Source organism: Lepidochelys kempii, chromosome 8 (genome assembly GCF_965140285.1).
Source record: "Lepidochelys kempii isolate rLepKem1 chromosome 8, rLepKem1.hap1, whole genome shotgun sequence".
Taxonomy (NCBI): Eukaryota; Metazoa; Chordata; order Testudines; family Cheloniidae; genus Lepidochelys; species Lepidochelys kempii.
In genome coordinates, this window is record NC_136387.1 from 193,669 (window position 1) to 482,026 (window position 288,358).

The window sequence follows — 288,358 nt, forward strand, 5'->3', positions numbered from 1 at the left end:
TTCTGTGGCCTGTGATATACATGATTTAATGTTCCCTTCTGGCCATGGAACTATACACTCTGAGCTAGAATGCATTGGGTGCACAGAGTGGAGCTAAGCTAGTCTTGACTTTTGTTTAATTTGGCCATTTAAATGGAATGTGTTCTCTAACATGTTTCTTCCACTATGCATGCCAGGCAGAGAGTCCATGGAAGCGAGATGTACAAAGTTTTCTCTGGCAAAAGCTAATGTGTAAATGATGTGATCATGGGTGTGTTGTCTATGAGATATATTTGCATCTGTACATTCCCCTTTAATTTACATGAGACACCATGACTTGGGATTTCTTGCAAGAAGTTGGTTATTTTGATTGCTTTTTGCAGTAAAAGATCCAGCTCCATATAGTTCTGCTTTAATAATAGTGTAATATTATATACATAAAATAGAATAGTTCAAGGGCAATAACTACATTCTCACCACTTTCCAGACTTTGATCTCCTGTATCATATCCCATTCATAATATTATTTCTCGTATTATATGGTCCATGTTTACAATAACAGAATTAAAATCATGCTTTCTACAAAATTTATCATCCTTATTCTGTCCTTTCTTCCCTTACTGCATACTACCCTATGTTCAACAAGTGTTTCTGCTCCCCTAAACTGATTTTCTATTACAACTATATAAACCAAAAAGTATCAAACTAATCCCAACCTATCTATAAACTTCCTTTAATTTGATAATTTTGCCACACCTAGGGACTTGTTGAATTTATGGTGGAGAATGGGAAAAAAAAAGTTAAGCCAACTCAGTCGAGGGCAGGCAGGTTAAAGGTGGCATTAAGAACCACCTCAGGATTTGCAACAGACAGTTCAGATGACAATAAGGTATAATCTCTTCAGCCGTATTATCCTCTTGAAAAACCAACTGGATCAGATGAAAAGGAGACAATGTAAGAAGATCCAGTAAAAACTAGTGCTTAAGGCAGTGTTTGTGAATATGAAACTTATTACTGACGATGAAGCCATGTTATTGGAAGCCGATATACAATGGAGAACAGATACTGAGAAAGTAGACAGCATCCAGGAAATACTGAATTGTCCACAAGGCTTGGATTGATGTATCAAAACAAACCTGAAGAACACATCACCGTAGTATCAGAAAATACTTCAGCTTCTAATTTGATTACTAGTACTCTCAAGGTAGCCAGATCTGTGAGAAAGCACACAAAGGATAGTACTTTATGGATAGTAATTCCATGCTCTAATAATAAGAATATAGCAGTAGGGATATATTACTGACCACCTGACCAGGATGGTGATAGTGACTGTGAAATGCTTAGGGAGATTAGAGAGTCTATTAAAATAAAAAAACTCAATAATGAGGGATTTCAACTATCCTCATATTGACTAGGTACATGTCACCTCAAGATGGGATGCAGAGAAAGTTTCTTGATACCTTAAATGATTGCTTCTTGACTTATCTTGAGTAGTTTTGTATCATCTGCAAATTTTACCATCTCACTGTTTACCCCCCTTTTCCAGATCATTTATGAGTATGTTGAATAGGACTGGTCCCAGTACAGACCCCTGGGGCACATCATTATTTACCTCTCTCCATTCTGAAAACTGACCATTTAGTCCTACATTTTCTTTCCTATCTTTTAACCAGTTACCAATCCATGAGAGAACCTTCCCTCTTATCCCATGACAGCTTACTCTGCTTAAGAGCCTTTGGTGAGGGACTTTGTAAAAGGCTTTCTGAAAATCTAAGTACACTATATCCACTGGATCACCCTTGTCCACATGCTTGTTGACCCCCTGAAAGAATTCTAGTAGATTGCAGAGGCATGATTTCCCTTTACAAAAACCACATTGACTTTCCCCCAACAGATTATGTTCATCTTTGTGTCTGACAATTCTGTTCTTTACTATAGTTTCAACCAGTTTGTCTGGTACAGAAGTCAGGCTTACCGGCCCCTAACTGCTGGAATCACCTCTGGAGCCCTTTTTAAAAATTGGGGTCACATTAGCTATTCTCCAGTCATTTGGTACAGAGGCTGATTTACATAATAGGTTACAAACTACAGTTAGGGTTTGTCTACACTGGTAAGTTTTGTCAGTGAAACTAATGTCAACACGAAAAAAATCGACAAAAGCAAAGTCACCAAAGTGAGTCTATATTTGCTCCCTCTGTCAACAGATCGTGTTCACATTTGGGGCACCATTGTCGACCGTGTGAGCAATGCACTGTGGGTATGTATCACACAGTGCCTGGTGACACCATCTGTCACTAGGTGTTGTGGGAAGGCGGAAACGGAGCACGGCGCATCCTGGGACATGCAAAATGTCCCATCATGCACTGCTTTTTGTCCCAGCCCTCCAATGGTTTCTGGTTTCCTTTTGTGCTGTTCTGGCTTTCCTTTTGTGCCATTTTTCCAACTGTCAGTCTTTGTACTGCGTGCCAACTTCTGCAGTGAGAGAGGCTGGATCCCACACTTCTCTCCTATGCACTGTTAACTGTCGTGAGGACATAGTGCATGGCAGCAGAGTTACTCGCAAAGTTACTGACAGAGGATGAATTGCAGGCACCCAAGTGTGATATGGACGGCAGCAACGTAGTGCTTTTGGTGTTCACAGAGCAGCTGCATACAGTAGACCTTTGCTTTTGGGCTAGGGAAACAAGCGCTGTTTGGTGGGATCGCATTGTCGTGCAGGTGTGGGATGACGACCAGTGGCTACAGAACTTTAGGATGCGTAAAGCAACCTTCCTGGAGCTATGTGCTGAGCTGGCACCTGACCTGCGGTGCGAGGACACAAAATGAGCTGCCCTTTTGGTAGAGAAGCGTGTTGCAATTGCTGTGTGGAAGCTGGTGAATCCAGACTGCTACCAGTCAGTTGCAAATCAATTTGGAGTGGGGAAGTCCACTGTTGGGGCTGTATTACTCCAAGTGTGCAGGGCAATAAATCCCATCCTGCTGCAGAGGACCGTGACTCTGGGAAATGTGCATGAAATCGTGGATGGCTTTGCAGAGATGGGTTTCCCGAACTGTGGTGGGGCAATTGATGGCACACACATTCCAATTTTAGCACCAGACCACCTTGCCTCAGAATACATCAATAGGAATCGATACTTCTCTATGATGTTGGAGACACTTGTGGATCACCAGGGACATATCACGGACATCAGTGCAGGCACGCATCTTCAGGAACAGTGGCCTGTACAGAAAGCTGCAGGCAGGGACTTTCTTTCCAGACCACAAGATCACAGTGGGGGATGTGGAAATTCCCATAGTAATCTTGGGAGACCTGGCTTACCCCTTCATAGAATCATAGACTTTAAGGTCAGAAGGGACCATTATGATCATATAGTCTGACCTCCTGCACAACGCAGGCCACAGAATCTCACCCACCCACTCCTGTAACAAACACCTAACCTATGTCTGAGCTATTGAAGTCCTCAAATCATGATTTAAAGACTTCAAGGTGCAGAGAATCCTCCAGCAAGTGACCCATGCCCCATGCTGCAGAAGAAGGCGAAAACCCCCAGGGCCTCTGCCAATCTGCCCTGGAGGAAAATTCCTTCCCGACCCCAAATATGGCGATCAGCTAAACCCTGAGCATGTGGGCAAGACTCACCAACCAGACACCCAGGAAAGAATTCTCTGAAGTAACTCAGATCCCACCCCATCTAACATCCCATCACTGCCATTGGGCATATCTACTGCTAATAATTGAAGATCAATTAATTGCCAAAATTAGGCTATCCCATCATATCATCCCTTCCATAAACTTATCAAACTTAGTCTTGAAGCCAGATATGTCTTTTTCCCCCACTGCTTCCCTTGGAAGGCTGTTCCAGAACTTCACTCCTCTGATGGTTAGAAACCTTCATCTAATTTCAACTTATTGATGACCAGTTTATATGCATTTGTTCTTGTGTCCACATTGGTACTGAGCTTAAATAATAATTCTTCTCCCTCCGTGGTATTTATCCCTCTGATATATTTATAGAGAGCAATCATATCTCCTCTCAGCCTTCTTTTGGTTAGGCTAAACAAGCCATGCTCCTTGAGTCTCCTTTCATAAGACAGGTTTTCCATTCCTCGGATCATCCTAGTAGCCCTTCTCTGTACCTGTTCCAATTTGAATTCATCTTTCTTAAACATGGGACACCAGAACTGCACACAATATTCCAGATGAGTTCTCACCAGTGCCTTGTATAACAGTACTAACACCGCCTTATCTCTGCCGGAAACACCTTGCCTGATGCATCCCAAGACTACATTAGCTTTTTTCACGGCCATATCACATTGGCAGCTCATAGTCATCCTGTGATCAACCAATACTCGGAGGTCCTTCTCGTCCTCTGTTACTTCCAAGTGATACATCCCCAGTTTATAACAAAAATTCTTGTTATTAATCCCTAAATGCATGACCTTGCACTTTTCACTATTAAATATCATCCTATTACTCCAGTTTACAAGGTCATCCAGATCTTCCTGTAGGATATCCTGGTCCTTCTCTGTATTGGCAATACCTCCCAGCTTTGTGTCATCTGCAAACTTTATAGCACATTCCTGGTTTTTGTGCCAAGGTCAGTAATAAAAAGATTAAATAAGATTGGTCCCAAAACAGATCCCTGAGGAACTCCACTAGTAACCTCCTTCCAGCCTGACAGTTCACCTTTCAGTGTGACTCACTGTAGTCTCCCCTTTAACCAGTTCCTTATCTACCTTTCAATTTTCATATTGATCCCCATCTTTTCCAATTTAGCTAATTCCCCATGTGGCACCGTATCAAATGTCGTACTGAAATTGAGGTAAATTAGATCCACTGTGTTTCCTTTGTCTAAAAAAATCTGTTACCTTCTCAAAGAAGATCAGATTGGTTTGACATGATCTACCTTTTGTAAAACCATGTTGTATTTTGTTCCAATTACCATTGACCTCAATGTCCTTAACTACTTTCTCCTTCAAAATTTTTTCCAAGACCTTGCATGCTACAGATGTCAAACTAACAGGCCTGTAGTTACTCGGATCACTTTTTTTCCCTTTCTTAAAAATAGGAACTATGTTAGCAATTCTCCAGTCATATGGTACAACCCCTGAGTTTACAGATTCATTAAAATTTTTTGCTAATGGGCTTGCAATTTCATGTGCCAGTTCCTCTAATATTCTTGGATGAAGATTATCTGGGACCCCCGATTTAGTCCCATTAAGCTGTTCAAGTTTGGCTTCTACCTTGGATGTGATAATATCTACCTCCATATCCTCATTCCCATTTGTTGTCCTACCACTGTCCCTAAGCCCCTCATTAGCCTTATTAAAGACTGAGGCAAAGTATTTGTTTAGATATTGGGCCATGCCTAGATTATCCTTAATCTCCACTCCATCCTCAGTGTTTAGCGGTCCCAGTTTTTCTTTCTTTGTTTTCTTCTTATTTATATGGCTATAGAACCTTTTACTATTGGTTTTAATTCCCTTTGCAAGGTCCAACTCTACATGACTTTTAGGCCATCTCACTTTATCCCTACATGTTCTGACCTCAGTAAGGTAGCTTTCCTTGCTAATCCCTCCCATAGTCCACTCCGTGTAGGCTTTCTGCTTTTTCTTAATCACCTCTCTGAGATGCTTGCTCATCCAGTTTGGTCTACAACTTCTGCCTATGAATTTTTTCCCCTTTCTTGGGATGCAGGCTTCTGATAGTTTCTGAGTTGCTTTCCTGGTGCATCTATGTACAACTTTGACTTGAAGTAATTCCAGGCCTCCTTCGCCTTTAGATCCACAAGTTCTTCAGTCCAATCCACTTCCCTAACTAATTTCCTTAATTTTTAAAAAAAGTTAGCCCTTTTGAAATCAAAAACCCTAGTCCCAGATCTATTTTTGTTTATCCTTCCATTTAGTTTGAACTGAATTAGCTCATGATCACTTGAACCAAGGTTGTCCCCTACAACCACTTCTTCTATGAGGTTCTCACTACTCACCAAAACCAACTCTGAAGTGGCATCCCCTCTTGTTGGTTCAGCAACTACTTGGTGAAGGAATCCATCAGCTATCGCAGCCAGGAAAATCTGAGCCCTATTATTATTACTAGCACTTGTCCTCCAGTCTATATCTGGGAAGTTAAAGTGTCCCATGATCACACAATTTCTGTTAGTATTTACTTCATTAGAAACATTAAAGAGGCCTCTATCCATATCCACATCGGTTCCCGGCGGTCTATAGCACACCTGAAGCACTATCCCAGGGCAGGCTCTAGTAGTTTTCTTCCCCAATGTGATTTTTGCCCAGACAGACTCTGTCTTATCCATTCCATCACTTCTTATTTCTTTACAGTCGACCTCATCATTGATATACAGTGCTACTCCACCACCTTTGCCTTTATTTCTGTCTTTCCTAAACAGCACGTCCCCCTCAATACCCGTAGTCCAGTCCTGACGACTATTCCACCCTGTTTCTGTTCTCCCTAGAATATCTGCTTTCACTTCCTGCACCAGTAGCTCTGGTTCCTCCATTTTGTTACCTCGGCTCCTCGCATTAGTGTACAAACATCTTAATTGTTGCTGTTTGGCCTCGCTCACATTCTTACAGCCCTGGCTCATCAAACCTTACACAGGGCACCTGGACAGCAGCAAGGAGTGTTTTAACAACAGGCTAAGCAGGTGCTGCATGGTAGTCGAATGTGCCTTTGGCCGTTTGAAAGCTCGCTGGAGGTGTCTCAATGGCAGGCTAGACCTTACCAAGGATAATATTCCCGTGGTCATAGTCACGTGCTACACTTTGCATAATCTGTGTGAATCTAAGGGTGAAATGTTTGCTCAGGTGTGGAGCACTGAGGCAGAGCACTTGGCTGCACAGTTTGAACAACGAAATGCTAGGGCTGTCAGAGGAGCCCAGAAGGCTGCTATTAACATCAGAGTTGCTTTGAGGAATCACTTTGACAATGCGGGGCAGTAACACATGTCCACTTTGGAGTTGCTTTCCTGGTGCATCTATGTACAATTTTGGGGCTCAAGATCCTTGCAACAAAATGCTTTAGAATCCTGTTCCCAAGAGTGAATTGATTGCTATATGCTTTTGTAGAACACAGAATAAAAATGCTGTACCATTAAACACCTTAGCCTTTATTTATTGTTAAAAAGGGTAAAACCTCACAACTGTGAGACAGCTCCAGCTATCATTGTTCAAGCTGTGAGAGGGGTGGAGTGATGGGGAAACTCAGGAGGCCTGTGAAGTGAAAAGGAATGTGTGGGCATAGAGGGGGATGGGGCTGGCAAAGAATTGTACATGTGCTGCAGTGGAAGTTGACCACGGATCTGTTCAGTCTGCAGCTGTATCAAGAACTTGAGCATCCCGGCCTGATCCTCCATAACTTATCATCCGCTCGCCTAGCAAATGCTGCATTGGCTTCCCAGCACTCTGTGTTCTCTGGTCTGTCTCTCATTGCGCTGCAACATCTCCCTGAACATGTCTTCTTTGGTGCATCTCGGCTTCTTCCGAAGCCGGTCAGCAGGGGTGTGTGGTGTGTTCCTCAAGGTCTTGGCTGCTGTGGGCAATGCACAGAAGAGGGATTGTTACATTCCAGCAAAAGATCGAAACTTCAGTAACAAAGGCCTTTTGCAACTAGTAGCAATCACTTTCTCATTGACTCTTGGCAGGCACACAGCTCCATAAGCACCCCAATCATGGTGAGTGTCGGGAGTGGGGGGAAGGCGGTTGTGCATATAGGCAAAATGGTCACAGCTTGCAGGGCAGCTTTGCAAGGAACTCATTCTAAAATTATAACACACTGTTTCACAGGCGGCCAACCTGCTTGCTGACATCTCACTGCTGCGGGTGAGCAGGGAAACCAGAGCTCAACTACTGCATGCTTGACGGCTTTCACCCCAGTCTATATGCAGCTCAGCTGTGTGCCGCTTTGGTCCCTGCTCCAATGATTGGTAAATATCATGGTACAGTTTCCTACAATGGGGGAAACTAACAAGGTGGCAATCCCTTGGAATCTGCAGCAGAGGATTAACAAGTACCTCTTGGAAACTTTCCAGAGCCTCTCTCTGGAGGCTTCCCTCCAGGTCTCAATGTCCATGGACACCCTGCTTGGCCATGTAGATTAGCTACACAGGGCAATGTCCAGCTCACATAAAACACATCAAATTACCTGTCTCCCACTTTTTGATTCCCTACACAAACCACAGCAACTTACCCAGCGTCTCATTTGCTTCCTCCTCCCTGTAGAGCACTTTTGGAGTGGAGAAAAGTTCCTGGCTGCTTGCCCCAATGGGCGACCCCGCTGGGAGCTCTACATCCTCTTCTAGCTTCACTTCTTCATCCAGAATATCAGCCTCTGCATTACCCTCTTTCTGATGCCTCCGAAGTATCCACGGGGCTATTGGCAATGGAGGTGGGGTCACCACCGAGGATAGCATTCAGCTCCTTATAGAAGTGGCAGGTCTTAGGTGCACCACCGGAGTGATGGTTTGGCCTTATGGTATGCTTGCCTCAGCTCCTTTATCTTCGCTCTGCACTGCTGCATGTCCCGATCATAGCCCTTTTCACACAAGTCTTGAGAAATTTGCCCATGTGTCCTGATTCAATTGCAGCTGCGACTGAACTGACTCCTCGCCCCATATACTGATCAGCTCCAACACCTCAGCGATGGCCCTCGCGGGAGCACGTTTGATGCAATAGCCAGCCATGTTTACCTGGGAAGCCACCTGGAAGCTCACATGGGAAGCCAGCAAGCAGGAAATGAGATTTAAAATTCCTGGGGCTTGCAAGGGGGAGGGATGAGTTGGCTGCAGGGCAGCGGAGTTCAAACCGCTGACCAGAGCAGTAGCATGGAAATTCTGGGATGCTTTCTGGAGGCCAATAAAATTGGGGAAAAAAAGGCGTGGTGTCTACACTGGCTGTTTGTTGACAATAAAGGGAGAAGAAAAGACAAAAGTCTCTTGCAGGGGTGGAAGTTTTGTGTCACCAAAACTGGGTGTTTTTTCCCCAACGAAAGTCTCATTGCAGTGTGTACGCTATCGCTATTTGTCACCAAAAGGCAGTTTTTGGCGATGAAACTTGCCCATGTAGACAAGCCCTTAGTAGTTCTGCAATTTCACATTTGAGTTCCTTCAGAACTCTTGGGTGAATACCATCTGGTCCTGGTGACTTATTACTGTTTAGTTTATCAATTTGTTCCAAAACCTCCTCTAATGACATCTCAGTCTGGAACAGTTCCTCAGATTTGTCACCTAAAAAGAATGGCTCAGGCTTGGGAATCTCCCTCGCATCCTCAGCCATGAAGACCAATGCAGAGAATTCATTTATTTAGTTTCTCCACAATGGCCTTATTGTCTTGGAGTTCTCCTTTAGCATCTCGATTGTCCAGTGGCCCCATTGGGTGTTTAGCAGGCTTCCTGCTTCTCATGCACTTAAAATATTTTTTGCTATTACTTTGAGCGTTTAGCTAGCTATTCTTCGAATTGTTTTTTGGCCTGCCTAATTATATGTTTACACCTTATTTGCCAGAGTTTATGCTCATTTCAATTTTCCTCACTAGGATTTAACTTCCACTTTTTAAAGGATGACTTTTTGCCCCTCTCTGCTTCTTTTACTTTATTGTTTAGCCGTGGTGGCTCTTTTTTGGTTCTCTTACTATGTTTTTTTAATTTGGGGTTTACATTTAAGTTGAGCTTCTATTATGGTATCTTTAATAAGTTTCCATGCAGCTTGCAGGGATTTCACTTTTGGCACTGTCCCTTTTAATTTCTGTTTAACTAACCTCCTCATTTTTGTGTAGGTCCCCTTTCTGAAATTAAAAGCTACGGTGTTGGGCCGCTGTGGTGTTTTCCCAGACACAGGGATGTTAAATTTAATTATATTATGGTCACTATTACCAAGTGGTCCAGCTATATTCACACATCTTGGACCTGATCCTGTGCTCCACTTAGGACTAAATCAAGAATTACCTCTCCTCTTGTGGGTTCCAGGACTAGTTGCTCCAAGAAGCAGTCATTTAAGGTGTCAAGAAACTTTATCTCTGCATCCCGGCTTGAGGTGATATGTACCCAGTCAATATGGGGATAGGTGAAATTCCCCATTATCGAGTTTATTTTAATTGCCTCTCTAATCTCCCTGAGTATTTCACAGTCACTATCACCCTCCTGGTCAGGTGGTCAGTAATGTATCCCTACTGGTTTCAGAGTAGCAGCTGTGTTAGTCTGTATTCGCAAAAAGAAAAGGATTACTTGTGGCACCTTAGAGACTAACCAATTTATTTGAGCATAAGCTTTTGTGAGGTACAGCTCACTTCATCGGATGCATTCAGTGGAAAATACAGTAGGGAAATTTATATACACAGAAAACATGAAACAATGGGTGTTACACCGTATGGCAAGTGATCGCTTAAGATGAACTAATACCAGCAGGAGAGCAGGAGGGTGGGAGGGGCGAAAACCTTTTGTAGTGATCATCAAAGTGGGCTATTTCCAGCGGTTGACAAGAACGTCTGAGGAACAGTGGGGTGGGGTGGGGGGAAATAAACATGGGGAAATAGTTGTACTTTGTGTAATGACCCATCCACTCCCAGTCTCTATTCAAGCCTAAGTTAATTGTATCCAGTTTGCAAATTAATTGGAATTCAGCAGTCTCTCGTTGGAGTCTGTTTTTGAAGTTTTTTTGTTGAAGAATTGTCACTTTTAGGTCTCTAATCGAATGACCAGAGAGATTGAAGTGTTCTCTGACTGGTTTTTGAACGTTATAATTCTTGACATCTGAAGAAAATGAAGTAAGAGTGGATACAGCTGTAGGTAGGAGGAAGGGCAGTGTAGATACAAGTCTAATAGGTTATACTGGTAGTAAAATAACCGTGCCTAATAGGGTACAGAATGTGAGTGAGGCCAAACAGCAAAAATTAAGATGTTTGTACACTAATGCAAGGAGCCTAGGTAACAAAATGGAGGAACTAGAGTTACTGGTGCAGGAAGTGAAACCAGATATTATAGGTATAACAGAGACCTGGTGGAATAGTCGTCATGACTGGGCTACAGGTATTGAAGGGTCTGTGCTGTTTAGGAAAGACCGAAATAAAGGTAAAGGTGGTGGAGTAGCACTGTATATCAATGATGAGATAGAATGTAAAGAAATAAGAAGCGATGAAATGGATATGACTGAGTCTGTCTGGGCAACAATTAAATTGGGGAAGAAAACTATTAGAGCCTCCCCTGGGATAGTGCTTGGGGTGTGCTATAGACCGCCGGGATCTAATTTGGATATGGATAGAGCCCTTTTTAATGTTTTTAATAAAGTAAATACTAATGGAAACTGTGTGATCATGGGAGACTTTAACTTCCCAGATATAGACTGGAGGACGAGTGCTAGTAATAATAATAGGGCTCAGATTTTCCTAGATGCGATAGCTGATGGATTCCTTCAGCAAGTAGTTGCTGAACCGACTAGAGGGGATGCCATTTTAGATTTGGTCTTGGTGAGTAATGAGGACCTCATAGAGGAAATGGTTGTAGGGGATAATCTTGGCTCAAGTGATCATGAGCTAATTCAGTTCAAATTGAATGGAAGGATTAACAAAAATAAATCTGCTACTAGGGTTTTTGATTTCAAAAGGGCTGACTTTCAAAAATTAAGGAAATTAGTTAGGGAAGTGGATTGGACTGAAGAATTTATGGGTTTAAAGGTAGAGGAGGCCTGGGATTATTTTAAATTAAAGCTGCAAAAGCTATCGGAAGCCTGCATCCCAAGAAAGGGGAAAAAATTCATAGGCAGGAGTTGTAGACCAAGCTGGATGAGCAAGCATCTTAGAGAGGTAATTAAGAAAAAGCAGAAAGCATATAGGGAGTGGAAGAAGGGAGGGATCAGTAAGGAAAGCTACCTTATTGAGGTCAGAATATGTAGGGATAAAGTGAGACAGGCTAAAAGTCAAGTAGAGTTGGATCTTGCAAAGGGAATTCAAACCAATAGTAAAAGGTTCTATAGTCATATAAATAGGAAGAAAACAAAGAAAGAAGAAGTGGGACCGCTAAAAACTGAGGATGGAGTGGAGGTCAAGGATAATCTAGGCATGGCCCAATATCTAAACAAATACTTTGCCTCAGTCTTTAATAAGACTAAAGAGGATCTTAGGGATAATGGTAGCATGATAAATGGGAATGAGGATATGGAGGTAGACATCACCATATCTGAGGTAGAAGCAAAACTCAAACAGCTTAATGGGACTAAATCGGGGGGCCCAGATAATCTTCATCCAAGAATATTAAAAGAATTGGCACAAGAAATTGCAAGCCCATTAGCAAGAATTTTTAATGAATCTGTAAACTCAGGGGTTGTACCGTATGATTGGAGAATTGCTAACATAGTTCCTATTTTTAAGAAAGGGAAAAAAAGTGATCCAAGTAATTATAGGCCTGTTAGTTTGACATCTGTAGTATGCAAGGTCTTGGAAAAATTTTTGAAGGAGAAGGTAGTTAAGGACATTGAAGTCAATGGTAAATGGGACAAAATACAACATGGTTTTACAAAAGGTAGATCGTGCCAAACCAACCTGATCTCCTTCTTTGAGAGAGTAACAGATTTTTTAGATAAAGGAAACGCAGTGGATCTAATTTACTTAGATTTTAGTAAGGCGTTTGATACTGTGCCACATGGGGAATTATTAGTTAAATTGGATAAGATGGGCATCAATAGGAAAATTGAAAGGTGGATAGGGAATTGGTTAAAGGGGAGACTACAACGGGTCCTACTGAAAGGTGAACTGTCAAGTTGGAGGGAGGTTACCAGTGGAGTTCCTCAAGGATCAGTTTTGGGACCAATCTTATTTAATCTTTTTATTACTGACCTGGGCACAAAAAGTGGGAGTGTGCTAATAAAGTTTGCAGATGATACAAAGCTGGGAGGTATTGCTAATTTAGAGAAGGACAGGGATACCCTACAGGAGGATCTGGATGACTTTGTAAACTGGAGTAATAGGAATAGGATGAAATTTAATAGTGAGAAGTGTAAGGTCATGCATTTAGGGATTAATAACAAGAATTTTAGTTATAAGCTAGGGACGCATCAACTAGAAGTAACGGAGGAGGAAAAGGACCTTGGAGTATTGGTTGATCATAGGATGACTATGAGCTGCCAATGTGAAATGGCTGTGAAAAAAGCTAATGTCGTCTTGGGATGCATCAGGAGAGGTATTTCCAGTAGGGATAAGGAGGTTTTAGTACCGTTATATAAGGCACTGGTGAGACCTCACCTGGAATACTGTGTGCAGTTCTGGTCTCCCATGTTTAAGAAGGATGAATTCAAACTGGAACAGGTACAGAGAAGGGCTACTAGGATGATCCGAGGAATGGAAAACTTGTCTTATGAAAGGAGACTCAGGGAGCTTGGCTTGTTTAGCCTAACTAAAAGAAGGTTGAGGGGAGATATGATTGCTCTCTATAAATATATCAGAGGGATAAATACCAGAGAGGGAGAGGAATTATTTAAACTCAGTACCAATGTGGACACAAGAACAAATGGATATAAACTGGCCACTAGGAAATTTAGATTAGAAATTAGACGAAGGTTTCTAACCATCAGAGGAGTGAAGTTTTGGAATAGCCTTCCGAGGGAAGTAGTGGGGGCAAAAGATCTATCTTGCTTTAAGATTAAACTCGATAAGTTTATGGAGGAGATGGTATGATGGGATAACATGGTTTTGGTAATTAAATATTCATGGTAAATAGGCCCAATGGCCTGTGATGGGTTTTTAGATGAGGTAAGATCCAAGCTACCCGGGAAAGAATTTTCTGTAGTATCTGGCTGATGAATCTTGCCCATGTGCTCAGGGTTTAGCTGATCGCCATATTTGGGGTCGGGAAGGAATTTTCCTCCAGGGCAGATTGGAAGGCCCTGGAGGTTTTTCGCCTTCCTCTGTAGCATGGGGCACTTGCTGGAGGATTCTCTGCTCCTTGAGGTCTTCAAACTACAATTTGAGGACTTCAATAGCACAGAGATAGGTGTGAGGTCTTTTTTAGGAGTGGTGGGTGAAATTCTGTGGCCTGCATTGTGCAGGAGGTCAGACTAGATGATCATAATGGTCCCTTCTGACCTAAATATCTATGAATCTATCTATGATTTGTGTCCATTTATTCTTTTATGTAGAGACTGTCCAGTTTGACCAATGTACATGGCAGAGGGGCATTGCTGACACAGGATGGCATATATCACATTGATGGATGTGCAGGTGAACGAGCTCTGATAGTGTGGCTGATGTGATTAGGTCCTATGATGGTGTCCCCTGAATAGATATGTGGACACAGTTGGCAACGGGCTTTGTTGCAAGGATAGGTTCCTGGGTTAGTGGTTCTGTTGTGTGGTTGCTGGTGAGTATTTGCTTCAGGTTGGGGGGCTGTCTGTAAGCAAGGACTGGCCTGTCTCCCAAGATCTGTGAGAGCGATGGGTCGTCCTTCAGGATAGGCTGTAGATCCCTATTGCTATATTCTTATTATTTGAGCATGGAATTATTATTAATAGAGATTCTATGGTACAGTTTGCTTCATTTAAGATTTTTACTTCATTTCACATATAGTACCACTCCCTCACCAGCACGACCTGTTCTGTCCTTCCGATATATTTTGTACCTTGTTACTACTGAGTCCCATTGATTATACTCTTTCCACCAAGTTACTCTGATGCCTATTATATCAATATCTTCATTTAATATGAGGCACTCTAGTTCACCCATTTTATTATTTAGACTTCTAGCATTGGTATATAAGCACTCTAAAAACTTGTCACTTTTTAGCTGTACCATTACATGATGTAATTGAATGAGACTCTCTCATTTGACAGTTTCTCATCAGATCCTACCTGTATTTTAAATCTTCCATACTCTCCTCCTTATTAGGAAAGAGAATCTCCATTAATAGAGCCTCCCCTAAGGGATGTGTCTGTCCAAACCATGTCCTCCTCTGCACCTGTCGGCTTTCCCCCAGCCCTTAGTTTAAAAACTGCTCTATGACCTTTTTAAGTGGAGCAAGCTGGTTCCATTTTGGTTTAGGTGGAGACCATCCTTCCTGTATAGGCTCCCCCTTTCCCAAAAGTTTCCCCGGTTCCTAATAAATCTAAGCCCCTCCTCCCTACCCCATTGTCTCATCCACACATTGAGATACTGCAGTTCTGCCTGTCTAACCGGCCCTGCATGTGGAACTGGAAGGATCTCAGAGAATGCTACCATGGAGGTCCTGGACTTCAAATCTCTTATCTAACAACCTAAAGTTGGCTTCCAGGACCTCCATGGACCGCCTAGCCTTCCCTATGTCATTGGTACCTACATGTACGATGACCACCAACTCCTCCCCCAGCACTACATATAAGTCTATCTAGATGTCTCAAGAGATTGCAACCTTCGCACCAGGCAGGCAAGTCACCATGAAGTTCTCCCAATCATTGCAAACCCAGCTATCTATGTTTCTAATGATCGAATCGCACATTACGAATACCTGTCTCTTCCTAATAACTGGAGTTCCCTCTCCTGGAGAGGTATCCTCAGTGTGAGAGGATACTACATCATCATCTGGAAGGAGGGTCCCAACTATGGGATCGTTTACCTCGGCCCCAGTTGGGATGTTCTCCTTCCCTGAGGCTTTCATTCTCAACAGCACAGAGGCTGAAGAGAGCAGGGGACGGACTGTTCTACTGTATCCCGGAAAGTCTCGTCTATGTACCTTTCTGATTCCCTTAGCTTCTCCAGCTCAGCCACACGGTCTCTGAGGGCCAGGAGCTCCTTGCACTGAATTCACCCATATGCCACCCGTCCCTAGGGCCAGTAATCATACATGCTGCATTGGGTGCAATAAACTGGATAGCCCCCACTCTGTTGCTGGACTTCTGCCAGCATTCACTTTGTACTCCAGCAGCTCGTTCCTTTGTTGTTAGTGTTTTGTTTTTATCAGAGGGTGTTTTGTGGTTTAAGATTAAAGAAGTTTAAGGAAGGTTACATGTATCTAGCCCCCCACTCTCCCACCTCCCCATAAAGTCCCTCACAAAACTCCCATTAGCCGCTCCTGTTTGCTAGCTCCTCTGGTCGCTTAGGAGCAGAGGTTTTTTTTTGTTTTTATTAGAACTGTCACCAAAATAAATGATTGAATTTTAGAATAATTTATGTTAGTAACTGATTAAATAAAAATAATTCAAATAAAGACCTGAGCTTTGACTGGCTATAAGTGACCAACCACTTCTCAGGTCACCACAAGTGGCACATCCAAATGACCGTTTGCCATGTCCCTGCTATTTCAGAACAGGCTGTCTCTGACCACAAGCTTTTTTCTTTACAAAAAGCAGCGACCCACCTCACCAATCCGTCCTCATTTTAAAGAGCGCAACCGAGTGCACACCCTTGAGCAGGGAAATAGGAGCAACAACTAGGATACTTTTAGAGTGCAAAGATGTGGATCCTGTGCTTGGAGGCAGAGGGACTTGGTGAGTATAACGTCCTTGGGCTGTCTGGTTATCCTCTGTGAATGGCAATGCCATGGGCCCCTGATCAGGAGAGATGAAACAGGAGCAAGCCTCCCAGCCGAGGCAAACACTCACGCTACTGGGGTTTGAGCTAGCATGATAAAAAAATGCTGCATCAACATTGCTGTAACAGCAGAGGCTCAGGCTATCCACTTGAGCCCAGACCTACTTGAGCCCCTGCCTTTTTATACAGCTAAATGTAAATGTATAACATTTAGGAACAAAGAGTGAAGGCCGTACTTATTACAGGATGGAAGACTATCCTGGGAAGCAGTGATTCTGAAAAAGATTTGGGGACATGGGGTCATAGTGGGTAATCAGTTGAACATGAGCTCCCAGTGTGACACTGTGGCCAAATAGGTTAATGTGATCCTTGGATACATAAATTGGAAACTCTAGTAGGAGTAGAGAAGTTATTTTCCCTCTGTATTTGGCATTGCTGCAACTGCTGCTGGAATATTGTGCCCAGTTCTGGTGACCACAATTCAAGAAGGATATTGATAAACTGGAGAGTGTTCACAGAAGAGCCACAAGAATGATTAAAGGATTGGAAAACATGCCTTTAGAGTCAATCTATTTAGTTTAACAAAGAAGGTAAAAGGGTGACTTGATTACACATTAGAAGTACCTACATCGGGAACAAACATTTGACAAAGGGAGCTTCATTCTAGGACAGAAAGGTTTAATGCTATTAAATGACTGAAAGCTTAAGCTATACAAACTCAGACTGGAAATAAGATAATTTTTTAATACTGATGGTAATTAACCATTGAACAATTTACCAGGGGCATGATGGATTCTACATCCTTGGCAGTTTTTAAATCAAGATTGGATGTTTTTCTAAATTGCTCTAGAAATTATTTCAGGGAAGTTCTTTGGCTTGTACTATGCAGGAGGCCAGACTAGATGATCACAGTGGTCCCTTCTGGTCTTGCAATCTATTAATCGAGCCTGACATTAATCCTGGGCAAAACAGAAAAGCGAATATGAAAGTCAATCAATAAAAGAATGGGATTATAATTCATGTCAGTCAACATGCTTATGGAAAAGAGATTGTCATACAAACTCCATTTAATTTTTGATGAGATTATGTATTTAGTTGATAAAACTAACTACATACATGTATATACTTGTATGAAGTAAAATGATAAATTTGCCCACTTTTCCTGTTCTTAATTTGTCTAAAGACAAACCAGGGGTACTATATACTTCTTAATTTGTAATTATCCATAAATTTCTGAGAACATTACAGCTGGATTTATAAAAAACTGGTTGAATGATGAATATTACATTCATAGTGTACATTTACTAAAATACAAAAATAGACTCAGGAGTATGATATTTGGAAAAGTTTAGCCCAGAAATGAAACTTTGGCTCTGGTAGTGGCATATTCTAATCACTTCGTAACAGCTGCAGGTACCTGTTCCTTGAGGAGACCACAAAGTATTCTGTCATGTGTAGCTAAGTCAAAACCTAATTCCTTATTCAAGAGCTATTTACAAAATGGAAATGGGGTTGCGGTTATCCTCTTATTGCTCAGGAATAATGCTTTAGTTTGGAAAATGACATTTACTCAAGAACAGTAATAGCTAACAGAACATATCACTTACGGGGGACCTGATAAGTATTTTGTTACTTACAGCAAAAGTATTTATTTCAAAGTATTTATTATTCAAATTTATTTGAAAAATTAAATAATGCATTAATTGCTATACAATTCACTCATTTATGGTGAAGTTTCCTAAACATTTAATTTTAGATTTATTAATTTTAAAATGTGGTCTTTGACTGAAACTGGGACCCACAAATAAGAAATTGGAACTAAGGAATTAACTTCATCCTCCTCAGATACCAGCTGTTTTTCACGGGGAGTTATATTTTAAGTGTGTTTTTGAATTTGGAATGGTTTGTGTGCACAGTCTCCGACAACAGGTGCACCATAGACACTGGAGAAGAGGAATAGATGTTGAAATCACCAAGAGACCAGACCATCATGCCTAGCCAGTTTCATAGTCCCTTTCAAAGTGATGCACCAAGCAAGGCATGGTAAGGGATGTGACTATTTCTGGCCATGGTCCTAAATGTTTTAATCATTGCCCTCAGTCAAAGAAGCTGTTAGACAGCAGGTGTGAAGGGAAGGGTATGTAGAGGAGGCAGACACAGCTCAGAGATGAAGTACTCACTACCATCCACCTACCTGGAATACAGCAAGCAGTGTAGAGAGAAGCGATGCTGTTCCATGGGACTCTTCATGGAAACACACAGGATGACTCACATCCTTCTGCAAAGGTGAGACAGGGGGCTGCACAGGTTTAACATGTGGGCTGGAGGGGTAGGTAACAGGAGAAAAGAAAATGGGGCAGTCACCCAGCCTGAGAGGGATGGGGGAGCAGCAGCAGCTACCTGGCCTGAGGGAAGGAATGGGGGGCGGGGAGGGTGGAAGCAGCCACCTGGCCTGAGTGGGGAGGACAGGACATGGTGGAGGCAGTGACAAGGTCGAGCCAAAAGCAGGAGGATGAACTTCGTGGTCACAAGCACTGCCTCTGGCCCACCTAGTCATGGTGCCTCTCTGGAGCCATTCACCCAGTAACAGCTCCACCCTGTGAACTGACAGTACCCCCCTCTGCCAAGTGCAGTGGTGGCTTTGCACCCACTCAGGCCCATTGCAGGGGTGGACCTCGCCCTCTGCCCATGGGGAGGCAGCTTGTCCTGCCCTACCACACCTCTAGCTGTAGGGTAGAGAGCTGGAGCCCAGGCTGTATCTGGGCTGTGACTGGCCCCCCTGCTCCCTCTCAGCTGGGATCTGGGCCAGCTGGAGCACCCAGCCCATGAGCCTGGCATAAGCAGTGCAGGAGTGCTGTGCTAGTAAGCCCAGCTGGCACCATGGAGGACTGCCCCCGTGTGTACGCCCCTTCTCCCCGCATAAAATGGTGCTTGGAACCGTGCTGTGTGTGGTTTGATCATTGTGGAGGCTGAGGCAGCCGAGACTGGCAGGAAGGGATAGGGTCCAGTGGTACAGTAAATGACTTTTATTTTAAAAAGTGAACATATTAACAGGCCTGCAGGTGGCACTACAGTACAGCTGGGCATAAGGTAGATACATTTCCCCATGGACCCGGACAATGAAATCATCGCTTCAATGCTGACATTTAGTTAATTCTGGATACAGTTCTACCAAACTGAATTTACTGAAAATATTTCTGGACAAAGCCAATATTGATAATTAATTTTCCTTCAGTTTTGGGAAATGACAGACATCCCGAGCTACCACTGGTACTTGGGGAAATATTGCCTGGAGCTACCAGTGCAAGGGGAGACGGACAACATCTCCATGTCAGGACAAAATACATGTCCTGTTTTACTTCTCACTTTGTGGAATCTGTAGGGAGTGAGGAGTTAGTTTCTATTTGCTCTCCTTTGGCTGATTTTGTGCTATTTTAGACTGATTTCTATAAATCATTTCTTGATTTTATTGAAAGGAAGACTAAACGTAATGTGCCTTTCCTTGTAAATCCAGTAACAGTTGAGATATTTCAAAAATACTAAAAATATCTACTTTCATGAAATATTAACTGTTTCACTACAAACCTAGTTTTTCACTAAATACACAATTCTCCTACTCCTGGAACCTCCTGGGAAAAGCAGTGGGTTCTCCCTGTAGATCTGTAATTCTACAGTGTATAGAGAAATGGCTACAAGAAGGGGTGTGTGAAGAACAGCTTTATCCCTTTTCCTTGTCCTGTATCGCACTAGGGAGGATTGTGTGTATGTCTGCGGTTGGACTCTTGTTGATCACACTCATTCAGAAGCTATCTACCTAGGTCTGCAGTAGGATACCCCACCTCTAGCACATTCCTTATAACTTCTTGGAGACTAACTAGGCATGAGGAAAAATGTCCACACTCTTATACCATTTCTAATCATAATATGGAGGAATACCACATGGTTTCCAGGCAATTCCAATTTGCAAAAGGCCACAGGAAAGGGACATGGCACCTTTCATTAGAATAAGGAATTCTGCATGTAACAGTGCGATCTTCCATCAGACCTTCAATATTGAGGCAATGTAGAAACAGTGGCTGAAGGGTGTATGTAATACTGACCACACCAGCTCTTAGTGAAAGGCCTCTGCTCCTGCAGAGGCAGTCATGTGCAGTCCCTGTATGTACTGTGAGAAAAGGCTTACTTCACCGGAGGGGGGGGTTGGGGGGGGCGCAGAGAGAGAGAGTGTGAGTTAGAATTAGCAACTCCTAAGATCTAGCCAATTTGGATTCATGAGCCTTCAGTGTGCCAACAGCATCTTTTACTGCATGGTAGATAATGTTCTTCACCTGTAAGTAACAGAAAAAAAAATTAATACAAACTTTTAAACCTGAGCAGCATGTCCACCTTAACAGGAAGTCAGAGTTTAAGGCCAGAAGGGTCCACTAGATCATTCAGTCTGAACTCCTGTATATTACAGGCCACCAATTCAATCTAGCATCCACACACAAACGCAAGTGACCCCAACCGCTTCATAAACAGGTATTTACTAGACTTTGGGGGTTGAATATATAATAGATGTAAAATGCTCACATGGAGGAGTCAGAGACCGAGAAAGAGAGATTCACACCAAAAATGCTGAACTTATTAAATACTATTGCTGCTTCCCAAAGTTGCAAACAGCACTGTTATATAAATGTCAAAATTAGACTCCAGGAAAAGTTTAATATTAAACAACTGCACTTCTATGTTATTTATCCACTTTATGGTAAACCAGGATTAATTTATTGGCTATTATCTTTTTAGATTTTAAGCTTCTCCTTGCAAGGACACTAGATCAGGCAAAATATTAAGTCTTTCATATTAAACTCTTGCCCAAATTGGTTGTATGTTATTAGGAGGAAATTATTCATAGACTAAGGCCAGAATGGACTAATAAATCATCTAGTCTGACTTGTAAATCACAGACCCATAAATTTCACCCAGTTATCCCTATGCTGAGTGCAAGGTTTTGACTAACACATGTCTTGATTCAAAGACATCAACAGATGGAGAATCCAATGCTACCCTTGGTAGTGTGTTCCAATGGTTAAATCACCCTCACTTTTAAATTCAAAATTACAAAATTAGGCACAAATTTTTGTCTGGGTTCAGCTTCCAGCCATTGTTCCTTGTTATGCATTTCTCCACTAGATTAAAGAGTCTTTTAGTACTCAATATTTCTCTCCTGTATATTCTGTCATCAAGTCATCTCTCAATCTTTTTTTTGATAAACAAATGGAGCTCATTAAGTCTCTCACAGTAAGGCATTTTCTCTAGTCCTCAAATCATTTTTGTGGTTCTATTCTGCACCCTCTCGAATTTCAACATCCTTTTTAAAATGTGGACATAAGAATAGGATACAGTATTCCAGTGTGGGTCTGAGCAATGCTATATCCAGAGGAAAAAAAGTCACCTCCCTAGTCCTACTCAACTACTCCTTATAGATCCCAAGCAGGGGTTTGGAGCTGTGCTCTGGCTCCGCTCCAGCACCAGGCAAAAACCTGCAGCTCCACAGCTGCTCCGCGCTCCAGCTCCAGGCTCCGCTCCAAAGCCCTAGGTCCAAGGATTTCATTTGCCCTCTTTGCCACAGCATCACTCTAGGAGCTCATATGATAATTTATTTGTATTTCTGTAGTGCATAGATGTCCTAGGTAAGTCGCTTGTCCACTATGACTCCTCCTTTTCAGAGTCACTGCTTTCTAGGATACAGTCTGCCCCCCACCAATTCAGTAGGTACTGTCTGCACTTGTTCTTAGATGTATAACTTGGTATTTGGGTGTGTATTAAAATGCATTCTAATTGAATGGGCCCTCTTTACCAAGTGACCCAGATCTTTCTGCATGACTACCATGGTCATCATTATTTGCTATCTGTCTAATCTTTGAGTCCTCCACAAATGTTTTTCATCAACAGGGATTTTGTATTTAATTTTCAGATCATTGATGAGAAAGTGTTGAATAGCTTGGGGCCTAGTACTGATCTCATGGCACCCCAATAGAACATCCCCGTTTAATGATAACTTTCCACTGACAACTACTTTTTGAGATCTGTCAGACAGTTCCAAGTTCTTTATACATTTAACATGTGCTTTATTGATATTGTGTATGCTAATTTTTTAAATGAGGACATCATGCAGTATTAAGTCAAACGTATTACAAAGATAAGTATTTTACATCTACAGTTACTTGCTTTATCCACCAAACCTTAATAATCAAAAAATGAAACTGGGTTTATTGACAAAACCTATTTTCCATAAAATCATGTTGACTAGCATGATATTCTCATCCTTTAATTATTTACTGATTGACTCCCAAATCAGCTTCTCCATCATTTGTCAGGGATTAATGTCACTCATTATCACTCTTCAAATCTCCTGAAATTTCCCTAGTATGCCAAGATTTATTAAAATTAACACTGGTGAGCCACAGATCGGTCTCAGCCAACACTTGGATGACTTGTGTGTGGAAGTATCAGAGGGGTAGCCGTTAGTCTGGATCTGTAAAAGCGGCAAAGAGTCCTTATAGACTAACAGATGTATTGGAGCATAAGCTTCCATGGGTGAATGCATGCACCCGACGAAGTGGGTATTCACCCACGAAAGCTTATGCTCTAATAAGTCTGTTAGTCTATAAGGTGCCACAGGACTCTTTGCTGCTTTGTGTGTGCAAGTTACTCAGGCCTGCCAATTTTAAAAAAGTATTTATCCCCTACTAGATGTTTAACGTTATCCTGATTTATTAACGGTCTGGAAAGTATATCATCCTTATATGACAAGAGTACATCATCCTAGTTCTTTCAAAAAATGGAACAAATTTTTACTGAACACGTCTGCCTTGTCTGTGTCATTAACAATTTTACCTAGTTTTAAAATTTTACTTCATCTAGTACTCAGTCTATATCATTTCTACGGTTTCTTGTGTTCCTAATATATTTAAACTCCTTATTGTTCTTAGCCCTGCCAGCAATGGATTTTTCCCTGAGATCTTCCTTTAACAATTTTCTACCTTTCCTAACTTCTAATGTATATTGACTGCTATCTATTTCCTCTTTTTTCCATTTGTAACACATTGATTTTTATTCCTAACTGTGGAGTTAACTTCACCACTGAAACAGGTAGGTTATGCAACTCAGTTTAAACCAGTTTTTAACAAACATTTTAAAAATGCAAAGTAAGTACCAGTATAAGAATAGAAGAGCAACAAGGAATAGATACACTATCAATTCTAAAGCCTCAGGATAGTTAATTTCCTAGTGCCCTTGCCCTAGCTAATCACCTATTAAGTTTCCATAACTGCATTACGAAGCATGTGCACATGTGCTCAATATCTTTGGTATCAGCTCTGACTGACAGGTTTAGTTTTGATTATATGCTTAATTAATTTTTCAAGCCCTATATATAAATTCATGAAGATCAGCCATTACTGCCACAAAGAAAAATCATAAACCAACAGCTGTTCACTCTCCAATTCCTTTTTGGCTTTTAAGAGATAGACATCAGGCCCATTCAGACCAGTAAAGACACCTGTTTTAAAGAATGCAACTACTAGCTTTTCTATTTCCACTAACTCTGTGTCAGCTTACTCATCTAAGGATGCACTTGTGCATCTGCATCATTGTATCAGAAGAATAATGTAGTCTAGTGCAGTGGTTCTCAACTAGGCATACATGTACCCCTCAGAGTATGCAGAGTTCTTCCAGGAGGTTCGTCAACTCATCCAGATAGTTGTCTAGTTTTACAACAGGCTATATGAAAAGCACTAGCGAAGTCAGTACAAACTAAAATTTCACATAGGCAATGACTTGTGAATACAGCTCTATATACTATATCAGTATTTCTCAACCTGGAGGGTCGTGATTTGTTTTATAATTATAAACAGAACAGTTTTTGCTTGTGATGAAACAAAGGTAAAATCCTTCGTGCAACAATACTCAAGAGATTTAATAGGTGGCTTTGTCTTCTGTCATTTCCCCTCACCAGAGCTTAATAATTTATGAGCCAAGCAATATGATCCATTATGTAAGGATGAAAGTGTTACTTTCCAGGGACAGCTCAATTGAGGTTAGTGCTAGTCTTTTGCTTAGGTAGCCAAATCCCAGGATGTAGATTTTTGCCAAAAATATGGAATGCTTCTATCAAATTAAAAGCTCCGAAGTTGTAAAGTATTTATTTTTCCTGATTCACTAGCCATATGCATGTTCATAAATGACTTCAAAACTTCCAACATACAGGATCTACCCAGAGATTGTTCCCGCAGGATGGACTGATAGTTACCTGCAGTTTATCCTCATGGTTTGTGTGAGTGTTAGAGAGGTGCCTGAATTCCTGGGTCAGGCGGAAGCAGTGCTTTACGTGTTCTGGAGATACAAAATCTTCTGCCACTTTAATGCAACTGTACAAATTATGAACCTGAAAAAAATAATAGTATTAGATGTTAGATACACCACAAGACTGAATGACCCAAAACAGAATTAATGTCAATGAATTCCATGGACAATAGGTTCCTGCACACACATCTACCAAAAAGATTGAAACACTCCAGTTTCCTGCAAGACAATTCACAGAATTGTATCTTAAGTTAGAGAAGCAAAAACCCTATTGGATCCCAGCTGGCCCATCTCTCCACAGTACATTCTTTAGTGAACTTTGTCGTTTCACAGGCTATCTTCTTAAAAAAAAGTGCTGTGAAGTGAACTGACAGACCATCAACCTCATATACCACAGTTTGGGAAACCCTGCTCTAGTATTTTAGCTACCATAGATTTAGATGTCCAAAGTGATGGGGCTTCCACTACTTCCTTGGGATTCTCTTCAGTGGCCTAAGAAGATCTCCTTTTTTTCCCTCACATGCATCCTAATTGTTCCCTTTCTTAATTTCATCCCATTACTTTATACACCCACCCACAATATGCCACATAATTTTATTTGTTATATATATATATTGTGCTCAATGTGATGCTTGAGCACTATTAAATAACTCCTGTAGAACTGTACTGTTAGAACTGCAGAGCCCAAGACAGCAGCCTTACTTCAGAGTTCTTTCAGGAGCCAAATTATAAATCCAAACTACTACAGTTTTACAGTGTCCCAAATTCACTTGCCATCATCTTTATGGCCTCTACAGCATGACATTTACCTGGTGGGGGGCACCTGCAGGAATAAACACAGCATCTCCTAGGAACTGCACTATTGCCCAGCCTTGTACTCCATACTCCTCATAAAGACGCTTACGTAGGGTCTGGTCCAGGTACCAACTTTGGTCATGAATTGGATCATGATCCGGGGGATTTTCTTGGCCTTGTTCTTCTCCAACCTAATACAAAAGATATAAAAACATTTATACAAAGATATTGCAGTTCAGTGGTACTACTTTTCATAAAGTACTTTGCACCAACGTACTGGGGACAAACACGATCTTAAGCTACTTCAATATGAGATACTACCAGCTCAGATCATAAATACTTTTAAGGTCAAGGCATCTATACCAGTAAGTATCCCTTCCACATTCACCCCTGTGGTCTTAGCCCACAGTGAAAGTTTACACTTCCTCCATGCTTGGGCATAAACTCATTCCCAGTTTTCTCAAACTGTGACATTGTGCCCATACAGATTTACAAGTATAAACCATATCCAGGCAGCAGAATAGTGGTTTGTCACTGAATATATGACCAGCTGTACATGTCATTTTCTTAAACCACATTCACAGAAGAGGAAAACATTTGGGATTTTTGTAGGTGCATCTGTATATGTGCTCATGAGCGTCAGCTGGAGCAGACTCAACTTGAATCTTAACACCCCCATTGATAAACCTTTCTAGGACCCAGTCAGGCCATAAGCTCCTTCAGTCACCATCATACCTTTCGGAGAAGTTCCCGGATCTTCTCAGCATCCTTGGCAGCATAGATGTGCCACAGCGCTCCAGGCTTCTCTTTCCCTTCATGGATTCGCTGCTTTGTCACATCATCAGCATCTCCCTCATCAATTGTTTTCAGTACTTCTGAAAGGAGGATCCACACAAAAGCTGAACAAGGTCACATGAATTTACAGCTCCTGTATTTAACATGCAAAAGTCGGCATAACAAACTTCGCCATTGTGCTAGTCAATAGCAAACTGGAAGGAAGCATGATAACTTAGTCATAAGAAATTTCTAGTTTGAGACTAGAGTAACCTTTGTTTTTCCTCCCAAGGAAGGGTTAGAACTATCCAGTTACAACACCACCATTACTTTCATAGTAATGTCCTAGAAAAAGCATTAATGACTAGTGACCACTGTCTATGCCTCTGAACGTCTACTGAGACATAGCCCAAATAGCCAAGGCAGTTTATAGCTGGCAAAGATTTCAAGGCCTTCTGAACAACCATGGAAGACCTCCTTCTACACCCCAAAATGTCCAAAGAGAGTTATCTAAAATATTACCATCATCATGGGCTCCTTCCCCAATGGGGATGCCAACATACACCATGACATTAACAGCATCAGACACATCCAAATGGAGATTGGTTGTACCAACTCGCCTGTCTTCTGCAGTTATTAACCCTATGAAAAAAGAGGGGAGTAAAAAGATTAATATTGTAAAACAAGCAAGATCTAATTCCTACAAAAACATCCTCTTTTTGGAGGGTGGGAATGCTTCCCACTATGTGTGCTACTTTTGCTTTCTGCTATCATCCCAGCAACAATGCTTAGTTTGTAACAGAACTGAAAAGGTTGATTTTTCATACTTATTTTTCCTAGACATGAAAAAATTGCAAATTTATTGGAAGCTAGTTAAAAGTTTAGTACAAAAACAGCATGTTAGAAGTCTGTCCCTGTTTATAAGGGGGATAATTAACTCTTTGAAGACAAAAGTCTGAATTTGTGCTCTGCAGCTTTGTGTATCTACAGGTCATTTGTTCCCAGCTGTAGCGAGGAGACGTGCTTTGGCAGTGCTCTTAGCAAAAATTCTCTCCCCTGCTTTACTGGTACTTGCATTTTCATTCCCCTTTTCCTCCCTTTTCCCCTCCTCTGTCCCCTCGTCCTCCTCTCTGTAGTGTCCCCTCTTTCCTTTATCTTGGTTTAGGAAATCTCCTCCCAAAAAACCCTATCCAAAAATTAAAAAAAAAGGATATAAATTAATGGATTTGAAGTTTGCAGACCATCATGCTGTTACTCTGCTTGTTTATCTTCTCCGCACTACTCTGTGTCCTGACTATTTAAGCTGTAAACTCTGAGAAAGAATTTTCTTAGGGCTTGTCTTCATGTACTGCGCAGCTGTGCCGCTGCAGATGCTGCTACACCAGGAGGAGAGCTACTCCCGTCAGTGTAATTAATCCCCCTTCCTGAGAGGCAGCAGCTAGGTCAGCAGAAGCTCTCTCATTGACACAGCGCTGTCTACACGCAGGTGGGTGGGGGTGTTTGGTATAACTACGTTGCTCAGGGGCGTGGATTTTTCCCCTACGAGCGACGTAGTTATACTGATATGTGTCTGTCGCGTAGACCAGGCGTTACTCTGTAGAGCACCTAGTAAAGTGGGGCATTAATGCTAGCTCAGGATTCTAGACAGGAGTCTAACAGACATCTTTTCTCAGTGGGTTTCAAAACTGGAAGGGGCACATGAGCTTCTCCAAGAAACACTTCTAAATTATAATTAGACAAGAACATCTACCTACAAAGGCTCAGTGAGCTGCAGCAATTTAAGGTAAATATAATGCTGCCTATGAAACAAGATTTTTTGCAAAATATTACAAGAAAGATTTTACATAGTACGAAAATAGAACAGGGATGGGCAAACTACCGCCCACGGGCCGCATCCAGCCCATCAGGGCTTTGGATCCGGCCCGCAGAATTGCCACCCCCATGACACCCCGGGCCTCGCGCCGCTCCCAGAAGCAGCCGGCGCCATGTCCCTGCAGCCTCTGGGGCAGAGGGCTCTGTGCACTGCCCTCGCCTGCAGGCACCGCCCCCCACAGCTCCCATTGGCCGGGAACAGGAAACCGTGGCCATGATTTATGAGAAGAGGCTGCGGGGACTGGGATTATTTAGTCTGCAGAAGAGAAGAATGAGGGGGGATTTGATAGCTGCTTTCAATTATCTGAAAGGGGGTTCCAAAGAGGATGGATCTAGACTGTTCTCAGTGGTAGCTGATGACAGAACAAGGAGTAATGGTCTCAAGTTGCAGTGGGGGAGGTTTAGGCTGGATATTAGGAAAATCTTTCACTAGGAGGGTGGTGAAACACTGGAATGCATTACCTAGGGAGGTGGTGGAATCTCCTTCCTTAGAGATTTTTAAGGTCAGGCTTGACAAAGCCCTGGCTGGGATGATTTAGTTGGGGATTGGTCCTGCTTTGAGCAGGGGGTTGGACTAGATGACCTCCTGAGGTCCCTTCCAACCCTGATATTCTATGATGTGGCTCTTGGGCCAAAAAGTTTGCCCACTCCTGGAATAGAAGGTACAATGGAACTGTAATTCATGGTATTCAGAACCTGCTAAAACCAAATTTTAGGTCTCCTGCAAAGAAGAAAGTTTACAGGCTTCCAGCCTCACCTGTTGTGCTCCAGGCATTAGAACATTTGCCTGGATGGATTGCTACAGTCATCTAATATTGTGATTATAAAAGCGTCAGAAGACAAGAACCATATTTTACATCACGTGACTAATGAAAAAACAGGTTTTAAGATAAATCTGTAATAGGGAACATGGATTTAACGATTCAGTTTAGGAGGAGGAGGAGGAGTCTTTTTCATTTTGAAGGCTGAACTTTTATATTGGAGCAGAAAGAATCTGGAAGATCTAAATTAATTATTTTCCACTTATAAAGACCAAGGCCAAAATTTTCAAACCTGGATGCCTGAAATTAGGCACTAAACATTGATTTAGGAAGCTAAATAAAAGTGACCTGATTTTCAAGGGTGCTGTGCATGCATAAATCCCACTGAAGTGAACAGGAACTGCAGTTGCTCAGCACCTTTTAAATTCAGGCCATTTTTATTCAGATGTCTATTTTAGCGCTGAACTGGTGTCAGAATTTTCAAACCTGGGTGTCTAAAATTTTTAGATATGAAAGCCTTGCCAACGCAGGATAAGGAAAAAGGATTTTCTTTCCAGAAGTAGGTATACTTTTAGTTTATGGACTAACGTGCAAAGGTCATAGCCATTTATTTATAGAATTGAAATACATCTCAAAAGCTTTTTTCCCTTTTTTTTTTTTTAAGCTGTGAAGAAAGCATATGTATGCAGTGGTGTTGTAACCATTTTGGTCCCTGGATATTAGAGAGTCAAGGTGGGTGAGATAGTATCTTTTACTGAATCCAACTTCTGTTGGCAAGAGACACGAGCCTTGGAGCGTATACAGAGCTCTTCTTCAGGTCTGTGTATGAACACAGAGAAATAATTTTAATAAGTATTTTCTGTATTCATGCTACCTTCATAGTATATTGAGGGTGAATATTTATTCCTTTTTTATTTTCCTGGGGCCCATAACTAGGCTGAGTAAAACAGCGAGTACTCATTTATTGGGAAACTACTCTTGGTTATGTTTTCGCTTTTTCATTTTTAAAAAACGAACACCTTTGTATCCAAATAGCATAGAACACTGAAGTATGTATGAGCTTTTATTGCAAAAGTTGAAGTGCAGTTTAAAGAGTCCTACAAACTCATATTCTAAGAGAGGAAAAAGATATTGATAACTGTTTTAAAATTTAAAACAGTATTTTAAATAAATCTGTCCATCTCCTTTCATTCCCTATCCACCCAAGAAGTTAATAAAAGATAATAAAAATAATGAAAATCAGACAAAATAAGTTAGCCTTCACTGCTGATCAGTTTGCTTTTTGTTGCAGTCTATCCTCCATCTCTATGTTGCCGGATTAGACTAAACTCTGTACAGTTTCTGGAACACTTTGGGTGCTGTATAAGCAAACATCTAAGACAATTCTCTCAAAATACTGGAAAACGTGACCTTCAGATCATGTTGATTCCATGGCTTGAGTAGCACCAAGCACCATAAACAAAGATTGGAAAGAACCGCATTATTGTAAACCTCTGTTTTAATTCCTTTATATGTGGTACTTTTTAAGCCCGTACCTTGTGATTGTGCTAAACCATATGTTTTAGAAAACAACTAATCCTGATTTAAAGGCTTCAAGTGATGGAGAATCCACTGTATCCTTAGGCCTGTTGTTCCTTCCAATGGTTAGTTACCCTGACTATAAAAAACTCTACACCTCATTTATCTTGCAAAGTTAAACTTTTAGCAAAACCTTTGCAATTTACTTTTAAAGTTAAGCCAGTATTTTCCTTCCATGTGCCTACTTTGTGGGGGCAGAGGTATGTGCTATGCTTGAAGAATCATCTTTAGTTTTGGGCGTGGATAAAATCATGCAGGTTTTTGATTTTTTTTTTTTTTTAGAAAAATGTTTTTTTAAAGTCAAAATCAGATTGTATTTACATGTTGCTAGTTCTTTACTCTTTCCACTTTATAGTTCTAAATCTCTAAAGTGGAGATTTCAGATATTAGATTTTTTTTCTAGTCAGAAATTTCGTATTTAAAATGTGCTTCTATGCTAAAAAAACAAGCCCAGAGCCTCATTAACATGCTTACTGAGATAAGAGTCAGTTTTGTGTTTGACAAGAGAACAGCCATTGATATATTTGCAACCAAACCCCACTTCTGATATACTGAACTTCCACAAGTAAAGAAATGAAGTTCTTCAACTAGGCTATATTTCTCCATCAGTGTTTGTAGATTGAAGTGGGACTTACGCTCATAAATCACATAGGTGGCTTTGAAAATCCCTCCCTTCTCTGTCTAAATATGGGATCAGGACCCTAACTTTATGCTATTTTTGAAATTTTTGGACACTGTACAAAAAAGTTTACAATAACTTCTTTAATGTATTTAAGGCCTAAATAACTTTTCATTGTTAACACTGAAGAGATTTTGGGGAGACAATGATTTTATGTCATTAAGAAAAAAGTTTGATAAATACACAGTTCTAGCCCGTGATACTGGAAACACTTATATACACATGCTAATTTTTAAGCACATAAGTAGTTCCATTTAAATCAATGGGGCTATTCCCTGTGAGTAAAGGTATCCTTAGGGGGTTGCAAGACAAGTATCTTAAATTCTCAATACTCAGGTCATCAGATCCTCCTAGTGCATTAACAGTCATGGAATATAAAGCTACATATCAACGTGGAGTCTGGTGGCACCTTAAAGACTAACAGATTTATTTGAGCATAAGCTTTTGTGAGTAAAAAACCCACTTCTTGCATCTGAAAAAGTGGGTTTTTTACCCACGAAAGCTTATGCTCAAATAAATCTGTTAAACTTTAAGGTGCCACTGGATTCCTCATTGTTTTTGTGGATACAGACTAACACAGTTTCCCCTCTGATTCTTAAAGCTACATATCATTATTCTTGTGTATATTAATACTAGTTTACACACATTTCTAAAGAGCTATCACCATGCACAGTAGGAGCCAAAAATATACATGGCATCTTATGGAGAAAAAAATAAGCAAATTTAAAGGCACAAGTGTCTTATTAGACCAACACTATGATATAAGCTAATGCACTGTAGGACAGTTCATTGCACTAGCTTCTGTATGTTCCAATTATTCACTGGACACAGCTCAAAGGATAGAGACAATGTGGTAAAGAATAGTAAAAAAAGGCCTTCTCCAGACCTTTTTACACATACCATATGCGTTGTACATTTTGGGACCCAGATCAGGCCGTACAAAGTAACTCGGCAGTCTAGAGGCCAGATTCAGTCTGCCATCCCTCTTGGTATACTCTGGGAGAGGGAGGTTCTCCATCAAATCCTCAAACCTAAAGAGGTACAGCAGAGAGTACAGGAGTAGGACGACAGCACCAACAGAACTATATTGCTGAATAAGCACAAGTGTAACACAGAATCCTGTAAGTTCTGCTGTTCAGCTCACTTACCTTGTAGGCATCATGTCTCTAAAATCCTCCCCTGGAGGCCAGTCTTTTAGTTTCAGTACCATTGGCTGCCCATCATCCGACCTCAGACGCTCTGCAAGAGACAGACAAATTTTACTCAGCATGTTACATCCTTTCCCACCGCCCTTTGTATTATTTATTAAGATTGTAAACTCCTTCAGGCAGAGACTTCGTATACTGCCCAGCATACAATGGACCCTGACCTCAGTTTGGGCTCTTAGGCACTACTAGAATATACAAACAAACAAAAACAAAAAACAAGTTTTGACTCATCAAAAAGAGGAGGGGGAGAGACACTACACCCCCAAAACAGAGGCTGAGGGATCCCTCAAACCTGCTAAATCTCACCCTGCAGAACTTTTCTGGGCCTGAAAGGTGGAGTTTTCTTAATCATTCACCCTTATTCTACTTCCACTGAGGTCAAAGTTTTACCATTGACTTCAACAGCAGCAGATTTAGGTCAATGTTGAGTGATTTTGAAAATCCCACCCTATATCACTTTTGCCAACTTGGACTGCTTCCAACCCACCCCAAAATCCTTTCTGCCCAATGCAAGGAACGAGTAATGTGCTTCTTAGACAATCATACATCTGGGTGACGCTCTTACTCAAAGGTAGCAACCAATATGTTGAACACCAGCTGGAATGCATACCTCCCCGTTTCACAGAATACAGCATATTCATAGAGTAAGACATTTTACAATTGCTGTGATATGAATGCATGCCCATTTTGTCAGGTGAAAGATGTCTGGGAGCACCTTGCACCCCTTCTGACAATACTATTCCCTCTCTACAGTTTGCTGTCAACATACCATAGTTTGCCCAAGAAATCATCTCTGGATCTAGATTACACTGAAAATTCCTTCCTGTTGCCAAACCTCCCACATCTGAAGGAGGTATTCAAGAAACTAGCAGAGAGCCACTTCAAACACTTGTCCTCCACCAATATGCCTTGACTACTACATACATTCTTCCAGAGCTCTGAAGTAGCCAACCTCAAGGATGAAGTGTGGGAGACAGCGGCAGAGCCAAAATTTTGGAAACTTATTACCGGGGAAGGCAAAAATGGAGGCAGTAAGATTTTTTATCATTTGTGAAATGTAAAACTAACTTCAACTTAGCTTTTCCACAGAAGCAATTATAACAGCACAGAAGAAAGAGGTAAAGACAAAAAGCAGTAGGAGAGAAATTCAAAGACATCCCACATGGTCTCTAAACAGAAACATTAGAGTACTGACCTCCTAGGATACTGATCCTCTTTGACAGGTGCATCAATACACACTACTGTAAACCTGAGTTATCTGCTGTTTGAAATCGTTTGATAGGCCAAGCTGCACTTAGCCTAACCTTATTCTCCACTGTTCCATCATCCACTCTGTAGTAAGCCCCAGTTATTTAAGGAGCAGCATGGACTTTACAGCAAGAGGGGCATCAGTTAGAACACAAAAACAATCTACCGAGGGGGGGAAGAAGGGGGAGAGAGAAGTAAAATAATGAAATGTGCTATTCTGCCATCAGCCTGCACTTACTGGAAATGATTTCAAAGCCATCCCAGAAGTCACGCACTTTCACATCTGAAATTATGGCGCAGTTCCTGCAGTTCACCAGATCAACATCCTGGTCTCCAAATTCTAGGCTGAAGGCCTCTGGTTTCCAGAGCTCTGACTTCAGCTTCTTATGGACTCCCGAGACCAGCACAGGCTGAGGAAAGAAAGGCAGGTGCTCATTCCATGATTTGCTAAATTTATTGCATATCCAGCCAACTCACTCTCATTCTCAAGAACTGGGAAATTCTTGGCCAACACCACACAGAAGAAAGTCACCAGAAATCAGTTTCCTTTTACATATAAATCCAATCCTTGCACATCAAGCAAAAGAGCGATTAAGAGGCAAGTCACCAAATAAAATTTCAGTTTCAATGTGCAGCTGTCCTTGGAGGTTAGTCTGATTCTACATCCTCCCCATCCCAAAGGGATCCAGGGAAGCAACGTCTATGTAAATAAATAAATCTACACTTCTAACCTAATAGCATCTGTTGCTATATGTTAAGAAACATTCCTCTCAAATAGTCATATGGAATGCCACAAAATTCAATTTTATTTTATACCCTTCCTCATACTTCACACAAAATTGCACAGTCACTGACCTTCAAGAGTAGGATTAGAAGAGCTTAAAGCAGCCCGCAGGCTATCAGTGCAATACTGCTTTCAAAATACCGGCACCAGGGTCTCCAATGAGAAAACCTGCCTATTTATTTTCTCTTACCTGGCCCTGTTTCCAACACTCCCTGAAGATCTTCCAGTTGTTTTTATTGCTGGGGTCATGAAGACACAAGAGCCTTCCATCACACAGCCAGGAATGGGAGGTGTGGGGATCCAGCACGTTTAATCCCATTACCATTTCCTTCACCTCTCTCTGTGTATCAGCCAAGTTACTTGCTCGTTTTGCAGCATCAGATGTCTTCTTATTCTCCACCACAGAAGCAATTATATGATCCAGGAAATTGGGCAGACTGGCTTTGCTCTTGGCCCCCTAGAAGATACAAACCCACAGGACAAGTTTAGTCTTCCATAACTGGCATAAGGATAACTCCTCTTGGGTGTAACAGCCTCTTGTCTTTCTGTTACATAAGGATAACATCTCTTCAATGTAAACAGAAAGAGAAGAGGCTGTTACATAAGGATAACGGCTCTTGGGTGTAAGTTATGCAAGTTCCTTTCCGTCAAGGAAATTCCGATAGCAGAAGAACTGGTGAACAAATCAGTACAAGGTTAGGAGTGCTATGGACTGTCCTATACAGTTAAGGCTCGGAAAATTTGCTGAACCATCTGCTACCCAAAGTAGTAAAACTACTAAACTAAGGTGACCACCACCTACGATTCAAACCAAACCTAACACCCCATTTTATTCTTTAAAGTTATGAAAAACACGGTTACCTACCTTTCGTAACTGTTCTTCTTTGAGATGTATTACACGTGTCCATTCTGATATAGGCCTACGAGCGCCCCGAGCACAGACGCTGGAGATTTCTCCCCTAGTGGTACCTGTAGGCTTGGCACTGGCATCCCCTGGTGTCACATGCTTATAGCACCGGTATAAGGGGCTCCCGCCGAGCCTGTGCTCCTCAGTTCCTTCTTACCGACGACCTCTCTGAGAGAGAGGCTGGCGGGCGGGTCTTGGAACGGACACATGCAACACATCTCAAAGAACAGTTACGAAAGTAGGTAACTTTTTTCTTCGAGTGATTGCACATGTCCATTCCAATTTAGGCGACCAGCGAGCAGTAGATCTGGAGGTGGGCTTGGAGATCAAGTACAAGCTGACTGTAGGACCACCATCCAAAGAGGGCATTGTCTCTCGCCTGCTGTATGATAGCATAGTGTATTATAAAGGTATGCACGGAGGACTATGTTGCCGGTCTGCATATGTCCAGGATTGGAACCTGCGCTAAGAAGGCTGCCGAAGAGGCTTGGGAACTTGTGGAGTGGGCCGTTAAGTTCAACGGACGGGGAGTGCCTGCGAGGTCATAGCATGTTCCTATACAGGATGTGATCCAAGATGAGATCCTCTGGGACACCAGAAGCCCTTTCATTCTATCACCCATAGCCACAAAGAGCTGGGATGACCTGTGAAATCATTTGATTCTTTCAATATAAAACGCCAGAGCACACCAGGGAGCACAGTCGTTGCCTTTCCCTATTCGCATGAGGCTTAGGGTAGAAGACCGGTAGAAATATAGGCTGGTTGTAGTGGAATTGGGACACGACCTTTGGTAGGAATTTCAGTTGCGGCCCCAGCTGTACCTTATCTTTAAAGAAAATTGTATATGGTGGTTCTGCTGTGAGGGCTCAGATCTCCTAAACCCTCCTTGCCAAAGTAATCACCATCAAGGCGGCCGTCTTGCATGAAAGGTGCAGCAGAGAACACGCTGCCAGCAGATCAAATGGTGGTCCCGTCAACTTTGAGAGGAGCAGATTCAAGTCCCCACACAGGGGGAGGTTCCCTTATCTGTGGAAATATCTTCTCCAGACCTTTGAGTAAGCGAATTACCATTTCGTGAGAAAAAAAATGACTGTCAATCTTTAGGTGGAATGCTGAAATGGCTGCCAGGTGGACCTTCAGCGAGGCAAGGGCTAGGCCTTGCTCCTTTAATGACAAGAGGTAGTCCAAGATAAGATGGATCAAAGCTTGCATGGGCACAACTCCCTTAGCTACAGACCAGAGGGAGAATCGCTTCCACTTTGCACAGTATGCCGACCTCGTGGAGGGCTTCCTGCTGTGTAAGAGAATTCTACGGACCTGCTCTGAACAAGTCTGCTCATCAAGGTTCAGCCATGCAGATTCCAGGCCGTTAAATGCAGGGTGCTGAGGATTCTGATGCAGAAGCCAACAGCGGTCTTGTGAGATCAGGTCCAGGCACAGAGGAAGCTCGATCGGAGCCCCAAGGGAGAGACAAACAAGGGTGGCGTACCATGCTGGCGTACCATGGGACCATGCTGTAGCTATCAGGATGACCCGAGCCCGGTCGTGTTTGATTTTTGTCACCACCTTGTGGATTAACAGAATAGGGGGAAAGGCATAGAACAGGTGATGTGACAACCTGTAGGAAAGCATCTGTCACGGAGCCTGGGCTGTGACCCCTCAGGGAGCAGAACTGATGGCACTTCCTGTTGGACTGTGTGGCAAACAGGTCTATGTGGGGAAAGCCCCACTGGAGGAAAACGCTCATTGCGATATTTGGGTGCAGACTCCACTTGTGATGTGTTGAAAAGGATCTGCTGGGCCTGTCCACAAGCTGGTTCTGCACCCCTTGCAGGTAAGAGGCCTCGATCTCAATCGAGTGAATAATGCAGAATTCCCATAGACAGATTGCTTCTTGACACAGGAGAGAAGAGCGAGCCCCTCCTTGCCTGTTTATGTAATACATGGCTGATGCATTGTCCTCGAGGATCGAGACTGTTTTGTTTGTGATGTGGGGTAAGAATGCCTGGCATGCCAGACGGACTATCCTGAGCTCCCTGACGTTGATATGGAGCAGTAGGTCCTCTGCTGACCACTGACTTTGTGTTTTGAGCAACCCTAGGTGACTCCTCAGCCCAGATCCGAGGCACTGGAGATTGGGAATACCGATGGCTGAGGCTTTGTGAAGGGAATCCCTTCGCAGACTACTCGGTGATCCAACCACCACAATAGAGAACCAAGGATTGAGGGGGCACAGTGACCGCCCTGTCCAGGTGGTGTCTTGCAGGGGAGTACACCGTAGACAACCAGGCTTGGAGAGGTCTGAGTCTGAGCCTCGCATGCTGAACGACATACGTGCACGAAGCCACGTGGCCGAGTAGACTCAAGCAGAGCCTGACCGTGGTGATTGGTTGGGACTGCATGTGACACATCAGGTCCACGATCGCCTGGAAGTGATCTTCTGGCAGAAAGGCCTTCGCCCATTGAGAGTCTAGGACTGCTCCTATGAATTCTATCCTCTGCAAGGGTACCAGGGTTGACTTCTGGACATTGATGAGAAGTCCCAGTGCCTGGAAGGTTGACTGGATAAGGGAAATGTCAGCCTACACTTGTGCTTGAGACCTGCCCTTGATGAGCCAGTCGTCGAGGTACGAGAATACATGAGCTCTTCTTCTGGGAAAAGCCGCCACCACTGCCATGCATTGGTAAAGACTCTTGGGGCCGCTGAGAGGCCCAATGGCAGGGCTGCAGATCGCTGGTTTGCCAAGAACTTCAGGAATTTTCTGTGGCCTTAGAAAATCGATATGTGGAAGTATGCATCTTAAGTCGAGGACAACATACCAATCCCCTAGATCCAGTGATGGGATGATCGATCCCAAGGAGACTATACGGAACTTCAACCTCTTGAGATATCGGTTGAGATGATGCAGGTCTAAGATAGGTCTGAGACCTCCCTTGGCCATGGGAATCAAAAAAACAACAGGAGTAAAACCTCTTTCCCTTTAGATGACCTGGGACCTCCTCCACCTCTCCCATTTCAAGGAGAGACTGAATTTCTTGCTCTAGCAGAAGCTTGTGAGAAGGGCCCCTGAAGGAGGGATGCGGAAGGTGGGAGTGAAATAAACTGGAGGGTATAACCAAACTTAACAGTGTTTAGAACCCAGCGGTTGCTGGTGATCCATTTCCAGGCCTGGAGGAAGTGGGAAAGACTGTGGAAAAAAAAGGGATAAACTGGATCATGATGAATTGGTATGCTCTCCTCAAAATGGGTGTTTCGAGGCGCCCAAGTGATGCTGGGCTGATTGAGAAGGCCCTGCAGAGGAGGAGAAGGCAGGCGTGGCCTACACCCAGAACCCTTGTTCCTACGCCTCCTATGATCGTAACGATTCTGGTGCGGGTAAAAACGGCCATATTGCTGCGGCCTATATTGCCTCCTAGGCTGCAACTGGGACTTCAAGCCCAGGGACTTCAATGTTGCCTTGGTGTCTTTAACCCTGTGGAACCTGACGTCTGTCCGCTCCGAAAAAAGCAAAAGGTCCCTCAAATGGCAGATCTTGCATTGCCTGCTGAACTTCTTGGGGGAACCCTGCCACCTGTAACCACGAGCTCCTACACACAATCCCAGCTGTGGCCATAGATCTAGCCATCGAGTCTGCAGTGTCAAGGTCTCTGCAAGGAGGCTCTGGCTACTGTTTTGCCCTCATCCACAAGTGTAGCATACTCCTGCTCACTAGCCTGGGGAAGTCTGTCTCCGTATTTGTTCATTGCCTCCCACATATTATTATCATGGCAATCCAGCAGCACTTGCTGGTTAGTTATCCTCAACTGGAGCCCCCCCATGGAATACGAATTTTTCCCCAGACGATCCTTTTTCTTAGGTTCCTTTGGCTCGGGAGTAGACCCCATCTGACCTTGGCAGCTGCCATCACGAGGGACCAGGGAGGAGGATGAGAGAACAGAAACTCACAGCCCTTGGCAGGCACAAAGTACTTCCTTTCTGTCCTCTTTGCTGGGGGTGGAATAGAGGCAGGAGTCTGCCAAATGGCCTTAATTGGTCCCAAAAGGGCATTGTGTAGAGGCAGGGCCACCTTAGCAGAGTGTGCAATCACTCCTGCAGCTGACAGAAGATCCAGAAACCTGTCTGAAGTTTCCTTGACAACCTCTGCCTACAATCCAAGATTAGAGGCCACCCTCCTTAACAAGTCTTGGTGGGCCCTTAAATCATCCTGCGGTAGGAAAGATTCTGCGCAGGAGCTTGTCCTCTGGAGAGGCTGAGGAAGAGGTGTGCGCTGCCATAGCATGCCCTGCTGTGTCTTCCCTGGGTTCACAGACTTGGGTAGTGGTATTGGTGCCGGCAATGGTGCTGGGATCTGCTCCTGCACTGGTCCGGGGGGTTGGCTCTGGAGGGCCTCTGTGCACCAAGGCTGCCGCTACAGTCTGAGCACGCTGAGTAGGAGCAGTGTAAGCCAATCCCTTGGCCTAGGGGAAAACCCCAGGGGTTCTAAAAAGGCCATTGCAGGGGCACTGGACCCCACAGGCCCATAGGCCAGGTCCCTTGGGTCATTCCTGCTCCTGGCGCTCCCAACGGCAGCGTTGCCTGTGGGGACTGGCGTGGAGCTTCCCTTCTGTGCCAATGTCTTGAATAATCTAATCCCGAGTCAGAGCTCGATGAAGACGCCGCCGCAGACAACCACCTAGGTGACCACAGTGGGGCCGATCCTCCTGGTGCCAGCGATCGGTGCCATGGAGACATTTCTGGTGAGGCAATGAAGGGGGGTGGGTTTCTCCTAGAGGCTGGTCTTGAAATCGGCTTAAAGGCAGTCAATACCTCGATGCCACTGAGTGGCACCGCTGGTGCCGCTTCCTGTGTCCCGGCAGGACTCGGCACTGAGAGTCATTAGCTCCTTCGCAGTGGAGTAGGCTTCTGGGGTCAATGGCATTACAAACTGGTTCGCCAGGTGCTGACCCATCGGTTAGTCAAGCGCTACTGGGGTCTGTGGTGCCTGCGTTGGTGTCTCTGCCAGCGGTTGTCGCAGTACCAAGGAGGGAGAACAGCCCTGCATGGGTCTTGCTCTATCCCACTGTGCACGCTTGTCTGCCTTCAGTGCTGGCGAGCGAGTCTTCTCCTGGTTGCCCTGGCGCTGCTGCTTCTTTGGCACTGTTGAGGAGGACCAGTGCTGAGAGCCCCTACCTGCTGGCAGTGCACTTTGCACTCATGCCCAAGTACTCAGTGCTGAGGCAGGTCTCAGTGCCATCTCCGTAAGTAGGACTTTCAGCCTTGTTGCTGTGTCCTTCTGCGTATGGGGCTTAAATTCCCAGCAGATGTTGCAGCGCTCTTTTCTATGACCCTCTCCCAAACACTTGAGACAACTCAAGTGAGGGTCACTAGTAGGCATAGGCTTGCCGCACAAAGAGCACGGTTTAAACCCCGGCACCCGGGGAGGGACAGACCACCTCTCCGAGTATGAAGAGGAATCACAGTCCTAAACTAAACTACTACACTATGGAACTAACTATTTACTATGAAGGAACAGTGGAAACCACTAAAAGCACTTTATTTTAAAGGCAAGAGGGGGGAAGTTCCGACAGCTGCATAGGTGATAAGAAGGAACTGAGGAGCATGGTCTCGGCGGGAGCCCCTTAAACCGGCGCTATGAGCGTGTGACACCAGGGGGTGCCAGTGCCAAGCCTACAGATACCACTAGGGGAAGAATCTCAAACAGCTGTGCTTGGGGCACTCACACATCTAAATCGGAATAGACTTGTGCAATCACTCAAAGGTTAGTATTCTCCTGTATTTCATTGTAACATTTAAAAAAAATTAAACACACAAAGTGTAACTTAGATTTCTTGCTTTTGTTGTTCATGCTTCCCCTCACTTCCCAGCTAAGAGGCCAAATGTGATCCTCTGATGTATAAGCAGGGAAATAACAAGTAGGAGTAGGGAGGCAGTATTATACACCTGGGGGAATTCTGTGCTACTGCGCGCATGTATAATTAATAAGCCCCGCATACTTTTATTTTTTTGCGCAGAAAAATGCTTCTGCCTAAATGTTGCTGCAGTTCCCCTTTTTGCCCATGAGGGGGTGCTGTGGCAACAGAACAAAGCAGTAGCTCCCAGCCAGCGAGGGAAGAGAAAGAGGCCTGCCTTCTTTGCAGCGGGTCAGGTCAGGAGCCAGGGGATCATAAGGGCTAGTGAGGGAGAACAGACTGGAGCAGGGGCCGAATAGGAGTGAAGGCACAGGGCCACATGGTGATGGGGGACAGGGTGCAGAGCTGCACAGGGACAGGGGAATGGCTGGGTGGGGGCACAGACACACATGGGGACAGGGGGAGGGGTTATACAGCCACATAGGGGTGGGGAGGGGATGCAGCACCACATGGGGATGGGGGAAATGGGCGTCTGATGTGGGATGGAAGGACATGTGGACTGTGGGTGCAAGGACACATGGGGATGCAGGAACACATGGGGACAGGGGCAGATGTGCCTGACTGAATTGGAGAGGCTAGAGGTCTGCCAGGGTCTGCATGGGGGAAGCTCCCTAACAATCCATCCCCAGCCCCCCCCTCACATCCCCCCAAAACCTGTTCCATACTTTTCTCACCCATACCCAACAACCCCCAAGTTCATACCCAGGCTCCTTCCCAGCAATTTACTTCCCTCTCCCTTAGCTCCTCCATTATCCCGACACTTTTGTACGGCTTCTGAGGGGTTCGGGAAATATGGTTCTGTAGTTTATTGTAGTTTAAATCAATTATTACTCAGAGTTCTCTATTAATATGCCTAGTAAGGAATCTATTTATCAAAAAATATTTCCTGAATCTTTTTTTGTCGTCTATGTTATTACAGACTTACTTGCTGACAGGTATTTTGAAATAAATGACCAAAAATAATTGAAAGTGGTGTGATTATATTGTGTTATTCTGACAAATTAAATATGCAGAGTTTTAAAATACTTAAATTAAAAAGTAAGTATTTAAAGAATTTAATTTTTTGGCCCAGAATTCCCACAGGAGTATTATTTCCAAATACAGCATCAGTGAGACCATTGTGTCCAGTTCTGATGTTCACACTTAAAAAAGGACTTTGAAAATTTGGATGAAGGTTCAAAATAGAGCTAAAAGAATGATCTGAGGTCTGGAAAACATGTCTTATAGTGGGAGACTTAGGCTCAATCTATTTAGTCTATCAAAGGGAAGTTTAAGAGGTCAGTTGATCATGTTATACAAGCACCTTCATAGAGAAGACATTTCTGATAGCAAATGGTTCTTTAATCTAGCAGACAACACGTAAATTGGAAGCTGAAGCTAGACAAATTTAGACTTTAGAAATAAAGGCACACATTTTAAAGAATCATAGAACATCTGTGTTGGAAGGGACCTCAGGAGGTCATCTAGTCCAAACCCCTGCTCAAAGTAGGACCAATCCCCAACTAAATCATCCCAGCCAGGGCTTTGTCAAGCCTGACCTTAAAAACTGAAAAAGTAGCCACTGGAACAATTTAAGGTGATGGACACTGTGGATTCTCCATCAGCTGAAGTCTTTAAATCAAGCCTGGAGATCACACTAAAAGATATGTTATTGCTCAAAAAGAAGTTTAGAGTTGATGAAGAAACAACCGAGTAAGATTTTAATGGCTTGTGTTATGCAGGTCCGACTAGATCATTCTTCCCTTTCTGGCTTTAAAATGAATCTTTCCAGAAGAGGGGCTATTCAACCTTAATTTGTCCCCCAAATTGTCTCTGTATGCATTACAATAACATGTATCAATGGCTGAACATACCATATTTTAACTTGATTAAGTTTTGCACTTAAAGCAGAGATTCAACATTAGAATTCAAAATAATCTTGAATGGAGAAGTGGTCTGAAATAAATAGGATGACAAATGTCCTTCAGTTAGGACAAAAGCAAAGTACTACACTTAGGAAGGAACAATCAATTGCACAAATACAAAATGGAAAATGACTGCCTTGGAAGGACTACTACAGAAAAGGATTGAGGGTTATAGTAGATCACAAAGTGAATGAGTCAACAGTGTAATGGGAAATGATCCCATCGTTGAGAACCCTCCTACTAGCAGATGTCATGGTATCCCTCTCGCACTGAGGATACCCCTCCTGGGGAGAGGACCACAGTCACTAGGAAAGACAGGAAATAGTAATGGGGGATTTGACTATTAAAAACATAGATAGTTGGGTTTGAGATGACTGGGAGAACTGCATGGTTAATTGCTTGACGGGTGCAAAAGTTGTGTACCTCTTGAGACATCTGAATAGACACACGTGCAGTGCTGGGGAAAAACTGGTAGTTGTGCTGCAGGTAGGTACCAATGACATAGGGAAAGGTAGTAGAGAGGTCCTGGAGACCAAATTTAGGCTGCTAGGTAAGAGATTCAAGTCCAGGACCTTCATGGCGGCATTCTCTGAAATGCTTCCAGTTCCATGAGGAGGGCCAGTTAGACAGGCAGAACTTCAGGTTCTCAATGTGTGGATGAGACTATGGTGTTGGGAGGAGAGATTTAGGCTTATTTGGAACTAGGGAACATTTTGGGAAAGGACAAGTCTATACAGGAAGAATGGGCTTCATCTAAACCAAAACAGACCCAGACTGCTGTCATGTAAAATTTAAAAGGTAATACAGGAGTTTCAAAACTGAGGGGTTGGCGAAAGCCAACAGGTGTGGAGGAGCACACGGTTCAGACAGAGACATCCCTCAGGGGTGGATTTATAATAGGATATAGTGTCCCTTTAAAAGATGATAGGATAGAAGTTGATAAAGTGTAGACGGGAACTGAAGAGAAACAGTCAAACAAAAAGGAGTCTCATTCAATTACATCACGTAAGGCAGACAACGAAATATTGACAAATTTCATAACTGTTTGTATACATACTATAAGATACTAAGATGGATGAACTCAAGTGCCTGGTATCAAAATGAGTATATTGGTATGATAGGTATCACAAAAACTTGATGGAATCAGGATAATCAGAGGGACACGGTAATACCAGTGTATAAAATATATTGCAATGACAGGATAGGTCGTGCCGGTGGGGGAATGGCACTATCCGTGAAAAAGCATAGAGTCAAAGTAAAAATCTTGCATAAATCAAACTGCTCCATGGAATCTCTATGGATAAATATTCCATGATTGAATAATAAGTCTGTAGTAGTAGGTATATACTACTGACCACCTAACCAGTATGGTGGTGGTGATTGTGAAATGCTCAGTGAGGTTAAATAGGCTACAAAAAACAGAAAACCTAATAATGGGGGAGTTCAACTATCCTCATATTGACTAGGTGCATGTCACCAGAGAATGGGATGCAGAGATAAAATTTCTAGACATGATGAATGACTGCTTCTTGGAGAGCTAGTCCTGGAACCCACAAGAGGAGAGGCAATTCTTGATTTAGTCTTAAGTGGAGCACAGAATCTGGTCCAAGAGGTAAATATAGCTGAACCTCTCAGTTATAGTGACCCTACTGTAGTTAAATTTAACATTCTTGCAGAGGGAAAAATGCCAAAGAAACCCACTGGCATTTTTCTTTAAAACAACAAGGAAACTAGTTAAATGGAAATTAAAAGGAACAGTCACAAAAGTGAGATACCTGCAGGCTGCAAAGAAACTATTAAAGAACACTACAAAAGGCTCCAACCAAATGTATACCCCTAATAAGAATAGTAAATAATAAATAATAATAAAGTAATAATAAAAAAGTAAGAGGACCAAAAAAATGCTGCCATCACTACACAGAAGAGTACAAGGGATGGTTAGAGGCAAAAAGGCATCCTTTAAAAATTGCAAATCATACCCTACTGAAGAAAACAGAAGGAATATAAACTCTGGCAAGTCAAATATAAATATAATGAAGCAGGCCAAAAAAGAATTTGAAGAGCAACTCACAAAAGAGACACAAACTAACCAAAAATAAATTTAAAGTACACCAGAAGCAGGAAGCCTACCAAAAATTAATGGGGCCACTGGACAATCAAAGTTATAAAGGAATACTCTGGGAAGACAAATGCTGCTACAGAGAAGCTAAATGAATTATTTGCATCTGTCTTCACTACAGAAGATGTGACAGATTCCCCACACCTGAGCCATTGTTTTAAGGTGACAAATCTGAGTGACTGTCCAAGATTGAGGCATCAGTAGAGGTAGATTTGAAACAAACTGATAAATTAAACAGTAATAAGTCACGAGGACCAGATGGTATTCACCCAATAGTTCTGAAGGAACTCAGATATGAAATCGCACAACTACTAACTATGGTATGTAACCTATAGCTTAAATCAGCTTCAGATGACTGGAAGAAGCTAACTTAATGCTGATTTTTAAAAAAGGCTCCAGAGGTGATCCTGGCAATTAAAGGCTGGTAAGTGTAGTCAGTTGTTGGCTGCGTGTGTGCTCTCTGCATGCTGCACTGGCTCTGATCAGATAGCCTGTACAGCAGACTCCAACTGAACTGTCCAAAAAGACCACAGACTTGGTTCCGTAACAAAGGCACTTGGCCAGGTTTATTGTTGACGAGCACGGTCCAAGCTCCCCAGATCAATGTCTACAGTTACACTAGCACCAGCACATGTATGCCATAGACACAGCTCAGCGAACGGCAGGACTTTCCATTCCCCCCTCGGCTGGACAAAGACACCCCGTCTGAAACCCTTCTTTATACACTGATACAAACAAGTTATGTATCCTCCCTCTGACGTAGCTAGTTCCACCTTTTATCTTATACATGTTGGTTCTATCAAAACATCTCTATCCATTACGCTGTCATCCTGACCTTATCTTTAGGAGGGGTCAGTATGTCCCTGTGGTCTTCGGGGAGTGTGTTCACACCATACTTGGTATTAAAATGTCCTGGTACCACTCTTCTGGAATGTGTTTACATGAGTATCCTGTGCCTAGCACTTCTTAGGAATGTTTATGGTTTTGCAATACCACCCCTGTTCTTGCCAGGTTCTGTAAACTTGCAAGCTGGCATGTTATGTAACTGGGCCTGACTTCAGCTAACTTTACTTTATATCATCAGGGCCCAACTACTACTTTAGTTCAGGCCTCATGGTGCGGGCTCTCTCTTTCTTCTACAACAAACATAACTTCAGTACCAGGCAAACTGGTTAAAAATATAGTAAACAACAGAATGATCAGATACACAAATGCTACAGTATGTTGGGGAAGAGTTCACCCAGCTCTTGTAAAGAGAAATCATGTCTCACCAATCTATTAAAATTCTTTGGAGGAGTCAACAAGCATGTGGACAAAGGTGATCCAGTCATATAGTGTATGTGGACTTTCAGAAAGACTTTGACAAGGTTCCTCACCAAAGGCTCTTAAGCAAAGTGAGCAGTCATAGGATGAGAGGGATGGTCCTCTCATGGATCAGTAACTGTTTAAAAGATAGGAAACAAAGGGTAGGAATAAATGGTGAGTTTTCACAATGGAAAGAGGTAAATAGCAGGGTCTCACAAAGATCTGTACTCGGACCTATGCTGTTCAACATATTCATAAACGATGTGGAAAAGGTGATGAACAATGGAGGTGGCAAAGTTAGCAGATGATACTAAACTACCCCACATAGTAAAGTCCAAAGCTAATTGCAAACAGTTACAAAGGGATCTCATTAAACTGGGTGACAGGGCAACAAAATGGCAGATGACATTCAGTGTTGGTAAGTCCAAAGTAATGCACATTGGAAAATCCCAATTCACAGTCAATCTGTGGAACTCATTGCCAGAGGATGTTGTGAAGGCCAAAAGTATAATTGGGTTAAAGAAAGAATTAGATAAATTCATGTAGGATAGATCCATCAATGGCTATGAGGCAAGATGGTCAGGGACACAAACCCATGCTCCAGGTGTCCCTAGCCTGTGACTGCCAGAAGCTGGGAGTGGATGACAGGGGATGGATCACTTGACAATTCCTGTGTTCTGTTCATTCCCTTTGAAGCTTCTGGAAACTGACTGCTGTCAGAAGACAGGATACTGAGCTAGATGGCCCATTGGTCTGACCCATTATGGCCATTCTTATGCTCTTAGTTACTGTTGCAAAAAAAGCGAACATCATTCTGGGATGTAGTAGCAGGAGTGTTGTAAGCAAGACAAGAAATAATTCTTCCACTCTACTCAGCACTAATAAGACCTCATCTAGAGTACTGTGTCCAATTCTGGGCGACCACACTTCAGGAAGATGTGGACAAACTGGAGAAAGTTCAGAGGAGAGCAACAAAAATGATCAAAGGTCTAGAAAACATGACTTATGAGGAAAGACTGAAAAAATTGGGTTTGTTTAGTCTGGGGAAGCAAAGACTAAGGGGAGACATTATAACAATCTTCAAGTATGTAAAAGGTTGTTAGAAAGAGAAGGGTGGTAAACTGATCTCCTTATCCACTGAGAACTGGACAAGTAGTAATGGGTTTAAATTGCAGCAAGGGAGATTTAGTTTAGACATTAGGAAACACTTCCAAACTGTAAGGGTAGTTAAGCACTGGAACAAATTACCTAAGGAGGTCATGGAGTCTCTGTCACTGGAGTTTTTAAGAATAGATAATACTTAGTTCTGCCTCAATTCAGGAGGCTGGACTAGATGACGTATCGAGGTCCCTTTCAGTCCTACATTTCTATGACTATGATCTAATCTTATGTATGAGAAATATAGCATAGAGTCCCCAAAATTACCTTGAGTAACAATGAATTTTCTGAGAATGTATAAGTAAATTTGTTAATTAGATTAGGAATTAAAATTAAAAGTAGGCCTTTTAATAAATTTTGCATAGTGACAGATTTTTTCAGCTCCTAATCTCAATAAGATCACCACAAACTCTTCAAACTTCCCAAAAAGTTACTCATTTCACTATAGTGCAGCCTGAGTTCATTTTTTCCCCCCACAGAATTAATGGTGATTCTTTCTGTTGTTCTTCATAATGGAAACTTTCTCTTTAAGCAGAAGCAGAAGAATGCAATGTTCTACTTCAGAGAATTCCAAGAACTCCTCCCTTCTTTCAAAATGGTGAACATCTCCTATTGTTAATGGGACTAAAGCCACAAGTGCCCTCACAGTTGGTGGCCATTTTGAGAAGGGTACATTTTGTCTCTCTCATTGTTCTCAATGGGATGGAGTGTCTCCAGCTTTTCACAGCATAGGGGGCTGACCATCTTCCCTGATGGTACCCACTGGCTTCAGTCCCATTGACAACAGTGAGAGGGGGCAGACATTTCGAACAGGAGTAACTGAAAATTTCAATTATTAAAATAAAAGAAAGACCATTACTCCCAAAATAGCTTTTAAAAAACTTCCCATTGCAGAAGCATGTAGCCACAAAATCAGAGAGGCTAAGACACAAAATGAGTTACACCTAGCCAGGGACAGAAAACAACAAAAAGAGGTTCTGTAAATACATTAGGAACAAGAGAAAGATGAAGGCGGTGAGCTAATAGTTGATGACTTCAAGAAGTGTTTAAAGCTGGTTTGCTTCAGTCCTCACTAAAACAGTTAATTGCGAACAGATACTCAACACAATATTAACAAGAAGGAAGATAAGCCAAAATAGGGAAAGAATGGGTTAAAGACTATTTAGATAAGTTAGATAGTTAAATAATATTTAGATAAATAAAAATCAGCAGGGCGTGATAAATTTCATCTAGGGTACTTAAGGAACTAGCTGAAAGAATCTCAGAACCACTAGCAATTATCTTTGAAAACTCATGGAGGATTGGTATGGCCCCAGAGGACTGGAGAAGGGCAAACAGAGTATGTATCTTTGAAAAGGGGAACAAAGAAAACCCAGGGAATTCTAGGCCAGTCAGCTCAATTTCTATACCTGGAAAGAAACTGGAATAAATTAAACACTTCTTAAACACCTAGAAGATATGGTAGTAAGCAATAGCCAGCATGAATTTGTCAAGAGGAACCCCCCCCCCCCCCCCCCCCGAAAACCATGTTTGACATAACTGTCTTCTTTGACAGGGTTACTGGCCTAGTGGATGGGAGCGGGGGGAGGGGTAGATGTGATAAGTCTTGATTTTAGTATTGCTTCTGACATACTCCATCATGACATTCTTGTGAGCAAACTAGGGATGTGTGTGGTCTAGATTAAACTACTACAAGGTGGGTGCACAACTGGTTGAAAGACAGCACTCAAAGAGGATTTATCAATTGTTCATTGTCAAATTGGGAGGGCACACCATGTGGAGTCCCATATTGGGGTCAGTCCTGGGTCTAGTAGCATTCAGTATTTTCATTAATGGAGAGTATGCTTATAAAATCTGCAGATTACACCAAGCTGGGAGAGATGCAAGCACGTTGCAGGACAGGAAGCCCTTCAAACATCATACGTTGCGTCACTGAGTACTGAAAGCAGCCAACCCTCATAACTGGGAAAACAATGATTACACCCTATGTCTTGAATATCAGAATTATATTGGGATCTGCTATTGCCAGTCAATCCAAAGGTATTTCCCCCTCCAATTATGCAGTCAATTGGCAAAATCATGGCATGGCTGCAGATGTTCAGGAACAGCTGTTTATACTTTTCAGGGCCAATATTTCTCAATACAACTGTATGAAACTACATGAGTGTTTTCCCCTAGTTATCATATATACAGTCTTAGCAGGAACAAGCCATAGATGAGAACTGCCTGCTTTACAGTGGACTGAGAGCACATGCTTTGGGAGAAAAAAGGTCTTTGAAGCTTTGCAACAATCAGTCCTTCCAGAAGGGTTGGACTGGCAAGGATGTGTGTATTTGGATTAATGGTGCTCAAACTACAACAAAAAACTGTAACCTTGTTACTAGAATCTTGCTGACTGCACTCCAAGCCATTTGGACTCGCTGTTGAATTCACTGGGAAGTTTTTGAGGCAAGGCAGATGGCAAGTGAAACTGTAAAAGTTGTGAATTTTAATAAAGGAAAGCCTAGTACAGGCCTCTTTGATATCTTACATAAAGAAATGATTACTTGACATTGGCCATTCCTACTCCATGCTGAACTTCATTGGCTTTCATCTCAAAGTTTTTAATTGAGTGTTTGAGCTCAGAGAAGCAACAACAGATTTTTCTTGATGCATTTAGCTCTGCTCTTGTGAATATTTCACTGACCAGCACTGGCTTGCTCTGAATGCTTCTCTTCAGGAGCAGAATTTTGTGCCCCTTATTGATAAGTGTCAGTGGGGCTTGGCTCAATACCTGTATGGAAAAGGTTGAGAACCACTGTCTTAATCATATGGATACTGCATGGCATCACTACCAGGCACTTAAACAACCTTAACTGTACCCTATGTGTGCATTTGAAGAACAGCAGTGAAAACTGCCAATTCTCTGAGGAATATGAAGAAACCATAATGCACCTCGTCACAGTGTTGTTAGGGACAGTATGTGGTTAAGGAAAACAGGGTGAATATAGGACATTCCTTCCTGACCCTTGAAGCAATCCCTTTGCTTTGACGCATGTGATGATCACCTGCATTGTCTTAGTCGGCAGAACTACATATATTCTTAGTGTCATAATATTTTCAGAGCCTTTTAAAAATCTATTCACAACTATTGGCCTTGGTTTTCTGTGACAATGAACGCCTCTCCCTTTTAACACATTCCATTCTTCTCTCCACCAAAGGTAAACAACTTAAGTTGTCAAGACCCCATCTTCCCTAACTGCAAAAGTTCAAGTATCCTAATATTTATAGCAGACAGGCAGTATCTCCTTGTTCCTCAGTTGCATTATCTGTCTGCCACCAGCCATCAGCATAATTTGAGTACATTCCACATAAAAATCAACAGTCCCTAGATTTCATGGAACCTCTGGCTTTTCTTTTTGGGGTAAAAAGTCCAGTTGGGGTAGCATTTTTGGTTTTGATTGTTTAAGTTTTCTTCATTAATTTTTTGGGGTAGAGGTTGGTTGGGGTTGTTTTTTTTTTGGTAGAAGGGTGTGTGTCAATGTATAATGACAGGTTTCAGAGTAACAGCCGTGTTAGTCTGTATTCGCAAAAAGAAAAGGAGTACTTGTGGCACCTTAGAGACTAACCAATTTATTTGAGCATGAGCTTTCGTGAGCTACAGCTCACTTCATCGGATGCATACCGTGGAAACCGCAGCAGACATTATAGACACACAGAGATCATGAAACAATACCTCCTCCCACCCCACTGTCCTGCTGGTAATAGCTTATCTAAAGTGATCATCAAGTTGGGCCATTTCCAGCACAAATCCAGGTTCTCTCACACACCCCCCCCCCCCCCACACACACACAAACTCACTCTCCTGCTGGTAATAGCCCATCCAAAGTGAGAGAGTTGTCACTTTGGATGGGCTATTACCACCAGGAGAGTGAGTTTGTGTGTGTGTGGGGGGGGGGGGGGGGGGCGGTGGAGGGTGAGAAAACCTGGATTTGTGCTGGAAATGGCCCAACTTGATGATCACTTTAGATAAGCTATTACCAGCAGGACAGTGGGGTGGGAGGAGGTATTGGTTCATGATCTCTGTGTGTCTATAATGTCTGCTGCGGTTTCCACGGTATGCATCCGATGAAGTGAGCTGTAGCTCACGAAAGCTCATGCTCAAATAAATTGGTTAGTCTCTAAGGTGCCACAAGTACTCCTTTTCTTTTTGTGTCAATGTAGTGTGTCATTCTTAGGACAGAAAGGCATTTTTAAAGGAGGAAAGTTTTGCACTGTTTCTCATGATACCCAGACTCTAGATTTTCCTAATCACCTCTAGAAGTTTGTCCCATAGCTTGATCCCCTCAACCAACACCAGAGATAAAATGGACTTAAATAAAGCAGGACCTCTGAGAAAAGACTGCTTCTAAATCAGGCTTTTATGGGGAAGCAGTACCTAACTGACTAACTCCTCCCTCAGAGCATTTCTCCATGACTGCACCAGATGAAGCCCCATAAAACTAACAACTGTGTTAAATCTTACAGCTCTTTTGAAAAATAATGCTTTTGTTTCTACCCATGTGTCCCAAAAGAATTCTGTTGAAATGTAGATAAAACTGACAGACCCTAAGGAATTCCCCTTAGAACAGTTCCCTTTGCAGGAAGAAAGGCAGGAAAGACAACATTACTCACCGTGGAAGCTGCAGAAAAGACTGGAGGAAAAGGGATTCCCGTATCTAGTGGGACCTGGGGCAGCTTTCCTGGCCCAGAGTGTAGCAGATCTCTGAGACTGGAGCCTTCAGCTTTGTTACTAGATGCAACTGGGCCCAACAAGAGACTATTAAACAGTTTTGGGGTTAATGGAGAAACTTTTGTACTGGAGTTGAAAGAATCCAATCCAAAGGGCGAATGAGATTCTTTATTAAGCACCGATCTCAGGGATCCAGCTTCTGTAAGGAAGAAAAATCACAACTGGGTGAGACAAACATCATTGAAGATCCACAAAAGGGAAAGTTCTGTGAAGATAACTGTCCAAGTATTATCCTTCAATATAACATGGCTATAATCCCGTGACAAACCACAGTACAGTTTACCTGGATGTTAAGGCTCAAGAATGATATTGTACAATACTGGATGAGGCAAAAGTAAGCATCCTGTTTCAGTATGCCTCACCAACAGCTTTAATACATCATGGTGGGTTAAGAATTTGGAGGGTCCAGTAGATGATTTGGACCTGAAGTATTTAATTTACAAGGAACTGCACTCGTGTTTGAATCAGACGCTCATGAACTGACCCTTTTGCCTTCCAAATTAGTTTTGGATTCTTCAGAATGAATACAGAATCCTTCTGCAGGATTTTAAATGCAGTAGAGAGAACACTACTGTTGATTTGACCTAGAAAACTAGGGAAACATTTGTGAACATAAAATTGAAAAGTGAAAACAGAAGAGATTTTCTGGGATTGTTAAAAAATGCCTATCACCGATAACCATGAACAAAATACAAAATTGTGTGCTATAATTCCCATACTTCTAGCTAGGTACAATATACAAGAGCTAGCCCGACCTGTCTTGAATGTAATGCTGCCTTTGTGAATAAGTCACAGTCTTGACAGTTCCTTAAGCATACCTTCAGCCTCTAGGTGCTTAGGAAATGCACTTTTTATATTAAGAAAAGGAGGACTTGTGGCACCTTAGAGACTAACACATTTATTTGAGCATAAATAAGCTTTCCGGAGCTACAGCTCACTTCATCGGATGCAAGCCAAACACCAAAATTAATTTTAGCACCAGTTTCCACAAAGTAACTAATTCTTATCTGAAGGGAATGTTAGTCAGACTTTACATCAGGAGATCATTTCTACATAGTCTCACAGAAAAGACAGCATACATAACAAAATGGGTACCTGATAAATATGCCCACCCCTCCAGCCTCCCTCCCCCGCTCCCATATCCCTCCAGCTCCTGCATGTATGTTATTTCTCCATCTCTTTCAGGAGGTTTCTACATGGTTAACCCCTACTTAAAGAAAAAAGATCCAAAGAGGCAAGTGCAGACGAATGATGCTGGTCTTCCCTAAGCACTAAGGACTCCCTCCAAGGATGGTAACCAAGCAGCACTCCTTTGCTTCCAAACATTAAGGGGGAGATCTTTGCCTCACCTTTTGTTTCTTCTTTTGCTTTTTGTGTTGCTAAATCTGCAAGCCAGTGCAAGGCTGATGAGGGGGATGTTTCTGGACATAGTGGCCTGCTAGATTTTGTTTCAGTGGGGTTGCTGATTGGCGAGGTCTCTATTTTCGCAGAATCCTCAGTTCTTCCATCTGTGGCCTCAGGTTTAGGATCAGTGTCCATTTCTAGTTGCCCCAATCCTGCTGCTCCTGCCCCACTAGAGAAGGTGCCCTCACTTCCAGAGGCTGATGCACCAGGATTTATACTGGGAAGCTAAAAACAAAAGATTACATGCGCTGCAGTCAAACGCTGACTCTGGGGAGGAAACTACATTTTTGATGGACTGGGGGGGGAGGGGGGGAGTTAACCAGACGACAACAATATGACATAGTGATAGTCTATCACTAGGGTGGGCTGTGAGGCTGGTTTTGTCTTAAAAGAACGTTGAGATTGATTTTCTAACTCCAAAGCCATGAAGATCCTGGAAATGGCTTAAAGACCTTCATGATTTGAATGTTCAGTGACCAATCAGATCTGTACTTTTATGAATGCATTTTAAAATAGTGAATTTTTGGAAATGAATGTAATGTAATGCAATGTACAAATTTTTATTGTGTCCACTGCTCCAGCTCTCAGTATGCTATTTTATACTGTTAATCTGGGGCAGGACTGTATGTATCCATCTCTATCACCTAGCACAGTGGAGCCCCAATTCCAATAAATATTGAGATTGTTTCAATGTTACTTTGCCCTTCTCACCTCCCCACAATGGGGTTCTGATACCTAACTGGGGTCTTTAAGTGCTACACTAACACATGAGAATATATTTATGAGCAGTCTTTTGGAATTACTTTGTGTTTTTATTTTATGGGATAGGCACCTCAGGATAGGTGCCCATAGTCACATTTTAGAAATCTGAATAAATATTTCATACTGGCAATAAAACATAGGCACATATGAAATGCCAGACTTATCAGACCACACTTCACCTAATCCAGCATCCACTGATTTAAACAAAGGTATCATATGACTTTCTATACTATTCTCAATCCCATTCCGTTCCTGCAGCTGCACACTGAGTGGGGGTTTTCATTAAGCAAATTGTAAATATTAATAAATGCCTATCTCTTATACTATTTTTCACCAGTAGATCTCAAGTCACTTTTCAAAGGGAAGCATCTTTATCCCCTGAGTGGCCAAGTCAGGAATAGAACCCAGGACTCCCAAGTCCCAGTCCAGCGCTTTATCCATTAGACCACACTGCCTCCTCACTAAGCTCTACAATGATACCCAGGTTCCTCTCCAGAGTTATTTCATTTTAAAACCTTGTATGGTCCATTACAGTTGATTTTTTTCCCTGCAACTTGCAGTCATTGAGCTTCATTTGTCACCATGCTGCCCATTCACCTAGCGTGGTTAGGTCTCTCTCAACTTCCTAACAATCTTCTCTCACTTATCTAAATAACTGTTACAAGAAAATTTCTCTCTGACTACTCACTCCCCTTTCCAGATCATTAATAAGAATGTATTAAACACTGGACTTATTACAGAACCTTGTGACATCCTGATGTTAATCTTTTGCCATGACGAAAATTGACTATTTAATTCCACTCTGACTTATGACAGTACTGTAGCTTATTTCTCATTAATGATTATTTTCCTTGCCTGTCTTGAGTGAGACTTTATCAAAGGTCTTTTGAAAGTCTAGTTACATCAACTGTTTCTCCTTTATCCACAACTGTATTGAAACAGTCAGAGAACTCTAACAGATTAGAGAGAGAGTTTTTCTTTACAGAAACTGTGCTAGTTAGACTACTATATCATGACTAAGGCTGCGAGTTTGTCACAGAGGTCACGGATTCCGTGACTTTCTGTGATCTCCGTGACTTCTGCGGTGCCTGGTGCGCCTGGCCTGAGGGCCACCCGAGTAGCTCAGGCAGCCCCTGGGCCAGTCACATCGGCCGCTGCTGGGGCAGTCTTGAGCCACCACACTCCCCTCCCCCAGCTGCAGCTTGAGTTTGGGTGTGGGAGGGGGCAGAAGCACAGGATGCGGTGAGGGCGCTTACCTTGGGGGGCTCCCTGGAAGCCACAACATCCCTCAGCTCCTAGATGGAGGCATAACCAGGCAGCTCTGTGTGTTGCTTCCACCTGCAGGTGCCGCCCCCACAGCTCTCAATGGCTGTGGTTCCTGGCCATTGGGAGCTGCGGAGCCGGTGCTTGGGGTGAAGGCAGCACACAGAGGTGCCTGGTCATGCCTCCGCCTAGGAGCTGAGGGAGGGGAATGTCGCCGCTTCCAGGGAGATGCGAAGCCAGGTAGGGAGCCTGCCAGCCCTGCCAACCATCCCCACCCCACCCAGCACCAGCGGAGGTCCTGGGCCGCGTGCTGCTGCCCCCCCAAAGCACCTGCGGCACTCCCGGGCCACCCCACACATCAAGAACTAAAGAAATCATTTAGCTTCTCAGCAATATCCTCATACTGTCTGGCACTTCTAATACTCCTCTCACATTTGTAATTTATGCTCATATTTAGTGATTTCACTTGGATCAGATTTTCAAATTTTGAAGGATTTTTTTTTGGCTCAAGTATCCTCTCTAACGTACCATTGAGCCATAATGGTTTATCCCTTGGCTTCTTCATTTCCTTTTTGTTCATCAGTACACATGCCTTTTGAGACATATTTTTGTAAGTAGCATCTATGCCACCTCTAAAGTAAAGGAAGTAAAACAGTCTTTTTGATTAACTTTCTCATTTTATTGAAATCTCCCTTCTTAAAATGTAGTGTCACTTTTTGATACCCTTTCTTCTTGTAGGATGCTGAACCTACCTAATTATAATGTGGTCACTTATCAATTAGTGGCTCAAGCTACTACTCCTTCTTGAATTAACTCATTTGTGTTACTTATAATTAAGTAGAGAATAGCGTCTTCTTGTGTGTTCTAGATCTATTCCAAGAAGCAGTCAACCATTTCAAGTGTCAAGGATTGTTTCTCAAAACTTTGCCCAGCTGTGCTATTTTATTGCTTATATGTGGATGTTTGATGCCCCCCAACATCATAATCATCCTGCTAATTTTATCAAAGAACAAAATCTATACATATGTCAAATCAGCATAATATTTCAGAAAGCCATAAGAAATAAAGTAAATGCATTGCTGGCATATTCCCCAATGTACCTTTCCTTCAAGGTTTTGGCAGAGATACCATAAGTCTTTTACAAAAATTTCTACAAAATAAAAAACAAGCCTAGCACAGACATCCAGCTAGCGAAGATTGTGTATAACATGCTCCCCACCTCAACAAGTTTCTGGGTGCCAGAAGTAGCAATGCTCAGTGATAATCCTGACTGAGTCAAGGCATCCAGCCGAAACTGCTGAGATTCTAAGTGCCATGTTATACAGAGGTCAGACTAAATGTTCTAATGGCCCCTCCCTTTTGGCCTTAAAATCTATGAATGCAATATCCAGTGTCCACAAAGGTCAAGCACAGGAATTCTATCCATGGATTCCCAGCTCACGTACCTGTGACATCCCATTTGTGACAGCAGGTCTCAACACAGATTTGTTCTGCCGGTTAATACATGGACAGTTGGCTTTAATTCCCCATTTGCCTCTGGCTGCATGTACCATGTCTCCTATATTGTAAAGAGCTAGAAAAAAAGTTACAAGTTTTCGTACATATGCTCATAAAAACTATGAAGTGAGGCCTTGACTGAACTTCAGGACCAATTTTTCCACCTAGTCACAAGAATCCTTAATTTTAAGGCTTCATGATCAAGATACATATGTTAACCAGAGAGTGCTGCATAACTATGCTCACATAGGACTGGCTTTCAAAATCCAGTCAGAAATGCCATTATAACACTGAATACTTATATTTTCCTTCAGAGGACAAGAGCACTAGTACCTTCCCCATAAATTAAACTACATTTGGTTCATATCTTTTGAAAAGACTTCTGAAAATTAAAACAAGAGTCATGTGCTTTGTATCTGCAAATCTTAGGAGTAGCACACTGGATATGTTTTATCACTTTGTACTAGCAACTCATTCTCATCTGCACTATTTTCGTCTTTCTCCACACCTTCCTCCAAGAGAATGTCTTCCCCCTCCCCCATATTACCTCCTCCCTGATCCTTCCCAAATAAGGAGACAACTAGAAAACAAAACTATCACACTGCCTCCTCTCCTGCTTCCCAAAATAGGGAAGAAGATATCTAGAAACCAGAAGGAAGGAGTTCAAGTATTACCTGTTCCAGGGATGATCTGTGTTGGCATAAGATTCTCCGGTTCATGGGACTGCCCCTTTGCACACTTCAACCATGAGAAAACCTCCTCATCACCAATCTCCTCTGTCTCTGAAATGGACAGAACCAGATCATTTACTACCTTGCAAAAGTCACTCAGGCTTTACAGTGCAGCAGGCTGTTTCTGTACGTATTTCTTCACTGCAACAGTTAGCTCAAGTTAGGCCTGATTTACACTTAAAATTTAGATAGACATAACTACACTGCTCAGGGGGTGCATTTGTCATAGCTATGCTAACCTAACCCGTGGTGTAGGCGCACCTAGGTTGACAAAAGAATGCTTCCATCAACCTAGCTACCACAGTGATAGAAAACCCGCTTCCGTAACTATAGAAAGCATCTGCACTACAGCACTACAAGAGCATTGCCACAGCTCCGTAGCTGTGCTGCTGTAACACAAGACCTGAATAGTAAATGTATTTAATTAAATTAAATGTAAAAATGTAATAAAAAAAGCCAAAAAGGAGTTTGAAGGACAGCTAGCCAAAAACTCAAAAGGTAATAAAAACCAAAAACAACAAAATATTTTTTAATTACATCAGAAGCAGGAAGCCTGCTAAACAACCAGTGGGGCCCCTGGACGATCGAATTACAAAACGAGCACTTAAAGACGATAAAGTCATTGCAGAGAAACTAAATGAATTCTTTGCTTCAGTCTTCATGGCTGAGGATGTTTGGGAGATTCCCAAACCTGAGCCGTCATTTGTAGGTGACAAATCTGAGGAATTGTCACAGATTGAAGTGCAACTAGAGGAGGTTTTGGAATTAATTGAGAAACTTAACAGTAACAAGTCACCGGGACCAGATGGCATTCACCCAAGAGTTCTGAAAGAACTCAAATGTGAAAATTGCAGAATTATTAACTATGGTTTGTAACCTGTCCTTTAAATCAGCTACTGTACCCAGTGACTGGAAAATAGCTAATGTAACGCCAATATTTAAGAAGGGTTCTAGAGGTGAACCTGGCAATTACAGACTGGTAAGTCTAACGTCAGTACTGGGCAAATTAGTTGAAACAATAGTAAAGAACAAAATTATCAGACACAGAGAAGCATAAATTGTTGCACAAAAGTCAACATGGTTTCTGCAAAGGGAGATCATGTCTTACTAATCTATTAGAGTTCTTTGAGGGGGTCAAACATACATGTGGGGATCCAGTGGACACAGGGTACTTAGATTTCCAGAAAGCCTTTGACAAGGTCCCTCACCAAAGGCTCTTATGTAAATTAAGTTGTCATGGGATAAGAAGGAAGATCCTTTCATGGATTGAGAACCAGTTAAAAGACAGGGAACAAAGGGAAGGAATAAATGGTAAATTTTCAGAATGGAGAGGGGTAACTAGTGGCGTTCCCCAAGGGTCAGTCCTAGGACCAATCCTATTCAACTTATTCATAAATGATCTGGAGAAAGGGGTAAACAGTGCGGTGGCAAAGTTTGAGGCTCCTCTGCACTTGTTCTTGAGACCTGCCCTTGATGATCCAATCATCGAGATACAGGAAGACCTGGACTCCTCAACACCTCAGGTAAGCAGCCACTGGTGCTATATATTTTATGAACACCATTGGGGGTGATGAAAGGGTAAAGGGCAGCGCCATGAATTGGAAATGGTGTCCACTCACTATGAAACAAAGGAAAAGTCTGACTTTGAAATATGGAAATAATCATCCTTCAAGTCAAGGGCGGCATACCAGTCTCCTGGATCCAGGGAGGGGATGATGGAGGCCAGGGAGACCATGCAAAACTTCAGCTTCTTGAGAGACTTGTTGAGGCGTCGCAGGTCCAGAAAGTGTCTGAGGACATCTTTTGCTTTTGGGATTAAGAAGTAGGAGTAGAACCCTTTTCCTTTCACGTCCCGAGGGACTCCCTCCATCGCCCCCAGATGCAGGAAGCTCCTGACCTCTTGAATGAGAAGCTGCTTGTGAGAAGGGTCACTGAAGAGGGACAAGGAAGGGGGTGGGATGGGAGGGAATGGCAGCCGATAATTGCAAGGTGTAACCCTGGGATACTGTCTCTAGCACCTAGTGATCTGAGGTGACCTACAACCAGACCGAATGGTAGGGACAAAGACACTGATGAAAGAACAAGGTGGATCTGGGGAGTTGAATGGGACGCACCTCAAGAACACCTTCAAAATGAGTGCTTCTGGCCCCCAGGATGCTTTGCCAGGCTGGGGTGCATGGGTGAGTGGGAGGAGGAAGGATGATGATGACTAAAGCTCATGTCTCTATCCCTTTCTCCTTGCAGACCCCTGTCCAGGCAACCAAAAAGCCTTGGCAGCAGCCGGAACAGCTTCCTCGCTGATTGTGGCATATGCAGACCCACAGAGCAAAGGGTGGCCAGAGTTCCTTTAGGCCATGCAGCCTTGCATCAGTCTGCTGTGCAAAGAGACCATTCTCATCAAATGGAAGATCTTGACTTGAGACCGGCATTTCCCGCAACAGGCCAGCAGTTGGAAGCCAGGAGCGGCACCTCATGACCGCCACCGATGCAACCACCCTAGCCAGCAAGTCAGCACCTCACTGCTGCAGTACCCTCCTTCACCAGGGTACCAAACTCCTGGGCCAAGGACTCCTTGAACTTATGGAGGGAGTCCCAAGTTGTATCTGCCCAAAAAAGCCTTGTAGTTTGCCACCCGGAACTCAAGGCTGGCTGTGGAATAAATTTTCCTCCCAAAAAGGTCCAGTCTGTTGGCCTCTATTTTTGGGGGTTGAACTAGTGTGCCCGTTTGTCCTTCTCTTTGGCCGCAGAGAGGACCAGTGAGGTGGGTTTACAAATATTCGAACCCCCTGGCTGGGAGGCATGGATGATGGGGTTTGCCAGAGGGCCTTGGCTATTTTTAAGACTCCCATCATGCACCTGCAACACGGGCAGGAGTAGATGCCAAGAGCACGCTGAACAGGGTGTCTGCCTGTTCGGCCATCTCCTGTACCTCCAGGCTCATCACTTCTCAGCCATCCATCGAAGCAGGGCCTGGTGCTCTCTGAAGTCCTCTGGCAGGCTGGCACTCAAGGGCCCCGCCACCACCTTGTCCGGGGATGAGGCTGAGGACTGGACCACCGGGGTAGGCCCCGAGGGAAGGGGGTTTTGGGGTGCACACTCGCTCCTCTACCCCGATCTCCAAGTACACTTCGCGCACCAAGGCCGGTGTTGTCGGTGCCATCAGCTGTTGCTCCAATGCGGCGGTCAAGAATGGTGCGAACGGGGCATCAGAATCACTTCCTCTCCACCCCCTCAGCTGTGAGAGGAATGAGGCAAGAGTCTGCCACAAAGTAATCGTAGTGGCTTGGATCGTTTTAATGCATGGCAGTGCCACTCTTGATGGCTCCTCAGGGGTTAGTGTGTCCACCATGGGGACCTCAGACTCGACCACCTCCTCGGCCTGTAGCCCCATGTTATGGGTGACCCTGCACAACAGTTCCTGCTGCGCTCTATCATCACTGGGGGACAGCCCAGAGGACAAAGACCCGCCACCATCTCATCTGGCGAGGATGATGACTAAGTCCTAGATGGTACCAGGCCCTCTTGTCCCTCTGGATGCATCCTGCTCAGTGCCATGCTGTTCAGCACCGACAGTGGCCTTGGTGCCCATGGTGGAGCCAGGACCTGGACGGGGCTCTGCACCATGAAAAGAGAGGACTCGTTGCCTTGAGGTGAGGGACAGTGCAGAGGTGGTATAGGGGCGCGTCCTTCTGCCATTACAGACTGAGTCCCTGGAGTAAAGTGCCCTGGGTCTGGTGGTATGACCACGGGGTCCCGAAAAGCCATTGCACCTGCACACCACCATCCCCACCTGCTGCCTGTGGTGCCGCCGCGCCGATCGGTGCCGACTGCGCCTAGCATAGTAGGAACCCACCTCCGAGTCCAACGATGAGGAACCTGAGTGCGGAGACCATGGCGGTGCCAAGCAGAGAAGGCAAGCGGTGCCTCATCATCGCTGCACCTTGCAGTGCTGGAGGACTGTGGAGCCGTCATGGCAATCAAGCCCCTTGCCGCCTCAAATGTGTTCGGCGTGAAAGGGAGCTCCAGCTCCTCCACATGGCACACTCTAGCAGGAGAAACCCAAAGCATCGGACTCGCCGGACCCCTTTGCAGGCCCAAAGTCAATAGTGCTGGCTCCTGAGAGACCGGCACCAGATGCCCCTGCACGGTGGTGCTGTTAGACCCAGCTGCTGTCACCGTGGGCGAGCGCCCTCTATCAGTCTTCTTGTGCCGCTTATGTGGCACCAGTGAGCCCAAGTGGTGCTGTGTTGCCTCCGCGGGCTTCAGCATCGGGCAGTGACAGTGCTGAGGGGCTCTATGCCTAGAGTCCTTCCTCGGTGCTGTTTCTTTAACGGAGGCCGGAGCGCTCCACATGGAGGTGCTCAGTGCAGCCTCCTGCTGGCCCAGAGCCGGCTGGGGACAGAGAGCTGCCTCTGTAAGGAGTTCTTAGAGCCTGAAGTACCTTTCCTTCTTGTTCTTGGGTGGAACCCTTTGCACATCTTGCAGTGATCTGATCTGATGTGCCTCCCCAAGACACTTAGGGCAGGAGTCGTGGGGTCCCCTGTTGGCATTGGCTTGTGGCAGGTGTCGCATGGCTTAAACCCTTGGGATTGAAGCATGCTCCTGGAGCCCAAGGGGGGGGAAGCCCCCCACTTCTACTTAACTAACTACTACTTAACTACAGGATAATCAAAAGTCAGATCACTAGGGAAAATGCTCGCCAAGGCAAGAGAGACACGCAGCTCCAACTGTCACTGGCAGTAAGGAACTGAAGAGGCGGTAGGTTGGCAAGGACCTATATACACCGCCATGAAGACTCGATTCCAGGAGTCTCCACACCCGACCCAACAGGTGCCACTAGGGGAAAAACCTTCCAACGACTGTGAACGCAGTGCATGCACACCTACTTGGAATCAACATGAGCAAGCACTGGAAGAACAGTGAAGACAGGGTGACAACAGGGGAGTACAGGGCAGAACAGAACAGAAAAAACCTCCCCCACTGTCAAACCCCTCCAACCTCTCACGTCAGTACTCCCTAACTCACCCTTAAAAACTCCAGCTAGCTCTCAGGAGTTTTTTACCTGGAAACTAGCCAGTTAAAGGGGTGTGGACAAATCTGGTACTCACCGCTACGTGGACGGTTCTTCCTCAGTCGATAACAGTCCAGACAGACTCCAAAACCACATTTGCGACAAACCCAATGAATATTGAAGAGGGTTGTCTCACATACATCGCACATCTCCCTCACACCACGGACAGCTCGCTTCCAGGCTACTTTCTCTACAAAGAAAAGGAGGAACATTTCAGGAATGAACGCTTGGATAACGGATTGTACAGCCCAGTGCGTAACCCCACTTGCTATCTTCAAGCACAGGACAGTCTTCACCGGAGTATGTCTATACGCAAAAGCTATTTGGGAGTACTGAAAGAGACCTGCGGGCAGGAAAAGCTTCAAATACAGTGCTTTAATTCCATTTCTCCCAAGTGAATTTGGAAATATCTTAGAAGCACCGCAGATAGAACCATTCATTGAGACGAGACTTCCTGAGGGGAGTTTGGGACAGAACAGTTTGACATCTGCAGTACTGATCTTGTGACACTTATTTCTACCATTGGAAAAGGGGAAAAAAACAAGCCTCCAAGAGTTGTAAGAAGCACAGGGGTATTTTGTGTGATCCACACAGAGTTTCAGCAAAAGGTATAAGAGAACTTACAGAAACTTCTGTGAAACTAGAAAACCTTATATTAATTACTATCTGTAAATAAAGTTTTAAAGACCTCTATAGATGACAAGCATATGATTTTAGTAATTTATCATAGACCTACCAGCTTCCTGGGTTTTCAGACTGACAGATCTGTAGGGAATATTCCCTCCAATTGGCTACTTTTCCCCTTTCCGCTATGGCCATCCTCTGCATATACGCATGTAATGGGTTAAACACCTATATCACCAAGGAACGGATCTTCTCCTTGCACTGGCAGAGCTGGATCTAGCATAGCTCAGTCTGTCAGCCAAGCCAGGCCCTGTTGGGTGTGGGAAGAGGCATGTCCCTTCCCCTGAAGATCCTGGAGTTCTTCTTGGATGGGGGCTGCACAACGGGGCACCCCCTAAAGATAGCAGGATGGGAGGATACAGGCCTTCACACTAGAGCAGAGAAATGTGAGGGGACTGGGCAGCATATCAAAGGCAATGCATGAGGGCAGAGACTTGGGGGGTGGAGGAGAGGAGGGGAGCCACCAGACAGCAACACATTTGTTTCAGGCTTGGATTGTTGTTGTTGGATTTTCAAGGGGGGCGGGGGTAGAGGAGCACTCCAGGAACCTTACCCACTGACTGGGACCTCACTGGTTAGGCAACAATTTCTCTAATGAGACAAGAGGCAGCAGTATTTTCACTCTCTTCATTGTTGCTAGTGAAAGCAGAGGCAGGAAGATCCAGAGAAAGGTGGGGAGTTGATCTGAGAGTCTATTAGGTATTAACAGAACGAGTACTTCACCAGGAGGGGCGACAGGTTTGTAGAAATTCTGGTGGTGCCCAGAACCCGCCCCAACTCTGCCCCCCACCTGCCCAAGGCTCTGGGAGGGAGTTTGGGGATGGGAGGGGGTGCAGGGGTGAGGGCTGTGGGGTGAGGCTGCAGATGAGGGGTTTGGGGTATGGAAGGGGCTCAGGGCAAGAGTAGGGGTGTAGGGGGTGAGGGCTTTGTCTGGGGCTGGGAATGAGGGGTTTGGGGTGTCGGAGGGGCTCAGGGTGAGAGGAGGAGTGTGGGGGGTGAGGGCACTGTGGTGGGGCTGAGGGGTTAGAGACACTCAGGGCTGGGGCAGAGGGTTGCGGTGCAAGGGGATGAGGGCCCTGGCTGGGACTGGAGATGAGGGGTTTGTGGTGTTGGAGGGGGCTCGGGCAGAGGATTGAGGGTGTGGTGGGGTGGTGAAAGATCTGGCTGGGAGTGTGGGCTCTGGGGTGAGGCAGGGCTGGGGATGAGTTTGGGGTACAGGCAGACTGCTCCGGGACAGGGGCCGGAGAGGACTCCCCCCCAGCCCTTTCCCTGCCAGCAGCAGTGAGCTCTGAGGGAGGAGCCCCCCTTTCCTGCTCCCCCAGCAGCACACTCACCCCCACCATCACTGAATGTACTCCTAGGAACCCTCTCAGGTCCAGGAATCTCCCTCGCCTCCCCCGTTGTGGGTGCTGCGTGCACCTCCTCCCCTGCTGTTACCCCTGACTGTAGCCTCACTGGGGGTGAGGGATGGGGCTGCCTCCTTGCCCAGCATGGGGCAGAAGTGGTGACTGAGGGCAGGGGGCCCCCTGTGCTGGTGGAGGGTCCTGCCGGAAAAGGGAAGGGTCTGAGGGGGAAGGGCAGGCTCAGTCAGTCTGCCCTGGCAGTGGAGCTGGGGGGCACTAGGACCCTGTGGTAGGGGAAAGGCAGCCAATTGGCAGAGATTTCCCCACAAACTAGAGGTGTGTGTGGAAAAGCCATAAAATTAGCAGGTCTGGGGGTGTGCGTGCACACGGAACCAGTGGATGGGTGACTAAAGAATTAACAGTATCTGGGGAGCACATACAATAGGCATATAAGGCGGGCATGGGTGTGAAACTGCTAATATGTATCAAAATTAATGAGTATTTATCTGAATTCATGTAAATATCAACTAAAATCTGTAGGATTACAGTTTGTAAATGTTGGTAGGTTTGTCAAAGAATTTAGTTTGCCTTTTTCAAAATTGGAACAATTTAAATCTAGATAACATTCACAACATCCATGCTGAAAAATTATGTAAAAGAGTTGCAAAGTCAGAGAAAACCCACTGGTTCTTACTAACTCTTAAACAGAAAATATATTTAATTACAAAAATATTGTTTCCCGTTTTTCACATATGCAATTTCTTAAAGAAATTTTTTTCAACAGGAAGGCTTTCTGTTCATGGTTTCTGCCAAAATGTAAAGTTGATTTTGTAAGTGTGAAGAAAATTTTGAACCATCTGAGTTAAGGAAAGTTACACTTTCTTTCTTAATGCAGAGGAAAAAGTGTTTAAGTACATTCTGGCAGGGTTGAATCAAAGCATCTTAACATTTGGATGCTGAACCCCTGAACAGAGCTTATTAGGAACTTTGCGATTTTGCTATGCTTGAAATTAATTGGTTTTGATGAAGGTTTGACAAATGTATTCTGAGCACATGCAGTTGAAAGTTTACAACTAGAGATGTGCAATTTGGCAAACAAACACACAGACATCCCAGGGGTTTTTTTTGTTTGGTTGGTTTTTTTACATAACTGCACTCAAAAAAGAAACAATGTAAAACTTCAGAGCCTAAAAGACCACTCAGTCCTACTTCGTTTTCAGCCAATCGCTAAGACAAACAAGTTTGTTTACATTTCCAGGAGATAATGCTGCCTTTTTCTTATTTACAGTGTCACCAGAAAGTGAGAACAGGCATTTGCATGCAGTTTTGTAGCCGGCATTACAAAGTATTTATGTGCCAGATATGCTAAACATTCTTACGGTCCTTCATGCTTTGGTCACCATTCCAGAGGACAAGCTTCCATGCTGATGATGCTTGTTAAAAAAATAATGCATTAATTAAATTTGTGACTGAACTCCTTGGGGGGGAAATTGTATGCCTCCTGCTGCTTTACCTGAAGTCTGCCATATATTTCATGTTACAGCAGTCTTGGATGATGACCCAGCACATTTGTTTTAAGAACACTTTCACAGCAGATTTCACAAAATGTAAAGAAGATACCAATGTGAGATTTCTAAAGATAGCTCAGCACTCGACCCAAGGTTTAAGAATCTGAAGTGCCTTCCAAAATCTGGGAAGGACAAGGTGTGGCGCATACTTTCAGAAGTCTTGAAAGAGCAACACTCCAATGCAGAAGTTACAGAACCCGAACCACCAAAAAAGAAAATGAACTTTCTGCTGGTGGCATCTGACTCAGATAATGAAAATGAACATGCGTCAGTCTGCACTGCTTTGGACTGTTATCGAGCAGAACCCGTCACAGCAGAACACGTCCCCTGGAATGGTGGTTGACACATGAAGGGACACAGGAATCTTTAGCACTTCTGGCACATAAATATTTTGCAACGCCGGTTACAACAGTGCCATGAGAATGCCTGTTCTCACTTTCAGGTGACAATGTAAACAAGAAGCATGCAGCATTATCTCCTTCAAATGTAAACAAACCTGTTTGTCTGAGCAATTGGCCAAACAAGAAGTAGGACTGAGGGGACTTACAGGCTCTAAAGTTTTGCATTATTTTATTTTTGAATGCAGCTTTTTGTACATAATTCTACATTTGTAAGTTCAACTTTCATGATAAAGAGATTGCCCTACAGGACTTATATTAGATTAATTGAAAAATACTATTTTTTTGTTTTTTTACAGTCCAAATACATATCAAAAATAAATATGAAGTGAGCTCTGTACACTTTGTATTGTGTGTTGTAATTGAAATCAATAGATTTGAAAATGTAGAAAACATCCCAAAATATTTAAATAAATGGTATTCTATTATGTTTAATCGCTTGACAGCCCTGCTTCAGTCCCATTCCACTGTACTGTACAGACATTACTAAAAGGAGTAAAACCAACAACAGCTTACGGTGTGGCTCCACCATCATCATTGCCTCCTTCTCAGACATAACAAGTTGGCAGAACTGGTCCCCAACATTGGCCAGGATATATTTAGAGGTCTCCAGGTCAATACCCTCTGCAGGGGAAGATGACGGAATCCACAGGCTCATGGCATCAGGGTCACTCTGCTGGGGATTTAAGAATCCCTCCACTCGTAGGATACCTTTCCGAGTAAATATCAGTCTGAAACAAAACAGTATAAGCTAGTCAACAAGAAGCACAATGGTTGCTATCTACCTTCTGCAGCCATCCAAGTCACAACATGCACCCAGAAAGGAGAAGAAAGGTTTCTTCTACACCTATACTCTTCAACCAGTGCAATTCATATCTATACCCAGAAAGGCACAGCAGGTTATGTGAAGGCAATGGCAGTAGACAGCTATTAGGAAATGGATCCATCCCTTACAAGCAAGTGGTGATGGGGAGCTCTACGTAAGGAAAATGATTCAGGTTTGGGAAATAACAGTACTGAAAAGTGTCAAGGGATCACAGTGATAAAAGTCATCTGGATTTATCTGGTCTGGTAGGTGACAGTATCTAAAGTCCTGTGCATAGAATCATAGAATCATAGAATATCAGGGTTGGAAGGGACCCCAGAAGGTCATCTAGTCCAACCCCCTGCTCAAAGCAGGACCAATTCCCAGTTAAATCATCATTCCCAGTTAAATCATCAAATGGTGCACTGTTCTCCATTGTGACTCTTAACACAAGTTATTTCCTAGATTCTGAAAAAATACTGTAGGGGAACAGGGGGAAAAAAAAACAATCAGGAATTGGGAATAGGATACAGAGCCTTTCCCTACTAACTCAAAGTTAGCCTACACTGTTAGGCCCAGATTTTTAAAGGTATTTAGGTGTTGCTGCACTCAGCGTTACAATGCCTAACTGACTTAGAAGCCTAAGTCTCATTTTCTAACGGGAATTAGGCATTATCAATAGGATTTCAGCTCCTAAATGCCTAAATCCCTTTTTAGAAAAACGAGACTTCAGCATTGCAAAGCTGAGTGCAGCTATACCAAATACCTTTAAAAATGTGGTCCCCAGGGACAAAGTTCATGTAACTTGACAACTGTTTCAATGGCTGACATGTTAGAACTGATCTCAGTCTGGCTTATACTGGACATGCAAAATATCCACCATACATGCCACCAGTCTCAGCAAAAACCAGTGCCAGTTGTCAGAGGAAGAACTACTCTTCAGTCACAGAGGAAGCCCCCCAGATCAAAGTTGACGTACATCTGGCAGGGGGACCATGTTATATCAAGGAAGCTTGAACTTCTGCTGAACTCTCTAAGAGGAGAGCTTATTTCTCCAGAGTGTCAATCTAACTTCTCACCCTTGTACCAATTTAGTTTTAAAACCAATGAAGGGAGAGACATAAAGCACCACCTCTCCCCCAACCATCCCCCCAACAAAACCAAACCAAACCAAACTGGTTACTAACTAAAGAGAACTGGATAAATTCATGGAGGTTAAGTCCATTAATGGCTATTAGCCAGAGTGGGTAAGGAATGGTGTCCCTCGCCTCTGTTCGTCAGAGGGTGGAAACGAATGGCAGGAGAGAGATCACTCGATCACCACCTGTTAAGTTCACTCCCTCTGGGGCACCTGGAATTGGCCCCTGGTCGGTAGACAGGATACTGGGCTGAATGGACCTTTGGTCTGACCCAGTATGGCCATTCTTATGTTCTAACCTTCCTTAACTGTTGTTCAAGATAGAATCATAGGACTGGAAGGAACCTTGAGAGGTATAGTCCAGTCCCCTGCACTCATGGCAGGAATAAGTATTATCTAGACCATCCCTGACAGATGTTTGTCTAACCTGCTCTTAAAAATCTCCAATGATGGAGATTCCACAACCTCTCTGGACACTTTTATTCCAGAGCTTAACCACCCTGATAGGAAGTTTTTCCTAATGTCCAACCTAAACCACCCTTACTGCAATATAAGCCCATTGCTTCTTGTCCTATCCTCAGACGTTAAAGAGAAGAATTTTTCCTCTCTCCTCCTTGTAACAACCTTTTATGTACTTGAAAACTATTATGTCCCCCTCTCAGTCTTCTCTTCTTCAGACTAAACAAACCCATTTTTTTCAATCTTCCTTCATAGGTCATGTTTTCTCAACCTTTAATCATTTTTGTTGCTCTTCTCTGGACTCTCTCTAATTTGTCCACATCTTTCCTGAAATGTTGCACCCAGAACTGGACACAATACTCCTGTTGAGGCCTTATCAGTATGGAGTGTGCTTGATTGGTGGTTTGAAAAGTGTGAATTGGGAGTGCTTTGTTCCAGGTGAGCCTTGAGTGGGCCTGACTGTATAAAAGCCAGTCAGCTGCGAGCCAGCTGAGCAGCTAACAGAAGAGCGGCTAACAGAGGGAGTTTGCCTGGGAGTTCGCCTGGGGAGAGCCTGCCGAGGCTTACATCTTGCCGGCTTCTCTGAGTAGTTACTACAACTCCTGAGTGAGCTTGTAGAAGGAAGGTAATATGGATGGGGGGTGTTCAGCTGTTGTGACCTGCACTGGATGTGCCATGCTCGTCTTTCTTCCAGAGGACAGAAGCGACTTTGTCTGTACAAAGCGCAAGCTGGTCTCCATATTGGAAGAGAAGGTTCAAGGTCTGAAGCAACAGGTATCGACCCTGCATTGCATAAGAGAAACTGAAGATTTCCTGGACAGACGTCAGGATATGCTTCTATGGGCATAATGTCCTGAAGATTCAGAGCAGGCTGCGCAGTGGGGACAGGAGGACGGTGAAGAAATTTGGCAGCATGTGACCCCCAGAAGAAGAAAGGGGAGTGTCCATGTACCAGCAACGCAGATAGAGGTAAGTAACCGTTTCATGTTCTCTCCACAGGTACTAATGCAGAGAGTGGACTAGATGATACGTCTGAGGGAAGGGAACAGAAGGAGACTCCGCCGATTGGAAGGCATGAGATGCACTGTCCTGGGGTTTGGGGTTCCACGATCACCGCTCCCAAGAGAAGGAGGTGGGTGGTGGTGGTGGTCAGGGACTCTCTCCTCAGGGGGACTGAGTCATCTATCTGCCGCCCCAACTAGGAAAACCAAGAAGTCTGCTGCTTGACAGGAGCTAGGATTCACGATGTGATGGAGAGACTGCAGAGACTCATCAAGCCATCGGATCGCTACCCCTTCCTGCTTCTCCACGTGGGCACCAATGATACTGCCAGGAATGACCTTGAGCGGATCACTGTGGACTACATGGCTCTGGGAAGAAGGATAAAGGAGTCTGAGGTGCAAGTGGTCTTCTCGTCCATCCTCCCCATGGAAGGAAAAGGCCTGGGTAGAGACCGTCAAATCGTGGAAGTCAACGAATGGCTACGCAGATGGTGTCGGAGAGACGGCTTTGGATTCTTTGACCATGGAATGGTGTTCCAAGAAGGAGGAGTGCTAGCCAGAGACAGGCTCCACCTAACGAAGAGAGGGAAGAGCATCTTTGCAAGCAGGCTGGCTAACCTAGTGAGGAGGGCTTTAAACTAGGTTCACCAGGGGAAGGAGACCAAAGCCCTGAGGTACGTGGGCAAGCAGGATACCGGGAGGAAGCACAGGTAGGAACGTCTGTGAGGAGAGGGCTCCTACCTCATACTGAGAATGAGGGACGATCAGCGAGTTCTCTCAAGTGCCTATACACAAAGGAAAGAAGCCTGGGAAACAAGCAGGGAGAACTGGAGGTCCTGGCACAGTCAAGGAATTATGATGTGATTGGAATAACAGAGACTTGGTGGGATAACTCACATGACTGGAGTACTGTCATGGATGGATATAAACTGTTCAGGAAGGACAGGCAGGGCAGAAAAGGTGGGGGGAGTTGCCCTGTATGTAAGGGAGCAGTATGACTGCTCAGAGCTCAAGTATGAAACTGCAGAAAAACCTAAGTGTCTCTGGATTAAGTTTAGAAATGTGAGCAACAAGGGTGATGTCGTGGTGGGAGTCTGCTATAGACCACCGGACCAGGGGGATGAGGTGGACGAGGCTTTTTTCCAGCAACTCACAGAAGTGACTAGATCGCATGCCCTGGTTCTCATAGGAGATGTCAATAACCCTGATATCTGCTGGGAGAGCAATATAGCGGTGCACAGACAATCCAAGAAGTTTTTGGAAAGGATAGGGGACAATTTCCTGGTGCAAGTGCTGGAGGAACAAACTAGGGGCAGAGCTCTTCTTGACCTGCTGCTCACAAACCGGGAAGAATTAGTAGGGGAAACTAAAGTGGATGAGAACCTGGGAGGCAGTGACCATGAGATGGTAGAGTTCAGGATCCTCACACAGGGAAGAAAGGAGAGCAGCAGAATACGGACCCTGGACTTTGACTCCCTCAGGGAACTGATGGGCAGGATCCCCTGGGAGAATAACATGAGGGGGGGAAAAATAAAAGGAGTACTTGTGGCACCTTAGAGACTAACTAATTTATTTGGGCATAAGCTTTCATAAGCTACAGCTCACTTCATCGGATGCATAAAGGAAAGGAGTCCAGGACAGCTGGCTATATTTTAAAGAATCCTTATTGAGGTTACAGTGACAAACCATCCCAATGTGTAGAAAGAATAGTAAATATGGCAGGCAACCAGCTTGGCTTAACAGTGAAATCCTTGCTGATCTTGAACACAAAAAAGAAGCTTACAAGAAGTGGCAGATTGGACAAATGACCAGGGAAGAGTATAAAAATATTGCTCGGGGATGCAGGAGTGAAATCAGGAAGGCCAAATCACACCTGGAGTTGCAGCTAGCAAGAGATGTTAAGAGTAACAAGAAGGGTTTCTTCAGGTATGTTGGCAACAAGAAGAAAGTCAAGGAAAGCGTGGGCCCCTTACTGAATGAGGGAGGCAACCTAGTGACAGAGGATGTGGAAAAAGCTAATGTACTCAATACTTTTTTTGCCTCTGTCTTCATGAACAAGGTCAGCTCCCAGACTACTGCACTGGGCAGCACAGCATGGGGAGGAGGTGACCAGCCCTCTGTGGAGTAAGAAGTGGCTAGGGACTATTTAGAAAAGCTGGACGAGCACAACTCCATGGGGCCGGATGCGCTGCATCAGAGAGTGCAAAAGGAGTTGGCGGATGTGATTGCAGAGCCATTGGCCATTATTTTTGAAAACTCATGGCGATCAGGGGAAGTCCCAGAAGACTGGAAAAAGGCTAATGTAGTGCCCATCTTTAAAAAGGGGAAGAAGGAGGATCCTGAGAATTACAGGCCAGTCAGCCTCACCTCAGTCCCTGGAAAAATCATGGAGCAAGTCCTCAAGGAATCAATTCTGAAGCCCTTAGAGGAGAGGAAAGTGATCAGGAACAGTCACCATGTTTTCACCAACGGGTAGTGATCAATGGCTCCATGTCTAGTTGACAGCCGGTATCAAGTGGAGTGCCCCAAGGGTCGGTCCTGGGGCCGGTTTTGTTCAATATCTGCATAAGTGATCTGGAGGATGATGTGGATTGCACCCTCAGCAAGTTTGCAGATGACACTAAACTGGGAGGAGAGGTAGATACGCTGGAGGGCAGGGATAGGATACAGAGGGCCATAGACAAATTGGAGGATTGGGCCAAAAGAAATCTGATGAGGTTCAACAAGGACAAGGGCAGAGTCCTGCACTTAGTACGGAAGAATCCAATGCACTGCTACAGACTAGGGACCGAATGGCTCGGCAGCAGTTCTGCAGAAAGGGACCTAGGGGTTACAGTGGACGAGAAGCAGGATATGAGTCACCAGTGTGTCCTTGTTGCCAAGAAGGCCAATGGCATTTTGGGATGTATATATAGGGGCATTGCCAGCAGATCGAGGGACCCCTCTACTCGACACTGGTGAAGCTTCATCTGGAGTAGTGTGTCCAGTTTTGGGCCCCATACTACAAGAAGGATGTGGAAAAATTGGAAAGAGTCCAGCGGAGGGCAGCAAAAATGATTAGGGGACTGGAACACATGACTTATGAGGAGAGGCTGAGGGAACTGGGATTGTTTAGCCTGCAGAAGAGAAGAATGAGGGGGGATTTGATAGCTGCTTTCAACTATCTGAAAGGGGATTCCAAAGAGGATGGCTCTAGACTGTTCCCAGTAGTAGCTGATGACAGAACAAGAAGTAATGGTCTCAAGTTGCAGTGGGGGAGGTTTAGGTTGGATATTAGGAAAAACTTTTTCACTAGGAGGGTGGTGAAACACTGGAATGTGTTACCTAGGGAGGTGGTGGAATCTCCTTCCTTAGGAATTTTTAAGGTCAGGCTTGACAAAGCCCTGGCTAGGATGATTTAGTTGGGGATTGGTCCTGCTTTGAGCAGGGGGGTTGGACTAGATGATCTCCTGAGGTCCCTTCCAACCCTGATATTCTATGATTCGAGAAGAAGAATTACTTCTCATGTCTTGCTTACAAAACTCCTGCTAATACATCCCAGAATTATGTTTACCTTTTTTTTGCAACAGTGTTACACTGTTGACTCATATTTAGCTTGTGATCCAGGATGACTAAAACATAGCCTTAGTCAGGGGTATTTTTAGAAAAGTCATGGACAGGTCAGGGGCAGTAAACAAAAATTCACGGCCTGTAACCTGTCCATGACTTGTATTACATACCTCTGACTAATTCTGGGGATGGGGGTGGCCCAGGAGGGCTTGGGTGGGTAGGGGGGTGTTAGCCCGGGTGCGCCACGGGTGCCAGCAGCTCTGGACCTTCGTTGGTGCTGGGGGTATGGAGTGAGTTGTTGGGGCGGTAGGGCTGGCAGGCTCCCTACCTGGCTCCGTACCTCCCTGGAAGCGGCAACATCCCCCTCCCTCAGCTCCTAGGAAGAGGTGTGGCCAAGCAGATCTGCATGCTGCCTCTGCCCCAAACACCGGTTCCGCAGCTCCCATCGGCTGGGAACCAGAGCTGCCTAGCCACGCCTCTGCTTAGGAGGTGAGGGATGTCGCCACCGAGACAATGACTTTGGATATAAGATCCGACAGTCTGGAATTGGGTCTGCAGAAGGAAGGCTCTGGCTTAGGTTGAGTCGAGCACTGCCCCAGTAAACTCTCTTCTCTGAACTGGAACAAAAAAAGAGTTGACTTTTGCTCATTTATCAAAAGGCCCAGTGCTAAGAAGATGAATGAATGGGAGAGCAGTGAATTGGTAGTGGCATTGGTTTACAATAAACCTGAGAAATCTTCTGTGGCCACAGAAGATACAAATGTGAAAGTAGGCATCCTTTATATCAAGAGACGCATACCAGTACCCTGGATCCAGGGAAAGAATGATGGAGGCCCGGGAGACCATGCGGAACCTCAGTTTCTTGAGATACCTATTGAGGTGACAGGTCCAAAATGGGCCAAAGCTCCCCTTGACCTTTGCGATCAGGAAATATCAGGAGTAAAACCCCTTCCTCGTGAGTCTTGAGGAACCTTCTCCATGGCCCCCATCTACAGGAGGGGCTGTACCTCCTGGGCAAAGAGTTGCTTGTGAGAAGGGTCCCTGAAGAGGGACAGGAATGGAGGGTAGGAGGGAGGGGTGGATGTAAACTGAAAGGTATAGCTGATGGTCACTGTACTTAGCACCCAGCAGTCCGATGTTATGCAAGACCACGCTAGGCTGAAGTTGGATAGACAGTCCGAAAACAAAGGGCAGACAGGATCTGAAACAGGAACTGGTATAGCACCCTCAGGCACACCTTCAAAAGGCCTGCTTGGGCCCACTGGGAAGTACTTATGTGACCCCTTCGGGGAGGTTGAGGGAAGCTGTTGATGCTGCTTCTAACCTCTCCCGTTCCTTTTATAGGATTCCTGTCTCGGAGATAGAGCCAAGAAACGTGGTGGCTGTTGGGGCCTGAAGTGCTTCCTGGAAGCCGATGGAGTGTAGAGGCCCAGGGACCTGAGAGTGGCCCCTGAGTCCTTCACGCCATGAAGTCTTGTGTCTGTCTGCTCTGAGAATAAAGAGGAATCTTCAAAGGGGAGATCCTGGGTGGACTGTTGGACCTCATGAGGAAGTTTGAGGACTGGAGCCAAGAGCATTGCCTCATGGTGACAGCAGAGGTCACTGTCCATTGCTGAGTCAGCTGCATCCAGAGCTGCCTGGAGAGATGTCCCAGTCACATTCTTACCTTCCTCCAAGAGGACAGAGAATTTCTGCCTTGAGTCCTGCAGCAGAGTGTCTTTAAACTTGGCTAAGGAATCCCACAGATTATAGTCATATCTCCAGATACGCAGCTGTAGGCTACACATTGAATACATTTTTCTCCCGACCAGCTCTAGTTTTATTGCATCCTTTTGTTTGGGGGTAGCACTGGCCCTGATGCCCCTGTCATTGGCTGCTGACACAACCAGGGACCCTGGTGGGGGGTGGGAGTATAGGTACTTGTACCCACTTGCTGGCACATAATATTTATTTTCTGCCCTCTTTGAGGTGGGGAACAGAGAAGGAGTTTGCCACAGGGCCTCGACCGAACCCATTACAATCTCATTAATGAGCAAGGCCATTTTGGAGGGAGCAGCTGCAGCCAGAACATCAATAAGGCCGTGTCTACACTACCCGCCAGATTGGTGGGTAGTGATCTATCAGGGATCGATTTGTTGTATCTAGCATAGACGCGATAAATCGATCACCGATCGCTCTGCCATCGACTCTGGAACTCCACCAGGGCGAGAGGCGGAAGCTGAGTTGACGGGGGAGCGGTGGCTGTCGATCCCGCGCCGCGAGGACGCGAAGTAAGTGATTCTAAGTCGATCTAAGATACGTTGACTTCAGCTACGCTATTCTAGTAGCTAAAGTTGCGTATCTTAGATCGATCCCTCCCCCACCCCCACCCTCCGCAGTGTAGACCTGGCCTAAGGCTGTGGGATGATTCCTTAAACTCCTCAAGCTCCAGCCCCAGGTTAGCTGCTTTCCACTTCAGAAGGTCCCGATGGGCCCTGAGGTTGTCCTGAGGAGTGAGCTACTCGGCCCCAAGTCAGCCTCATCTGGGGAGGAAATGGCAGCCACTTGCACCGGAGAAGGGACTTCTTCCTCAGCCGCAATGACATCCATGGGAACTATATCCTGAACATCGATACCAGGGTCGGCGTCAGGTGCCGAGTGGAAAGGAGCGGTAGCCTCTCTCGGAATCATCAAGTATGATCAATGGTAGGGAGGACCCAGTACCGGGGGAAAACACCCAAGGGTTACCATATGGCCACTGCATAGGCCGCTGACCTGTTGGCCAGGTGCTGGCAGGGGGACTCGCGCCAAGGTCAGGTGGCACATAGGCTGAACGTAGGGCTCCCCTTCGGACTCAGAAGTCCTCCCTCGTGACCACAGTGGAGTAGCACCCCTCTCTGCCTCCATTCAATCCCGGGGGTCCGAGGACTGGAGATGGTCGTGATGACAGTATCAGGGTCAGCTTGCCCCTAGAAGGTCCCAGGGCACTCAGTCCCAGGAAGGAGCTCTAAGATCCATGCTCCTTCCTGCTCATGGACATTGGGACCGGCAGCTGTCCCATCAGAGTTGGGGGAATCAGGAGCAAAAGTAAGTCCCTGGCTGCTGCAAAGGCCTCATGGATCGATGGAACCATCAGACTGCTGATACCACAGTGGCTTCCAGGTGTCGGCAGAGGGTCCCACACTGGACTCTATGTTGTGGGCATAGTTAACAATGCCACCATGGGACCAGGGGTGGAGGAGTTGGTTGACGCAGGTCACACACTGCTGCCTTGGCCATGCTTGTCCTCCTTCTGCACTGTCGGTGTGCTGCTTTGTGTGCTTCTTCCTTGGCACTGGAGATTAACAGCGCTGGGAAGAGCACAGTGCCAGAGAAGCACTTCACAGTGAGGCTGAAGTGCTCGGTGTTGAATCAAAGCGGCTTGGCTCTGAGGCCGGTCCGAGAGCGGTTTCTATTAGGATAGCCTTCAATCTTATTTCTCGATTTCTTTTTTTGTGCGCAGTCCAAAAGTCCTGACAAAACTGGCACTTGGCCCTCACATGAGTTTCTCTCAAGCATTTCAAGCAGCTAGAGTGTGGGTCGCTCATGGGCATAGGTTTGATGCAGGAGGCACATGGTTTGAAGCCCTGGGACCAGGTCATGCCTGGCCCCTGGAGCGAAAAGAGTCCCTCAACGATAGGGATTATTGATTTACGCTAACTACAATATCTATATGCACTAAAACTGTACTTGAACTAACAAACTATGAATCAGAGTTCAAAAACCACTGAAAATAAGTCTTGCCGAAGCAAGAGGGGTCATTCCAACAACCGTCACGGGCAGTAAGAAGGAATTGAGAGGGTGCCTGATGGCGGCACCTCTTATACTGGCACATGAGCATGTGGCACCAGAGGGTGCTAGAGCCGGCCTGAAGGATACCACAGAAAGAAAAAGCTCGGACAATGGTGTACGTGGAATGTATGCGAGATGATGATTTTGTAGTAATATACTGTGCATTGGAGTCACTGCTTTTTATTTCTCTAAAAATTAGCTGCTTATCTTTCTCCAAACCATGCAAGCACACAGTCAGGAGGGCCTGGTTAAGGAGATCAAGAGATACAACCCATTAAGGAACAGGGCAAGTGGTTGGTGTACCATGGAGAGACACACAGCTACTCTTAAGGCCAGTTACATATTTTCTCCAACATTAGCTTTGAACTGGCAAAATTCAATTAGTTGTTAGCTAGTCTAAAAATCCTAACTCTGTCCCAAACTCATTAAAGAAAGCTGGAAAAGAATAGTTATTTCAGTACAGGATCTTACTATCCAGCCGTAAAAGTTTACTGAGCTTTGGAAACAAATTCAGTCTCCTCAGACCTGGCATGAAGCCATCCAGTTAGTGTCATATAGCTGTAGCTTTTGAAGTTAGCTGAAGCGGGATAACAGCAATGGCAGCTGTTCTCCTTGCAGGACAATGATAGAACTCCAGCCAGGTGACAGTTTTGGAATAGTCAAAACCTTCATTAGACTACCCAGGCAAGTTAAAATGTCCAAGAACAAAATATTTAGCACTTCACAAGCCTGAAGTGCTCCATAAACGTTACATATGAAGCAGAGAGAGATTCAGCACCTCCGAAAATGGAAAAAGCGACAGGCCACAGTTGAGTCATCCTGCTCCTGCTCCTTAAACTTGCGGTACCGCTCCAGACGACACTCTCGACACTTGTGCAGATGAGGGGCTACATTGATGCAAGATCCATCCTGGAGGAACGGCTCTCCTGACTGCTTCAGTTTCCTCACCTTACTCATGTCTTTCAGCACAGACTGGCCAACTGTATTGAAAAGGAAAAATGAGAACCCATCAGTCAAACTACAACAGCAAATGGTCAACTCCAAGAAGCATATTTTCCAAGATCCTCTCTGAAAAGTGCATTCCTTCCAGAGTAATTAACCCAGGGTTACCCCTTGAACAGCAGACTGCTCCCCCTAGTTTTGATAGAAACTTTTGCCTACAACAGGCTTCCCAAACATGCCACACCACTTCAGTGATGGGTATTTTAGAAAGAAATAATGCAGAATGTGAAAAACAATTTGGCTGAATAATGTATCCACTTAAAATGCTGAAAAATTAGCTAAATGCATCTACAAGCAATTCCAAACACTTCTTACTCTTCTCAGAGCACTGGATAGTACCATATGCTTCAAAAAAAAAAGTGTAAAACTGCCTTAATTGACAGTTGTGGAATAACATGCCAATGGGAAAGTCTGTTAATGGTTATCTTTAATTCTGAAGCATACCCCTGTTAACTGTGTCCTGAACTTTCAAAGCTTGTCCGTTTTTCCCTAGTGAACGTACCCGCAGATATTCTTACATCAATCACCACATCCTTTAAAAACTCCAAGCTTTTTTTCACTACTAATATTTTGTGCCCATGCTAGTGATGCAGAATTTATACCAGGGTGAAAAAATCACAAGGTTTGCCATACAGAATATGTGCAGTGCAAAAAAACAGTGTCCCATCCCTTCATGTTCTCATGTATTCCTGCCCTGCCCTGAACGCTTCACCTTTCAGGGGAGCTGTGCGAGGCCGGCCCTTTGGGGCCTGCTTCCCTTTCCCTTTTCCCAGCAGCAGTTCAGCATTCCGCTCTCCACTGGGGCCAAGCTTGCCAATCAGATGCTCCGGAATTCCCTTTAGACAAGCCTTGGCCTGCAGCTGCTCCTCAGAATCACTCAAGTCTGACAGGTCACTGTTGGTACTAGAATCTGAGTCCTGTCTGGATGTCATGCTCCGCTCGTCTAAAGAAAACCTTTTCACAGCTTCAAAGGGGGCTTTGTTCTCCTGTGCAAACTCTGCCTGCGAAGAGAAAAAGCCAGGCGGGTGCCTGCCAAACACATTAGAAAAAGTTTTCAGGAGAGGATTGTCTTGCTGCCCAGGCCCAACAGATGGCTTTTCTTCTGTTGGGCTGGAGGAGAGTGTGGGCATCTCAATAGGCTGTGTCAGGCTACCAGTGGGTGAGCTGGAACGGCCATTCCCCACAGTGGATGGGCTCTGAACACCAGCAACAGCTGAACTAGAAGCATTAGAAACCATCTTGGAGGAATCTGTTGTTATAAACAAGGTTTTCTTCTTAGCTAGAGAAGAAGAGTCTGTTGAGGTGTGTGATTCTGGCCAGCTAGAAGCAGCCTTTAGACCCATAGCTGAAGGGGGTATAGATATGGTCTGAGATGAAGAGGCAAAGCTGCTGAAAGGACTGAGTTCTGCTTTCTCAGCAAATGCCAGGAAAGGATTGGAGGGCTCCTCTCGGGACAGTTTTGGGGGCTGTAAAAATAGGTTTTCATGATTATCTGCAGGTCGAGTATTCAAGAGGCTTCGTGAAAAGGCTGGAGTGAGGGTGGGCATAGACTCCAACGGCAGCTTCCGGTCCACAGAACTGCCAGATGGGGCTGCAGGTTTAGTGTCTGCTGCAAGAGGAGATTTACTTTTACAGATCCCAGAGCCCAGACTGTCCACACTCTGCTTGAACGAGTCCCGACTAGAGGGCTCTTCAGCCAAACTCTCTGAGATGACTGTGAAATAGTTACTGGAAGGCAGATTCTGGGACATGCACTGAAAAAACAAGTTCTTTGACAGATCAGAGTCTTTCTGAGTCTCTTGCCCAGTGCTACAGCCAAATGGAAACCCAACAGGCTTGTTTGCTGGAGACAATACTCCATTTGATTGGCTTCTTCCATCCCCAAATCCCAAAGGCTGGGATGCAGTTGGGAGAGACGCTCCAAATCCAGAAGAGGTCAGAAGTGAATTTCGGGAATTCTGAAACAAAATTGAAGAGAGTTAACTAACAAAATGATTTTCTCTAAAAAGATGATTGAGTAGCTAAACCAGCAGAACTTTGCCCATTGCTACTAATTACACAATCAAATCCTTCACATGCTTCTCACATACCTGCCATGGGGAGTCACAGCAGAAATCATTACTTGCACCAACACAGCTTTCTCTAAACTTAAAATTTAGGAATGTCTACCAAAGTAATACAGAATAGGAATTTCCCTCCACCGCCGCTCCCGACCCCTGCAGCTGTAACTAGCCAGCTCATGGCAATTACAAATTAAGGGTGGGAAGACCAATCTAGTTTTATTAATGCCTTGTCACACTATGGAACACAGAACTGATATATGAATGGTCTAACTAATCTGGAATCTTATCTCCAAGAACAGCCAATGCTAGATATTTCAGAGGAAAACCTGAAATCACCATAATGAACCTAGTTGAGAAATATCTCCTCATGGTACAATATTGCACCGAGCCCTCAGATAGTCATCCATTTATGCGTTTCAATATAAGAATGTATAGCCTCTGTAATTCTATCCTAGCTAATGTAACCAGAGTGTAAGTCTTAAGAATCACTTTTTGGGGTCTACAAATTTTAGGATCTACAACCTATCCTGAAGGACGACCCATCACAGATCTTACAGACAGTCCTTGCTTACAGACAGCCCCCCAACCTGAAGCAAATACTCACCAGCAACCACACACCACACAACAGAACCACTAACCCAGGAACCTATCCTTGCAACAAAGCCCGTTGCCAATTGTGTCCACATATCTATTCAGGGGACCTCATCACAGGACCTAATCACATCAGCCACGCTATCAGAGGCTCGTTCACCTGCACATCTACCAATGTGATATACGCCATTATGTGCCAGCAATGCCCCTCTGCCATGTACATTGGCCACACCAGACAGTCTCTACATAAAAGAATAAATGGACACAAATCAGACGTCAAGAATTATAACATTCAAAAACCAGTCGGAGAACACTTCAATCTCTTTGGTCACTCAATTACAGACCTAAAAGTTGCAATTCTTCAACAAAAAAACTTCAAAAACAGACTCCAACGAGAGACTGCTGAATTGGAATTAATTTGCAAACTAGATACAATTAACTTAGGCTTGAATAAAGACTGGGAGTGGATGGGTCATTACACAAGTAAAACTATTTCCCCATGTTTATTCCCCCCCCCCCCCCCCCCCACTGTTCCTCAGATGTTCTTGTCAACTGCTGGAAATGGCCCACCTTGATTTTCACTACAAAACGTCCCCCCGTGTCCCCCCCCGGCTCTCATGCTGGTAATAGCTCACATTGCCTGATCACTCTCCTTACAGTGTATATGGTAACACCCACTGTTTCATGTTCTCTATGTATATAAATCTCCCCACTGTATTTTCCACTGAATGCATCTGATGAAGTGAGCTGTAGCTCACGAAAGCTTATGCTCAAATAAATTAGTCAGTCTATAAGGTGCCACAAGTACTCTTTTTTTTGCGGATACAGACTAACATGACTGCTACTCTGAAACCTGTCATAAGGAAGTATGTCACACAATGCACAGTCAACCTGTGGAACTCATTGCCAGGAGATGTTGTAAAGGCCAAAAGTATAATTGGGTTAAAAAAATTCATAAATTCATGGAGGATAGGTCCATAAATGACCACTGGCCAAGATGGTCAGGGATGCAACCCCTTGTTCTGGGTGTCCTTAAGCCTCTGACTGCCAGAAGCTGGGACTGGAGGACAGGGGAGGGATCACTCAAACTACCTGTTCTGTTCATTGCTTCTGAAGCATTTGGCACTGGCCACTGTTGGAAGACAGGATGCTGGACTAGATGGGCCATTAGACTGACCCAGGAGGGCCATTTTTATATACCCCATTTGTTTTTTATACCCTTCATATATTTATAGGCTTCTATAACTATCAGGTTCTTCTACTGCATGCATCATTGTGGTATCCAAGTTCCTTTGTTCCATCACTCAATCAAGCTATAGATTTTTTGGATCAAGATTTTCTTATGAGTCACAGTCCTGCATCCTGATGATTATTTGTTTTCTTCTCTAAACTCCCCATTTGACAATCTTGCCATAAACACTGTACCTAGAACTGCATGCAGTGTTCTAGGTGCAGGTACCCCAGAGCCAAATAAAGTGGAAATAAAGTTGCCTCTCTGCTTCATAAAACCTCTGCATATGCAGCCTAATAGCCCATAAGCTTTTTTTGTAGCCACATCACACTACAAACCTATGTTTAATTTGCTGGTCATGATCAACCTTCACATGCTTTCTACATTACTGCCTCCCAGAAGACACACTCCAAGTGTAGGATACTTGAGATTATCTTTTCCTAGGTGTATTAGCTTCATTTCCCCAAACTGAATCTCTCTTATGTCATATTTCAAATCTCTTCATGTCTGAGTGTAATTTCTCTGTCTTTGTGACCATTTATCATTCCTCCTCGTTTACTATTACAATATGAACTCAACACAAGGTAATCATATTTCTTTAATGGGCTCTTCTATTAGCCTGTTCTGAGAATTTAAAAGAAAAAAAACCTATCAATTCCTTTGCACCCTTATTTTATTAGTCTTTTCTAAAGAATGTTAATAGGCTACAGAGGAATGACTTGCCCTTACAGAATATGAGCTTGCTCGTGCCTTGCATTTTCTGCTTATATTTGGGCTTGGTAGAATTCAATTTTTATTTCATAATTTTAATGGCTAATAACTTAGATAAAAATAAAAAAGTTCAAAATATATTTAAATTTTTACGGTTGGGCAAAATTATGGGGATGTTGGACAATATAGGGGACAATTATTACAGTAGATGTTGAGATTTAAAAAGGTTTAGAGCCATTAAAACACAAATTGTCAACATCATGTTAAAATACACAAAGTAAATATCCTTAACTCAAACTCTGATAAATTCTCGAGTAATGTTTTTCTCTCTTTGCCTATCTGTAATTTTCAATTATCAATGGGAATGTGTGTGTGTGTGTAAATTAACATTTACTGACATTTACCAATAAAAATCTAAACCTTCCAAGCCCACTTATATAGATGCTTGGATCAGTTAGCACCTCAGATATTGATAATTATAGACCAATGAGAGACAGAGTGACATCTCACTGGTCTATAATTATCAAAACCTCCCTTTGTGCCTTTAGAGACCAGTACAATGGTGGCCACTCTCCCATAATAAACATGATCTGTTAGTAGCTCCATTACATTGGACTTTAGTTCCCTCAATTCTTTGATAAATATTCCACAGCCCTGATGATTTATTGCAGTTTTATTTTTCAAAAGAGTCAGAAGGATAACCACTGAGGGAGATATTTCTCTCCCTCCTACCTTCATTATCTTATGTGATGGAGACTGCTGCAAATTAAACATTTACCCTTTATGCAGTCTAATCACATTACATGATCTCTTTTTACACTGTGGTGGTTGTATAGCCCTAGTGACTCAGTGAGCTTCCTATTTCTAATGCACTTGCCTGTCTTCATTTCTCTAAGTATTTACATAGTAGTCTTTAAATTTATTCAGTCACCATTCTCAGCTTGGAAAAGAGACAGCTAAGGGGAGATATGATAGAGGTCTATAAAATCATGACTGGTGTGGAGAAAGTAAATAAGGTTTATTCCTTCTCATAACACAAGAACTAGTGGCCACTACATGAAATTAACAGGCAGCAGGATTAAAATAAACAAAAGGAAGTATTTTTTCACAACGCACGATCAACCTGTGGAATTCCTTGCCAGAGGATGCTGTGAAGGCCAAGACTATAACATGGTTCAAAAAAGAACTAGATAAATTCATGAAGGATAGGTTCATCAATGGTTATTAGCCAGTATGGGCAGGGATGTTGTCCCTAGCCTCTGTTTGCCAGAAGCTGGGAATGGGCGACGAGGAATGGATCACTTGATGATTACCTGTTCTGTTCATTCCCTCTGGGGCACCTGGCATTGGCCACTGTCAGAAGACAGGATACAGGGCTGGATGGACCTTTGGTCTGACCCAGTATGGCTGTTCTTATGTTCTTATTTTACCTGCCTATGTCTACTTTATTAGTTTCTCTTGGGTTGGATTTTCATTTTTAAAAGGATACATAAAAATCTTCTGCCTTGTTATTTAACCAGTTTCCCTCCCGCTTTTTACTTTTTTCTTCCTTGAATATGCAGACCTTCTGTAACTAAAAGCATCTTCAAGCAGTCTCCAGGGCATTTCTAGGTCTTTTTTTAGTTTCTTAACTTTTGACCTTCAGGCAGATCCTAACAATAGTTTGTCAGAGTACAGTACTTACTATTTAAGAATCAGAGGGGTAGCCATGTTAGTCCGGATCTGTAAAAGCAGCAGAGTCCTGTGGCATCTTTTGACTAACAGACGTATTGGAGCATAAGCTTTCGTGGGTGAAGACCCACTTCGTTGGATGACATGCATCCGACGGAGTGCGTATTCATCCAACGAAGTGGGTCTTCACCCACGAAAGCTTATGCTCCATACGTCTGTTGTCTATAAGGTGCCACAGGACTCTTTGCCGCTTTTACTATTTAAGAGCATATCTTGCTATTTATTATCTTCCATGTGAGAATATCAAACTTAATTACATTAAATATAGTAGTTTGTATTAAGGTAACTTGAAGGTTGCACAATTTAAAAAAGGTTCCAATAGCAGCAGTTAAGATTACAAAAGTTAAAGGTTCAATCAGCACAATTCACTCAGACACACTGCACATTTTATATTGTCATTGACTGTATTTACAAAGGACAAAGAAAGAAGACCGAAATGAGCCAAGTTCATGTTTCTACCTGACATGCTTCACTGTCAGAAAATGCAAAAAGTTTGCTCTATCAGCTTTAAGCTGACTTTGTGGTGGGGCAGAAAAACTGTCCATGGGAGCATCTCTACCAGTAAGTGGCAAAAAGTGAAAATGAGAGGGACTGAAACTTTACCTCCACAGGGACTGAACGTACCACATGTCAGAGGGGGAGGAGCTGGAGGGAGAGGAGAGTGAGATGCCCCAAAACTGTAAAGATTTTAGAGTTACCTGTAAACACAGATCCATGGGTGGGAACTTATTCTAATAAGTGACTTTAGAAAATATATTTCTAAAGTTTTCTAGTTGTACTTTGAATCTTCTAGGCTGTAGGCAACTCACCTCTCCCTGAGCTTGTGACCAGCCTGTTTTCTGTTTCTCTTGTCCAATAACTGCTGACATGCCAGTGTCCGAGATCCTCACAGTTGTTGGTGTCAAAGCAGCTGTAGTAACAGCTGCTGGAGAAGCCCCCATGCCTTGGCCAGCCTGTTCCAGTGATTTTCCTGCCTCTTTACATCCAGCTCCAACCAGCAGTGCTTGACTAGCAGCTGAAGAAAAAGGAGTGAAGGGTACAGGCGTGTCGCCACCCACTGGCTCATCCTGGACCACCAGAGTTCGGCCATTCTCTTTGGTGTAAGTGGCAAAGCGAATATTGCGATTAATCTGAGGAACAAAAGGAGGCAGCTGCTTGGCCCTTGCATCCAGCCCTGTTTCACTCCCGGTGCCTCCTTTCCAAGGAGGCCTGCTTGCCTCACCTCCATCACTCCCATTACTATCCACTTCACCCCTCTCTTTTAGCTTTTTTGTTGCAGGATCACACCCAGAGTCTGAAGCATTTTTCCTCCTTCGTCCATCCTTTCCTTCCATACTCTCTCTCTTCTTTTTCCCTTTCGAAGATTTAGCTGCCTTTAGGCCCCCTCCCTAGAATAAATAAAATTATGTAATCACTATAGGCAAAGGGTCATCCAGCCTGTCAGGCCGGAACCAGAAGGTCCACTCTCTTCCCATCTCTTAAAGGGAAACATTTCATTTGTTAGAATAATGGATTTGTTACACTACATTAAACTCAGAAATAGTTATTTTAGACAGATACTGCAATGCAAGTTTTTAATATATAAAATTGCATGTACGCACACTTGCCTCTGTTTTTTTGCATTAGAACAGGGTCCTCCATAGCAAACCAGCCTCATTCACTTATTAACAGCGCTACGTTGCCATATGGTGGTACATCGGCACAATGGGAAATTCTGATTATGGGTAATTATTTTGAAGTAAAACTGAAATTTGAAACGTTTTATATCATTGAAATTTATCACCATCATTTTCTTTTAAGGCAAAACTTCCAGTCCAGCACAGCTGGCAACTCTGCCAGCATCCTTCAGAAGGCAGCCTGTCCTTCAATCCACAGAAATAGCCCCAAATTTGGGGAGATAGTCTAAGTCTTACAGTCTGGATTTTATCTCCAAAAGTGGAGATAGATTGCTGTAGCACAAAGCTATAGACAGTCTGCCATACAAGGACAAGCCAGGACCCCTTTCTAAGCATGGAAAGAGAAGAGGCATTTCCTGAAACCAGAGGCAGTGATCACCAGGACAGCCTCCTTCACAGTGCAATCCCTTAGAATGAAGCAAGACAACCCTTAGATACCAATAGTCCACTTTTCTCTCCAGTAAGAGTAATTCCAAACTCAAACTCACAGCAAGCCTGTGTTGAAAGAAAATGGACTTTTAAAGGAAGCCAAGTCGATAATCTGACTATTTTATTATCCACAACAAACATATAGGAAACCCTCCTCTCAGCTCCAGTGGATGTCTCAAATGCTCTCAGTAAGCAGAACTCCTCTTCAAGTTGTTTCCTCCCAAGCAATCACAAGATACTTTCTAAAGCTCCTGATTACACAAGGAAAGACATGACACAATACAGTACCTCATTTGGTGGAGTAGAGTTGTCCATCACTACGTGAACCAGTCGGGGATCCACTGACTTTATCTCACCAGTCTGATTTTTATGAGGTGGGCAGCAAAAATGCAAGGAAGAAAGAACAAACATTCAGTCAAAATTACCAGGTAAGAGATAACAATGAACATAAGACAGCATGCAGCCCCTCTCTTCCCTCACTCACCTCCTTCTCTCCCTGTCCTCACTTGCCAACATCTCTGCTTTCACTATACCCTTTGAACTGTTTCACTACCTTTCCTTTCTCAACTTCTCTAACCCTCAAACTTGGTTCCTACTCTGTTCTACTTTTTCTGTCTCCATTCATTTATCAGTCCTGTTGAACACATCTGGAGACAGTTCTGCCACTAAGTCCCCTTCTTCCACTTTGAATTCATTCCTTTCAATTTTGTCTTTTCTGTCTTTCCTTCTAAACTGGCAAGGAAACGTGTCAGTTGATGCCACCCATTCTCTATTAGCTTTCCCCACAAAAAGAAAGATTAGAGACCAGTCAATAATTAGCAATATCATAGAATATCAGGATTGGAAGGGACCACTGGAGGTCATCTAGTCCAACCCCCTGCTCAAAGCAGGACCAATCCCCAAATCAATGTCAGGTGATTGTTTCTTGAGCCAAAATGATCACTTCCTTATTTAAAAATGCCACCTTGCTCTCCCACATGGAAACAATTAAGAATCTTTTCTCAAAACAGACTCCCTGTCTCTCCAGTAGAGTTCATCAGTCAGGAGATACATGAATTGGATTCAGAAGGAGTGGCCTGAAACGCCTCCTGCAAGTCATACTGGCTAAAAATCAAGCAAAGAAAATTCTGCTCCTGTCCAGAACTAGCTCTGCCTCCAAACAATCCAAAAAGTTCAATCTGAATACAAATGATCTCATCATGGAGATTTAAAAAAACAAACAAAAACACACCACTCCTCACAACAAAGAATACACAACAGTCAGTGCTGTAGACAGTTATGATTCACCATGCTACCCACCACTTGGGTCTCCTGTCTGGAAGTTTGTGGAAGCAAAGAACTGCTGCCTGGATTCCTATTCAGCCAAGACTACATATCAAAAAGATGGGTTCAGACGGAGATTTTGGCCCCTAGAACCTAGCCATCTTCCTTCATCTGTTTCAGGCAATGTGTATACCAAGGTGCCGTATGATGAAGAAGCCAAGAAAGATGGCATTTGGTGGCCATAATATGACAATCATGGAAAAGTAACCTTCTGCTTGTCTACCAATATCCTCTCCTCCTTTACAACCATTTCCTACAATACAAATTTTCCTGCAATATTTTTGTCCTCGCCAAGCATCTCTCTACATTCTCCCATAACTGAATTGTGCATTGTAGATTTTGTAATAAGCCCTGTGGGGTAAGAAAAGTGACCTGTCCATGAAGTACCATGTGATTACACATCTTTAGGAGACACTAGCCAACAGACAGCAAAATTCAAATTTTGTGGAGAACGGTATGTTCACCAAGCGATGCAGGGAACTCATGTTTTAGAAGCCCAAATGAGGTGCTTCAGGCCTTCACCTCAGCCACGGACACTTCCATAAGACGAGTGATGGGGTCTTGACAGGTCACAACACCACAGAGCCAGCTACTTTCATCCTCTGGTTGGTACACCTTAACCCTTTGGCCTTGGACACTGTAGGGACCTGAAAAAGAGAGCCAGATCAACTGAGTATACCTGCAGACAAATTATTTGCACTATACCATTAAGGGTGCGTAATACAGACAGTAATGTGTGCCGAGTTAGGGTTGAAAGCACTTATCTCCTGGTGCAAGGAAACAGATTACCAAGTTTTATTGCAGTTTTTGCTCACAGCAAATACATCATCTAAGCACAGTTCTGTTGAAAAAATGTGATTAAAAAAAGAGCATTGTGAAGCTCATGTTTGTATCAATATTAGGTCAAATTTGATCAATTTACAAGTAAAATTATGTTTTGAGAAGATCTGAAAAACCCAGTCTTATAGACTCAACCTAGAACCTGAAACAATGCAAGTCTGACTCCCTCCTAAATACTCATTTTTTCCTCTGTCACCTACAAGTGAATAATTGGAAAAAAATCCAGACACACACATATCATGAGTAACCATGTGACTTTACTGTGAACTCCTTATGAAATCCCACCTTGAGTTTATAAGGCGAGGTTCCTCACCTGTTCAGCAACTGGAGTTCTTCGAAGTTTGTCCCCCTGTGGGTGATCCATTTCAGGTGCCGCGCACCCTATGTACCTTGGATCGGAGACTTTGGGTAGCAGAGCTCATTCGGCCCGTACTCGTGCCTTACACATCCTTGTGCCTCGCACCAAGCCTATACAGTGCTGTGCAGGTGAACTGCCCTCAGTTCCTTCTCCACAGAGCTGAAGTAGAGGGGAAGGTGGGCACATAGTGGAGCACCTACATGGACATGGACACGGACACACACACACACACACACACACGCGCGCGCGCCTCAAAGAACTCCAGTTTACAGGATGAGTAATCTCTCCTTCAAGTAGCGTTCCTGTGGGTGCTCCACTTCAGGTGACTAACAAGCAGCAGCCTCAGTGGGAGTCGCGGGCTTTGGAGTAGTTCAATGCTGTAGATCGTACTGCAGACTCAAAAGCAGCATCTGAAGTTGAATCGTGGACTTTGAAAAAGCGTGTACAGAAATCTACGTGGCAGCCCTGCAGAACTCATTGATGGAAGCTTTCTGGGAAAATGTCACTAAGGTAGAGAGATCTCTTTGTTGAACATCCAAACAGACGGTTGAATATATCATTAGATTGATAACAAGGAATGATGCATCCAGATATCCACCTAAAGAGTCTTTGATTGAAATTGTAGATTCCTTAGAGTTGTCAGCAATTGACAGAGTCTGGGAGATTTTTCAAAAGGATTTAGTCCTGTCCAGGTAAAAGACTAGTGCCCTTTTTGACATCAAGCGTAGTATAGCGTCCTCCTTAGTCAGATGTGATTTAGGGAAGAAAACTGAGAAATGAATGACCTGGTTAATATGGAATTCAGATTAAACCTTCTGTAAGAATTAGGTGTGTAGGCATAGCAAAACCTTATCTTTGAAAAATACTGTGAAGAGAGAGTGTGCCATTTGGGTTCCCATTTCTCCCACTCTTGGAGCAGATGTAATGGCTACCAAGAAGGCAATCTCCATAGATAACTTAAGTAGAGAACAAACTGCCATTGGTTTAAAGGAAGGTTTCATAAGGCATCTGAACAAAATTAAGATCACGATGATATTTTGTACCTTCTTGGGAAATCCTGAAAGCTAGAGCCAAGAAGCCCTCTGCATGACACCTGCTGTAGAGATGGAGTGTGCAGCAGTATCAGCAGCATCCAGAGAGGCTTGCAAGGATGCTCTGGCCAGAAGCTGATCCTCCACTATGACTGCCTGAAATTGCTCCCTCTATTATGGTGAAAGGTGCTCAATAAAAGGAAGTAAACTTGCAGTAACCAATGTGGTTCTACTTCACCATAAGATCCTGATAGTTGGCAATTCTGAACCGCAGAGTCGCAAACAAGTAGGATTTATGACTTAGAAGGTCGAGGCATTTCTGTTCCGTCGTATGGCATTGCTTTAGCATGGTACTGATTTCCACGTTCGTTTACTGCCTTGACGACCAGGGAATTGAGAGAAGGATGTGAAACAAAAACTCACGAGTCCTTGGACGACCTACAAGAGTATTGTGCTGAGGCAAGAGGAGCATGCGGCTTGCCTGAGACTGGGGGATGGTGCAGGGGAGGGCATAAGGTCCCTTGGCCTGGGTCTTAAGCAGGCAGAGGGAATTCATCATGGGAGTCTCAATTTGATTTCCTGGTTCTTCCTGGCCCTAGATTTAAATATTATGCAGAAGTTGCACTGCTGTGGGGATGTGTGTTTCCCAAAGGCAACAGACACACTAGGACTGCCTGTTGCTCACAGCATGACCACCTAGCAAAAGACGCAGACTTTATATCCCACAGAACTGGACAAACTGACCCTGGAGGGGACTGGGGTAGGGGAGAAAAGAGAGAAAATGATCCTCTGATTAACCAACTAATAAAAATAAGAGTGAGGAAAAAACACAAATGAGGTAAGCTCAAAGCAGACTTTTGATGAAGCACCATCTCAGGCCAAGGTGACTGAGAAGGGACAGAGGGCGATTTGCCTGCACATGATTGAAGATAGAAGGTCTGGAGCAACAGATATCGACCCTGCGTTGCATACGAGAATCTGAGGATTTCCTGGACAAAAGTCAGGATATGCTTCTTCGGGCACAAAGCTCTAAAGATTTAGAGCAGGTTGCACAGCGGAGCCAAGAGGCCAGTGAAGAAGCTTGGCAACATGTGACCTCCAGAAGAAGAAGGGAGAATGTCCGAGTACCAGCAACACAGACACAGGTAAGTAACCGTTTTCATGTTCTCTCCACAGGTACCACTGCGGAGAGTGGACCAGATGATACGTCTGGGGGGAGAAAGCAGAAGGAGACTCCGCTGGTTGGAAGGCATGAGATGCGCTGTCCTGAGGTTGGGGGTTCCACGACCACCACTCCCAAGAGAAGGAGGTGGGTGGTGGTGGTCAGGGACTCTCTCCTCAGGGGACTGAGTCATCTATCTGCCGCCCTGACCGGGAAAACAGAGAAGTCTGCTGCTTGCCAGGGGCTAAGATTCGCGATGTGACGAGGAGACTGCCGAGACTCATCAAGCCCTCAGATCGCTACCCCTCCGTGCTTCTCCACGTGGGCACCAATGATACTGCCAAGAATGACCTTGAGCGGATCACTGCGGACTACGTGGCTCTGGGAAGAAGGATAAAGGAGTCTGAGGTGCAAGTGGTCTTCTCATCCATCCTCCCCATGAAAGGAAAAGGCCGGGGTAAGGACCGTCAAATCGTGGAAGTCAACGAATGGCTACGCAAGTGGTGTCGGAGAGAAGTCTTTGGATTCTTTGACCGTGGGATGGTGTTCCATGAAGGAGGAGTGCTGGGCAGATACGGGCTCCACCTAACAAAGAGAGGGAAGAGCACCTTTGCGAGCAGGCTGGCTAAGCTAGTGAGGAGGGCTTTAAACTAGGTTCACCAGGGGAAGGAGACCAAAGCCCTGAGGTACGTGGGCAAGCAGGATACCGGGAGGAAGCACAGGAAGGAACGTCTGTGAGGAGAGGGCTCCTACCTCATACTGAGAATGAGGGGCGATCAGCAGGTTATCTCAAGTGCCTATATACAAATGCACAAAGCCTTGGAAACAAGCAGGGAGAACTGGAGGTCCTCGTGAAATCAAGGAATTATGACGTGATTGGAATAACAGAGACTTGGTGGGATAACTCACATGACTGGAGTACTGTCATGGATGGATATAAACTGTTCAGGAAGGACAGGCAGGGCAGAAAAGGTGGGGGAGTAGCACTGTATGTAAGGGAGCAGTATGACTGCTCAGAGCTCAAGTATGAAACTGCAGAAAAACCTGAGTGTTTCTGGATTAAGTTTAGAAGTGTGAGCAACAAGGGTGATGTAGTGGTGGGAGTCTGCTATAGACTACCGGACCAGGGGGATGAGGCTTTCTTCTGGCAACTCGCAGAAGCTACTAGATCGCACGCCCTGGTTCTCATGGGCGACTTCGATCATCCTGATATCTGCTGGGAGAGCATTACAGCGGTTCACAGACAATCCAGGAAGTTTTTGGAAAATGTAGGGGACAATTTCCTGGTGCAAGTGCTAGAGTAGCCAACTAGGGGGGGAGCTTTTCTTGACCTGCTGCTCACAAACCGGAAAAATTAGTAGGGGAAGCAAAAGGGGATGGGAATCTGGGAGGCAGTGACCATGAGTTGGTCGAGTTCAGGATCCTGACACAGGGAAGAAAGGTAAGCAGCAGAATACGGACCCTGGACTTCAGAAAAGCAGACTTCGACTCCCTCAGGGAACTGATGGGTAGGATCCCCTGGGGGAACAACATGAGGGGGAAAGGAGTCCAGGAGAGCTGGCTGTATTTCAAAGAATCCCTATTGAGGTTACAGGGACAAACCATCCCGATGTGTAGAAAGAATAGTAAATACAGCAGGCGACCAGCTTGGCTTAACAGTGACATCCTTGCGGATCTTAAACATAAAAAAGAAGCTTACAAGAAGTGGAAGATTGGACAAATGACCAGGGAAGAGTATAAAAATATTGCTCGGGCATGTAGGAATGAAATCAGGAGGGCCAAATCGCACCTGGAGTTGCAGCTAGCAAGAGATGTCAAGAGTAACAAGAAGGGTTTCTTCAGGTATGTTGGCAACAAGAAGAAAGTCAAGGAAAGTGTGGGCCCCTTACTGAATGAGGGAGGCAACCTAGTGACAGAGGATGTGGAAAAAGCTAATGTACTCAATGCTTTTTTTGCCTCTGTCTTCACGAACAAGGTCAGCTCCCAGACTGCTGCGCTGGGCAACACAGCATGGGGAGTAGGTGGCCAGCCCTCTGTGGAGAAAGAAGTGGTTAGGGACTATTTAGAAAAGCTGGATGTGGACAAGTCCATGGGGCCGGATGCGTTGCATCCGAGAGTGCTAAAGGAGTTGGCGGCTGTGATTGCAGAGCCATTGGCCATTATCTTTGAAAACTCGTGGCAAACAGGGGAAATCCCAGATGACTGGAAAAAGGCTAATGTAGTTCCCATCTTTAAAAAAGGGAAGAAGGAGGATCCTGGGAACTACAGGCCAGTCAGCCTCACCTCAGTCCCCGGAAAAATCACGGAGCAGGTCCTCAAGGAATCAATCCTGAAGCACTTACGTGAGAGGAAAGTGATCAGGAACAGTCAGCATGGATTCACCAAGGGAAGGTCATGCCTGACTAATCTAATCGCCTTCTATGATGAGATTACTGGTTCTGTGGATGAAGGGAAAGCAGTGGATGTATTGTTTCTTGACTTTAGCAAAGCTTTTGACATGGTCTCCCACAGTATTCTTGTCAGCAAGTTAAAGAAGTATGGGCTGGATGAATGCACTATAAGGTGGGCAGAAAGTTGGCTAGATTGTCGGGCTCAACGGGTAGTGATCAATGGCTCCATGTCTAGTTGGCAGCCGGTGTCAAGTGGAGTGCCCCAGGGGTCGGTCCTGGGGCCGGTTTTGTTCAATATCTTCATAAGTGATCTGGAGGATGGTGTGGATTGCACTCTCAGCAAATTTGCGGATACTAAACTAGGAAGAATGGTAGATACGGTGGCAGGTAGGGACAGGATACAGAGGGACCTAGACAAATTGGGCCAAGAGAAATCTGATGAGGTTCAACAAGGATAAGTGCAGGGTCCTGCACTTCGGATGGAAGAATCCAATGCACCGCTACAGACTAGGGACCGAATGGCTAGGCAGCAGTTCTGCAGAAAAGGACCTAGGGGTGACAGTGGACGAGAAGCTGGATATGAGTCAACAGTGTGCCCTTGTTGCCAAGAAGGCCAATGGCATTTTGGGATGTATAAGTAGCGGCATAGCGAGCAGATCGAGGGATGTGATCGTTCCTCTCTATTCGACATTGGTGAGGCCTCATCTGGAGTACTGTGTCCAGTTTTGGGCCCCACACTACAAGAAGGATGTGGAAAAATTGGAGAGAGTCCAGCGAAGGGCAACAAAAATGATGAGGGGTCTGGAACACATGATTTATGAGGAGAGGCTGAGGGAGCTGGGATTGTTTAGTCTGCAGAAGAGAAGAATGAGGGGGGATTTGATAGCTGCTTTCAACTACCTGGGAGGTGGTTCCAAAGAGGATGGTTCTAGACTATTCTCAGTGGTAGAAGAGGACAGGACAAGGAGTAATGGTCTCAAGTTGCAGTGGGGGAGGTTTAGGTTGGATATTAGGAAAAACTTTTTCACTAGGAGGGTGGTGAAACACTGGAATGAGTTACCTAGGGAGGTGGTGGAATCTCCTTCCCTAGAAGTTTTTAAGCTCAGGCTTGACAAAGCCCTGGCTGGGATGATTTAGTTGGGGATTGGTCCTGCTTTGAGCAGGGGGTTGGACTAGATGACCTCCTGAGGTCCCTTCCAACCCTGATATTCTATGATTCTATGACTACATAGCCATGGTGAGGTGATCAAGGATGCGTAGGGCACATACACAGGTTGAATAGGCACAGCTACCGAAAGTCTTTGATCAAAGGGCACCTGGCATTGGCCACTGTCAGAAGACCGGATACTGGGCTAGATGGACCTTTGATCTGACCCAGTATGGCTGTTCTTATGTAAAGGTTTCTGGGGCACAATCACACCTGAAGTGGAACACCCATAAGGCTACTACTGGAAGAAGAATCCTCACTTGTATCCTGTCCAAGTGTAAACTGCAAGCAAAAAGCTAAGTTCACGGAACCAACTAATATGCCTAATTACCTGGACACGTATACACAATTCTTCTAGAGATAAGGAAATTTTCTACTGCCAAAGCACAGTGTGCAGTTTCCCCAAATCTTGGAACACAGGAATTGCCAGAAGAAATCAAACCACTGAGGTCCATCTAGTCCAGTATGCTGACACTGATAGTGACCATAACCAAATGCCTCAGAAGAAAGGGCAAGAAATTCCATACTAGACAGTTAATAGAGTAACCTGCCTGGATGAGAAGTTTCTTCCTAAGATCCATATGTTTGTTAAACCAAAGGCACTAGTACCCACCAAGAACTATGTCCATACCAATGTAATGTGATGCTCCATGAAAATCATTGGTAGCAGGGTTCAAACTCTGCTGCCTCTGTATTGAAAACTATGAGCCTCTACTGCCAGAGCTAAGATACCCAGGATATGTTAGCCAATAGCTGTAGCACACACAAACCTTTACGTGGTCTAGCCATTGGAGCAAGTCAGAATGCCATACTGAGTAAGGATGCGTGATGCCAAGTTTAAAATTTCAGTCATTTACTGCAGTCATGCTTAAAAGGACATCATTAGAATCTGAGACGGCAAAGTGTGGGGTTTTCGGCCTTAGAGATATCAAAGATGGCTTAAAGGACTATGTTTTATTTTTCAGAAGAACTCACTTTCAAGCAGACTAAGCATTTCAAATTTCAGCCCAAAGGGTTGATATTTTGGGAAGTTGTGAATGCATGAGGTTGGATTATAATGGAAGCTGTTTTGCAACCTTAACTATAGTGATTGTGATTGAACAATCGTTACAGACGATTCCAGTTAAACAGCAATCTACCTTTCCAATTAACTGCAAGAAAGCAATAATTAAACTCTCCTCACAAAGAATTTTGGACATATTAACTTGCAGAATGGAACTTCAAACAATGGGTATTACTGTTTATTTTGGGACTCCTCTCCGGAGCACAAACTCATGCACAATCCAAGCCCTCAAGCTACAAGCCAGTTGGTCTTACCTCTGCTAAATATTTCCTGAAGTTTCTGGTCACTAATTAATGCATTGACCGAGTCTCTCAGTGCAGATTGCTCCTGCAGAACTTGGTTCTGGCTCTCTGTTCCCATCTGCCAATGACACAAAAAAGTTTTGAATGCAAGAAAGCCAGTAGACAATACAGGTTTCAGAGTAGCAGCCATGTTCATCTGTATCCACAAAAAGAAAAGGAGTACTTGTGGCACCTTAGAAACTAACCAATTTGAGCATAAGCTTTCGTGAGCTACAGCTCAATGCATCCGATGAAGTGAGCTGTAGCTCACAAAAGCTTATGCTCAAATAAATTTGTTAGTCTTTAAGTTGCCACAAGTCCTCCTTTTCTTTTTGAATAGACAATACAGTAGTTATACTGCTGGGGGCCACAGCTCTCTGGCCTCTCTCTATTCTAGAGGCTCTGATGGAGAAGAATATCTGACCTCCATCAAAACAAAAGTAAACAAGCTTTCTCAATGTGTCAGGAAATTGATCAAGACCACTATGCACAAGCAGTTCTGGAACTCCTATAGCAATGATTCCCTCTGGATAGGGAGGGTCTATGCAGACCCTTTGGCTGAGCCTCAGCAACTAGAGGCTCCTAAAATGAAGGATGGGGGAAGAGCTGGGACCTTAAGACTTTCTGAATGGAGCTGGAGATCAGGGCCAATTCTTGTACTTTTTCATACCCTCTCTATCTACCCAATATCCATGAGGATCCCCACCACATCTTGAAAAAGAATCAACCTGGAAAGCATGGTATGAAGTGGAATCTGTACTCTGTCTGAGAATGCCTCTTCAAGTACCTGAAACAGACATAATCCACTGGCATCGGACAGGAATCTCAGGTCTCGGTCCAGAAGAAACTCCACAGGAACCACAGAGCCTAAACCCAGCTTATCTACTAAAGGAGTGAAGGTCTGTGAAGAAGAAAACTTGAATGAAGGGTATGGAAACAGATTAGGGGGACACACTGACACAAGTAATACCCTTCTGCAGGTTTCATATCCTCACAGGGGATGCCCCAACCATTCATAAAATACTTTATTACCAAGACGTTAACGTTGTAAATAAGACATTTTTAAACAAGTGCAGCATAAATACTGAAGACAAACAACAAAAATAGCCCAGGTCAGGTAGCTTGCAATTCCTAGAGCCTGAATTTTAAAACAAGAGGAGCCACTGCCAGCAATTTAATGAAAGTGAAAGGCATTTTTCATTTTCTCCAAATCATCTGATAGTCAACTCTCCTCACAAGAAAGTGGAATTACACTAGGACTCATCAGTGCTGAGTCCCAATATATCTAGGAGCCTCAGCAACCCAGCCAAAGTATCACAGGAGATTACAGACATCGCTATTTGAAAGGGACACTTTTATATTTTCACATCATGTAGCAGTAAATACTATTATGGACAGACTAATGAAGGGAAGAATTTTCCGTTACTGTCATTTTCTGACAAACTAAAGTGCATGTCAGGAGTACTATTAAGATACCTGACAGCAGCGCAAGAGAACAAGTTCCCAGATCAAAAGCTCTCTGTACTACTCATTTCTAGTTTTAATATTTCATAAATCTATGAGCTGAAGACCAGGTAGCTGCTCTACATATTTCCGATATTTGAACCCAATTTAAGCATGCTATCAACACAGCTTGTGCTCTGGTGGAGTGAGGTCACATGTTTGACGGAGGACTCTTAAATATCATAAGCAGTTCTAATGCAATAGTCATTTTGAAAGTCTGTGATGAAACAGTCATTCCTTTTGATTTATTACTATATGCAATGAAAAGTACTGAAGTTTTACAAAAAGATTAGTTCAGCAGTTCTCAAAACTTAATTGTACCGCGACCCCCTTCTGACAACAAAAATTACTACAAGACCCCAGAAGGGGGGGACTGAAGCCTGAGCCCACCCCAGCCCCGCTGCCCCAGGTTGGGGGGCCAAAGCACAAGGGCTTCAGCCCCAGGTGGTGGGGGCCTGTAAACTGAATCCCACCACTCAGGGCGGAAGCCGAAGCCTGAGCCTCACCACTCAGGGCTGAAGCCCTTGGTCTTTGGCCCTGCGCCCCAGCAAGTCTAACACCAGCCCTGGCGACCCCATTAAAACAGGATCCCTGACCCACTTTGGGGTCCCGACCCACAGTTTGAGACCCCCTGATCTAGTTCGTAACAGCCACCGTCTCACATCTGAGATATGTGATTTAAATTCAGCAGGTGAAGAACATGTTGTTGGGGGGGGGGGAAAAAACTAGTAAATGAATAAACTGATATGAAAATCTGATAGTACTTTAGGAATAAAAGGTGGGTGCAATCTCATAGTTACTCTATCCATGTGAAAAACTGTATGGAGGATTTATCATTAGGGCTTGTAATTCGCTTTTTCTACAAGCTGATGTAATTACCACCAGGAATGCTACCTTCACGGATGATAGATGAATTGGACAATTTGCCAGAGGTTCAAAAGTGGTGTGGGAAGAGGGAAAGCATCAGCAAAGAAATCACTAAATTTAAAGTCCCATGTTCAAGTGAGCTTTCCCACAGGAGGAAAAATGTGGCTAAGCCCTTTAACAAATCTACTCACTGACTGATGAGAGAAAATTGTACATCCCTCCACAGGAGAATGGAATGCAGATATCATTGCCAAATGGACTTTGGTTGAAGAGTGCTTTAAAGATAAGAAGTAATCTAATATTGTTGGAATAGAACACTGACATGGAGCATAACCTTTAGTCTTTGCCAAATGGAAACTTCTCTCTTTATGGGTGGTGTACGTACTCCTAGTGAATAAATTTTCTACTCTGAAGAGCATTGCTCTGCACCTTTGAAGAACAGTTATCTATTGAGAGCATTCAAATATCACCCAGGCCATGAAGACTGGTGAGAATCAGAGTGACTCTGTGATAACATCTCCCTAAACTGGGAGTGTGATAAACTGATTATCTGAGAACCAAAACTGGTGAAGCTGAGCAGGAGCCACCAACATAACTTGAGCTTTTTCATGCCTTATTTTCTGTAGCACTCTTGGAATCAGAGTAAATAGAAAGAAAACATACATAAAATGGTGTGACCAAAAAACTCATGAATGCATCTATTAGACATTGCCAACTCTCTTCTACTCAAAGGCAAAATATCAGACATTTTCTGTTTAGAACTGACCCAAATAAATCTGGGGAAGCCAACACACTTGGAAAATTCAGTTTAGGGTTGACTTTTTAAATTCTCATTTCACGGGAAGAGTACATTTTGCTGCTTAGTGAGGCTGTTAGACCATTTCTCTCTCCAGAAAGAGAAGAGCTGTCAGACTGATGTAACACTGAATGTACCATTCCCAAAATTTTATGGTTCCTTGGCAAAAAAAAAAAAAAAAAAAAAAGGAGGGGGGCATGGTGGGGGGCGCCTGATCTTGCACCTCCCTAAGTCCTAGGAGGCCATGCAATTGTCCATGAGAACTTGGACTGAAGAACTGTGTGTGACAGGGAAAAATGCTTTGCAAGTGAATCTCACTGCCCTTAATTTTAAGTACATTTATGTGAATCGTGGCTTTTAGATGATGGTCAGACACATGGCCTCTGGGTCCCCTCTATATATGCTCCCCAACCCATCTTGGAATCAGCTGTTATCAAAGTTTTGGAACAATCAGAGGAGCAAAGGGAATTCCCGTATATATACTTTCTTCTGTCCTCCACCATTTCATCGAGGATAGAATTTGAACTGGAATCAGCACTTTCACTTATGTATACTGGATTGTTGGTCTGTAAACAGACTAGATCCAAGTTTGAAACAGTCTGAGATGTGACTGGGCGAATGTGGTTACAAATGTACAGGAAGCTAAATGTCCTAACAGTTTAAGACACTATCCTTACTGTTGCTTGAGGGTAAATATTGAAGTGTAGAATCAGGTATTTTATTATTATCTGAAATCTGTCTAATAGGAAGGATAAACTCCCTGTTAGGAAGTCCAGGAGCACTGATGAACTCTTTTCAGAGTAGCAGCAGTGTTAGTCTGTATCCGCAAAAAGAACAGGAGTACTTGTGGCACCTTAGAGACTAACCAATTTATTTGAACATAAGCTTTCGTGAGCTACAGCTCACTTCATCGGATGCATGCAGTGGAAAAAAACTCTGGATTATGACAGAATCGGATTCAACATTTTAAAGTTAAAGTTAATCCTCAAACCCAGGGATAAAAAAGTAAATGCATCAGTTTCTTGGCAGACACTATGATCTGTGTTTGACTTCCCCTGCACAAGCCAGCAGTCTAGCAAAGGGTACGTACGAAATCCTTGCCTATGTAGATGGGCTGCAATTACTGATAGGCACTTTGCAAACACCCTTGGTGCTGATGAAATTCCAGAATATAGGACTGAGAATTGATAATGACTCCCTACAGCCATAAAATGTGGATGCTTTCCAAGGGAGAGCGGTGGTGGGGTACTGACACATGAAAATAAGCATTCCCTAAATAAAGGGTAATGAACCAGTCCATGATATCCAACTGAAGCAGGAGTTACCATGTGGAACTTGGCATGTCAAATTAATTTGTTGAGGTTCCCGAGGTCTAGAATCAGACACAAGCCACCTCTCTTTTTCAGTATGAGGAAATAGGGAAAACAGAAACCTTTTCCTATATACTCCTGACATGCTAACTCTATTGCTCTGAGCTTGATCAGTCTACTTCCTGATGAATGGCACTCATAAAAATGGTCCCTGAAAAGGGACCAGGAAGAGGGGTGGAAAGGAGACATGTATTGAAAGTGAATGGTATAACCATCCTTGATTACTTGAAGGACCCATCAATATGTGGTGACTGCCAACCAAGCCTCCAGGAAACAGGAACCAAAGCATGAAGAAAAAGATAACTTGTGGATTAGTCCAAGATCCTTGACTGTTGCATCAAATTTGATGTTTGTGTGTCTGAGGGTAGTGGAACTGACTACTATTTCTGCTATACAGATCTCATTCTAGATGGTTCAGGAGGCCTCTGGTGTTGGGAATATGAAAAAATATTGAGTGTTCGTATAACTGAAGAATAAAGATTGAGGAAAATCTTTAAAGTGCGTCTTTTTGAAAGAAAGGAGTGTATAAACCTAATGACCTGAGTGTGGATCTCCAGTCTTTTAATGAATGCAGAGATTATCTGTCCTGGCACTGAATCGATTCTGACCATTGAATGGAAAATCAAATAGTCGCTTGCACTTCCTTTGGTAAACCTGACACAGATAACCATGAAGATCACATCATGGTATCTGTAGCCATTGAACACACTCAAATTGGCAGCATCTATTGCAGCTTGAAGAGAGGTTATAACAAAAAGCTGTTTTTCCACAAGTAGCTTTAAACTCATCTCTACCATTCTGAGAGGTAAAACTTGTCATTAAACTTTGACCATCTATTCCATGGCAGACAATCATGTTTAGATAACATGGCTTGATAATTTGGTATCCCGGCCTGAAGAGTAAAAGTACTTTCCAGAAAGATCCAGTCTCTTGGGTTCTCTCTGCTTAGAGGTTGATTTCCTAGACTGTCTTGACAGCTCATTGGATGCAGCAACAACCAGTGAAAGTGGAGCTACATGAGTATAAAAATACTCAAATCCGTTAGACAGCACCTGATGGCCATGATCAGAGTGTTTTGTAGTAGCTGCAGTGGAAGCAGGAATAGCCCAGCGATATTTTTCTGGATCCAATATTGCTTCATTAATAGGGCACGCAACCCTGCTTTGGGATGCTGGCTATGGAATATCAAGAAAAAGTTTATTTGCTTTTTTCCTAAACGCTCTCCAAAGGAACTTCTAGTATTTTTGCCATTTGCTTCAATCCAAGCAAATTCCTGAAAAGTTTTTAAAATCAGCTGAAGATGGTGTAGCCTGTGAAATGGTTTCATCACTTGAAATTTGTTTTCCTCTGCATCTTGAAGTTGATGAGGAGAGTGATCAGAATTAAAAAAAAAAGAGTTTGCAGCAGGTGACTCATGAATAGATCCTGTATACTGTGGGAGAACTGGTCCATGAAATTGCAGTCATTGAGGCCAGGAGGGCCAATACGGCTATGGCAGTGGACCATATGGGAAAGATCATTTGGTCAGTCTGGAAGGAACCAAGGAGCACAGTGAGAATAAGGATCCTCAGGTCTGCTACGAGGCTCTTTTCCATATGCCTCCCTAGACTTATTTTCTTTCCATCCATGCAGTTTCCTTTTTGGTGAAGGACTCCTGTCAGAGTCTGCAGAGGAGTCAAGAGTCTTGACCTCTAATGTAGAAGCCCAGGGCAGAAGAGTGAAGGATTTTAGTGGGACTCAAATCCCTAAATGTATTGATGTGCTGGCTCAAACAAATTTTCACTAGCGTCATCCTTGCTTCTTTTTGAGGAGGGGATCTGTCCAGTATTGAGATCAGGGAAACTTCTAGGAGTGGTGACTCAGGCTCTGAAGCAATATCAAGGTCTGGTGAAGATAGAAAAGAAACTTTTGGTGATAAAAATCTAGTTGTAAAAGGTCCCTGCAATAAGGATGCTGTAGGTACCTCTCTCTGCTTTGAAGCTTCCTCTGCAACTGAAACTGCTGGTTCAGAGCAGGCATTGATCAAAGCTGCTGGTGCTAACAAGGGAAGCACTGTAGAAGCCTGTCTTGAGAACTCTGATGCTAAGGAGGACAGTGCTGCTGAAGCCAGTGCTGAAAAGAAGGAAGGCAGAATGCTGTGCTCTTCCCCCCCGCACATGAGATCTTTTAGCTGAAGGAGGAGGCGGCAGGTTTTTATACCAGCACTGTACTGCAATGCAGCATTGCAGGTCCTGGTCCCAATTTTTCCCCTCTCCAGAGATAACAGCTCCTTGAAGAACTCCTTTTCACTCTCAGCACCAGCAGTAATCGCTCTTTTGAAGAGTTCCTCTTCACTTCCCTCAGTGAGCTCGGTGCCAAGAAACTCACTCTGAATCAGTCACTCAGACGTCAGGGGTCCTTGACTGCTCTGAGTCTTTAATTGTTGCTGAATTAGGTACAACATTTCTAGTGACAGGGCACTGTTGTGAAAACTGAAGCCTCTGGAAGGACACAGCTAGAAAGCTGGAGATATGGGCTCTGCCATTTTTTTAAAATCTTGGGCTAACTAGTACCCTAGGTATAAATAATTTAACTACCAGATTAATTATGAAGTAACAAGATTTACTACAGAAGTACATTATGTTGTTCTGAGTCACAGCCTAAGGCAGTTAGAAGGAAATGAATAGCAGCTGGGATTACTGAGCCTTTTATGCCCTCAGCTGGGGGAAAGTGGGGGCAAGGGCATGTAGGGCGCATGCGTAACCTCCACTGGATGCTGCTAATGAAATTGTTCCAAAGTCCTGTGCTGGGGCACATGGACATCATAAGTGGGATCCACATGTGCAATAAGTCAAAAAAAAAAAAAGTGACTTTTCTATGCCCAACAGCTATCCAAATATCACACTGCTAGATAAGTTCATGGAGCATAGGTCCATCAATGGCTATTAGCCAGGATGGGCAGGGATGGTGTCCCTAGCTTCTGTTTGCCAGAAGCTGGGAATGGGCGACGGGATGGATCACTTGATGATTATCTGTTCTGCTCATTCCCTCTGAAGCATGCAGCATTGGCCAGTGTGGGAAGACAAGATACTGGGCTAGATGGACCTTTGTTCTGAAGTATGGCTGTTCTTATGAAAGGATGCTGGGTTGGGATGTTGGATGTGTGTCCTTGTCTTTAGCCAGTAGGTCTGGGAAGAGCTGAATATGGCTGCACAGACAAGAACATCCAAAGAATGCTCAGGAACCAGAGCTAGGCCACTGAAGCAATCAGAATCACCAATGCTCCATCTTGTTTGATCTTCTTCAGGATTCAAAGTAAAAGAGAGATGGTAGGAAATTTGTACATCAGCAGTTCTGACCACTGAATGATAAATACGTTCCCTCTGGAGTAGTAGATGGGGAATTTCTTGTTCTCCTGAGACACCAAGAGATCTCAGCAGTGGGGTTCCTGTCATGCAAGATGTTTCATATCACCCAGTTATGTAGTTCCCACTCTTGGTCTTTGAAGAAAAGCCTTTTGAGGCTGTCTACCAATGTTTTGTGCACCACTGGGAGGTGCACTGCTGAGATGGTGATCTGGCAGCTAATGAACCAGTTCCACAAATTGACAGTTTCTATGACAAGAGGTGTGGTCCTCCTTGTTTGTTGATACAAATCACTGTCAAGTTATCCAATATGACTTGAACATGCAGGATTCAAATAAACCATCGGTATTGTCTGCAGGCTTTGTGAACGGCACACAACTCCAGAATGTATATGTGCAATGGAGATTCTTGGTGGGTCCAGATACCCTGTGTCTTACATGTTACTTGAGGCAGGTTTCCCATCCTTGCTGAGAGGGGTCTGTAATTAATCTCCTTTGTGGGTGAGGGAGGGGCAAAGGGAGCCCCCATGCACACCAGGATAGCAGGGTCAGAACTCTGTGGGGGCACAAGATCAGTTTGTCCAGGCTGTGCTTGTTTGGCATGTAGACTGTCTGTAATCATGCCTGTAGACATGGAAGATTGACACCCTTCGGAAGACTCGTGTACCTAGGAAGGTAAAACAAGCTTGAACCATTGTCTGCATGTTCTGCCAAAGCTGAGTGAAGAGGTCTTTCATTGCTTGGAATCCTGTGATAGGTATGCTATGACTCTGGTTAAATATAGGGCAGTTCTAATAAAATCTATAGTCCTTGTGAAAGCTCAAATGTAGTTTTCTACATTTACTTGGAGGCCTAAGGAGTTAAGAGGTCTAAGTAGGGATAGGGATGTTATCTGTACTTCTTTACAGAACTTCCCCATCAGCAGCCAGTCATCGAGGTGTGGAACACTGACAAACCCTAGTGATGTACATGAGCTGCCACTACTAACGTCATCTTTGTGAATTCCCTCAGTGCCACTGAGAGGCCAAAGAGAAGCACTCTGTATTGGTAGTGGTCTAGGGCCTATGGCAAATTTCGGGAAGCTGTGTGCAGCGTGGATGTCTTTGTGGAAATAAGCATCCTTTAAACTGAGAACTGTGAACCAGTCACCCTTGTTTAGTGAGGGAATTATAAAGACCAGCATGATCATTCTGAACATCAGTGGCAGACAAAGACATTCAGCTGTTTGAGATCTTGGATGGGCTTCCAGCCTCATTTCTTCTTGGGAATAAGGAAATATCTTAAGTAAAATTATTTTTCCCTGTGCTGAAGATGTACTGGTTTTATGGCTCCCAAGCGTGACAGGGACTCTACAAGACTGAGCATCCTCTCATAAGATGGGTCCCTGAAGAGGGATAGAGAAATGAATGAATGGGTAAACACAACAGGTGGACCAACTTGCAGCTCCTGAAAGTCCCATCAAAAAGATTCCTTAGTGGGAGGCTGGAAAGAGAATAAAGGGAGGACATTGTGTTTAAGAGGCTGAGTTCTCTGGTGTTTCCTAAGCAGCTTAATGGCCCTTTGATGGTAGAATGGTTGAGGAGCTGGTTGTTGTCTGTAATACAGAGTCTTGGGGTATTTCCTCTGCAGTGCTGGAGTATGTAGAGATATCTGCAAGTGAATGGTTGCTCGTAAGTCTTTGAGAGACTAGAAAGATTCACCTGTTTTCTAACTGAATAGGTTATTTCCTTCAGAAGGCAGATCCTCCACTGTGGATGGACTTATTTGGAAAATCCAGAGGACTGGAGCCACAAGGCCCATCTCATGACTATGGAAGTTGCCAGCAAGCGGGAGCTGAATTTGATGTGTCCATTGAGGCCTGGAGGTTGATCTAGCTAGCAATTTACCTTCATTGATAATTGGTTGGAAATGATGTCTCTCTTGAGGGAGTTGTTTGTGAATTCCAAGAACTTACTGTAATTAATAAAATCATACTTCAGCATTCAAGCTTAATAGCTTGCTACATGGAACTGTAAGTTCCCCACAGTGAAGTTCTCTTTCCTAAAGCAGTCTAAATGTTTCGTCTCCTTATCAGTGGGTGCCGATTTGGGTGTTTTGTTTCCTTTGGAGACAGCTTACAAAACTAAAGAGAGTTCAGAATGGGGTGTTAAGGTGGCAGATTACTAGTTCCTCAGGTGGCACAAAGTATTTCTTCTCTGTCTTTTCAGAGTGGGAGCATAAGTGGCTGCAGTATGCCAGGCCATCATGGCTCATTCAAAGATGGCCTCATTAAGTGGCAGTGCCACCTTACTGGGACTGGCACTCTGGAAAATATCCAGTCGCTTATATAGGGTGCCCTGTACTTCCTCCAGGGAGCTGTGGAGTGTATCCGTATTTCTACTCAGGGAGTCCTGAAACTGTCTGTAGTTAGGCAGCGACAATGAGGCAGGTGTGATTGCTTCATTTGGGGACAAGTATGATAACCTCACAGTGGGAAATGGTGCCAACTAGTCAGTTTGCTCCTCTATTTTAGATTGTTTCTTAGGGGTCTGAGGTTCTCCCCTGTATGGGGAAAAAACTGTCTTGACTCCTGATGTGACCTTATAGATTCAAGCTGTCACATAGTGGGGTCCCTGGGACCCATATAAGGCCAGTATGAAGGGATGTAGCGGAGAAGAGGTGATCCCTGTGGAGAAGAGTACTGCTGGTCTTGAATTGGGCAGTCCCCCCTATGAGAGAAGGAAGGTGCTCATGAGATCATGGAGCCTCTGTGAGGGCTGACCCCTATCTTGGGGGAGTTGGGGAAGCTCTCCCACTGACTCTGAACTCAGAGGAAAAGGAAGCTTCTGTATCAGTTGGCAGTGCCATTGGTATGGGACATCTTACTGTGCCTCAACTGTACCAGAGAGTTTAGGGACATCCCTGGTTAGGACTGGATCTGACAGGGGCTTTGTCTACACTACCGAGGTAAGTCAACCTAAGTTACGCTACTCCAGCTACACGAATAATGTAGCTGGAATCGACGCAACATAGGTCGACTTACCAGGGGTGTCTTCACTGTGCTGCGTCGACGGGAGATGCCCCCCAGTCGACTTACCTTACTCTTCCTGGGGAGCTGGAGTACCGAGTCGACCGGAAAGCACTCTGCTGTTGATTTAGCGTCAATCTCCTGGTAGTGAAGACAAGCCCAGTATAGGCGATTCTGGGCTCGTATAGATAGATACACTACTGTGGAGGACATTACTAACTAGATACTGGAGAGTGGATTGGGCTTCTGTCTCTTGGTGGCACCAGTGTTCTTGTCTTCAGATATGCCACTGTCCTCAGTACCAATTCCTTCCCTCTCAGCACTGGTACTCTTTGCCAGTACTGAGGATGGTCCTGCCCCTTCAACTAGAGACAGTTTGGGAGGCAGGTTTGCCCCTGGGTGGCAGGACACCAGTACCATACTCCTCGTGAACTCCTGACACTCCCATACTAGCACAGAGACTCACCAGGCTCTGAGGTGTCAGGGGGGACGTCCTCTCTTTTTGCATAAGAACTTGGGAAGGGGATTTCTCATATTTCCTGTGGGAGTGCTTGCTCTTACCACCCTCACACCTGTGGGAGACAGTCTTTAACCGTGCTCTGATTATCCACCGAGCCAGAGGCTACCATGCTCAGACACCATGCTGGTGACTCTGGCCAATGCACAGAGGGGTCTGACAGGTCAGGAATGGACTGTAGCCTCATTGCATGGTCCCTGAGGAATATTCTAAGCTGAATTCATGGGCTTGACAGGTTCATCTAGGAAAGGTCTGGCAGATATTGCACTTGGAGGGTATATGAGCTTCACCAAGGCAATAGAGGCACATATTGTGGTCCTCGCTGACCAAGCAAGCCTGGGAGCAGGCCAGCAGATCTTGAATCTAAGGATCCTGGGCTTACTGGGGACCTTGTACAGGTTGGTATCCAGATACGGGGGACCCCCATAGCCTTAAGAATTACTAATAATCTTTTCATCAATAGCCAAATGCCAGTTTTATTTCTCAGAAGTTTAATTTGGTAAATTTGCCTATATAGTATTTAAAAAAATAATTTTAAAATGTTAAAAAAAGTTACCCTGTATCCGAGATAACTAAACCAATAAGTTAATTGCAAATTAAGAGTCAGATTCAGTTAGTGAGCTATAGAGGCTTTGCACTGCTCTGTTTCTTGTTCATGTATGAAATCTAATTATTAAAAAAGCAAAATTCACACACAAAAATTAACCTAGGGAGAGATTGGCTAACTGTTCTAAAAGTCTATAAACTGTGAAACTGTCTATACTAGGTGCTAAGTGATATCTCAAATTATGCTAGGTAACAAGTATTAATAAGGTTAAAACAACACGCCCCTTTTCTCTCCCCCCCCCCCCCCGAGTCTAGACACAGCATTAGATCCTGTAGCGCTTAAACATTTAACTGTCTCAGAAAGCACTACAGTCCACAAGTTATGAATACGCTGTTAGTTGTTCTGCCAGAAATTACTGTCTCTTGTCTCAAAAGCTCTCTTGAGGAATGTAAGCCACACAGGCTAAGTATCCCAGGGGGCATTTACAGACTCTGCAAGAATCTCAGTCACAGACTACAGCCACAGCTACAGCATTGCTGCTATGCCACTGTAGAGAAGACATTTCCCACATCAACAGAAGGGGTTTTTCAACTGTTGTAAGTAATCCACCCCTGAGTGGGAGCAGCTAGGTAGACTGAAGAATTTTCCCATCAATTTAGCTGCATCTACACCTGGCATTAGGTCAGCATAGCTTTAGAACTGAGGACTGAATTTTTCACTGACAGCACTAGCTACATTGACCTCACTTAAGTATTGACCAGGCCCACGAGAAAATCTTTTATGATGTTTTCCAGGAACTCTGTAGATTCTATAAAGCCAAGAGGGTTCAGAGGTTTGAAAAAAATTCTTATCAGGCACCTCATAATAAATGAGCTAAGCTAAGGCCTTGTCTACACAAAAACATTATGTCGACATAACTACGTCACTCAGGTGTGAAAAATCCACATCCCTGAGTGGCATAGTTAAGCCAACATAAGTCCCTGTGTAGAGAGCGCTAGGTCAACAGAAGAATTCTTCCATCAACCTAGCTACTTGGGGAGAAAGATTACTTATGCCAATGGGAGAACCCCTCCAGACAGTGTAGATAATGTCTACTTTGAAGTGCTACAGTGGTGCAGCTGCAGTTGTAGCATTTTAAGTGTAGACAAGCCCTAAGATGTTTAAAAAAATTAGATCTTTTCAAGGGGAGAGAGGGGGAGTGAAAAACCCAGATGTTCTCAACTTCAAAGTTTACAAAGATCTTGTCCAAATCCCCTCTGCACCTTTCCCAGCTCCCACATTTTTTTCTGGATTATAGCTTCTAGAAATTTCAGGCAGCTTAGTTTTGGCAATGTTAAGAGGCAGCTTTGCAACAAAAGGTTTATAGCAAAGCTAGCCACAATCTCAGTTATGAAATGACTTCCCTACATAGTGTCACTGTTCTGGCCAAATACTTACCAGTGCAGGCCACTGTGCAAGTGAGACCTGAGTTCCCTGAAGCAGAACTGGATCACTTCGAGGAGCCCATACCAGTGACCCTTCCAGCAGCAACACTATGACCTCTTCAGCATGAACTTTCACCCAGGCATGTTGATTCCAGTTGCAGCCATCAAACTCCACAAAGATCTACGAAAACATATTTAACATGTTTCAGACACCATAGGTGGGTGGAAATCCCACAAACCCACATGGGTAAAGACTTCAACTTTAGTCAGGAAAATTAGTATAACTTGAGGACACATGCTTCATATCAATACTAGATTGTTGTGTCTGCATAGCTACCACACACATTACCGAACAGAAATCAGAGAAGTGCATGGTAACTACAGAAAACTGGAAAGAGTTCATTTCCTTGTTCTCCCCCACACCAAAACCCACCAATTTCAGGTATTGTATCTTTCCATGAGAGATGGAAGACATGTTCCAGTTGCCCCTTTACTCCAAATATCCAGGTGGAAGTAACACACTCCAAACAGGCCTTTCAAAGATCATAAAACTGGAAGGGACCTTGAGAGGACATCTAGTTCAGTCCCCTGAACTCACGGCAGGACTAAGTATTATCTAGAGCATCCCTGACAGGTGTATGTCTAACCTGCTCTTAAAAATCCCCAATGACACAGATTCCACAACCTCCCTAGGCAATTTATTCCAGTGCTTAACCACTCTGACAGTTAGGAAGTTTTTCCTAATGTCTAACCTAAACTGCCCTTCCTGCAATTTAAGCCCATTGCTTCTTGTCCTACCCTCAGAGGTTAAGAAAAACAATTTTTCTCTCTCCTCCTTGTTACAACCTTTATGTACCCGAAAACTGTTTAGTCTGGGGAAGAGAAGACTGAGAGGGGACATAACAAACCCAGTGTTTTCAATCTTCCCTCATAAGTCATGTTTTCTAGACTTTTAATCAAAGATAAGGATTTTAAACTGCTTTCAATCCTACCCTCCCATTCTAAATTTCCAACAGATTGGCCCGACAGTTATGATAAATTGTTACAACTGCTATTCATCATATCCATAGAGCACACTCTAAACAAGAAGTTCTCCTCTTACATTGGGTGGGCACTGCTATTCCATTCTCTAAAATATAGGCACACACTTCTGTCAGTGTTTGGGATTACCCAGATTTATTTACTCACTAGAAACTTTGTAATATATTAAATCTCCTCTACAATACAATTGCAGTGCACTTTAACATATTAACCCTCAACCTCTCAGGAAGCATCCCTGTTTTTCAGCCTGGTAATTGGAAGTACAGAGACACTGAAGTGAATAGTCTGAAGTTACCCAATGAGTGGTGAAGACAGGAACAGAATCCAGGAGTCTCAGTCCCTAATCTAACCACTAAAAGGATACTGCCTTCTGTAACGAAGCGGCCTCTAGCGGGACACAACTGAGAGTATCAATTCAGGACAAGTTGCTTAGAGCAGGGCAGTTAATGGCCCAAGGCTGGGTTTCCTTTATTACTAAGGCACACCAAACCAGCCAAACAAAGAAGGACTTTGCAAAAAGAAAAGGAGTACTTGTGGCACCTTAGACACTAACCAATTTATTTGAGCATGAGCTTTCGTGAGCTACAGCTCACTTCATCGGATGCATGCCGTGGAAACTGCAGCAGACTTTATTTATACACAGAGAATATGAAAAAATACCTCCTCCCACCCCACTGTCCTGCTGGTAATAGCTTATCTAAAGTGATCATCAGGTGGGCCATTTCCAGCACAAATCCAGGTTTTCTCACCCTCCACCCCCCCACACAAACTCACTCTCCTGCTGGTAATAGCTCATCCAAACTGACCACTCTCCAAGTTTAAATCCAAGTTAAACCAGAACATTGGGGGGGGGGGGGAGGGGGGTAGGAAAAAACAAGAGGACACAGGCTACCTTGCATAATGACTTAGCCACTCCCAGTCTCTATTTAAGCCTAAATTAATAGTATCCAATTTGCAAATGAATTCCAATTCAGCAGTTTCTCGCTGGAGTCTGGATTTGAAGTTTTTTTGTTTTAAGATAGCGACCTTCATGTCTGTAATCGCGTAACCAGAGAGATTGAAGTGTTCTCTGACTGGTTTATGAATGTTATAATTCTTGACATCTGATTTGTGTCCATTTATTCTTTTACGTAGAGACTGTCCAGTTTGACCAATGTACATGGCAGAGGGGCATTGCTGGCACATGATGGCATATATCACATTGGTGGATGTGCAGGTGAACGAGCCTCTGATAGTGTGGCTGATAATATTAGGCCCTGTGATGGTGTCCCCTGAATAGATATGTGGGCACAGTTGGCAACAGGCTTTGTTGCAAGGATAAGTTCCTGGGTTAGTGGTTCTGTTGTGTGGTATGTGGTTGTTGGCGAGTATTTGCTTCAGGTTGGGGGGCTGTCTGTAGGCAAGGACTGGCCTGTCTCCCAAGATTTGAGAGAGTGCTGGGTCATCCTTTAGGATAGGTTGTAGATCCTTAATAATGCGTTGGAGGGGTTTTAGTTGGGGGCTGAAGGTGACGGCTAGTGGCGTTCTGTTATTTTCTTTGTTAGGCCTGTCCTGTAGTAGGTAACTTCTGGGAACTCTTCTGGCTCTATCAATCTGTTTCTTTACTTCTGCAGGTGGGTATTGTAGTTGTAAGAAAGCTTGACAGAGATCTTGTAGGTGTTTGTCTCTGTCTGAGCGGTTGGAGCAAATGCGGTTGTATCGCAGAGCTTGGCTGTAGACGATGGATCGTGTGGTGTGGTCAGGGTGAAAGCTGGAGGCATGCAGGTAGGAATAGCGGTCAGTAGGTTTCCGGTATAGGGTGGTGTTTATGTGACCATTGTTTATTAGCACTGTAGTGTCCAGGAAGTGGATCTCTTGTGTGGACTGGACCAGGCTGAGGTTGGTGGTGGGATGGAAATTGTTGAAATCATGGTGGAATTCCTCAAGGGCTTCTTTTCCATGGGTCCAGATGATGAAGATGTCATCAATATAGCGCAAGTAGAGTAGGGGCTTTAGGGAACGAGAGCTGAGGAAGCGTTGTTCTAAATCAGCCATAAAAATGTTGGCATACTGTGGGGCCATGCGGGTACCCATAGCAGTGCAGGACACCATCACAGGGCCTAATAACATCAGCCACACTATCAGAGGCTCGTTCACCTGCACATCCACCAATGTGATATATGCCATCATGTGCCAGCAATGCCCCTCTGCCATGTACATTGGTCAAACTGGACAGTCTCTACGTAAAAGAATAAATGGACACAAATCAGATGTCAAGAATTATAACATTCATAAACCAGTCGGAGAACACTTCAATCTCTCTGGTCACGCAATCACAGACATGAAGGTCGCTATCTTAAAACAAAAAAACTTCAAATCCAGACTCCAGCGAGAAACTGCTGAATTGGAATTCATTTGCAAATTGGATACTATTAATTTAGGCTTAAATAGAGACTGGGAGTGGCTAAGTCATTATGCAAGGTAGCCTGTGTCCTCCTGTTTTTTTCCTACCCCCCCCCCCCCAGATGTTCTGGTTTAACTTGGATTTAAACTTGGAGAGTGGTCAGTTTGGATGAGCTATTACCAGCAGGAGAGTGAGTTTGTGTGTGTATGGGGGTGGGGGGGGGGTGTGTGTGAGAAAACCTGGATTTGTGCAGGAAATAGCCCAACTTGATTGTCATGCACATTGTGTAAAGAGTTGTCACTTTGGATGGGCTATCACCAGCAGGAGAGTGAATTTGTGTGGGGGGGTGGAGGGTGAGAAAACCTGGATTTGTGCTGGAAATGGCCCACCTGATGATCACTTTAGATAAGCTATTACCAGCAGGACAGTGGCGTGGGAGAAGGTATTTTTTCATATTCTCTGTGTATATATAAAGTCTGCTGCAGTTTCCACGGTATGCATCCGATGAAGTGAGCTGTAGCTCACGAAAGCTTATGCTCAAATAAATTGGTTAGTCTCTAAGGTGCCACAAGTACTCCTTTTCTTTTTGCAAATACAGACTAACACGGCTGTTACTCTGAAAGAGAGGACTTTGGTTTTACCCGACTGGGTAACCAGAAGTCATACAAGCAATTCCCTCAGATACGCCAGTTCCCTTGTATCACCATGAGCACCACTCCTTATGGGGATGACTGGTTATGAAAACCAATACGCCAGTACAAGAAAAAAGGATCTCCCGATCCCAAGGACCAAGCCCCAGACCCAGGTCAATATACAAATCAGATTTTACCAACAAATCACGCTGTTGTCAATCCTTTAGAATCTAAAGGTTTATTCATAAAAAGAAAAACATAGATGAGAGCTAAAATTGGTTAAATGGAATCAATTACATACAGTAATGGCAAAGTTCTTAGTTCAGGCTTGTAGCAGTGATGGAATAAACTGCAGGTTCAAATCAAGTCTCCGGAGTACATCCACAGCCTGGATGGGTCATTCAGTCCTTTGTTCAGAGCTTCTGTTTCTAGCAAAGTTCCTCCAAAGGTAAGAAGCAGGATTAAAGACAAAATGGAGGGATTTCCAGGGCTTTTTATATCCTCTCCAATGTGGAAGGACACCCCTTTGTTCTTACTGTGGAAAATCACAGCAGCAAGATGGAGTTTGGAGTCACATGTCCATGCATGACTCAGTTCTTTTCAGGCAGACGTCATTGTTTACATGTTAGTTTGAATGTTCCCAGGAAAGCTCAGATGTGGATTGGCGTCTCCCAAAGTCCAATGTCAGTTAAGTATTTCTTGATTGGGCACTTGTTCAGAATAGTCCTTTCTCGAAAAGCTGACCAAATGCTTCACTGAGGCTACTTAGAATCAAACACTGAGATACAAGTACATAGCCAATATTCATAACTTGAAATATAAAAATGATACACACATACAGACAGCATAATCATAACCAGCAAACTATAACCTTTCCCATAGACACCCCACTTGACCTCCTCTGTACAAGACCTGGTACAACCAAAGGACCCTGGTTGCAACAATGATCTATACAGTCACAGTTCATGTCAATAACGTCACACCTTCTCAAAATCAAACACTAATGCTGCTGCATTCCAAGCCTTTGGGTATGTCTACACTACAGGGACTATACGAGCATAGCTAAGGCGACATACCCCTAGTGCAGACACAGCTTATGTCAATGGAGGGGATTTTTCCATCTGCACAGTAACACCACAACCCTTCCAAGCGAGGATGACGGAAGAATGCTTCTGTAAGTGTAAAACATCAATGGTATGTTGTATATTACAATCAAAGACTTTTACTAATTAACAAAATATAACTGAGGGCCACCAGCAAAGGACAGAAGTTGGAGATCACCCACACTTCCCACACCTCATACCAAAAAAGCTCCTGAGTTCCACAGGAGAAATATTTGTAGGTGCTCTTCTGAAGAATTCCTAGACCCTCTTAGAACCTAAGAATTCTACATCACTACAGTTAACTATGCATATATAGGCAGCCCTTTTATTTAGGACACAGATATTAGTCAGAGTGATGTGTGCGTGCAAGCTACCTTCCTCAATTCAACCTATTAAAGCCAGTTTTCACTGGAATACTGAATGGCACTTCTACTCTACAAGAATTTTCACCCTGCCAAATTTCTACTTTAGAAGAAGGGCTGTTAAAGGTTGCCAAAATAATTTTTCCCATTGTACATTCTCTCCCCCACCCACCATCATTTTCAGATAACTGAACTTTTTGTAAATATTTTTTAGAAAAATCATTTCTCTGGTGGAGATCAAGGCTGGAAAATTCTAGCTCAGAAGGTGAAAAAAGTTTCAAGAAGTTATGAGCTACTGAAAGAGCGGTGGGAATAGTTGCTATTTCTGACACTTTCTCAGTGTTTTCCCTCTTCCCTTTTTTCTTCATCTTTGGATATTTAATTTATACATGTGCACAGCCTGTACAGTTTTTGTATGTAACTATAGAGAACCACACAACTTTTGGTTCTGAACCAGTATCATATTATTTTTCTCATGAAGATCTGCTAGCAATCTTCTCCAAGGCCAATCATGCAAGGAAGAGATGGCAGAGGCTACCATTCCAAACAGTGGAGCACAACGAAGAGGAAGCTAACCAGCCTGAGGCCAACAGGTTGTGCTCTCAAGTGTCCACATTCAAAGCATAGAAAATAAATTCTTTATTTTGTCCCAAATGGCGGACATTGAGTATGCATAAGATGGAGAATGACTTGTAAAGACTGCCTGAAATACTTTTGTGGATTGATTGCTATGTGTGGATATAACAAAGATACACACACACACCCACCAATAATCATATTTTCAGACTATTTGCAAAGTGATGTATAATGCAGATTCACATGGAGGCTGTTCAAGACAGCAAGAGCTGCAAAGAAGGAAGCTGATGCCAATGACATGGAGATTGTGCAAAGAGAAGAAGAGGAGGCTTTTGCAAGGCAAAGAGAGGAGAGAAATAAAGACAAGGGCAAGACGATCTGAGAACAAACATAATATGCTCTTTGTATGTGAGAGGTGAAAGGCAGCAACATACCACACATGCTGGAATATCAAGAAGCCATTGTGAGGGTGCTGTAATAATTGAGAAGTTTTGGGAGGTGTTCCCCACCCCGCACACACACCTTAATTTGAATATTTATTACATCTGGACTCTTGATTTATTCAAATATATATTTCAAAAATGTTTTCAGAGGTTTTTAAGACACTTAGATCTCCTGTCTTCAGTTCTGAGTTGGAAGGAGAAAAATATTAAATATGCTAAGGCCTTGACTACATTAGCCTTTATTCTCCCAAAGTTTCTCACCATTTCTACCACTGATGGGGTTACTAGTCTAGACAAGGACTCCTGCTGCCAGTAGCATTTTTACACTGTAACTCTGAGCAGAGCAGGTATACCACCGCCAGTGGTGTCTTGTTTATACTACCCGATTGCTGGTACTGGGAAATTTTGTGGAAAGTGCCTAGTGTACACAAATCCTTAGCAAAACTACAGAAATCCACTGCTGCTGCTTGGAGGGAGTCAAGCAAAGACTTGCTCAAGTTCCTGAATTCCCCACCCTATGGAATAAGTCTCCCTTAGGCTCTATCCACACTAAACAGTTTCTAATAAAGCTTATTCTACCAAGGATTATGGGGTACACAATTTTTGCAGTGTAGAGACAGCCTGATGGACAAACCTGTATAACCCTTTGTTTAGTTTATTGCAACTAACGGGGAACACTAAAGAGCCATTAAAGAACTAAAATTGAGCTTGTGCCCCTTTTTTGCATCTTTGTGATTGTTCTGGGCCAAAGTGTTTGAAGCACCGCAGGCCGGCAGAGGTACTCTGAAAAACGAGACCCACACGCAGCTAAGCAACGAGTTATTGGCTTTATTGAAGGTTAGTGACACACCCGCAAAGGGGACTCCAAGCGTTGCTGTCACAGAAGCGGAAAACCCAGCACACCGGAGCTTTGCCTGGGACGGAGTCCGACGAACGGGTAAACAGCGAGCCCTAATAAGCAGTACACAAAAGCAGCTCATGAATATATAATAAGGTACTTTCCAACAGGGGCTTTCCGCTGCCTGCACAGGGCAGATAGAACTGGCCGAAACCGGTTAGAGTTGGTTCTCCATGTCCTACAGTGACCGGGCGGCCTCGAGAAAGCGGAAGTTCCCTAGCTAGGCCATAACAAAGTCTTCCGCAGTCCCTTACAGTGATATATGAAAGCAGCCTGGAAGGCCTGGGTAAAAGACGAGTTCTTTTTCAGCTGGTTACTTACATTAGCATTTTGTTCTCATATACCATGGAAGACTACGGCCTTGTCTACAGTAGGTTTACCCCCCCACACACACACACCACAGTTTCCCACCAGTTATTCATCTCCACATACAGCAGCAATAGGAGCACACATGTAAACAAGACGCCAAACAGATAAACTGGTTTTATACCAAAAGGAGTACTTGTGGCACCTTAGAGACTAACCAATTTATTTGAGCATGAGCTTTCGTGAGCTACAGCGTGGAAACGGTATGAATCCGATGAAGTGAGCTGTAGCTCACGAAAGCTCATGCTCAAATAAATTGGTTAGTCTCTAAGGTGCCACAAGTACTCCTTTTCTTTTTGCGAATACAGACTAACACGGCTGTTACTCTGAAACCTGGTTTTATACCATATCATCTAGACAAGTACTTGGAGACGACAGAGCAATGGGTTACCCCAGGGCTCTGTTCTTTTGCCAACTCTGTTCAATCTTTACATCAGTGACCTGCCAACAGCGGAGTCATGAAAGTTCATTTACGCAAACATCATCTGTTGCAGTACCCAGGCCCAGATGGTCCACAAGCTAGATGCCACCTTAAACTGGGACATGACAAAGTTAGCCGACTACTGTAAGGCTTGGCGCCTCCAGCCAAGCATCATAAAAACAGACTCCAGTTTGTTTCATCTTCATCATGCCAGCGCAACCCGAGAACTGAATGTTTATCTGAGTGGTCAGATGGTGAAGCATGAAGTAGAACCGGTCTATCTAGGAGTGACCTTAGACTGCACACTGAGTTACCATGCCCACCTGAAAAAGGCAGCAGCTAAAGATAAGACACGCAACAATCTTCTTAGCAAACTGGCAGGTTCGTCATGGGGTGTTCGTGCTCCAACTCTGCGGACGTCAGCGCTTGCCACCTCGTATTTGGTGGCGGAGTACTGCACATCAGTATGGAGCCGATCACACACCAAACTGGTGGATACGCAGTTACATGCCACCATGGGTATCATCTCCAGCACCTGCGTCCGACACCACTCCCATGGCTCCCAGTTCTGAGCAATATTGCTCTTCCTCATAACAGAAGAGAGGTTGCCACTGGCAAGTTACTGGAGAAAGTACTCGCCAACTCAAGCCTGCCACTGCACAATGACCTTTTTAAACCACCAGCTGCACGTTTGCATTACGTCGCCCATTATGGTCTCATCCACCACACCAGGATGAGAGGGCAGAAACTCTCTGGCGAGATGAATGGATATCAGTTATAATCCCCAACTAGTCCCTTGTCGCCAACTCCACAATTTGCCTGCCTGGTTTTGATCTGCCCTGGCGCCAATGAGCCCTGTTGAACAGGTTCTGGACCGGGCAAGGTCTCTGTACAGCCAACCAGTATTGCTGGGGCCTTTGAGACAGCCTTTTGTGCAGCTGTGGTGCAACACAGACAATGACGCACATTGTCGAATGCCTGCTGACTAGGTTCAGCAGTGGCCTAGCATCACGCCACTGAAGAGGCCATCACTTGGCTAGAAGACTATGCACACGCTAAATAAATAAATCTAGACATGGTACAACCATGATCATATGGTAGTAAAATCACTGGTGGCCTGTCGGTGCTCTTCAAAAGGTCTAATGTAAATGCAACCGAAGGTAAAACAAGCAGAAAAAACTTTACATTTCAAGTCTTTATATAAAATGCAAAAGGGAAAAACGCTCAATTTTAGAAATGTCATTTGTATCACCTTAATTATGTAACTGTCTGAAATGTTACCTGTTGAAATGAAGGATGGCCCAATGGTTAGAGGCTAGCCAGAGACACCAGTTCCATTTCCTGCCTTCACAGGCTTCCTGCACAACCCTGATCAAGTCAATTAAGGTATGTCTACACTAGCGCCTATAAATATGTCAATGCATGGATTTGTGCCATAAACCCCGTTATCCAACCGGAAACCCTAGAAGCATACTTCTGAAAACAAGTAGAGGATGAGTAGCCCTAAGTACCTGAGGCATGTGGATAAGTGGACACTTAAGGGTATAGCACACCCCTGTAACTGTGCATTTGCAGTGTGGAATAGGTTATGAGGCCTGTACCAGGACTCAATTTTCAGCAGTTCTGCACTTCCAATTCCACAGTGCACTGAAATCTTTTCTTCCTGACCCTTACTCAATCTATAAAAAGGCACCTGTCCCCTGTATGCTCCCAGAGTAGCGTGCTGTTCTGTAGGATAAGTTAGTTAAAAGAAAAAGAGGTGTAAGTCACCATGAAGAGCAAGTTTTGTTAGTAGTGTTGGGAAGGCCTTGAAAGAATATGGCTTAATTGGAAAAACTGAACCTGAAAGGTAAATAATAAGACAGGAGGAAAAGTCCTCGAAAAAAGCCTTTAAATTATAGAAGATGGTTACAAACTGGTTAAAAGTTGTTCTGTAATGAACCTTTAACATACCAATGCTATCTTATGAAAGAGGCCCCGTGATAAATTTTGTCTACTTCAGGCCTAAGAAAAAGGGTCAACTCCAAGCCACCCAAAACTGGTTCTTAGTTAAAGTCAGCAACTGGCAATTACATAACTTGTTTGTTAAGTGTAAAAAGGTAACCTTTTAAAGAGTTCATTACTAGTGTGTCTGTCTGTCCATGTTGGAGACGGCCAACATGGATTTCAGCATCCTGAGCCTACTCCTGTTGTAAGTACCTGATCTTTGCTTATAACTGTACGTTGTATGAGTGTGATGTTTGCTTAGACCAGTGGTTCCCAAACTTGTTCCGCCGCTTGTGCGGGGAAAGCCCCTGGCGGGCCGGGCTGGTTTGTTTACCATCCGCAGGTTCGGCCAGTCGCAGCTCCCAGTGGCTGCGGTTCGCTGCTCCAAGCCAATGGGAGATGCTGGAAGCGGCGCGGGCCAAGGGACGTACTGGCTGCCACTTCCAGCAGCTCCCATTGGCCTGGAGCAGTGAACCGCAGCCACTGGGAGCCGCGATTACCTGTGGCGGCCAGTATGTCCCTTGGCCTGCAGCAGCGAACCGCAGCCACTGGGAGCTGTGATTGGCCGAACCTGCGGATGGTAAACAAGCCAGCCCGGCCCGCCAGGGGCTTTCTACGCACAAGCAGCGGAACAAGTTTGGGAACCACTGACTTAGACCTTTAATGCACATTTAAAACACCTGTACAAATAGCATTTGGCCTTCAAAATTAATAAAGGAATTTATGGTTAAACTAATATCTGGTGGTAACAAATTTCCAACATGTACTGACCACCTCAGAAGAACAACTTCCTATTATACTATTTTCACAGCAATACCAATGTACCATGAAGGAAGCGCCAAAAGCAGTTGCTTGGCCCACCAACAATACCTGAGAACTTAATATCAGGGCGGACTACCCTCTACGCCACAATTTTGGATGGAGCAGTTTAAATAGTCACCTTTACAGTGACATTTCAGAGAGGCTGGCACAGGCAGACATCCAATCGGACAACAAAGCAGTGCAGTGAAAGAATGGAACATCTGAAGTTCCTATACTGGAGGGCCAGATAATCCAGTCAAGTCAGTCAGGCTGGGGACATCATCGTTTATGAGGAACTGGACCAGGTGCTGTCCAGCGCCCCCCTGTATTGACCCTGAAGTGCCTCACAATGTCCTTGTAAACCCAACTGGCCTCATAGAATCATAGAATATCAGGGTTGGAAGTGACCCCAGAAGGTCATCTAGTCCAACCCCCTTCTCGAAGCAGGACCAATTCCCAGTTAAATCATCCCAGCCAGGGCTTTGTCAAGCCTGACCTTAAAAACCTCTAAGGAAGGAGATTCTACCACCTCCCTAGGTAACGCATTCCAGTGTTTCACCACCCTCTTAGTGAAAAAGTTTTTCCTAATATCCAATCTAAACCTCCCCATTGTCCAGCAGAGCACAGGAGGGAGAGAGTGAGGAGGCAGAAGGGATCATGGAGCTGCCCTCTCTAACCCTGCCCTCTCCCAAGATAAGAGGGGCAATGAGATGATTCTCCACCCTTATCTGGAGAACCCTGTTACTAAAGTCAGAAAGACTATAGGGTGGAATGGCACTGCAGCAGCAACCAGAACCCCAAGCTGGTACGTCAAAGTACTCTAGTCCTCCCCACCAATACATCCTCTTGCTGTGCTGCTAAATTCCCAGTTGTAACATTGAGGGTATTTGAACTAATGCGTAACTACTTTTTCCGTCCTCTTCTATATGGCAAGCATTGCTCTGTATCTATGTCTCATGGAGTTCCTTAACGAAACTGTGGCATTGTCTGCCCCTCCCTCTTCCCAAACTCCAAGTCCCCCCATGGAACCCAGCCCACACTGTGATCCATGCTGAAATCTTGCTCAAGCGAAATAGTTATAAATCAATCATTGTATTAAATTTCAGATGAACCACAACTACGCAGTATGTGTGTGTGTTACAAAAGCAAATTTTTGAAAACAATTTGCAAATTAGAAATCACTGTGCCCCAGTCTCTCTCAATCTGCTACTCGGGCAATGATGGTCCCCACGCCTTGCAACCCAGGTGGAGTCCTGCTTGACGAAAAAGAAAAGTTAGCGAAGGATCTGTTATTTCAGCACAGATTATCTGTTTTTCAGTTAAAAAAAATCTACGTTGCCTATCCTATGATCTGCTCTTCCCCATACAACAGGATCAAGAGGGAGTTTTCACTTGCCAAAGGGAACAACATTCCAGAAAAAGGGAAGTTACTTGCCCTTCAGAACTGGAATTCTTCAAGATGTGTGGTCCCTATGCATATTCCATAGTGTGTGACAGACCTGCAGTACTCAGAGGACAAGGGTGGCAAGGATATAAGGTAGTATGGCCACTTGCAGAACTATCACCCCAAATAATGCATCGGCAGAGGAGGCAGCTTGGACCAAGGCATAATGTCTTCTGAAAGCATGGATGGAATGCCATACTGCTGCCTCACAAATCATAAGCAGAGGTACTTCTTGGAGCGACACTACTGAGGCTGGCTGTGATCTCAGAGTGAGCCTATACCCAAGGCAGAGAGGAAGGACTGCCAGTTGATAAAGTCGGATGCACCCAGAGATCCACTAGGAATCCTCTGGGAAGACATAGCTTGCACTTAGACTCGTTCTGCTATGGCCAGAAATAGCCTAGGTGATGGATTTGTTTTGTTCTCTGTAGATAAGAGGCCAAAGCTTGCCTCACATCGAGGTAATGAAGTCTCTTTTCTACACTAGAGACTTCTGAAAGGATACAGGTAAGGGGATAGTCTGGTTTATGTGAACTTCTGAAACTACTTTAAGGAGTGAATTTCGGGTGTAGTCATACCAAGACCTGGTCTTTATTAAATCTAGTATAAAGAGTGTCTTGCCATTAGGGCCTCGCCTTCTAGCTCACATACCCATTTGGCGAGGTGATGGCAACAAGGAAGGCCACCTTCATAGATAAGTGAAGCATCGAACAGGTAGCCAGGGGTTCAAAGGGGGCTTGGTGAATGTTTAAAGCATTAAATGAAAGGTTCCATTGAGGGGTTGGTTTTACTACTGCTGGGAAAGTACTGATTAAACCCTTTAAGAACCTGGAGATGACTGAATGAGCAAAAACAGAGTTGCCATCCAATGGAGGGTACATGCACTGATTGCCACCAGGTGAACCCATAGTGAGTTAAGGGAAAGATCCAACTTCTTAGGGGTAGTGAGATAATCTAAGAGATCATGGATACCCATTGACTCAGGAAACAGAGAGCCACTTGCCCCAGAGAAAACACTTCCACTTTGCAAGATAGAAAACATTTTCTTATGGAATCCTATTAGTAAGGAAAACTTGAACATTCTGGAAATAGGAACATTCTAGATCCATTGCCCATCCAAATATCAATCCGTGAGGTGAAGAGTGTCCAGGTGGAATGTCTGATCTTGGCATTCTCTTGAATCAAGAGAGCCCAGAAGGAAGGAATGCTGATTGGCAGTCAGGCTGACACATTCAGAAGAACTGGAAACCAGAACTGCCTGGTCCATCTGGGCATGATTAAAATGACTTGTGCTCTGTCACATGGAATCTTTTGAAACCCTCAAAGTGGTGGGATAGAAAGAAAGGCATAGTTCAGTCTAAGGAAGTAGGAGGGCATCGCTGCTAATGGCGTCTGAGCGCCTCCTGGAACAATATATGCTGCACATCCTGTTTATCTGAGAGGTGAACACAGGTCCCAGGTAGAGATTCTCTCATGAGCAAAGACATTGTTCAGTGCTGAACTGTGCAATTCCCATTCATGGTCAGTGGCAAAATGACTGCTGAGGGTGTCTGCTAACGAGTTTTGGGTTCCTGGGAGGTACACTACTGACAGGATGACGTGCTTCTTCATAGAATCATAGAATATCAGGGTTGGAAGGGACCTCAGGAGGTAATCTAGTCCAACCACCTGCTCAAAGCAGGACCAATCCCCAACTAAATCATCCCAGCCAGGGCTTTGTCAAGCCTGACCTTAAAAATCTCTAAGGAAGGAGATTCCACCATCTCCCTAGGTAATGCATTCCAATGCTTCACCACCCTCCTAGTGAAAAAGTTTTTCCTAATATCCAACCTAAACCTCCCCCACTGCAACTTGAGACTATTACTCCTCGTTCTGTCATCACTACCACCGAGAACAGTCTAGATCCATTCTCTTTGGAACCACCTCTCAGGTAGTTGAAAGCAGCTATCAAATCCCCCCTCATTCTTCTCTTCTGCAGACTAAACAATCCCAGTTCCCTCAGGCTCTCCTCATAAATCATGTGTTCCAGACCCCTAATCATTTTTGTTGCCCTTCGCTGGGCTCTCTCCAATTTTTCCACATCCTTCTTGTAGTATGGGGCCCAAAACTGGCCACAGTACTCCAGATGAGGCCTCACCAATGTCGAATAGAGGGGAACGATCACGTCCCTCAATCTGCTGTCAATGCCCCTACCTATACATCCCAAAATGACATTGGCCTTCTTGGCAACAAAAGCACACTGTTGACTCATATCCAGCTTCTCGTCCATTGTAACCCCTAGGTCGTTTTCTGCAGAACTGCTGCCGGAGCCATTCGGTCCCTAGTCTGTAGCCGTGCATGGGATTCTTCCATCTTAAGTGCAGGACTCTGCACTTGGCCTTGTTCACCTTCATCAGATTTCTTTTGTCCCGATCCTCTAATTTGTTTAGGGCCCTCTGTATCCTATCCTCCTGCGTATCTACCTCTCCTCCCAGTTTAGTGTCATCTGCAAACTTGCTGAGGGTGCAATCCACACCATTCTCCAGATCATTTATAAAGATATTGAACAAAACCAGCCCCAGGACCGACCCCTGGGGCACTCCACTTGATACCGGGTGCCAACTAGACATGGAGCCATTGATCACTACCCGTTGAGCCCGACAATCTAGCCAACTTTCTACCCACCTTATAGTCCATTCATTCAGCCCATACTTCTTTAACTTGCTGGCAAGAATACTGTGGGAGACCGTGTCAAAAACTTTGCTAAAGTCAAGGAACAATATGTCCACCGCTTTCCCCTCATCCATAGAGCCAGTTATCTTGTCATAGAAGGCGATTAGATTAGTCAGGCATGACTTGCCCTTGGTGAAACCATGCTGACTGTTCCTGATCACTTTCCTCTCCTCTAAAGGCTTCAGAATTGATTCCTTGAGGACCTGCTCCATGATTTTTCCAGGGACTGAGGTGAGGCTGACTGGCCTGTAGTTCCCAGGGTCCTCCTCCTTCCCTTTTTTAAAGATGGGAACTACATTAGCCTTTTTCCAGTCGTCCGGGACTTCCCCCGGTCGCCAAGAGTTTTCAAAGGTAACGGCCAATGTCTCTGCAATCACATCCGCCAACTGCTTTAGCACTCTCGGATGCAACTTGTCCGGCCCCATGGACTTGTGCTCATCCAGCTTTTCTAAATAGTCCCTAACCACTTCTTTCTCCACAGAGGGCTGGTCACCACCTCCCCATGCTGTGATGCCCAGTGCAGTAGTCTGGGAGCTGACCTTGTTCGTGAAGACAGAGGCAAAGAAAGCATTGAGTACATTAGCTTTTTCTACATCCTCTGTCACTAGGTTGCCTCCCTCGTTCAGTAAGGGGCCCACGCTTTCCTTGGCTTTCTTCTTGTTGCTAACATACCTGAAGAAACCCTTCTTATTACTCTTAACATCTCTTGCTAGCTGCAACTCCATGTGTGATTTGGCCTTCCTGATTTCACTCCTGCATGCCCAAGCAATATATTTATATTCATCCCTGGTCATTTGTCCAATCTTCCACTTCTTGTAAGCTTCTTTTTTGTGTTTAAGATCAGCAAGGATTTCACTGTTAAGCCAAGCTGGTTGCCTGCCATATTTACTATTCTTTCTACACATCGGGATGGTTTGTCCCTGTAACCTCAATAAGGATTCTTTAAAATACAGCCAGCTCTCCTGGACTCCTTTACCCCTCATGTTATTCTCCCAGGAGATCCTGCCCATCAGTTCCTGGAGGGAGTCAAAGTCTACTTTTCTGAAGTCCAGTGTCCATATTCTGCTGCTCTCCTTTCTTCCCTGTGTCAGGATCCTGAACTCTACCATCTCATGGTCACTGCCTCCCAGCTTCCCATCCACTTTTGCTTCCCCTACTAATTTTTCCCGGTTTGTGAGCAGCAGGTCAAGAAGAGCTCTGCCCCTAGTTGGTTCCTCCAGCACTTGCACCACGAAATTGTCCCCTGCCCTTTGCAAAAACTTCCTGGATTGTCTGTGCACCGCTGTATTGCTCTCCCAGCAGATATCAGGGTGATTGACATCTCCCATGAGAACCAGGGCATGCGATCTAGTCACTTCTGTGAGTTGCCGGAAGAAAGCCTCATCCACCTCATCCCCCTGGTCCGGTGGTCTATAGCAGACTCCCACCACGACATCACCCTTGTTGCTCACACTTCTAAACTTAATCCAGAGACTCTCAGGTTTTTCTGCAGCTTCATACTTGAGCTCTGAGCAGTCATAATTCTCCCTTACATACAGGGCAACTCCCCCCACCTTTTCTGCCCTGCCTGTCCTTCCTGAACAGTTTATATCCATCCATGACAGTACTCCAGTCATGCGAGTTATCCCACCAAGTCTCTGTTTTTCCATTCCTTGACTGTGCCAGGACTTCCAGTTCTCCCTGCTTGTTTCCCAGGCTTCTTGCCTTTGTGTATAGGCACTTGAAATAACTCGCTGATCGTCCCTCTTTCTCAGTATGAGGCAGGAGCCCTCCCCTCTCGCGCTCTCCTGCTCGTGCTTCCTCCCAGTATCCCACTTCCCCACTTACCTCAGGGCTTTGGTCTCCTTCCCCCGGTGAATCTAGTTTAAAGCACTCCTCACTAGGTTAGCCAGCCTGCATGCAAAGATGCTCTTCCCTCTCTTCGTTAGGTGGAGCCCGTCTCTGGCTAGCACTCCTTCTTGGAACACCATCCCATGGTCAAAGAATCCAAAGCCTTCTCTCCGACACCACCTGCGTAGCCATTCGTTGACTTCCACAATTTAACAGTCTCTACCCAGGCCTTTTCCTTCCACGGGGAGGATAGACGAGAAGACCACTTGCGCCTCACACCTCCCTCTTTATTCATGTAGAATGTGTGTCACATTGTCTGCTTTATGAGAACATGGTGAGATTGGATTAGTGGAAAGAATGCCCTGCATGCTTCTCAGACTGCTTTGAGTTCCCAGAAGTTTGTGAGGCCAATGGTTTCCTGGGGCTTCCAAGTGCCATGGGGGCCCCTACCAATTTCACAGCCATGAAAAAAGTGTCATGGACCGTGATATAAGCCCTTTCCCGTGAAATCTGATCTCCCCTTGCTCCTGGGAGCACCCCAGCCAGGGGGCTCCTAGGTGCAAGTCTCTGCCGGGCTAGGGAGGGACAGGGCTGGTCCTTCCCTTGCATGGCAGCTCTGGGCGGGGGAAAATCAGACCCATTTTCAGGTACCTATTGTGTTGGGAACCCCACAGTTACAACACCTGAAAACGTGAAATTGACCAATTTTAAAACCCTCTGGCTGTGAAATTTATCAAAATGGACTGTGAATTTTGTGGGGTCCTACCTGTAACTGTCCATGTGAGCCACCTTTTTGTTACGGTGAGGGATCTGTGATTATTGTTCTGTTGGTGTGGAGGATAGAAAAGGAACAAGCAGGCACACGTGCTGGATCCTTCCACAAGGTTAGAGTGGGTCCTTATCTTGACAGGGACGTCGCTTTAGTGTTCATGCTGTTTGAACAGTATGTATACTGTTCAAAGCCAAGCCTTCAGGCTGAAGAGATGAAGTCTGGCAAACACCATTAGGTAAGCATGACACCATGTGACCCACGAGTACAAGGGACATCCAGACCGATGTTGAGGGTTATACAAAATCTGATCCATCAATCTGCCTAAGGCTTGGAATCTTGTCCATAGGTAGATAAATCTTTGCCCTTACTATGTCGGTCACTCCTGTGAAGTTTATAATCTGGCTCAATTAGAGTGGACTTCTCTATATTCAGAGAGACTCAGGGATGCTAGGAGATGAAGCAGCACTGAGACTGATGCTAGGACTTCTGGACATGTCTTGCCTATGAGAAGCCAATCATCCTGATACAGGAAGACAATGAAACCATCCCATCAGAGGTGTGCAGTTGCTACAGAAATGAACACTTTCACAAAAACTGGGTGCAAGGCCAAATAGGAGTACCCTGTATTGACAGTTGTTGTGGCCCACTACAAATCTGAAGTATTTTCTCTAGCAGGGGTGAGTATCAATGTGAAAGTAAGCTCTCAATACAAAAGATGCTATAAACCATGCATCTTTCTAGGGATGGCAAAATAGATGCCAATGTGACTATGCAGAACTTATTTTGTGAATAAAGATAGTATTGTCACAAAATGAGGATGGTCTCAACCCTCCTGTCTCTGAGAACTAGAAAAAATTTGGAGTAAAATCTTCTTCCTTGTTTTTGAAGGGATACTCACTCTATTGCTCCCTTTTGTAGGAGGAATTCTTTGTAAGAGAGGTCCCTGAAGAGGGATAGGAAATGGAAATCTGATAGTATATCCGGAATGGATGATATCCAACACCCATTTGTCCATTATTACCCTCCACTTGTGGGAAATTGTGCTAGGAGTCCACCAAAGAGGATCTGGGAAGCTGGGTGATGATGGCAACAAACTGCTTCACAGCTTTCAAGTGCCAATCAAAAGCATCTTTTGGTCAGGAGGTAAAGTTCGGTGACTGCAGTAGAGGTGGATGGGGCAGTGTAACAGGACTTTTGTAACCTCCGCCATTTGCAGGGTGGCTCGTAAGAGTGCTGGTAGGTAGAAGAAGGGCTGCTGTAAAGGCCTTGGCTTATAGTTTTGTTTATGGTATTTCCTCTTCGGGGCTGGTGTATACAGGTCCAGGGAATGGAGGGTTACCATGGAGTCCTTTAGCAAACGTAAAGACTCACCCGTCTTCTGATGGAAAAGAAGGCAACTTCTGAACAGCGTTCGGTACCTCCCTGGAGAGTGTCAAAGAGAATAGGCAAGATCCCCAGTGTATCACTATACCTGGCACCACGAATTTGAAGGCAGCTTCAACAGTCAACCGCAGCTTGTAGCGAGGTTCTTGCCACCAATCTGCCTTCACTGATGAAGGCTCGAAATTGGGCCCTATCCTCTTCTCTTTGCGAACAAGGGCCGTTAACAGGGAGTTTCGAGAGGGAGCTCTCTAGGTGAAGGAGGAGCAAATATAGGACCCTTGGAGAAAGTCGCTGTCTGTATTGTGTCTTTGGGGGTTACTTGCTGTGTGCTGAGCTTGTGTCTGTAGGACCGTGTGCTGTGGCCGGCAGTTGGAAGCTGTGAGCTTCTAAACATAGATAGCTGGGTTTGTGATGACGGGAAGAACCGTACGGTGACTTGCCTGCCTGGTGCAAAGGTTGCAGATCTCTCGAGGCATCTAGACAGACTTATGTGTAGTGCTGGAGAGGAGCTGGTGGTCTTGGTACATGTAGGTACTAATGACATAGGGAAGGGTAGGAGAGATGTCCTGGAGGCCAAATTTAGGCTGCTAGGAAAGAGACCGAAATCCAGGACCCTTAAGGTGGCACTCTCAGAAATGCTACCAGTTTCATGTGCAGGGCCAGGAAGGCAGGCAGAGCTTCAGAGTCTCAATGTATGGATGAGATGGTGTAGAGAGGAGGGGTTTAGATTTATTAGGAACTGGAGAAACTTTTGGGATGGGGGAGCCTATACAGGAAGGATTGGATCCACCTGAACCAAAATGGATCAAGACTGCTGGCACTTCACATTACAAAGGTTGCAAAGCAGTTTTTAAACTAAGAGATGGGGGAAAGCCAATTGCTGCAGAGCCACACGTGGATCGGACTGAGACTTCTCTTAGAGGAGAGTCTATTGATAGAGATTCTCTAGGGTTTAGTCAGGAGGAGGGGATGAAAGAGGATAAAGTATGGGCCAGGTCAGACGAGAAACATTCACATAAAGAATCTGACACATCAGAAAAGGGCAGACAAACAGTGACAAGATTTTGAAGTGCTTGTACACAAATACTAGAAGTCTAAATAATAAGATGGGTGAACTAGAGTGCCTCGTGTTAAAGGAGGATATTGATATAATAGGCATCACAGAAACCTGGTGGAGTGAGGACAATCAGTGGGAAACAATATATCAGGAGGACAGAACAGGTCGTGCGGCAGGGGTGGAAGTGGCACTATATGTGAAAGAAAAATGTAGAATCAAATGAAATAAAAATCTTAAATGAATCCACATGTTCCACAGAATCTCTATGGATAGTAATTCCATACTCTAATAAGAATATAACAGTAGGGATCTATTATCGACCACCTGACCAGGACAGTGATAGTGACGATTAAATCGTAAGGGAGATTAGAGAGGCTATCAAAGTAAAAAACTCAATAATAGTGGGGGATTTAAAGTATCAAGAAATTTTGTCTCTGCATTTCGTCCTGAGGTGACATGTACCCAGTCAATATGGGGATAATTGAAATGACTGCTTCTTGGAGCGGCTGGTACAGGAACCCACAAGGGGGGAGGCAACTCTCGATCTAGTCCTGAGTGGAGCACAGGATCTGATCCAAGAGATAACTATAACTGGACCGCTTGGAAATAGTGACCATAATGACAACATTTAACATTCCTGTGGTGGAAAGAACACCTCAACAGCCCAACACTGTGGCATTTAATTGCAGAAAGGGGAACTACGCAAAAAATGAGGTTAGTTAAACAGAAATTAAAAGGTACAGTGACTAGAGTGAAATCCCTGCAAGCTGCATGGACACTTTTCAAATACACCATAATAGAGGCTCAACTTAAATGTATACCCCAGATTAAAAAACACAGTAACACCACCACCGTGGCTTAACAACAATGTAAAAGAAGCAGTGACAGATAAAAAGGCATCTTTTAAAAAGTGGAAGTCAAATCCTAGTGAGGTAAATAGAAAGGAGCATAAACACTGCCAAACTAACTGTAGAAATGTAATAAGAAAAGCCAAAAAGGAGTTTGAAGAACAGCTAGCCAAAAACTCAAGAGGTAATAAAGTGTTTTTTAAGTACATCAGAAGCAGGAAGCCTGCGAAACAACCATTGGGGCCCCTGGACGATCGACATACAAAAGAAGCACTTAAAGACGATAAAGTAATCGCGGAGAAACTAAATGAATTCTTTGCTTCAGTCTTCATGGCTGAGGACGTTAAGGAGATTCCCAAACCTGAGCCGTCTTTTGTAGGTGACAAATCTGAGGAATTGTCACAGATTGAAGTGACACTAGAGGTGGTTTTGGAATTAATTGAGAAACTTAACAGTAACAAGTCACTGGGACCAGACGGCATTCACCCAAGAGTTCTGAAAGAACTCAAATGTGAAATTGAGTAACCATTAACTATGGTTTGCAACCTGTCCTTTAAATCAGGTACTGCACTCAATGACTGGAAGATAGTTAATGTAACGCCAATATTTAAGAAGGGCTCTAGAAGTGATCCTGACAATTAAAGACCGGTAAGTCTAACGTCAGTACCGGGCAAATTAGTTGAAACAACAGTAAAGAATAAAATTGTCACACACATAGAAGAACATAAATTGTTGCGCAAAAGTCAACATGGTTTCTGTAAAGGGAAATCTGTCTTACCAATCTATTAGAGTTCTTTGAAGGGGTCAAACATGTGGACAAGGGGGAATCCAGTGGACATAGTGTACTTAGATTTCCAGAAAGCCTTTGACAAGGTCCCTCACCAAAGGCTCTTATGTAAATTAAGTTGTCATGGGATAAGAGGGGAGATCCTTTCATGGATTGAGAACTGGTTAAAAGACAGGAAACAAAGGGAAGGAATAAATGGTAAATTTTCAGAATGGAGAGGAGTAACTAGTGTTCCCCAAGGGCCAGTCCTAGGACCAATCCTATTCAACTTCTTCATAAATGATCTGGAGAAAGGGGTAAACAGTGAGGTGGCAAAGTTTGAAGATAACTACCTTGAGCAGTTTAGTATCAAGACCAAAGCAGACTGTGAAGAACTTCAAAAAGATCTCACAAAACTAAGTGATTGGGCAACAAAATGGCAAATGAAATTTAATGTGGATAAATGTAAAGTAATGCACATTGGAAAAAATAACCCCAATTATATATACAATATGATGGGGGCTAATTTAGCTACAACTAATCAGGAGAAAGATCTTGGAGTCATCATGGATAGTTCTCTGAAGACGTCCACACAGTGTGCAGCAGCAGTCAAAAAAGCAAACGGGATGTTGGGAATCATTAAAAAAGGGATAAGATATTTTCCGTCTTATTCTCTATTGCCCTTATATAAATCTATGGTGTGCCCACATCTTGAATACTGCGTACAGATGTGGTCCCCTCATCTCAAAAAAGATGCACTGGCATTAGAAAAGATTCAGAAAAGGGCCACTAAAATGATTAGGGGTTTGGAACGGGTCGCATATGAGGAGAGATTAAAGATGCTAGGACTTTTCAGCTTGGAAAAAGAGGAGACTAAGGGAGGATATGATAGAGGTATATAAAATCATGAGTGGTGTGGAGAAAGTGAAAAAGGAAAAGTTATTTACTTGTTCCCATAATACAAGAACTAGGGGCCACCAAATGAAATTAATGGGTAACAGGTTTAAAACAAATAAAAGCAAGTTCTTCTTCACTCAGCACACAGTCAACCTGTGGAACTCCTTGCCTGAGGAGGTTGTGAAGGCTAGGACTATAACATGGTTTAAAAGAGAACTATATAAATTCATGGAGGTTAAGTCCATTAATGCCTATTAGCCAGGATGGGTAAGGAATGGTGTCCCTCACCTCTGTTTCTCAGAGGGTGGAGATGGATGGCAGGAGAGAGAGATCACTAGATCATTACCTATTTGGTTCACTCCCTCTGAAGCACCTGGTATTGGCCACTGTTGGTAGACAGGATAGTGGGCTGGATGGACCTTTGGTCTGACCCAGTATGGCCATTCTTATGTTCTTTAAAGTCCACGAACTTAGAATAGTTTTTAAAAAAATCATTTTGCCAGGAGGGCCTGGGAATTGGAGATTCTCAGTTGAAGGCTGGAAGTAAATACCTTTCACCCTCATGAGATCTAAATGTTTGGCCTCCTAGACAATGGGGGGTGGCCCTTGCATGTTGCTATTTGGATATTTTTGTGGCTGCTTGGATGACTAGGGAGTTCAGGGTAAGGTGGGACAACAACTCTGCTCCTTTAACCAGGACAAAGTACCACTTTTCCAACCTCTTATGGATAGAGGCACAAGTGGCTGGTGTGTACTCTGCAGTTCTTGCCAGTTCCAATATGACCTCATGATCCGGATTGCTATTCCGCGCCGCTAAACCCTGTAGTCTGTAGGATGTCTGAAAGCTTGTGTTGCGAGTCCTGGACCTCTTCTAAGGTGACTTGGAAGCTTTTTTGCTACTCTTCCAAGGAGCTCTTGGAACCGTTTATGGTCATCTGGAGCAGACAGTGAGACTGGTGCAATCACCTCACCGGAAAAGAAAGAAGAAATATCTGTTGATACCAGTGGTTTCAGTTCATCTTCCTCTCCTCCATAGGCTTAGAAACTCCAAGTTGATCCCTAGGAGGAGGTTTGATGAGATTCCTTTTCCATATGGGATCACAGACTGTGTGTGGTGCATACAGGTCCCAAGGTCCCCAGTAAGGCCATCGTGAGGGGTTAAAAGTAGGTTGTGGTGGTTCCTCAGGCACTGGGTACAATCTTTCCCACGACCAGGGGAGGTCACCACTTTGATGGACAAGGCTGGAAGCAAGTGGTTCACAATGTTCTACCCAGAATAAATTCTCTCAGTGGAAGGGGAAGAAGATTCCACTGAAATATCTGACTGTCCGAAAGATAAAAAGAATGGGTCCAGTTCTATCAGCAGTGCAGTCAGTACTGGTATTGGGAAGCTGTAGCTAGCGAATGGAATGGGCGATGAGTTTCCTCTAAGGTGTCAATCTCCCTGGTGAGGGTCAGTCCCAACAACAAGGTAGATTGTGGGTCTGGAAGGATGAATCATAGAAGATTAGGGTTGGAAGAGACCTCAGGAGGTCATCTAGTCCAACCCCCTGCTCTGGTGTGATGTAGGATGCTGGAGCCTTAGATGGCTTATTTTCATTGCCCCCCAACTACCAGAGTCAGTGTAAAGGTAGTTGGTGGGTCCCTCTGGGCTGTGGGAGTAGAACCTCTGACCACGTGTGTATTGTCAGTACAGACAGTTCACAGTCTTCTGGCTATCAGTGCTTTGTTTTAGTCAGTACAGAGATTGGTGGTGATGACCCAGGAGAAGTGCTGAAGGAGCCTTGCTCTTTTGGGCCTTTTGATCACAGTCAGAAGACTTAGGAGGACCCAAGTCCTTGTGTCCTGGGCACAAAGACTCACCTAATGTAGGCAGGATTGGGGAGGGATCCCTTCTCTTAGAAGATCTAGGAGGAGACTTACTCTGATGTTTATGAATGCCTAGCGATACCTATCCCTGATTCAGGCAGAGTTAGGAGGCACCCTCCTCAATGTCTCAGGCCAATTTACCAGGGTGAGAGAAGGGAGTCTCCCCAGCCTGAAACTGACTGAGGCCTCATGGCACATTCCATTAGGTGCCTTCAAAGCCAGAGTTCTTCAACCTGATGCGTTCAGATGGGAAAGAAGCAGAACATATTTCACTTAGTGGAGATGAGCTTCTCTGAGGAAAAATGGTCATCACCGACCGAAAAGGAGCGGGGGCAGGAGACAATTCTTAAAGCCCAGGAGCCGAGGCATAAATCCAAGTCCCGCTCCAAGAGGCTGGAGGATTCTCCAAGGTGAGGATTCTAACTAAGAATATAAAGCAGGGGGTCACGAGGTTATTACATGGGGGGTCATAAGCAGTCAGCCTCCACCCCAAACCCCACTTTGCATCCAGCATTTATAATGGTGTTAAATATATAAAAAAGTGTTTTTAAATTGGGACGGGGGGGTGTCGCACTCAGAGGCTTGCTATGTGAAAGGAGTCACCAGTACAAAAGTTTTTAGAACTACTGGTATAAAGTTTTTAAATATTTACAGGAAAGAATGTTGAAGAGGATCAGTTCTAGACACCAGAGGATTCTGACTCAGGTCATGCAGTGGTAAGAAAGTACTAGAGAGGCATCAGTGTGCACTGCCCTTTACACCCTTGATATGGAACACAAGGGGATCAACTACACAAGTATGGACCAACTGACACTACTTCCTAGTAATCTCCCGTCTCAGGTGCTTACCCATGGTGGAATACATAAGGACCAGCACTCAAATAACCTTCACTAAAGGTACTGTAGTAAGAGCACATTCTTCTCAGTGGAAAGTTTAAAAAAAGTTCAATATTTAGCCCCTTCTTCATGCACTGTCCCCACAGAGACTCATACAGAAAACACCAGCTGGAGTGGGGGGGGGGAAAAAACAGCTGCCGCCAGGTAGCAACCTGGATGTCAGCTGCCTGGTAGCGCTACAGGCCTGGGTTCTAGAGCCATGGGGCCTTACAGATACTTTGAAAACTAGTGTTCAAGATGCTGGCCAACCTTTAAAGGAACAAAATAGAAAGTATTAACATGGCCCCTAGAAGAAATTTCTCTACTTCACCAGAAGCCCTTCAGAAGTTATTAAAAATTTGTAAAACCCTTTAATACTACAAGATGATTCGCAGTGATTAAAAACAGTAAAAAGTTGCTCACCATTATTTGTCTCTGCTGCTTGCTTATGGGCTGCAAAAGTTGATTGAGAACCAGGTAGAGACAAGTTACATTCATAGAATCCTCAAAACTATCAAAATTGTGGCCTTCTACAGCAAACTCATGCTATTTAGGAGATTTTTCAGCTATTTCCCAAGGCTGAAAACATAATTCTCTGAATTGGCAGGACCTTTGGCTCCTGACAGCAAAACCATACTAGCATGAGGACAGGACCAGAAACCCAGAGAGGGAACAGCCAGGAACATAAGAAGGGCTATAATGATTAGGGGTATGGAACGGCTTCCGTAGGAGGAGAGATTAACAACACTGGACCTTTTCAGCTTGGAAAAGAGACAACTAAGAGGGGATATGATAGAGGTCTATAAAATCATGACTGGTGTGGAGAAAGTAAATAAGGAAGTGTTATTTACTTCTCATAACACAAGAACTAGGGGGCACCAAATTAAATTAATAGGTAGCAGGTTTAAAACAACAAAAAAACAAAAAAACAAAAGGAAGTATTTCTTCACACAACACACAGTCAACCTGTGTAACGCTTTGCCAGGGGATGTTGTGAAGGCCAAAACTATAACAGAGTTCAAAAAAATAACTAGATAAATTCATGGAGGATAGATCCATCAATGGCTATTAGCCAGGATGAGCAGGGATAATGTCCCTAGCCTCTGTTTGCCAGAAGCTGGGAATGGGCAACAAGGAATGGATCACGATGATTACCTGTTCATTCTCTTTGGGGTACCTGGCATTGGCCACTGTCGGAAGACAGGATACTGGTCTAGATGGACCTTTGGTCTGACCTAGTATAGCCGTTCTTATGTTCTATAAAGGACCTGACCTGCTGGGATAGAGGAGGAAGAGCCAGGAACATCGGGATTTTCTTAGGGAAAGTGCCCTCGGCCAGGAGCAGAGACTGTTTGACCATTTTTTGGAGGAGGAAAGACATAATAGAGAACAGGAGCATTCCTTAATGAATCCATTAGAAAGGATGGTGGCTGACAGAATGCAGTGCCCGCCTGCCTCCTCATACTCCTCTGCCTCCAGCTGCTGCTGTGGAGTGTGTGCATCCTCCCCTAGAAACCCCTCCAGCTGGACAATACTGGGGCTTCTGGAATCCACAAACAGCAGTCTTTATCAGACCCTGAAATCCCTCAGAGGACATGTACCTGCATTTCCTCAAGAGACATTTACAACCAGTATCCATCCCCATCTGAGGAGGGGAGGAAGGGGACAAGGCCAAAGGAAATAACCTGTGGGTAGTGTTCATTATGCACAAGTTATTTTTACAAAATAGCTATGTTTAGCACAATATATTACATCAATATTTTTCTAATAATTTTACTTCTGCAGTTTTGTTAGTGGTTTATACAGTGGTGTCCCTATTTACTGTTATTTAAATGTTTTCCTGTGACAAAAGAGAACCACCTTTTATCTCTTAGTGTTAATAAAGTTTATAAGTTTAAGTATTTCCCCACTCTGCTGTGTATGGCCACCTTCCTTTTTATTTGAGTCCCACACATAAAACAGTAAAGGATAGAACTGATGTCTTTCTCTGTTTACATGTTTGACCATGCAGGCAAAAAACCCATTATATATATTATATATATATATATACACACACACACACGCACACACACCATACGCATACAGGCAATGTCTGCCAGTTCTCCATAACGAAACTACTCTGTTTGAATCCTTGCGTGTCAGCTACCTAATTTTGGATCCAACCCTTAAACTGTTTGCAGTAGCAGATTTAGTAGATGCACATCTATGATAAATTTCACAATATGAAAACACTGAGCTTTGAAACCCTGTATGCCTTTTGTGGCATTGTTACAAACATGGTCATTTTTGGGAGAAGACAAACCTCTTTCTGGTGACAGTGTATACCTTTAAAAATGCAGTTTTTCCTCCAGGTTTTCAGTTGTTCTGAAGGTAGAAATGCGAAGACAAATTGTTATGGTCTGGGGGTAACCATAATTAGGTATTTCCATTATTTTCTATTACTATGGTTGCTTTAACAGCCATTTCCAAGCTGAAGTTGGGGAGTGGGGGGGACGACTTTTCTAAAATCTCTCTTTTCCCTCTTAAAAAAAAAAAAAAGGAATAGGTAAATTTATATTTACAACATTAAGGGGTCACTGCCAACTTTAAATTTAGTCAGTTTAAATTCATGTTAAGTTTCCTTCCTCCACAGAGTTCTCCTTCTGAAATGTCTATGGTTATACAAATTTTTTTTTTTTGTAATTTATATATTTTTCCATTAAGAAAAATATTCATCCGCTGCTGTCGAAAGACCTGCACAACCAGAATGACTATACAACAGTGAAACTGTCTATACACAAAGTACTATTCAAAAGCAAAAAGTTAATAATTTGAAAAAGAGGAAAGTAGCTCTCCATACCCACCTTCCAGGACACCCTACATTAATGAAATTTTTTCCTTGAGAATTCCCTTAAGTTAACAGTTCCCAAATACTGGTCCATGTGCCACTCACTGATGGGCCACTGAGCAATGCTTGGTAGTGGTATACAGCAAAATAATTGGTCACAAGTACCGACTCTCCTTTTTTCTGCCTGCTCAAGTACATTAAAAAAAAAAAACACTTGTAATCCCACTGTACCCGAGCTGTTAGCCAAAAATTCAGGGTCTTGCAGTTTATTCCAGTCAAGGGCAGAAACTGGGGGATAGAGTCAGGTGTTTCTCTGATGCAATTCTGATTATTTATCAGGTCCTGTTTCCTTGAACACAGCAAAAATCAAACAAGAGTGTCTTTGCTCACAGTTCCAAGACCTTTTTTCAGTCACCATTTAAACCAAAACGTGTCTCAGCATCATATTCCCAGTGTTTGTTCTGAGTGCATCCTTGGCTTTTACTGCTCCCAGCTCTATGCCTGTTTGTCATATTTTCTGTCTCTCATACGCACCTCTACTCAAACAATAGCCAGTGAAACCCCTCTACTCACATATGCCTGTGTTTTGGGTGGAGGCTTGTATTGTTTCAGCTTTCTAATTCCATGTAAGAGGCTATTAAGCTTCTCTATCTTGGGCCTGATCTACACCTAAAGCTTAAGTCAGCCTAGCTCAATGGTTTACAACCTGTGGTCCGCAAACCCCTGGGGGTCCACAGTCTATGTCTAAGGGGTCTGCGATATGTTGTCATTACCATAGAACAGTTGTTTTCAATCTGTGATCCACGGAACCCTGAGGATCCGCAAACTGTCTAAGATTTCCAAAGGGATCTGCACCTCCATTTGAAATTTTTTAGGGGTCTGCAAATAAAAAAATGGTTGAAAACCACTGACCTACCTACATCACTCAGGGCTGTGAGAAATTTTGCACCCTGAGCACCATCAACCTAAACCCCCCACCCTCGTGTAGATTTAGCTAGGTTGATGGAAGGAGTGTTCTGTCAACTTAGCTACTGCCTTCTCAAGAGAGATGGATTACCTATATCAATAGAAAAACCTGTCGACATAGGAAGCATCTACACTATGGCATTACAAAAGCACAGCTATAGCACTGTAGCTATGCCACTGTAGCAGCTGCAGCTCAGACATCCACTTCCCTTAATTTAAGGGTAGTGGTTATGTCCAATCCATAACACCCTGGTTCTCAACTTTGCCCATCATCACAACAGAGCCTAAAATGGTGACAACTCTAAACAATCCATCCCAGACAGAAAAATTAATATAACAAATTACAAATGATGCAATCTTAACTATTCACATGTTTACAGAGTAAATGTCAGGATATTTTCCCCATCACCAATCCAAAAAGGTTTTCCTCCTGTCCAAATCTCTTTGGAATTTTCTGCTTCCTGATTTCCTTCCAGCCACCCCAAGTCCTTTGAGTTCTTGTGTCAATACTGTCACCAATCCATAAGCACTAGCATCTATATCCAATATGAAGAGACATTTTGAAACAAGGGTAGGCTAAAACAAGAGCAATCACAGGAGCCTTTTTGAATTCTGAAAATGCTAAATTACACACTGCTGACCACTGAAATGGTTTCCCCTTTTTCACACAACCTATTCAACAATCGTGCAATATTGGCAAATCCACGTTCTTCCACAGGAACGAAGCCCTACAAAATTTTATGTATCTGAGAGTGTCTGGAGAGTTGGCCAGTTCTATGCAGCCCCAATTTTTTTTGGTTGTCATTGGAAATTCCCCTGCTCACTGAAGTTACTTTGGGCACAGAATCAATCTTTGAAACAACTCCTTTCTTTAGGTTCAATTTCAGAAAGACTATTTGTTGTTAAGGAAAAGTTAGCACATGTGACTTCATTTTGGTTTGGGGCCCACCATTGTCTAAAAGCAAGCACAGCATGCACCAGGAGGAGATACTTAGATACTGCATTCCTGTGAAAATCCTCCTCCTTGTCTCCAGCCTGCCTTGACTCCCGGTATCTGTTCTTTGTCAGTCCCTAAACTCCCTGTCTCCTGGCATTTGATGTGAGGCCTCCCATCCTGATAATAAAAGTTACTGATGCATTGCTTTAGGACCATGCTGTGTAATTAACATACTAGTTTAGCACAAGGAATGCACCAAGCAGGGATAGGTGGTAGATAAGAAAAAGGGTTTGTTTATTGGCTAAGGTTTCCGATGCACAAGGGCAACATGCTTTGCTAAGAGGTATATAACCTTTGTATAATCTGTATTCGGGGTCCCCTCCTGGCTAGCAGGGGGGGCACCACACTCGAGCATAATAAACTTGGTGGTTTTTGGGAACTCTGCAGTTGTGGACTTTGTTTATGTGCCTCAGCCTAGATTCAAACTGTGTGTGTCCTACCAGGTGTAATTCATAGCATTTGTGTGCGTGTCCTATCAGGTGTAATTCGTAGCATTGTAAAGGTATCACTTCTCATTCAAAAGTTTTAGCATGCACCAGGATCTCATCTACATAAAATAAACAGGGCATGAAGAGGCATGCCATGTAATACCCTTTCTACTGTTCTCTCAAATGTGACAGTGGCATTGTACAAGCCAGAAGCCACCACTTTAAATTGCTAGATGCCTTGTCCTTCTGTGAAATCAGCCTTTTCCCTAGCAAGTTGAGTTACTTGCCAATATCCTTTTCTAAAACCCAGTATGGAAAACCAGAAACCTGCTACAGCATCTAGGGCATCATCCATTCATGGTAATGGATACGAGTCCTTTAAAGTCACTTCATTTAGTTTTCAGTAGTTCACACAAAATCTGGTGCTACATTTTTCTTAATCACAACTGTGGATGAAATCCAAGGACTGGTTGAAGGTATCAGGAAGGCATATAACTGAACATTTCATCAATGGCCTATAAGGCCTCTTCCTTCTTTGCTACTGATAAACTATGAGGTGGCTGTTAAATAAACCGATACTGGAGGAAATCAATCTTCTGTTGGATAGTGCAGTACAACCTACATCTTTGTTGGATCAGAAGAAGAACTCCCAATTCCAAACCAGAAAGTCTCTTAGGCTGTTCTGTTGCTGCTCATTTAAGCATATAGCATCCTGGATCTCAAAAACAGATTTCGACCACTCCCTATCTTTCCTTTGCTGGAAAGCTACTACAGCATGTAGCTGCCATTCTGGTTTCTGCTCCTGAAGGCAGGATCACTTGTTCCTTGCAAAGCAATTTTTTTGCAAACCAGTTTTTTTCATCTAGACTACAACTTTTAAGGAATTTCCACAGACTGAAATTGTAATACACCTTTCCAGGTATTTATTATAATTAGCCATGATGAAATCCAAACACACTCATCCACTATTAGATCTGCTATCAAGACTTGCCTGAATTCCAGTGGTCCATTTTCCCCACAGGTGCACATTCCTCAGTCACTGTTTCCATTTGAGACCAATTAGGGATTCAGTTTTGGATCCCCAATTTGCTAGCCTTGTTAGCATGTCTGGTCTAATAACTTATGTTTGAACCAGTATCCTCTACTCTCACAGATCCTATTACACACTCAATAGCCAAAACCCCATTATAGTTTAACCAGTCAGACCTAACCAAAAATTGTGGGGCGGATCCCTGTATTTCCAAGCTTTGCTCCTTCAACTTAGTGTTCCTCCTGTCCCAAACTGGGAGGTTTCACTAGGAAGTTGTGATACTCTCTCCTGGCTAGCCTTATGTTTCTAACAATACTTTTTGTGGCCATTTTCCCCCCACATTACCAGCCTCCCTTAATTTTTGCATTATTGCAAATTTTTCTTGTTTTACAAACCAGATTTATCGCTTTTGTTTATTGTTCAAAAATGTTACAAACTAGATTAAAATCCCTTTTCCCATCATACATTTGACAGAGCTATACTTGGGAGCTCACGGTGATCAGCGTCCTTCTTCACTACAGGCGGTGACCTCTTTTGGTGCACAAACCTCCATAGGTCCTCTGCCAATTCAGGTGGAGTGTCTAAGTTAAGTAAAGCAGATTGTTAAGAGTTACAAAGGGATCTCACAAAACTAGAGTGACTGGGCAATAAAATGGCAGATGAAATTCAAGGCTGATAAATGTAAAGTAATCCCAATTATAGCTCCTATGATTGTCTGTAAATTAGCAGTTACCACTCAAGAGGAAGCTGCGTTGAAGATGATGAAAGGAACATGTCTGAACATGCAGGATCTTCACGTTGGTAAACTTTTATTTCATACTTCTTTCTTAAGGACTTAAGGTCTTCCTTCTGAACTATTCTTGAATTCTCATGTTTGAGCAAAAATATAGTTGTTACTCTATGGTACTATCATTTTAGATGTAGTTGTGATAAAAAATAAATAGCTGAAATAGGCAGATCTTCCTTTTACAATTTCACCTTTAAAGTAGTACTGAGTGTCAGTGAATGCAATGAGCAATACTAAGTGAGCAGTATGCTGGTAATAATTAAATAACTGCATTCACTTATTTTGCTTAAGAGAATCCATCCTCAACATACAGGATTCTGAAGACTATCCACCTTCAAGATCACCATCATTTTCTATAGTTCCAGAGTTATCTGCCAATGATAGTTTTCATTCACATCATGTATTTCACATAGCCACGGTATATCACCTGTAGCAAAAAGGGGGAAAAAAAACCTCCATCATCCAGAAACAACCAAAGGTAAGTTTGTGATAAGAACCAGCAGATTACAAAGAGGTAATTGATGAAAAAATTGCCCAGTTTGTTCATGCAACAAATTCTCCTTTCCATAAGATTGCGAACCCACACTTCCTTAAAATGGTTCAGTCATTAAGACCAGGATACAGTCCACCCAACAGAGCAGATGTCGCAGGCAAATTGCTGGATAAAGCATATGAAAGAAATTGAGCAGTGTGCAAAAGGTCAAGAGGGTGAAATTGTTAACCTGAGTCTTGATGGGTGGAACAATGTCCACAATGATCCTGTTGTGTGCGCTTGTGTGACAACAGAAGGAAATGTCTTCCTTACAGAAACAATTGAAATGTTAGAAAATGTACACACAGCAGAATACTTACAAGAAGTAGCAGTAAAAGCTATAACAAACTGAAAAAAATTCAAAATGTCTAGTACGCAGCTTAGTCACAGACAATGCTGTAAATATATCCAAGATGAGAAGAAATTTAGAGGAGTCCCAAGCTAATAACATACAGTTGCAGTGCTCATTTGCTGTACCTCCTAGCCAAAGACTTCAGTGTTCCAGAAATAAAGGCTAATGTTGAAATTGCAAAATACTTCCGTATCAACCACTTTGCAGCAGCTGCTCTGAAAAAAGTGGGAGGAACCAAGATAACTCCCCCACAAGATGTGCGATGGAACTCAGCAGTAGACTGTTTTGAGCACTATATCAAGAACTGATCAATTTGATGGCAGTTTGTGAACAAAATCGTGAAAAAATAGATGACACAGTCCAGACAAAGTTCTCAACAATGGGCTTAAGAGAAATGTTGAACACACGCTGAGTACCCTGAAGCCTATTTCTGTAGCCTTGAACAAAATACAGGGAAATCATTTCTTTAATGCTTGTAATTTAACTGTCATTGCATATTTCTCTTTTTAAGATCTTGCTCCGTTCCTTCCAAATTTCAGGAGCATCAGCAATAAAACACCTAATGGGACAAGCACTATCTCCAGCTCATTTTCTTGCAAACATTCTCAATACTCAGTATCAGGGTCAAACCTTAACTGCTGAAGAGGAGGAGTTGGCTACGACATGGACATCCAGCAATCATCCCTCCATAATGCCAACTATAATAAACTTCAGAGCTAAGGATGAACCATTCAAAAAAATATATATGTTTGCTGAAGAGGTTTTAAAGAAAGTCACACCAGTGAACTGGTGGAAGTCACTTAAACACTTGGATTCAGAGACTGTTGAAGTAATCATCTCACTTTTAAACAGCAATAGCTTCTTCTGCCGGTGTAGAAAGAATATTTTCTTCCTTTGGACTAATTCATTCCAAATTGAGAAATCATTTGGGACCTGAAAAGCAAGAAAGCTTGTTTTTCTTTTCCAGATTATGAACAAACAGGAAAATGAAGGTGAAGACAACTGAGTTAACTGCAGAAGCCAATATTAAGTTTCTCATGTTGACCTAGCTGACAAAGTGGATTTAATTTTTTTTTTAATATTTCATTTAACTATTTTAGTTAAAACAATTTTAACAAAAATTTTTTAGAAAACTTGAATGTAACTAAATTCAAAAATTCATGCTTGTTTTGTTAAAATATTATACGTTTGATGTTGAAGAAGAATTCCTTAATACGGAACGTTGTTGTTTTAGTTAAATAAAACAATTTAAATGTCTGTCTGGTGATGTTTTCCTCCTAATACAGCATGGCAAGAAAATCCTCCAAATATTCATGATTAACCCATTGAATTGGAGATATTTATGAAGCCATTGGGATGTGAACTATCTGCTTCAATTACCTTTGGTAAATGAAATAACCAAACAATTATACATTTTCTGATACAGATGTAAAACTAATCTGAAAAGTTTCCAAAATAAATCACTTAAAAATGTATAGTGTGTGCCTTCTAAAAATGACACCTACATCTATCTCTGAGTTGTGAAGAATATGTATTAAGGTTATAACAACCAAGAACGCACTTTTATGCAGAAATCCCTGACTAAATTGAATCTTCCTGACTAGTGATTTAAATCAAATCCACTCTTGCCTTGCATGTGTTTTTGTTTTGGGAAGAGGCTTGCTATTATTTCAGCTTTTTGGTTCCATAAAGGAACTTAATGGCTTCTTACCATTATCTTAAATGAAGGGTGAGGATTATGCTCACTCCACAGCAATACATTAAATACTTTTCTGATGTTAATTTTTCATGTTAATTTCCGTAGTTGCCACCATGATGATTTCATGATCACTATAAATATTTGGTGTATGCAATCCAGTTAAGCGACAAAGACCTCCAGGAGGCTGAGTCATTTTGCACTCTGCAACAATGTGTCACAGTTTGTGGCTGCCCACATTGACATAGTGGACTAACTTTAAAATGCCACTGAAATTCTGCTTCAGCACAAATTCCATGTTCGGTAAGAAATCGGTTAAAAAGGCTCCATTATATTTGCAGGTTTCAGAGTAACAGCCGTGTTAGTCTGTATTCGCAAAAAGAAAAGGAGTACTTGTGGCACCTCAGAGACTAACCAATTTATTTGAGCATGAGCTTTTGTGAGCTACAGCTCACTTCATCGGATCCGATTGCAACCGATTCACTGCATCCGATGAAGTGAGCTGTAGCTCACAAAAGCTCATGCTCAAATAAATTGGTTAGTCTCCAAGGTGCCACAAGTACTCCTTTTCATTATATTTGCAGTAAATCAAACCCAGGTTGACACCAAGTGGGGTCTGAGACAAGGTAGTTATTCGTCACTTTCTCTGCAGATTCTGAAGCTCGCCACGTGCCCTCTACTGTAAATCCCTCACCCAGTAAACTTATCCACAATAGGCAACGTGAGGACAGATGACCACGTGGTGGATTAAACAAGTCTTTAACGGTAGATAGGGCACATCACACAATTTTGTTACAAGCTTAGCTACACTTTCCTCTCTGCAAGCACTGGGCACAGCAATATTGCAGAGAACCAGTAACCATGGTAGAGGAGTATATTTAAGTGTGCCTGAAATAATACGCATGGTGGAATTAAGCTGTATGTCGATCATTTTTGTGCAAGACGAGTGAGACCATTCTGGAGGGCAATATTCCACCACAGAATAACAGAGTGCTGAAGTAGAAGAGCGTAACGTTTGGGCATTGGCGTCCCATGTTGTTCCAGCCACTGAGAAGAAAGATGTCCATAAGACAATCTTGTTATTAAGATGTGGCCCACACGCTGAAAAAGCATGCCTTGGATTTTTTATTTTTAAGAATACCTGTAATGCTGATGGTCATTATGAATTTTAATGTGGGAGAGCTGGTGTGGACATTTTCAGTGTTGATGGACTGTTAAATTTGAGTTAAACAATCTCAGCAGAGGCATAGATTGACTTGGAGAAACTTTTATTATGTATTGCTGTTGCTTACAGCCAGATATCATTAAGCACCCTTAGCACTAGCCCTTTCGATGCCCTGGACTATTTAATCTCTGAAACACCTAGTCCAATTTCCCTCAAACGTCACAGAAAAATTCTATCCTTGAGAGAGACCCTGCAAACAAGTTTTCAGGAAAAATGGTTAAACTTTAGCAAGGTCAGAGTACAGGGGGAAAAGCTAGCTTTATAACGGAAAGGAAGTTTAAACTGTAAGTGTGTATAATAAATTAGTGTGTCTACAAAATATTCTGTGGTTGTGCGACCAGGCTTCATTCTTGTGTCACCAAAGCCCCAGGCAAGAGAACCCAAACTCCAAAACAGAGCTTGATGGAACCTTTTCTCAAGAACAATGTGCAACCAAGGATCACAGTAGACAACCCAACCATTACAGTGTCCCTAGTAGTGGCAGTTCCTATTGTGCTGCTATCCTCGGCTCTGGAATATGTAAGCGGTAGTGAGAAAGCAATGATATAAGATTCAGCGATGGAGGGAAACAGGATGAGAGCTGCAACACTTACAGCGCTCTTGAGCAGGCGGATACCATGGGCAACAATTTCACAAAAGTTCCTACTCCCCAGACTGCTAGCAGGCAGGGAAGCAGGTTGCCCAAAAAAACAAAAATCAAACAAGTGCTACACACTGACACCACCAGGTGCTGCACTATGATAGCAGTAACTAACCAGGCTACTTGGTGAAAATCTTCCCCCATGTAGTGATTCTGAGATTCGCAAAGCTCAATGGGAAAACCTTGCACCAAGATGATGTTAAAATAGGGGTGCAATATTGTATAAAACCTGTATAAAATTACAGATGGGATGAGCTGAGAGCAGCATCACTTAAAGAGGTCACATCCTCCCCACCAGAAGAAAAAAAAAAAAGCTGTTAGAATCTCAGTCCTCCAAAAACTCTGAAGAACGACAGATACAGTAACAAAACTATCCTTCCAGAAATTGGTCAGAGGAAACAGCCCTGAAACTCTTTCCCTCTTAAAAAGTATTTCCAGCAAACGCTGGGTTTCTGCTTTTGGAAGATGTGCCTGTACAGCAGATAATGCGCTATAGCAATCTTTCCTTAAGAGCGAGTTTACAATTAAAGCAACTTGAAACAGTCAAAGAACTTGTATATTAACATATTGGACACAGTGCTCACGCAGCCCAGAACCTCACTTAAAATCATGTCTTCAGCATTTGCGTTATAGATTCATAGATATTTAGGTCAGAAGGGACCATTATGATCATCTAGTCCGACCCCCTGCACAACGCAGGCCACAGAATTTCACCCACCACTCCTGTGAAAAACCTCTCACCTATGTCTGAGCTACTGAAGTCCTCAAATCGTGGTTTAAAGACTTCAAGGAGCAGAGAATTGGTTAGTCTCTAAGGAGCCACAAATACTCCTTTTCTTTTTGCGAATACAGACTAACACGGCTGCTACTCTGAAACCTGTCATTATTAAATAGGTGTTCTCTAGTTAAGTACTTATAGACTGTAATCAAGTCACCCCTCAACCTTTGTTAATCTAAATAGATTGAGTTCCTTGAGTTTATCACTGTAAGATATCTTTTCTAATTCTCTAATCATTCTTGTGGCTCTCCACTGAACCCTCACCAATTTATCAACATCCTTCTTGAATTGTGGGCACCAGATCTGCACACAGTATTACAATAGTGGTTACACCAGTAGCAAATGCAGAGTTAAAATAACCTCTGTACTCCTATTTGAGATTCCACTATTTATGCACCCTAGGGCCAACATCAGATGAAAATGAAGTCCCAGTATAATGGTGTGGGCAAATGGATTGATTATCCACGATGACCCTCAAATCTTTTCCAGAATCTCAGCTTCCTAGAACAGAGCCCCCGGAATGCAAGTATGGGCTACATTCTTTGTTCCTAGATGTATATTATCATCCCTCACGCTTTTTATAGGTGATATGACAGAAGAAATTCCCTGCCACCAAAGACTATGGCAAGGGAGGTAGCTTTAACAGGTTCAAGAAGGATGTTCCACAGACAGCTTGGAAGAAGATAAATACTTATGAGAGGAGAGTAAAGGGTTATCAAGCCTGACATCACTGGCAATGGGGAGGGAGCAAGAAGAAAAATAAAGGGAAAACAAGTTGGATGTACATAAGTGCTATGATATAGAGCACTGAAGGCAAAGATACTTGTCCCCATATTTTGGTTTGATTTTTCACCTTATGGGCTGAGTTACCAAAGGCTCAATGTACCAATGTGCTCTCAGTACCCGTGGACAAAAATTGGTCAAATCCAAATGCAAACATTAGAGATGCCTTTTGGGAGAAGTGTGTCTACAAATTCACTCAACTCTGTTAGACTGAACTTCAGAAGAAAATAACAAAAAAGAAAGTACATAAAGGTATGGCATGGTTTATGAATTCCTCAAGCTGAAAGCAGAATAAGTCTCCGGTATTGCAGAATTAGAAACAATTCTGTTTCCCCAGATTAGGTCTAAAGCTTCTAAATGACAGGAATCTACTACATGCTGTCTATGCTAATAAACAAACCCGAATACCTTTCTAGCAAAAACAGCTATCATGTGTTTAACAAGGTTTTATGCACCCAGACACTAGGGGTGCAACCCACAAAGGTATTTAGGCACTTAAGTCCCAGTTTTGGCTCCACTGCAATCCACAAAACTCGAATCTCGTAGGCACTTACCCTGAAATCTTAGTCATTGAGTCAGTTTAAAAGTTCTCTCAATGGCTAAGTTTCTGCCTCCGAGCATGCACGATGCTGCCTCGCTCTAGGCATCAGGATACCTACCTCCCACCTAAGTCCCAGAGCAAATCATGAATCAAAGGAAGACAGGTGTTTGGCTGCCTAACTTGCACACAGGGCCCGATCTGATAGGCAAACTCTAAGCACGCCTAACAAATTGGGTCCCATTCAAAAGCCACCCAGAGGAAGTGATAATGGTAGTAGAAGTTGCTCACCTTAATACTTTCAGCTCAGTCATTAGAGCACTTGCCTAGGGCACCCAGGTTTAATTCCCTCCTTCTATGCCAGAGGGGAAGAAGAGAAACCCCTGTTCAAATCACTTCTTCCCCTCTGGCAGAGGGGGGAAGAATTGAACTTGGGTCTCCCACATCCCAGACATGTTCTCTAACCACTGGGGTAAAAGTTATATAGTGGGCACCACCAGCTCCCTCCCTGTGTGTGGAGAAAGGCAGGTGCTTAACTCATTCCTGCAAGAAAAGCATTAAGCGCCTAACACACTTGACTCCATGTGGCAGGTTCCTGCCCATTCATAGATCAGAAAGAATAGCTAGGTGCCTCCCTGCAACCTGGACTTAGGTACCTATCTCTGAGGGGTGAGAAAGGCTTAGCACATACCCTGCTCCTTGGCACCTTCAATTGGCTAGCTTAGGTGGCTCCCTGCCTGGCCTGCTAGTTTTCATGGATTGGGTTCTTGGACATCTAGCTCTACCCATAAATTGTACAGAATGCTTAAGAGCTTAATTCAAATGAGGAGTACTTGTGGCACCTTAGAGACTAACAAATTTATTTGGGCATAAGCTTTCGTGGGCTAAAACAACTTATGCCCAAATAAATTTGTTAGTCTTTAAGGTGCCACAAGTACTCCTCATTATTTTTGCTGATACAGACTAACATGGCTACCACTCTGAAACCTGTAACTCAATTTTGTGGATCATAGTGTTGTTCCTGTGATTTTCTAGGTACCTCGATGTTCAGTATTGCAATGCCTAAATCCATAGACCCCCACCCTAGCAGATAATCAGAAATCTCTCATTTCTATTTCAGAATTTACTTCTCACAAATATTGCAGTTGTAGATTTTACAGGTACCTTATTAGCCAAACTCCTCCCCCCAACAGATGCGTTTACCCAAATGAGATGGCACAACCATTGGAATCACTCCTATATTCAGCCACCCCCATCCCACTGTGGTCAGGCTCCTCAAGCCTACAGATGTATCTGTACGGAGTGAGTGGGGCACTTCAGTGCAGGTATCTTAAGTCAATGCAGTGTGGGTGCACAATACACTATTTTCAAGTGGCCAGATTGTATTTCAAAGTCAAGATGCTAAGTAACATTTAACGCTACATATGATCTTTGGAAAACAGTAGCAGCAATGAAATTCCTCTCAGCTCTGCAGAGCCTCATTGTATAAAACCACAAAGAAAGGCTGACCTAAAAAAAAAAAAACTTGCTGATCTAATCCACACAGAAAGAGTTTGGGTTAAACCTTCCCAGCTATTTCTGCCAGACCCAAATCCTGCAGAACTGAGCTAGCGCCTAACTACAGTGAAAGTGAAACACAGGCTGCAAACAAACTAAGAGAGGATGATACACGAAACACGCCCAACACTCCCAGCAACACTGGACGGGGTAGGCGCAAAATGCCCCTAACAAGGCGCTGCGCTAAACACCCCGGGCCGTTATCGAGGCAGGAGTACGAAGCAACATGGGGGAGGCGGGGTAGTTTGAACAACCTGAGGCATCACCCAGCGCCGCGGGAAGAACGGCCCCAGCCCACAAGGGGAAGGGGACAAAACGCCGCGACTGATCCGCCCCCCCGCGCACCGCATGGGCCCGGGGGGAGGAGACGAGGCCAGGCCTCGCCGGGACCCCCCTGCCGTCGCCGCCCCGCTCGCTTAAGCCCCCCGTGTAGGCCCCGGGCTTCCCCAAAGCTTCCCCCGCCGGGTCTCACCGCCAGGTCCTGGGGCACCGCTCCGCTCATGGCCCGCACGGTGCCGCTCCGCCAAGCCCGAGAGGGCAGAGCAGGCCCCGGCTCCAGCCCCACCGCTTCACCCTCACCCGGACTGGACGCCAGGAGCAGCAGGAGCCGCTTCCCCACCGGGGAAGCCGCCGCATCCGCCATCCCCGCCGGGTAGGAGCCTCCGGAGCCGCCCCAACGGTCGCCGCCGCCGTCCCAAGACACCAAGCGAGCGGCCGCCCCGCGCTGGGCCTCTGAGTCCGAACACCGCCCGCCCCGATCCCGGCATACACCGCGCTGGCACTAAACCCCCTTCCTCCTCTGATCCCAGCATGCACCGCATCAGCCAGATCCGCTCCCGGCATGCACCTCACCAGCCTCACTTCCCTCCCAATCCCGGCGTGCATGGCGGCAGCGTCTCCTCCTGACTGGCACACTGAGCCTTTGGCCGCTCGGTCCGCGCAGCCTGCCGGTGAGCCCAGCTTGCCCCGCGACCCACAGGACGGGCCTGGGCAGCGCAGGGGACGGGAACAGAACTAGAGAAGTTCAGGGAGGGTGGGTCCATTCACGGCTAGTAGCCAGGCCGGGCCGGGATGGGGTCTCTAGCCTCTGTTTGCCAGAAGCTGGGAATGGGCGATGGGGCTGGATCCCTGGGTGGTTCCCTGTTCTGTTCGTTCCCTCTGGGGCACCTGGCACTGGCCACTGTCGGCAGACGGGACACAGGGCTGGATGGAGCTTTGGTCTGAGCCCGTCTGGCCGCTCTTATGGAAGCTCCTGCTGAGGCTAGGGACACGGCTTCGGGTGGCTGCTGCTGTTTGGAGTTTTCTGTCAGGCGAAGCAGTGAGGGCCGGGAAGTGCAGCCGTCATGCCAGAGTTCTGACTGGCAACCTGGGGCCTGGTCTGCGCTTGGCTGGCACAGCTGTGTCGGGGGGTGAAAAAAGTCACACATCCTTACACACCTTAAGTGTGCTGGCAAAAGTCCAAGTGTAGACATAGTTATACCATCAAAAGAGTTGCTCTGGTGGCATCGCATACTTTGTTTTAGGAACTATGGTAAGCAAAATCAGTCTTGCTAGTCTAAGGTGAATCGCCACTAGGAGCATTTGCTGTATGGTATAGTTTTACTGCCAAACACTTTCTAGTGTACACAAGGCCTAGGCTATGGCACCGAGAAAACTGTGGTGGCATTGATGGGTGATGTCTCTGGGGACATGAACAGATGGCAAACGTTTGCTGCTGACAGAACTAGCATAAAGAAACACCAGGAGTTGCCAACTGTTGCAATTTTAATCACAAGTCTTGCAGTTTTAGATGGGTTTGTTATGATCTCCAATTTCTACCACTCATACTCACAATTTTTGGCCTTAATCAAAATGCCCATTTTTCCCATCACTTCAACAGGATTGAAATTACAGGCTGACCTCAGTAAAGATGGCCACCATTTTTCTCTAATCTTTTAATGTTATATGGGAAAGTGAAGCCAGCACTACCTATTGCTTCCAGTGAAACTGGAGACTGGCTGCCAACTTCCCTGAGAGTTCCATGGTCAAGAAATTGTGAAGATGGGAATGTGGGGTGTATGCAAGGGAACGTACAAGGCAGGAAGGAGATCAAGGGAGCATAGGGGAATGTGGGGATAGGGGATGTTAAAGAGCTGATAGTGAGATGGAGGGGCACAGGGGAATGTTAGAGCAGGTAGTGGGAGAGGAGAATGTGATGAAACATTGGAGAGAAAATATGAGTGGGGCAGGAGACCTTGTAAAGCAAGGAGAGAGTCAGCATAGTGCAATAAGGGTGTATATGTATAGAGATAGTTTGGGATTAGAAGAGGGTGAATCCCCTTTCCCCAGAAGTCATCTGGAGGTCACATTTTTGAGTATACATTAATGTTGGATTTTAAACCTGAAACGATCACACAGAAATTGGGAGTGGGCAGCTTTTCCCTAAAAATCTCAGAAATCAGAAGGCAAATTAAAAACAATATTAAAACAATCACATGATTTATTGGAGTCTGAATCATGATTTCTGAACACTTGGAGTTGGAAGTACTAGACACTATTGACTACAAGGTGTTGACCGTGTAGCACTAAACTGGGATCTCACATACAGTAATTTATCTATGTATTCATAAAGGCATTTACTTTGGTATTAAGGCATTGATGTCATCTCATGATAAGCTTTTGTTTCCCTACAGCCCTCTTGTAGAATACTGCAAGGCACAATCCCATCTCCTCTAGTTTTCAACATACATGGAAGACTTCTACAGGAGAATGCGAGATGCCTTGGACTCCTATGCCAATAGGCAGATGGCACGCATCTCTTTTTCCTGCAGATGTCGTTAGCGTCATCACATTGGATAATGTAGTGCCTAGAAGAGATAAACAAAGTGATGAATATCAGCCACTTCACCCCACATCAGAACAAGGAGCTGATGATAGCAAGAGGAAAACACTTAAGTGGAGCTGGACAGGACAGTAATCTCATCTTCTGTTGAGGGCAGTACACTGTCTCAGGGTCATATTGCTCCCACTTACACACTTAGGGTATGTCTACACTACAGCAGCATAGCTATGGCTCTTTCAAACTAGTCACATCTATGCTGGGGTAAGGTCAACCGCGAGAACAACCATAGTGGGTCAGATCAATGGTCCATCTAGTCCAGTAGCCTGTCTCTACTGTCTCTACAGTGGTCAATGCCAGATACTTTGGAGGGAAGGAACAGTCCAGGGCAATTTCAAGAGAGCCATCATGTCTTCCAGTCCCACCATCTGGTATTTAGGGACACCCAGAACATGTGATTATATCCCTGACCATCTTGGCTAATAGCCATTGATAGACTTATCCTTCATGAATTTATCTACGTCTTTTTTGACCTCAGTTTTACTTTTGGCCTTCACAGCACCCCGACAAGAAGGTCCACAGTTTGACTATATTATGTGAAGAAATACATCCTTTTGTTTGTTTTAAGCCTAGACAATTGCACTCCTCCCTCTTAGCTGAATCATTGTGATCTACACTTTTGTCTTCTCCAAGTTAGTTTGTTGCAATTTAGCATACCTCAGTGGGATTGTGAAGACTATACAGAAACTCCACCTTGTACAACATGCTTCAGCCATTATTTAGGGGAAAACCCATCTACAAGAGAGCGCATCATACCATTCTCTGCTCACTCCACTGGCTGCCTATTTGATTCCATAAGCATTTCAAGGTCTCTGGGCAAAGGGAAAATACTAGGCATGTGCCATTTTATTGCTTCTTTGTGATGTACAAAGAGGTCGAAAGGATTCTTGCGCATTTTTTTTAAACAGAAAAAAATAGTTTTTCTTCTAGATGTTTTGTTTACCCTGGAAAACTCCAGACAACTGCAGAACTGATAGGTTTATTATATTAGAGCTACCAAGGACATTATATATCATTAATTGCAAGAACAATTATTCCACCTGTTTCAAACACTTCTGTTGTAACATATTTAACTTAAAAATTTGGGGGAAAGAACTGTTTGTAAAAAATTCAACACTGACCATGCCAACCGCTACGGCTGAGAAAGCTCCTAATGAATGATTGAGTCATTCAAGGAATTCTCCAACAAAACAAGGGAAAGAGGGAAGAATTTTTTTTTCCCATTTGAAAACACTTTTCAGGACATCTTTATATATCATAAAGCAGCAAGAAATCACAAAACCCTTTATATATTTCTGCTTTGCAGATCATCTTTAAGGGCCTAAATGGTCCAAGGATTAGCTATATTGGTAAACACCCCTCTGTTCTCAACACCAAGACAGCTGTGTGCAAAGCAAAGCTGGTGGAACCCAAGGTGAAGCTTTTGGGAGCAAGCTCACCAAATGGGTTCACAACTAGCTGACCCTTGAGTGTCTTCAGATCTTCTATCCTCAGTAAGGCAGGTTGAAAAGCAAGTGGGCATAATTTATCAGAGAGAAAGTAAAACTGGAAAACAAACAAACAAAAAAGGAGCTGATGGAAAAGGCAGGCATAGAAAACTAGGGTCCTTTATGTAAAACTGGGAAGCACACAAAAAACGTGACAAAGATTATTTGAGGTCTGGAAAACATGCTTTACTATGAGAGACTTAAGGAGCTCAATCTATCTCAAATAGAAGGATAAGAGGCAACTTGGTCACAGTTTAAGTATCTAACCAAGGAGAAGATATTCAATACTACAGGGCCCTTTAATGAAAAAAGGCATAATTAAATCCAGTCATTGAAACTTGAAGCTAGAAGACTTCAGCTGGAAAGAATTATAGTTTTTTTTCCTACTACAACATTAAATAAGGAAGAAAAGCCTCCAAACAACAGGATCAAACAGTTCATATACACAGTCCTTGGGAATAGCACTGTGGGTCTTAACAAAATTAAGAAACTGGGTATTATTTTCATTTGGATACTTCAGCCATTACAACTGGCTAGGGACTCTCAAAGATGGTGTGGCCATTTGGAGTTTCCATAGATACAAAATCAGGCCCCATAGTTTATCAGATATTTAGTGGAAGAAAAGTTAGGAACTCTTTTGAAAGAGCCCTTCCAGAATCCGTGACAAAGTGTGGCCATAGATGCCTACATTAATATTTTGTTCAGGCAATTTATCAGAGATCTGTATTTCATGTCTGTTCAAATGCTTATCTTCTTTGAAGACCTGGTCCATGGGAAGTTTGAAGTTAAACTAACCCATCTGAGCTGACCATAATAAAGCATTTATTTTTTTAAAAAATAAGGTAGATGTATTCTCTATACCATTTTACAAATAGTTAAGCAATTAAATATTTTTCCATCATTGGGGATTTTATTCAGTTTTAATTTCCACAGATCTTTTGTAGGTCATCTCTAAGTTTCTCTGAAGCATTAAACTCTGCAAGACAACAAAACAGAGAACGTAGGTCAGTCTAGTGTTGTCTGCTTACTTGATTATGCCAAAGGCCCCAGATAGATGAATCTTTGCCCTTAACACTACAAATTTCTATTGGAGCCATTTTCTTCAGGAATATCCTGCAGCTTTCACTGCGGAGATCTTGACATGGCATGTAGCTAGCTCTCCTCTCAACTATATAAATGGTTTATTCCAGCATATTTCATAATTTATGCAAATAGCCTGACACCAACAGAGATGTTGGCGTTTTTAAGGGGTACAAGATCCCTTGTGCAAGAGCTTTGGTCAAAGCCACAGATAAAAGCTGAACCCAGTGCTTCTCTAGGCTCAGGTTTTATCTGTGGCTTTGACTTAGATGCATGATGTCATGCTGGATCCCATTTTTTTGCCTTAATAGGCATGGCACTTCTTTAGCTCAACATTTTATCATAGCTAGACTGAAATATCAATTTCCATTACAGCAAGAGAATTCTTATACTTGCACAGACATAAAAAATCATTACTGGTATGCACCTTTTGCCCTCATGCTGCTCCACATCCTCTTCAAAATGCAGCAGCTACACTTTTACACAGGTTTGATTTTCTGTACTCTGCTACCATTTTACTAAGGGTCCCATTCTTAATGGGATTCAGACAGACAGTGCACTTAAATGCCTTAGCATTAATGAAAGATGCCATCTTGACAGCCCTGGAGCAAAGTCTTATGTTTAATCCCTTGAATTCAGAGAATATTGGCAATGCAAGCTTTTCTAGTGTCCCCAAGGTAAGTTTTGAGGTACCATATCTCAGAGAGGGAAAGTAAATCTTTAGGCCCATTTCTTGGTTTCTCTACTAAGATTACTAGTAATGCCAATAATGAAGTAAAAACTCAGCAACCCACCGTCTTTCAGAGGGTGCTAATATTTGTTTCCTTTTCAAACAGAAAAACAAAAATTGCCATGCTGAATCAGATCAGTGGTCCAGCTAATCCAGTAGGCCATCTCTGACAGATGCCAGTACCCAGACCCTTCAAAGGTGCAAGACACCATACAACAAACAATTATGGTATAAGCCACCACCCACCTCCATTAGTGGTGTTTTTATGCCCTGAAACACAAGGGTTTATAGACCTTACTGAAAAAAAAATCTAATGTAACAGTGGATTCTCTTAACCACATAAATGTCTAATCATTTTTTGAATCCTGCAGAACTCTGGACTTCAATTATATCTTGGGACCGTGAGTTCCACGGGTTGATTTTGCCTTGTGGAAGTAACTTCACTTTCTTCAAGTATAATCTTGTTCTTGTATTATAAAGAAGGGTAAATAAGAGTGCCCAATTCACATGGTCCACCTTTAACCCACCTCTGGAGTTAAAAGACCCTTCCTCCCATTGCCACATCTTCACAGTCCCCCTCACATCCTTTAATCATGGAGAGTCTGGTACCAGTATAGAAAAAGAGGCCATTAGCAGGTCCCTCCTTCCGATTTCACGCCCTCATCCTCCTTACTTTAAATTCTGTCTTCCACAAAATATCAAGGAAACAAACCACTTGCCACAGTAACAATCTAGGGAATGACAGAGTTTGGGAAATTTGCTTGGGAAATAAGGTGCTTAAAAAGTGGGACTGATGCAGCCATTGATTCATATTGATTTCTCAGCCTTAGTATACACTGGGTCTGGTGCCACCCCCGCCACCAAACAGCAGCCACGCAAGTTAGAGAACTTTATTAAAATATATCCAAGAAATAAACAACATTTCTAACAAGAGCCAGGAGAGAACTGAAGTGAGAAAGACATCTGTACAGGGAACATTGATATAAAGGTTTGTTTACATGCTTTATTTTAAAATGTTTCACAGTTTAGTCATTCTCTACAAAAATATATTTCTGAAACTTTGAATCCTCTATAAAAAAGCTGGTCAGCAGCAGTGAACCCAACAAGCAAAATGTACCTTAGGACAGAGCGAGCACCTCCTATAAGCAGATCAGTGTGACCAGGGCACTCCTGCCTCACCCTGGAATAGAAGGTTTTTGTTCTTTGGGATTAAGCTCCATACTCATTTTGAAGGAAGGCAATTTAAGAAAACAAACATTTTCCTTCCATCCCGCCAGGCTGCATAAAACCTGGGACAGGGGGCCGTGGATCAGTATAACATGGAGAACTTGACATCCTGGTGAGGGGAACATGACTGAGCCCCTTTCTTGATAATGACCAGTCCCAGGCTAAACAATACTAAGCACATAATCTGGGGTATAACTGGAATAGTTCACCAGCAACTGGAGAGCTCTTCCTTGGCATTAGGGGAGGATTCAGCTTGATTTTAGCTAAAAAAAAACAACAAAAAAAAAAACTTACATTTGTATCTTCATTATGGCAGGTCTGACCAAACTGGCACTCGTTTTCATTTCCAAATGCAGGTCTATGTGGCACTGGCTATAATGGAACCAGTACCCTCAGGGCTAATGCTTAAGTCAAGTTTATCAGCATCCAGAACTGCAGCTAGCAGGCCTCACATTTCTAGATATGTATTCCTAGTACACCAATCACCATGGTATCTAGGCACCAAATACAAGAATTAAGATGCTTAGTATTATTTCAAGTGAAATCATCTTCTCCACTCCTCCCTCAGGGAGGTTTTACTGGATAGGTCTTCAGAGATACTTGTGAATAAAAAAAAAATGCTGGCTCTTAAGTGTCTTGCACTTCACTCTAGAAGAGACAAGATGAACGGATCCTGTGTTTGGAAATCCCACACCTGAGACCACCTTAACCAAAAATTATCTGCCTTCCTGGATCTTTACACACAAGGCAGTAGTTTCAGCAGCAAGTTGAGAAAATAATAGTTATGGACAGAAAAACCAGTCTAATATAGTAATTACATTTATGATCAGCTCTCTGAATCCTTAAAGGAACCTTTCTTCCCACTTGTCCTGCATGTCTATTAGGAAAGCAGCTTTCTAAATTATAGCCTTGTTGAGTTTTTAGATTTAAGAGTAGATTGGCAAATTGTTGAAGGGAAAGAGAAAATGCTACTTTCACCTCCAATTAAAAAACCTGAGCTGCAGGTTTGCTCAAAGGCTTCTCGTCCTCATGACACATACCTGCCACTAATCCCACCTACCGTGCCCCAGTTCGACCTTCTAAAATCCTGAGAAGCCACGAAGGTATGTGAATTTTAAAACTGAATCAGCCTCATCCAGAACACAGAACCCGAGTGCCTGCATCAACCTTAGCAAACAGCCAAATTCATCTTCAAAATTAAAAACCATACAACTCCGAAGAACTGAATCACATCCACTAGTACTAGATAGTCATCCAGTCAAGTGAAAGTCCGAAAGGGAAAGTTGAAGAGTTCCACTTATTGCAAATACTCCTTCCTCCCTGGCCCCTTTACCCCAAATAAAAAAGTCACTTCAAGATGTCAGCACTAGTCTACAAAATAAACCAGTATTTGCCAACAGGATTGGAGACTGATTTAAAACTAGAAAAGAATACGAAAGCCTGAGAACTTACTTGAGAAGTTTTACAGCTTCATTCAGTTCCCTAAACTCTAAACAATTATCTAATTTGGTGGTTCCCTCTGCTCCCCACCCAATTTCCAGACTCCCTTCTTCAGAAACAAGGGACAGTCTGTTTCTCAGCAGACAACAAAAAGATCTGCCCCTTCCTTTATCAGTTATATGCACAGGCTGTTCAGCTTCCACATACCCAGCAAGACTCCTGGAGGGCACCTACTTTGAAGTACCTGAGCAACAGGAATAAAACACGAATTGTTGCAGTCCAAAAGAGTTGTCAGCTGTTAGACCATCTAGAAATACTGAAGCGTGTAAAACCCAAGAAGGGAGCAGAATTACTTTATGTGGGCCCAGGAGGATATAAATAGGAGTAATGTGATTAAATGAAAAAAAAGTAGGATGAATATCAGGAAAATCTTCCTGTCATGGAGTCTAGTAAGCTGAAGAATCATCTCCCCCCAGACAACGGCAGATGCACCAAGGGGCATTTAACATTGGACTAAGCCCCGAAGAGAACAATCCTCTCTGGCCTTGGGGGATGGGCTAACTGGGACCTACATCTCTTCTCTTTCTAGAATTCTAGTATAACATTTCTCTTGTGGATAGACTGCATTAGCAGCATGTGAGGTACAGGCATGTACAGGATCAGCAGTAACAGCTTCACAATGCTTTAATTTCTGCTGCCTCCCAGTGCAAATTTCCTACACTTCTGCATTCCCTCCTTCCATTTCTCAGCTGGGCACAGATTCCAGAGAGTCTCCTAAATCTTCATGACCATCTCAGGAGACATTACATCTGAGTGATTTACTTTAATCCTCCCAAAATATTTCATGAGTCAGTTTGTTCGCAGTCTCAGATTCATTCTTGCTTTTGTGCTCAGGCCCAGCACTAACATTACTAGAGCAAAACTTCACACTGTCAATTTGCAGCAACCCTGGCTATGCCTGTGCTCAGAGGCACATGGGTCAGGATAAGCAAGGCAGTGCATAGCACTGGGCATTGGCTTTCTTTTTCCTGCAATGCAGTACACCTGATTATATGCCTAACTTCTCTTCATTTTACTAGTCCTGCTTGAACACTCCCCCATCACCTGTGCTTCCAGAGACTGCAAGTCACTCTTGAAAATCTGCATCAAGTTTGGTATTGGAGGCACTGGGAGCCCTCCCTGTTCAGCCAGCTCCTGTTCTGCTGCATTCAAGCCCATGAGAGTGCCTTCCTGTGAAACATAACAGAGGCAGGGTCATGGGACACTACATGTTAAACTAATTTTCAAAGGGGAGGCAAGGTCACTGCTCCTGCCGCAGACAAGGAAAAAGATTCACCAAGAGATTAAAACTAAATTGGTTATAAAATATCTGTTGAAAGGCAAGAGCTAATGTTTGCCAGTAATGAAATGCATTCTCCTGTCCTGTGTGAACAGGAAACAGTCTCAGTGGGGTGTTAGAAAAGGTCCTAGCAGGGAGCTCTCCCCCTACTTTTTCTGCTGCCAGAGGAGAAGGGAGAGAGAAGATGCTATTGGTCAGTGGGGATTTCTCTGTCTGGGTCCTGTTTGCTCGTCTCTCCTGGGGAAGGGGTACGTGGTGCAGAGTGAGACACAGAGGGCATCCCGTGAGCTATAATCCCCTCCACAACCGCTGGCTCCGGCAGCCCAGGGGCTGCTACTCCCACTACTCCTGGAGGAAACCTGAAACCAACAGAAAACATGTGGAGATTACATGCCTGTCTAAGGAAGTGCACTGCAAAGGGAAAGGACAACAAAGCTGTGCCCTCACCCACATGTTCTGAATTGGCTATCGCAGCTCAGAGGATATGCAAGTCACGATGCTGCACTGAGCAAAAGTCTCCAAACAAAACTGCTCTGAGCTAAGACTACAGTAAATGCTGTCAGGACTAAATGGGCCCAGTTATGTGTTGATCCAAATGGCACCTACTCCCAGACAGCGACCAGCTCGGGGATTAAGGGCAGAAATGGCCACAGGGTCACACTAAACACACAGAAAATTTTGAGACAGATCTTGTCTCTACTAGAGAGAACAGAATGCCTGACACCCCATTCATACACCCAGAATGGCTAGAAAGTCTCAATATATACAAGAGGTTGCAGTTCTCTAAGGGGAACATGCTGCTGGATACACCTCCCTGGTCTGTGATAGGAAGAGATTAGCAACTTCTAAGCAAACTTTTCCTTCCTTCCCATTATCCCTGACTATTTCTCAGGGGGGCCGGGGGCGGGGAGAGAAGAGGTAGTGATTCCCCCCTTGGAACTGAGTACACATTAACAATCCTCATAGTGTCCATGTTACTGATGGGGAAACAAATACAGAAGGGAAGCAACCTGCCCAAGATCACACAGTGAATCTGTGGCAGAAAAATAGAACCCCAGACACCTGTTCATAGTCTCTTGCCCAATCCACTGGACCATGATGCCTCTCATTTACAGTCCAATCGTGGGGTGAAGGAAAGAGTGCAGTATGCAGACAATAATTCCATGCTGGGGTGCAGAACTTCATCATTCCCAGGAGGCAGATCCCTTTTCATGGACCCACCAGGGTACCACATACCAAGGGATTTCTCTAGCACTTAGCCTTTCAAAATCCTTGCAAGAGAACTGGTGCCCAGAAGGTGCATTAAATGATCCGCAGAATCCTGAATTCCCAGAGCTGGTACAGACTATCACTCTAATTTCAGACAGGGAAGCTTAGTGCTTATGGGCCAGCTAAAGAAGCAAGGCTGACAGATTTCTGAAGAAAACCTACCACCCATTCAGCTTGTAAGAAGAAATATGCTGCCAGGCAAGAGCAATTCTCAGGGGCCCAAAGAAAGGGCTCTACCCAGGATGCTGGGGTCTTTATGTAAAAGATAAGCACGTGCATAAGTGACCTGCACATTAAGCAGGAGCTCAGAGAGCCTGCTTCTCTCACCTGTAAGCCGCAGCTCCATTGAGTTCTGGGTGGACAGCTGCAGGATCAATACTTGGCCACTGAGCAGCTAACAGCAAATACTCCTTATTAACACAGTTCCTCAAAGTATCAGGTATGTGACCTGTGGTGACACCAAGAAGGGCAGAGGATAGCAGGAGACAAATAAGAAGTGAAGATGCCCAAATATTTTCACATGAAAGCAGCGAGGAAGGGACCCAACAGCCCCTCCCACCTCAGTACCATAGGACAGAGGTGGGGAGAGATCTAAATCAAGATCCTACACACACACTCAGAGGAATATTCAATGAATTGATGGTCCCCTCCCCATCCCTGGGATCTCAGGGAAGGGGCGGCTCCTTCTGTTGCAATTGCCAGTCCCCACCTTCACAGGAGACACTGGACACAAACACTCCCAAGAGAAAATGGGTGCACAATGCAGCCATCAGTGAAACCATTCTGTGGGGGAGGAATGAGATGCCAGACCCCCGGAGGGAAGGGGAATATGACATCAGTACTGATCACATACAACTTGGGGCAGAAAGAGTAAAGAATCTCTCTCTAGCATTAGCTATGAGACCCTCATAAGTCAAAGACAACCAGTGACTTGTATTCCAGCTCCAGAAATGAGTCAGTGAGCACCATCCCAGCAGACCTAGCTTTAACAAAACAGTCAGCAGTTACTGTTCCATAGTCCTGACTCAGGAAACCAATGAATAACTCCCATCCCCGCAGCAGCTGCAGAGCACCAGGGCAGACCTGGCCTCCCCAGTTACCTGTGATAGCTCTGCGGATCTCTTTAGCTGCATCTTCCCTGGACTCAATGGAAGCCTGCTCACTGTACCAGGCTGTGTGAGGGGTGCAGATCACATTGGGAGCATCTTTTAGGGGCCCCTGAGCAAAGCTGTGATGGAAAAACAAACATGTGGTTTCTGCTGGAAAGTGAAATCCCCTGTCTGTCCTCCCAGGTGTAACCATGACCCAACTGAAACCAGAGAATTATCCAGTGCAGAAGAGCCATAGGATGGCAGCGGGTATGTGGCTCTGGTGTTACCTGAAGGGTTCAGACTCGTGCACATCAAGTGCTGTTCCTCTGATTCTCCCCTCCTTCAATGCTTGTGCCAAGGCCTTCTCATCTACTAGCCCCCCACGGGCTGTGTTCACCAGAAAGCAGCCATGGCGCATCTGGAGAGGGGAAAAAAAAGTGTTTGAGAATTCCTGCCTTCCTGTGGAGACTGGAGGAGACCTCTCAAAAAGAGCAGGAACCTAACTCTCCACCTTGGTGTCCCTAGCCTCTGTTTGCCAGAAGCTGGGAGTGAGCGACAGTGGATGGATCACTGGATGATTACCTGTTCTGTTCATTCCCTCTGGGGCATCTGGCACTGGCCACCTTTGGTCTGACCCAGTAGGGCCATTCTTATGTTCTTACATAACCTGCAAAGCTTAGGAAAAGTCAGACTCTCTCAGAGCCAACTCGGGAGAAGAACACTTGCCAGTTGGGTCTACAAAACTAACTTCTAACACAGGAAGCGGGAAAAGGAGCTGATAGGTTTCCCACCCTAAAAACCCGTACTTCTTTTAGTGAAGTAGTTGAGCAACTGATCAGTGCAAACAAGATTCACAATTGCAGAAAACTGGACTGATTTATTCAGGGGGTGCTCAATCCCAGGAAAGCATTGAAAGGCATCAGCAGAGTGGCAGGAGGAGAGCCTGAGACCATCTTAGCTCGGGGTGCTATGGGTTGGGATCAGGGGGGCATTATCAGAGCTGTGTGAAGGCGTTTACACAGCCTCGGACCGAATCACTGCTGGCTCTACCAAACATTATCAGTTACTCATTTTAAATGTAATTTGAAACTAAACCTAAAACATTCTTTATAAAATGAAATTATTCAAAGACAGTCAATCATATTCTTCTCCTAGGAACAAATTTTGCACAGCACAAAGCCCAGGCACCCCAATGCACCCACTCCCAGCCTCCGAAGACAGCAGGAGCCACAGAGCAGAGGTAGCAGGATTCACATGCTATCAGCCTCTGTGGAAGCAGCAGTTTGTGTTCATTCATTTCCCAAGTGCTTTGTGGGGAAACCAAGCTTCTGGCTGCACCTGTTTAATAGTGAAGTCATTGATGAGGTGATGATTATGTTCATTCAGACTGCAGTGCAATGTGATGCAATCACTGTGCATTAGCAGGTCCTGCAGAGTTCCTATTCGCTGTAACCCCAGGGATCGCTCCACGCCATCTGGTAGATACGGATCATAGAAAATCACGTTGAAGCCAAAGGGCTTGGCTCTCAGGGCCACTGCCTGCCCAACTCGGCCTTCAAAAGAGAAAACATACTCATGTCAAGCAAAACGCAACACAAGCATAACACAAAGCTGCTAGGGGACTGGAATATGGATAAGAGTCATTCCTAGGACTCAAGGGTTCTGTAGCCCTTCAAGGAAATGACAGGGGAGATAGTGGTCATTTATACGGTTCTATGTTGCTCCCATGATGAGAATTAGCCCTCACCCATGGTACAGCACCCAACAGCACTCAGCCCATTAGAGAAACATAAAGAGCTCCCAACGCCAGGTCTGGATCTCGTTCCACAGGCCCAACAGACAGACTGGGGAACAGGTGACCTGACTGCAAGTGCTTCAGGAACCATCTGGAATTAGAAACACTCAGAAAGCTCCCAACACTATGGCTAGCATACAGAGTGACAGAACTACCACTGGAAGGGACCATCTGAAGCTTACAGTTTTTCTATTCATTGGAACATGAGAAAAGAAGAGGTCTTACTACCATGACTATTGCCCAGCTTCTGGGGGCAGCAGCATTGCACTCTAGGGCAGTGGTGGTATATATTAAATGTCTGATATTTATAGAAGTTAGCTAGAGTATTTCACTGGTTAGCAGCCACTGAGGGAGTATCTATTCCTGAGGCTAAGTGCGACACCAACATTCCCAGAAGCTTTCCGAGCTCCCTTTTCAGCCTAACAGTCACCATTTCTTACCAAGGCCAATGATGCCCAAGGTCTCACCACGGATACGCACAGCACCTCCAGCCACCTCTCGAATTTGCTCCATGCTTGAGGCTCGGTTTCCTTCCCGCATAGCCTGATGAAGCCAAGTAACCCGGCGATACAGGTTCAAGATGTGACAGAGGGTAGAATCAGCAGTCTCTTCCACAGAGGAGGAGGGGATGTTGCATACTGCAATGCCTAGAAAGAGGAAGTACAAATGAGATTCCCAGCACTGCCTATAGCACCTCTGCTGCAAACTCTCCTCATACAACACAATGGCTAGAAGACAGCAATAGTCCTGGAGCATGGGACTTAGGTAGCACACGGCACCAACCCGAGCATCCAAGTTTCAGGATCCAGCCTTGTATTGAGATGGAGAAGTTCCCCGCAGTCTTTTAACCTCCAGGAAAGCTTCCTAAGTTGCCTTGCTTCTAAAAGACCATTAGACTGTACTACCACCACAGAAACATGGCAAAATCAGAGAGCTGAGCTGTACAAATAGCACAGGAAGCAGCGTCTAGACTGTCCATGGCCAAGGATGCAACCCAGAGGTGTTCCTGAGGAATTAACTAGCAGACTGTAGAAGCAGAGATGGCTGAACTCTTCCAGACCTCATGCACCAGATGCTCAAGGCCAGGCTGAAAGCATAGGCTTCCCCAGCAGCTGCAAACACAAGGTAACTAAGTCATTAAACACACAGTGGGAACCCACAGGAATCCTTCTCAAAATCCATTTGAGATTCCATTTGAAACAACTGTTACTTAAATTACCATTATCAACTGTTCTATAAAGCAACACAGACTCGCTCAAAATACCATAGGCAAGAAAGATCAATTAAGTTCTGGTTTCAGAGTAGCAGCCATGTTAGTCTGTATCCGCAAAAAGAAGAGGAGTCCTTGTGGCACCTTAGGCCACGTCTACACTACCCACCGGATTGGCGGGTAGTGATCGATCTATCAGGGATCAATTTATCTCGTCTAGTGTAGATGCGATAAATCGATCCCCAATCGTTCTGCCGTCGACTCCGGAACTCCACCAGGGCAAGAGGCGGAAGTGGAGTCGACGGGGGAGCGGCAGCCATCAATCCCATGCCGCGAGGACGCAAAGTAAGTGATTCTAAGTCGATCTAAGATACGTCGACTTCAGCTACGCTATTCTCATAGCTGAAGTTGCGTATCTTAGATGGATACACACACACACACACACACCCCAGTGTAGAAGACCAGGGCTTAGAGACTAACAAATTTATTTGAGCATAAGCTTTCATGGGCTACAGCCCACATCATCGGATGCATAGAGTAGAACATATAGTAAGAAGATATATACATACACACACATACAGAGAACATGAAAAGGTACAGTAAGAGGCTAATTAATTAAGATAAGCTATTATCAGCAGGAGAAAAAAGTTTTTGTAGTGATAATCAAGATGGCTCATTTAGACAGTTGACAAGAATGTGTGAAGATACTTAACATGGGGAAATAGATTCAATATGTGTAATGACCCAGCCACTCCCAGTCTCTATTCAAACCCAAGTTAATGTTATCTAATTTGCATATTAATTCAAGCTCAGCAGTTTCAATGCTAAGGGAATTAAGGTCCTGAAAGATTCATTGCTCCCAGAAAGCAGGGAAATGTGAAAGCACTGTAGAGAACCCGAGATATATTCTGAGTAATCCACCACAAGGAGGGATTGGATGCAGTGGCCTTTTTGGAATGATAGTTGGCTAAACTGCTACATACTGGCTTCTGTTAGGTCTCCCTGGCTTGAGAGGACTCTTAGGATCCCAAGGAAGGGCCAGCATCTCCAGAGAATTTTTCAGCAAACAAAATCCTTTAAGTAGCCAGGAAAAGAAAATCATGCCCAATGGGATGAAATTATTTCTTCCGCAAAACTTAACCCTAGAATCTAGGAACTTAGTTGGGAAAGGAAGCTTTTCTGGAGCCTTAGCCCATAGTATTTTGCCTTGACAAACGTAAAAGGACCTAAAAAGACACAACAGTAGCCCAACAGCTAACTAAGGACCAGGAAAGAAACCCAGGATGGAAGTGAAAGCACAGATGATTCAGCATTGTACACACCTGTTGATTGAGCCTGTAATATAGAATAGAGATCCAAAAAATTCATTTGGATCCCTCCACAAGCAGTTGGAACAGCAATGGTTACACTCACTCAATCCCAAATATCTGACACTTTTACTCCATCCATTCCTTATGCAGTGCTCAGCCAGAATTTAGTTGCATATAAAGTCTAGTTGCATGAAAAGGCATGGAGTGATTATTAAACATTTGAACTGAACTTGTCCAATAAAGAAGTCAGTTCTTTCCGTGTGGTCTTTGTATTTGTGGTAAAGACCTGATTAAATCTAAACAGGTGCAAGACCTCTTCACCTGTAAGTGTAGTATTCAAAGCTTAAGTTTAGCCTTCCTTATGTCCAGGTCTCAGGGATCTTCATGATCCCTAAATCTGAATGACCCCACCTTAACTCTCTTCTCAGGCCAGCTGCCCTTTAACCTTTGAGTTCAAACATTCTGCTATCTAAAGAAGCCCCACCCTAAACAACTCTCTCTGAAATTCTTTTATGTGGGTGTTGGCCAGCATGGGTATTGTCTCTCAAGAGCAAAGCGAGAAAAGAAATATATGTTATATCCTCCTATACATCCACACTGTGGTCATCATACCTAATTCTGCAGCTGACTTGATGTCCACATTGTCATAGCCACTGCCAATACGCACAATGACCCGAAGGGCTTTGAACTTCTCCAGGTCCTGGCGGGACAAGGTGATGGTGTGGTACATCAAAGCTCCCACAGCTTCATTCAGCACCTACAAACACAAACAGAAAGCACACCAGCTTGAGAACCATTCCCTACTCCTGCATCTCCATGGTGGCACAGAGCTAGTCAGCTTCACCCCCACAAAGGCTCATTTACTCTCCCTACCTTCTCATGGATTTCCTGAGTTGACTGAGCATCACAGAAAGCCACTGTAGCAACATCCTTCAGGATTGGCATTTCCACAGTGCAATCCCTCCCATCTAGGAGTGCAACCAGTGGTCGGGCAGGCATTGGGCCATTCACAATAGGAGGCCGTATACCTACAGACAAAGACAACAGTGATCAGCTGTGCAGGAGAGAGGAACAAGTGAATTCTGGAGCCCATAAATAACATGAGCAAGGGGGTATACATAAATCAGCACTGATCCAGCAGGGCACAAGAAGCTACCCTCCCACAGTATAGAAAAGATTAAGGAAGAAAATGGTCAATGGGAATGTGAAAGGGTCAACAAGCTCAGAAGAAATGTAGGAAAATGAAGCCAGAATAGAAATATCCAGACCTCTGATGTGAAGAGGACACAGCAGAAAGTTTTGAGCGAGGGCCCAGAATGAGCAGCCTCACCAGAAACGAGGTTCAGAGCATTGTATTAATAGTGCTGAATAAGAAAAGACATGCACACACAGAAGTGTAACAAGGGTCTCAATATTGTTACAGAATTCTTTTCCCAGAAATTTTCCTCAATTCATGTTATTTAAAAAAACAGAAAGGGCCTCCTACCGATATGGTGGCCACCATATTCTGGATTAAGGAAATAAAAGGTGAGGTCAACCAACATCGGGTTAACAGCAGGACCTGTTCTTCACAATTCCTTATGTCCCTAGCTGCTCACATTCTGCTTTCCCTCCTAGACCCTGGTTTGAAAGATACCCCTTTTTAGAGGGCTCCTAATAGGAACTTCCTGCCTCATATTAGCAAAGACAGGAAGCACCAACTGAGAGCCAGAAGAGTGCAACCAGGGGGCTCTAAGGAACTGTTCCCTGCAGGAAAAGAAAATGGATAAGCAGCTGGCAACTTTATTTCAACTGTTTTAAAGATATTTCAGTTCATTATCCAACGTTAGCCAACTCTCCCAGAGTTCAATCCTAGTGTTTGAATGACTTCTAGGGAGGATTGCTGTGCCAAAGCTGAAGGAGAGTTTCCTGCAGCAAGGAGGCCAGGCAATAATCACCCTAGAATACTAGCCCAAGATGTCTCTCCAAGGAAAGCTATGCCTCATCCCTAGCTTGCACTCCTAATACAACAGAGGATTTAGATATTCTTTCATAATAGTCACAGCCTCCACATTCTCAGCTCTGAATCTCACTGTGAAAATTTCTACTGCATCTTCTAAAGACTTTCAAAAATCTTCATTCACTGCAACGAGAACAGAAAAACAGGGCATTTTCTGGGAGATGAAAAGTGATGTGGTTTAAAGAGGATGCCCCAAATGTATCTTAATCCTAATCCTCTGGATCTCTAGGCTGTGGCCTGCACAGAAGAGAAGTGAGAGCAGAGCACCTAGTTCCACTGGAGTCATTCCAGTTGTCCCTGCCTGTAGGAACTGAGTTTCAGTTTTACTCATCTCACCCAAACACCGTTTTCCAGAAACAGGGCAGTGTCCGATGAAGTGAGCTGTAGCTCACAAAAGCTTATGCTCAAATAAATGTGTTAGTCTCTTAGGTGCCACAAGCACTCCTTTTCTTTTTAAGGGCTAGAGGGTTACCTTCACAAATCCGGTCCAGCCTCTGACGCTTCACTTTATGTCTGTCCATGAGACAAGCCAAGACTGACCTGAGCAGCCCTGAGGGGAGCCTCTGCACAGGATACTTGGCTCGGATTCCCTGAGCAATGCTGAAAAGAGATGGGCGACGATATTAGGGTTATTCCTGAACTCCGGGCCCACGCCACACACACCAGTGGCGGAACCCTTGGAGCCCAACGCCCTCGCCCCCGGGAGTCCCTTCAAGGCAGCTGGGTGCGGAGCCGGAAAAACCGTGGGCCCCTCCCCCACCCGAGCAAATCGCGCACTGCCCGGGCGCCAGCAACGGGCGGGGGAATCCCCACGACGGGACGCGACTCCTCACTTCCCCCCGCTCCAGCCCCTCCTGCGGCCGGACTCCGCGCGCCAGCGGGGTCTGTGCTCAGGGAACCGGAGGGGCTTCGCTCCACGGACGTGCGGCGGCGCCAGGCCCCCGCGCGCTCCGCCAGGCCCCCGCGCGCTCCGCCAGGCCCCCGCGCGCTCCGCCAGGCCCCCGCGCGCTCCGCCAGGCCCCCGCGCGCTCCGCCAGGCCGCCCCTCCCCCGCCTGTTTCCCTGGCCGGGCGGGGGCAGCGAGGCCCGCGGCGTCACAGCCGGCGGAGACTCGCTCCTCCCCACAGCCCACACTCACCGCCGGGCCCAGCTCCCGACTCCCAGCAGGAAGCGGAAGGGCCGGGCCGAGTCCGCGGCGAGCGGGGCCCCAGGCTCCCGTCCCTGGGCAGCGCCCCGTCCGGCCCGGCGCGGAACGGACCCGCGGCCATAGAGACGCGTTGCAGAGCGCCGCTCGCTTCCGTTTCCGCTCTGCCGAAACAACATCCGGTTCCGCTCAGGCCGGTCCCGCCAGCGAGCGCCCCTCCCCCGCCCCGCGCCGCCGGCGGCGAGCAAAGGAAGCGGACAGAGCCGCGGGGCAGCGCGCGGCCGCCGGTTCGGAGCTGCGCACCTGGGGCCGGCTCCCGCTTCAGCCCTTGCCGCGCTGTCACCGCGCTGGGCCCCGGCGCGCGGCCGGCGTGGAGCGGCTGCAGGAGCCGGCCCCGCTCCGCAGCCGCTGGGACCGCGCGGGCCTCGGCGCCGCCGCCCCGCCAGCCCAGCGGCAGGACTCGGCGCCGCCGCCCCGCCAGCCCAGCGGCAGGACTCGGCGCCGCCGCCCCGCGACACACGTTTCACTGAAGCAACTTTTAACTTTTTCCTTTAAAAAAACTCATCTGGGCCAGGGCCGCTGCCCCGCCCGGCCCCCGCGGCGCTGACGCCCTGAGCAGCGGCCTCCTCCGTGGGCGCGACGCTCCCGCCAGTGGGGGGGCTCCGCAGTCCGGAGTGTACATGCGACCCCTCGCTTCTTCAGTCCGGTCCCGGTCCCTGAAGTCCTGCTGGAAAAACGTCCTCTGGCTGGCCAGGTGCCAGCTTCGGTTTCTTGCCTCATCTTCCTCTTCCTCACTCAGCACTTGGCCGTAGCTGCTGAAGGGGCTTGCGGGTTGCAAGCCAAGAACCACGATGGAGCCCTGCCTTCCTCAGACCTGTCTAAGAAACAGAGGCCTCCTGAGAACTGCTTCTGTCAACCAAACAAGAAAGATTAGGAAGCTAGAACAGAGCCCTCCTTCCAACAGTGCTAGCAGGGAGGATGAATGTACCAGTGTTGTGAGATTTCCCTAGCATAGCACCGGGAAAGGCTCCCTGCCTGCAGTACCAGCTCCAGCCCCTAATTCCTCTGCTTCCTGGACTGTTATGGAACAGGAGCAGTCTGCAAGGTGTGCAATGACATGGCCCTGACAATCTTCCCTCTTCCCAGTCTGCAGTGATAGCACAGATACAGATTTACACAAAGCCGCCAGCACCTCTCTTCATCCTCACCTGTTGGGATCAACTTCTGTACAGAGAAGAGGACCAGCCATTTACATAGGACACAATTTCATCTGCAGTTACCTGTATAGGCTGAACATTAACAAGGATACAAACCCTCCTGACCAGATCATGACACTTGTTTACCTTTCATTGTATATTCAACAGCCTAAAACAGTGTTTTTCTTCTTACTTTTTTTTCGAACATTTGAAGTGTCAAGTCCTAGCTTTTTACTTTGGGGAATTTGGGCATGTTTTTTCTGCAGGCCTAGCAGATTCTCCATCATTGCACTCTTTACATCAGGACTGGATATCTTTCTAAGATGCTATAGCTCAAACAGAAATTCTGGGCTTAATGCATTTATTGGGTGAAGTTCTTTGGTCTGTATTGTTCACGAGATCTGACTGAATGATAGTAATAGTTCCTTCCTGCCTTAAAAAAAATTGACAAAAAAAACCCAACAAACAACCCCCTCTCCAAAAAACTCTGTCTCTCCCTTCTTACCCCACTCCTTACACCCTATCTGGTTCATCTTGTAGAAGCCACGTCTGTGTGACCAGGCAAAGGCTATGAAGGGAAACACATGGAATCACCGCATCACAGGAAGGGTGAAACCCCCCCCAACATCCCTACAGGCGGCAGCAGCAGCAATCACAAGCTTCACCTCCAGATCTGGAAGCACTGAACAGATAAGGGACACCTCTGCAAAACTTATCACAGCACCCTGTGGAACCACAGACAGGATTACAGTGGATTTTTGCAGTGCCCAGTGGAGTTCCTGACCCACATGGTGTTCTGGCTGGAGAGTGAGTCCCCAGCCAGGCCCAATCATACAAGAGACCCTATTGAGTTAGCAAGTGCCCAGCCCCTGCCCAATGAGTAGATCCGTTTCCTTGCTGCCACCTGAATGATAATTGTAATCAGAGAGGAAAATATAGTGCACACACTAAAATAGTATCAAACACATACCTTTCCCCTAGCTCCTCTGTTCTGGTCTCTTTTCACTCCCCCCTACCTTAGTCTGTGCAAACCACACAATTAGACACTTTTTGTGTCCTCCTCCCGTGCATCTCCAAGCCTTTGTGGAGTCCTCACTGACCTAGTGCATCATCTCTGAACACTCCCCAACTGGACTAGAATAATAGAATATCAGGGTTGGAAGGGACCTCAGGAGATCATCTAGTCCAACCCCCTGCTCAAAGCAGGACCAATCCCCAATTAAATCATCCAACAGATTTTTGCCCCATATTCTTAAATGGCCCCCTCAAGTATTGAACTCACAACCCTGGGTTTGGCAGGCCAATGCTCAAACCACTGAGTTATTTCCTCCCCACGCCCCTTCTCCAAATCCCACAGGGCCAATTCAGTCAAGGTGGAAGGGGCTTATTCCTGTTGACAAGAAGGGGTGAATCTCAACAGAGGGGAAACTGAATTGGCCTTGTAAGCACTACAAAAAGTAATTTTCTCTCTGTTGAGATTCACCCCTTCTTGTCAACTGCTGGGAATAGGCCACTTCCACCTTGACTGAATTGGCCCCGTTAGCATTGCTACACACACACACACCCCCGCCCTTGGGAAGGCAACTCCCATCTTTTCATGTCCTGTAATATATATACACCTGCCTACTGTATTTTCCACTTCATGCATCTGATGGAAGTGGGTTTTTGCCCATGAAAGCTTATGTCCAAATAAATGTGTTAGTCTCTAAGGTGCCACAAGGACACCTGGTTGTTTTTGCTGATGCAGACTAACATGGCTACCACTCTGAAACCTGTCTCTTTTTTCAGTTAACTTCTGTTAGGCATCTGACAGCACTTTGGGTATAATCAGTCACATTGTTTTCTCCTCTTGTTCATGTCTCACATTCCTCTGCAAATAGAGCTGCTACAGCAGAGAGGGAAAAACACTTTAAAATATAGGAGAATAACTGAAAAACAAAAAAAATATCAGCAGGGGTCCTTGGGGGCAGGTGTGTGTGGAGAAGTGACAGACACTCAACCTAGAGCATCTAAGGGGCAGGTCTGGGGGTGTTAGGAGGGATGCACTCAAGTGAGGGGCCCTTAGGGAAAGGTGCGTGTGTGGGCTGAGGAAATACACTCAAAGCAGAGAGCCTCAGGAGGTGTTGGGAGAACACACTTGGTTTTGTTTTAAAGTTTCTAGACCTTATGGCTGTGAAGAAAGCCTTCCAAACATGACTGAATTATGGGCTGACAATTGGATTGGGGCCAAGGCTGCAGCCAACAGTTGGCAGATGTGAATTTAGTGATGGGTTAAATCCTAAACACAACAGCAGATTATGTATCAATGCCATTAACTATTTCACTGCTAATCACTTTAGCAGAAACATCTTGTGATGCTGGATGCAGTAGCAAATCTGAGGCACTTACCACCATCACATCAGTGGGGCGCAAGTCATGGACTAATAGTTGGCCACATGTAAAACTGATGGCGGGAAGTATGTGTAAGAAGTGTGCTGTTCTTTGTCGTGAAACCCTGCTGTCCCATCCTCCCTCCTCATGATCCATGTCTGAGCCTAGTGAGCAACTGAGCTAGCATCTTCTGTTATCTTCTTCCCCCTTTTACTGATCCTCAGACAGGATAAAAATTTCTCTCCCCCCCCACACTTAAAAAAAAGTATATTAAATACATTTTCTTTTTAAAAATCAAACCTGTTTAAAATTAAATTTGAAATTATGGCAACTTTTTAAGGCCTAAACTCCCCACATTCAATTAAAATCACTTAAATGAAAAATATGCTGCAACAGGGAGCCCTCCTCAAATTTTAATGAGTCAGAGGGTGTTACTTCTTTAATTATACACCGAATCAGTAGGAAACATTAACTTTTGAGGTCAACTCAAGTTTTATAAATATGCCACAACATCGTGAGCTGCATTAAGTAAGTATCTATATTATTGTCAGTCTTTACAATAGAAGGAATGCTGGTAGTCACATTTTTTCCAAATGGAAGTACTTTTAGTTTCTCTTGTGCAGAAAAGCTTTTGCCTTAATTACTTTTGGTTTCAGTTTAGGTAGCAGATGGAGAGACTGTTTTCTTCAGTTGGACTAGTTCAAAGTTGAGAAACCAAATGGAAGTTGAAAAAGCAGGAAAACTTGTTTTCCTCTTCTAGTCTGTGAATAAAAAACAGGTGGGAAAGGAGATCTACTAATTTTAAGAAGTTGAAGGATATGGGGCCAGATTGTCAGAGGTATTTAGGCACCTAAAGATGTAGACTACTTGATGTAGATGTAGGTACTTTTGGGTGCCTAAGCAGGTTGGGCAACTAATTCCTATGGATTTCAATGGAGTTAGGCACCTAATCCCACTATGCACTTTTCTATAACTAAATACTTTTGAGAATCTGGTCTGTGGTGATTAGAAACAATCAGCTCACTAAGCACAGTTAATTCCTTTGTTTAATATATTTAAAACATACTGATGTAACATGTTTTGATAAACTTACTTTTTTATGTCTCCAGCACATTTAAGATGGTTTTATTTAGCAAATAAAAACAATTTTAAAATGCCGTTTTGAGAATTTTTAATTGAATTCCAATTTCCATCCTAATGTAGCTTGACACAGATCACAAGTAGAAAGTCATCATCTAGTAAATAAGAATTGTGTCACTCACCATTTTCTAACACTCTGAAATTGGGGGACACAATGTATTCAGGGGGGAGCATGAGAAGCATTAGGAAAAAAATACTGCACATATTTTGCCCACACCAATGAATAACTAGTAAAGTTGATTCCTCCAGATCAGGGGTTCTCAAACTGTGGGTTGGGACCGCAAAGTGGGACTGAGCCCTGCCAAGGCTGGTGTTGGCCCTGGGCCGCAGCAAGTCTGAAGCCCAAGCCCACCACCCAGGGCGGAAGCCCAAACCCATGCCCCACTGCCCAGGGCTGAGGTTATATGCCCCCCACCCAGGGCAGAAGCTCTTGGACTTCATCTCTCCCCCAGCCTGGGTAGCAGGGCTCAGGCAGGCTCAGCCTTCTGTCCCCCCTTGTGGGTCACGTAGCAATTTTTGTTGTCAGAAGGGGGTCACAGTGAAATGAAGTTTGAGAACCACTGCCCCAGACATATCAGGTCTTCAGAAGGTGCTGTGCATTTTGATGGATTTCTGATAAATTTGCATAACATTATACAAAGTAGTTGCTAATCTGTACGTTAATCTGTTTGCTACAACACAGTGTGCACATTTAATTGTGAGCATCTACCACAATCACAGTTTTCCTTTTGCTCTTATTACTATGGATTGTTGGCTCATTCATGCAACAGGGAAAAAAACAAGTGAAAAACAAAAAAGCCTGTTTGAATCCTTTCTGTTTGAATCAATGCCTTACTGTTTTTAATATTTAGTGAGAATTGCATGTTGATATTTTTTTTAATCGGTATATGACTTGTGTGGTGGTGGGGGGAGTGTAAACTACTACAGACATAAAGAAGGGGGCGGTGATCAAATAAGTTTGAAAACTGTTCTAACAATAAAAAATGTAAAAATTAAGAATCCAAATGAATGTATGTTGATCTACATAATTGCTTAAATAAATGTGTATAGATATAGTGTATCCTCCTGGTGGGCAGAAAGTAGTATCAAATTTAGCAAGAAGTTTATATTGAGTTGCAATTCTACATATCAACCAATGTGAATGAACCGCTCTTTAGAAAAATAACTAAAAGTACAAATGCAAAACAAGATTAAAATCAATTATTTAAAGTTTCCTGCTTGTTGACTTAAATCATTAATAAAATCAGTGATTTAATTCACTTTGATTTAAGTCAAGCCATCCTACTGATTGCCAATGGCTATTTCAGTGCTGGTTCGACACAGCAGGGTGCAAAACACAGGAGCTCAGAGGGAGGAGGAGGAGTGACAGGGACAGGGTCTGGAGAGAGAGAAGATTTGCTAATGTAAATCTTAGGTTCAGGACTGGACAAGCAGGGAGGAACTACCACACAATTTCCCTTTGGAAAATTACTCTGCAGCAAGGTAAGGTTTGGGAGCAAAACAGATTTGCTGATGCAAGAGAAGCAGGGCTGGTGCAAGGTGGTTTTGCACCCTAGGCGAAAGGAACTTCCACCTTGCGCCGCCCCTTCCCCTCAGCCCAGGGAGCCCCCCCTGCAGCAGCTCCCTGCCCCAGCTCACCTCTGCTCTGCCTCCTCCCCAAGCATGCCACCGCTTCTCCCGCCTCCCAGGCTTGCGGCGCCAATCAGCTGTTTGGTCGCACAAGCCTGGGAGGGAGAGAAGCAGAGCAGGGCAGTGCTCAGGGGAGGAGGCAGAGCAGAGATGACCTGGGGCAGGGAGCGGTTCCCCTGTGCGCCGTTCCCCCCCCCCGGTTACTTGCTGCAGGCGGCCCTCCCCCCGGTCCCAGCTTACCTCCGCTCCACTGCCGCCCCCAACCACTTGGCACCCTAGGCAACCGCCTAGTTCGCCTAGTGGTTGCACCGGCCCTGAAGAGAGGGGTCAAGAACTTCAAGCCCTCCTTAGTCCCAAATAGCAGAGTGAAATTCCAAACAACAACTTCTGCTTCTTTCCCCAGACAGGAAGAAGAGCTCTGTGTAGCTCGAAAGCTTGTACCTTCCACCAACAGAAGTTGGTCCAATAAAAAGGTATTCCCTCACTTACCTTGCCTCTCTCAAATAGCAACTTGTAAGTTTCAACATGCTGCCATTGCAATGCTCAAGCAACTCATGCATTACTCCAGTGCTCAAGCAGCTACTCCAGTGCTTCCGCCTCTCTTCTCCCGTGCCCACATCCCCCTCACCCTTCAGGAGCAGAGATCCAAAGCAGGCGCCAGAGTTATGCACAGAGGCCAATGATCCCAGAGGAGCAACTGTGGGGTTAAGTAGCAGAGATTTCTCCCCACCCCCAAACAAAAAAAAGTTCTCTGAGCATAAGACCACAGGTGAGATTTCAGGCATAATGAATTTGTTTGGGTTAATATTTTGGGGGTTGGAAGAGGAGACAAAAAACAGGCTTATTACAAAAAAGTTTGTAACATGCTGAACTATGGAAAATCATAGAAATGTAGGCCTGGAAGGGACCTCAACAGGCCATCTAGTTCAGTCCTTAAGCATTATCTAGACCAGTGTTTCTCAACCTTTTTGATACCATGGATTAGTTTGCTGCCTTCCTAAACTGTGTCAGGGAGATTGCAAGGACCCCTGGGGCCAGTCCACGGACTGGTTGTTGAGAAACACTGATCTAGATCAATGGTTCCTAAACTGGGGTTTGTGAACCCCTGGGGTTTTGCAAAATGTTACAGGGGGTTCTCGGGGAAAAATTCCCTAATGGTGGACAGAGCTTTCCCTAGGGACCCCAGGCAGCATGGGGCCAGCACCCCAGAGCCCCTGGACTTCCAAGAGCTAAGCAGACCAAAGCAAGCATATCTATCACACTGAGGAGATTTAAACTTCAAGACTCTTTATAAGAAATAGAAAGGGAGGTGGATATTTTTTGCTGTTTTTAAAATTAAATAGGCAGCTAGTATTGTTTTTAAAATTATTATGAAGAACAAGTTTAAGCTTTGTTGTAACATGCGCTGTTTGCCTGGACTGCTCAAGACCTGAATGCTTGTGTAGGAGGAACTCTGAGTTGGCTTCTTAAATCACTTCATGCTATTTCACATCTGATACTCCTTGATGAAACGTAGGAGCCTTGTCTTATAAATGGGCTTATTCAAAGTGATACAAGCTACGAAAGATCTTGGAAGAGTGTTGCTGTTTTCATAATGTAATAAAAATACTGTAATTATAAATAATAATAGCATATAATAAGCATGTCAAAAAGAAATTTTATATTTCCAAGATCACTGCTTTTATAATTTATACTCAGGTAAAGGAGAAAATCCCTGGAAATGTTCATTTTTAGGAGGGGATTCATGAGACTTGACATTTCAGTGAAAGGGATTCACAGGTTGTTAAAGTTTGGGACCCACTGATCTAGACCATTCCTGACAGATGTTTGTCTAACCTGTTCTTAAAAGCCTCCAATTACAGAGGTTCCACAACCTCCCTAGATAATTTGTTCTAGTGCTATTCACTCTTACAGCTAGGAAGTTTTTCCTGATGTCTAACCTAGACCTCTCTTACTGCAATTTAAGCCCATTGCCTCTTGTTCTCCTTAACTACTGAGAACAGGACAATTTATCACCCTCCTCTTTTAAACGCCCTTTCTTACATACTTCAAGATTGTTATCACGTCTTCCCTCAGTCATCACTTCTCCAGACTAAACAAACCCAATTTTTTTCAATCTTCCCTCATAGGTCATATTTTCTAGACCTTTGATCATTTTTTATTGCTCTTCTCTGGACTTTCTCCAATTTGTCCACATCTTTCCTGAAATGTGGTGCTCAGAACAGGACACAATACTCCAGCTGAGGCCTTATCAGTGCAGAGTAGAGTGGAAGAATTACTTTGTGTTGCTTACAACATTCCTGCTAATACAGAGGAAGATACTTTCTCATAACAACTTGCCTTTCATCCTAAGGGATCCCAAAGACCTCTACAAAAGAGAAAAAGATGAACACCTCCCAAGGCTTGCTGCCCACACAGCAGATATGAGGACACTTCAATGACAGGGACAATAGTCTCAATACGAGCACAAGCAGCGCTGCACAAGAGTTTAGGGCTGAAGTGAATTGGAATGCTGTATCCTACCAAAACTGCATGGAGAATTTAGAGGGCAGAATGTGATAACCTGTGGCCCTAGCTCAGGTAAAGCCCACAAATGCTTGGGGCTGTTTAGTGACCACAGGTCACACAGGCTCCAACTTTATAGCTAGCCTGAAAGCTGGCAAATCTTGCAGCACAGCGTCCACTGACACCACCCTGGGACCTTGGTTCAGTACACATGCAGAATGTGGACCCCACCTTCCACAACTAAAAATAATCTTGATATTTCCAAAGTGGACTAACCCTGCAAGGTTGAGGCAGAGAAACGTCTTTCCAGGCTGACTTGAAGGATGTGCATTTCAGCTCTTCCAGACTCTGTTTCTGCGGTCGCTCTGCAATCATGACTTCTGGAGGCCTGGCACCAACACAACCTTAGAGCCCCCACCTCCTACCTCCTGCTATCTTTCCTCCTCCTTCAACAAGTCCAGTCTTGTTCAAGGGCGATCATACTGCTACCGTACCTACTGAATTAGGATCTTCATCCCTGGCTAGACACCTCTCACTCCATCCCCACCAACCCTATAACACAAACAGACACATTAGCAACATCAGGCACAGCCCCAAGGTCAGAGAACCTGCTTGCGCACCCCAGGCTTGCTACTTAGAGCCGAGAGAGCAAATACTGGTGCTCTAAGTCTCCTTGAATGAAACTAGCCCCAGACAGCCTGAAACAAGCTACTGTTACTTATCTGAGCCACAGAATCACCTCACCCAGAATCATAGCCTTCCCAGGCCCAGAATACACTAGCTCATCACCATCCCATAAGGATCTGTTTCATCACTTTTGGGGGGCTCAGACAAAAGTTTTTGCTTGCCTCACTGAGCTCTAGCTGCTTCCATCACCCTATCCAATGAAGGCTTCTTTCCTTCAGCCCCCACATCCCAGGCACACTTAATGAGCCCAGCCTCTATAGCTAGCCCTCATCTTCCTCCCGTAATCCCAGGACCAATCAAGTTGCAGGTCGAGCTTCTGGTTTCTGCACCAACCAAATGAACCATTCTCCCTCCTTAGCAGTTGGAATATCATCTCCTTTCCCCAACCCTGAAGCAACTTTGGTAAACAAACTCCCCACCCCCACCCCGAGCTTAGGGTAGTGGGTGGAATTAGCAATCTTATTGGGACCCAATAAACATTCTGCCCTTTCAGTAATGAAAATAACTAATGGACAGGTTGCACAGTGCTATGGCTGTAGCTACAGCCTAGGGCCCCTGAGGTCTAGTCCCAGTTCTGCCACAGGCTCCCTGTATTATCTTGGGCAAGGCATGTCAGCTCTTTCTGCCCCAGACTGCCCCAAACATGCCTAAGGGAAACTTAATCCACTAACATTAGTAAAGCACATTAAGCTCCTCTGGCGGGTGCCATTAGAGAGAGAAAAGCGTTATTTCTACAAGGGGTTCTCAGCCACTCTCTTTCTGAGGCCCCCACCTCCCAACCTGCTATAAAACTTCACAGCCCACCTGTGCCACAACTGTTTTCTGCATATAAACGAGAAAGTTACTCACCTTGCAGTAACTGAGGTTCTTCGAGATGTGTCCCTGTGGGTGTTCCACTCCAGGTAACAGTGCCAGGACGCACCATCACCTGGAGTGGAGCACCCACAGGGACAGCACTCAAAGAAGCAGCCAAGGCTGCCGTTAGGGTGATGGCTTTGGGTCTCATGCCACGGGGGCACGACAAAGCTAAGTTGCTCAGGCTTCAACTTCAGCCCATGGTGGTGAGGCTCGGGGGCCCCTGCTGCAATCCCATGCAGCAGGGCTTTGCCTTTCTGCCCTGGGCCCTAGAAAGTCTGATGCCAGCCATGCTTGGTGAACACCCTGAAACCTGCTCATGGCCCCCCAGGGCCTCTGGTTGAGAACCAATGATTTATACAATTTAATCTCATCAGGGTGCAAACTCCAGGATCCACATGGGGCAAAGCCAGCAACAGGCAGCAGCTCCTCACTTACTACCAGAAGCCAGATGCAGCGCCCCTTGCAACTTCAGTTAGTGACCACCACCACAGAGCAGGCTGACTTGGTTTAAGGAGTCTCTCTGTGTGTGAGAGGAGGAAGCCAACAGCACCTAGCTTCCAGAGGGTTTTCCGACACACAACATCCAGCAGCAAGAGGGAATTGATCTGCCTAATCTAACGCAAGCTACAGCGGGAAGCACACCAAGGCTGTGAGCAAAGAAATCTCCAAAGCTGAAAGCAAAACTAAACAGCCAACCTAACCCTATGGGCCTTTATGCTGCTTCCTAGTAAAAGGAGCCAACTGCTCTGATCCCTTTGCCACCTGCATCAGCTGTCCCGGGAGCCGGCAACTTCCATTCTCAGCCTAAACCCTTTCAAGTCAACTCACCCCCCTTCATCCAGGACGCTGCTGGGTCCAGTCAAACCTCAACCCAGGGAAATGATGTGCTCACCCCTGAGCTGCTCCGAGCATACCAAGTGCCAACTGATCCCACAGCCGGTCACATGAGCAGAAAGAGGGACAGAGGCTCACAGGCTACAGTGCCAGGCACCCTGGCGATGAGGGCAGGTCTCCCCGCAGGGCCTGAGAAAATCAAACACAGACACTGAAGCAGAGCAAGGTCCCCCAACGTCAGCAGCCCATCCAGCCCAGTCATCCCCCCACCCCCCCAATGGCAATACTAGACCAGCACAGAAGGTGCCAGCAGCCTCAGGCCCCCTTGCCCCCAGCACTGACCCAGAGCAGCATGAGGGGGACATCGTCCCAGCCTTCCCCTGCTGCCCCAGCGCAGGCTGATACTTGTGTCTGAAAGTGGCAGAAGGCTGTTAGCTGGGGAGGCGCGGGGGCTGCTAGCTTGGGAGGAGGAGACAGGGGACTGCCAGCAGAGAGGGCAGGGAGGTGGAGCTGGGGCCCCAGAGGAGGCAGGGGCCCCAGCAGTCAAGGCGCCCCGCCGCCCCCAGTTGTTTCTGGGCTGTGGGACCAAACAGGTTGCCCCACGTCACAGACCGAGGGAGCCAGGCGGGACCCACCACTCCGGGTGGCTCCGCTCCAAGCCAGCGCCGGGCCCACCCGCCATGCGCCCGCTGAGGCCAAGCCGGAGTCACCAACTTGGATCTGGCGCGGCCCCACCTCGGGGCTCCCCCCGCACCCAGCTCAGCCCCAGCACCTCCCCCTTCGGACTGTACCGTGCAGCAAAGGACGACAGGAATTGTAGTCAAGGGGGGTGTCCGAGCGGCCCCCCCCCACCAACCCTCTTCGATCCCTCCTAAAGTCACCCTCCCCCCAGCCTTGCCCCCATGTCCCCCCCCCATAACCTCACACAAAACCAGCCTCCCCCCGCCCCCAGGGAAGAGGTAGTAACAACATGAGGGGGGCAGAGTCTCCTTTCAGCGGATCCCCTTCAGCAGCACCGCCAGCTGCCCCCGTCCAACATGGGGTGGGAGGGAGGCAGCAGGAGAGGCCCCTTAATACACTGTAGCCAGCACCAGGAAGGGGGGTACTCAGCCCCCAAAGAAACCTGTTGTAAGGGCAGGATGCGCGGGAAACATCACCTGTTCCCGTGGTGGGGTCACTGGCAGGGCATGTGACTTTACAGCAGGACCCCGAGAAGGGAGTGAAGTTTCCCCTCTAGCCCAGATCTGCACAGGCCACACCCTCTTTGCCCAGATTCCACTGGCCCTGGATTTCCAAGCCTCGGAGTCCTTTCCCACCGCTGAAGGAAAGTGCTAGGTGGTTACTAGAGCGTGGCCTGGACAGAGCCTCCCGACTGGCTCATCATATTCAATTGTGGAGGGGTTGGTTAGTGCAGATCTCCAGGATCCTGTTCATGGTAAATATTTAATCATCTTCACCTCCAACCAATGGCAAGAAGGGCAGCAGCAACCCCTAAGGAGGCATTAACCCTTTGGCAAGGCAAACTTCCTCCCTTAAGACTCATGGTTTCCTTGTGCCTTTTGTCGTCTCCCCTCCCCCATAACCTCTCCTCTGGGCTGGGCCTGAAACAGCTGCCAAGAATTTCCCCTCCTCACTACTCAGTGCGCAGAGGGACATCCTTACTTAGCTTGTGGAGTGCCCACACTGCGGGAAGGGTCACAACTCCCCATTATTTGAGTCCTCATGAATTGCCAAAGCCTCCCTGAACCTGCCTGTGGTGAGCAGAGCCCCAGAGGCCTACGGACAGAAAAAGAACCCAGCCAGCAGCTATTATAGAGTCTTTGGGGAAATTTTATTGACCTCAGTTTCCATTTTTCCAACCCCTTCTATACAGCTTTCCCTTAAACACAGGAGACCAAACAGATTCCTGAAGGGAAGCAGAAAGAATTGGTCCTATGTGTGCTGACATTCACTGCAATGCCTGGGGTTACAGGTACTGAGATGACAGAAAGTTCTCTCTACAATGTTGGAGGTTGGGCTGTGGGAAGAGATACAAACCCAGCAGCTACCTCTCTGTTTGTGCATTGTGTAAGGGGTCTGATGCTCAGCTCCAAGCCTGAACATTAACACCAAGCCCCCTTTCTGTCCCAGGGGCAAGCTTCTGGATAATTCAATGTCCTCCATGAGCTCAGGAGATCCTTGCAGCTGGGCTTGTATGTAACTTGATGCCTGAGCTCTTCCCACACCTCAGAAATGACAGTGTTTGGGGCAACAAATGCGCTGGACTCTCCTTTTAGCTCCATCCAGGAGCAGTATGGGCAGGTGTGCACATTTCCTAGGAAGGGCAGCAAGTTTGAGTGGATCTGGGGCAGCCATGGAGATGAGCAGCCAGGAAATGACAGGCCAGCCAACTGTGAAAACAGGGCAGAAGACAAAGAAATAGGAAGGAAAGAAAACAAACCTGACGTGAGATGCATACACCCGCAATCCAAAGCATGACAGTGTCCCCCTGGAGAGGACGCTGAGCCCTGAGGATCCTTTCCCCGCTATTCTCCCCTTCCCCAGGACAATGACCAACAATACTTTCTGCATCAGAGTGGGTCCAGAGGAAGGCACAAGACTTCCAGACTGCACCTCACAGACAATACCCCCTCCTGACAAGCTGGTGATCACCCTGTGCCACATACTCCTGTGCTCGCAATGAACCATTAAATAGCATTCCCTACTGCTGCCCTAAGTCCCTGTCACCAGCAGGAACAGGAGAAAGCAAGCCCAATCAAAGCCCAAATACCTGGCCGCCTAGTAATTCTCCTGGCAGGTTTTCAAGAGGCCTCAGGGCACCAGGCCAGTCTTCTGAGAAGTCGCACAAAGAGTTTGTCTCCATCATTCCTGAGAGAGTCACCATCTCCTGCCTTGCAAACAAACAGCAATTTAAATCACACTGACCCAGTCAGTGAAAAGGAGCAGCAGGTAACTGGGTGCACCAGTCATCACATGAACGAGTGCTGTCATCCCACTCCATGGTTCAAACCTAGGAGAAATCATCAGGCCCTTCATCCCCTTGTGTCCAGACTGGGAGGGGTATGCATGACTCCTCTCCAGGGAGCACTGGTGGAAGAGATAGGAGATACTGGACCTAGTCCTTGCTCTCTCATCAAACCCAGCAATTGGAGTCCCAGTCCCCTGGGCTTTTCTCCCCAATGCCCACCATGCAGCTGGGGAAGAGGGCAACGCAGGCACACATCACATACAACACAGAGAAGCATTTTCCAGAACACTGGGGAATTTATACTATATTCACCACTGGGACATTTGAGCACCTGGTAGGATTTGCTTGCATCAATCCCTCCCTTCTATGGTATAAGGCGCCTGATACCTACCTCTCCGTATCAGAGTATCAAGCTTCACAGGCTCCCAGGCATGTTAACATACCATTCACTCCAGCTACCTGCTGCCTAGGGCAGCTCAGTGTAATGGCCACTATATCCAGAGAGATCCTAGGAAGCGCTGGGAAGGACACCCACTGATTTGGGGGATCCTCCACATTTCATGTTGCTAGGCTTCTGCCACTTCCTCCTCCCAGAAGAGTTTCTCCCCTACAAGACTCTAGAGGAGCCACGGGCAACTGGAAGACACTTTCCTTGGAAGTCCTTGTCCACACAGGAGAGGATGCTGGGTGGGCGGGTCCCAGGCATGCAATGCCCGTCTCCACAGCTTGACTTGCATGTCCCAGGACCGGCGGCTATATTTCTTGTACTTATTTGGAGTTTGGGGGTGAATCCCTGGCTGCCGAGCGGCCCTGGGAATGAAGCATAACATTTATCAGTGACCAGGTGCTTCCGTTAAACATTCCTCACCCCAGCATCAAGACCACCCTAACCCAGCAGGAGCAAACACTAATAGGTCCCCAATAGGATGTAGGAAGCATGCTCCAAAGGCTCCTGAATATGCCAAGTTTCTGGGACTTTTGGAAGGAGGCAGGGACAGGAAGTTGCCTTTAGGCAGGATCAAAAGGAAGGAAGTCACTTTACATCAGTTTCAAGTATCTCTTCAGTTGGTGGGGGAATCTGAACCAGCAGGCTTATATGGGAAGTGGAGGTGAAAGCCAGGGACCACCTCACTTGGGGACCTGTTGTCGGAAGTGCTGGTAGCCAACAGTATTCTTCCCATAGTCTATCTGCTTCTGTCTCCTCTGCAGGATGGTATCGTCTGTCTCAGTGTCAGATCTGGTGAAGAGAAAAAGTTTAGTACTAGACACACAGAAGTCAGCCCTGGACAAGGCACATGGTCAGCATCCAACACACCTCAGTCCTGAGCTGGCTCCTCTTGCTAGGCCTGGCCTTGTGCCAATTCCCACGCTGACAGTCTTAACTTCAGGGGAGAAGGGCTTTGATGACAAGGGCCTGTCCCAAGGAAAAGAAAGTTCATTGCACGATAAACTTGCTTGTGTCACAGCCAGGTGTGACCCACTGCATCCAGACTGTTTGGTCCTGGGAAGCAGAACTAAAGCTGCATTGCCCAGTTATCATAAAGGTACAGAGGATCCAGCTCAGCTTCTGGGACAGTTTATTCCTTTGAAACTCAGAACTGAAGCATTAAGACCTGTCAGCCCTCTCCTGAGAGGGCAACAGGATTACTCCAGGCCAGCTCTGGGGTCCGTTGATGGAAGCCCAGGATGCATGATCAAGGCAGCCAGTCATATTCTAAGATTGTGTGTATTGCAGTGGTACTCTCAGTCCCCCATTCAGAATCAGAGCCCCATTGTGCTGCATGTTATACAGACACAGAGAGACAGTCCTTGCCCCAGAGTTTACAAAGGAGGGGGAAGGAAAACAGTCAAATAGATACAAATATATATCTACAACACAAAAATGCAGATGTATATATCTTTAGAAAAGTCAAATAGCCAACTGCCAATTAAGCTAAACCTTCATTAACTGGCAGGTTTCTATACTGTAACAAGTATCAGCGGCTGATCTATACACTCCTCCTATCAGGCCAAGGACATAAGAACAAGTCAAGGGGTGTCATCCCATCCCCAAATACCCATTGCCATCAGCAGGGATCCCTTCAGCCTCATCTACAAAAGAGAAAATGGTGACTCAGGAAAATGCTTGAATGTAACACCTTCTTCCGATCTTATTTTCTGTTTATCTTTTAGACTAAGCTTCTTCGTGTGGGGGACTTTATGTTTTATACAGGGTCAAGAAGGGTCAGTGCTTAGTTAATAGGATGACATCTTAACTGTCAGATTAAAAATATAGGACAACTAAGCAATGTGACATAACTAAATCTATAGCCCCACATCTTACCATAGCTTCACATACTCTCTCAGGACTGCTGAGTGTCTACAAGGCCACTGGGAGATTAAACCCAAGAGTTCCACTCTGCAACAGCAACATTTCTACTGGGATATGTAGTGCCACTTTCCACAGAGCAACAATGGGAATTCTGGGCAAGGAAGGAGACTGGGAGAAGAGGGGTATCCGAGTCAGCGAACCAGGTCGTGCTGGTGAGGGAATGGCACTATATGCGAAAGAGAGCATAGAATCAATGAAGTAAAAATCTTAAATGAACCAAACTGTACCACAGAATCTCTATGGGTAGTAATTCCATGCTCTGATAAGAAGAAAATAGCAGTAGGGATATATTACCAACCACCTGACCAGGATGATGATAGTGACTGAAATGCTCAGGGAGATTAGAGAGGCTATTAAAATAAAAAACTCAATAATAATGGGGCATTTCAACTATCCCCACATTGACTGGATACATGTTACTTCAGGACGGGATGCAGAGATAAAGTTTCTTGACACCGTAAATGACCGCTTCTTGGAGCAGCTAGTCCTGGAACCCACAAGGAGAAGCAATTCTTGATTTACTCCTAAGTGGAGCACAGGATCTGGTCCAAGAGGTGACTATAGCTGGACTGCTTGGTAATAGTGAGCATAATATAATTAAATTTAACATCCCTCTGGTGGGAAAACACCATAGCAGCCCAACACCGTAGCATTTAATTTCAGAAAAGGAGGACTACACGAAAATGAGGAGGTTAGTTAAACAGAAATTAAAAGGTACAGCGCCAAAAGTGAAATCCCTGCAAGCTGCATGGAAACTTTTTAGAGACACCATAATAGAGGCTCAACTTAAATGTGTATCCCAAATTAAAAAACAAAGTAAGAGAACCAAAAAAGTGCCACTGTGGCTAAACAAAGCAAAAGAAGCAGTGAGAGGCAAAAAGTCATCCTTTAAAAAGTGGAACTTAAATCCTAGTGAGGAAAATAGAAAGGAACATAAACTCTAGCAAATGAAGTGTAAAAATATAATTAGGAAGGCCAAAAAAGTATTTGAATAACAGCTAGCCAAAGACTCAAAAGTAATAGCAAAAAAATTTTTGAACACATCAGAAGCAGGAAGCCTGCTAAACACCCAGTAGGCCAACTGGATGATCAAGATGGAGTGGAAAATACAATAAGCAGGTATAAATATACAGCGCATGAAAAGATGAAAGTTGCCTTACCAAGTGGGGGGTCAGTGCTAACGAGGCCAATTCAATTACGGTGGATGTGGCCCATTCCCAACAGTTGACAAGAAGGGGTGAATATCAACAGAGGGGAAATTAATTATAAATTAAATAATATTTAAAAGGTATTATTAATCATTTCCTCTCTGTTGATATTCACCCCTTCTTGTCAACTGCTGGGAATGGGCCACATCCACCTTGATTGAATTTATTTATACATGTTTACTGTATTTTCCACTCCATGCATCTGATGAAGTGGGTTATAGCCCACAAAAGCTTATGCCCAAATAAATTTGTTAGTCTCCAAAGTGCCACAAGGACTCCTCGTTGTTTTAACTGATACAGACTAACATAGCTACCCCTCTGAAACCTGGTTAAAAGATAGGAAACAAAGGGTAGGATAAATGGTCAGTTTTCAGAATGGAGAGGGGTGAATAGTGGTGAAGAGTTACAAAGGGAACTCACAAAAATGGGTGACTGGGCAACAAAATAGCAGATGAAATTCAGTGTTGATAAATGCAAAGTAATGGACATTGAAAAACATAATCCCAATTATACATATAAAATGCTGTGGTCTAAATTGGCTGTTACCACTCAAGAAAGATGTTGGAGTGATAGTGGATAGTTCTCTGAAAACATCCACTCAATGTGCAGCAGCAGTCAAAAAAGCAAACAGAATGCTGGAAATCATTAAGAAAGAAATAGATGGTAAGACAGAAAAGATCATACTGCCTCTATATAAATCCATGGTACCCCTACATCTTGTATATTGCGTGCAGATGTGGTCGCCCCATCTCAAAAAGATATATTGGAATTAGGAAAAGTACAGAGAAGGGCAACAAAAATGATTAGGGGGATGGAGTGGTCCACATGACAAGAGATTAATAAAACTGGGACTATTCAGCTTGGAAAAGAGATGATGAAGGAGGGATGTGATCGAGGTCTATAAAATCACGACTGGTGTGGAGAAAGTAAATAAGGAAGTATTATTTACTCTTTGTCATAACATAAGGAGTAGGGGTCACCAAATGAAATTAAGAGATAGCAGGTTTAAAAACAAAAAAAAGGAAGTATTTTTTCACACAACACACAGTCAACCTGCGGAACTTCTTCCCAAAGGATGTTATAAAGCCCAAGACTATAACAGGGTTCAAAAAAGAACTAGATAAGTTTATGGAGGATAGGTGCATCAATGGGTATTAGACAGGATGGGAAGGATGGTGTCCCGATCCTCTGTCTGCCAGAAGCTGGGAATTGGCTACAGGATGGATGAAGGATGAATGATTATCTGTTCTGTTCATTCCCTCTAGGGTGCCTGGCATTGGCTGCTGTCGGAAGACAGGATACTGGGTTAGATGGACCTTTGGTCTGACCCAATATGGCTGTTCTTATGCCCCCGGCCATCCAACTCACTCTTGGTGTGTTCCAGCACAAATTGCTCATTCTTCCTCCCATGCGCTCACTACATTAAACATCATGCTCTCCCTTGAAACCACAGTAATAATCCTAAATAGAGACATTTGTCACCACCAGCTCCCTTTTCTCTTTGGGATCCTTGCCCCATTAATTATATGCTTTTTATCTCTAAGGCCAGAGTCAAATGTCTGTTAACTATGTATAATCTAGACAGAAAGCTTCTGCATATCATGTGCGTTTCCACCCACCTGTCTCTCTCACATAAAGACGCTGTTCCAGAGGCAGGCTCCTCACATCCCACAACAAGAGGGTCATGAAACAGAGAACTGTATGCCAGTTATGGAAGAAAATCAATTCTCCACCCTAGACAGAGCTTACAACCCTTCCCTACAAAGCAGCTAGCTCAGGGACCCATCCTACCCTTGGCCCACAGAAAACACCTACTTCTGCAGCCAGTGCCTGCACGGGACAGAATTCTCTTTCCTAAATTGCGCCAGCTAAAAACGGAGCTTCCAAGAAGGGTTCCACCCCAAGGGGGAGCAGCCAAAGGGCTCCGGGTGACAAGCGCCTCCAAATTAGTTTGCCGGAGCCTAAAGGGGGCCGTCAGCCAAGCGAGACGGGGGCTAAAGAGCACCGCCAACAGGCAGGAATGCAAACAAGGCGTCAGGCCGGCCCTGTTCCTGCCCCTCTTGACCCTGCCTGAAGCCCCGGAGCCACCGACAGGGAGCAGGGCCGCCTCGATCACCGAGGTTCAGGCGCGTTCGCTGTTCACGGGCATTTAGCGCCTCGCAGCCCCCGCCACGAACCAGCACCGGCCGGCGAGCCGGGCCCCGCTCCACAGCGCGCAGCGGGGGCGTCTGCCAGGTTCGCAGAGTGCACCGCCCGCACTCCGGCACAGCGCGGGGCCCGCGGGGGGGGGGCCGCCGGGGCGGGCAGCCGGGGATGGGGGGGTCCCGCCGGGGGGCGCCGGGGATGGGGGGGGTCCCGCCGGGGCGGGCAGCCGGGGCTGCCGGGGGGGCGCCGGGGCCGGGCTGCCGGGGGGTCCCGCCGGGGGGCGCCGGGGCCGGGCTGCCGGGGGGTCCCGCCGGGGGGCGCCGGGGCCGGGCTGCCGGGGGGTCCCGCCGGGGGGCGCCGGGGCGGGCAGCCGGGGCCGGGCTGCCGGGGGGTCCCGCCGGGGATGGGGGGGTCCCGCCGGGGGGCGCCGGGGCGGGCAGCCGGGGATGGGGGGGTCCCGCCGGGGATGGGGGGGTCCCGCCGGGGGGCGCCGGGGATGGGGGGGTCCCGCCGGGGCGGGCAGCCGGGGCCGGGCATGGGGGGGGTCCCGCCGGGGATGGGGGGGTCCCGCCGGGGGGCGCCGGGGCGGGCAGCCGGGGATGGGGGAGTCCCGCCGGGGGGCGCCGGGGCGGGCAGCCGGGGATGGGGGAGTCCCGCCGGGGGGCGCCGGGGCGGGCAGCCGGGGATGGGGGGGGTCCCGCCGGGGATGGGGGGGTCCCGCCGGGTCCCGCCGGGGGGCGCCGGGGATGGGGGGGTCCCGCCGGGGCGGGCAGCCGGGGCCGGGCATGGGGGGGGTCCCGCCGGGGATGGGGGGGTCCCGCCGGGGGGCGCCGGGGCGGGCAGCCGGGGATGGGGGAGTCCCGCCGGGGGGCGCCGGGGCGGGCAGCCGGGGCCGGGGGGGTCCCGCCGGGGGGCGCCGGGGCGGGCAGCCGGGGCCGGGGGGGTCCCGCCGGGGGGCGCCGGGGCGGGCAGCCGGGGCCGGGGGGGTCCCGCCGGGGGGCGCCGGGGCGGGCAGCCGGGGCCGGGGGGGTCCCGCCGGGGGGCGCCGGGGCGGGCAGCCGGGGATGGGGGGGGGCGCCGCCCGTCAGCGGCTGGAGAAAACCCGTCTCCGACCGAGCGCAGCCCCGCCGAGGAGTCCCCGGGGCAGACACCGGCCCGTCTCCACCGGCCCGGGGCTGTCCCCGCCGCCCGGGGCCGCCCGGCTCCCCGCGGAGCGAGCGACGGGCTCCGGGGGCGGCTGCGCGGGAACAGGGCGGCGCGGGCCCGGGCGCGGGATCGGCCCAGGTCACCCCCGGGACACCTGCGGGCCAGCGGCTCCCGGCCACCCAGCGCGCGGGGCGCGGGCAGCATGAGCACCGGCGTGCGCGTGCGCAGTAACACGTCACCAGGCTAGGCTTTGCCTGTCGAACGGGGGGGACTCCCCCGCACTAATAATTACAGACCGCGCCCCCATGAATCACGTGCCCTCGGGGCGGTGATTGGCTTCACGGAGCCAATAAGCGCTAGATGTGGGCGGAACCCCTTCCATCCGTCCAATATCAAGAGCAAACGTCCCGTCCACCATTCTCTCCCCCAATAGGTTCTCACTTCGTTTGAGTCGCGCGGACATTACCCAATCAGAGAGCGGCTGTGTGTTTGGTCCCGTCCCCCGGTCACCCTGATTGGCTACAGTCGGCAACAATCTCTGTGATTGGCTGGGATCCGGCGGCAGGTTTAAGTTCCCCCTGTTCTATTTTCATTCAAGTCTGCGGACCCGGGGACTGGGGCGAGACCGGAGCAGCGATCGGCGCGGGGCGGTGCGGGGCGCGGCCGGGGTCGGGGCGCGGGGCAATGGGCGCGGGGGCGGCACCGCCGGCTGGGGGGACCCGGGGACTGGGGCGAGACCGGAGCAGCGATCGGCGCGGGGCGGTGCGGGGCGCGGCCGGGGGCGGGGCGGGGGCGGGCGCGGGGCGGCACCGCCGGCTGGGGGGACCCGGGGACTGGGGCGAGACCGGAGCAGCGATCGGTGCGGGGCGCGGCCGGGGGCGGTGCGGGGGCGGGCGCGGGGCGGCACCGCCGGCTGGGGGGACCCGGGGACTGGGGCGAGACCGGAGCAGCGATCGGCGCGGGGCGGTGCGGGGCGCGGCCGGGGGCGGGGCGGGGGCGGGCGCGGGGCGGCACCGCCGGCTGGGGGGACCCGGGGACTGGGGCGAGACCGGAGCAGCGATCGGCGCGGGGCGGTGCGGGGCGCGGCCGGGGGCGGTGCGGGGGCGGGCGCGGGGCGGCACCGCCGGCTGGGGGGACCCGGGGACTGGGGCGAGACCGGAGCAGCGATGGGCGCGCCGTGGGGCGGGGCGGGGCGCGGCCGGGGGCGGGGCAATGGGCGCGGGGCGGCACCGCCGGCTGGGGGGACCCGGGGACTGGCCGCGGCTCTGGCTCCGGCGTGAGCCTGTCCCGGGCGGGGCGTGACCCGAGGGCGCCCGGATGCCCTGGGCTCGGGCCGCGGGCGGTTGCCGCGGGTGACCCGGCTTGTGTGCTCCCAGGTGGCGGTCCCGTGGCGCCATGGCCGGGAATCTCTCCCCCGCGGGACCCGGCGGCGCCCGCTCGCGTCTCGGCTTCCGAGCCCGCTGCAGGATGGTGCTGAACTCGCTGCGGGCTACGGAGGTCTCCCTGCCCTTCACCCCGGAGCCGCCCCGCACCCCGGTCACCGACCTCGCTCGGGGCTTTAGGAACCTCAGCACCGTGGCTGGGTAAATCCCGCCTCGCCGCCGCGGGCGCTGGGGCCGCGCGGGGAGAATCCCCGGCCTGGCCGCTGGGATGCGCAACAGACCCAGGGACCAGTGCGGTGCCGGGGGACGGGCTCGGCCTCCGCCCCGACGGGACCGAAGTCTGCCATGCGCCCGCCCTGCCGGCGAGCGCAGAGCCGGGCCGTGCACAGGCTCCGCTTGGTGCTTTGCTGAATTCCGCGGGCGTTTCGTCCGCCTGCCGCTCAGGCTGCCCAGCAGGCAGAGACCGAATCGTGCTTCTGATCTCCCCAGAGCAGGGCGAGGGGCAGTAGTGCAAGTCGCATTGGGAAAGAAGCTGGGGGGTAAGAGAGTCTCTTTGCTCAGCTTGAGTCAGGATGTGCACACCCACTAGAGCTCCTACTACAGGGATTGGGTCAGCAGTTTGCTCTTGATGCCTGTGGGGAGGGTTGATAAATTCAGGCCTAAATTTAGGATTTTCTTGCTGTTTAGTGTTTGCATCATTGTGTTGAAAACCACTTTAGTCTAAAGGTTGTGATGTCTGCAAGGCCTGCTCAAAAGGAACCAAAAGGACTATAAAACTCTCTGTCCTAGTACTGGTTCCTGCAAGAAACTCTGGGAGGGCTTCTCATTTTAAAAAAAAAAAGTCTCTTGGTGTGAATAGCATGGCCACTAAACCTGTCTGGAGCCCGAGGAGCCATCCCAGGCTGAAAGGATCCATCTTTTTATAAAGGCACCCTCAAGGCCTCCCAAAATGGCTCACAAAACTCAGGCTCTGATAGGGCTGGGGAAGGTAAAGTGGGTGCATGATGCAGAAAAGAGTCCTGACGGAGATCCTGCTGTTGGATCCAGTGCAGTCTCATACCTTGATGTCTACATGCTGATTTACAAAAATGTCACAATTTCCCCCATCCCCTAATACTTTGGATTTTGATGTGTTGTTGCAGGGACACGCCAAAGTGCTGTCTAGATCTGTCTGATCTCAGCAGTGGTGAGGAGACGCCCACCTTCAATTTCACCCATTCCCCAGACATGGCTGGTAAGAGCTGACTGGCTGGGACAAAATTGAGCCTTAGCCCTAGTTTTATTGCTTGCTATTACGCTGGTGGCAAGACCCAAAAGAACATCTTTGGTAACAGCTAGTACTGTCAGCCAGCTCGGCTCCTTCCCATTATTATTGTTGTTTGTTATTTGTTTTGTATTGCAAGAATGCCTACCTAGGGGTCCCAATCAAGGACCAGTACCTCATTTTGCTATGTGGTATTAAATAAGTAATAAGAGAGTTCCTGAGAACTCTCTCGTTATGGGATTATGAAAAGATGCAACAGGTGGATTAAACAGATAGACGGGTTGTGGGTAGATGAAGACAAGTAAAACAAGCACATTTTGCATAGTATAGGCAGTAGCTGCAGCTCACCTGACTGGCTATTTCCAACCGTCAGTGTTTGTAATTGTTAATAATGGTGCCAAGACTCTCAGAATCCTCAGCTCCAGCTGTACACCCCTTCAATATGAGACAGTCCAAAACGAGCCCAGCTTCCACAAGGACTAGACTTCACAGACTAGCCAGGTGGAAAGGACTCTTCCATCCTTATAGTGAAAAGATTGGCTGTTGTAGCTATTCTCTTAGCATGCTCCCTTGAACTGGTCTCTAACGGCTGTTGCCAATGCATGGAAAGCATCGGCACATGGGATAATTTGTCTTTACCGTTTACATAAATCTAGGGATGCTGTAGCAACACATCAGCAATATTAGTGGCGCACATCCCCCGTCTCACGCTGCCTTAAAAGTGAAGGTTACAAATATTGTCTTCCTTGAACAAGTTAAATCAGCAGCAAATGCTGCTTTACTAGTTTTGTGAATCTCAAAATCTTCAAGTTTGTCTCATCCATCCCTTGGGACTGTGCAGTACTGAGCCCTGCCATATAATTTCTAAAATTTTTTCCACTGTAGTTTGAAATGTCTCCAGTTACTTCCTGGAAACCATTCCACAGCCTGGGTCTCCTCACTAGGAGGTGTTCCTGATATTCCGCCTACCATTATCCGTTTCTGTCTAATCTCCCATCTTGGGTAGTCATAGCATGTTGGCCACAGGAGACTCTTGATGCCTTTTCTTCATTTACCATAATTGCTCCTAGTTTATGCTCCATGCTCATGCCCACTGTGTTTTGCTGATTTATCTCTCTTCAGCTGTAGGTCGAGTGGACTCATCAGGACCTCCGCATGGGCTGTAAGTTCTGTATATCAGGGCTCTTCTATGAGCACCCATCACCACAGTATTTGTAGTTCCTGTTAATGAGCCAGATCAGATGAAGAATGATATGCTCTGAAATGGCAATACATACCAGGCTTGGGCTGAGGAAGAGATTTTCCCTCAAAAGTAGCAGGGATCTTTCCTGTTCTGCCCAGATAGTCGTCTTATCTTTGTAAAATGTGAGTGACTCATGGCTGGAAGATACTGTGCAGTTAAGCAAGGAGTCTTAATATTTAGGTTCTAGATGGAGTGTGCCATGTGCCATGTCATACAAACCTTTCCTTTCCAGCTGCTGAGTCTTTGCACTCCTTCTCCTTTTGAGCTCTATTTAATCATAACCACCATTCATTTACAGAGAGGGTCAGTAATAATATGGACTCCTTCACCTCCAATCAGCTGTTCAGATCTGGCTACCGTTAGTAGTAACCAAAAGTAGTTTCTATTCTGTGGCTCTGGTTTTCATGTGAATGAGCATTGTGTGTTTTTTAAACCAACTCAGCCCAGTTCCTAATTCAGAGGTTTTCATATCACAAAAAAAACACCGCTTTGTCAGCAGGCTCAATGGACAGACCAAGGACTAAATGGGCCACAGTAATTGAATTCCCTTTGATGGGATCCTTCCAAAATATGATTGAGGCGTGCGAGAGGGTGAAGTGAAGTTCTGTGCTGCAGCTGCCCATACAGTACCTTCTTCTGTGGCTAGACTGCTTCAGTCTCCAGCATGGTCAGGCAGGCACCATTTCTGTTATGTATCTGCATTGCAGTGCTCACATGCGAAAAGAGAAGCAAAGTCAAGTCAAAAAGATCTCTGAGTAAATCTGAAGGCCTGTTTTAATAATTAGGCTATAAATTTACTCTTAATTGTTAGCTCAACTGTAATAAGTATATATATGTTCATAATATGTGACTAACCTATAACAACAAATGTTAATGGGACAAGATACAAAAGGGAGACAGAAAAACTGAATTAGTCTAAACAAAAAGGTAACTTTGATATAACTCAAGGACTATGTTAAAATCATGCTTGGTAAACTGATGATGTGGAACCAGAAAGTAAGTAACCAAAATTGGTATGTCAGAAACTAGCCCTAACTAGTGGACTAAATAATAAACATTCATTACTGAAAACAATTTGACCTACTTTCATTAACATCTGTTATGGCAGGTAACATCTTAGAACTTTCATATACTTTTTAGAGTTGGTAAAGTTGTAGGGCCAGTTATTACAACAGCTATTTTACCCACCATTCCCTTTAAGGGTCCTTAAAGAAAGAGATTTGGGGAAGAAAATAAGAAAGAACAGAGGGAAGAACAAATGGAAGCGAACTTTGCCATCATGGCTGTCACCCCCACCATCTCCTGGGTTTCTGAGCCTCTGTTACCCTAACCGTGAGCAATGTCCTGACCAGACTGAGCCAGACAACATCGCCACCCATAGCAGCTCCAGCTGAATCCCAACAACCAACTGAGATGAAACGAGACTGGATTTAAACTGGAGCTGCTGCTGTCATTAATCTCCACTAACTTCTTTTCTTTTCCCCAAAGGGACAGTTTAGGACTTTAACAGAAGTAGCAACAACAACAGCTCCAGCTCATCTCAACTAACTTTTTCATTCTTACCAAAGAAGACAGTAATTATCATAGGCCTGAACGGGACTGCGAGAGGTTATCTAGTCTAATCCCCTGCACTCATGGCAGGACTAAGTATTATCTAGTTCATCTTTGATACCATCAAATAGACTGTCACACAAGGGTGTTTTTCCTTCTATAACTCCCTATAGCTAACAGGAAAGGGAACAAGGGATGTTCAAATGAAAGCCTTACTTAATACCTTACATTTGAAATGGCTTAACTGCTTTCCTTCTTTTCTGCATCTTTAATAAAAGATTAAAAAGGATTTTTAATTATATGTCTGCCACGGTACTAAGCAGGCTGTGGTCTCTGTATACCAAACCCCAGACCTTGTTTAATAGAGTTTAATGTTGGACAGTGACTGGGTTATGTTAACAACTTCAGCTCATATTCCATCTAAATTAGTACAACAGGTCACTGGTCTCTCCTCCTTCAAATCCTTCCTCAAGAACCACTTCTGCTGAGACCCTGCACAAGATCACTGACCAATGACAGCAAAACTAGCTAGGCTGAGTGCAGTTTGTAAAATTAACAGGATGACTGTGCAGCCTCCAGCCCCAGGGCTAGAGTTGGATCGGATCCCATCCCCCCAGCACATGCACACCGTCCTCTGTCTGGCACACTTGCTTGGCAAGCCCTGTTTCAGATTAGACTGTGAGCTCTTTGGGGCAGTACCAGCGCAGTGATGCCTAAGCAGGGCCTTTGGGCACTACTGCAATACACAAGAGAACAATCTTTGAAGTTTGTTCAGCGTTTCCTAGATGGGAGCTTATTGCTTCCCTGCCCTGCCCACCCATGCAGGGGGCATTCCAGACCAGGTGGTGCATGTGGCTAGGCTGCTGTCAGAAATGGCTGTTTTCTCTCATACACAATCATCAACGTATTCTTCTCACGAGGCAGCCTCCTGCTGATCATAGACAGCCTGCAGGTTCTTGCCTAGAGCGGCTCCCTGCATTGTCTTTAACTGGCTGCATGTAGTACATATGTTTTCTGGTTTCAGTCCTGCCTGAGCCTGGTCAGGTGGAGTTTGGGCCTGAAGGCCTTTGAAGGGGACAATTCAGTCTCTTCTGGGCCTACTGACAAAGCAGTGTTTTTTTGTGATGTGGAAAATTGGTTTTTAGGGTCATCATGGGAGCACCAGTTGCATTGGGTGTGGTATTATTTCTTACTCAGTTTTACATAAGAATCTGGAAATATGAGAGAGACAGTTTGCAGCTGGCCAGCCATGTCCTGTTCAGCATAAATAGGAGGGATGAACTGTAAAATGAGGGGCAGGATCCCTGAGTCCTAATCTCAGCTCTGCCAGTGACTCACCATGTGGTCTGGGGCGAGATTCTGTTTCTCTGAGACTTAGTGTCCCTTCCATAAAATAGGATAATCATCCTGTCCTGCCTGCTGAGTGTCACCAAGGTGCTGTGTTAGTGCTGAGCATTGTCATTCGGCATAAGTTCTGCAGGGACATACTGAAGTGGGTGGGTCCCCCCTGAGGATGTGCAGGCTGGAGAGCAGAGCAGGACCCAGGACACCCTGACAGGCTGTTTTTCTCCCTGCAGAGAGGCACCGAGACGGAATGTAATATCTTTCCTGGTAAGTGACTGCTCTTCGCTGGGAGACAGGTTATTTTTTTACCGGGAGGAGTTGGGGCACCTGAGCAGGCCCAGAAAATGCTGTGGGCTGGTGTAAGGAGGCTAGATGCAGTGGGACACTGACTGCAGGTTTTGGGGCTCATGCTTACTATTGACCCAGTGAGCGATCCCTTCTGTGCACTGTAGCCCCAGGTATTATGCAGCACACCGAGTTCCCCAGGCTCCATGCATCGAGAGGGCAATGAGACAGACAGCTCCCTGAACAAGGAAAATGTAAGTACCTGCTGGATGGGGTCGGGAGGGCTGCACAGGATTTTTCTGGAAGTGGTGACAGATGGGAGCACATGTCAGCAGCTCCGCAGCTCTGTAGCACAGAATCCTTACCAAGCACTGAATATGGAAAGGGGTAATCCTGTAGGATCCCCAAATTGCCTTTCCTCTTTCCCCACTAACTGCGGTACTGAATCTACTCCTAACCAAGATCCAGTGCCTGTTTAATGCTGGGGGAGGTTTGAAACTGTCGTAGGCTCTTGACCCTGGAGGTAGCAGATGTGGCCAGCTTTCAGCCAAAGGCCCCTTCCCCTTTCTCTTTTTTCAGGAGGGTGTCTGCTTTAAGTGTCCAGGGTGGCAAATGCCTAGGTCCCTGCTGTTTCGAAAGAGAGCAACAGCTCAGCTGGTGAGTTAATGCTTCAGGCTTCTCAGTATCCAATGACCTAACACCATAAGTGTGGAGAGGATAATGCCAATGATAGCCAGAGCGGGATGGGGATGGGTCCTCCTCTGAAATTTGGAGGAGGGGAGCAGGCTGGGTCAGATCTCCCTTTTCTGATGGGAGGCACTGTCTGTGCCTTGTCTGAAGTCTTGTGTCCTGTGGAGAGCAGGAATCAGAGAGGTCACAGGTTTGTGTATTGGTCTGACACTGGGGGCAGTCAGGGAAGTCTGCTCTGCAACAGCTCTAGGCAGTACTCTCTGGGATTCGTTAACAGACTGACCATATGGAGTCTGGTTCTCCACCATCAGGAATTACTGTCCGTGAGTGGCACTGGAAAGCATTGCAGAGCAGGTCTGGGATCTACAGTGCAGCTTTCCTGGGTGGGAGCAAGGCACTGTTGCAGGACTCTAACTCCATCTCCCCCCGTCAGGATGCAGGGGGCTTGGAGGAGTGTGAGGTGAAAGATCTGGGTAGCCCAATTGCTGCAGTGGCCCTGCATCCACGCAGAATGGCAGAGAACTTGGACAGCTTTGAAGAGCTCTTCCCCAGTGAACAAGAAGACCTGGAGGTGAGAAGAGCCAGGCATAGTCATCATCTGCCCTGCATGTACTCCACTGTGTGCTTCATGGAGCAGTTCACAGGCTGGGGAAGTAGACACTGCAGAGTCTATCCTGGACTGGACTGACAGGCTACCGAGAGCCAGCAGGTGTTTGGGAGCATTCTGGATGTTTCTAGGGACCTGGGCAGCTTTGGTAGTGTTTAGCTGGACAAAGTATTGGCAACCTGAGTTCCACTGGGAGAAGATGCAAAGCTCAGCTCTCCCCTTCCACAGCTGGAGGAGTGGAGCTATCTGGGATGTGGTGAGCAGCCCTCCTGGACGCTAGCAGATCCCTAGCAGTGTGTCCTCTCTCCATCACTGGGCACAGCAGCACATAGTTACAGGTTACTCTTGGTCACTGGATACCTGACAGTGATTTCAGGTGAGTTGTGCTTGTGGTTAATGCTGTTTCTCTGCCCCCCAGAAACCAGTGGCTGGGAACCTGTCCTCCAGCATGGCTGTCCTGCTCTCTGGACCCCTCCTCACACAGGACATCAATGTCAGTGAAGTGAGTGAGCTTACCTACTAATACATCATTAAATCAGACCCGCCCATGTGTCTGGGCAAAGCTTGTATCCTGCAGGGCAAAAATCCTTCTTGTACTGGGGGGGTGCTGATAGGGCTGGCATTGCTCACTATCCACTTATTGCCATTCTAGGAGGAGCTGCTCTGCTTCCAGCTCCAAAGGGGCTTTACAGAGATGGGCCTCTGCAACCCAGGCTTCCAGGCAGGGAGCATTGCTCCGAAAGTGTTGAGCTGGGGAGATGGCGCCCCCTTGTGACTTGCCTGTTCTTCCCCTCTTCTCTGTTTCCAAGCAGGTCTCCATCAACAGAAGTCGCCTGTACCGCTCACCATCCATGCCAGAGAAGTTGGACAGACCGGTGCTGAAGCGAATAGTGAGATGCCAGGACAATGAAACTCCAGTCAAGGTGAAACTGAGACGCAGCCCTGTCTATGAGGAGCTGGAGCGGGTAAGGGAGCCAGACCTGGGAATCATTAGGAAAGGGATAGATAATAGGGCAGAAAATACCATGTTGCCTCTTTATAAATTCCACACCTTGAATAATGTGTGCGGATGTGATTGCCCCATCTCAAAAAGATCTGTTGGAACTGGAAAAGGTTCAGAAAAGGGCAACAAAAATGATTAGGGGGATGGAACAGCTTCCATATGAAGAGAAATTAATAAGACTGGGACTTTTGAGCTTGGAAAAGGGATGACTGCGGGGGGATATGATAGAGGTCTATAAAATCATGACTGGTGTGGAGAAAGTAAATAAGGAAGTGTTATTTACCCCTTCTCATAACACAAGAACTAGGGGGTCACCAAATGAAATAAATAGGCAGCACGTTTAAAACAAACAAAAGGAAGTATTTCTTCACACAACGCACAGTCTCCACACTGTGGAACTCTTTGCCAGAGGATGTTGTGAAGATCAAGACTATAACAGGGTTCAGGGAGGATAGGTCCATCAATGGCTACTAGCCAGGATGGGCAGGGATGGTGTCCCCAGCCTCTGTTTGCCAGAAACCGGGAATGGGCGATAGGGGATGGATCACTTGATGATTACTTGTCCTGTTCTTTCCCCCTGGGGCACCTGGCACTGGCCACTGTCGGCAGACAGGACACGGGGCTAGATGGAGCTTTGGTCTGACCCCGTCTGGCCGCTCTTATGCCAGGGACTTTGGAGGGGGTAGTCTAGCCTTTTCTTTGGGGAAACTGTAGGGCGGGTGTTGCCCAGCCCACATGGGCAGAGCCTCACAGTAGAGCAGGGACTGGTTGGCTTGTGTATTGCTAATAGCTGCCTGGTTGGTTGCAGGGTGCAACTCTGAAGAAGACGGCCTCACTCTCAGACATGGAAATTGTCAAAGTTCTCGATCAGGACTATGGCTTCCGACAGCTCATCGGGGACTTCTCTAAGGTCTGTGTCTCTTCCAGCCACCTGTGCCCTGAGCGGTCTCCCAGCTCTCAGAAGGGGTATGCCTTGACATGGGAGAAGGAGCCACCTAATGTTGATATGCAGAGCTGGTTATTTTCCTTGCTGCACAGCAGTGAGATGAGAATCCTAAGCTGTAACCCCTAGAGACACTCCTAGGGAGCTGGTTTGGTTTCTACATGTTAAACAATCTTTGATTCAAAATCAAATCCCGATGCCCCCAGGGAGGTGGCAGGTAAGTCAAGGATCGGAGAGCAATACCTCCCAGCAAACACAGGAATCCTGTGCTCAAAGAAACAGTTATGGATTTAATCAGAGGATGGAGAATGTGGGTGGGAGGAGTGGATGGGGGGTGAAGATACCAGGAGAGTCACCACAGTACCTTTTGGGTGGAAACCAGTCTGAGTTTGAGAATCTAGAGGAGCAAGGGCCTTGCAGCTATTACGATTCTGAGCTGGACTGAGAATGTCTCTCTAGGTGTATGCGCTGCCGACAGTGACAGGAAGACAACAGGACCTGAGATACGTCACCCCGGAGACTGTGAGCAGTGGCCTCCCCCTGTGTCTGTAACTGTGTCCTTTCCCACCCCAAGTATGCCTGTGCCCCTAGCTCTGCCTCTCCCTCCCCTCCAACATCCTTGTGCACCACTCCTGAGAGCTGCTTGGTGAGGGCTGTTTGACCTGCCTGTTGAAGCTGCTGCTTGTGAATCCTGGTTCAAGTCTTGACTGCATGAATGTGGAGAAAAACTCCTTAATCCAGCCTTCAAAGCTTGTTCACACTAGAGCATAACTCGACACACCCTATTCCAGCCACAAACATCACTTGAATGTTCTCTGGTATTTGGACTGAGTGAGACCTGCTGCACACAGCCTGTGCCTCTTGCTGGCCTGGCAAGAGCAGCGGTTCTGTCTCAGAAGGGGAAGTTGTATAGCTGGAAGCTGCCCCTCATTGTTCAATCCTTTACAGGTGGCTGCTCTTCTCTTTGGGGAATTCCAAAGCTTGATTGAGACATTCTACATCATCGACTGTCGCTACCCCTATGAGTATCTGGGGGGGCACATAAAGGTGAGGGAACTGGGGAGGGTCTGAAGTAGGGGGTGGAACTGGGCAGGGGCACCAGGTGTCTGTGATGAGCCACACCTGGCTGTCGATATCCCCATTTGTGGCTGAGAATCGATCTTTCTTTCTCCATGACCCTGTCCCCTTTTCTGCACTGCAGGGGGCTCTGAACTTTCACAGGCAGGAAGATGTCTTTGAGTTCTTGCTGAAGAAGCCTCTGTTCCCGTCCACCCCACAGAAACGCATTGTCCTTGTGTTCCACTGTGAATTCTCCTCGGAACGGGGCCCCAGGATGTGAGTGCAGGCCCGGTCTGGTCAGAGCTGGGAAGAGGCAGTGGCTAGCAGGGGGTGGGTGCTCCTGGCTGAAATAAGTCTTGGTGCTGCCTGTTGCACTCAGCTCCACGTGTCGCTTTTGAAGGTGCCGCTATCTGAGGGAGGAAGATCGAGCCATGAATGAGTACCCGGCACTGCACTATCCCGAGCTCTACATCCTGAAGGGAGGCTACAAGGAGTTCTTCCCTGAGTACATGGTAATGGCAGGGCATCCAACTGGTGGGGATAAGGATCCTCAGACTTCCTGAGATGGAGCTGACTTGCCTCAAGGCCACAGCAAGTCAGAAAAGTCGGTGTTAGCAGTGGGATTAGAACTGAGTTCCTGGTCCCATTGCTGTGCTTGGACTACTAGACTGTGCCCCACTGCCCACTAGTAGGTGTTGGTTACCAGTGAGGTGAAACCAAAGAAACAATGCCATACCACTGAGAATACAGCAGCCCCAGCTCCCACCATTCGAATTGTCTAGATGGGCTGGCTAGGGTTCCCTTGCTCTAGTTGGATAATGACTTCCCTTCTCTTCTCAGGAGCTATGTGAACCCCAGGACTACTGTCCAATGCACCACCAGGACTACAAGGCAGAGTTGCTGAAATTCCGTACCAAGAGCAAGTTGTGGGCTGGAGACCGGAGGAGACGCAACCAAATCGCTCGCCTCATGAAGTTGTGAAGGCAAAGGCAGCAGCCTTGAGTGGGCACTGCTTGGAAGGGCTCTGCCTTGAACAGCAACGGCCTTTTTTCTCTTGGAAATGTGTCACTTGGTGACAGTCAGAGGCTGGAAAGTGGGAACCTGCTTTGTCCACAGCCATTTCAGATGCTAACGAATGCTACAGGAAGGCTGGTTAAAAAGGTCTTGATTCTTGATGCTGTATCTCAGAAAGACTGTGGCTGAGCATGAACCGGGTGGACCCAGCAGTCCTTAAGGAAACGGGGCCTCCTTCACATGGAAGGCACAGAGTGGGCCAGGTTCTAGGCTGCCTCTCAATGTTGTGCCCAGCCATTGCAGAGCAAGGTATGTCACAGCCTGAGCTTTGACTCCTTTTTCCATCTCCTGCTTCTAGCAGGAACCTCCGTGTTTCTCTTCACTGTTACTCTAGGTTTTGCATTTAATTGTCTCTTTTTAGTGACAGAATAAACAGATACCAAAGTGCTTGATTTGAACAGCTCTCCCTGTCCCTCCAGCCTGGTGACTCCCACCCATCTGTGCCATTAGGATATTATGAAAACATCTTGTGGCAGAAGCCCTTGGGTGACTAAACAGATGCCAAATTCTGGCCTGTGATTGGCTGAGAAGTCCTGTGATGTGTAAGCCTCTATTTTATGCCTCTAAAAGGTTAAAACTGAAGGCTGGAACAATGTTAACCAGTCAGATGACATCTCTTCTGCATCCTTATTATCCTTATACAGTCAGTTAAGGAATTGATGAACAGCAGCTAATCAAATCACATGTGCAAACCTTTGCTTCCTCCTTGGCTCACTAGGATTTTGACTTCTACCATTATCTCCATTTAGAATGTTGGGGAAAAGACAAGTTTGAAATTCCCACCTATAAAGAGGGGGAGTTAACCATTTATATGGATGAGGAGAACATCCCGTTAAGAGGAATATGAATCCTGCTTCAAGGCACAAAGTTAGGAATAAACTTCCTTGGGGGCAGGTTATTCCAAAATTGTCCATTGTGGGGTTTTTTGCACCTTCCCCTGAAGCTTCTGGCGGGGCACTCTCTGACAGGAGCCTGGGCTAGATGAAGCCCCGGGCTAGAAATCCTTATGTGGCCCAGTTATATTTTGCATGAACATTGAGAATGTATATAATAAAACAGGCTGTCTTGTCCTTGAGGTAAACAATGACCCAGGCAAATAAATACTTATGCTAATTGAAACACAATTATTCTCCATACAGTAGAGGAGTGTGTACTGCTTTACAGCCAAGTAAGAGATGGTCCCAGCTCCAAAGAGCCTGCAGTGTAGATTAGAAAAGGCATGATATAGAGGAGATGGCATTGGCCTAAGGGTGGGGACGGTGTGTTGTGCTATTTTTCTGTGTTAGAATTTTGAATTTACCTACTATGAGAAAATGTTACAATTTGTTTGCTATTCACATTGTCAGTAGCTTCTACCTTGTTCCTTCTGCTCCCAAAAAGCAGTAGCTCTAGGGCCCACAAAGAGCAGGAAAGATTCGGTGAGTTCACATTTACTTCTTTCAATCTATCCCAGCCAATCTGGGAGCAACAGAAAGTCCAAAGATCTTCCTTTGGCTCTGAGGTACGCAAACTTTCTTTCTGCACAGCCTTTAGAACTAAGAACAATTATAGGAATAAACTCTTGTAGTGTCCTGACTCTGAGCACAGCTCCACATCTGAGTTTGCTTGGAAGGAAGAGATGTTTAGCCTATCCCATGCTGTCTTACAAGGCCAGCTTCTTAAGCTGTCTGTAAAGCCTAATGGGATACTGCATAAGAAAGGTCAGGGGGAGCAGGGCTGGGGAGCACAAAGCTGCTGCTAGGTGAAACAGTTCCACTTGATGGCACTGCTGCAACACAGTTAAGGTGAAGAGATGAAGATGTCTCCATGTCCGCTGGACTCTCTAGGCATATCTGATATCTGGGAATCGGGTGTCAACACCAGTACCTATGCTCTATGAAACAGTGCAGGAGGGGAAGCGCAGAGAATGGGGCATCCCTACGGTTTGTGTGAATTCTCCAGGGGGCAATCTTGCCCTTGTTTCCAGGGGCTGGATACAAGGGACTCTTCCCTCCACAGGGTAATCCACTGGCCAGCACAGCAGCGTTATACCATATCCTTCAGACTCACCAAGAAGAGCCAGTACCAGGTTCCTGTGGTGTCTCTGACCCTCCTCACCCTGATGCCTTCCTGTGAATGTTTCCTCCTAGTGATTGGGCATTTGGGACTGAGTTGTGGTTTGGCTTTTTTTCTTTTCCAGGTTTCATCTCCCATTCTGTAGTAAGCTGGCTCCCTGGGATGAGAGAGCAAAGTGCATACGGCCATGCTATGAGGCCATGCTCCCCCTACACACTGCTGCTTCTGCAGGAGCTTGTGGCAAACACCTCTGAAATTGGACTCTTTCAGTACATTGCATCCAACTGAACCTGTTCTCTTTATTCACCTGGCTGACGCTCCAAGGTGTCCCCAGGTGCAGAGTTCATCTTGTCATCTATGGATCCAGGAACTGCAGGCGTCTCTTAGGAAGAATGAGTTACCTGTAGAATGAGCTTACATAAATCGCTTCACTAGCTTCCCCTCTCAGGGTCACAGAGCTTGGGGTCCAGTCTGAGTGTGAGCATCTACACAGTGATTTTTGAGCCCCCTGAGCCTGAGTTAGCTGACTCAGCCCAGACGTGCTTTTTCTCCTTGTGCAGACGTAGCCTAAATGTGCTGAGGGTACTCAGTACATATAATTAAACTAATGCTTGAAAGGTTGGTTGAAATATACTCTGCTGGGAGGAATGGGGGCTGATGTCAGTAAGAAGATAAAGCAAAGGAATAAGAATTTCCAAAAACCCTGCTGCCAGGGAATTAATTTGGAGGATGCTGCCTCTGTGGACACAGCAGCTCTGTGTTGTGGTTCAAAGTCCTGCTGTGGGGGAGAGGCCTATACCTCAGTCTCTCCTGGTAGAGTCACGGCGGCACCTGATCCTGCTGATAAGGAGCAAAGCAAACACCAGCCCTGGCGCTGCTGCCTTGCCACGTGCCCATCTTTATTACTGGAGCCCTGCACAGATACAAAATTTGTATCCACATCTGCTCCGTGATCTGCAAAAATGATCTGTGAAAGTAAAGCAGATATCTGCAGATTTGCAGAGCTTTAGATATAAAATTTGGATCCGCATCCATCTACGATCCGCAAAAATGGTCCACAGATATCTGCAGATTTGCAGGACTCTATTTATTACAATCAAAAAGGGCAAATGTACAAGTCTGGCTGAAATAAAAATGCTGCTATAGCCAATGGGAAGCTGCATCCTCTGTCGGGAGGAGGAGAAAGGATTAACCAGCAGCATCTGTTCCTGTAGTTTGTCTCTGGCTCATGGCTTGAGGTAGATTCCCAGGCCAGAAGGGACCCTTGTAATCATCTGATTGGACCTTCAGTATAAAACAGGCCACAGAACATCCCCAAAATAATTGCTGGAGCAGATTTTAGAAAAACATCCAATCTTGATATAAAACTGGGCAGTAATGGAGAATCCACCAAGGTAAATTGTTCCAGTGGTTAACTACTCTCAGGGTTAAAAATGTATGCATTACTTCCAGCCATTGGATCGTGTTAGCCCTCTCTCTGCTAGATTGAAGACTCCATTATTAAACAGTTGTTCCCCACGTAGATACTTACATACTGTAATCAACCTTTTCTTTGTTAGACTCAAAAGAGTTCAATCTATTTAGCCTAGCACTGGGCATGTTGTCTTATTCTTTAATCAGTGGCTTTTTTTCTGAACCCTTTCCAATTTATCAACATCTTTCTTGAATTGGGGACACTAGCACTGGACACAGTATTCCAGCAGTGGTCATACCAGTGCCAAATATAGAAGTAAAATAACTTCTGTACCCCTACTCAAGATTCCCCTGTTTATGCATCCCAGGATTGCATTAGCTCTTTTGGCCATAGTGTCACATTAGGAGCTCATGTTCAGCATCAGAATTTCTGCCAAATCAAGGGGGGAAATAATTTAAAACGTTTTGTCACTTATATTTTTCTTAAATCAGAATCCACCCAGCCACCCTGCAGGAGCAGTAAAAGCTTGTTTTCTTCTCCAGAGTTTCCTGCCTATTATCTCATGTGCAATGTAGCACACCAGGCATCTGAACAGCTGCTGGCCCTGAGGGATTGGAGCATCTGTTTGGGTCTCTCTTACCATGAACATGAGCACAGCACTACACATTCATTTGAGTTTTACCTCAGGCAAAGAAAGGGAGAGTAGCTGCTCTGCCAGAGCACCAATCACAAATACACCTCTGGGCAAAACAATGTCCCAAAAGCCAAAGGACTTGTGTTTTTAATAAAATATCTTGCCATCAAAGTCCTGTAGAATTTTGTTGTTAAAACTAAATTGACTCTGAAGTCTCTTTTTTTTTTTTATGTTCCTGTTTTTCATGCTGACAAAATCTAACCTGACAACACAGGAACTCATAGCTGTCAGCTCCTGGAGAAAGACTGGGGAAGCCCCTTTCTGAGCCTCCCTTCTGGTCACCCAAACAGGCTGCCCCAGAATCCACGCAGTCACACAGGCATGTACTTGCCAAAGCCAGTAACCAGTTTCTTTGGGAGTAACTGAGGACCATCTGTTTCCCTCTTTGTTTAGGATGGAGTCTAGTCTGGTGGTTGTGACAGGCTGAGATTTTGACCCAAGTGGGTCAGGAGTCTGAATTTCTGTTATTGACACTCCTGCCATCGAATCAAACAGGCCAAAATGGGAACAAGCAGAAGGGAAAAATCTAAGGCAGGACTGGCCCACTGCCAGCAGTGCAGAAGAGAAAGGGAAAAGGGCCTGCTGATTTGAAGGGAGGGTCCATGAACCTTCTGTGGCAGGAACAGCCAGGGCTCTTTAGGGTAGTTGTACCAATGTCAGGAAATGGTGGAGCTGGTGTTTGGTTTCCTTGAATGTTGACACTAACTTATGCTGGGCTGTTTACTTTAGGTTAATATGTCTGTCCTGTACAGGTGCTAATAGGTGTGGTTAGTGCATTGTGTCTGTTCCTGTCATGAGAGGGCTGTGATGCTGTAAATATTAACCCTAGCAGAGGAGTGTGTGCACAGCCTTTCTCTAGTCTGCCTCCTGTTGTCCTCAGGGCAAGTCTACACTACAGTGCTACATTGATGCAGTTGTGCTGCTGTAGCATGTCTGGTGAAGATGTGCTATGCCAAGGGGAGAGCGCTCTCCCATCAACATAATTACTCCACCTCAGCAACATAGCACTGGTGTGACAGCACGAAACTTGCGTCACTTGGGGGGAGGGGAGGCTTTTTCACACCCCTGCGTGATGTAAGTTAGATCGATTTAAGTGGTACTGTAGACCTGCCAGTTAGTGCTTGTGATTAACTTGCCCAGGCTCAGCTGTCGGATCCTCTCTGCACCCTCTGCTCACTAAAGAACAGAGGCTCCGCTGCACAGAGTGGCAGGAGCTGGTTTCCACTCCAAACAGGATTGCATGTGATCAGAGCCTCTGAACTGCAGCAAACCCCCACTGCGCTATAGTCTTCAGACACTGAGAACATTAAATAAAACAAGCTACAGCTAAGTAACCTTCAGACTATGCTGCAAACAAATCATTTGAAAATAAGGCCCCAGCCCCACCTTTCACTCTTCAGGGCCCAAGTTATGGTGTGTAGGCAACAGCCTAATTTTAAAATAATAATTTTGTTTAAATGAACAAGGGAAATAGCTTAAAAGACATCAAACAAATTATCCATCTAAGGGGCCACAGCAGGCCCTCTCAGGGAAGGCTTCTGGAAGTAACAAAACCCTTATTTAGGTCAGCTGGGCCAGATGTTAGATTGAAGGAGGTATAACTGAAAATAGGCATGAATTCTGCTGGAGCCCAATCCTTCCCTCATACACGGGATAAACCAAGCATGTGATACATGCTCACAGGAGTGTTTAAAGGCCTTAAGTGAAAACACAGCTGGGCATGTTAGAAGTGACTGGGAATCAGGCTTCCTGGTTTTTATTCCCAACTCTATCATCAGAGACTCATAGTGTAATGGTGGGCCAGTGATTTCTCTGTTCCCCAGTTTAGCCATTTGTAAAATGAAGATAATATTGACCTCACAGTGGTGTTGTGAGGCTAAATTAACTATATGTAATCTATTTTGAGGCTCCCTTGCTGCGTGGGGTTATGGACATGCAGAGTTAGTTCTATACAAAGTGGACTGAAGAAGACATTAGCCTCTCTCTCCTGAGATCTGGCTGGCAGCTGGCTAAACTCCTTTAGAAAAAGATGCTGGAGGTGTTATTCATTGATGGCTATGTGGAGAACAAGACACCTTTTTAGCAGAGGCCAGCAGCTTTGGAAAGTCCTTTTCAGGAGCTAGGTGCTAGTATTTCCCATGAGGGACTCTTGCCTTCTAATCTGAGCTGCAAAGGACATGAATATCCAGAATCACATAAAAAAACAAAAATGACTGAGACCAACCTGGTTACAGAGAGCATGTAGGTGTGAGCAGGCAGTGGGTGGCTTAGCAGTGGTTGTGCAGCCTTCTGCATGCAGGGGGCTGAAATGCAGTCCCTACGATTCATAAACACTTTGTTTTCTTTGGCTGGTGCTTCTCAGTAGTAAGAACCAAAGCCTCACAACTTCTCCAAGGGGCAAACAACTATAAAATACAAGCCACAAGCCTGCTGCCATGGTGAGAGACGTGCTGTGGCTCTGGCTCTTGGCTCAGAAAAAGAGGGAGAGAATCTGGTTGGGGAGGAGTTAGAAGCTGGGGGAATTGGCTTGCTTTATTGGTCAAGGAAGAGGAAGTCCTATTCACATGGGACTCTGGGGTGTAGCAGAAGGTGAGGTGGTTGAACTGTGCAGCTGCTCCCTGTTCTGTGCCAGGAGCAGGTGTTTATATTACCCCAACACTGTTTTGCAGCAGTTTTCCCTAGCTCTGTGGGGGGGGGGGGGCATCACACAAGTAGGATTATGCAGAAGAGATACTTTCAAGGAGAGAGTTACTGGAGAGTAACCTCTCTCAGCTATTTAGGGACCGGGATGAGGCAGAACGATGGGTTTGTGGTTATGGGTGTGGAGTGAGACTCTGGAACTGCGTTCAATTCCTGGCCCTGCCATAAACTGCCTCTGTGACTTTGGGCAAGTCCCTTTGTGTCTCTCTCTACAATAGGAATAATAGCACTGCTCTGCCTCAGAACGGGTTTAGTACATTAATATTATAAGGCATTCAGATCTTACAGTGATAAGGAATGAGCCCTGCTACATGGGGTGCTGATAGGACAGTTCAGAGATGTAATCCACCAACGTGGCTGGGAAAGAAAGGTCCCGCTCAGAACACAGAAATGTTTGTGTTTTTTTAAGTTTTGGATCTATGAGATTCCCGAGTAGCACTAAATTCCACAGGCAGGATGATTACTTAAAGCTTTGGATAAAACAAAATATCCATAAAAGATATTCACTCACCTGCCAGGCCCTGAGGTCACGCATCTGCTTCCCCTGCATGAGCTGCTGACATTACTTATCCCCAAAACAGTCAGAACCTGTCAAACCCTGTCAAGAGCGATGGAGAAAAGATGAGCCATAGGAATGAGGCTAAAAGCCGGGGAAATCATATCAGGGTTTACAGTTTACATTTTCTGCAGCTGCTTCAGTAGGCCAAAGGACTAGAACATGTAGGGGAATTGGAGAAACTGACCCCCAAGATATTACACATTAGAGGTGTAGGTGACCCCTAGGTCAGACCTGGCCTATAGGATTCCAAGTGGAAAAACTGGTGAAAGCCTGGTCCTAAGAGACTGGTAATTATCAGACTCTCTGAGCTTTGTGAAAAGGCTAAAGTACTACCTCGGAGCAAGGAAAAGGGAAAAACACCAAAAAAGCCGTAGCGTGTGTCCCAGGGTCCCAAGCAAGGGCAATGAAACGCTTTGAAAGAGATCTGGCTACTTTCCTGTTACACCTGGCCAAACAACTCACTCTGCACCTGGAAATGCCATCTTAGGGGAGTGATGGATTCTCCATCACTTAATGTCTTTACCTCATGACTGAATATCTTTCTAAAAACATAGTCTGACTCAACCACAAGAAACAGGCTGGATGCAGGAGAAACTGGGCAATGTTCTCTGGCCTGTGTGAGGCAAGGAGCTCTGACCCTTCTGGTTGTAAATTCCATGACTCTGTGATTACTGTGTCACAGAAGGTGTTGTACTAATTTATTTGACAAATGTAGCAGAGTTATAGTTTAAAAAAATACCCCCAAAATAGTAACATGAGACCTCGCATCTCTCTGCTATTAAATTTTTGTTGAAAAGAAGAGGAAAGTGCAGTATTTGTTGGAACTGCAGGGTTTGACCTGAATTAGTGACATTCTACTGTCTATTTAGTTTTTATTTAGTATTTTACTATTACTATTACTTATTATTTGCATTGCTGTAGTGCCTAGGGACCCTAGTCATGGACCAGGGCCCCATTGTGCGAGGTGCTATACACACTCAGAACAAAAGGACGGTACCTCCCCCTAGTAGTTTACAATCTAAGTATAAGACAAGAGGCAACAGACAGATACAGGCAGATGGGGGGGGGGGGGGACAAGTAAATAACAAGACCATATTGATGACAGGCGGTGGTCACAGCACACCAGCAGCCTAACTTTATAATGTCAAGGCATTGTATAATTATTAAGCTAACTAATTAACCCCTCCAGCCCCGCTGTGAAGTAAGTATGTTTTTCCCTACTTTATGAATGAGGAGACCAAGGCAGGGGAGTGAAGTGACTTGGCCAAGTCCACATATCAAACCAGTAGAAGAACCAGGATTAGAGCTCAGGGGTTCCTGATTCCTGACCCCTTGCTCGGATAATCAGACAACTCTGATACAGAATGAAGAAAGGATGGGTACTTCAAGGTGCTGTAGTCAGTGTGGATCCCACAGTAGGGTGCTCATGCATGCCAGACTGGATTCTTTTCACGAGCAATGTCTATTGGAGCCACACATGTGCCCTGAGCCTCCTTGTGCTCCTATACAAAGACAGAAAGAGCAAGGCAGCCATGGCCCTCCCTCAGTTTCCACGCAGTTCAAAGCCCATGCAGCTCAGGGCCCTGAAAGCAGGGATGGAGGATGAGTTGTGGGATCCACACTGACAACATCTCAAAGAGAAAATAGCTGTTTTCTTCTCTGAGTATGTGTCACTATGGATCCCGGTGGCTCACCAGCAAGCAGTACCCTCTTCCAGATGGTGGATATGAGGAGTATCAGTCATACTACTCAAATAAGGATTGAAGCACTGCTCTTCCAAACTTGATGTCTGCCTCAGCTGCCAAGTCAAGTGTGTAATGTTTAACAAATGGCAGTAGATTACTCCACAGGGCTGCCTTACAAATCTCAATGGTTGACACCTTTCTGAAGCATGCTGACCATGTTACCTGTGTTCTGATGAGTGTACTTTGGCGTCCAGAGGGAAAGGCTTGCCGGACAGCTGGTAACAGGTGGAGATTAACTGCATAATCCACTTGAAGAGTCTCTGTGATGAGACTGTCTGGTCTATTGATACACCTGGTATGTCTACAAAGCGACAAGGAAAGAGAGAGAAGGGGCATAGTCCTGTCTAGGAAGTAAAGAAGCGCTCTGGAAATGTCTCACGTGTGAAGGTTCTTTTCTTCTGGAGAAGAATGAGGTTTCAGAAGGAAGAATGGTGGGGTGATTGACTTATTCATGGGGAATTCTGAGTCTACTTTGGTCATGAACTTGGAGTGTGGTCTCATCACTTTGTCCCTATGAAATTATGTGTATGGCACGCTCACTGAATGTCTGTGCTGACATAATGGCAAAGAAGAAGACCATCTTGCCGGTAAGGTGGTATAAAGAACATTTGGATAGAGGTTTGAAGGAAGGCTCCATGAGACATAAAAGGATCACATTAAGGTCCCAGGTGGGTGTAACAAAGTAGAAATTTTTTGTAATATTTTTAATGAATCCTATGGGATTAACGCCTCAGTTTCCCTCTATACTTTGCATTGCTACCTGGGGGGTGGTGGTTAAGTCTCCTTTTGGGGGCAGCACAGGCCATGAGATGTAAATGTTGCCTTGATGTCTGAGATGCAGTGAGATTCATTAAGGAAGTGGCTGGAACCTGCTGAAAGTGACCTATATCAATGCAAAATCTGAGACAATGGGAAGCCCTAATGACCAGAACATTCACACCCAGCAACCTAGATGAAGGAGATCCCCTCCTCCCGCTCCTGCAGCTCACAGCAGGGAAGCTGAACACATTCCCAGCTCTAGAACAAAGGACTGAGGTGGCAGGCAGGGGATAAAAAGTTTGCTTCTGGAAGAAGCTGGCTGCTTTCACCTGGGACTGATGAAGAGGTCAGAGAAAGACAGAGCCGGAATAGAGTCCACTACAGTGTGGCTATTGGATTGTGCTGGCTTGGCCAGATGGAGTATGTTTTAACCTTAATTTTTCTATGCTAACCTAAGCACTTCCAATCCTGTGTTCCAGTATACTAATAAATCATACTCTGTTTTGAAAACGCTGCCTGGAGTCACTGCAAATACTTGCTGAGGTGCATTAGTCCCTGAAAACCATACACGTCTCTAACTAGGAATCAATCTCAATTGAACTTGTTGGGCAGAGCTCACAGCATGAAGCAGGAGTGCTGGAGTTCGGAGGCTCGGTCTGATAGGCAGAGAGGCTACATGGTCTACCCTGAAGGAAGAGCAAGACCCTTTGGGGGTCTGGCACATTGAAGTGGGTCCTCCAAGAGACTGTTTAAAAGCTGGGGCATAGCAACAGTCCTGTAGATCCAGGACAGGGTGCATGATAGAAGGCAGTCATGAAAAAGGCTCTTGATAAATCTTGACACTATAGGGTGTGAGTAAATGGAATGTGATTGAGCTGGCACATGATGCACTGATATTGCTGTTCTGTGGACTTTTAGAGAGATAAATGCCAGTCCCAACTGTTTCTGAAGAAGCAGCACATAATCCAGGATCCTTGGGATCTGAGCTTCGACTGGATTTACATTGGTTTGGGTCACCAATATGGCAAACCTCTTCCATTTCAGGGAGCAGATCCTCCGAGTGGAAGCTTTCCTGCTCTGCATAAGAATTTCTTATACTTGTCTAGAGGGCTCCCATTCAGTGATGTTCATTCAGTCAGCGTCCAACCCATCACGTGCAGTGACTGTGGGTCCCAATGAAGTACTTGAATCTGAGACACTGTATCCAGGCAAGAGGGAAGGCAAATGGGAGGTTAGCTGCACAGCTGGAATAGGTCTGACAGTCAAAATTGCTTTGACCAGTATAGAGCTATGATGAGAACAGTAGCCTCCCTTGTCTCATCTGCTCGTGGATATATCTTGGGGCTGAGAGGGATTGATGGGAAGGCACAGAGGAGACCTTGAGACCACTGAAGGAGAAAAACATCCAGTGAGATCCTGGGATCATTCCCTGCACCCCACACACTGAAGCAGAAGATTTTAGTTCTCTGCAGTGGTGAAATCACCAGAATATCAGGTCTAGGATGGATTTCTGCAGTGACCACTCATGGTTGGTTACTACATTTCTGCTCAAGAAATCAGTAAGGTCATTGTTGACCCCTGAAAAATACAGGGTCAATGGAGTCACTCCATGTTGGTGACACTATTCCCAGAGCTCACTGGTTTCCAGGCACAGTGGAACAAGCAAGCACCTCCTTGTTTGTTGATACAGTGCCTCATCAATGTATTTTCCATCAGGATCTGCACTACAGAGCTCCGTAGAAGAGGTAGGAATGCAATAGAGGCCAACCCGATGGCCCTCAGCTCTAGATTGTCCATGTGCAACTTCAGACTGTATGGAGACAACACTCCTTGCATTTGGAGGTGAAGCAAGTGGGTGCCCCAAACTGTCTCTAATGGGTTCATAATAAGCACCATTGCTGAGGAGGAGGTTAAGAAGGACACTCCCTCCCTCATATTCAATGGTACTAGCCACCAGACAAGTTCTTGTAGGACTTTGGGTGGTACCATGACCAATTCGTTCATGTAGTGCTTGGCTGAGTACACTGTCCTTAGTATTGTAATGTCCACAGACTAAGTCTATCAAGCAGCATCACATAGGTACACACCAACATGTGTCATAGTAATCCCATGCATCTCCTGACCATACTGGACAGTCTTGCCATTATGTTGTAAATGAGCAACTGAAAGGACCTGAATCTGTGTTCCAGCAGATATGTTTGCACTGACCTTGAGTTGGGTTGAAAGCGCCTATGAATTCTGTAATTTGTGATGGTGAGAGATCATTTTTCATAGTTCACCAGGAGCCCTAACTGAAAGAACAGGGAGACAATTCCCTCTAGAACTCTCTTGGTCTCATCCTGGCCTTACCCTGATCAGCCAGTCGTACAGGTACAAGTGAAGTCCCTGTTTCCTTATCTGTCCTTCTGCCAAGCACTTGGTGAATACTGTCAGTGTTTCAGAGTAACAGCCGTGTTAGTCTGTATTCGCAAAAAGAAAAGGAGTACTTGTGGCACCTTAGAGACTAACCAATTTATTAGAGCATAAGCTTTCGTGAGCTACAGCTCACTTCATCGGATGCATACTGTGGAAACTGCAGCAGACTTTATATATACACAGAGAATATGAACCAATACCTCCTCCCATTGGATACTATTAATTTAGGCTTAAATAGAGACTTGGAGTGGCTAAGTCATTATGCAAGGTAGCCTGTTTCCTCTTGTTTTTTCCTAACCCCCCCCCCCCCCCAGATGTTCTGGTTTAACTTGGATTTAAACTTGAAGAGTGGTCAGTTTGGATGAGCTATTACCAGCAGGAGAGTGAGTTTGTGTGTGTATGGGGGTGGGGGGGATGTGAGAAAACCTGGATTTGTGCAGGAAATAGCCCAACTTGATTGTCATGCACATTGTGTAAAGAGTTGTCACTTTGGATGGGCTATCACCAGCAGGAGAGTGAATTTGTGTGGGGGGGTGGAGGGTGAGAAAACCTGGATTTGTGCTGGAAATGGCCCACCTGATGATCACTTTAGATAAGCTATTACCAGCAGGACAGTGGGGTGGGAGGAGGTATTGGTTCATATTCTCTGTGTATATATAAAGTCTGTTGCAGTTTCCACGATATGCATCTGATGAAGTGAGCTGTAGCTCACGAAAGCTTATGCTCTAATAAATTGGTTAGTCTCTAAGGTGCCACAAGTACTCCTTTTCTTACTGTCAGTGTTGTGGAGAGTCCAAAGGGCAAAACCCTGTATTGGTAATGACTGGACCAACCATGAATCTGAGGTTACTTCTTGTGGGTTGGGTGGATGACAATATGGAAATATGTATCTGGAAAGTCAAGAGCCAGGATCCAGTCTTGAGCTTGGAGCAATGAAATAATGGAAGCAAGCATTACCATCCTGAATCTGAGGTGACACATGTATTTGTTGAGTCTCCTCACTTAAAGTGACAGTGCGCTCACTGTCTCTCACACTTCCCTAACACACACACACACACACACTGTCTCTCACACAGACTGGCTCTCACACCCACATATACTCTGCCTCTCGCGAGTCACAGTCCCCCAACACAGATTGTCACACACACACACACACACAGAGTCTCACACTCCCCAACACACACTCCGTCACACAGTCCCCCAACACACAGTCACACACACTGTCTCTCACATGCACTGGTTCTCTCTCACACACACATGCACTTGTATTATTGTTGTTGTTACTACTGCTTGGTACTTCCTGTGAAAATGCTCGTGGTGAGCCAGGAGTGGCTAGGGGCTGCAGGAGGGCCCTGGACTCTGGCAAGATGCAGCCCCAATGTGACAGGGTGAAGTCTGCCTTGAGCCACTGCCAGTGTGTGTCAGCAATGGGGCGGGGGAGGAGGGAGAGGTTCTGGGGGTCTTTGGCGGGAGTGGTGGCTGTGCCCCCTCGACACACTGGGGTCAGCAGCACTGGCTGGGGACTGCCTTCAGTGGAGCATAGGGGCACCAGTTTAATAATACCGCGTAAAGCCCCATAAATTCTAAGGACAGCCCTGGACAGCCTTTCCCCAAAAAAGTCTATTTTTGAGGACCCAAAAAGGGAAATGATGGGTGGAACAGCCCAACATTTTGTCCATGAATTAAGCCTATTTCCAAAACACACCATTTTAGTTTATTAATTTCCAGTTCCACTCTTTTTGTTTACCAGGCATAATCTTAATACAATCCTTGAGTTACATCAGTAGGCCTTTTTGTCTGGACTAATTCAGTCCATCTGTCTCACTTTTGCACTTTTTCCCATCACCATTTCTTGTTATCAGTTACTGTGACATTTTATGAACTTTAATTCACTTTTGCAGTTGAGCTCACAATTAGGGTAAATTTGTAGGCCCAATTATTACAACTAAAGAATCACCCCTGTATTTCTCAGGTACCTCTTCTATGACTCCTAGATGGAGCAACAAGGCCACTTCCTACAACATTACATGTCTTAATATTTAAAAAATTACAAAGTGAAGGGTTGCTGCCTTAACCATCTGTTGATGCAGAGCAGGGAGAGAAGTCAGTGCAGCTGCCATCAAAATGTACAGCAGCAGCAAGAAGCTTTCGGAGTTGGTGCCAGATAAGATATTACCATTTTAATTTTGTTTTAAATTAACCAAAACATTAAGAAAACCCCTTTTTAAATAAAAAACCAAACCCAGAACTTAGAAGAAGAAGAAACTCTGAAAACTGAGCTTCCTGCCTTAGAATAGTCAGAGAAGTAATGCACCATACTTACAAGCCAAAACAGAGTTCCAGAGGAAAACAAAAGATGATATGTGAAATAGCCAATCTGGGTCCTTCCACTTGCAAGGTTAAAGGTCACCTTTTTGTTGGATATTAAGATTTATTGTAGTTAATGTTTTTTAAATTTGGGGAAACAATTCTTTGCTGAACATATTAACTAACCCATTGACTTGAAACATGTATTTAAGAATGCTACCAACTGTACTGAATCAATAAGCAAGCTATAGTATTCAAAAATGACAGTTATTACAACAAGTTTCTTGTACATTCAGAATGGGAGCTACATTCTCTAGCCTTGCCTGTGCAACCAATATTATTTGTTACTGACAGTTTATGTTTTCTGGAACAAATGCTGAATTTGGTGTGTCCTTGGTCACACTTGCAGTTAAACCTGTTCAGGATAGCTCAGTGGTTTGAGCATTGGCCTGCTAAACCCAGGGTTGTGAGTTCAATCCTTGAGGGGGCCATTTAGGGATCTGGGGCAAAAACTGGGGATTGATCTTGCTTTGAGCAGGGGGTTGGACTAGATGACCTGCTGAGGTCCCTTCCAACCTTGATATTCTATGATTCTAAGTACTGTTTAGCTACAGTCATTGTCACCAAGGATAAATTTCTGAAGTGTAGACAAAGTATCTGTTTTTTCTGCACCCTCAGAATTAAACTGCTGTTGTGTTGGGAAGAATCAGAGAAATGGCAGATCAGTGCAGAGTTCCAGGGACAGTGAGACATGGATCAGGTCGTCTAAAAACTTCAAACAAACCCTTTAAAACGACAGTAGATATAGTAGATGCTGTGACTAGTCAGGGCAGGTTTCCTTTCAGGCGGGTTGCGCTCCTACCTGTTATACTTTGGACCCAGACAATTTCCTGTCAGAAAGAAAATGAGCGGAGAGCTGCACTCGACTAGTAAATGACCCTAATCTACCTTTATTACAAATAATTTCCACAAATAGGCTGGAAGCAGAATGAGAATCAAGCAGTACCTTGGGCTCTTCACTACCTTGACTACCAGCCCCATTCCCAGCCCTTGTTTTCCCACAACACCCCCCTCAACCAGCCCCGCCAGGCCCCAAAAGGCTCCGTTTCACTCCGGTGACTTTTTACTCTCTCTTTAATCACAGTTGGGTGAGAGGTGCTCTCCAGCAGGGCAGACCCATTCTGGGTAGGGGACCCATCACTGCCCGCCTGCATTTCCTTATCACCAATCCGCTGGAAGCTGTGGCGCTGGGTCAGCCCGCTTCTGAGAGACAGGACACCGAGTTCCTCCTGCACGTTGCTCTGGGCACAGGAGTTGGACCTGTTCCCTGCGGCCGGTTACCTTGCTGAGGGCAGGGTTTCTCTCTCAGACCCCTCGCCCATCCAGCTGGCCAGATCTGACACATGCAGATCCACAGACCCGCCGAGGAAATCACACGCGCAGACACAGCGCCACAGACAAGGCTGCACACGTGCGGCCACCCACAGCAGCTGCGAGACACCTGGGCCAGCTCCAGAGGCTGGGGGAGGGCTGGCCGGCCAGTCCGTGGGGAGGGGGCAGAGCCCGCCGAGGCTCGGGGGAGGAGGCTGCAGGCAGCTGGGGGAGCAGGACGCGCAGACCCGGCGGAGCGCAGCGGGAGGCTGCCCAGTCCGCGCTCAGCACTCGGACAGCGCAGAGCCGGGAGGCGCCTGCCCCGCCGAGCCGAGCCCCGAGAGGAGCATGTGAGCGCCCGCAGGGACATGGGGACCCGCTCGCAGCGCAGGGACCTGCCGCGCCTGCCCGGCTCCAGCATGGGGCTCCCTCTGCTGCTGGGGCTGCTCCTCTGCCGAGCCGGTAACTGCAGGGGTCTCCCGGGGTGCGGGGTCTGTGCCCGCGGGCGGGACACGCGGTCCGAGAATTTACCGACTCCCGGCGCCGAGCTGCGGGGCGTCGCTAGCGGCCAGCGGGGCTCGGAGTGTGGCGGGGCCGAGCGGCTCCGGGCGCGATTTGCCTCTCCCCCGCCTCGCTCCTCTGCGCCCGCAGGTGCCCCGGCGGGGGGCGGGCAGGCTGCCCCGCCCGGGGCTCCGGGACTGCACTGGATCCCCCGGGCGGGCTCCTGGAGGCTCTCTCCCCCCGCCCCGGCTCGGCCCCGGGCTGTGCTGGGCCCGGCTCCCAGGGCCCCTGGCCGCCCCGCTGCGTGTGCCGCAGCCCAGGGGCTCGGCGCAGCCTCGGGCGGCGCAGCGCGCGCAGGTGGGTGCGGACGGCTGCGCGGGAGCGGAGCGCGCTTTGGGGGAGCCGGGGTCTGGCGCTGAGCCGCTTTGTTCTGTACGAATAAGCGAAGGGCGGAGGTCTCCCAGCTCTGCCCGAAGCCAGCATCAAGAGCGCTCCCGCAGGGGTGGCGACCTGTCTAGGGACCGTTTTTACACCGGCTTAACGATCCCGGTTTGAACCCAGTGTCGGTAAAGGGTCCCGGCTCCAGGGCTACCTGTCCGTGTGCGTTAACTCACTGTAACTGTGTTCTCACGAGCGGTGCTTTCGGTTAAAAAATCACACCCCGGCCAAAAGAGTTACTTCAGCCCAACACCGAGAGTGGAGCAGACTCTGTGTCTGTTTGCGGAAGCGACGGCGAAGAGTTTCGGCTGGGATTTGCGGCTCCATCCTGATCACTTGCAGTTATGGCCAGGACCCAGTTTTCGGTGCCAAAGAGCAGAACGGGCTGGACTGGATGATCAGGCGCTCTGAGCAGGTGTTTCGTGGCCGATTTACAGCAGAGAAACCCAGACATCCCTTTTTTGTAGCGAAGGTGTCGCATTGGTAAGGACGCTGCAGCCAAGCCTTTATTAGAGGCCATCGTAGCTGAAGTTTGCTCATGGGATGCTTCACCGAAAGTGAACTTTGCATTAGCAAGGGGTTTATTCTGGCAGATCCGGAGGCTGATGGGTTTTTGTTTACCTTAGGGCCCACGGAGCGGCTAGCATCTCACAAGAAGGCACAGGTTCCTTTGCAGGCCACTCAAAGGGGTGCTAGGGCAATAAAGCCTCAGCAAAAAATTGGCATTTGCTCTTGGAGTTGAGCTGCATTTGGGGAGTACTTGAGTCAGCACCCAGATGTTGCTACCGTGCCCTTTCCTGGTCGGAGGCATCTATCTACATGTTTTGTCTTCTTCTACAGCGTAGGGTCAATCAGTGAGCTAAGGAGGTTCTAGGTTTTGCCCCCAGTTTAATGATGTTTTGTAACCATTTAAAGTTCATAGAATATCTGGGTTGGAAGGGACCTCAGGAGGTCATCTAGTCCAACCCCCTGCTCAAAGCAGGACCAGTCCCCAATTTTTGCCCCAGATCCCTAAATAGCCCCCTCAAGGATTGAACTCACAACCCTGTGGTTGTCTAGGCCAATGGACAAACCACTGAGCTATCCCCCTCACCCTCAGGGGGAAGACTCAATTGGAGGCAAAGCAGCTGATAAATTCCCCCAAAGCAGCAGGTGCCCAAAAGCTGCGAACAGCCCCAAAGTGGCTTGCCAGGCTCAGAAGAGGCTCATTCTTTGAAGCCAAGACAAACTCATTGGATTTCCTTGGGTCCAGTAATTACCCTCAGAACCAATTTTACAGAAGTTTGTGTTCCTGGAACCAAAATATTAACCACAAATATGGGAATTACTCAAAGTAAAAAGACTCCTCATGGGTCTGAAAGTTGGCCCCGGGGAGCCAGGGCTGGGGGAAAGAGACAGTTCCTAGTCCCACTACTATCGCCAAGACAAGAGGAAGAGGCAGATCTGAGAGGAGACAACAGAAGGTGGAAGTGGCTGCAGCTTCTTTTCAGGAGTCACTGGGACCTGCAACATCACCACTAGTGCCACATGCTCTCATACAATCTATTTTACTGGTAGCCAAACCAATAGCTAGTGTGTGTTCTGCTCCCAGGTTTCTTGCACTGCAGGGCCTGTGAGGGTCCCCAGGATTGAGTGAGCATCTGGATTCTGTAACTAAATGACAGTCATAATCCAAGAGCCTCATCTAGTGATGGCAGCTGTGAACAGAGGCTGTCTATGACTGCTCTCTCTCCTACTGTTGCAAAGTCAGGGGAGCTTAGATTATAAAAAATTTCTCTACTGACAGGCTTGCTAATATCGCCATACAATCATCACAGAGCCAGTACAACTCACTTTGGAATTTGCATTGCTGATATGGTTGAAAATATAGGAGTTACAAAACCCATTTCACTCTACAGCTCTCAAACAGTCCCAGAGTCCTGTCTGTGGCAGTAGATATGGGGATGATTTTGGAGCTTTCAATCCAGTAAAGCTGAAATTGCTAAACATCACACTGACTGCTTAAAAAATAAACTGAGACAAGGTGGGTGAGGTAATATCTTTTATTGGACCAATTTCTGCTGGTGAGAGCTCAGTAAGCTCGAAAGCGTGTCTCTCTGACCAACAGAATCATAGAATATCAGGGTTGGAAGGCACCTCAGGAGGTCATCTAGTCCAACCCCCTGCTCAAAGCAGGACCAATCCCCAATTAAATCATCCCAGCCAGGGCTTTGTCAAGCCTGACCTTAAAAACTTCTAAGGAAGGAGATTCTACCACCTCCCTAGGTAACGCATTCCAGTGTTTCACCACCCTCCTAGTGAAAAAGTTTTTCCTAATATCCAACCTAAACCTCCCCCACTGCAACTTGAGACCATTACTCCTTGTCCTGTCCTCTTCTACCACTGAGAATAGTCTAGAACCATCCTCTTTGGAACCACCTCCCAGGTAGTTGAAAGCAGCTATCAAATCCCCCCTCATTCTTCTCTTCTGCAGACTAAACAATCCCAGTTCCCTCAGCCTCTCCTCATAAGTCATGTGTTCCAGACCCCTAATCATTTTTGGCACCTTAGAGACTAACCAATTTATTTGAGCATAAGCTTTCGTGAGCTACAGCTCACTTCATCGGATGCATACTGTGGAAACTGCAGAAGACATTATATACACAGAGACCATGAAACAATACCTCCTCCCACCCCACTCTCCTGCTGGTAATAGCTTATCTAAAGTGATCACTCTCCTTACAATGTGTATGATAATCAAGTTGGGCCATTTCCAGCACAAATCCAGGTTTTCTCACCCTCCACTCCCCCCCACACAAACTCACTCTCCTGCTAGTAATAGCCCATCCAAAGTGACCACTCTCTTTACAATGTGTATGATAATCAAGGTGGACCACTTCCAGCACAAATCCAGGTTTTCTCACACACCCCCACCCCCATACACACACAAACTCACTCTCCTGCTGGTAATAGCTCATCCAAACTGACCACTCTCCTTACAGTGTGTATGATAATCAAGGTGGGCCATTTCCAGCATAAATCCAAGTTTAACCAGAACGTCTGGGGGGGGGGGTAGGAAAAAACAAGGGGAAATAGGCTACCTTGCATAATGACTTAGCCACTCCCAGTCTCTATTTAAGCCTAAATAGTATCCAATTTGCAAATGAATTCCAATTCAGCAGTTTCTCACTGGAGTCTGGATTTGAAGTTTTTTTGTTGTAAGATAGCGACCTTCATATCTGTAATTGCGTGACCAGAGAGATTGAAGTGTTCTCTGACTGGTTTATGAATGTTATAATTCTTGACATCTGATTTGTGTCCATTTATTCTTTTACGTAGAGACTGTCCAGTTTGACCAATGTACATGGCAGAGGGGCATTGCTGGCACATGATGGCATATATCACATTAGTGGATGTGCAGGTGAACGAGCCTCTGATAGTGTGGCTGATGTTATTAGGCCCTGTGATGGTGTCCCCTGAATAGATATGTGGGCACAGTTGGCAACGGGCTTTGTTGCAAGGATAGGTTCCTGGGTTAGTGGTTCTGTTGTGTGGTATGTGGTTGCTGGTAAGTATTTGCTTCAGGTTGGGGGGCTGTCTGTAGGCAAGGACTGGCCTGTCTCCCAAGATTTGTGAGAGTGTTGGGTCATCCTTCAGGATAGGTTGTAGATCCTTAATGATGCGTTGGAGGGGTTTTAGTTGGGGGCTGAAGGTGATGGCTAGTGGCATTCTTCTGTTTCTTCACTTCCGCGGTGGGTATTGTAGTTGTAAGGATGCTTGATAGAGATCTTGTAGGTGTTTGTCTCTGTCTGAGGGGTTGGAGCAAATGCGGTTGTATCGCAGAGCTTGGCTGTAGACGATGGATCGTGTGGTGTGGTCAGGGTAAAAGCTGGAGGCATGTAGGTAGGAATAGCGGTCAGTAGGTTTCCGGTATAGGGTGGTGTTTATGTGACCATTGTTTATTAGCACTGTAGTGTCCAGGAAGTGGATCACTTGTGTGGACTGGACCAGGCTGAGGTTGATGGTGGGATGGAAATTGTTGAAATCATGGTGGAATTCCTCAAGGGCTTCTTTTCCATGGGTCCAGATGATGAAGATGTCATCAATATAGCGCAAGTAGAGTAGGGGCGTTAGGGGACAAGAGCTGAGGAAGCGTTGTTCTAAATCAGCCATAAAAATGTTGGCATACTGTGGGGCCATGTGGGTACCCATAGCAGTGCCGCTGATCTGAAGGTATACATTGTCCCCAAATGTAAAATAGTTATGGATAAGGACAAAGTCACAAAGTTCAGCCACCAGGTTAGCCGTGACATTATCGGGGATAGTGTTCGTGACGGCTTGTAGTCCATCTTTGTGTGGAATGTTGGTGTAGGGGGCTTCTACATCCATAGTGGCCAGGATGGTGTTATCAGGAAGATCACCGATGGATTGTAGTTTCCTCAGGAAGTCAGTGGTGTCTCAAAGGTAGCTGGGAGTGCTGGTAGCGTAGGGCCTGAGGAGGGAGTCTACATAGCCAGACAATCCTGCTGTCAGTGTGCCAATGCCTGAGATGATGGGGCGCCCAGGATTTCCAGGTTTATGGATCTTGGGTAGTAGATAGAATATCCCAGGTCGGGGTTCCAGGGGTGTGTCTGTGCGGATTTGATCTTGTGCTTTTTCAGGAAGTTTCTTGAGCAAATGCTGTAGTTGCTTTTGGTAACTCTCAGTGGGATCATAGGGTAATGGCTTGTAGAAAGTGGTGTTGGAGAGCTGCCGAGCAGCCTCTTGTTCATATTCCGACCTATTCATGATGACAACAGCACCTCCTTTGTCAGCCTTTTTGATTATGATGTCAGAGTTGTTTCTGAGGCTGTGGATGGCATTGTGTTCTGCACGGCTGAGGTTATGGGGCAAGTGATGCTGCTTTTCCACAATTTCAGCCTGTGCACGTCGGCACTCTATGTAGAAGTCCAGTCTGCTGTTTCGACCTTCAGGAGGAGTCCACCTAGAATCCTTCTTTTTGTAATGTTGGTAGGGAGGCTTCTGTGGATTAGTATGTTGTTCAGAGGTATTTTGGAAATATTCCTTGAGTCGGAGACGTCGAAAATAGGATTCTAGGTCACCACAGAACTGTATCATGTTCGTGGGGGTGGAGGGGCAGAAGGAGAGGCCCCGAGATAGGACAGCTGCTTCTGCTGGGCTGAGAGTATAGTTGGATAGGTTAACAATATTGGTGGGTGGGTTGAGGGAACCATTGCTGTAGCCCCTTGTAGCATGTAGTAGTTTAGAAAGTTTAGTGCCCTTTTTCTTTTGTAGAGAAGCAAAGTGTGCGTTGTAAATGGCTTGTCTAGTTTTAGTAAATTCCAGCCACGAGGAGTTTGTGTGGAAGGTTGGCTTTTTATGAGAGTATCCATTTTTGAGAGCTCATTCTTAATCTTTCCCTGTTTGCTGTAGAGGATGTTGATCAGGTGATTCCGCAGTTTCTTTGAGAGCGTGTGGCACAAGCTGTCAGCATAGTCTGTGTGGTATGTAGATTGTAATGGATTTTTTACCTTCAGTCCTTTTGGTACGATGTCCATCTGTTTGCATTTGGAAAGGAAGATGATGTCTGTCTGTATCTGTACAATTTTTTTCATGCAGTTGATAGATTTCCACTCCATACAATATATAGCATTACAGTGTGGATATGGATATATTGTATGGAGTGGATAGATTTCCACTCCATACAATATATAGCATTACAGTGCTAATAAACAATGGTCACATAAACACCATCCTATACTGTCACAATGCCAAAAAACTACTAAAAAGGCATAGCAGAATGATAGAGACTCATGGGCAGCATGACTTGAAAAATTAGAAGGCATGGGCAGCAGTCCAGCATGGTGTCACATGTCATGCAACCAGACTCTACTGCCTACAGCAAATAAACTTTTGAAGCCAGCAACAGTGGAAAAGGTGACAGAACAAATTAAATGATGGTGACAGCAAATAGTATGAGAGGTGCCAAAGATCTTCCTGAACTCCAGACAGTACAACCAGCAACCTAATGACAAAGATAAGATGGAGGGCAAGGACAGGTAATCCAAAGAGCAGCACCAAGGCTATACATGGTGAAAGTATAAGGACAACTCAACCGCCACAACCCTTGTATCCTAAGAATAACCAAGGAACAATTGCCCTCAAGAGATGGCCCACATAGATTCACACACAGGAGCTACAATAGAAACTGACAATGACAATGTAATTAATTCCCATTAGTTACCCTGAGAAGGTGGCAAATACATGCCAGTTAATGAACCTGCACAAAAATCTCCAGAAGAAAAACACCAACAGATGAAAGGACTTCAAATAATATCCCTCTAAGTGGAAGAGCCCTAATGTTGCCAAGTTTCAAAGACTCCTACATTGTTAATTCAATAATTTCAATTAACATCCATTATAGGAAGAGAGAAGTGTCCTATATAAAAAATGTATATATACTGATATATCTCTAGTTAATATTAAGGGTACCATTTATTACCATAAGAATATGTACCATTGTTCATAAGTGTCGTAGGTTCACTATAGTTGTTATTCTGTACTGCAAATGGCTTTTTAAATGCAGCTCTTATACCTAGTTCCAGCACCTGAGTTTTCCTTGGGGATCTTCTGTCCCATGTAAGTACTGAACAGCCCTGATCCTGATCAGGTTTGGAAGATTGCAAGACACCCATAGGAGGGTTTTTTTATAAAGCTGGCAAATGGCTTTGTATATAATCTCTTGCTATCCCTTTGCACCAATGTGAGTTCCTTTTGATGTCCATCCTCTCATTTCTAAAGGGAGGGAGCTCTTGTTCCCCACCTGTCCTACACCAAAGGCAGAGGATTCCATCTCACCCAGATCAGATACACTTTCCCACGGCTGCCTTTGCAGAGATGTTCTTGCTGAGATAGGACAGAAAGCCTGCAGTGATGGTACTGGAACAATTATTGTGTGGCTTTCTCCCTGAATGAAGCCCTATCACTCTGTCCCTACTTCAACAGGAGGCCTCCTTGCTCTTCCAAGGGACTGCATAGCAGCTGAGAAGATTTGCCTGATGGACCCTGCGTGCAATGCCACCTACCAGGCCCTGGAAAACTGCTCCCTTGATAAGACGCGTTTCCTCCCTCTGAGTCCTGATGCCAGAGCAAGGTGCCGGGATGCAAAGCTAGACCTCAGAAGCAGCCCTTTACTGCACTGCAAGTGTCACAGGCGCATGAGGAGACAGAAGCTCTGCCTGCGCATCTACTGGACTCTTCACGCCAGCTTCACTCGCGGTGAGATGGAATCATTGTTCATACGCTATCTAGTAATGACACAAACCTCTGCGCTATTAATACACCCCCCCAACAAGGGCAGGAGAGGGGTGCAGTGGAGAATCCTGCCACAGCTCACTCTCCAACCCTGGAGGTGGTTGCTGGAGAAACATCACACGGGCTTCCACCTCCTGGGGAAGAGGAGTCACTGGTCCTTTACAATAAATGTTTAAGAAATTAATATAATAAGCAAAGCTTGGACACAGATTTCATTTTTAGTTTAAAACTTATGACATGAGGTGGTGAGTTTATGTTCATGAAACAATTCTGGGGCTGGACCCTCAGGTTAACCAACAGGACTACAGAGGGTCAGAGAGAGGGGTAGGGTGAGAAGGGAGGTTACGCTGCAACCTAAAGAAACACAGAAAGTTGGTTTTGTCCAGCAGTGAGCAAGGGATTAATTAAAATGAGAAAAACAGTGTTATCCTGAAAGCTGCTGTCTCACTGCTTTACTGTAAAAAGCTTCTGCCTAAAACTTCCCCCCCTCCCTGCTGTAATTTTAAAGGGTCAGTGCACATATCCTCATGAATGCTGAGACTGAAAAGGAACAAATGAAAACTAGATCTAATCCTGGACACAGAGAAGCCAATGAGTGACTCCCATGTCAAAGCTGCTTAGTAACACAACAGTATCTCTGATAGGTCGGGGCCATGGTTTGCTCTTGCTGGCTCTGCCTGGTTCTTGAGTAAAGCAGTGTGTTTCTGGATGAACTCCAGTCCTGTGGGTGCAACCAGATATGTTTTGTGTGTGCATGAAAGTCTCTCTAAAAGGAGAAGCTGGTTCCAGTGTGTCCCCCTCCCCCCCCCCCCCCCGCCCCACATCCCTGAATGTGTGTCTCACCTTGCCTAGGTTATTTCAATTTGGAGACTTCTCCTTATGAGGATCCAGCAAATGAAGAACCCTGGAAGATTGACTACAACAAGCTGGCAGCTTTGGTTTCAGGTAAGGATCATGACAGGTACACATTTTCCCCTTTTTCTTCCTTTCTCAGGGGCCACCTACTGCGCTGAGGATTATTAAGAGGGAAAATATTTTGAGGCAGCACCCCCGTTAAAACTGGTCAGGGGAATATTGGCTCCAGAGGACCTGAGATAGACAGGTGAAGCTTTTGGAGTCAGCATGTCAGAGAGTGGGGTGGATCCGTAGATCCCACTGCCTGTAAGTGAAGCTATCCAAAAGGTAACCAGTTCGGAGAGATTAAAGGGACAGAGTCAGAAGAATGGAATGCATCAAGGAAAGCCCAACAAGGAAACAAGTCTAACAATTTCCATTTTATACATAATCCAGAATTTTTAAAACTATTAAGATATAATAAATATTGGCATTTTCTCCATTATTTTTATTTTCCTTTAGCTTGTTTAGAAAAATCAAAGATTTAGTTAACAGACAGGTGAGATTCCCTCTCCGTTGGACAATATCCACTTATTCCAAAAAGCATTACCAGACAGAAAAAATCTTCCATATGCTCTGATATTTGGTGTACCGCAATTTCTCTATAAGACATCCCAACTAAAAAGAAAATATACATTACTAAAAAAGCACCTACCTCTGATTTAGGCCTTCTTATGGCCTGCCCATATCATGGAGGATAGATCCATCAAGGGCTATTAGCCAGGATGGGCAGGGATGGTATCCCTAGCCTCTGTTAGCCAGAAGCTGGGAATGGGTGACAGGGGATGGATCACTTCATGATTACCTGTTTTGTTAATTCCCTCTGAAACACCTGGCATTGGCCACTGTCAGAAGACAGGATACTGGGCTAGATGGACCTTTGTTCTGACCCAGTATGGCTGTTCTTATGTCCAGTGTTCCCTGAGTTGCCTTCTAGTTTGTAAACTTAACTAAGAACAATTAGGAATATTTATGACCAGAGAGATAATTTTATAATGTATGGTTTCAGAGTAGCAGCCTTGTACTCCTTTTCTTTTTACAATGTATGTTACTTATGGTAGTTCACAATTTTTTCCAGTGAACTGCTAGAATGTCAGTGGCATAAACCAGCATATGTGCCATTCAGTTTACTGCTCTTTACACCATATATATCTTTCATTGCTGTCCTCAAAAGGAGTGTGTGTCAGGATATGGGTTTATTTAATTGAGCAATTCTTTTTATTTGTTCAAATAACGGAATCGAATCAATCTCACCAAAGATATATCTATAACTTTTTTGTCATTGTTGCCAACAAAGCCCTGAACTCTTTTCATAGACCTTTATGTTCAGCTGGAGTTCACCACCACTTTACATGACCTTAGATATAATCTTTTTCCCTTATCACTGTCCTCTTCACTAGCAGGACAAATGTTTGAAAACTGTTTACCTGGGCCCAGAACAAGGTTTAAATGCTGTTTTCAGACACTGTTCCCCAGCAGTCATAGAGGAAGGAGAGTAACTCCTCCTGCTCCATAAGGCAACGAGTGAGCCATAACAGACATAGGTGCGAGCCAGTGAAGCACAAACACCCCTCCACCCCCACCAAACCACATTCCAAAGAGCAAGGCTAGTTCAGGTGTCCGCACGCCTTGGGACTAGGCCTGAATCACACTAGCACTGAGCAGAGTCAGCTTGCCTGATGCCCCTCCCGTTTTCCTGTGAATCTCTGCTGAGTGATCACTAAATTGCAGTGTAACAGAGGATGGTAGCCTGCCCTCTCCCAGGGGCTGCAGAAGCCTGCAGCTCCTCCTGCCCACACCTAAAATCTCCTCTGGGATTTACTGTTCCTGGGTTTCTGTTGGCTTTTCAGGTTCACATCTAGCAGGGGACAGTGCAAATCCCTGCCTGAAAGCAACTCACTTCTGCAGTCTGAATAAGAAATGTGTCCATCTGCGCACATATTATGCATCCAGCTGCACCAAGGGGGCAGAGTCTGGAGGCACCTGTGACCAGCGAAAGTGCCACAAAAGGCTACGACAGTTCTTTGAGAAGGTCCCTGAGGATTTCACCAAGAGGCTCCTGTTCTGTCCATGTCAAGATGAGCTCTGTGGGGAGCGACGCCGGAAAACCATTGTCCCTGAGTGCTCCTTCCAGGACAGCATCAAACCCAACTGCCTCCTTCTTTTGGACTCCTGTATCAAAGACCATATCTGCAAGTATGTCTGTCAGCAAGGGGCATTAGCCCAGTGAAAAGGGCAGTCCTGACTCTCATGCTCTTCTTCTTCTTCTTCCTACAGATCCCGACTGGCTGATTTCCAACAGAACTGTCAGCCTGCAGGCATATCCCCAGATGGCTGTTCTCAGCACAACCATGCTGCGTGCCTGCAGGCTTACATGGGGATGATTGGTAAGTGGTGACCAAAGGGGAACATAAGAAGGCTTGATGAGGAGCATGCTCTCAGGCATACATGGGGATAGAGGGAGTGACAAGAGGGTGTGCCTGAAGGTGTATGGAGCTGAGGACTGGCAAGGTCCAGGCCCTGATCTTATCAGAGCTTAAGGTCATGGTATTGAAGACACTTGAGGCTGGCCTATGTTGGTGTTTTCCCTGACCCAGTGTAGACAGAGCCTAAAGAGGAACTCATTTAGCATCTATAATATCTATGACACCTACAAGGCCAGAGACTATATATTCTCCAATTCTCCCGCCATTGACGAGATAGCAGCATCACCCCCAATTCTCTTATACCAAATCTATTTTGCTTCTTACAAAGGTGCTAGGCTAGTCTACACTGGCAATGCTAAAGTGCTTGGTCGTAGCTCAGCGAGGGGCATAGCTCCTAGCTCTGGGGCACTGTCTACACTGGCGCTTCACAGCGCTGCAACTTGCTGTGCTCAGGGGGGTGTTTTTTCACCCCCCTGAGCGAGAAAGTTGCAGTGCTGTTAATTGCCAGTGTAGACAAGCCTGCTTATCCTGCAGTGCCTGAGCAGCAGAGCCCTGCCCAGCTGTGTGATATAGCCACTCCTGACATTCCAGCCACTGGATGTTTTACAGCCACTTTATCCTTTTACTATCCAAATGAACATCCATTCTCAGGGTCCTTGGTTGCTGACACCTTAAACCCTGTATTCCCTCATAGTTTGGCTGCCTGAGCCCTGATGGGACATTGTTGGTGACATATCCAGCAAAAGCCTTCATAGAGGCCACAGGGGCACTGGGATATAAGATGTCCCTGGTCACACCTGGTTGTGGCCAAACTACCAAAGCATCCCAAGGTTCGCTCCCTGTGATAGCTGTAATAGACATGAATCTGCTAACAGTGAAGCTGTATAGGCCAGGAATGAGTGGGCACTTTAACTGCATTTCCAGACTATCCCTGTTTTTTTGTAAAGTCTTCATTGTGTTAACATGGTCACTGAACTGTATCGCATAGCCAGGCTGCAGCTGCACAATGTTTATCTGGGAACAGGCCACAGGCCATCAGTTTGTTGGCAGCGGTAACTGGAAGTTACGGTAGAAGAGCATATCACTGCCGCATGCCAGTGCTCCTGTTTCTGGAGAGGGGTAGGGGTGTCTCCACGCTCCGCTACACATCTTCTAATTTACGGCTTTCTTCCCATAGGCAGTAATCAGTGTGCTTCATTGTTAGGACCACTTAGGTGGGGTGCAGCAGGCTCCCTGGCCCTTCCTGCACCTGATTCCTCAAGTACCCCAGACAGCATGCACCTCAGTGCAGAGGGCTCCCTGCCCCCCAGACAGCATGCAATTCTGTGCAGAGGGCTCCCTGCTCCCCAGACAGCATGCAATTCTGTGCAGAGGGCTCCCTGCCCCCCAGACAGCATGCGCCTCAGTGCAGAGGGCTCCCTGCCCCCCAAACAACATGCACTTCTGTGCAGAGGGCTCCCTCCCCCCAGCTCCTCCCTGGGCAGCTGTGCCTTGGCGAATTTAGGTTTAATGATAATTCATGATACATTGAAAGTAATACATACAAACATCATTTAGCTAAAGTACATAGAATCTGCCCAGAGAATGGGCCTCCCTAGCCTGCAGCATGTCCGGGGACTCTAGAGGCACAAAGCATGAGTGTGAAGGCCATGGTGTGATGCCCTGGTTAGAGGCAATGGCTGGTACTCACTGTCTCAGAGGGTTACTGCATGCAGCCCACCTAAAGGTTTTCATACAAACAAATCTTGATTCTCATTTCTTGGGGACTGGGAACAGGTACAGCCATGACACCAAACTATGTTGGTAACTCCAGCACAGAGGTTTCGCTGTGGTGTACCTGTGAGAATAGTGGCAACCAGCAGGAGGAGTGTGACCAGATACGCAGCATGTTCATTAGCAACAAATGCCTCAGTAAGTGCTATATGACAAGCAACTTGGGACACAGATTCATCATAATTAAGTTCAAACTTCTTACTGCTTTCCAGGTCCTACATCACACAGCCCTTACCTACAGCTCCAACCCGCTCTCCTTTGGCATTTCCCTACCCTCTCTACTCCACCACTAGCGTCAGCCTAGATACTCCCTTTCTCTGCTCTTACAGGCATCTCTGAACTTTCTTCCACATTACACCTTATCCCCAGATCTGTTCACAAAGTCGCTTCTCTGGCCACATTCAACCCCTCCCAGAGACTCACTTCTGCAGTCTCACCTATAATAAGTGAGGGGGTAGGAGAAGTTAAGAGAGAAAACCAGCATCACACTATATCCATGGCTTACTGAATAATCACATGATCTCACCACCATCATCTTGTCCTTCCTCACCTCCCCTTACCTCTGACCCTCATTCACTGGACAGAACCTGGGATTTCAGGTGTCTCTGTGAGACACTTAGTATGGTCCTGGTGCTCAAAAAATGAATAGCAATTTGACCCACCACAGCCTGGCACAGACCATATCAATGGGCCAGAAGCTCAGCAATAAACTCTCAAATCCTGGTGGCTGAGATTGGGTAAAATCCAGCTGTGAGTGGTAGCTATGTCCAGAGCCCCTATTCCCCTTAACTATCTCTGGCATCCCAGCAATGGGCTTTATTAAGATTTAAATATTTTATGACTGTAAAAGCTTCCAAAGGGCATCAAATAAAGAAACAAGCATCACTATATAATTGTTTAATATTAATGTATTTTCTGTGTATATAGTACTATATAGCGAAATCTCATACCAATAGAACAGCTCCAGCCCACTCACACTGCCCACCTCAGACACACCCCCTTAGGATGACAGAAAGTAGAGGTGGAAAAACCCCATTCAGACCAATCCACTGCACCCCAGATACCATGTGAGATTGGTCCCTGCAGTCTGCTCTGTGATGCTTTATCCACCACATGTCCACTCCCCACAGTAATATGCCACTGCATACAATATTTACACTCATCAAAGCAAAATCACCCTTACAAACTCCAACATGTGAGCTTCCCAGGGTAGCCCTTCGGGGAGAGCTATATGCCAAGGTGAGCAAATCCGGAAAGCACCTTCTTAGACATTTGTTTGACTTCTACCTGCAGAAAACACAATTCAGTCTCAGATGCATCTGAGCCAGGCAACTCTGGAGGGGCAGGAAGGATTGTTTCACATGCCTTCCCTGAGTTTCCAGGGGGACAGCACCAACACTTCTCTTGCTTCAGAAACGTGCCAGGTATGAATTACTTTTCTACCTTCACAAAGCACCCAGTGAAGTAGCATAGAGAAAGTAACTAGCATCAGAGAAACAAGCAGCTCTGGACACCTGAAAGAGGGAGCTGTGCATGTATCAGAGCCTCAGAAAAGTACCCCCTCCCCATCGCCATTCTAGTTGCTCCATCCCATAGGTTAGCAGAGGCGCCAGTGTGTAGGGGCAAGAGCCATATTACTTGGCATGGGAGGTTCCCAAATCCTCAATGCTAATCTCAGAATGGGAGATCCTGCAGCCAGGGGCCTGAGTGAACTCGATCCAATTTGAATTAATTTCTCCCTTTCCCTTCCCAGGTCACCAAGACAAAGACATGGCCAGACATCTCTGAATACAACAGCATGCCCATGGCCTCCTCTGTGTATTCTGGAGCTGGTGTTTCCTGGCCCCCAATGGCACTGCTGCTACTCCTTCTCCTGCTCAGCCCACCTTAACTTGGCACAACAGGCATCTGTCCCTTCCACATAATTCTCGTCACTCTGCACCCAGATATTGTCCTACTAACTCCCCCTTGGGGAACTGAAGACCTCCAGAGAAGAGGAACTGAACAGTCTCCCCCAGAACAGGAAGGCCTTCTCCTATTTCACTCAGCTCCTTCTGCAGCTAGAACTGCAGGGGCTGGTTGTCCAACACTATCTCCTTCCCCCACTCCTAGCACTGCAAGAGGAAGAGTAGCCAGTTGGGAGACTTTAGGGCACTATTTTGTTTGCTTGTTCTAAAAACAAAGCTAGTCAAAAATCTGTCCAAACAGCGTTTGCCTTTTGAATGAAGGAGAAGGAGGGGCTCCTGCAGGTACCTACGGCCAATTGGTGCTTTCCCTCTAGAGCAGAAAGCAGCAGACTGGTGCCCCAGGGGGCAGAGACCTAACTCTATGGTATTCTGAGAGCAGAGCAAGGCAAACTGACCCATACATTCCTCTGTAAATACCAGCTCTGGGTTCTGTTCAGGACCCTTTTGATCATTTTTCAAATCCATTATTTTAAGCCTATAAAAGAAAACCACCCCAGAGCCAAAGCAAGGAAGCTGGGCTCTGGCCTCTGCTTTTGTTTCTTGTCCCTTTCAGCCATCCATATCTTCCACTCTTAGTGCTAGCAAGAGATGTACCCTTGGATTTCAGCTCCATTTCTTCACTCAGTCCCATTAAACCTTGTTCAGCATTCCATGACACTGCCTGGCTAGGCCATGCTTTTCTAGGACTTCTAAGAGAAAGCATGCAGGCTTATTCAGCTGTACCCACCACAGCTCCCTAGGGATATACTGTGCTGATTTGCAGTGCAAAGACCTCAGGCAGCTGCATTGACCTAGTGTCCCTTCACATACCCCTTTGCCCCCTCCACAGTCTCCCTCCTCTCTGCCAGGTTCCATTTTATGACCTATTTATTCTGGGTGTAAACATGTGTGTTGTGTAACTGCTATTCTGCTGTGCTGCAGTGGCCTGTAAAAATGTGTTGTCCAAGTGAATATTGATTTCTGAGTGCAGGTTACTAGTCCACAATCAATTGTATGAAAGAGCTGCCTTATCAGGGAAGCTTATGTTTTCAGGAGAGCTGGCAGCCCAACTCGGAGCAGCTCCTCTGCACACAGGTGGTGTGTGGCTTTGGAAGATACAATGAAGCTGGACAAATGTTATGCTCCTGGAATGGATGTGTAGCTGTCAGACCTCTCTACTGATCCCTGTGTTCCATTCCTTCCTGTCCCTCAGAAAGGGAATCTTGTGTTGTGTCACTTAGAATCATAGAAGAGTAGAGTTGGAAGAGACCTCAGGAGGTCATCTAGTCCAATCCCCTGCTCAAAGCAGGACCAACACCAACTAAATCATCCCAGCCAGGGCTTTGTCAAGCCAGGCCTTAAAAACCTCTAAGGATGGAGATGCCACCACCTTCCTAGGTAACCCATTCCAATGCTTCACCACCTTCCTAGTGAAATCGCTTTTCCTAGTATCCAACCTAGACCTTCCCCACTGCAATTTGAGACCATTGCTTCTTGTTATGTCTTCTGTCACCACTGAGAACAGCCTAGCTCCATCCTTCTTGGAACCCCCCTTCAGATAGTTGAAGGCTGCTATCAAATCCCCCCTCACTCTTCTCTTCTGCAGACTAAATAACCCCAGTTCCCTCAGCCTCTCCTTGTAAGTCATGTGCCCCAGCCCCCTAATAATTTTTGTTGCCCTCCCCTGGACTCTCTCCAATTTGTCCCATCCCTTGTGTCATGGGGGGGATCAAAACTGGACACAATACTCCAGGTGTGGCCTCACCAGTGCCAAATAGAGGGGAATAATCATTTCCCTCAATCTGCTGGCAATGCTCCTACTAATACAGCCCAATATGCTGTTGGCCTTCTTGGCAACAAGAACATACTGCTGACTCATATCCAGCTTCTCGTCCACTGTAATCCCCAGGTCCTTTTCTGCAGAACTGCTGCTTAGCCAGTCGGTCTCCAGCCTGTAGCGGTGCATGGGATTCCAGATACCTGAGTACCATAGCATCCCTCATCTCTGGATGCACAAATTACATCTCTCCACTGCACCTCTGAAATGTCCTTCATTTCATATTTCCACTTTGAATCCCAGTCTTCTCTGTGCCCACTCACTGAGGAATTAATTTCTTCCTGCTGCAGCAAGAAGCAGGGACAACACATTGCCCAGCAGAGGGGCTGCACTTAATTTCCATACATTGGAGAAGGTCACAGCCACTGCCATCATTAACAGAGAGGGCTCATCTACAGATGACAAGATGTCCCACTATGCACTGGCGCCTGGCTGCTTGGATCAAGAGGGAGCATGGACCCCCCAATGTGCTTTCTACACCTCCATAATCAAGCTGAGGAAGGCAATGTTATAGGATTCCCTGGGCTCCATTTGGCCATGCACTGGTCGGACACTGACATGCAGGGGCTGGCAGTTCCCTGGAAACTTCCTTATTACAGTATAGCAGAAGTTGCCTTCTCCAAAGATTGGTGGTGAGAGGAGAAGTGGTTGCTGTCCCAGTGTCCCACAGCATGCATAAAACACATGCAAGGAGTTCAGAAGAATGTTGGGCTAGCAAGCCCCTATGCGATGTTCCCTGAGTACTCTGTATCCTCTTTTCTAGCCCCTACATAGAATCATAGAATATCAGGGTTGGAAGGGACCTCAGGAGGTCATCTAGTCCAACCCCCTGCTCAAAGCAGGACTGATCCCCAACTAAATCATCCCAGCCAGGGTTTTGTCAAACCTGATCTTAAAAACCTCAAAGGAAGGAGATTCCACCACCTCCCTAGGTAACGCATTCCAATGCTTCACCACCCTCCTAGTGAAAAAGTTTTTCCTAATATCCAACCTAAACCTCCCCCACTGCAACTTGAGACCATTACTCCTCATTCTGTCATCACTACCACTGAGAACAGTCTAGCTCCATCCTCTTTGGAACCCCCTTTCAGGTAGTTGAAAGCAGCTATCAAATCCCCCCTCATTCTTCTCTTCTGCAGACTAAACAATCCCAGTTCCCTCAGCCTCTCCTCATAAGTCATGTGTTCCAGTCCCCTAATCATTTTTGTTGCCCTCCACTGGACGCTTTCCAATTTTTCCACATCCTTCTTGTAGTGTGGGGCCCAAAACTGGACACAGTACTCCAGATGAGGCCTCACCAATGTCGAATAGAGGGGAATGATCACGACCCTCGATCTGCTGGCAATGCCCCTATTTATACAGCCCAAAATGCCATTAGCCTTCTTGGCAACAAGGGCACACTGCTGACTTATATCCAGCTTCTCGTCCACTGTAACACCTAGGTCCTTTTCTGCAGAACTGCTGCCTAGCCATTCGGTCCCTAGTCTGTAGCGGTGCACGGGATTCTTCCATCCTAAGTGCAGGACTCTGCACTTGTCCTTGTTGAATCTCATCAGATTTCTTTTGGCCCAATCCTCTAATTTGTCTAGGTCCCTCTGTATCCTATCCCTACCCTCCAGCTTATCTACCATTCCTCCCAGTTTAGTGTCATCTGCAAACTTGCTGAGGGTACAATCCACGCCATCCTCCAGATCATTAATGAAGATATTGAACGAAACCGGCCCGAGGACCGACCCTTGGGGCACTCCACTTGATACCGGCTGCCAACTAGACATGGAGTCATTGATCACTACCTGTTGAGCCCGATGATCTAGCCAGCTCTCTATCCACCTTATAGTCCATTCATCCAGCCCATACTTCTTTAACTTGCTGGCAAGAATACTGTGGGAGACCGTACCAAAACCTTTGCTAAAGTCAAGGAATAACACCTCCACTGCTTTCCCCTCATCCACAGAGCCAGTTATCTCGTCATAGATACATACATGATGTGCTCCCCACAGTTGCCATCCCCCTCTCTCCTCAGCATTATGGCCTGGACCCTCAAAGGTATTTAGGTACCTAAATCAATGGGAATTAGTTACCTAAATCCCTTTTTGGATCTAGACCTATATGCTTTCCGCATTCTACTTCCCTGCTATCCCGGATGCACAGTGCTCTCACAAAGGCAGGTATTTTGTTTGATTTGGGGCAACTTAGAACCAACACTATAAACACAGTTGTCATTTTGTTTGTTATATCCAGTGTGTCACTGGGACTCTAGCCTTCCATCCCCAATGGCTGGCTCACTGAGAGACTGCAAACTCATATCCTGAACATCCAGGGCCAATGGTTGGCTCATACTGGGGCAGGTGCTTTAAAGTTAAATAAATTCCGCTTTAATTGAAAATGTAGAGAAATCCCAACTGGCATTTTTTGCTTCAATCTTCTCTCTCCTTGTATTTACAGCCATACACACCCTTGCCTCTCACACCTATTCACCTGCATGTGTGCATACAACTCTACTTCTCTACACACCTGTACATTCACATCCACATGTACACAGAGCTATTTGCATAACTGCTCTTGCCCGCAGTCCCATACTTGCTTCCAGTCCTAACCCTCTCCCCCCAAAATCACACATCTGTGTAGTTACACACAGGCATAAGAACGACCATACTGGGTCAGACCAAAGGTCCATCCAGCCCAGTATCCTGTCTACCAACAGTGGCCAATGCCAGGTGCCCCAGAGGGAGTGAACCTAACAAGTAATGATCAAGTGATCTCTCTCCTGCCATCCATCTCCACCCGCTGACAAACAGAGGCTAGGGACACCATTCCTTACCCATCCTGGCTCATAGCCATTAACTGCATACTGTCCACACACACTGATGAAAACCATCAACGTACTGATCTAGAATAATTTTAAATCTGTTTATTTAAAGGAAAACTCCAAAGTAAGAAGAAAAGGGATTTATTTATTATTTGTATTCCAGTAGCATCTGAGGACCCTATTGTGCTAGGCATTGTACAGACATTTCTGACTAAGCAAACACCAGTTGAGCTCCGCCAACATTAGCAACATTAAGAGATGCACTGTGGATGGGCTACAAATAGCCCAGAATCTCCTATTAAGAACAGTTCATACTGACATGGCCTGCTGGTTGCCACTGGTGTTTTAAATACTGTATAAATCAGAACTTTTCTGAGCAGGATTAGAATACACAGTGCTTAAAACACTAGCAGCCCATCTGTCTTAGATTTTCTAACATTGCTAACAATTGTGGTGCTGAACTGCTCTGTTAGTACCCATGAGAAATTTTTGCAGAATTTCCATCATACAGACAAATTTTGAATTAGAGATCTGAGGATGGGCTTACTGTTGGAAAGGAGACACATGCAATGCAGCTCCCTTTGTGTTGAGAGGAAATCAGATTTATTTTCAGAGTTGTAGAGTAAATGTTTCTTACTTAATCCACTTTTCAGCGACTAATCCTGATTCAGCCACTGTTTAACCATTTAAGATAGATAAGAATGTCCCATAAACTTTTCAAGTGTCTTATTTTAGTAGAAGTTACAGTGACACAGTCATGAGGTTGCCTCCTGATTAGTTCTCTGATGTCACTGGCATAATTCCAGATTTACTCAGATGTAACTGATCAGAATCTGGCACCATCTCTTGACTACATATGGACTTATCACAACTCTGTGACTTCTTAAATGAAAAGGGCAGTGCAACAGAGATCACTAAAGATACCATAATGTGTCTTAAATATAATTGCAAGAATAACAAACAATTTAATAGAAACTCTCTATTCTGCCAGTCCTAGCACAGGACTTACATCAAATGCAGAGAAAGGAGGAAGCTTTCTAAGATGTTATAATGTAAATTCTATTAATTTTTTAAAATGTAAGATAAACCCAAAATATCTATAGTAAAGAACATTTTATCTTCCAACTCTGAAAGACTGTTGCTTTCCTTTGCATTCATTCCCTATGTCCTGCTCCACTCAAGTACCATGGGGATGATCGTGGTAAAGGAACCTAAAGAACAGAACAGCATCAGACAGGAGCTCCTGCCAGGAAGTCTCAGGGCAAGAGCGCTGACAGCCACCCCAGCATCAGTCATGGAGATGAAGCAGTGCCAGAGATTTCTAAAAGCTTTTTAAAAATTCCTTAATTTGGTTTAATTTAATATTTACTTATAAATACTGTTTATCTGTCTCTTCACATACAGTACGCCTCACAATCACCCTGTGAGTTAGGTGAGTTGTTATTCCAATTTTAAAGGTGAGGAAACAGACAGAGACATAAGCCATACAGTGAGATGGTGCCAGAGATGGGCCTGCAATTTGGAAGCCCTAGACTATTAAACCTGTGCTCAATCCATTTGATCACACAGGAGTATCAACGCAAGCTATACGTGACTGCAATTTCTCTTTAAACAACAGCCAAGATCAGCATCATATGGATGTGAAAAAACAACTGAAGCTAAACTTCAGTTCAGACAATAAATGATTTTTATGTTCTCTCCCCACACTTGAAACATGCTGACAGTGTCAGAGAATTTGAGACAGGTGGGATAACATTGCAGCTTTAAGATTCAGTGAAGAGATGAAGGGCCTCCCCTCACTAGCACAACCTAAAAACAACAATCAACTACAAAGCTGCTAGAAAGGAAGGGATCTTTCAGAGTAATCCCTGCAGAATCTATGTATTCTGAGAACACCCCTTTGAAGGTGACTGCTCTAGGAACAGAGGCCCAGCTTCTCAAAGATATTTAGGCTCCAAACTTCCAGTGAAATCTTTGGAAATTAGGAACATAAATAAATTTAAGAATCTGGGCCAAAGTGGTAACTCCACAGCCGGACTCCCAAGGGACCAGTCAAAATTTCTGCAGAGGAAGAAATAGGTGCTATCCTGCTCTTACTTCCCAGGCAGAAGCAAAGAGTGGTAAATATAATCAGTAGGTAATTACTTCTGCCTCTGGGACTCAGGGCTGGAACTTTTGTTCAATTGATAGACTCTGTTGAGTATGAGCTTAGTTTTGTCTCTAATGGAAACTCTTCTTATAGGTTATGAGTTCTTCTCCAGGAAGTGATTTGCTGTTTGGGTTTTTCGCAAACCCCAGGGTTAGCAGAGGTCACACTGTACAGTGCTTTGTCCTCAATGCCTGCATGAAAATAGCCCCACATCCTTTCCATTTGCAGCTGATCACTTCCATTACCCACAGACTAGGAGGAGATGATCAGTAATTGTTAAGTGCTTGAATCACACTAATAGCTTGCTGCTAATTCCCCCCTGTAATGTGAGTCTGAATTCCTGGTAAACAAACTGACTGCTTTTCACACACAGGGATGGATGCCAAGAGACTAATATTAGAGCTCTGGAGCTAAGGCTTTTAGAGCAATTCTGTCCACTCAAAGATGTTTAATGACATTAAATTGTGTACTAAATAATTACAGGACAAAGGCCCTCTTGGAATCAATGAGTTATTGTCTGATTCAGATGAAAAAAGGTCTCTATCCTACTTTAAAACAGGTTTCAGAGTAACAGCCGTGTTAGTCTGTATTCGCAAAAAGAAAAGGAGTACTTGTGGCACCTTAGAGACTAACCAATTTATTTGAGCATAAGCTTAGCTCATGAAAGCTCATGCTCAAATAAATTGGTTAGTCTCTAAGGTGCCACAAGTACTCCTTTTCTTTTTACTTTAAAACAGTTACACTAAAATGGTATACCTGATAAATGCTAACAATAACTAGGTCTTTACCTATGGATAGAAGAAATAGCACAAGAACAAGTCATCCATAAAGTCAGTGCAACAGATAATTCCTTGTGTGATTTTGGCTTTGTCTTTTTTCTAATTGGTTTAAAAAAAACCACTTTGTTTCTTGTAGGACATGCAACTCTTTGGTTCTTTCCTCCCCATCAGGTCACAAATTTTATTAAAATAGGGTTTGGGTAGTTAAATCCATTGAGAGACAACACACCCAGATCTGCTTGATGTTTCACCACATGCCTAGGATCACAGGACACTTGAAGAGATGTAGACTGGAGCCTCTAGAACAGTGGCTCTCAACCAGGGGTCCGGGGCCTACTAGGGAGCCTCGAGCAGGTTTCATGGGGGCCTCCAAGCAGGGCCAGCATTAGACTCATTGGGGCCCAAGGCAGAAAGCCAAAGCCTCACTGCATGGGGCTGAAGCCTGGTTCCCTCAGCCTTGCCTCCCAAAACTGAAGCTGAAGCCTGACCCATATAGCTTCGTGGGGGGACCAGTAGCATGTGGCCCCAGGCAATTGCACTGCTTGCTACCCCCTAACTCTGGCCCTGGCTTTTATGTGCAGAAAACCAGTTATTGTGGCACAGGTGGGCTGTGGAGTTTTTATAGCATGTTGCCAGAGGGGTGCTCAGAAAGAAGAAGGTTGAGAACCTCTGCTCTAGAAAGCATTTGGTAGCATGGATTACGACTAAGCATGGGAGGGAGGCAACAAGATTCCAGTCACCTCCCTCTGGAGTAAAACAGAAACTTCAGATGCACAGAAAAGATGAGTCTTGGTTTGGAATTGCCTTGGAATGAACCTGAAAGCAGATTGTAGCCAAGCAGATTTGCTGTGTGAAGTCTGTGCATAGATGAAGAACTGAGGGATGTCCTATTGATTAGCTGACTGAATTAAAGTTAATTAGTAATATTTAGCCTTCAAGTGAATATTACATCAGCTACATCTCATCAATATAAACACACAAGTCCTGGAAAGCACTAGACACACACTCCGAGCAGAGGGGACTATTTATCTAGAGGTTTTCTATACAGCCCCTCCCTAGAGAACCTATGCATTTCCTACCTTCTCTTTTGTTTGGTCTGTATGTATATCACCCTTCTTGGAGACAAAGCAGAGGGTAAGACTTAAGGTAAAAATAATATCAGTACAAGTGACACACTGGGTAATCTCTCTGCTGTGAGACCCATCTAGGATGCTATACTGTAAAATGAATGACATAAATCACATCTACTTCCAGAAGTAAACTAGAAAGCTTTCAGGGATGGTCCAGTCCTCCACTCCTTCCACAGCTAAGGAAAATGGAAGCAGATTTTCCGTAAGGCCACTTATTGGTCTTAACTGGGTCCTTCTCTATTGCTCATCCTTTACTCTTGGGCAGGGTGGAACTGCAATTGGAAGTACAAGGCATTGCAACATTTGCAAAGGGACAGAGGCCCAGATCCACAGAGGTATTTAGGCCCTTAAGTCCCAAAGTTTTAGGCACCACTGCAATCCATAAACCTCTGCTCAACTGCCACCTAACCCTGCTGGCGCCTTAACTCACTCCATCGGAGTCCACAGCCACAGTTCCACTGTAAAAGCTCCTTAGGTGTGTAAGTTTCTGTCTCTGGGCATGCACACTGCTGCCTCAGTCTAGGTGTCTGGACACCTAATCTCCCACCTAACCCCAGTGTGACCCATGAAGGGGAAGATAGGTACTCCTCTGCCTATCACACCCATGGGGTCTTATCTGGTAGGTGTGCTCAGAACTGCCTCTGGGATCCCATTAAAATCTGACTGGAGGAGGACATGGTGCCATCACCCACCTTAGAGCTTTTAGCCTAGGAATGAGATCACTCACATGGGATGTGCGAGACCCAGGTTCACTTTCCCCCTCCACCTGATGGGGAGAAAGGATCTGAGCGGGGCTCTCTGACTATCTTTCAGCAGTGCGCTCTACTGAGTTAGAGAATATTCTGATGTGGGGAGGGAGGGCCTCAATCTCTCCTGCTGAAGCTGTTCTACTGTATATAAATAGTCACTGGACCAGGAAGACTGGATGCTGGGTCTCCCACTCCCACCTGGGTACCTTAATCACTAGGTTACACAGTCATTCATGCACGCTTGCTTTATCTATCTTAAGTAGATAACCAAAGTGGAACAGCTTCAACAGGAGAGATTGAGGGAGCCCATATCAGACTATCCATATCTCAGAGGTTAGCATACTCTCCTGAAAGAAGTGGAAGTTGCCTACTCAAATCTCTAAGCTCGTGGTGTGCCTTCAAGCCTGCACCCCAACCTCAAATCCTTAGGATCCATGATCTCTTCAGTCATTCTTTTCAGTACCTGTTTTCAAAATACTTGAATTATTGGGAACTCCCATTCCACTCCAGAGGGGTAGGGTAAGGGAGCTCTTCAAATGGAAGGGTAGCAACAGAGAGCGAGCTAATTTTAAAGTGTGGAGGGAACTGTGTTGGCAGGGGTGCAGACCATGTGTTGGAGGTTTGAGGTGACAGCATAAGGTGCCCAAGACAGATTTGATTGACCTTGCTGCAGTTCCTGGAAGGAGAGAACACTTGTCCATGGAGTTAATCCTATTAATTACTGGCATATATTTTAGACAGACCCTCTCATTGTGTCAGAAGTCTTCCCACTTCTATCCATTTCACTATTGCAGCCAATTTCTAAATCCAGTCATGACAGAGCAGCCATTAGGAAAGGGCTTTTACTTTACTGGGGCTGAGGAAGAATTGTAGAACTGGTGCCCCAAAACAAATGCTGCTGGCGCCAAAAATCTGCAATATTAGGGTCAGAGCCCATGACTGATCACTACCCAGCACATGACATATACTGAAAGACACGGCCCTTTGTGCATCTGTCAGTGCACAAAGGGCAGAGTCATGTGCTTATTTATTCACATTACAACTCCCTCAAGAAGTATTTTAGTCGGGGGAACTAGAGAGAGGGTCATTTTGTTTGCCACCCTCTTGGTATTATGGGACCCACCATCAGACTTTTCCCCCCAGCTCCAGGGTCTGAATTAGCACCTAAATATCTCTCTCTTTTATTTGATGTTACTCTCATTAGATATCACTGTTCCCAGCACCTGCCCAATGTAGGCCCACAGGGCCATTTTCAGGCCACAGAAATTAACTTTGGGGTATGAATTCCCTTAACCATCCATTCAAAATGACTGTGAACTAAGTTTGTTTTGCAGTGACCCAGACCAGCAGCCAGCAACCAACACAGAACATGGGATTTTTAACAGAATCATTTGATTAACTGAACTCAATTCTGATAAGTGCTAGCAGCTCTCAGGCTGATTGTGTCAGGGGCCCCTGGGGCTCCATTATGTTGTCAGGGCAATAAAGCAGGAATTGCTTTGTTTCTTTGCAGAAATGTGAGATTAACAACTAATTTTTCCAGCCTAATGCTCTTTGGTTTTAGATCTGAGCATCTTTGGAAAGGGTTTATTCCCAGTCAGAGGCTATTTGCCTTCTGTGCAAAGGCTTTATTGGAGACAGTTGGACAGATCTCTCATCTGTCCCAAGCTTTTCTGTCTTTATTCTCAAACCAGCCCAGAGAAAACTCTACAGTTCAGTAACATATAAGAAATCTGGGTTACCTTTTATGCAGCATGGGCACCTCTGTCTCTTCTCACTCTTCCAACCCTGAGCCGTTCACACATTACACCCAGGGACATATTTTCAGTGCACAACAGAGAGCTGTCACTGAACACTTTGCACTTATAGTGCATCTTTCTGCCAAGAATCTCAAAGCATGTTACAATGACAGGTTTATATTCCCATTTTACAGAAGGGACACTGACACACAGAAAGGTTGTAATGTGTCACACAGTGAATCATTGGCAGAGTCAGGCATAGAACCCTGGTCACGTATTCACAGCATAAGGTCTGCACTCCATCTGAAGGGCTGAAATGTTGCCACTAAAAGCTAGGAATTGGATTTCTCTTTCAACAACTCACAGATTGGCTCTTGCCAGCAAGACACTCCTGTCACCCATCAGCCTGCCAAATGAGGCCTGATGGGATGGCAGGGAAAGGAAAGAGAAGTCTGGGTAGAAATCTGTCAAGTAAATTAGTATTATTTACTTTTTTCAGATAAACCTGAACTAAACTAGCTGGTGTCATGCAAAAATCCAGCAAGCCCTCAGGAGGTTATTTTCTGTGATGAACAGGCTTCCACCAAGACTGATTTAAAAGCCATGACTGGAACCTTTCTGCTTCTTCAGCTGCCTGCTTTAGAGACCCATTTCGTTGTAGGTACTGAGAAAATAGGACTTAAATATTCCAGGTCCAGGCCATAGTCTGGCCCACGCCAACTGCTGACGTTTGGATTTAGACACCCTCAGCATTTCTAGTCAGACTCTGCTGGCTGAAAACAGAGTCAGAGCTGCTTTCATTGTCTAAGGCCCATTCTGAAGTATATGACAAGGACGACACTGAAAATTCTGCCCTGTGTCACTCACTGAACTCATGTAAAATAGAAACCTCCCACCAGCAACATTCTGAATGTGAACTGTGCTGCCTAATGGAAAACCCATCTCCAAAATGAAGACCCTTAACATATCCCTCAGGTATTTGCGTTGTGTCCCAACTACAGGAATATAGGAACAGCCATCCTAGGTCTAACCTATTCCTGTCTCCCGTTTCTGGCAGTGGCCACTATCAGATGCTTCAGAGGAAGGTGAAAGAAACCCCCAGTTGACAATTATGAAGTAACCTGCCTACTAGGGAAGTTTTTAACTAGCCCCCATTAGTTAGTGGTTGGTTTATGTCTTGCAGCAGGAGAGTTTATATTATTTATTTGTTTATGATAGTGCTCAGGATGAGGTAGGTACTTTCCAGATATGATGAATTTATATCTTTAATCACTGTGACACTGGCAGACATGGTGCCAGCTCATGCCAAGTCCCTTAGGCCTCACTGAACACTGACAAGTACATAGCTAGAAACCAGTCTGGCTCTCCTGTGTGCTAGCATTATTAAAATAGATATTAGAGTTAAAAGAATGTGTTTAGTGTTTAGACTTTATGAAATGCTTGTAAGTTGCTGCCTGCATTAATCTCACTTATAATATCTGTATCCTATGTTATAAGGTAATATTTAAGTGTTTACTTTGTAACTATAAAAATGTTTGTTCTAAAACAGTAAACCCCTGCTGCCAGGAGAGAATCATTACTAGTCAAATACTAGTTTACCACAAGAGGTGTTACCTCCTGCCCAACAAAAGAAGACCCATAGAAAACAGACAAGCCATTGTGGAACATCAGTGGCAAAGGACACTGTTGATTGCTCTCCCCACACCCATGAAGTAGAGACGTGCACAAACCCGCATCTCATCAGCCTGAGGTGTTGAGGAAGGGGATAAGAATCCCTGTCAAGAAAAACTGTTATCGCTATGCTGTTTGGAATTTGGAGAAGGCAATGTTTCTAGGCATAAGCAAGGGATCCCGAGTTGCTTCATTTGGGTTAGCCATAAAGGACATATAGAGTGTGCACATTACAGCAGCTTCTATTACTTTTTGAAACCTAAGACTGTAACTCATTTGTGTGTGTATGTTACCTTGTAAATAACTCTCACTTCTTTTTCCTAGTTAATAAATCTTTAATTAGTTTATTACAGAACTGGCTGCAAGTGTTTTTGGTGAGAACTCTAAGGTACAACTGACCTGGGGTAAGTGACTGGTCCTTTGGGACTGGGAGTAACCTGAATACTGTTGTGATTTTTGGTATAAGGGACCATCTATCACAAAGGCAGTCTTGCCCGGGTAGCAAGATAGACCGGAGTGCCCAAGGGGACTGTCTGTGACTCCATGTTAAGGCAGTTTTAGTGTTTTAGGGGTTCATATTTATTACATGGTTGATGAAATCTAATTATAGCACATACAACTAGCTTGGGGTTTGTGCCCTATTCCATCCTTGATAAGGTGCTCTGAGGTTGGCACTCACACTTGTGAGGCACTTCAAACAGTTTGACAATCATTTAAAAAAAATCCTATTTAATGTAACTGTGGATGCTCTCGGTATCCATATAAACATTTAATCCCTTTTTGAATCCTACAGAGTTTTTGGCCTCTGTTATTTTTGTAGCAGTGTGTTCCACAGATTAATTACATACTATATTACAGTATTTTGGGCATCCCCTTGTTCTTGTATTATGAGAAAGGATTAATAGCAGCACCCACGTTACCTTCTCTATGTAATTCATTATTTTGTACACCTCTAACATGTCTCTTCTTATTCATTGCCTCTAAACTGGACAGTCCAAATCTTTTCAATGACTCCTCAGACAGAAATCTTTCTAGGTCTTTAATATTTGTGTCACCCACTTCTCAATCCTTTCTTTTTCTGTTATACTATGTGTTTCAAAATACAGCCTGTGGATTAATTTATGATCTTGTCTGAAGTCAGTGGAATGACTGCAATTGATTTCAACGGGCTTTGGATCAGGCCCTAAATGACCAGCACGTATAATGGCTTTAATGAATCATTGCTGGGTTGTATTACTGGCTTCAGTTAAGTGTAGCACCAAAGACTTCCACCCACAAACGGGTTACGTGAAATAGCTACATTTTCTTACAGACTGTGACATGCTTAGCAAGTCTCCATCGTGCATTATTCCTGGCCTGGCAAGTACATTACACCCAAGTAGTGTCACATGTTTCTGTGGAAATTGATGCATGAGGAGCGCTTGGCTGGATTACACAACTTCACTTGTTCAAAGGGCAAAGTCCCCTGAAAGTCTATGACTCTTACCCGATCTGCTTATCGATCATGTGTGGGCCAGTGCTTGAGTCACTTAGTAATTGTGCCCTGACTAATCAAATGATGGCAGTGGATCATCAGACCAGAAAGTTTCCTTCAGTTACATTGTCAAATAAGTTTATTTTAGGTGAAAAGAAGAATTGTGGGTAGAAAAGGAGGCACTAAGGGAAAAAAAAATCACTTTTAATCCAAACAGTTCCATCCATGTTTGCCTCTGAAACTTCGGCCTCTACCTGAGAAACAAAGACTTAGGGCCATCTTGCAGCAAGGCAACAGGATGGCTCAACACAAGTGGGCCCAGATCCTTGAAGGTCTTTAGGCACCTAATTACTATTGAAATCACTGGGAGTTAGGCTCCTAAACACTGGGGTTCTCAATTTTGGGGAGCCCAACTTGTGACACATTAATGGGACCCAGTTTTCAAAGGACTGATGCTCAGCACTTTCTGTGTCTCAAATTGGGTTCCCAAAATCATTAGCTTTGAAAAATCATGACCTTTGTGTTTAATTTTAGGTGCCCAAGTTGTGGTCTAAACCCATTTGGACTGTGGCAGCTAAGTATTACCCTGGTTCCCATGAGCTCCACTGAACATCCAAATAATCCACCCTCCAGGACCGACGTCCAGGTGCTGACATTGATTACCCTAGACCAGAACAGTACAATGAAGGGTAGGTCATTTCAACTTAATATGTAAATACATTTTCTCTTCCTTGATGGTTGCAATGTCTGGCTATTCCTTATTAATCATCCTCAAATGGAATCTGCCCTAATTTTCTTTTCGTATCCTCTCATTTTAGCGTAATCCCCATGGGATTTATTTTAGGCTCATTAATCATGAATTGTACAGTGTAAACATGGCCTGGGCCAGGGGCTTTGGAAAACACAACTATCTTTTCCTCTGGGGTTTCCAAATGCCTTTCAGGGCACAAAAGGAGTCAGCAAGACAAGCTCATTTATGACTTGCCTGATACAACTCTCCAATCTTGTCTGGTGGTTTTCAAATGTAACTGTGAAAAGACAGACATTGTTTCAGATTAGGGGGATGGAGGTAGTTTGCAATGAAATTCAAATAGTTTTGATTTTTTAAAATTTTGGGTGTAAATTGGGTTGCTCATGAAACTCAGGGCACCCTTGTGGCATTGTGGAGGAGATGGTTTAGCAGATTCAGCATCAAGTATGAAATAACTGGATTCTGAGGCTCAGATTCCCAGCAAGTGAAGTCTTGATCCTTAATGTTCTCAAGGTAGCTACTTTGAGTATGAGATAGTTTAATGCAGGTGGGGCTGGGTGGTTGTCTTTTTTCAAGACCTATACAGATGAGGGTGTGTATGATCATTAACAATCCCATGACACTTTTTAACAAAGATAGGTGACACTATCGCCATACTCTGTGCACTTGATCTGTGAGGTGTGTCATTTGTCTGTGCACTAGTGATTATGTTTGAGCAGAGGAATAAATGATTCTCAGATCTACCACCACTGAACAGCTTACAAAGTGCTTTGGGGTCTTTCTGGACCAGAGGAGCTAGCGTATGTAAATTACTGTATGACATTACAGCTGTTGTGCTAAAAGGAAACTATTCCTTGCTGCCAATATTTCACCCATCTTGGCAAGCTATAATGACTAAGAATTTATATATATGCAAAATCCAGGAGTTAGGAACTTCCATAGAGGAGAAACAGAGTGGCAGTAGCTTATATCACAGACTTAGGATATAGATGGGGTGACCAGAACTGAACACAGTATTCCAAGTAAAGGCATGCCATCCACTTGTATAAAAGCATTAGAATATGTTCAGTATTATTTTCTATCCAATTTTATCCATCCTAAAAACTCGTTTATTGTCCCACCACCATCACTGCACACTAAGGGTATGTCTACACTACGGAATAAGGTCGAATTTATAGAAGTCGGTTTTTTAGAAATCGGTTTTATATATTCGAGTGTGTGTGTCCCCACAGAAAATGCTCTAAGTGCATTAAGTGCATTAACTCGGCGGAGTGCTTCCACAGTACCAAGGCTAGAGTCGACTTCCGGAGCATTGCACTGTGGATAGCTATCCCACAGTTCCCACAGTCTCCGCTGCCCATTGGAATTCTGGGTTGAGATCCCAATGCCTGATGGGGCTAAAACATTGTCGCGGGTGGTTCTGGGTACATATCGTCAGGCCCCCGTTCCCTCCCTCCCTCCGTGAAAGCAAGGGCAGACAATCGTTTCGCGCCTTTTTTCCTGAGTTACCTGTGCAGACGCCATACCACAGCAAGCATGGAGCCCGCTCAGGTAACCGTCACCCTATGTCTCCTGGGTACTGGCAGACGTGGTACAGCATTGCTACACAGTAGCAGCAGCCCCTTGCCTTGTGGCAGCAGACGGTACAGTACGACTGGTAGCCATCATCGTCATGTCCGAGGTGCTCCTGGCCACGTCGGCTGGGAGCGCCTGGGCAGACATGGGCGCAGGGACTAAATTTGGAGTGACTTGACCAGGTCATTCTCTTTAGTCCTGCAGTCAGTCCTATTGAACCGTCTTATGGTGAGCAAGCAGGCGATACGGATTGCTAGCAGTCGTACTGTACCATCTTCTGCCGGGCAGGCAAGAGATGAGGATGGCAAGCAGTCGTACTGTACCATCTTCTGCCGAGCAGCCATGAGATGTGGATGGCATGCAGTCCTTCTGCACCGTCTGCTGCCAGCCAAAGATGTAAAAGATAGATGGAGTGGATCAAAACAAGAAATAGACCGGATTTGTTTTGTACTCATTTGCCTCTTCCCCTGTCTAGGGGACTCATTCCTCTAGGTCACACTGCAGTCACTCACAGAGAAGGTGCAGCGAGGTAAATCTAGCCATGTATCAATCAGAGGCCAGGCTAACCTCCTTGTTCCAATAAGAACAATAACTTAGGTGCACCATTTCCTATTGGAACCCGCCGTGAAGTCCTGCCTGAAATACTCATTGATGTAAAGCCACCCCCTTTGTTGATTTTAGTTCCCTGAAGCCAACCCTGTAGCCGTATCGTCAGTCGCCCCTCCCTCCGTCAGAGCAACGGCAGACAATCATTCCACGCCTTTTTTCTGTGCGGACGCCATACCAAGGCAAGCATGGAGGCCGCTCAGCTCACTTTGGCAATTAGGAACACATTAAACACCACACGCATTATCCAGCAGTATATGCAGCACCAGAACCTGGCAAAGCGATGCTGGGCGAGGAGGCGACGTCAGCGCGGTCACGTGAGTGATCAGGACATGGACACAGATTTCTCTGAAAGCATGGGCCCTGCCAATGCATGCATCATGGTGCTAATGGGGCAGGTTCATGCTGTGGAATGCCGATTCTGGGCTCAGGAAACAAGCACAGACTGGTGGGACCGCATAGTGTTGCAGGTCTGGGACGATTCCCAGTGGCTGCGAAACTTTCGCATGCGTAAGGGCACTTTCATGGAACTTTGTGACTTGCTTTCCCCTGCCCTGAGGCGCATGAATACCAAGATGAGAGCAGTCCTCACAGTTGAGAAGTGAGTGGCGATAGCTCTGTGGAAGCTTGAAATGCCAGACAGCTACCAGTCAGTTGGGAATCAATTTGGAGTGGGCAAATCTACTGTGGGGGCTGCTGTGATGCAAGTAGCCCACGCAATCAAAGATCTGCTGATATCAAGGGTAGTGACCCCGGGAAATGTGCAGGTCATAGTGGATGGCTTTGCTGCAATGGGATTCCCTAACTGTGGTGGGGCCATAGACGGAACCCATATCCCTATCTTGGCACCGGAGCACCAAGCCGGCGAGTACATAAACCGCAAGGGGTACTTTTCAATAGTGCTGCAAGCTCTGGTGGATCACAAGGGACGTTTCACCAACATCAACGTGGGATGGCCGGGAAAAGTACATGACGCTCGCATCTTCAGGAACTCTGGTCTGTTTCAAAAGCTGCAGGAAGGGACTTTATTCCCAGACCAGAAAATAACTGTTGGGGATGTTGAAATGCCTATATGTATCCTTGGGGACCCAGCCTACCCCTTAATGCCATGGCTCATGAAGCCGTACACAGGCTGCCTGGACAGTAGTCAGGAGCTGTTCAACTACAGGCTGAGCAAGTGCAGAATGGTGGTAGAATGTGCATTTGGACGTTTAAAGGCGCGCTGGCGCAGTTTACTGACTCGCTTAGAACTCAGCGAAACCAATATTCCCACTGTTATTACTGCTTGCTGTGTGCTCCACAATATCTGTGAGAGTAAGGGGGAGACGTTTATGGCGGGGTGGGAGGTTGAGGCAAATCGCCTGGCTGCTGGTTACGCGCAGCCAGACACCAGGGCACTTAGAAGAGCACAGGAGGGCGCGGTACGCATCAGAGAAGCTTTGAAAACCAGTTTCATGACTGGCCAGGCTACGGTGTGAAAGTTCTGTTTGTTTCTCCTTGATGAAACCCCCCGCCCCTTGGTTCACTCTACTTCCCTGTAAGCTAACCACCCTCCCCTCCTCCCTTCAATCACCGCTTGCAGAGGCAATAAAGTCATTGTTGCTTCACATTCATGCATTCTTTATTCATTCATCACACAAATAGGGGGATGACTACCAAGGTAGCCCAGGAGGGGTGGTGGAGGAGGGAAGGAAAATACCACACAGCACTTTAAAAGTTTACAACTTTAAAATTTATTGAATGCCAGCCTTCTTTTTTTTGGGCAATCCTCTGTGGTGGAGTGGCTGGTTGGCCGGAGGCCCCCCCACCGAGTTCTTGGGCGCCTGGGTGTGGAGGCTATGGAACTTAGGGAGGAGGGCAGTTGGTTACACAGGGGCTGTAGTGGCAGTCTGTGCTCCAGCTGCCTTTGCTGCAGCTCAACCATACACTGGAGCATACTGGTTTGGTCCTCCAGCAGCCTCAGCATTGAATCCTGCCTCCTCTCATCACGCTGCCGCCACATTTGAGCTTCAGCCCTGTCTTCAGCCCACCACTTACTCTCTTTAGCCCGCCACTTATTCTCTTCAGCCCGCCACCTCTCCTCCCGGTCATTTTGTGCTTTCCTGCACTCTGACATTATTTGCCTCCACGCATTCGTCTGTGCTCTGTCAGTGTGGGAGGACAGCACGAGCTCGGAGAACATTTCATCGCGAGTGCGTTTTTTTTTCTTTCTAAGCTTCACTAGCCTCTGGGAAGGAGAAGATCATGTGATCATTGAAACACATGCAGCTGGTGGAGAAAAAAAAAAGGGACAGCGGTATTTAAAAAGACACATTTTATAAAACAGTGGCTACACTCTTTCAGGGTAAACCTTGCTGTTAACATTACATACATAGCACATGTGCTTTCGTTACAAGGTCGTATTTTGCCTCCCCCCACCACGTGGCTACCCCCTCAACCTTCCCCCCTCACTGTGGCTAACAGCGGGGAACATTTCTGTTTAGCCACAGGCAAACAGCCCAGCAGGAATGGGCTCCTCTGAGTGTCCCCTGAAGAAAAGCACTCTATTTCAACCAGGTGACCATGAATGATATCTCACTCTCCTGAGGATAACACAGTGAGATAAAGAACGGATGTTGTTTGAACGCCAGCAAACATACACTGCAATGCTTTGTTGTACAATGATACCCGAGTACGTGTTACTGGCCTGGAGTGGTAAAGTGTCCTACCATGAAGGATGCAATAAGGCTGCCCTCCCCAGAAACCTTTTGCAAAGGCTTTGGGAGTACATCCAGGAGAACCGCGAATGCCAGGGCAAAGTAATCCTTTCATATGCTTGCTTTTAAACCATGTATAGTATTTAAAAGGTACACTCACCGGAGGTCCCTTCTCCGCCTGCTGGGTCCAGGAGGCAGCCTTGGGTGGGTTTGGGGGGTACTGGCTCCAGGTCCAGGGTGAGAAACTGTTCCTGGCTGTCGGGAAAACGGTTTCTCCGCTTGCTTGCTGTGAGCTATCTACAACCTCCTCATCATCATCTTCTTCTTCGTCCCCAAAACCTGCTTCCGTATTGCCTCCATCTCCATTGAAGGAGTCAAACAACACGGCTGGGGTAGTGGTGGCTGAACCCCCTAAAATGGCATGCAGCTCATCATAGAAGCGGCATGTTTGGGGCTCTGACCCGGAGCGGCCGTTCGCCTCTCTGGTTTTCTGGTAGGCTTGCCTCAGCTCCTTCAGTTTCACGTGGCACTGCTTTGGGTCCCTGTTATGGCCTCTGTCCTTCATGCCCTGGGCGATTTTGACAAAGGTTTTGGCATTTCGAAAACTGGAACGGAGTTCTGATAGCATGGATTCCTCTCCCCAAACAGCGATCAGATCCTGTACCTCCCGTTCGGTCCATGCTGGAGCTCTTTTGCGATTCTGGGACTCCATCATGGTCACCTCTGCTGATGAGCTCTGCATGGTCACCTGCAGCTTGCCACGCTGGCCAAACAGGAAATTAGATTCAAAAGTTTGTGGTTCTTTTCCTGTCTACCTGGTCAGTGCATCTGAGTTGAGAGTGCTGTCCAGAGCGGTCACAATGGAGCACTCTGGGATAGCTCCCGGAGGCCAATACCGGCGAATTGTGTCCACAGTACCCCAAATTCGACCCGGCAAGGTCGATTTAAGCGCTAATCCACTTGTCAGGAGTGGAATAAGAAAATTGATTTTAAGAGCCCTTTAAGTCGAAATAAAGAGCTTCATCGTGTGGACGGGTGCAGGTTTACATCGATTTAATGCTGCTAAATTCGACCTAAAGTCCTAGTGTAGACCAGGGCTTAACAGAGGTTTTCATTGAGTTGAACACAGTGAAACTTGGGTCATTTTTCTGACAGGTTACCATTAATTTGGATCCTGGTAAGGCACATGAATAGTTCAGATTATTCCTTCCAATATACAATCCCTTACATTTGTCAACACTGAATTTAATTTGTAATCATATTGCCTACTCACCTAGCTTCATTAGGTCACTCTGCACTTCCTCAGTCTCAATTAACCTAAATAATTTTGTGCAACCTTTGCCAACCCATTAATCACCCCCTTTTCCAGCTCACTGATAAATCTACTAAACACCAGTCCTTGTATGGAACCTCCTTGGGGAACCTCACTGTTAATCTTTTGCCATGATGAAAACTGACCATTTACTAATCCTGTGTTTTCTGGTCAAGTCTTTTTCTATCAGTCCTTGCTGTTAGCTGCCCATTGCTGATTTCTGGAAAGGGCCACATCATGTGAGAGTCATGCCATGACCTAATGGAATATGTCATTACTGTTAATGAAGCATGCATACAGACTTTGGGTTACTAATAACTCCAGGACTGATTGTGCAGGAACCTCTTAAGAGTGATGGATCAAAAATTACATCAAGTCTGGTTGCTCTGCTTCAAGAGGAATTATTTAGTATATTCTAAGAAGTGTAATTAGGAATTAATGGGATGAAGATAAACAAAATGAGTAAGCTGATGATTATTAGAGAAAGATTTCTGAGCTCTATTCACCTGTGAAACATGTGGAAGCCCCACCATAATTTGGGACTTTTCACTCCCACCTGCTCCCTCCTCCAAATATACACAAGGGCATATTTAGTAATGTAGAGAATCTAAAACCTCTCAGTTGAAACCCCTTCTCTAAAAGTATTGAATAGTGATGGCTTGTTTTCATTAGCTTATGGTTTTTTGTAAAGCATTGGGAAGAATGGCTTGTTCCACTGATACTTCAGGTGAATAACTCCTCTTCTTGAACTGGGGAATCTTTATCACCTATTCTGCTTGCAGAGTCCCAGGTCTCAGCCAAGACAGTGATCTTTATCAGAGAAGAAGTATTGTATCTAGAAGTTTCAGATACTCAAAGCACAAACCATGCAGAAAATCTTAGCTGAAGCTGCAAGACAGGCACTTCCAGCCACTACTGATGTTGGAAAATGAGATTTCCCTTCTTCCAACCAATCCTCATTAGTAACCTGCTATTAGTCTGCATGAAATGGAACTAGAATAATAAAACTGAAGGGTCATGTGAATGCCTTCATATTACGTTAGCAGTACATTATGCTGTAATTATTGATTGCATTTTAATTGTATCAGCCTTTGTAAAAGCATCAAAGGCACTGGGTGGAGGTTTAATGTTAGACGCTGAAGCAAACTGCTGTTGGAAAGTACTCAGAAGCTGCAGGAGGTTGAAAGAACAAATATCCAACATTGTCTTCAGCATCTTACTATCTGCACTGCACCAACACAGTGCTAGATACTTCAGTACTGTCTTCAACCTCTCAATTCAAAACTCCAAGCAGCTGAAAATAAGAAACATGCTCAGGGAATGCCTGGCAAAGCTCCGTGGCCTAGGAAAGACACTTATTTGAATTAAATCCTACAACAGAGCAACCCAATCCTGGCAGCAGGCAGAACACAGTCTCAGCCAAAGGGAAAAGCTTCCTTTGCAATTAAAGGGGATCAGGACAGTGAGAAGGAGGTCAAAAGCTGAAATGTCCTCTTGTTGTGTTCAGCTCAGATGGAGACAATTAATTAGTGCAATAAAAATCTGACACTCTGACCAGATGATTGATAGGACTATCAGTCAGCCCCGTGCACACTTTCTTATAAATTATTGATGGCGCTTACTCTACGGGGCTCTCGAGGAGACAGTTCCTCATGAGGTTGGAGACTACAGAAGGGGATGTGCTGCTCACTGAAAGATAAAGAAACTGAAGATCAAGACAGATGCATAAGAATATAGGAACAGCCATTCTGGGTCAGATCAATGATCCATTTAGCCCAGTATCCTGTCTCTGACAGAGGCCAATTCCAGAGTTCCAGGGGAGTGTACAGAACAGGGCAGTTGGAGTGATCCACTCTGTCTTCCCCTCTTAGCAGTCAGAGGTTTGGGGTCACCCAAAGCCTTGGGTTGTGTCCCTGACCATCTTGGCTAATAGCCATTGATGGACCAATCCTCCATGAACTTATCTAGTTCTTTTCTGAACTCAGTTATACTTTTGCCCTTCAAAACATGCTGTCAAGGTTCCCGCCCCACTCTGAACTCTAGGGTACAGATGTGGGGACCTGCATGAAAGACCCCCTAAGCTTATTTCTACCAGCTTAGGTTAAAAACTTCCCCAAGGTATAAATCCTTCCTTGTCCTTGGATGGATACTGCTGTCACCACCAAGTGAGTTAGACAAAGATTCAGGAAAAGGACCACTTGGAGTTCCTGTTTCCCTAAAATATCCCCTCAAGCCCCTTCTCCCCCTTTCCTGGGGAGGCTTGAGAATAATCTACCAATCAAATAGGTAAACCAGGTGAGCACAGACCAGACCCTTGGTTTTTAGGACACTAAAAACCAGTCAGATTCTGAAAAAACAGAAGAAACACCTCTGTAAAAACAGGATGGAAGGTCATTTTACAGGATAATAAGATTCAAAACACAGAGGATTCCCCTCTAGGCAAAACTTTAAAGTTACAAAAAACAGGGATAAACCTCCCTCTTAGCACAGGGAAAATTCACAAGCTAAAATAAAAGATACTCTAACATGTTTCCTTGCTCTTACTTACTACTTCTGTAAATTAGATGTACCATTCAGTAGGAGCTAGATTATTTGTTCACAGAATATCAGGGTTGGAAGGGACCTCAGGAGGTCACTGGTCCAACCCCCTGCTCAAAGCAGGACCAATCTCCAATGGCCCCCTCAAGGACTGAACTTACAACCCTGGGTTTAGCAGGCTAATGCTCAAACCACTGAGCTATCCCTCCTCCTCTTTGTCTCAGAGAGAACACACACAAAGAGACAAAGCAAAAACCTTCCCCCCCCACAGATTTGAAAGTATCTTCTCCCCTTATTGGTCCTTTTGGTCAGGTGCCAACCAGGTTATCTGAGCTTCTTTACCTTTTACAGGTAAAGGGATTCTGTACCTCTGGCCAAAAGGTATTTTATATTACTGCATACATAAAGGTTGTTACCCTTCGCTTTATATTTATGACACATGCCATGGGAATGAATTCCACAGGTTAATTGTGCATTGTGTGAAAAAGTATTTCCTTTTGTTTGTATTAAACCTGATGCCTATTAATTTCACAGGATGATCCCTGGTTTTTTGTATTGTGGTAAAGGGTAAATTACACTTCTCTATTCACTTTTTCCATACCACTCATGATTTTAGAGACCTCTATCATATCCCTCAAGTCGTCTCTTTTCTAAAATGAACAGCCCTAATCTTTTTAGTCTCTCCTCATTTGGAAGTCGTTCCATACCCCTGATCATCTTTGTTGCCCTTCTTTTCCAGTTCCACTATATCCCTATTTGAGATAGGACGACCAGAACTGGACAAAGTATTCAAGGTGTGGGGACACCATGGATTTAGAAACTGACATTTATGATATTTTCTCTTATTTTCTATCCCTTTCCTAGGAGTTTCCAACATTTTGTTAGCCTTTTTCAATGCTGCTGCACACTGACCTGAAGTTTTCAGAGGACTATCCACGATAACTCCAAGATCTTTCTTGAATGGTAACAGCTAATTTAGAACCCATCATTATATATGTACACTTGGGATTATTTTTTCCAACATGCATTACTTTGCACTCATCAATGTGGAATTTCATCTGTCATTTTGTTGCCCAGTCACCCAGTTTTGTGAGATCCCTTTGTAACTCTTCTCAGTCAGCTTTGGACTTAACTATCTTGAATAATTTTGTATCTGCAAACTTTGCCACTTCACTGTTCACACCCTTTTCCAGATAATTAAATTACATGATGAACAGCAGAGGCACCAGTACAGATCCTTAGAGGTCCCCATTGTTTCCCTCTCTCCATGGTGGAAAACTGACCATTTATTTCTATCTTTTGTTTCTTATCTTTTAACCAGTTACTGATCCATGAAAAGACTTCTCTTATCCTGTGACTGCTTACTCTGCTTAAGAACCTTTGATGAGGGACCTTGTTAAAGACTTTCTGAAAATCCAAGTACACTGTATCCACTGGATCAATCGTGTGCACAGGCTTGTGATACCCTCAAAGAATTCTAACAGATGGGTGAGGCATGATATCCCTTTAAAAAAGCTCTGTTAACTCTTCTCCAAAAACTCATGTTTATGTATGTGTCTGACAATTCTGTTCTTTACTATAGTTTCAACCAATTTGCCTGGTACTGAAGTTAGGCCAGGACCATCTCTGGAGCCTTTTTGAAAAATTGGCGTTACATTAGCTATCCTCCAGTCATTTGGTACAGAGCTTTGTTTCAGTGATAGGTTACATACCACAGTTAATAGTTCTGAAATTTCATATTTGAGTTCTTTCAGAACTCTTGGATGAATACCATCTGGTCCTGGTGATTTATCACTGTGTAATTTATCAATTTGTTCTAAAACATCTTCTACAGGAACAGCAGTTTGGGACACTATTTCAGAATTGTCACCCAAAAAGGATAGCTCTGATGTAGGCAGGGCTGGATTATGGTTATGAGGGACCTAAGGCTAATGGGAGGGAAGTGCCTAAGTATGAATTACATATTGCAAAAAAAATTATGAAGTCATCAAACATTTATCTACAGCAGGGTTGGGCAAACTACGGCCCGCGGGCTGGATCCGGCCCATCAGTGCTTTGGATCCAGCCTGTGGGATTGCCACCCCCATGGCGCCACGGGCCCTGCACAGCTCCTGGCAGCGGCTGGGACCATGTCCCTGTGGCCCCTGGGGAAGCGGGGGGGGGGGCGGCAGAGGGCTCCATACACTGCCCTCGTCTGCAGGCACCACCCCCCGCAGCTCCCATTGGCCAGGAATGGGGAACCACGGCCAATAGGAGCTTTGGGGGAGGTACCCGCAGGCAAGGGCGGCATCTGGAGCTCTCTGTCCCCTGCCCCCGCCCCTCAGGGGCTGTAGGGATGTGGTGCCAGCTGCTTCCAGGAGCGGTGCTGGGCCAGGGCAGGCAGGCAGTCTGCCTGAGCCCCGCTGCGTGCTGCTGCCACCCCGATGCCGCTCCAGGTAACCCCCTGCCACACCTGTCCTGTGCCCTGAGCACCCTGCACACCTCTGCATCCCAACCCCCTGCCCTGAGCCTCCAAGCCCCTGCCATGAGCCCCCTGCCAAACCCTGCACCCCAACCCCCTGCCCTGAGCCCCCTCCTGCACTCCGTACCCCTCCCTGCCCTGAGCCCTCTCCCACACTCCACACCCACTCCTGCACCCCAACCCTCTGCCCTTAGCGTGCATGTGTAAATCAAGCAGACCTTGCTTATTTTTTTCCCTTAAAGTGCTCAGAGTTTAGGGGAGGAAAGTGAATGAGATTCTGCTTATACCAGGTGTGAAAAAACAGAAGGGACCAAAATCTATTCATGTTTAAAAATCTGTTCTCTCTGAAGTCAATAAGGCTACAGAGGTGTAACTGTCAGCAGGAATTGGCCTGTTTTCTCATTCCCTTCTCGAATCACACACATTCCATACTTACCCAACATTTTCCACTTGGGAAAAAAGTTAGTTTGAGTTGGGGCAGAAAAATGAGGACTAACTTCAGGTTTATTTAGCTTTAAGTTTTGGGAATGAAACCCAAAAGAAGTCAAAATGTGAGGTACTTTTATGATGGATTGAACTGCTAGAGAACCAGCAAATGGACAGAATCTGCCTTTAGCCTATTCAGCCAGTCTTTCTATCATAGCCTGCTCATAAGTGGATTTAAAATCCTTGAGGGAGCGGGGAAGGAGAAACCTACAACATTGTGTGTTGAGCTTCCTCCCGTGCTTTTGCAACCCCTTGAAAGTACAAAGATGTGTTGGCCTGTGGAACTAGGCTGAGCATAAGGAAAGAACTTGGTTGCCTGTTGTGATGTTGTCTAATTAAAATATAACCATGCAAATCATTATTGCTACCACTGTTATATAATTGCAACGAATCTTATATAAAGTCCAATACATGGACAGAAAGGATTAAACAGCTTGCAGGCTGACTGACCCAAAGCCAACCTTTAAAGTCATGTTAGAAAGGTATGTGAATGGTAATTAGGGCCATTCATGGTAAATAAGCTGGAACTCTGAAGTGAAAACCTGTATTATCAGAGAATTAGAGGTGATACTAATTGTGTGCTAGAACACTGTATAAAAATGGCTTGGGGCCTGATCTTGTCATCTCAGACCTGCTTAAGCTTCATCGGCGAAGTCTGAGTAGCAAGATTGAAGACCCAGTTCAGCTGAATATGAATTTGATATTGGCCATTGGACTATAACCTATGGACTAAATTCTAAAAGAACTCTTTGAAACTACAAAGCTCACCATCTCTGCTATGTATCTGAACCTCAAGAATTGAACTCATGTCTGTATGTATATTGATCTTTTAACCATACTCTCTTTTATTTTTTAATAAATTTTAGTTTAGTTAATAAGAATTTGCTATAAGCGTGTATTTGGGTAAGATCTGGAATATTCATTAACCTGGGAGATAATGTGTCCAGTCCCCTTTGGGATTGGTAGAACCTTTGCTTTTATATGAAGAAATAGGGTTTTCAGAAATCTTTGTCATATTTGACTTGGGTACCTAGATGGAGGCCTGAGGCTGGGTTACTTTAAGGGAACTGTGTTGTTGGTTTCTGGGCAACCAGTGAGGTAATAAAGAAGCTGTTTTGTATTGGCTCGGTAAATCTAAGTATTGTAATATCCATCAGCTTTGGGGATTATCTGCCCCATTCTTTGCAGTTCACCCTAATTGAGTGACATCAGCTGGCCCCCCCAGGATCCCGGTCACACTTGTGCATCCCAGTACAGTAAAGTACATCGAAGAAAAAAATTGGATTTCTTTGATTTTTAGTACAATTCAATATAGTATTGAACATAGTGCATCATAAATCTGAGGTCCCTCGATGGAAGGTACTGTAAAAGTTAAGGTACTGGTATCCAGAATGGGATGTTTTGTTTTGTTTTTCCTACACATGTGTGGGAATTCATTCCTTATACATGGGAGGGGCAACAATTCTGGCTGGAGCTGGGCAGAGTGTGTGCAGGTTTTGTGCAAGCTTCCCACTCTACCGCTCTGGTACTGCCTCTTCCCCCCACTACCCTGTGCCCTGCCCCCCCCCCCCGGCACTCACCAGTTATCCAGAAATGGAACCCAGAACACATAGAAGATGACAGTGATGGGCACTAGGACCCAGCGTCCTGGAGCTGCCTGCCAGCCTCAGCAGAGGAGAGGGACAGAGGGAGCTTCTTCCCTCCCTGACAGCTAAGCAGAGCTCCGGAGAAATCGGCGGTGGGTGGAGCTGGGGGGGGGGAGGGGAGTAATGCCTGCTCAGACTACACCCACGGCTGGCACAGGTTCCCGTGGTAACCAGATTTTTAGTGTCTGGTCACCAGTGTGAACCGGATCCCTTGTAGTGTTGCAGCAGGCTGCCAGCTGGCTCCCGGCTGAGCTCCTTACAAGCTATAGGCAATTGCTTTGCTTTTCCTGCTGGCAGGAGCCCTCCAGAAATCCTCTTTCTTGGCCTGCCCTATTATACTTTTATATTTAGCCTGACTTCCACATTTTAAAAGATGCTTTTTTACCTCTAATGGCCTCCATAACACTGTTGTTTAGTCATGGGACATTCTTTTTGTCTTAAAAAGAAAAGGAGTACTTGTGGCACCTTAGAGACTAACCAATTTATTAGAGCATAAGCTTTCGTGAGCTACAGCTCACTTCCTCAGATGCATATCGTGGAAACTGCAGCAGACTTTATATATACACAGAGAATATGAACCAATACCTCCTCCCACCCCACTCTCCTGCTGGTAATAAAAGCTATTACCAGCAGGAGAGTGGGGTGGGAGGAGGTATTGGTTCATATTCTCTGTGTATATATAAAGTCTGCTGCAGTTTCCACGATATGCATCTGAGGAAGTGAGCTGTAGCTCACGAAAGCTTATGCTCTAATGAATTGGTTAGTCTCTAAGGTGCCACAAGTACTCCTTTTCTTTTTGCGAATACAGACTAACACGGCTGTTACTCTGAAACCTGTCTTTTTGTCTTCTTATTGTCTTTTTTGATTTGGGAATACATTTAGTCTGAGTCTCTATTATGGTATTTTTAAATAGTCCCCAGGCTGCTTATGTGCATTTAATGCTTATGAACAGCTCTTTTTTCTGTCTAACAAGCATCCTCATTCTTGTGTAGTTCCCTTTTTTAAAAGTTAAATGTCACTGTGGTGATTTTTTTTTTAGTATTATCTTCCCTTCAAGGATGTTAAATTTGATTACATCATAGCCACTGTTACCAAGCAGTTCAGCTATATTCACCCCTTGGACCAGATCCTGTACTCCATTTTGGACTAAATCAAGAATTGCCTCTCCCCTTGTGGGTCCCAGGACTAGCTGCCCCAAGAAGCAGCAATGTATGGTGTCTACAAGTTTTATCCCTGCATCATGCCCTGATGTGACACGTACCCAGTCAATATGAGGATAGTTGAAATCACCCATTATTATTGCGCTTTCTGCTTTTGCAGTCTCTCTAACCTCCCTTAATAGTTCACAATCAGTCACCATCCTGGTCAGGTGGCCAGTAGTATATTCCTACTCTTACACACCTCTTACTCAAGCATGGAATTTCTCTATATAAATATTGCATGGTACAATTTGTTTAATGTAATATTTTTACCTTATTTATGCTTTCTTTAAGATATAATGCCACTTCCCTCACAGCATGCCCCACTGTGTCATTCTGATATATTTATAGTGTGTGTTAGGCTTATGCTCAAATAAATTGGTTAGTCTCTAAGGTGCCACAAGAACTCCTTTTCTTTTTGCGAATACAGACTAACACGGCTGTTACTCTGAAACCTGTTAGGATATAGATATTCATGCCTGTCTGTAAAGGCCTATACTCTAAGAATTTAGGTGTATTCTTATCACTTGGCTAATTATAGAGGTATAAAAGAATCAAAATCACTATCTGCTGGTGTAAGGGCCTTCTCTTACTGTGACAGTCTGAGGCCCTGTTCTTAGGCTAAGGCCTTTGGCTAAGCAGCAGAGGCAGCCATAAGCTGGGAAGCGAACAGTCACATCCTCACATTCCAAACTAGTCACATTGAAATAAGGTGCTATTGGGCTGTTAGGCACTATCAGGACAGGATTGTATTCCTATCACCTCCAGAGAAAGGGAAGTGCCTAGAAAATGTAAAAGGAAACTTAGTTTGATAGCATCCTGTCTGGCAAGAACTCACTTATCAATAGCTGGGATGTGAAATCCTCACTTCTGTATTGTTTTGTCATTATAGTTCCCACTTTGCTGTTGTTTGTCTGTATAATCTCTGTCTGGTTCTGTGATTGTTCCTGTCTGCTGTATAATTAATTTTGCTGGGTGTAAACTAATTGAGGTGGTGGGATATAATTGGTTACATAATCATGTTACAATATGTTAGGATTGGTTAGTTAAATTTCAAGAAAATGATTGGTTAAGGTATAGCTAAGCAGAACTCAAGTTTTACTATATAATCTGTAGTCAATGAGGAAGGGTGTGGGTGTGGGTGGGCATGTGAGATGGGAACAGGGGTAAGAAAATTGGAATCATGTTTTGCTAAAGGGGGAGATGGGAACAGGGAATGGGGGTAAGAAAATTGGAATCATGTTTTGCTAAAGGGGGAGATGGGAACAGGGAATGGGGGTAAGAAAATTGGAATCATGTTTTGCTAAAGGGGGAAATGGGAACAGGGAATGGGAGTAAGGAAGTTGGAATCATGTTTGGCTAAGGGTAGGAATGGGAACAGGGACACAGGTGTAAGGCTCTGTGGTGTCAGAGCTGGGAAGGAGGATACTAAGGAAGGAAATTGGAATCATGCTTGCTGGAAGTTCACCCCAATAAACATCGAATTGTTTGCACCTTTGGACTTCGGGTATTGTTGCTCTCTGTTCATGCGAGAAGGACCAGGGAAGTAAGTGGGTGAAGGAATAAGCCCCCTAACAGTGTGGTATTACTGTGTTCCATTGATTATCTTCATTCAACCAAATGTCTGTAATGCCTATTATATCAATATTCTCATTTAATGCCAGACACTATAATTCACCCTCCTTAATATTTGGATTTCTAGAATTTGTATATAAGCAATTTTACATTTTGTCAATATTCAGTTGCTTGCCTTCAAGTATTATATTTAAATGGGACTCTATTTCATTTGACTGTTCCTTACTAGCTCCTACCTGTACTCTACTAACTTCTTTCCTATCTTCTTTACTAGGATATAGAGGTGCAGAGCCTCATGACAGAATGTCATGAGTGTGCCAAGGGCACACAGTGCCCTGAATGCCAGAGACCCACTCCCCTTTTCAGCAGGGTACCCTAACTGCAAAAGGTCACTCTCCCAGCTTGACTGTTTCTGTACCCCCTTTCTCAGCACAGTTACTAAAGGAATACAACTTTAAGGAAGGAAGTTATCATCTTTTTAGCATGAGGCCTGGCAAAGTGACAATGTTTCTTCCTCTCTGCTCCCCGGAGCCAACTCTATGGAGTGAAATGAGAACTCAGACTCCAGAATGTCACATGGCCCCAGCCCAAAAATACTGAAGTTACTGGAGTCTCTGCTGGTGCTCTGGATTTATAGGGCCCCTCAGGAGTCCTTGAAGGGTGTCTGACATCCCTATTAACCATCCCCTGTTCTATATGTCATGTAGATAGTTTTCCATCATGTGATGCCTAAGACTGTCATTTCTATCAGCCCCACAGGCTGCTCATTTGGGATTCAGAACAGTTACTGGAACCATTCCAGGAAGAGCAAAACTGACTCTATGACCCTGGCTTGGATTAAAGATGCTGAGTGCAGAACATAGTAATTGAATTAAGGGGGTCCACAGAGCCACACACTGAGGGGAGGGGACAGGGGGCTTCCCTCTGTAGCATGCATCAGTGAGAGGGGTGACACAGGAGATTTGTCTCAGGCGATGAAATCATGCAGATGTTGCCCCTCCCTAGGTTGGTCAGTAACACTGCTCCCCCTAAGGGACCCTCCTCAAAGATTCCATTACTGGCAGCATACAGCCCACTCTGCCAGTCCCATAAGCAGGCATCAGGGGCACATCTCACTGAAACACTAGTTGGGAGAGACTGCAGAGGAATGACAGCTCTATTTTAATATTACTGAGGAGAGCCCTCTCCCCCAGCACTGGGTCAGTGGCACCCTGTACACTGAGAAATAGGGACATGGAGAACTTGGCTCCTGGTGTGGGAGCTGCCTCCCTTCATTATAAATGTGAACAGATACAGAAAACCTCTGGAAAAGTACACAGCCATCAGCTGGCCACATGCCACAAGGGAGACAGACTAGCACAGAAGCACAATCTCACTGAAGGTTTCACTATGAAGGAAAAAAGTGTTTACCAGCAAGTAGAGCAGGGTCCTGGGCTTCAAGAACTCAGTTATATTTCAGGCTCTGCCATCTTGTGGCAAGTATAGAAGAGAAGATGACTCAGTTTCTCCCCTTTAAATCTGTCAGGGGTGCCTAGAGCTTTGTATAGATGCCTTTTTATTATTACTCTTGTAATTATTTTCATTAATACAAAAAAAAGGGGAGGGGGGAATAGTGGGATCTGTTAACTGTTTTGCTTCTTCATGATGTAGAGAGGGCTGCAAGGCTTGTGAAAGGATTGTTCTGTTTTGTTTACATCAGAAATCCAGGGCCTGAACAGACCGGAAGACTCTATGATGACTGAAGCTAGTGAAATAATGGCATCAGAAAGGCCAACAGAGGAAAACCTGCTACAACAGAGAGAAACCTAGTTGAAAGTAGAGGCAGTTTTAACCAGCCTGCTTAAAACTGTTTTTTGTTAAGATCCATTTAACTCCAATGTCTACCTCAACAATTTGGAGAAAGGATATTTTTGTTAAAGATTCAATGCCCTGGCCCTTTCAGTTAAGGTAAAGGAGATCACAATACAGTGGTCCAGCAAAACTAGGGGCACCAGAGTTGACATTCTAATATTTCTAAGGTAAAAAATAAACAGGAAAGAAAACATAAAAAACCTACCACATATTTTAGACCCCCTTTATCCATAACGGGGCAAAAAAGTAGTAAGCATTTTTTTAAAAAACAATCCTTTTCGGGTCACCTCTAAAGATGGACAGTTCCAAGTAGTATTAGTTAAACCAACCCTCTTGCTGAGAAGCTGAGATAGAAACCCAGTGCCCATCCGACAGAGCTGTTCAGAATGGGAGCCTGTTGGCCTCACAAAAATTCAGGCTAATTATCATCTGTCTCCTGAGCTGCAACCTGAACAGATCGCTAACTACTTTGTTTAAAATTAAACAGTTACATTGGAACCATGCTAATCTCTACTGTAATGAATTCTGCAAGGTTCCCAGAGTAACATCATGCCCTTGCAGCTCTACTTCAAGGACACTTTTAGCCCAGAAGAGTCACCCCAGATTTCAAACAAAACTGTCTCCCAACAGAGCATTTAGGGATGGGCAGCTCCATACATTACAACAAACAGCTTTAAATTCTATTCTCCCTACTCCCCACATATCACCTGAGGAGATGCTCAGAATCAGGACAGAGGAGAACAGCAGTAGCTGAAAGAAGCTCATTTTGCTTCTGTGTTATATCTCTTCCCCCACGCTGTGTCTGTCTTGTCTATTTAGATGTAAACTCTCAGGACATGGATCCTCTACTACTCTGTGTTGTTTGTGCAGTGCCCAGCACAATGTGGCCTCACTCTAGTTTGACACTTTGGCACTATTGTAATAAACATGATTAATAATAAGAATAAATCTTGGTCACTATTTGAAAAGGCATAAGTGGTAGGGATAAACTGGAAATAAGTCTTGTTCAAACAAACCTGACCCTGATTCAAACTTTCCCCAGGAGAGACAATTACACCAGTTTTCATTTCCCAAAATTCCTGAATGTGTGTGGGAGCAACACTCTCCACGCTTCCTATGGAAGAGACATCACCGCCAAAAAATCCCTCTAAACCTTTGAGTAAAGGGTGAGGACACTATACAAGGACAGTATTTCAAGGAGCAAAGGCAATAACCGGCATCTTTGTGAGCAATTTCAATACGCTGTATGGAATGGAAATAGGAGAAAGAAGAGGCTTTTCTTGGTTCTTGCTTGTTATATCCCAAGCATTTTGGGTATCAGAAGTACACCGGATTTCCAAGAAGACACAGAACAGAAATTCTGCTGGCAGGTGAAGAGGAAAGTGCAAGCGTGAACCCCCCCAAAAAACAATGCCACATCCAGGGAAAATTAAGGGAAGAATCCTTGGTACGTGTGTATTTCAAGCCCCAGACAGTCCTTTCCAAGTTCTGGACTCTTCCCTCATTTGCACTCGTGCCCTCCATTAAAGTCAATGAGCTTGCACAGGAAAACTGAGAGCAGAATTTGTTCCCAACTTGTGTATACTCACAATGAAACTACTGTTTCCGGGGGAAGAGGGGGGAGAAATGGTATGTGCCTATCATACTAAGGAAGGGAATTAGCTGAAGGTGTTGTACAGATAGTATACATCTGTTTTTCTATTCCAGGCTTTTCTCAATTAGGAAGAAAATGATAGCAGGTGTCAAAGAATGGGCTATTTTTATTTTGCCCACAGTGAGGTAGCTCTGGCACAGCCTCTTTTGGTGCACTAGAAAGGCTAGAAACAATTTCTGGAAACAATAGTCACTGCTTGATGTAAGAGGATGGATTAGATAAGACACTTCCAGCCCCTCCTTTCTCTCTCTCACTTCGCCATCAAAGCCCATTATGATGGAGCGAGAGAAATTATTTCACCAGACTGAGTTAGTCATGTTGCTTTTACCAGTTATGCTGTCATAGTATTTTAAACATAAAACCATTAATCAAAATGCTGATCAGTAGTGTGACCTAAAGAGCAATCAGTCAGCACAGGAAGGTCTCAAACACTAAGCCTGAACAGGGATTTCATTGTAAAGAGTATCTGCAGTTATCAAGAATATATACACTTAGCCCTGGTCTACACTAGGACTTTAGGTCGAATTTAGCAGCATTAAATCGATGTAAACCTGCACCCGTCCACACGATGAAGCCATTCATTTCGACTCAAAGAGCTCTTAACATCGATTTCCTTATTCCACTCCTGACAAGTGGATTAGCGCTTAAATCGGCCTTGCCAGGTCAAATTTGGGGTAATGTGGACACAATTCGCCGGTATTGGCTTCCGGGAGCTATCCCAGAGTGCTCCATTGTGACCGCTCTGGACAGCACTCTCAACTCAGATGCACTGACCAGGTAGACAGGAAAAGAACCACGAACTTTTGAATCTCATTTCCTGTTTGGCCAGCGTGGCAACCATGCAGAGCTTATCAGCAGAGGTGACCATGCAGAGCTCATCAGCAGAGGTGACCATGATGGAGTCCCAGAATCGCAAAAGAGCTCGAGCATGGACTGAACGGGAGGTACGGGATCTGATCGCTGTATGGGGAGAGGAATCCGTGCTATCAGAACTCCGTTCCAGTTTTTGAAATGCCAAAACCTTTGTCAAAATCTCCCAGGGCATGAAGGACAGAGGCCATAACAGGGACCCGAAGCAGTGCCACGTGAAACTGAAGGAGCTGAAGGCAAGCCTACCAGAAAACCAGAGAGGCGAACGGCCGCTCCGGGTCAGAGCCCCAAACATGCCGCTTCTATGATGAGCTGCATGCCATTTTAGGGGGTTCAGCCACCACTACCACAGCCGTGTTGTTTGACTCCTTCAATGGAGATGGAGGCAATACGGAAGCAGGTTTTGGGGACGAAGAAGATGATGAGGTTGTAGATAGCTCACAGCAAGCAAGCGGAGGAACCGGTTTTCCCGACAGCCAGGAACTGTTTCTCACCCTGGACCTGGAGCCAGTACCCCCCAAACCCACCCAAGGCTGCCTCCTGGACTCGGCAGGTGGACAAGGGTCCTCCGGTGAGTGTACCTTTTAAAATACTATACATGGTTTAAAAGCAAGCATTTTCACATTAATTAATTTGCCCTGGCATTCGCGGCTCTCCTGGATGTACTCCCAAAGCCTTTGCAAAAGGTTTCTGGGGAGGGCAGCCTTATTGCGTCCTCCATGGTAGGACACTTTACCACTCCAGGCCAGTAACACGTACTCGGGTATCATTGTACAACAAAGCATTGCAGTGTATGTTTGCTGGCATTCAAACAACATCCGTTCTTTATCTCTCTGTGTTATCCTCAGGAGAGTGAGATATCATTCATGGTCATCTGGTTGAAATAGGGTGCTTTTCTTCAGGGGACACTCAGAGGTGCCCATTCCTGCTGAGCTGTTTGTCTGTGCCTGAACAGAAATGTTCCCTGCTGTTAGCCACGGGGAGGGTGGAGGGTTGAGGGGGTAGCCACGCGGTGGGGGGAGGCAAAATGCGACCTTGTAACGAAAGCACATGTGCTATGTATGTAATGTTAACAGCAAGGTTTACCCTGAAAGAGTGTAGCCACTGTTTTATAAAATGTGTCTTTTTAAATTCCGCTGTCCCTTTATTGTCTCCACCAGCTGCATGTGTTTCAATGATCACAGGATCTTCTCCTTCCCAGAAGCTAGTGAAGATTGGAAAAAAAAAACACACTTGTGATGAAATGTTCTCTGAGCTCATGCTGTCCTCCCACACTGACAGAGCACAGACGAATGTGTGGAGGCAAATAATGTCAGAGTGTAGGAAAGCACAAAATGACTGGCAGGAGAGGTGGCGGGCTGAAGAGAGTAAGTGGCGGGCTGAAGACAGGGCTGAAGCTCAAATGTGGCGGCAGCGTGATGAGAGGAGGCAGGATTCAATGCTGAGGCTGCTGGAGGATCAAACCAGTATGCTCCAGTGTATGGCTGAGCTGCAGCAAAGGCAGCTGGAGCACAGACTGCCACTACAGCCCCTGTGTAACCAACCGCTCTCCTCCCCAAGTTCCATAGCCTCCACACCCAGACGCCCAAGAACGTGGTGGGGGGGCCTCCGGCCAACCAGCCACTCCACCACAGAGGATTGCCCAAAAAACAGAAGGCTGGCATTCAATAAATTTTAAAGTTGTAAACTTTTAAAGTGCTATGTGGCATTTTCCTTCCCTCCTCCACCACCCCTCCTGGGCTACCTTGGTAGTCATCCCCCTATTTGTGTGATGAATGAATAAAGAATGCATGAATGTGAAGCAACAATGACTTTATTGCCTCTGCAAGCGGTGATTGAAGGGAGGAGTGCCCTTACGCATGCGAAAGTTTCGCAGCCACTGGGAATCGTCCCAGACCTGCAACACTATGCGGTCCCACCAGTCTGTGCTTGTTTCCCGAGCTCAGAATCGGCGTTCCACAGCATGAACCTGCCCCATTAGCACCCCATGATGCATGCATTGGCAGGGCCCATGCTTTCAGAGAAATCTGTGTCCATGTCCTGATCACTCACGTGACCGTGCTGACGTCGCCTCCTCGCCCAGCATCGCTCTGCCAGGTTCTGGTGCTGCATATACTGCTGGATAATGCGTGTGGTGTTTAATGTGCTCCTAATTGCCAAAGTGAGCTGGGCGGCCTCCATGCTTGCCTTGGTATGGCGTCCGCACAGAAAAAAGGCGCGGAACGATTGTCTGCCGTTGCTCTGACGGAGGGAGGGGCGACTGACGACATGGCTTACAGGGAATTAAAATCAACAAAGGGGGTGGCTTTACATCAATGAGTATTTCAGGCAGGACTTCACGGAGGGTTCCAATAAGAAATGGTGCACCTAAGTTATTGTTCTTATTGGAACAAGCAGGTTGGTCTGGCCTCTGATTGATACATGGCTAGATTTACCTCGCTGCATCTTCTCCGGGAGTGACTGCAGTGTGACCTAGGGGAATGAGTCCCCTAGACGGGGGAGGGGAGGAAGCAAATGAGTACAAAACAAATCCGGTCTATTTCTTGTTTTGATCCACTCCATCTATCTTTTACATCTTTGGCTGACAGCAGACGGTGCAGGACTGCAAGCCATCCACCTCTCTTGCCTGCCAGGCAGAAGATGGTACAATAGGACTGCTAGCAATCCATATCGCCTGCCTGCTCACCATGAGATGGTTCAATAGGACTGACTGCAGGACTAAAGAGAATGACCTGGTCAAGTCACTTCTAATGTAGTCCCTGCACCCATGTCTGCCCAGGCGCTCCTGGCCGATTTGGCCAGGAGCACTTTGGACATGACAATGACGGCTACCAGTCCTATTGTACCGTCCGCTGCTGGTTGCTGCTGCTGTGTAGCAATGCAGTACCACGTCTGCCAGCACCCAGGAGACATACAGTGATGGTTACCTGAGCAGGCTCTATGCTTGCCGTGGTATGGCGTCTGCACAGGTAACTCAAGAAAAAAGGCGTGAAACGATTGTCTGCTGCTGCTTTCACGGAGGGAGAGAGGGAACGGGGGCCTGACAATATGTACCCAGAACCACCCACGACAATGTTTTAGCCCCATCAGGCATTGGGATCTCAACCCAGAATTCCAATGGGCAGCAGAGACTGCGGGAACTGTGGGATAGCTACCCACAGTGCAACACTCCGGAAGTCGACGCTTGCCTCGGTACTGTGGAAGCACTCCGCCGAGTTAATGCACTTAATGCACTTAGAGCATTTTCTGTGGGGACACACACACTCGAATATATAAAACCGATTTCTAAAAAACCGACTTCTATAAATTCAACCTAATTTCGTAGTGTAGATATACCCTTGTTCTAAGGTCCAGAAGGAGGTGAAAGGCAGGCCAGTTGAAAGTCTTTGGATAAAGATAAAATGGGAAAAAATAGAGGTGATGCCATGATAGGGGTCTACTGTAGACCACCCAGTCAGGAAGAAGAGATGGATGAGGCATTTACAGAACAAATAACAGAAATATCCAGAACATAAAAGCTAGTAGTAATGATAGACTAAAAATCCAGACATCTGTTGCAAAAGTAATATGGCAAAACACAAATTGTCCAAAAAGTTCTTTGAATTTGTTGGGGACACTCTGTTTCAGAAAGTGGAGGAAGTAACCAGGGAGATAGCCATTTTAGATTTGATTCTGACCAACAGGAAGGAATGGGCTGTGAATCTGCAGGTGGAAGGCAATTTGGGCGAAAGTGATCATGAAATGATAAGATTTAATGATCGTGGCCCCAACATCCTCTTTGCCCTTTCCTCAGGGCCTCAGCCTGCAAACCCCAGCAGCCAGCCAGGAGTTGTCTCTTGCTCCCCCAGTCCCTGCTAGCAGCACTGCTCTGTCCAGCATGCTGGCAGTTCTCTCAGCCCTCCAGAGACACAGTCCTTCCTCCCTGGGCTCCCAACAGAGAACTGCCTTCCTCTGCTCTGCAGCTCCCTTTCTATATGGGCCTGCTTGGCTGCTTCCTTCAGCCCTTCTCTGATTGGCTGCCTCCTGCGCAGCCTTCCTAGGGCTCTATTAATCCCTTAGAGCCCAGTGTGAGGCAGATGCCACATTACAGTTCCCTTGGTCCTGCCTCAGGGCAGGGGGCTGAACTTGATGACCTCTCAAGAGCCCAGTCAGCCAACTTTTCTATGATTCTATTGTTATTGTCCTATCAACGTCACAATTTTTACTAAAAAGCAAACTGCACTTCAAGTCTTTGTATTTTACAAATGTTACACATAGAATAGACACTTCTTTAGTGAAATCTGCTCAGTGCAAGAGAAATAGGGTGGTTATGATTCCCTGATTCTCTGCCCTGTTCAGTCCTAGCCCCGTCCTGCATATAGGTTAGGACAAGACTCTTCTAATCTATGCCAGCAGGTAAAGCTTCTCAAGGTACCATTCACCACCTGAGAATTGGGGGACTACATTGGCATTCTACATTGGCATTCTATTCATGCCCGTAGAATAGTATATGAGTACATAAGGGTCATGGCACTAATTCACCAATTCTCAAATAGCTGATGGTCTCTCAGGAATTGTTGCCAAGTTGCTAGCATAGGTTGGAACAGACCCTAGACTGCTCTAGCCTACTCCAGGGCACACTTCAGTGCATTAACCATAAGACTATCCTTCCTCTCATTAGATAATAACAGGGTTAATCTCTTTTGGGAGGCTTTTAATTGTATAAATATTAACTAATCCTCACATATTCATGTAGTATCACAAATCCTCCAAATAATGTTCTCTTTTTACAGCTAGAGGACACTGAAACAGAAAGGTTAAATGATTTGCCTTAGGCCACAGTATGAGTCTGTCTCAGAGGCGAGATAAGAGCTCAGGCATTCCTGCCTCTTAGGCCTGTGTTCTCACCACTAGATCATACCTTTCTATAAAACAGGGAGAGGACTTGTATGGGGTGACACAAAGGGCATAACTATGAGTATTGGATGAAATTAAGCAAAGGACAATATAGTTTGAATATCAGGAAACATTGCTAACAGTAAATTCTATAAGTGCATTAAAGGATCTGAGAAAGGAAGTGACAAAGCTCCATCACTCAGCACATTTTAAATGTGACTGGACAAAGCCCAGAGAGTATATTGCTGTAACAGTTCTGCACTGGCTTGGGAAAGGATTGGTCTTTTGTATCTTTAACTTCTATGGTACTAATTTTTGGCATTCAAGAGCATAAGAACGGCCATACTGGGACAGACCAAAGCTCCATCTAGCCCAGTATCCTGTCTTCCAACAGTGGCCAATGCCAGGTGCCCCAGAGGGAATGTAACTCAATGCAACTCAAGTTGCAGTGGGGGAGGTTTAGATTGGATATTAGGAAAAACTTTTTCACTAAGAGGGTGGTGAAACACTGGAATGCGTTACCTAGGGAGGTGGTAGAATCTCCTTCCTTAGAGGTTTTTAAGGTCAGGCTTGACAAAGCCCTGGCTGGGATGATTTAACTGGGAATTGGTCCTGCTTCGAGCAGGGGGTTGGACTAGATGACCTTCTGGGGTCCCTTCCAACCCTGATATTCTATGATTCTATGATTCTATGAATGAACAGAACAGGTAATCATCAAGTGATCCATCCCCTGTTGCTCATTCCCAGCTTCTGGCAAACAGAGGCTAGGGACACCATCCCTGCCCATCCTGGCTGATAGCCATTGATGGACCTATCCTCCCTGAATTTATCTAGTTCCTTTCTGACCCCTGTTATAGTCTTGGTCTTCACAACATCCTCTGGCAAAGAGTTCCACAGGTTGACTGTGCATTGTGTGAAGAAATACTTCCTTTTGTTTGTTTTAAACGTGCTGCCTATTTATTTCATTTGGTGACCCCTAGTTCTTGTGTTATGAGAAGGGGTAAATAACACTTCCTTATTTACTTTCTCCACACCAGTCATGATTTTATAGACCTCTATCACATCCCCCTTAGTCATCTCTTTTTCAAGCTGAAAAGTCCTAGTTTTATTAATCTCTGCTCATATGGAAGCCATTCCATACTACTAATCATTTCTGTTGCCCTTGTCTGAAGCTTTTCCAATACCAATAGATCTTTTTTGAGATGGGGCGACCACATCTGCATGCAGTATTCAAGATGTGGGCATACCATGACTTTATATAGAGGCAATATGATATTTTCTGTTTTATTATCTATCCCTTTCTTAATGATTCCCAACATTCTGTTTGCTTTTTTGGCTGCCACTGCGCATTGAGTGGATGTTTTCAGAGAACTATCCACTGTGTCTCCTAGACCTCTTTCTTGAGTGAAACAGCTAATTTAGATCCCATCATTTTATATGTATAGTTGGGATTTTGTTTTCCAATGTGCATTACTTTGCATTTATCAACACTGAATTTCATCTGCCAATTTGCTGCCCAGTTACCGAGTTTTGTGAGATCCCTTTGTAGCTCTTTGCAGTCTGCTTGGGACTTAACTATCTTGAGTAGGTTTGTATCATCTGCAAAATTTGCCATCTCACTGTTTACCCCTTTTTCCAGATCATTTATGAATATATTGAATGGGACTGGTCCCAGTACAGACCCCTGGGGAACACCACTATTTACCTCTCTCTACTCTGAAAACTGACCATTTATACCTACCCTTTGTTTCCTACCTTTTAACCAGTTACCAGTCCATGAGAAGACCTTCCCTCTGATCCCATGACAGCTTACTTTGCTTAAGAGCCTTTGGTGAGGCATCTTGTCAAAGGCTTTCTGAAAATCTAAGTACACTATATCCATTGTCCACATGCTTGTTTACCCTCTCAAAGAATTCTAGTAGATTGGTGAGGCATGATTTCCCTTTACAAACACCATGTTGACTCTTCCCCAACAAATTATGTTCATCTATGTATCTGACAATTCTGTTCTTTACATAGTTTCAAACAGTTTGCCCAGTACTGAAGTCAGGATTATTGGCCTCTAATTGCCGGGATCACCTCTGGAGCCCTTTTTAAAACTTGGTGTCACATTAGCTATTCTCCAGGCATTTGGTACAGAAACTGATTTACATAATAGATTACAAACTACAGTTAGTAGTTTTGCAATTTCACATGTGAGTTCTTTCAGACCTCTTGGGTGAATACTATCTGGTCCTAGTGACTTATTACTGTTTAGTCTATCAATTTGTTCCAAAACCTCCTCTAATGACATCTTAGACCTGGTTTACATTGGTGGGGGGGTCAACATTAGATATACAACTTCAGCTATGCGAATAGCGTAGCTGAAGTCGGTGTATCTTAGGTTGACTTACCTGACCATGAGGATGGTGGCGAGTCGAATGCTGCTGCTCCCCTGTCGACTCCGCTTCCGCCTCTCATGAGCTGGAGTTCCGGAGTCGACAGGGAGCACATCTGGGGATCAATTTATTGCGTCTAGACGAGACGCGATAAATTGATCCCTGATAGATCGATCACTACCCGCCGATCCGGCAGGTAGTGAAGACCTGCCCTTAATCTGAGACAGTTCTTCAAATCTGTCACCTACAAAGAATGGCGCAGGTTTGGGAATCTTCCTCACATCCTCAGCCATGAAGACCAATGCAGAGAATTCAATTAGTTTCTCCACAATGGCCTTATTGTCTTGGAGTGCTACTTTAGCATCTCGATCGTCCAGTGGCACCACTGGGTGTTTACCAGGCTTCCTGCTTCTCATGCACTTAAACATTTTTTGCTATTACTTTTTGAGTCTTTGGCTAGCTGTTCTTTTTACACGTCACTTGCCAGAGTTTATGCTGCTTTCTGTTTTCCTCACTAGGATTTAATTTCCACTTTTTAAAGGATGCCTTTTTGCCTCTCACTTCTTCTTTTACTTACTTCTTCTTGTTTAGCCATGGTGGCACTTTTTTGGTTCTCTTACTTTTTTTTTTTTAATTTGGGATATACATTTAAGTTGAGTCTCTATTGTGGTGTCTTTAAAAAGTTTCCATGCAGCTTGCAGGGATTTCACCTCTGGCACTGTATCTTTTAATTTCTGTTTAACTAACTTCCTTATTTTTGTGTAGTTCCCTTTTCTGAAATTAAATGCTACCATATTGGGCTGCTGTGGTGTTTTCCCCGACACAGGGATGTTAAATTTAATTATATTATGGTCACTATTACCAAGCAGTCCAGCTTTATTCACCTCTTGGACCAGATCCTGTGCTCTACTTAGGACCAAATCAAAAATTGCCTCTCCTCTTGTGGGTTCCAGAACTAGCTGCTCCAAGAAGCAGTCATTTAAGGTGTCAAGAAACTTTATCTCTGCATCCTGTCCTGAGGTGACATGTATCCAGTCAATATGGAGATAATTTAAATTCCCCATTTTTACTGAGTTTTTTTTTATAGCCTCTCTAATCTCCCTGAGCATTTCACAGTCAGTATCACCATCCTGGTCAGGTGGTGTATTCTTATTATTCAAGCAAGGAATTACTATCCATAGAGATTCTATGGTACAGTTTGGTTCTCTTAAGATTTGTACTTCATTTGACTCTAATCTCTCTTTCACATATAGTGCCAATCCCCCACCAGCACGACGTGTTCTGACCTTCCCATATATTTTGTACCCTGATATTACTGTGTCCCACTGCTTATCCTCATTCCACCAAGTTTCTGTGTAGCCTATTATATCAATATCCTCATTTAATATGAGGCACTCTAGCTCACCCATCTTATTATTTAGACTTCTAGCATTTGTAAATAAGCACTTTAAAAACTTGTCACTTTTTAACTGTCTGCCATTACACGATGTAATTGAATGGGGCTCTTTTTCGTTTGATTGTTTCTCATCAGATCCTACCCGTATTTTATCATCTTCCAGCCTCTCCTCCTTACTAGGACATAGAGGATCTCCATTAATAGATCCTCCGCTAAGGGATGTCTCTGTCCAAACCACATAGTCCTCCACACCTCTCGGCTTTCCTCCAGCCCTTAGTTTAAAAACTGCTCTATGACCTTTTTAATTTTAAGTGGAGCAACCTGGTTCCATTTTGGTTAGGTGGAGCCCATCCTTCCTGTATAGGCTCCCCCTCTCCCAAAAGCTTCCCCAGTTCCTAATAAATCTAAATCCCTCCTCCCTACACCGTCATCTCATCCACGCATTGAGACCCTGCAGTTCTTCCTATTTAACTGGCCCTGAGTGTGGAACTGGAAGCATTTCAGAGAATGCTATCATGGAGATCCTGGACTTCAACCTCTTACCTAGCAGCCTAAATTTGGCCTCCAGGACCTCTCTCCTATCCCTCCCTGTGTCATTGGTACCTTCATGTACCACAACCACTGGTCTACCGCACTACACATAAGTCTATCTAGATGTCTCGAAAGATCCGCAACCTTCGCACCAGGCAGGCAAGTCACTGTGAGGTTCTCGGGGTCATCGCAAACCCAGTTCTCTGTTTCTAATGATTGAATCTCCCATAACTATTACTTATCTCTTTCTAATAACTGAATTCCCTCCCCTAGCAAGGTATCCTCAGTAGGAGAGGTGTGACAAAGTTCCTCCTTTACCTTAGTAGGTCTTGCGCTTATTGGCGGATTTGCTCACCTTGGAGCTTCATGGCAGCCCTCAGTTTGGCCGTTTTTCTGAACCCACAGTCCAGGTCGACTCCTCCTGTATCTGACCAGGAGTTGGGAGGTTTGGGGGAACCCGGGCCCGCCCTCTACTCTGGGTTCCAGCCCAGGGCCCTGTGGAATGCAGCTGTCTAGAGTTCTTCCTGGAACAGCTGTGCAACAGCTACAACTCCCTGGGCTACTTCTCCATGGCCTCCTCCCAACCCCTTCTTTATTCTCACCATGGGACCTTCCTCCTGCTGTCTGATAATGCTTGTACACCTCAGTCCTCCAACAGTCTGTGTTCTCACTCTCAGCTCCTAGTGCCTCTTGCTCCCAGCTCCTCACAAGCTGAAGTGAGCTCCTTTTTAAAACCCAGGTGCCCTGATTAGCCTGCCTTAATTGATTCTAGCAGCTTCTTGATTGGCTACAGGTGTTCTAATCAGTCTGTCTTAATTGTCTCCAGAAGGTTCCTGATTGTTCTGGAACCTTCCCTGTTACCTTACCCAGGGAAAAGGGACCTACTTAACCTGGGGCTAATATATCTGCCTTCTATTACTCTTCTGTAGCCATCTGGCCCGACCCTGTCACAGAGGATACCACAACGTCATCTGGAAGGAGGGTCCCAACTATGGGAACGTTTCCCTCTGCTCCAGTTGGATGTTCTCCTTCCCTGAGACTTTCATTCTCCTCAATGGCACAGAGAATGTCAGACTGGGGGTAGGACCATTCCTGGAAAGTCTCATCTATGTACCTTTTTGTCTCCCTTGGCTCCTCCAGTTCAGCCACACTGGTCTCCCAAAGCCCGTACAGGGTCTCTGTGGGCCAGAAGCTCCTTGCACTGAATGCACACATACACCACTTGCCCACAGGGCAGGTAATCATACATGCTGCATTGGGTGCAATAAACTGGATAGCATACACTCTGTGGCTGACTTCTGCCTGCATTCTCTTTTTACTCCTGCTTGTTCCTTTGTTGATGTTTTGCTTTTATCAGGGGTGTGTTTAGCCTTAAGTTTAAAGAACGTTTAAACCCCCAGACTCCCTCGCAAAACTCCCTTGTTCCCTAGCTCCTCTGGTCGCTTAGGAGCAGGCTTTTTAAAGCCCTGGTCTTCCTGAGTAGCCCCGCCTCCTGGTTAAGGGTTGATGGGTGTTAAAGGGTTTAGGGATCAAAGCCTCATTAAGAAGCTCTTAGCCTTGCCTAGCACGCTGCTAGGCTCAGCACACGATCCCCCAAACAAACAGACCACACAGTATATTTTAGTCAAGCAGCAAGCACACCACAAACAACAAACTTACCCCAAGAGTCACGTAATCACCCCTCCTTCACCTGGAGAACTCCCTTGCAAAGTTGCTCATGTTCAAACATTTAAGTTTCAGTCCTTTCTGGATTACAGTCTGCCCTTCCCAAAAGCAACAGGTTGTCAATGATCTAAAGTAAAGAAATAATAGAGCCTGTGTTGCTAATACGAAGTAGTGAGGTCATATCTCCACCACAGCAGGTCAAAGGATTGCAGAATAAACAAGGCAAAAGACAAGAGAACTTGAAAGTAAAATCACCAATGTGAAGAGGAGGATCAGGGAAAGAGAGGAAGGAAGATGAGGAAGACTGGGGAGGGAGAGGAAGGACATGTACATTTACTCTGTGATTTTGTTTTCTTGCTTTACTTGTGCAAACCTGAGAAGCAAGTAAGTTTAGAATATGTAAAGCAAAAATTCACAGGGGGACATTTTAGCTAATGGGGACCTTAACTCCTTGGAATGTATACTGTTCAGTAACAACCACCCAGAGTTGGGAACAGAACCCAGGAATCCTGACTCCCAGTCCTTGTAATTCATAACTGGGTAATATTTTTCCCTATACAAGCAGGTATGAATTGACACACTAGCAACAGTGAGCCAACAGAATATCCCAGTACTGCAAATTCCTGATGGCTGGAAAAAAGGTCTTTCAGTGCACCGGAAACATCTGTTTTTAATTGTAGATAATAGTTTTGCCCAATTTCCAATTCTTAAAAATAAAAGAATAAAATAATAATTAAAAATCTGGGGACTGGAGGGCTCAGGGCTCAGTAATGAATACAGAGACGTTTACCTCTAAGTTACCCCCTTCTAGCCTGACCAAGATTGGAGCTGACTGAAAACTGTTCCCATGCCTGCCTGGTCGCCTGTGGTATGTGAAAGGAATCTCAACCTGATTCTAATGGAGAGATGTTCATATCATAAGAGACACTGCCCTACCAGCACTGATTGATCCCCTTCTTGGCAGTCTCAGCAGAGAGTCCAAGGATCGAATGGTCCATGGAGAATGACCACAAAGAGGTTCAATCCGGTCAGGCATGAAGCACAAGGCAGCCTAGCTAGGAATACGAGCCCCCATTCTGTACCTGTCCTGGGCATGAAGAGAGGACGTAAGTGACAGGGAGACAAAAATTCACTTTGAAAAAAATAAAAGTACATCCCTAACAAGATCCTCCACATAGGGAGCAAGCTGGTTTGGACAGAAACACCAACCAAAATGTAGGAAACATTTCACAACACTGAAACTGAGGGAAACGAGTGGGGAGCCTCCAGCAAGGGGCTCTTGTTCAGCTGAATGTACATGTCAGTTAATTAGAGGAAAAGGTTATATCATTAGTGGCCAAATCGATACAAAAAAGATTAAGAGCCTTGGACAGCAAGCTCCTATGCTTTCCAGCAAGCACCCGGGGCTGTATGTAGCTAAAACTCAATACACATTAATGGGCTATCGCTGTAGATTTGAATTGGGATGTCTTCTTGAAATACTTTAATTGGACTCTCTCTAGCATTATCAATGCTAAACAAGATGTCAGATTTAGGCAGAATCTCTCCCAAATGGGACTCGCAGCCCAGAATCTGAAAAAAAACAAAACAAAAAAAAAAACACGTTAACTTCCGTTACAAAAATTGCTTCCTTTCTGATGATATTAATCATCTCGTTACCATAGAGCCACAAGCCTGAGTGACTGAGGAGTGTGCTTGGGTACAGATGTCATGTGCCCTCTTCTGACTTGCTTCCCCCTCTCCCCAAATCCCCAGCTGTGACCCTGTACCTCAGGTCTGATGGGCCGTGCCCCCACAAGTCCAGTCCTGGGCTTTGTCTGAACCCAGAATCTGCAAGTCATGCTAGATTGCAAATCTTTTACCTTAGATTTAGCTACTCTGAAAGGAACACAAATCAGACTGTAGAACCTACTTGAAATCAGCAGGTCAATAAGTGGAAAATGCCCCAGTCGATAACATCCATAACTGGTTTGATATCTGACACTGCAATATTGTGTGAGGCAGCACAGCGGTTCTGAAAACATAGAGCTTTATCTAAAACATTTCCCATCATATATATTCAATGTAAAACTGCACTAGAGAGAATCATATAATATCAGGGTTGGAAGGGACCTCAGGAGGTCATCTAGTCCAACCCCCTGCTCAAAGCAGGACTGATCCCCGACTAAATCATCCCAGTCAGGGCTTTGTCAAGCCTGACCTTAAAAACTTCTAGGGAAGGAGATTCCACCACCTCCCTAGGTAACGCATTCCAGTGTTTCACCACCCTCATAGTTAAAAAGTTTTTCCTAATATCCAACCTAAATCTCCCCCACTGCAACTTGAGACCATTACTCCTTGTTCTGTCATCTGCTACCACTGAGAACAGTCTAGAGCCATCCTCTTTGGAACCCCCTTTCAGGTAGTTGAAAGCAGCTATCAAATCCCCCCTCATTCTTCTCTTCTGAAGACTAAACATCCCCAGTTCCCTCAGCCTCTCCTCATAAGTCATGTGTTCCAGTTCCCTAACCATTTTTGTTGCCCTCGCTGGACTCCTTCCAATTTTTCCACATCCTTCTTGTAGTGTGGGGCCCAAAACTGGACACAGTACTCCAGATGAGGCCTCACCAATGTCAAATAGAGGGGAACAATCACATCCCTCGATCTGCTGGCAATGCCCCTACTTACACATCCCAAAATGCCATTGGCCTTCTTGGCAACAAGGGCACACTGTTGACTCATATCCAGCTTCTCATCCACTGTAACCCCTAGGTCCTTTCCTGCAGAACTGCTGCCGAGCCATTCAGCCCCTAGTCTGTAGCGGTGCATGGGATTCTTCCGTCCTAAGTGCAGGACTCTGCACTTGTCCTTGTTGAACCTCATCAGATTTCTTTTGGCCCAATCCTCTAATTTGTCTAGGTCCCTCTGTATCCTATCCCTACCCTCCTGCGTATCTACCTCTCCTCCCAGTTTAGTGTCATCCGCAAATTTGCTGAGAGTGCAATCCACACCATCCTCCAGATCATTTATGAAGATATTGAACAAAACCGACCCAGGACCGACCCTTGGGGCACTCCACTTGATACTGGCTGCCAACTAGACATGGAGCCATTGATCACTACCCGTTGAGCCCGACAATCTAGCCAGCTTTCTATCCACCTTATAGTCCATTCATCCAGCCCACACTTCTTTAACTTCCTGGCAAGAATACTGTGGGAGACCGTGTCAAAAGCTTTGCTAAAGTCAAGAAACAACACGTCCATTGCTTTCCCTTCATCCACAGAGCCAGTTATCTCATCATAGAAGGCAATTAGATTAGTCTGGCATGACTTGCCCTTGGTGAATCCATGCTGACTGTTCCTGATCACTTTCCTCTCATGTAAGTGCTTCAGGATTGATTCTTTGAGGACCTGCTCCATGCTTTTTCCAGGGACTGAGGTGAGGCTGACTGGCCTGTAGTTCCCAGGATCCTCCTTCTTCCCTTTTTTAAAGATGGGCACTACATTAGCCTTTTTCTAGTCATCTGGGACCTCCCCCGATCGCCATGAGTTTTCAAAGATAATGGCCAATGGCTCTGCAATCACATCCGCCAACTCCTTTAGCACTCTCGGATGCAACACATCCAGCCCCATGGACTTGTGCTCGTCCAGCTTTTCTAAATAGTTCCGAACCACTTCTTTCTCCACAGAGAGACTTCCCCAGGTCTGTCACCTGGTCAGGAAGGCATAACTGACCTTACGCATCCGATGAAGTGAGCTGTAGCTCACAAAAGCTTATGCTCAAATAAATTGGTTAGTCTCTAAGGTGCCACAAGTACTCCTTTTCTTTTTGCGAATACAGACTAACACGGCTGTTACTCTGAAACCTGACCTTATACTTGTAATGCACACACACAAGGGGGCTGAATTAAAGTTGCATGGGCAACATTCATTCTGGTAGGTTTCAGAGGAACAGCCGTGTTAGTCTGTATTCGCAAAAAGAAAAGGAGTACTTGTGGCACCTTAGAGACTAACCAATTTATTTGAGCATGAGCTTTCGTGAGCTACAGCTCACTTCATCAGATGTTTACCGTGGAAACTGCAGCAGACTTTATATACACACAGAAATCATGAAACAATACCTCCTCCCACCCCACTGTCCTGCTGGTAATAGCTTATCTAAAGTGATCAACAGGTGGGCCATTTCCAGCACAAATCCAGGTTTTCTCACCCTCCACCCCCCCACACAAATTCACTCTCCTGCTGGTGCTAGCCCATCCAAAGTGACAACTCTTTACATAATCAAGTCGGGCTATTTCCTGCATAGATCAAGGTTTTCTCACATCCCCCCCACCCCCATACACACACAAACTCACTCTCCTGCTGGTAATAGCTCATCTAAACTGACCATTCTCCAGGTTTAAATCCAAGTTAAACCAGAACATCTGGGGGGGGGCGGGGGGGTAGGAAAAAACAAGAGGAAACAGGCTACCAAACTTGAGAGTGTTTGACTTTGCAACCTTTCATTCCTTTTTAATCCTTAACTTTGTATTTTCTAATTTTTTACGGATTAGTTTATTTATGAGAGCAATCTTAACTAACATTAAATGAAGTTTGTTGTTTGTGAATTTCCCTATTTTTTAAAAAGAAAAAAAATATTTTATATATGTGTTATTTAAATAATAAAGCACTTACACATTTGTTGTCTTCAGTGTATATTGTATTGCCATTGTTATCTTTGGAAAGCTCCACATTTTACCAACAAGTGTCACATTGACCAATATATTGAAAATAATTAAATTAAACTGTAGCAAAATAAATAAATCATAAATCATTTTCCCTGGGGCTGGAGCACCCATGGGAAAAAAATGGTGGGTGCTGAGCACCCACCGGCAAACCCTCTATTAGCTCCCCCTCACCCCCAGCTCCTCCCACCTGTCGGTGGGCCCCATGGACCAGGGCCTCCTCCTCCTTCCCCGTGCCTCCCACCCACTGCAATCAGCTATTTCGTGGCATGCAGGGAGGCTGGGTGGGAGGGGGAGGAGCAAGAACGCGAGGTGCTCAGAGGAAGGGGTGGAGCAGGGATGGGAAGAGGTGGGGTGGGGGTGGGGCCTTGGGGGAAGGGGTCAAGCACCCCCCAGCAGTTTGAAAAGTCGGCGCCTGTGAATGCAACTTCAGTTTTAGTGGAACTTCTAAGTGCCTTATACATATATTTTAACTGGGTAACAGAAAACTGAGTAGGGACTCATATCTATAATTTCCCACATTATTTTAAATACTCATAAAGCCATAGCCGCCAATCTGTAATCATATAAACAACAGACATGGGAAAGGGCTGTAAAATTGTTTCTTATGTTCATGTAATCCTTTTTCAGGAAAATAACAAAAAAATAGCTTTTGAAAAGAAACAGTGTAATTTACCACAGTACAAACCCAAAGGAGCACAGGAGGAGCTTATCAACACAGCCTGCTTTTATTACAGCTCCTTCTGTGACCCTTCTTTTTCATAATGTTAGTATAGTCTGAGGTAAATCAGTTATCAAAAGCAGCCATTACCAGGACAATCCGCAACAGGGACACTCCCCAGATATTCAAATGAACAGGATGGAATGGGTGATGAGTGGCTGATTACACCTGATGTCACGATGTTACAGCTCAGGCAGCAAATGAGCACTGAGAGGGAAACAATCAGGCTTTTCCTGTGTTCCAGTTTTCCCAAATTTCCTAAAACATCAGCAACATACAAATTTACACTGAAGATCATTACACACACACACACACACAGTAATTAGTGACTGGACTTTAGTTCAAGTTTCCTAAGTCATGTTTACAAAAAAGGGTTAAAAGAAAGATCAGACACTGAGATACAGACTTTGTAAAACAGAAAATTCTGATTCAACCCTAGCTATGGTTTCACTACTGCGAGGATGGGCCTGGGGAAACAGGATGAACGGTTTACAGAAAATATGGAAATTTAAAAGAAACAGACCTCCTAATAGTAAAAACTCAGACCAGAGGAGATGGGAAGAAAGGTAAGTCCATCATAAGATCAGAGAAGGTAGAA

The 288,358-nt window shown here is 45.3% G+C and overlaps 5 protein-coding genes across 23 annotated transcripts; 2 read left to right on the forward strand and 3 right to left on the reverse strand.

Moving 5' to 3' along the window:
* Positions 1-19,490: 19,490 nt before the first annotated feature.
* KDM3B (lysine demethylase 3B) lies at positions 19,491-151,925 on the reverse strand. 2 transcript variants are annotated; one of them, XM_073355003.2, is made up of 24 exons: positions 151,618-151,925; positions 110,558-110,725; positions 97,958-98,071; positions 97,144-97,249; positions 89,361-89,485; positions 87,804-87,875; positions 86,220-86,798; positions 79,796-81,041; positions 78,860-79,061; positions 67,836-68,050; positions 63,364-63,516; positions 58,199-58,306; positions 57,473-57,600; positions 53,948-54,227; positions 52,481-52,737; positions 34,715-34,981; positions 33,979-34,150; positions 32,433-32,523; positions 32,185-32,315; positions 26,917-27,036; positions 26,356-26,495; positions 25,635-25,811; positions 24,773-24,907; positions 19,491-20,807 (listed from the first exon to the last, which is right to left on the reverse strand). In XM_073355003.2, exons 1-24 carry the CDS (start codon positions 151,786-151,788, stop codon positions 20,727-20,729), a joined length of 5,238 nt encoding a protein of 1,745 aa, XP_073211104.1. In that variant the 5' UTR covers positions 151,789-151,925; the 3' UTR covers positions 19,491-20,726. The 2 variants fall into 2 exon arrangements, with proteins under 2 accessions (XP_073211104.1, XP_073211106.1); XM_073355005.1 differs by lacking the exons at positions 97,144-97,249; positions 97,958-98,071; positions 151,618-151,925 and having other exon boundaries at positions 110,558-110,638.
* Positions 151,926-153,606: 1,681 nt separating this feature from the next.
* On the reverse strand, positions 153,607-171,442 carry LOC140915460 (C-terminal-binding protein 2). 10 transcript variants are annotated; one of them, XM_073355031.2, is made up of 10 exons: positions 171,138-171,438; positions 170,473-170,600; positions 168,875-169,029; positions 168,614-168,758; positions 165,922-166,128; positions 165,025-165,239; positions 163,974-164,104; positions 163,696-163,823; positions 162,923-163,043; positions 153,607-153,991 (listed from the first exon to the last, which is right to left on the reverse strand). In XM_073355031.2, exons 1-10 carry the CDS (start codon positions 171,320-171,322, stop codon positions 153,772-153,774), a joined length of 1,635 nt encoding a protein of 544 aa, XP_073211132.1. In that variant the 5' UTR covers positions 171,323-171,438; the 3' UTR covers positions 153,607-153,771. The 10 variants fall into 10 exon arrangements, with proteins under 10 accessions (XP_073211132.1, XP_073211142.1, XP_073211139.1 ...); XM_073355041.2 differs by lacking the exon at positions 171,138-171,438 and adding an exon at positions 170,834-170,976; XM_073355033.2 differs by lacking the exon at positions 153,607-153,991 and adding an exon at positions 153,998-156,486 and having other exon boundaries at positions 171,138-171,441.
* Positions 171,443-184,171: 12,729 nt separating this feature from the next.
* LOC140916422 (uncharacterized) lies at positions 184,172-191,591 on the reverse strand. The gene is made up of 7 exons (XM_078854157.1): positions 191,087-191,591; positions 190,529-190,613; positions 186,646-186,744; positions 186,463-186,567; positions 185,981-186,140; positions 185,133-185,252; positions 184,172-184,752 (listed from the first exon to the last, which is right to left on the reverse strand). Exons 1-7 carry the CDS (start codon positions 191,589-191,591, stop codon positions 184,465-184,467), a joined length of 1,362 nt encoding a protein of 453 aa, XP_078710283.1. The 3' UTR covers positions 184,172-184,464.
* Positions 190,930-211,502, forward strand: CDC25C (cell division cycle 25C). Of its 9 annotated transcripts, none has more exons than XR_013636134.1 (16): positions 193,545-193,783; positions 194,725-194,816; positions 195,969-196,008; positions 199,218-199,251; positions 199,437-199,523; positions 199,849-199,926; positions 200,393-200,530; positions 200,985-201,068; positions 201,376-201,531; positions 202,378-202,479; positions 202,972-203,034; positions 203,461-203,559; positions 203,714-203,847; positions 203,972-204,083; positions 204,412-205,187; positions 206,825-211,502. XR_013636134.1 is itself a non-coding variant. In XM_073355049.2 (15 exons), exons 2-15 carry the CDS (start codon positions 194,810-194,812, stop codon positions 204,550-204,552), a joined length of 1,275 nt encoding a protein of 424 aa, XP_073211150.1. In that variant the 5' UTR covers positions 190,930-191,144; positions 194,725-194,809; the 3' UTR covers positions 204,553-206,182. The 9 variants fall into 9 exon arrangements, 7 of the variants coding, with proteins under 7 accessions (XP_073211150.1, XP_073211143.1, XP_073211145.1 ...); XR_013636135.1 differs by having other exon boundaries at positions 204,412-204,894; XM_073355049.2 differs by lacking the exons at positions 193,545-193,783; positions 206,825-211,502 and adding an exon at positions 190,930-191,144 and having other exon boundaries at positions 204,412-206,182.
* Positions 211,503-220,938: 9,436 nt separating this feature from the next.
* GFRA3 (GDNF family receptor alpha 3) lies at positions 220,939-240,158 on the forward strand. The gene is made up of 8 exons (XM_073355051.2): positions 220,939-221,126; positions 228,588-228,860; positions 229,749-229,841; positions 231,641-231,986; positions 232,068-232,177; positions 233,993-234,127; positions 235,283-235,413; positions 235,743-240,158. The coding sequence occupies exons 1-8, from the start codon at positions 221,033-221,035 to the stop codon at positions 235,878-235,880; spliced, it is 1,320 nt and encodes a 439-aa protein (XP_073211152.1). The 5' UTR covers positions 220,939-221,032; the 3' UTR covers positions 235,881-240,158.
* The last annotated feature ends 48,200 nt before the right edge of the window (positions 240,159-288,358 follow it).

Excerpts from the sequence above, each read along its gene's own strand:
- KDM3B (XM_073355003.2), bottom strand. The coding sequence starts at position 151,788 with ATGGCGGATGCGGCGGCTTCCCCGGTGGGGAAGCGGCTCCTGCTGCTC. Across the intron at positions 68,051-78,859 it reads CGCTTTTTCCATTTTCGGAG|ACTGATATTTACTCGGAAAG; the intron begins GTGCTGAATCTC and ends GTTTTGTTTCAG. Across the intron at positions 63,517-67,835 it reads GATGATGGTGGAGCCACACC|AGAAAGTAGCCTGGAAGCGA; the intron begins GTAAGCTGTTGT and ends TTTTCTTTGTAG.
- LOC140915460 (XM_073355031.2), bottom strand. The coding sequence starts at position 171,322 with ATGTTGTTTCGGCAGAGCGGAAACGGAAGCGAGCGGCGCTCTGCAACG. Across the intron at positions 168,759-168,874 it reads CTCAGGAAATCCATGAGAAG|GTGCTGAATGAAGCTGTGGG; the intron begins GTAGGGAGAGTA and ends TTGTGTTTGTAG. Across the intron at positions 164,105-165,024 it reads ATGACTTCACTATTAAACAG|ATGCGCCATGGCTGCTTTCT; the intron begins GTGCAGCCAGAA and ends TCCCCTCTCCAG.
- LOC140916422 (XM_078854157.1), bottom strand. The coding sequence starts at position 191,591 with ATGCCCGGCCCCGGCTGCCCGCCCCGGCGGGACCCCCCCATCCCCGGC. Across the intron at positions 186,745-190,528 it reads TCTTTATGTGAGAGAGACAG|GCCCTTGTCATCAAAGCCCT; the intron begins GTGGGTGGAAAC and ends TCCTTGGGACAG. Across the intron at positions 186,141-186,462 it reads TTCCGACAACAGGTCCCCAA|GGCCGCTCGGCAGCCAGGGA; the intron begins GTGAGGTGGTCC and ends CTTCATTCCCAG.
- CDC25C (XM_073355042.2), top strand. The coding sequence starts at position 193,596 with ATGGCCGGGAATCTCTCCCCCGCGGGACCCGGCGGCGCCCGCTCGCGT. Across the intron at positions 194,817-195,968 it reads CCATTCCCCAGACATGGCTG|CTGTAGGTCGAGTGGACTCA; the intron begins GTAAGAGCTGAC and ends ATCTCTCTTCAG. Across the intron at positions 199,252-199,436 it reads GGAATGTAATATCTTTCCTG|CCCCAGGTATTATGCAGCAC; the intron begins GTAAGTGACTGC and ends TGTGCACTGTAG.
- GFRA3 (XM_073355051.2), top strand. The coding sequence starts at position 221,033 with ATGGGGACCCGCTCGCAGCGCAGGGACCTGCCGCGCCTGCCCGGCTCC. Across the intron at positions 221,127-228,587 it reads GCTGCTCCTCTGCCGAGCCG|GAGGCCTCCTTGCTCTTCCA; the intron begins GTAACTGCAGGG and ends CTACTTCAACAG. Across the intron at positions 229,842-231,640 it reads GCTGGCAGCTTTGGTTTCAG|GTTCACATCTAGCAGGGGAC; the intron begins GTAAGGATCATG and ends TTGGCTTTTCAG.